Source organism: Notolabrus celidotus, chromosome 5 (assembly GCF_009762535.1).
Source record: "Notolabrus celidotus isolate fNotCel1 chromosome 5, fNotCel1.pri, whole genome shotgun sequence".
Lineage (NCBI taxonomy): Eukaryota > Metazoa > Chordata > Actinopteri > Labriformes > Labridae > Notolabrus > Notolabrus celidotus.
Window position 1 is genome coordinate 9688129 of NC_048276.1, and position 288358 is coordinate 9976486.

Here is a 288358-nt window from a genome sequence, read left to right on the forward strand (position 1 = left end):
AGCGGACAGTGTGTGACGTCAATCCTGTTGCTTTACCACCAAGATTGCTGCTGCGCATGCCTTGTCTCCAAAATATGTCACTTGGATTCGCTTTACCTTTTTCTCACATTGAGTGGGAATGAAGGCATGTTGTTCCATATTAATATACAGTCAATGTTCTTTTAATTTGGTTATAAACTGTACCTTCATATGTGCTACTGTGTGCTGTTCTGTGTCACCCCTGGTAGATAAATATAAAGAAGCCCCACTGTGCCCCTGTGGGTCCAGGGATGGAACAAACAAGTATCTGCTACATCTAATTGATTTAGTCCATCAGATGTGTGTTAGCGGAGGCGTGACTGAGGACTTCGTCTAACAGCCCCATGATCCCTTAAGGCTCAGTCAATCTCTATAGGTCTCCATGAGCTCCAAAACGACTGAATTAAGGGATGCGTGAGAAAATCAGAGGGTGATAGTGTGTGTCAGGGGACAAGCTGCTGAGGCCAGGGAAGGAGACTCTAATGCCCTACAAAAAGAGAAGCAGAAATCCAGTTGGAGACATAAAAAAAATGCCAGTTACATCTGTCAAAATAAATACATCCCTTATATAAAGTCTAAACACTGTGTCTCCTTGTACGTTAAGATGTTTTGTTTTAGATTTACAATAAGTTAATGTAATCAAACTTGACCTTTCCTAGCACAAATCCCATAGCCTGAAATTAAACATGGTAAATAGGCTGTAAGTTGAACTCTTTGTCATCAGCAATAGAGAAATTGGAAGAGAATAATATTAAACTTTAAACTTAAAAGACAATAAAAACTATCAGGAAGCCCCATTTTTATGAGCACAGTGCGTGTGCACAAAGTCAGCCTTTCACTCATTTTCAATGTCTCTGCTCCAAGCTGTTCTTTGATATGACATTACAGATTAGACTCTTCTGTTACAGGCCTCCACTGTGCCTTTGAGTGCTGTTTGAATTCACACGATTTACTAGAATGTCTTAAGTTGAGTTAACGACCCAGAATGAACCCCTCAGGTTTTTTGGGGGGGGGTTCTGACGGTGATGGGACTATTTCTCCCAAAGAGATGGTCACTCATACTTATTGAACCTGCTTCGACTCAGAACCACATCAGCAGGAAAACATTAGGTTCCTATTCAATGTGCTTACGTTTCCCCAGAAAGAAAACCTGAAGGTTAGGGGTAGTGGTTTGGGAAATGAATGAAACACATGCACAGGTCCCAATAGAGCTGAGCTAAAATGGGCCATTTGGGTTCCTGAAGGTGGTAGAGGGAATAAAACTCTCCACAGCCAACCACTTATGCTATCAAAACAGTATAAATGAAAGAATCGGACCCAAAACAAAGGAGAAGCGGGAGCCACTGGACAGGAGGGAAACAAACTGATCAGGAGCAGAAACTGGCAACCAAAGAACACCTCTTCTAACACACACTCAACTCTGATTTTCACTGAAAGGAAAACACAGAAAGCCAAGTGATGCTATTGACTCTCTGTAGAGAAAAAAACAACACCTGTGCAGAGAAACCCCAACCTCCCAATATAATCTACCAGCCAAGCTGACTGCCGTCAGCTGAGGGAGAACATCACAGGTGCACCCAGTAACTCCTGATTGGTGAGGAAACTTCTGACCTTGACTTTAGATCTCTGACTCTATTACAGTAGTAATTACAAACATAGTCATCTCCTGTCATCACAAGGCCAATTCAACAAACTGTTCTTGAATCTCAAAGTTTGTTTTTGATATCAGGCCCCTCTCCTTTAGAATCATCTACCAGTCAGGGTCCTGGAGGCAGACACCCTCTCTACTTTTAAGATGAGGCTTAAAAGTTTCCTTTTTGATAAAGCTTATAGTTAGAGCTGGTTCAGGTTTGGACCAGCTCTTAGTTAAGCTGCTAGGCTTAGACTGCAGGGGAACTGGCACACTGACACCCCCCCCCATCCCTTACTTTACCTCTCCCTGTCCCATTGAAGGTTACTAACCATAGACCTTTCTGGAGTCCCTGAGCTTCCTTGTCTCGTGGGTTCCTCTGAGTCGCTGCCTTAGACGTCCTGCTGCTGTGGAGGTTCCAGACTCCAGCTGCTACGGACGTGTCGGACTCCAGATGCAACAACTACTACTACTACTACTACAACTAACCGTCTCATCACTATCAATGCTCTCTCTCTATATATATTATTCTCCTCTGTCCCTCTTTCCAACCCCAACTCAGTCGAAATAGCTAAATACTGCGAGGTGCAACACTCATGATGGATTAAGATGAGGTAAGACCGAGTCCTGTCAGTAAGCGGGGACTGGATCTTATCCTCTCTTGATGACACTATACAAATAAAGATTGATTGATTGATGATTGATTGATATTAGGGGTGTTCAGACATCAAAATTCTTCTGGTACTAAACAAGATGACCCACCAATTGGAGCAACAAAAGTCGTGGTGTTCAGCAGAACATTCCACATCAGTGGAGGATGTTTTGGTTTTTCCAAATGTGCCCCAATGGTTCAACCCTCCACAGTCATGTCGGGCCATGATTGCCTCGACAGGGATCAGGTTGTCTTTAAATCTATCTAATGGAAGGGGGCCAGATGCATTTAGAAGATCAAATTAGACATGAGCTTGCAGATCTGTCTGGGTCCTAGGCTAGTTTTATTAAAGATGTAACATTCATATCAAAGAATACTCCGGCATTGAATCATAACCTCTTTGACCAATTGACTGCTCAGCAAGTTATCAAAGTCTGAAAACAGACTGATTAAATATTACATGGATGATGGAATGACAAAGTGGCCTTGCTGTAATTTCCATTGGTGATGCTAATTTTCAACATTCTTGACCAGTTTGCAGCGGCCAGCACAAAATGTGTTGAATCACTATACCCAGGTATTGTGATCCTCTGTAAGGCTGTCTGAGAGCCTTAGCTTGAGGATATAGGATCATATATTGCAGACTTTTTTATATGGTTTATATGACCGAGGAGGCTCTGCGCCCCTATGTCTCCCAGCAGCAGAGCGGGATTCGTAACACCAGTACCCCATTTTATGAAGATTTGTGACACACAAAATGTATATGACAAGAGATGCCATTAAAAAGTGTGGGGGTGAAGTGTCAGGGGAGGAGTGGAGGGAAAGAAACATAGACAGCCAATTCAGAGCATTTGTGACAGAGACCCTGTCAGAGTATGATACCTACATGTGTTTCTTTTCTAAACATGGTTGGTTGGTGACATTTTGAATAGAATCATGATTAAGATTTGTAAAAAACATTAAATTTATGGCAAAAAAAAAGTGCAAATAATTGCTCAGCTAATCAGAACATTTAAACACCTACTATTCCGGGAGAAGTAGGCTAACTGTGGCATCATTAAGATAAACATGTTTGACTAGAAAATTGGATAAATTCCTGATTTAGATCTTGTTTTCTCATAATGATGGAAATATGAACACAGTTTTCCTCCCACGACTGTAATCTGCAAATTATTTATTAAATGTGTGATTCAGAGTTCTTTCACAGTTACTAAGAATCTCCTCTCAAGTGTTCACCACCGTCAGTCTGCTAATGTCTCACCACATACCACGGTGAATTAATTAAATGAGAGAAAGACAAAAGGGCAAAGTGTTACAGAGTCACGTCTGTGTATTTAGATGGCCATTATTTCAAGAAAAAGTGCAAAGTACAGGAGCGTTCTAGTTATATATAATGTGTAGCTGGATGTACGTGGAATCTTCAAGACAAAGCTATTATCGTACAGACCCGACTTGAGGATAGGAACTTTGAACTTTTGTGATCTCATTTTCTGTCAAAGAGATGTCTGACCAGTGTAAATTACTCTCAAAAGTATACATTTGTAAATTATGACTTGTGTATGAAATATGGTGTTGTATACTGTGTGGTAGCAAGGCCATTCCTTTTACAAATCATGCATACAGCATTGGAAACAATTCTCTTCATGTGTCCTTCCAACAAAGACTTTTAAAAGATCTCAAGGTCACCTTGAAAAGAACAGGAAATGCTTTTTCAACATCTTGGATCAGATTTTATATCATTAACAATACTTGATACTCATTCACACACATTTAATTGGTGATTTTCAAGTCCCATTTATAGAATGTATAAAAACAACAATGGTGGTTTAAATCAATCTAGAAACATATTCAAGGTGGAGCTAAGGCAGGCCTCACACCTCTTGGTAAACAATAACAATGGCTGCTTCCCAAAGCCTTTACGTTTCACGCTTGCATCCCCCACTTGGAGTGTTCACGTGTGTCTTAGTCCCTCCCACGAGAGATGCATAGAGAATCAAGGAAATGAAAAGGGGGAGAGAAGCAGTGAGGGAATATGTGTTAAGAGACATGAGACATCCTTCATTCAGGAGCTACTCTGCATCAAGCTTAGGACCATTCAGATGATTTTACTGGTGAAAAAAATGTAATTTTAAACAATGTTTTAATTATTTGCATTTATATTTAGTATATTGTATCTGATTGAGTTGAACTTAAATCTTTGCAAAAATTGGATTTTGCTTTCAGCTGTAGATAATTTTGGAGAAACCACTCCATAATCATTGTTTATGACATGTCAGTGTTATAACCATAAATCCACTGGTTAATAAACAGAAAAGAGGTTGTGGATGATCCAACAAATCTCAATCTGTTTTCAACCAAATATCAACACTGAAATCTGGTTAGTGCTCACTGGGGCCTCACATATAGAACTACAATACACAGTAAAAAGCATCCTGCTTCTTAAGCAGGATGCTGTTCTTGATTACAATTAAATACATTCTTAATGGATGTGATTAACTGGAAACACAATTAATGATGGATGTATCAAAGCATATACCCAACAGTCGGATAAAGACAATAGGCTTAGCCCGTCTTACTTCCTAGGTCTAAATCCCTCAAGCTAATCGATAACCTAACATAACTTTAATAAGAAGGAAATGAATGTAAATACATTTTAAGGTTACGGCCTTGTAGTAAAGATAAGTTTCCTCATACTGTAGCATCACTGACTGGACTGCCAAAAAGAGTGAGCAGTGTGAGTTCATTTCTCTGCAGAGTTTTTTTTTTTTTTTTTTATATGACACTGAACCTCTACTTGATTTAGCTCCTTCTTTACTCACTCTGAACCTTCACACAGATTAAAAAATGAGAACACACACTCTAACTGGCTGAATATTTCACTTGGTAGTGCATATACTTTACAATATAGAAGGCTGTTGAAACAAGCATTGCTTCTTAAAATTATGTTTGCATATTACTGAACTGCTTTAATGACTACATTGTGATAACAACATTAAGGCTGTTCGGGTTACATTCACAGACAGATTTTAACAGGGATTCAAACAGTATGTTTATGTTCCATACTAGATTTCAAATAGGTTTGGGGATATATAGCATGCATATACAGTCCAGGAATGGCAGACTGGGGTTTCTGGTTTCACACAGGGACACAGTCAGATTAGACAAGTAGCGTCATTTGACTGAGGAAATAAATACATTTAGGTTTGAGGTAAGATGTGGATTATAAAGCTATATGTCTTAAGTAAGTGCTGTTTTTTGTAATAGGTATTACAAAGAATGCTGTTGTCACTACAAACAGATACAACCTATTTTAGGGCAAAACAATCTAAACACTGTATGTCATTTGTTAGCATTACACTAATTCAAAAAATTAGCTACAATTTTGCAACTTCTTAGGTACAAAAACATGAATTGCTCATTTACAATTATGTAATTTACTTGCAGTACAGTTTTCAGTTTGTTGTATATAGCCTGTATTATTTACTTATATTGCCTGTATAGAAATGTTTACACTTCCATCTTCTCATATTGTAAAATAAGAAGCCAATATAACGCCACAATGGAGGTTGACATATTGTGCTTGTGATGTTTTTTGGAGCCAAGGTATGCACAGAAGTGATCTGTCTGGTTTGGCAAAAAAATTGGGCAAAATATGTGTCTTGCGAACCGAAAACACACAATCCACTTCCAGATAAAATGTTGAAGACCTTCTAGGTAGATTTTTTTTTTTAAAGTTATATTCTTGGGGATTTTCACATTTATTAGATAGGACATCTAAAGGGAGACAGAGATCCGGTGAGTAGAGAGTGGGGGAAGCTGATGGTTGAGGTTGGGAGTTGAACCAGCTACCATATTGAAAAGGACTATATCCTCTGTACATGGGGTGCATGTTTGTAAAATGTTTTAAGTTGGTTGTTACTGTCTTGTTTTTGACTCTGTAAAGCACTTTGAATTGCTCTTGGTATGAATGATGCTTTATAAACAAACTTGCCTTGCTTTACCTTAGACCACTTGGCTAACTGCACCCAGCAGAGCAGATTCTTGTATCAATTTGAAGTGGACACATGGCTATGGAAAGTTGAAGTCTCACTGGTTCTTCTCTAATCTCTAATCTTGCATCAAACAATGAATTACAAAAAATGACTCAACCCTTTCTTGGACATTGTTTTGGACCATTTTACCATCTGATTTTTGCAGCCTGACTTAAACGAGCATATAAAACAGTACATTTGCATTTTGACGTTTTGAGGTACATGGAAAATGCTCACTGTCTGAATATTTGAGAGTTTCCCCATGTGCATGGTTAAACAAACACTCCACAACAACATGTGACCTTTGTTTTGATTCATTCCAGACTTGATGTGAAGGTCAGGGAGGCTAATCACTGCGACTAACAGACCGTTTCAATGATCTGGAAATATTACTTTGACTCTGTGTGAATATGGGGTTTATAAGCCTTGTCATTACAACTTTGGTATTTGCTATGATTTGTCCGGTCAGGATAATAGTAAACGCAGCCTATGTAATGGAAAAGAGGGGTTAGCTATAAAACCACTGATCCTGTTAACCTTTCCAATCTCTCTCAAATGACATTGATCAAATGAAAAAAAAAGCGTGTGCTTAAGTATTCCGAAAGAAACAGGTTGAGAGAAATTAATGTAGACAGAGCTATTTACTCATTACCCCTCAGTTCTGAGACCCTGCAGGCTATTTCATGATATAACTGCCCTTAATACCTCCTTTTCCCCTGCCTGCTCCAATCCTCCACCTTCACTCGTTTACTCGCCCAGCTGCCTGTCTTTACCCATCCCTCCCACCACTCTGCCCTCTGTTCACTCTTTCTCAGGAAGATTTTTAAAGAACTCCTCTGAAATACTAAGTAGCTGACTTAATGGAGGACTATATTTCTACATTTACCATTATGTTCCTTATTAGGCCAAGTCCTCAGGACATTTTCTGGTCTTATTTGATGGCTTGGATTGGAATTCCCATTTTCCCTTTCCTTTTGAACCATAGTGTGAAAACTGCAGACACACAAACCCACAGAAATATACCTAATTTGTCTTTTTGATACTGTATAATACTCTGAGTGCATTAACACTGAATGACTGTGAGAGGAAGCTGTATTAAGTCAATTTACTTTAATGTTATCCTTTCCTATTTGTGTCATTTACCCTTCTATCTGCTGTATGTTGTGTGTACTTCCTGCTTTTGTGTTCTATACACTTGTGTCAGTTTGTTGGCATTGGTTCCCAGAGGCATACATATCCCAGTCCTCAGACATGGATTGACGATGTACTGAGATTGCCCCCTGTGATTTTGCCTTACTTGTTTCTTTACCAGTGCATTGACAACCCTTGCTCCTTGAGCAGATGACCTTTCAATCTTGTATGCATTTTCCTTGGATTTTTCTGTTAATTACCTTGACTTTTTTTTGATCAGTCACTCAACTTTCAACAACACATTAACAATATTTCAAAAAACGCTTTCTTCCACCTCAAAAACATCGCCCGTCTCCGCCCCTCCCTTTCCTTCACTGCAGCTGAAACTCTCATCCACGCCTTCATCACCTCAAGACTCGATTATTGCAATAGCATCCTCTACGGTACACCCAACACCCTCCTCAACAAATTACAATACATACAAAACTCAGCTGCACACCTCCTCACTCACTCCCGCTCCAGAGACCACATCACCCCAGTCCTCCAGAACCTCCATTGGCTTCCCATCCCCTCAAGAATTCAGTACAAGATCCTCCTCATCACCTACAAAGCCCTCCACAATCTAGCTCCCTCCTACCTCACCGACCTTCTGCAGCCATATAATCCCTCCCGCAACCTCCGCTCCACCAACGCCAACCTCCTCACCCCTCTCACCAAACCCAAGCACCGAACCTGGGGGGACAGGGCCTTCTCTGTCGCTGCCCCCACCCTCTGGAACTCTCTCCCCCAACACCTCAGATTCTCTCCCTCACTCACCAAATTCAAATTCGGACTCAAAACACACCTATTTACAAAGGCTTTTAAACTATAATTGATTGTTTTTTTCTTGTTTTGTTTTATTTTGCTGCCTTGCTCTTCTTTGCTTTTTTTTTGGCACTGTTTTCCTTTGCTTTTCTATTGTATAATTGTATCTTATTTTCCTGTAAAGCGCTTGGATAATCTTTTAAAGCACTTTTATAAATAAAATGTATTATCATTTTAAGCTTGATTTGTTTTAATTAAAATATAAATATAAAATATAATTCTTTATCTAAGTGCCCCAAAACACTGGGTACAGCAGTTTCTCTTGGCATACTCAAACACAGCTGATTACGCATTCTTCTTAAAAGCAGTTCTACATGAAGCTTAATGGACTTGCATAGCATGCAAGCTAATCCATGATCACTTGTCACCCTGTTACATGCACATTCACTACCCTAAGATGAATAACTAAGGGAGAGCTGACATGGACTCATACCTCTGTTCCTTTTTTAATAAACTGAAAATTTGGGGGCTTTTTGAAAAACATTCAGAGCTTGAATCCAAATACTCTATGCTCCTGCACCGCGGATGGTTCCCAAGATACTGTTCTTCATTGGATAGATGAAGTGCCTCCCTTTAGATTATATTGTGTAAGAGACCCAGAACATGTACCTGGCAACATCGCTGTAATGCCTTTATATGTACTCAATGGGGTGGATGGTTTGGCGCATGCAACTGGACAGGCAGCAGCTTTTGAGTGTTTTGTGTTTGTGCGTGTGTGCGTGTGTGTTTAAAAACAAGTTTGGCTTATTTGAATTAAATCATCTATTCTCTCACCTCATGCTCTCTAACTCTTCAGAGATGAATTTGTATTTTTCTTCCTATTACCATTACGTACTTTCTAAGGGCCTTTTCTGTTTTAGGATTAACAGCAAATGTGTTTACAGTTAGATTAGCTATCCTGTCACTTTTGCTCTCTGTGATTTAGTGGCTTAGTCTGCTTGTGTGTGTGTTTGTGTGTGTTTTCATAATGGCCTGTTGTTGTGTGTGTGTGTGTTTGTTCTGAGGAGAGGGTTAAGGTGATTTAGTGGCAACGGAGCAGAATGCAGACCAGCCAAAGCAAGCAGGAGCTCAGACAATCCTGCGGCGGTGACACAATACGATAACCATTTAGTTATTGCCTTGTCCCTTGCTATTGAAAAGCTTTTGAAAAGAACTGCAACAAGTTAAACACTGCTTTGGTTGGGGTCTGAGGCGAAGGAGTAAAGCCTCCTTGTCTCCTGGAGGAGGAGTGGGGGGGGCAAAGCGGTGAGAGGCCGGCACGATTGAGAGATAACAGCAGTGACCCTGAGTTAATTGGCAATTATAGAGCTGCCAGCATTATTGTTTTAATTAGGATTCTCACTCTCACATAGAAATATGTGTGTTTGTGCCAGTGTCAGGTCTGTGTCTGTAACACATACACCAGAGGTCAGATTTCACTTTCTCTCATGACCCTCTTTATTTTTCTTTATCTGAGGATGTGACTGGATCTGTTGTATAATTTACCTGCACTATTTTCCTCCACTATAGCAACAGCACTACAATGTAAGTAAACTGGGACCAGGACTTAACACCAGACCTGCACAGTATGAGAAAAATATGCAATTTGCAATAGCATAGTTGATATTGTGGTATCAATAGGAAGATTAATATATAAACCAATATAACAGATTGCATATTTCCTTTAACTCTATGTTTGCATGTTTCTCTAGCTGATAGCTAGCTTAGCTTAACCAAACTGCATCAAAAGGGCATGAAGTATGGAAGTGCCTTTACATTCAACAAAGCAATCAAACGGGGCGCTGGTGGCCTAGCGGTCTAAGTGCCCCACATACAGAGGCTACAGTCCTTGTAGCAGAGGTTGCCGGTTCGACTCCTGGCTGCAACCATTTCCTGCATGTCTTCCCCCGCTCTCTGCTCCCCACATTTCCTGTCTCTCTTCAGCTGTCCTATCAAATAAAGACAAAAAGACCAAAAATATAACTTTAATTAATTTTTTTTTTTTTTAAAACAAAGCAATCAAACATTGGCACCCATACTAGTTTGCACCAGAATTATAGACAGTTAAACAATTTCATATTTTTATTATTTTGGGTCTTAAATGCTGGTCATATGTTGGGTCTAAGCTAAGCTATAGCGCAGTCCCCTGATACAAGCTTGGCTTACTGCCATAATGCTATAATGCTCCTCCACCTTGATGTGAACCACCTTGACTTATGGCATACATAGCACAGCATATTTTAGTGGTGTTTTGATCTAGAAAATAGAGGTCAAGTTATATGTAAACTCTGTCACATTAAGATGGCATACAACCGGGGTGCTGGTGGCCTAGTGGTCTAAGCGTCCCACATATAGAGGCTATAGTCCTCATCGCAGGGGTTGCTGGTTCAAGTCCCGGCCAGTTGACTATTTACTGCATGTCTTCCCCGACTTTCTACTCGCCACATTTCCTGTCTTTCTTCAGCTGTCCTGTCAATATAGGTGAAAAAAGCCCCAAAATATATCTTTAAAAGAAATGGCATACAGCTACTCAGCTGGAGCAATGCTCAACCAGAACAGGCATGTTGCTGACCTGCAAGAAGCTCAAAAGGCTGTCGGTGCTAGCTCTGGTAGCCAAACTCTGCAAACCAATTGGACATAGTTTACCCACAGAGTCTGTGATCATGAGTCTAGCCGTGTTAAATAAACTGTGCTCAATTGTAACTGCTTTTAGAGAAACTACCATGAAGCTAATCCCATTCTGATAACAACCTCCCATACCTGCGAATGACAGAGCCTTCACTGTTGAGAAAAATGTCGGTCAAGTAACTGCTAGGTGACGTCAAGTAGTTACATGAGTTTTTATATAGTCTAAGGCTCAAGCACTTACGGGTTTACAGCATAAAATTAAAATAAGCTATGTTTTTAGATATACAAAACATGTCTTATAACATGGATGACGCAAAAGCTGTAACTGCAACAGTGGTAATTTCTGATTATAGCTATTATTTAGCTAGTACATACTAAATAAAGAGAAAAAGAGTGGGTGAGTACCCACCCTCTGCATGTGGTGTATGTCTGTCTCTGTGTGAATGTATGTGTAGCTGACATTTTTTCCTGATTGCAGCAGACCATTTTTTCACCTTGCAGTGCTGAGAGAGAGATGAAGAAAGAGAAGGAGATAAGGAAAGGAAAGGTAGAAAAAGGAGCAAGGTGCCTCCACTTTGAAATCCATCTTTCCAAGGATTGATTCCCTACCGAGACCCTCAGGCTTTGTCCTTCTTTCAGCCCCCTTTTGTGTGCACATGTGTGTGTGTGTGTGTGTGTGTGTGTGTGTGTGTGTGTGTGTGTGTGTGTGTGTGTTAGTGTGTGTGTGTGTGTGTGTGTGTGTGTGTGTGTGTGTGTGTGTGTGTGTGTCAGGTAAGGAGTCATAGGGTTTTCAGTCCTGCTATCAGCCCCTGGTGTCAGTCTGGTCTCCTATCGCCCTTCCCTCACTCCCTCCACTCCGCTACCCCCCTCCCTCGAAACACTGTCAGAGGGCCCCTCAGGACAGTCCATGAACCTCTCAGTCCTGTGTGTTATTGAGGACTGAGCTAGAAGCTTAGCCTGTGCCAAAGAGCCGACAAAAAGCCAAAAATAAAAGCACAACTGCCACGTCAGAATTTGAAGCCTAAATCCTGGAATCCAGCTGAGCTATAGATAAAGATATTGCCCTTTTCTTTCACTGGAAAATAGCACACACACACACATACACACACACACACACACACACACACACTCCCAGGCACAGTGTTATAACTTCATGTTCTGTCAGTTAAGGGATTTTATAATGTTGCTGTTTATTTAAACACTTAATTCCTCACTTCTCCTTGGTGCACTTGTCTGACTTCATATACTTGACGCTTTGAGATGGCTTTATAGCAGCTGCCACTGAAATTGCAGGGAGTATAGCTCAAGAATGTACTAAGCAGGTAGCTGTTCTCTCTTCGACTGCTCTAAATTAGCAGCGTTTCATACTTGGCGCATTATAATGGTGACTTAGTGCAGATGTGTGCAATTATGAAAGGCTTAATTTTTCAACTGCCATGCTGTTTCTTCACTTATCTTCTTTCAAAAGGTGCCATTTCAAAGGAGTTTGGTAATTTGTATGTCTAGTTAATGTAATAGCAGATATCTCAAGTTACTAGTCAAAGTCATGAAAGGATTTAGTGGTATATTTTTCCTCTAATCTAGACAAAGTCCTGCTGTATTGAAATGTTTTGTCACAATGTATCCCTGGTGTGTGGAGATAAGGTGTCTTTTGTAATACTCTTTAAATGTTCCTTCAGTCAGAAAGTATTTTAACGTATCCACATTTATCATTATGTTCCAAAAAACAGCTGCAAAGTCTTTAAGTTCAAGTTGTGTTTTTCCATATTTTTAATAAGACTGATCAGCCCTGGGCCAAACTTTCAAACAAACTTGCAAGTTGAACCATTGGCATACAAAACAAAAAGCTCCTTGGCATCACAAAACACTTTTTAAACACACTTCTACATTGATTTCAAGGATTATTTTCACCTTGTTACCTTGTTTATCTTTTGTTTATGCGCTTTTTAGTGAAGTTTCTTTACTTTCGTTGGCATATGTTTTGCCTCCTTTTTATGGTGTATCCACATTCTGAAAACTTTTTGAAAAGTCCCAGAAAAATGTGCTATTTGCACATTCATAACACTTGAACTGATATTGTATTGGGCAAAGAAAGAGGAAAAAGGACTGAGAAATGTCTTTCCATACTCAAAAGCCTCAGACGGTGAGTGGACTGAGGGTGGAGAAATGTTTCTATTTCCCCTTACAACTCCATTCATGTTTTTCTTAGCACCTAACTTCCCACAGTATCCTTTTACAAGGCCTTACATAGAGCCAATTTGTACAGAATAAACATTTGGGAAAAGCCAGATAAAAAAGCCACAAGGTTTAAGATGCTTTGAAGTGGTGGAGGATTGGGTGAGGCACATATGCAAAATTCTCTTCTTCCCCCCTCAGGATACTTTCCTCTACCTTCGCCTCCTCTTCTATCCCACTGAGTATTTTGTCGGCTGGTCTGAAGGAAAAAGGTTGATGACATCCGAACACTTATTCCTACCCATGACCCTCTTCCACTCTCTCGCACACTTTTGCAGCTTCACTGATTATACTCATCTCACAGGGGTCTCCGCAGGTGAGGGTTTGAAACTGCTGTCCTCCAGCTAACCTCACCAGAGACTTGATTGTACTCAAGTTGTACTCAACAGTATCTTTTCTCAGCTGTAACTGAAATGTTTTATGGTTGCTTTGACTCTCCCAATTCTCTCTCCTGCTCTTGTATCTGATCAGGAATCTTCCAGCAGCTTCCATCCCCCATTGCTCAGACCCAGTGGCACCTGGAAAGTGTTCACTTCCTATACAATGTGAAACCGAGGTGAATCTTTTTTTGATCTTGAAGGGAACACACAGGGGTCAGAACGCAGCAGGACACCGAGCACGAAGTTAGAGGGGATTTCATGTCTTTGTGAAGGACACTTGAGAAAAATGGAAGCAGGGTTTTAGGGCATGTAGTTACAAACTCTTTCTTTCAGAGCCGTTCTGTTGCCCTGAATCTCCAGATGTATCCTACAAGGCTTCAACACACATCCTCCAGTTTGAGTTTAGACTGCCCATAGTGCCTCTTTTCATTAAGCATTAACAATCACTCACATTATGTTTACGTTCCTCCATAATGGTTAACTTTAATATATAGTGTTGGGAATGATGGTCTGGACAACCTTGGTTCTCTTGAGGTGGAGCTGTCCAGCCCACTGTGGTGCTGTCCAGCCCACTGTGGTGCTGATTATGGCTTAGCAGCTTTGCAATGTCAGCTACACTGAACCAAAGTTGTAGCCCTTAACAAATTTAGAATAAAAAAAATTCAGTTTGGGTTTTTTATGACTGTTTTTGATTTGTCATGCTGTAATTCTATGATATGAATAATTACACTGATTGGCTGCCTGAATGTTGTTAAACAGGGGATGTGGTAAATAGTATAGTGCTTTAACACTACTCGTCGCATTCACCCATTCAAAAAATATTCTCTCACTGATAGTAGAGGCTGCTATATACTAAGGGATGATCAGTATTGGCTAATCTGATTCATACACATTCACACACCGCTAGGGAGAAACTTAGGGTTCAGTGTCTGACCAAAGGACACTTCGGTATGTGACTGCAACAACTGGGATTGAACCGCCGCCTTTCCAATTGATAGACGACTGACCCACTGAGCCTCAGCCGCCACAGTGATGCAGAGGCAGAAAAACACCAAAACAAACATGTTGAGGGCTCCAGAAAAACTCTTGCCAGTACACTAGACACATGATCCAGAATCTGACCCCTGATATGAAGAGACAATTGTTGAAGTGATGCAGCCTCAGATACGACAGCATGTCTCTGAAAGGTATGCTAAAATGTGACTGTATACCCAGGGGCGTCGTAGTGGGGGGAAAAGTGGGATTGACTACCCAGGGCCCAAGTGGAGAGGGTGGCCCTTAATGGGCCTGAAATAAAATGTGTTTTCTGCTACGCTTTTTTTTTTTTTTTTAATAACTGCAATAAGATAACTTAATTTTTTCTGAATAAACAAACAAACATTCGGAATTCCTTTCTGGAATTTCTTTCCGGCTCCGGACATGCGCGTCTCATGTCTAAAGTGGGGTCATATTTTCATAGCATTAAGTGTGACTGAATCTAAGTAAACTGTAGTTTATAGAGATTTATTTGACTTCATGAGGTTAGATTATACTAAATATTGCCCCCTTGTTGTTATTCAACAAGTCACTTGGCTTCAAATAATCTTGTTCAAAGAGGTGGACAGTCTGAAGGTCAATATTGTGCAGTTACATTTGGAGAAATTGTAAATAAGTATATATATATTGATATGTAGCTTAGATTTGAGTCAGTTAACCAGGATATTTTTAAGCATATATTTTTTGTATAATGCAAATAAACCAGTATTATAGCAGCAATGTTATATTTTGTAGGGTTGGCTGTGGTGATGGGGCCCACTGAGATATCTTTCCAGGGGGCCCAGAAATCCTGGCGACACCTCTGGTTATACCTACGTCCTGTAGCCAGCACATTACTGTTAAACACACAAAGCATGTAGTTTAACTCCAATTGAATTTCGTTTAATATCAAGGTAATATACAGTATAAATATTAAGGCCAAAGTATGAATATCAAGATCTGACATCCAAAGTAAAAACCAGCATTGAAGTAAATATCAAGGTCTTGCCGCCTTGGTTGGACAGCTAGTCTGTGGATAACCTCAAAAAGTTATAATGCTGACAAAGAACTCGTTGGCAACATGTTTTTATGCGGTACAAAATAAAGTTCCTGTATAAGTTTTTGTTGGTCTTGCACATATTAAATATTTACAATATTAAAACCAGCATAATTCTGAAGCTCATACACATTCCCTGTACTCACACAGCTATAGGGGCTTATCTGCAACTATGTTTGCAACACTGAGCTCTTTTCCATCATTCATCCCGCAATGATATGCAATAAAGTAGAAACTATGAGAGCAGTCTCACTTTCCAACCCTCAACATGTACACAGTCAGCTGCTCACCCACTCCTTCACCCATGCTACATGAAAGTCGGTGAAGTTTTCGTTGGTGGCAATCCTTGCTTGAGGAGAGGCAGGAAACACGAGGGAAGCATGGGCATTATGGATTTTCAGAAAGACAATGCTTTGGAGGAGCTTCCAATTTCAAGGTAGTTGTTGTTGGGGAAAAAGAAGAAAACAACAAGTTTTTTTCTGGGAGAGAGTAGAAAATGCTGTTAAACATTCAGAACTTGTGATTCAGAGAGCAGAAGAGATTGGGCTGGTTAGCCTCACTAAACTATTATAGGGGTACTTAGCTGAACATCCTGGATAGAACAAGCACAAAGAGCCCTGGATATAATGATACAAAACAAAACATCTATTGTTTGGGTTGTTTGTCTTACTCAGCCCCCCAAAGACAGCGTGTTACACACCTGCAGCTGCTTTATGTACATCACTCAAAGGGTGGAGAGAACACAGCAAGACACGGAGGTATTAGCTAGCAAGTGGAGAAGGAATGTAAATCAGGGGTGAAGTGAGGGTAGAGTGCAGAGAAAATAAGGCATAAGGGAAAGGAGGGGTGGAAGGGGGTGCTTGAGGATTAAAAAAGAGGAGCTTGAGGGGGGGGAAGTTAAGGTTGGAATGCAAAAGAGGAGATGCATGAAAAATGGAGGAGGAGAGATTGAAAAAAAAGCATACTGTAGCTTAAATGTGATAGGCCAATGCAAGCTCAAATTAATATTTGCTTGGGATCTATTTCATGCTTCTTTTTCTCTTTATGACATGAACTTTCCTAGCTCAAAGTCTCTATATCTCAATATCTTTTCAGGAGTTAAGTTTCTAAAAAAAAGTCTTCGGGTTGTAATGAAAGCAGTCAAAATAATCTAAAGTGATGAAATCAAGGAAAATGGATTTTACAGGAATAAATACCTCAAAAGTATGCCTCATTAGAATCACAATGAGTGTTGGATTTTGCGTCATCCTGATTTCCATCGAGGAAGAATGCAAAGAGAAAGGATCCGCTGGTGTCATCATGTTTTGTCATTTTTTTGAAAGATACCGCTTGATCAAATTAGGTGACTCATGTCTGTCTGTGCCCACACACTTACCACCGAGGAAAAACAGAAGCACTTATAGGGTCTGTGGGAATGGAAATGGCTGGAAGGAGAGAGAAAAAGTATCTAAAAACAGAGAGAAAATGTGTGAAAGTGAACGTCGGTGCAGACTCTCCTGTTGATATGGCCTGGTGACAAAAAAGAAGCTCATGGGAGACATATTTAACAAGCAGGGAAACAAAGGTACAACATCTGTCTCCTCTCTGCCACCTGCAAGCCCGGGCAATCATATACAGTACATATGCAGCCAAACATTGGAGAGACACCAAGAGCGGTTTTGGAGAAGGTCCCAGAGTGTTGGAGTCTGCTGCCTTGTTAACATATTTGGCCTTGGTAGAGAAACAGAGCAGCTCTTCTGCTTTGTGTGGTCAACATGAAGGGAAACTGTAAGTGATTCAGGCTTTTTCGGGAAAATCCTTGATAAAACATCAGACAGTTCAGTCACAGGATGTATCATATTTTGGGAATATAGGCTTTAAGAGGCAATAAAGCATCCAATCATCTAATCTGCTGCTTTTGTGGTTGATTATGTCGGCCCACATAGAGAAACATGAGAAGTCACCCACTCTATTTGGCAGGGTTGTCCTCGCACATCAGGACAACAGGTAAATACTATGATACTGCACTTTTCCTTCTGATAATAATCCATCCATCCATCCATCCATCCATCCATCCATTCATCCATCCATCCTTTATTTGTGCTGCTTATCCAATTCAAGGTTATGGGGGCTGGATGCCAATCCCATCTGGTATGGGCAAAAGATTTAGTAACCTGGACTAGATAGGGATTTGCGCAGTAAGCCGATTAAAGTTTAAAGATGACTTGTTTTTTTTGCGTATTGGACTGCATAGCTGCAGACAAGTCAGAGTGTCTGAAACCTGTCCACCCCAAAAATTTCTACATTGGGTTCAAGAGCATTAAAACTGGACTACAGAACAACAGAAGAAGGTGGCCTGGATGAAAACCACGAGTTAAAGGTCTCCAAAAATTCCCGAGATCTCAATCCAATCAATCATCTGTGTGATGAACTGGACAACCAAGTCTGATCCATGGAGGCCCCGTCTCTGGACTTAAAGGATGTGCTGCTAACATCTCGGTGCCGGATAATATAGCGCACTTTCAGAGCTCTTTCATGTCTCATCCTGTCGGGGCTTTCTTGGCCCTGACCTGACGTGGGGGGGCCTAAGACTGGTCTTAAGACTATGGCTGGCCAGTGTATGCTTCACTTTAACAAGTGACACATAACAAAATGCCCCCAAAAGGTAGCAGTAATTATAGTTAAGAATAAGTTTTAAAAAATACCCAATTCTAGCAATCTAAAGTTGATAGATTTGTTGTTCTCTGTGTATAAAAATGACCCTTGTTGGATGATTTTAATTTGGAAAAGCACTCATTACTAATTGACTGAGGCTATCCTATTTATATAAAGAATGATAATGAGAAAAAATAGATACATATATAAATGACTAGCAGAAGGGAAATTCATTAGATTGGTTAAGTCCCATTTGTCTCCATTAGCCTGTCTTTCTATTGCATTAATTAAACCTTATGAGAGGCTATATCATCGACTTGCTTTACTCACACACTCTCTGTATTGCAAGCTTCTAATGCGAGCACTGAGTGGGCGCCAAAAGTTTGTGGTCACGTCTGGTGCCTTTGAAAATTAGCTTGCTGAATTTGCCCTAGTTGGAAAATTGCTTAAAAAACTTGCAAGCGGCGTGGGAATGATTCATCATTTCTTACCCAAGGCTTCCACTACAAAAGAAATGGCGTCTTTCTATTCACTGCTTGATTTGAAGTGACAGCCACCATGTCCCCTCAGCGTGGCTCTCCGAGTCCCCAACTGACTCTGAGGGGGCTGACTGTCTGATAGGTCGGCCAAAGTGTGGAGCAGAGCGAGCCAGCGGCAGGGCAGGGAGGCACAGATAACAGGCTTATCACCAGGTGAGACACACCGAGACCAAGAGCCTTTTTACCCCTGAAACACTGGAAAAATTGGCAGATAATATGCTAAAAAACTGTCCCCAACGTTGTTGTACCTGGCAGGTTTTGATGTTTGGCTATTCATCATCTACAGGACCTTGACCTTATCATTAGTATTTTAGTGAACCTTGGTTCTCTTGATTAAAGTAATGTGAAGAAGCTTCATGAATAAAAACGCTTGTAGAAGCTTGTCTTTGTGTTCAATCAAATAAAAGCCATTATCAAGTGTTGGCAGATATTATAGGTAAATGTGTTTCAGTGTTAACCTGTTAATAAGAGATAAGACTAAGTCTCAGGCTGTAAACATGTTCCTTTGGCCTCCTGATACTGATGTTAGTGTCTCAATGGGCACCATTAATCAGTCAATGCAATAGGTGGCATAAATAATGGACAAAGCCATTGTGCTGCCACACATTGGTTTGTGGACTTTTCCAAAACCTTTAGTTCGGCATTTTTGCCAATGATGGTTTTCTGGCACCAGGTTGACCTATTTAGACCATAGGGGGTTTGTGAGGAATTTGACAGATACCAAATTCTCAAAGCTTTAAAGTCTGTGCCCTGGGTTATTTCATTGTGGCACAAAATTACCTTATTTCAATTTATGCAAGTCCTAATAAGCCCATAAAAATTAACCATGTTCAGTCATCATGAACTGGTTTATTAGACCAGAACTGTTTTTTGTACTAGGCTGTAAACACAGTATATCAGTCATAAATTGGGCATTTTCATACAGTGCCAAATGTGAATTTTCACTTTTGGATCAGTCACAAGTGGACATGTAGAGAACTGCAGTTTTTGGCACTTCCTTGTTGGCTTTGTTGTCAGCCATTGATGCTGCTGGTTTGTTTACCGTTACCGGTAAATTGAAATTTAAATTCCATTCAGTTGACGAGTTAACGCAAGAAAAAAACTCAGAAAAGAGTCAAAATCAAGCTTTTTTTTTTTCTGCAATTGAGTCTGCAGGTAAACAATACCAAACGTGTTTGTCAGCAGGGCCGGTACCACCAAACTTTGCAACTCTTTATAGGTTAACATCCACAAAACTGTGACTGGTTATGCTCTGTCTAGTGTTTATATGCTTGTTTAACGAGACACAGCTTACTTTGAACTTGATCTCAGTTTTCTAGATCTTAATACTGTCAAACTGTGCCACACTGTGAGATGTCATCTGTCTTTTATGCTTGTTTACATCCTGGTAGCAGAGCATTATAGGAATATGATAGTAGCCTTTCACCAGAGCTGCAACCCTTGTTAGCTTCAGGTGTCTGCATTGCAGCTAATATAACATATGACCAGCATTACAGGGCCTATACAAATAAGATTATTAATAATATGCTCAATTTAGTAGTGATTCTGTTGTCAACTAGAGAGGGTAACAACATTTCAGTCATTAACATCTGTTGTTATTGGCCAGATTATCCATTGTACTATCACATCGTGGTGTTTCAGCATTACATCATGTTTCTATCTTGCCTGTTGACCCTTTAAGTTGACCCTTCCTGGCTTAGCTAGTTTGACCTGTTGTCGAACTCTGCTTTGAACTCTAACCTATACTAGCACACCACTGTTTGCTTTAACTGCAGTCTGCACCTTTCTGTGTGTAAAGGCATCACAGCAGTGCCAATAGTGGAAGTGGAGATGCACACAGAGAAAAACCCTGAAAAAACTCAAGTAAAGAGAATCGTTGATGAAATCGTACTTGTTTTGGTGTGTTATACATGTCAATAAACAAGTGTACACTGAAATAAAATTCAAAAGATTTTTGTCTTCAGATTGTAAACACTGAGCATTTTTGGAATGCTTTGTTGAAGCATTTTCTGCACTGTGAGACACAAAACATTAAAAAGAAGATATAAAAACAGGAAAAAAACAGAGTTACAGCTTCACAAAAGAATGTGCTATTGATGGTGACTAGGTTGAGGCCATATAGCTACCTTCTGTCAAAGGTGATACTTTCAACTGAATTACAGCATGAGTTGTACTGCCAAGACAATGCATTATCCAGTATTTTGCACTGAACATTTCTATTAAAAGGAGATTTTATGGCTTTGAAATTGGGCAACATAAAGGTCAATGTGTTAAAACCTGTCATCTTAAATCTCAGTGAAAGCACCACGCTGTGTCTTTCAAGTTGATCATACCTTGAGGTGCTCTTTGCTCGACCACAAGATCATCTGTAATGGAAACGACATCACTCCAGTTCTACTTCTTCATCTTGATCTTTGTAAACACTTTCCAGGCACTTTTAAAAGGCACTGTCTCTGTAATGAGGGTCTGAGGTGGGAGCTGGGATTGCACACCTATGGTTTCTGACATTCACAAAGGTCAGCACTTCATCCATCAGCCTCTCTATACACCCACCCATCAGCCAAGGTGTCCCTTTCTGTACTGTTCAATCCATCTCAACCTCCTAGCAACATGCACTCATTCTCCTGTTCCGCAAGAGCTGCAACAGTTATGTTATAGCAACAAAAAAACAAGCATGATAACAATTTTCAGCACAGGCTGACAAAAATGGGAACACCTCCGTTGTACAGCCTCTTAAAGCTGCGAGAGAAATCACTTTCGTACATCAATGTTTGGCGCAAACAGCCAAATATCTGCTGGCATGGTTTTCCAAGACACTCAACATTTCTTTGAAGCTTTCATTAACAACTCGAGAAATTAAACCGCATGCACACAGCAGTAATAATATTGTAGCCTGAAAACAAAACTCTGCATAATGAGCAAACTGCAGGAAGAAGTCTGAACAATTTTAATGCTCAGTTCGTCTCTGATTGCATTGTTCAGTGTGATTGGTTTTGGGTGAAATTGTATTTGTAACATAGTAACTTCTGTTTTGCTGTGGGGGAATAGTTATTGGCTGGAGATTTACAAGAGTTTCCAACATATCTGCCATCATGAACACTTTTACAGCAAGAAAATACTAGGGATAAGGATTCATTGGTTTTCATATTCATTGATATTGATTGAATACATTTGCCCTATATGCACTTTACTACACTAGCCTTGAACACATCATGTTGTAACCTTATGTTACCTCTTTTGGTCAAGGAACCATCTTTAATGCATCCAGTTTTAACACAGATTTAAACATTGGATAGAGTGGAAAAGGAGAATGGCTGCCCAGTAGCTGCTGGAGCTGATGTTGTGTTTTCAACCCAACGACAGTCTAAGGTACTGTATTTTGGTCTAATTGGATCATTTGATGCACAATGCTAATGTGCTTTGCCATGGAGGTTGTTCCCAGCTTGCAAGACATTATTTTGCAGCATAACTTGCATTTTGCCTCCTCCTTCTGTTTTTCTTTGGTGAAATATAGCAGAATTTCAGACTTGCGGTTGACCAATACAGGATTTTTTTTTTTTTCTTGGGGGGGATTTTTTTGCCTTTAATGGATAGGACAGTTGAAGAAAGACAGGAAATACAGGACTATAGCTTCTGTATAATAATAAATAATAATACATTTTATTGATATAGCGCTTTTCAGGAACTCAAAGACACTGTACAACTGTTAAAATTAATACAAGCAAGGAACAAGGAACACAGATCAAACAAAACAACAGTACAATCACAAATTCAAATATAACTTAAAAAGGTGAGTTTTTAAAAGAGATTTGAAATCTGAAGGATCAGAGCAGTTTTGGATATGGGAGGGGAGTGAGTTCCAGAGGGTGGGGGCGGCTATGGAGAAGTCCCTCCAGGTTCGGTACTTGGTTCTGTGAGGTAGAGACAGGAGGTTAGCATGTGAGGAACGCAGGTTACGGGAAGGAGTGTGATGGTGGAGTAGGTCAGTGAGGTAGGAAGGGGCCTGGTGGTGGAGGGCTTTGTATGTGTTGCATGCTTAAACCGCTAAGCCAACGTCGCCCCCAAAGCCGTATTTTTAACTGCCAGTGCCAAAGCCAATAAGAGAGTAGACTGACTGATGAATAATTCTAATATCACGTTTTGTTGTTGATGTTTTTTGCACTTAATAAAATGTAACAATTTAATAACAACAATAACATCCATTACTCCATGCACATCACAATCTAATGTACTCAATTTTCTTGGCCATTAAAACGTTGAATGTTTTTTTAATCAATGAAAAAAACGTTGTGCTATAGATTTGAGAACATGACAGATATTGATCAGAAGCAATTCTAAACTGCATCATTCTATATCATAACAGAATATCTATTCAAATCCAACCAGCAACTCTTTTAGATTTGATATGATGTCATTTAGGATAGGAAACATGTCTTATCATTGAGGGGAAGATTCCTCGATAGCAGCCACACTGATGAGGCTGCCTGCACTGTCTGCAGACATTACTTGTTGATTTGTTTAATCGTCCTTATAAAGGTATCTGCCAATGCTGATTATTTCAAAATGTCAAAATTAGCTTGATTTATTGGCCCATCTCTACTTCAGACATCTTCATACATTTGTGAGTGTATGACTCTGAATTCTTCTTATTGTACTTCCATCCCTGTTGGCTAGCAACTCAATTTCATTCAAAAACTTTATTTGACATTCAATATTATTTGTGCATCAATGATTTCAGTGACATGACCTGACTTGACTCATATAATACCATTACGTCTTGGCACCTTTGAGAGTCGACAGCAGAATCAATAAGCTACAATGTCAGTATTTTTTGAGTTGGAAATGTGTAACTAGGTCCTTAAAAGAACTGTGCTTCGATCCCCAGCTCTACATAATACACTGCTTTGTTCAGTTCCTTCAAATAATTTTTGTTGAAATGTCTTTTTTGGTGTCCTGAATTTCCCCTTAACCTGATTTTTCTTCTTCAACTCGTTTCAGTTTTCTCCTATTTCCCTAAATTAAGTTTGAAAGCCCAGATAAGAAGGGTGAACTGGGTGCTTTCAATCAGAGCCGAATATGTGGGCATGTAATGTCTCCAGCTAGTGTGTTCACACTTCTCATTTTTACTCAAAATGTAACACACCCTGTGGCTGAATTTCATTATGCCTGTGTCAATGAAAAGATGTGAATTTCTGTCTGCTTGCTAATGGGGCTCTCTATGTGATTGTTGGACATCAGTGGAACACAGTGTGTCTAGAAAGATGCTCTGTTTCAGTGGATTTTGTCCTGATTTTCTGTTGAAAACTGACTGTTGATACAGTGCTTTGATGTCAATCACTTGTATTTTAAGTTAGCTTTAGAACTGCATCTGATTTGAGAATATCTTCGAGGTCAGGTATCTTGATTTAGCTTATTCTCTGAATCACAGCAGGCAGAAAACTACATCACCCCAGAACATAAATGTCAGCCCAGAAATACAAGGTAGAGTGGGATTAGATTTTTTTCACATGAGAGATAAGTGGGTAAGATGGCCCCTGTGATAATGACAGTGGCACAGGATGATTTTGGACAAGAGTGCATTTTCATGTGAAGATCAGATTGCAGCCCCCTCATGTATGGTGAAGGTCAACAACCGTATAAGTTTAGATAAAAAAAAGATCAGAGAGATGGCCGAGAGGAAGAATTAGACTCCTGAGAGGCTTACTTCACTGATACAATTCAGTACAACACACACACAACAATGGTGCTATTTCTTATTCAAAGCTAGAGTTATAACCCTGAAACGGTTACTGTTATAAAATGAGACCTCCCAGATCTGGCTGATTTTAGGTGGATGGTTTATTTCTGAACTCGGGGTATTCTTCAAATTTAAAGAGCAAAACTTCCCATGAATAGTTTCAAAATACTCAGAGCTCTTCACAGTTCATCAAAAATGTAGCTGTTAAGGTTGATCCAGTTAGGTTTGTTAAAATGAATTTGTTCATTATTTGAAAAATGAATGGAACTTAACATTAAGATTAATGTTAAAATCTGTTAACAGTTCCACACCAGTTCTAAATCATGAAGCTAATTGCACTAATAATATTCAAGAGCGAAAATGCCCACAGAGATCTTCTACATCTTTCATAAAGTCTCTCCTCTCCATGGCAGGTATTAGCCAACAGGATACAGATAAGTCAAAAGTGTGATACATTTTCACGTGAAAATGACAATAAGGTTCATATGTGTATATGTATGTATGTATGTATGTATATAGGTGTATGTGTGTGTATGTATGTGTGGGTGTATGTGTGTGCATGTATATATATATATATATAGAGAGAGAGAGAGAGAGAGAGAGAGAGAGAGAGAGAGAGAGAGAGAGAGAGAGAGAGAGAGAGAGAGAGATGTGTGTGTGTGTAACTGGTTATTATCTAAATAGATCTTTCAGTTTTGCAATCCTATTTAAGTACTTACAAGGTTATTGCTGTTAAAAATGTGTGTCCTTAAATAGTAGTCATGTTAATAATTTAAGACTAAAGTTCACAGTACAGAAGCCTGTGGCTGCATTTTTTAGAACTGTTTACACACGGCACCAGGCCACACTTTTGTTTGTTATACCACTACCTAATGTATGTTGGGCTGTTCCTTGTACTCCCTGATTTAATATGTGGCCAAAACGTTATCTGGTCAGGATTGTACATTTCTTGTGAATTTTTTATGTCTTTGTCAGGAGAGGAGAGGGGGGAAGTTCAAAGGAGCTTTAAAAGAGAAAAAATATATATATATATATATATGAGTGCTGTTTTCGCCTAAACAAAAGTCAAGTTTTACTTCAATGTGTACCTGTTGTAAGGAATGATAATATGTAAACTGAAATGTGAAGAATGTTTTTTTTCGCAACACTCAAAAGAAAAGAAAATGACAATAAGACAAGATAAGATAAGACAAGATAAGATAGTCCTTTACTCGTCCCACAACGGGGAAATTCAAGTGTCACGGTAACAAGGGAGAAAAAATGTATAAAGCAAACAAGAGCCTATAAAGTAACAATTATTAAAAAGTTATTAGCAATTAAATTAAATCAATTGACCTAAATAGAACTGAATGACAAAAATGGCCTCAAATGTTGAATGGGGATGTGTTTTTTTTAACCTTGACAGGTCGCACGCAGTCATGTTAGAATATTTTTCCAGGACATTTGACTTTCTCTCCCATTTTCCAGGTGTTTTCCAGAACTGGAAAACTGGTCAACTGTTTTCCAGGTAAAAAATAAGCATATCTTACAACATATATATATTATTGGTTATAGAGTCTGACCACTGCAGGGAGAAAAGAGCTGCGGTGTCTCTCCGTGAGACATGATAGATAGACATGATAGACAGATGTCAAATAAAGCCAAATCAAATAGCAATTAAAGGTATGGATTATCGTTTTTCATATTCATGTCACGTTAAAAGTTAACAGAATAAGTAACGCTAATAAATCACGATTACCAGATTAACCAATTAATGGATGCGTGCTCAGCTCTTCAAATGCTTAAAGGATCATGAGGCTGGTAAATGGAAAAGGAAATGTCAACATACTTTAAGAGCAGTGGGGCAGAAAACTTCACTCAAATGGTCACATATCTGTCCCATTCTAATAATATATATCATTTTGTTTACGTAGCACCTTTTAAAATGTGTTAACACAGTGCTTTGACATGGTTATTCATTCTCAATAGCAGAAGCAGAACAAATACCATGTAAAATAAATATGAATGCAGGAGTCCAGCAAGTTTCACCTCTGCCTGTTGATGCTGTGGTAAAAATTGTACTTTTCTTTAGCATTCTAAGCTAGCAAACATTGTAATCTACATAACCACCCATTACCCCTTACATAACAAGGCCACAGAGTTGACATTACTTTGGATGCAGACCAAGTGGCAACCTCCGGTCTCAAAATATGAAGCCCATACTTCTGCATGGGCTTCATATTTTAAGACCAGAGGTTTCCGCTAAGGTGCTACAAGAAACTGCAATTCATCGAGAATCCGCTTGAGGCTGGCTGCAGAAACACCGCAAACCACATACACACCAATTCAAAAAAGACGATCTTTGCTGCATTAATAAACATGTTTACAGCCTGGTTAAAAAAAACGGCTTGGCTCTAAGTAGCTAATTGCTCTATTGGCACACACTGTACGGGGGTGAATTTTTTTCTAACGTGACGGTTCAGAAGATATTAAGATTAAGAGTTTTTGCCCAAATAAGGACATGACATTCAGCATTTCCAATATGGCTGCCGCCGTCAATTGGCTTAGAAACAGCGCTCAGGAACACATGGGTGACGTCACAGATACAATGTCCATTTTTCATACAGTCTATGATGCAGACCTATAAACCAGCTACAGTTTTAGAAAAAGATGGTTCCACATATTGGTCAGGGTTTCGCCCAATTATAGTGCTAATTTTCACCCATCCATGGTCCTGATGTAATCTGGGACATTCGAACTGTCAAATCATGAACTCCTCCTGTTTTTTAATTTCTTCTTTTGACAGCAGTGCAAAGTAAAACCAAGACTGGGAGCCAAAAGCAGAGCTAGTGATGGACATCTTGTAACGATACATTCCTGCCTTTTTCTCAAAACATGTTAATAATTTACTCTCTCTCCCAGCGGCGGGCTGAATACCAGGCCTACAGGCAGTAAGTAAACTGTAGCTGCTACTTTGGATGATGCAACTGGGGGATTTTGCCCTCCGGTGCAATGCTGGAAGTCCAAAGGGAGTAACCTGGTAAAGATGACGAAAATATGTTTCCACACACGCCTGGAGCATCTGGGTCAGGTGTTTGAAAGTATGTAGATTCAAGATGCTAACTGTGTGTAGAAATTTGCATATGTATTTATGTCTATCAGATTTCTGTGGTTGCATTTTGATACTTGTGAATTTGAAGGAAAGGTAAAAGGAAGTGCAGTTTCACCCACTTTTACATTCAGATGGTTTTCCAACAGCATGTGTCATTATGTGTAACACTAAACAGCATATACTTATTTTACTATCTCCTAACAATTATTACTCATAAACCTCAAACTACAATACAAGACATCTGAACCATGATTAGACAATCTATAATGCTCAAACTTAGAGTATCACACTTCAGCAGAAAAAGAAAAGATTGTGACAAGACAGAGGGTAAACATGACCTGTCACTGAATTTAAATTGAGATCATAATGAGTCTCATGCATGATATTTTGAAGAATTTCCTCTGCAAAACAACAACACAAAATGTGATAATGGTGAACAACCTAAACAATGTTCATGTCTGTCCCCTTAGATTTAGTCGCCTCCATTCTTATCACTCACAGCTTTCTCTGGAAACCTGTGTGTAAGACTCGTCTGAAGTATGTGTGATATTCGAACTTCTCGCCACATATTCTCCTACTCTTTTTTTTTTTGTAAATGCCAGATTTTGAGTGGGAACTGGAGTATGCATGGTTCTATGAAAACGTATTGTTTGTACATCTGGCTCATTGTATTTGCAGTCAGACAGACTGAGCACTTACATTGTTGCATTTCAGCAGGATGACAGTGGATGATACCACTTCAGATGTATTCTAAAGCAACAAAAACCGGCTGTATAAATACGAAGACTTCAACTGGGTCACTTGTTTATCATCTCTCTGATTTTAATGATTAGATTATCTTGGTTTTTTTTACAGTGTTTTATGTCTCTATAAGTATTTCTAAAGTGTCTTGTGTGTTTTACTTTGATTACTTTATTGTATTTATTATTTGTTAGTGTTTTATTGGCCTTAAAGTATTTTTTAAAGTGTCTTCTGTTTTTTTATTATGATTGTTTTATTGTATTTTATTTATTTAGTATTTTTTACAGTGTTTTTATGTGTTTTTATGTATGTTATATAGCATCCTCTGTTTTTTTATTTTGATTATTTTATTGTGTATTATTTTACTTATTTTGTTAGTGTTTTTATGTATGTTTTAAAGCATCCTCTGTTTTTTACTGTGATTATTTTATTCTATATTATTTTACTTATTTTTTACAGTGTTTTTATGTGTCTTTATGTATGTTTTAAAGCATCCTCTGTTTTTTTATTGTGATTATTGTATTGCATATTATTTTACTTATTTTTTACAGTGTTTGTATGTGTCTTTAAGTACTTTTAAAAGTGCCTTATTTGTTTTTATATGGTTATATAATTGTTTTTATTTGTATTTATTTTTTTAACTTTTTACAGTGAGTTATGTTCTTTTTGTTTTAACTTATTTTATATCACTCTGCAGCACTTTGGTAAACTCTATGGTTTTAAAAATGTTCCATATACATAGTGGATTGGATTGGGTATCTAAAAAGAAAAAAAAATGGATTTGAGCAGATTAAGAGAATAGTTTGACTATATACATATTTTGGTCTTTAATTGAGTCTACTATCAAAGCAGCTAAACTTGGACCTGCATGTAACACGAAAAGAAATACATAAATGTATGTCTGCATAAAACAGAGGCTCTTGCTGGATAGATAATTCATGAAATGCATTATGCAGTTGAGTGCACACCTGGCTGCACCCACTTGGACGATCTGTGGACACTCCATGCAGCACTCAGGGGATCACTGCATGAGGATGGATATATATTCAGAATTTGGTCAAGCAAAAATGTCAAGTCTTTCCCCTACTTGTGGAGTTTTGTAGCCGACACATACTGGATGTTGTTAAATTTGTGATGGTCACTTAGACACATTTCCTCACTCTGTTATAACTCGTCTTTAAAGTTGCTGTAAATCAGCTTAAAGCCTGTAAATATATCTGCTCTTTGCAAGTGCAGTCACATAACCTCAAGTGTCTTTGACTTTCTTCTTTTGTCATGCTCTTTAAATCATTTTAGATGTGCTTTTATGGGACCTCAACACATCTTGTTTCTTCTCTAGCTTTAGAGGAGACACTTGGCAGACAGAGGCATGGTGTCCTGTTCAAATGTTCAACAGCTGGTCAGAAATAGAATGGAGGATTAGGGCCACATTATGGATTTTCAGAATAAAATCCTAATAAAGGCAAACATTTATAAGGAGAAAGTCATAAGAAAAGGTGGTACATTTATGAGGAAAAAATAGAGTAAAGCTTTATAATTATGAGATAAAAATCATACATTTTTGAGAATGAAGTTTGATGTTTTACAAGAATAAAGTTGTAATTTTATGAGAAAGAAGTCATACTTACAGACTACAGTTAATGTATAGAGGCAGCTTTTTATCATTAGGGACCATGCCTGTGGAATACCCTACCTGAAGATCTGAGGGCTGCACAGAGCATAAACATTTTTAAGAGCAAACTCAAGACCTACCTTTTTAGTCTCGCCTTTAACTGAGTTTTATTCTTATAACAGTTTCATTTATTTATTTATCATCTAGTTCAAATTTTAGTCACTTTTTATTCTACTTTATATATTTTTTTTAAGTGTAGCATCTTATGCTCTTTTGATGGTTTAATATTGTAGTGTTTTATTATCTTAGAGATTTATTTTATTTTGGTGATTTTAATTTATTGTGTTGCTTTTAACATCTTATTTTACCTCATTAAGATATCATGAGAGCGTTTCCTCAGTTCGTTCAGCAACTTCTTACTATTATTATTATTTTTTGTATTTATTTATTTTATTTTCATTGTTTTTATAATTATTGTTGTATATATTGTGTTCTTCACTTTAGGATTGTGGGTGGGTTTTGGGGTCGGGGGTGGGTTGGGATTAGGATTTGGGGGGTCTTTTTATTTTTATTTTTTTGTACAGCACTTTGTGTTACAATATCATTGTATGAAAAGCACTTTATAAATAAAGTCTGGTTGATTGATTGATTGATTGATTGATTGATTGATTGATTGATTGATTGATTGATTGATTGATTGATTGATTGATTGATTGATATATGTTAAATAAAATATAGGCGGATATCAGAAAAGCAGCCAGCTGCGTGCATTAAAATATGGAACATGAATCATCTTGTGAAGTTTTACTCAACAGCTGAGGATAGACAGTGGTTTCAGAAGTACAGTCATGGCCAAAAGTTTTGAGAATGACACAATTATTAATTTTCACAAAGTCTGCTGTTTCAGTTTTTATAATGGCAATTTGCATATACTCCAGAATGTTATGAGGAGTGATCAGCTCAACTACAATTAATTGCAAAGTCCCTCTTTGCCTTGAAAATGAACTTTATCACCAAAAACACATTTCCACTGCATTTCAGCCCTGCCACAAAAGGACCAGCTAACATAATTTCAATGACCCACAGGTGTCACACACATTAACACAGGTGTGGGTGTTGATGAGGACAAGGCTGGCGATCAATCTGTCATGATTGAATGACTGGACACTTTAAAAGGAAGAGGGTGCATGACACCATTGTTCCTCGTCTGTTAGCCATGGTTACCTGCATGGAAACACGTGCAGCCATCATTGCATTGCACAAAAAGGGCCTAACAGGGAAGTTTATAGCAGCGACTAAGATTGCACCTCAGTCAACCGTCTATCGAATTATCAAGGACTTCAAGGAGAGAGGTTCAATTGTTGCCAAACAGGCTCCAGGACGCCCAAGAAAGTACAGCAAGCACCAGGACTGTCTCCTGAAGGTGTTACAGCTGCGGGATCGGGCCACCACCAGTGCAGGGCTTGATCAGGAATGGCAGTAGGCAGGTGTGAGTGCATCTGCACGCACAGTGAGGCGAAGACTTTTGGAGGAAGGCCTGGTGTCAAGGAGGGCAGCAAAGAAGCCACTTCTCTCCAGTAAAAACATCAGGGACAGACTGATATTCTGCAGAAGGTACAGGGACTGGACTGCTGAGGACTGGGGTAAAGTCATTTTCTCTGATGAATCCCCTTTCCAAATGTTTGGGGCATCTGGAGGAAGGCTTGTTCGGAGAAGACGAGGTGAGCGCTACCATCAGTCCTGTCTCTTGCCAACAGTGAAGCATCCTGAGACCATTCATGTGTGGGGTTGCTTTTCGGTCAAGGGAGTGGGCTCTCTCACAATCTTGCCTAAAAACACAGCCATGAATAAAGAATGGTACCAGAACGTCCTCCGAGAGCAACTTCTCCCAATCATCCAGGGGCAGTTTGGTGATGAAGAATGCCTTTTCCAGCATGATGGAGCACCTTGCCATAAAGCAAAAGTCATAACAAAATGGCTCGGGGAACAAAACATGAAGATTTTGGGCCCTTGGCCAGGAAACTCCCCAGATCTTAATCCCATTGAGAACTTGTGGTCAATCCTCAAGAGGTGGGTGGACAATCAAAAACCCACAAATTCTGACAAACTCCAAGCATTGATTATGCAAGAATGGACTGCCATCAGTCAGGATTTGGTCCAGAAGTTGATTGACAGCATGCCAGGGAGAATTGCAGAGGTCTTGAAAAAGAAGGGTCAACACTGCAAATATTGACTTATTGCATGAATTCTGTGTAATTCTCAATAAAAGCTTTTGATATTTATGAAATGCTTCTAATTGTATTTCATTATACCATAGAAACATCTGACAAAAACACCTAAAAACCCTGAAGCAGCAGACTTTGTGAAAATGTAATATTTGTGTCATTCTCAAAACTTTTGGCCATGACTGTATGCCCAATTAGCCTGCTCTTCTTCATAATAGAGAGTGCTGTGCACAAGTTATTCAAAATCCTGATTCTTATGACAGTGTGGTGCTGATGTTTAAAACAATTGAGTATTCAGAAACCTGTACTAAAGCAGGAACGGGCTAAAATGAAAGCACTCATTGAACACGCTGATATTTTGGGGATTTCAACGGCTCAATTTGTAACTCATGAACAGGAACGTGAGCCTAGTTCACATTGAAGACTCTGAATGATCGCTCACATTCCAGGAAGATCCAAGAGCTACTGTGTTTTACGGCAGTGGAAGTGGGATTTACAGCACCCTGCAGGTGAACATTTAAAGGAGTTTTATGAACGAATCAGGACAGATCCCAATGGGCTAAAAGCTTGGATGGTTTGAGAGAGGTGTATTTTTTTGAGGATGGAGAATAATTCACTTCTTGTGTTTGTTTTCTCAGTGTTTCTTCAACCTTAGCCCTTTTATTTTAGTGGATGTGAAAACCCCTTAACCCACATCATCTTTTAAGGAACACATTGTCCCTGTGCATTTGGGTGTTAAAGTCTAACGACCAAATTCCACCAGAAGTGTCCGGTCCATCTCCGATCAGTCATGGCACTGGAGTTGATAGGTTTCTTTTCCAGTAAATGTGTCAACTTCCACTGGATCTGCTCCGTTGTGTTCTGGCTGCGTCTCTGATCCTGGACGCGGAAGCCCTTCTGGATAAAATACACTACCCTTCTGTATTTACCGAATGCTGGAGAACAGAATAAAACACACTGTGTTATTGCCAGATCGTTTTTCACTTAACTACAACAGCAAACTCTCATAATGAGCGGAGCCAGGCCTGGAGTCAACAGGTCAGAGGTTTTCAGAGGCCAATAAAGACAACATTGATGAGGAGAGGAGGAGGAGGATATTCATTAATGCAGTAATTACCATGGGAAGACCTTAGTCACATGACTCTGGTGGGCCAGCTGGAGTCATATGCAACTGATGTGCATTTAAGACATTTTTACATGTAAATGTATGACTTTAGTCTCATGAATTACAACTTTATTAACCAGATCTAATCCAATTTGTTTGTACTGGGCCAAAATATTGTGTCTTATAAAAAAATAGAGGAGTGAGACTTTTTTTTTCTGCAGTAAAATGTTCCAAAGAGGCAAATTATCCCAGTCAGAGATTATGGACTGGAAAACAGAGTTGTTCACCTCGAACACAACTGTCTACTGAGACCTCACTGTCCTTTTCGTTCCCAGCCACTCATAGTGTACCACAGAACACCATTTTCTCTCTGAAAATAGTCCTCCTTTCACAACATACACACACAAATCTGGAACCACCACTGATAATGGCGTTCCTTTGCCAGGAGACAATGAGGAAAGAGGAGTTCATACCCATCGCTACAGCAATGCTTTTTTGGAGCCTTGGTGCTTGTGGGCTTTTACAGGCTACATTTAGTCTCATGCCAATCACACTGTGTTGTAATATAATCCACATTACACTCATACACATGTTATGAATTATTAACTTGTGAACTTTTCACATTTCAATGTTTACTCAAGTCTTACATGTGGGGAATGTAAAGTTGAATCTTGACTGAACTCAAACATTTGCATACCTGTTGGTCTGACGCGATAATATGTGTTTATCTATAAAGCTCATAAATGTTTTAGTGTGTCTTTATTAACCCATTAATGTCACATTTCTGTAAACTTACATCCAAGTCCACCAAGAGAACATCCACAGATTGAAAGCAGACACTGCTATGGATGTGCCAGACTCCAGCAACAACAACTACTACTACTATCTATCTCATCACTATCATCTCTCCTCTATCCCTCTTTCCAACCCCAACTCGGTCGAGGCAGATGGCTGTTTCACATGAGTCTGGTTCTGCTCGAGGTTTCTACCTGTTAAAGCTGGGGTTGGAAGTCAGATTGGGTACACTTTTTGTTATACTGGTCAAAATTATCTTTATGTCCCGATGGCAGTCAAACACATGTCATGTTTCAGGTCTGAGTGACCCTGCCCTACGTTTGAACTTCTGGGAAGTCTTAACATTTCTAACTCCAATGACTTTATACAGTTACACAATGATACCAAACCTCCAATAATACTGACTTTCCTAATACTATCTACAGCTGGAGTAAACCTGGGAAAACAGCAACCAATCCCTGCCATCAGGAGCCAAAATATGAAACCAATCAAATCCCATCCTGCCGTTCTGCCTTCCTCCTGGCGTACATTTCAAGTTTGTTTGTGTTTGTAACTTTCTCTATGATAATGTTTTGGTGTTTTCTTACCGCTGAGTGAGACATGAGTTGACGTAGTGCAAAACACAAACAATGTGCTGAGGACCAGTTTATGGTCGCGAAGTAGCGGGGCGTTGTTTTGGAGGAGCTCCGAGGGGAGGGGTTAGACGGAGTCCTGAGGAAATGCTACATTCAAATTCATGCTTACCTTGACTACCAACCCTCGCTTTAAAGGAAGTTTGTCCATGCCGCTGTAACATGCTAAATGCTGCAAAGTGCACTGCTCGTGGTTGATTAAGATGAGATCAGACTGAGTCCTCTCTGTAAGATAGGACTGGATCTTATCCTGTCTTGATGTTGGGTCTTTGTTAATATCATAACATAGAGTATGATCTGGACCTGCTGTTTGTAAAAGCGTCTTGAGATAATGTTTGTTGTTATTTGGTGCTATACAAATAAAGATTGACTGATTGATTGAAGAAAAAAACACTTGTTACATTTCCCTCTTTTTCTTCTTTTTTCTTGTAATCCCTCTGTCATCACTCTGTCACTGCTGTCCTTCTCTTACTTCCCCCTTACTCTAAAGTTCCCACCTGTTCCTATCGTTCCCCCCCCTCCCTCCTCTGAGGATGTCTGCGCCTGACACTGATTTCCTAACCCCTCTCAACATAAAACACCACACTAATTTTAAGAGAAACGTAAAACCGGAGGTTGTGAAAACAAGTGGGCACCTGAGGCGCGGCGCAGTGGGCTCAGTTGCAGCGTGTTAACTCACACTTGAATGCTTTGCTACCATTTGGCTGCATTCGTGTTTCCAGAACGGCCTCGGGCTAAAACGTTCCCATATTGACACATGGTGTTTTAAAACCGGTTCAAATTTCTGCCTTTCATCTAGCAGCCATAGAAAGAGTGTCTGCTTGATAATAAGATAGTACAAGTGGTTCTGAGGAGAGAAGGATCAGAGGAAAATATAAGGGTGCTGCATGAAGTGTGCAAACAGAACAGCTTGGTCACAACTGTAATTAGAACTCCACTAGTATTAAGTTTTGTTGAATTTAATGAAAATAGCCTTAAATAATCAGCTGGTTTGAGTTTCTACCCTATCATTTAGAGGTTTTTCTAAGTAATCTTGGATAATACAGCTTAAAAACAAAAAGACTTCCAACACTTCCTACCTTTAACTCAGACTACTTCAGTCTTACTTTGCACAGAGACTCCACTTCCACTAAAATGCTGTTAGAGCTTTGTGCCCTCAGCAAGAAAATACACCAACAACTCCAGACAGCCGTCCTGAGTGTTTGATGTACAACCCCACTTGAAAAAAACTCATTGTTATCAAGGTGTTCAACCTGAAGAAGAGCAGCTGCCAGTCAGTTTGATGTATCCACTAGCTCCAGTTGTAGTTCTATTCAGAGCTGAAGATATTTGAACGACCCCGAACCTGACCCAACCCGACCTGACCTGACCAGACCCGACGGTCGTGTCATAATATCTGTCATTTTACACGGGCTCGGGCTTGCGCGGTCAATGAGTGATCAGGTGAATCTGGACTCCCCTCAGCAAGCAGTCAACGGCACGAGCACTGGCTCACGCGTAAAGTGATAATGCAGGACCTCTATAAGATCGCATCATTCCTCTGGCGAAAATTGAACCAGCTGAGAATGTTGTCACACTCAGACAGGGAGGCCGTACATGCTCATGCCCACACTCTTCTGCAAGCTATGCACGGTGCTGCAGGTGCACGATGAGATGTGGAGACTCGAGACCCAGAGCTCTCCAGAGACGAGCACACTCATCCTCTGGCCAAAAGAGTGAATTTTGAGGAGTGGGAAAACGTACAGCAAGCTGACTGGGAAGACAACGAGGTATCCCGCTACATTAAAACGACTGTCATGGAAGATAAAACTGATGTTCTTGGCTAGTGGAAGATCAAGAGACAATCCTACCCAAAACTTGCAAAATTAGCCAGAGCAGTAATGAATAATGTCGGGGCAGTCGGGCTGTAAACGGGTTCGGACAGGTTCGGGCAGAATTCTGTCTGGCTCGGGTCTGGTCGGGTCTAACTTTTAAGGCCCGATTACAGCTCTACTTCTGTTTGTTCTGGATACTTACAAACACTGCTCAGTCTGCTCTTGACACATAGCTTAATAAAAGAAGCTTTTATCTTAACTATGAATTATAAAAACTTCTAATTTGTCATGCATGTATGCTAAAGTAAGTGTTATGTATATGTGTGTTTCTGCTGTTGGCTTGTGCCACCCTTGGAAAAAAGGCGTTATCTCACCAAGAGTTATGATAAAGGTTTTATATAAGGTCAAATCTTCTGTACTTGCCCTTGTGTAGTTGGTTTGTGTATGAACCCTCTTCTGAAAGTACCCTCAGACATATTTCACACCATTTTCAGCTTTCTGTCACACTGTTCCATTGACACCATCTTAATCATCTTTAGTCTTTAGCCATGAAACCTTATTTCTCCTGCCCCGGAGCGGCAGATAGCCAGCCTGTCTGGTCACAGGAACTGTGTAAGAATCAAAAGAGATTTTGCTCTTATCCTGTCTGGACACCAAAGTGGGAGACAAGAGGGGAGCTTTTTCTGGGAAAATTCAACACAACAGAATGAGCAGCCCTGCATGAAATCCAATCAAAACTGACTGCAGCTGGTTCCCTGTTGCCTACGTAAGTCCAGACACTTTACAAGAGATCTGTGCAGCATGGTGATGCTTAAAGCAGGAACACACAATAGCCTCTGGTTTATACTGTGAAGCGCATCTCTTCTTTTCAAGACTGATCTGGTTCAAACTTTGATGGCTTTGATCCGATTCAGGGTTTATTGAAATACAGAACAATCCATTTCAGTTTGGTTTGACTCCATTCAACTCTGTGGGATGTCATTTGATATTTGTATCTCAAATATATATATTTTTTTACAAATATAAGCAAGAAAAAATTATTTGGGATAAAAAAATGACTTGTCCATGAGTCTATCACTTTCATCACAACAAAATACAACACTCTTCAAACACCGTCTCTGCTCAGCCTCTTATCTTGTGTGTAAAATACCATGTCTGCCTGGGTCCTTGGCTCAATCAAAGGAAGGTCCGTTCAGAACTGTTGTCCAGGGCAGATGAAGAGAAACGTCAGAGGGAGTCAGCTTGTCAACAGAAGCAGGGCTCGACTGTACTGCTTACGTCTGAGATGATTACATTCAGCGTTCTACTTTGCACAGGGTTGTTGCAGCTCTCACGTCAAGTACGTTCAAGGCCCTTAAAAGTCTGTCGGAAAGTAGAAAATTCTTCATGCTGACTAGCGGGCTGCTGGCTGCGTGCCTGAACTCGATATAAAAGAAATAAAAACACCCTGAAGCTCTCAGTTGCTCACGATGAACTTCCAGCTGGCCAGGTGAGGAGGAGGAGTTTGTGGGGATATTTATCTCCTGCCCAACAGTGTTCATTTTGTTAGCTAAAATTATGAAAACAAATGTCTGGGAAAGCCCCATTTTCAGAGGCTATAGTCCTTGTTGCGGCGGTCGCGGGTTCGGCTCCCTGCCTCGACCATTTGCTGCGTGTCCTGACCCACTCTCTACTCCCCACATTTTCTGTTGCTCTTCAGCTGTAATGTCTATTAAAAAAGAGGGGAAGATGCCCAAAAATATAACTTAAAAACAGAGAAAATATTAAACTTTTGCCAGAGGGCTGCTTTTGGTCAGTTGGTGGAGCAGGTGCCACATGTACAGAGCATAGACTGTATATGAAATGGACAGCAATGCTCCGCCTATTCCATTGAATGGCTTAGAAGCCAAAATATCCCGTTCTAACAGCGTACAGTCCCGAGGTCCTAAGGAGTTTCTCTCTACAAAACCCTAAAACCCTGTTTTTTAAACTCTAATAACTAACGAAAAAGAAACTTTTCAGGAAAAAGAGGCCTTGAACACAAAACAGTCAAATAATAACTACAGATCACCACAGCATATGGATGTGAGAAACGTCCGTACGGTGTATTTATTTTTCAAAGTTTGACCGCAGCCCCATTCAAATGAATGGGGGAGACATAGTTTTTGACCTATATTGCAGCCAGCCACCAGGGGGAGGAGTTTTTGTGGAAGCCTCACTTCCAGCTGAGCAATCGGACGTCCGTTTTTTGTTTTTTTACAGTCTATGGTACAGAGGCTATAGTCCTCGTTGCACTGGTCATAGGACCGATTCCTGATCCCGGCCCAATTTGGTGCATATCAAACCCCCCCCTCTCTCCCCACATTTTCTGTCTCTCTCAAACTATTCTATCAAAACAAAGGGGGTAAAAAGCCCCCCCAAATTATCCTTAAAAACAAGAAGTAACTTTTGCTGGGGCACCATTAGCCCAGCAGTTTAGGCTAATGCTTAGGCACGCTTCATATGCAGAGACTATAGTCCTCATCACAGCTGTTGTTGGTTTGACTCCCAGCCTCGACCATTTGCTTTCCTCACTTCATCACTACTCCCCACATTTCCTGTCTCACTTCAGCTATACCTTTTAGTGGTTTTGACAATTGATTAGTAACTTAATTCATGGTAAACATATTACCTTTAACAAGTTGTTTGTAGAACTCACCATACCATCAAGGTGCCATGTCCTTTCTTTTTCATTTGATAGGACAGCTGAAGAGAGACAGGAAATATGGGGAGTAGAGAGTGGGGGGAGACATACAGAAAATGGTCTGAGGCCGGGAGTAGATCCTGTGAGGGCTGGGACAAGTACTATAGCCTCTGTATATGGTTCACGTTTAAACCGCTAGGCCCATGGCGCCCCACATCTTCCATTTCCAACAAAACCTGTAAGAACTCCAGCATGCCCTCTCATCCCAGCTCTCCTCACAGGTGGTCAAGCTTTCAAAGGTCTGCACTTAACTTCAAACCACATCATAATTATTGTGTTGATGACACTTCTCCACTGATAAACTTTACCCTGGTTTTCTGAGCCCTGGATGATCACTAATTAGCAGCATCAAAAAATAGACCTCTTGTAATTTTCTGCAACTCAACGTGATAACACAGAGTCATGTTGTTGGAGTTAAGCCTCAGGCAGGGAATATGAACTTATTAAGAGTCTTTGTCTCCAAGGAGTGGCACAGCAAAGACACTTCAGAGCTATTCTTGATGCTTTTCAAAATAACACGTCAGCCTCTGTTGCCTTTATGACTAAAAAATACCCTCTGATGTGGGAGACTTTATGACACAAGGTGAAGCTTAATGTCAGACAACTGGACTCCTCTTCTCTCTGTTGTCTTAATTATGTTTTTCATGCTTTTTCTCAAATGATGTGCATTTCTGTTAGAGATACCATTTTTTTGACAGTACTTCTGATGTCATGAGCATGCAATCTAGCCCTGCTGACAGCCACTTCTACACTTCTACATTTTCCAATTTAAATTCTGCTTACAAATGCAACATGAACAGCTTTCATGAAACACTACACAAATAAATAAAACCTGAACAGACAGCTTTATTGTCATCCTCAGGTGAATTTTTTTTCTTATTCCTGTCCAACAAATAGGTTTAGGCAGAAGCTTAGAGCTATCCAGTGACTGTAAAAGACTACTTTAGCTCATAGTGGATTAGTGTTGAACAGAGTGAGTAAAGTTAAAGATATTTACCCCCTGCAGGGAGAGGGTTAGGAGAGGACACTTTCAGAGGAGATTAAAATAAGTTGAGAAAAGGAATAGGGGGGAGTGGGAATTAAGCTACTTAGTGTCCCACACAGTGTTGTACATGAGCAGCTGAACCCAGTGCAAGGTTAACACAGGTCTGCCTTTATAATTTACAGTGAGGCTTCCTCAGCATGTACATGTCTTCCTTGTGCTCACCAATGGCTTTTATTTCCCATATAAAGAGAACTGTACACTAGCAACTTGTTGGCACTTTTTTTTGCTAGATAGAAACAAAAATCCTTCCCCTGTAATAGAAGGAACAACATGCAACAGCAGTGGTGTTTGGCTTTGTGCCAAGGGAGACTTAGTAAACCTCACATGTGCAGATGTACAGATGTGCAGTATATGTAAACAAAAATGGAGAGACTAAAGGAAGACTAAATTCTGCATACCAATTCTACTCATACCTCAAACTGTGTTGCATTCACTTCCTCCAAGCAATCTCACTCATATTTTCCTGTCATCCGCTGCGTTCATCACCTGCACGGTCCCATCTGTCCAATAGCTCTGCAACACATCCTCACCCTCATGTGACATTTCTCTGCATCCATTTTATTCTAGCCATCGTTGAGGTGCAGCCGTCGGCGAACTGGCTGTAAGCAGTGGGTCCTTACCTCCCAACTATACACGTTACTATAAGCTGAGCTCTAGTGATGTGTCTTTCGTGAACGAGCCAGCTCTAAGAGCCGATTCTTTGGAACAAAGGAAGAGCCGACTCCCATAGGCAGGTACATGTCCAGAATTTTTTGACTGAGGAGGCCCAACTGAGGCTCTCACATAGGCCGAGGTGGCCAGTGCATTTACAAATAAATAACATTACCCTTTCTGTCTTCATAACCTACTTTTAATAAAGAATCAAAAAGTTATCATTCCTTTGGACTTGAAAAAAAAACATGACAAAGTGGCATAAAACTTCTAAGTGTAATTCTTTAAGGCAAGATGCTTTTTCAAAGTCACATTTGAGGGCATTAATAACGAAATCAGCCAGCCTTTTAACTCATCCCAAATTATAGATTTGAACAGAAACCCCACCTCTGACAAGGCAATCATAGTTTAGGATTTTGGGGTGGCCCCTGGGGTGGCCAATTGGATTTCAAAGGGTGCCAGTGCCACCCTTGGCCACCCCTCCGGACACGCCACTGCCCATAGGATCTGGCTACAATGATAATGTAGACTGTAAAGCTGAGTGCAATATTTCTGAAATGAAAATATCCTTCAGAGCAGGGTCAACAACAAACCTGCGCAGACATCCAAGAACTTCCTACCCATTCGTGCAGCAATAGTAACGGTGTATTTTCTTTGCTTCGTAAAAATGCTTAAAAATAAGGCTGTTGTGAAAACACTGAATGAAAAATTGCTTACCAACACACAACTATTCATAATTGCTAAATTAGGCTGTAATAGAAGGCTCCAAGTGATACGAAATGAAGAGCCATTTGGGAGCCGTCAGAGCTGGCTCTTCTAAAGGAGCAGAGCCAAAAGGACCGAATCTTTGTAAAGAACTGGACTTCCCATCACTACTGAGCTTGAGCACTGTACCTGCAGCTGGCATGATTGCAAGATAGTGAAAATAGATGGTGCTAGAAATGAGTTAGACAGCAGCAGAGAAACTGTATGTTGTGGACTTTGACCTCTCAAGGCCCATCCAGAGAACTTCACAGATACAGGGGGGTGCAGTCCACAGGGTTCCTACTGTATTGCCTGATACATTTTGCTTTTGGTTTTGCCTTTACACATTCTTTCATGCTTACAGTTTCAAAACTTTGACTCTGTTGCTGTACTTTTTCTGTAGAGACCCACCAACTTTGCTGTGTGAAAAAAAAAAAAATGAATAGCAGATAGTTTTAATGCTTTTTCTGAGTCTCTTTATGATCTGTTGTGGGAGCTGCTGGCTATTTGGCTTCAAGCTTTTAGCCTGATCTGTGCACTGAAGCTTGTTAAATAAGTCAGAGCCCTCTTAATTCAGTCTGTCCTGGAAGTTTCTTTGAATATTTCTGGTTTCTCTATCTCTATACTTGGTCTCATCTCTCATGCACATTTATGATGTGGCAGAGAAAGTATTTCAGAACAGTTACAAAGGCTTCTCTTAAAGGTATCAGGTATAGGTGTCTGTATAGGATCAGCGGTTGGCTGTGATTAAGAGTGCTGGGGAAATGTGAAAAAAACAGTTTCACAATTAACCAGGCTTTATAACGGTTGAGTCATCATTAAGTCTCCCTACACCGGGTGTTTCTGTTGTCACTCTCATAAAGGGCCGGTACATTTTGTGCGCAACCTGCAATCGAAAATAAAGTGACACCTGTGCAGGTGTTTCTCCAGCATACACAAAATCAGAATCAGAATCAGAATCAGCTTTATTCGCCAAGTATGCTTGAACACACAAGGAATTTGACTTTAGTAAGCTGTGCTCTCTTTGTACAAGGCATAGGAATAAGAATAAGAATAAGAACTACAATAAAAAAAAATATATATATATATATAATAACAATAACCTTAGCTATAAATACAAAGAAACAACAAATAGGCTTGACTAATATGTACAGGCTAAAATAATATGATAAAGTGCAGTGGTGAGTAGCAGAGGTAGTTTTTACATTATAAAAATAGTAGTTAAATAGTACAAAAAATAGAAATATGGAATTCTGCTTGGAGAATTGTTGCATTGTGTATTTACATGTATATTTACAGAGAGTATTTATCTGACAGGTATGACACTGTTATGGTTTAGTGTTCATCAGAGTGACAGCCTTGGGGAAGAAACTGTTCTTATGGCGGGTTGTTTTGGCGCACAGTGATCTGTAGCGCCTGCCGGAGGGGAGGAGTTTGAAGAATTTGTGTCCAGGGTGTGAGGGGTCAGCGGTGATGCTACCTGCCCGTTTCCTGGCCCTGGACCGGTACAAGTCCTGGGTGGGGGGCAGGTCGACACCGATGATTTTTTCTGCAGTCCTTATAGTCCGTTGCAGTCTGTGTTTGTCTAGTTTGGTTGCAGAGCCAAACCAGACAGTGATGGAGGTACACAGAACAGACTGGATGATGGAGGTATAGAACACAAACAAATAAGAAAAGAGTAAGCCAGCCTTCTAGTTTCAGAGTGAGCTGGTGTTTTCATGAAGAACTCTGCTTTCCTAGAATGGCATTGGTGAATTTGTCGTTTTTAACTGCATTCACAGCATTACACTGATGTAGTTGCCGTATCAAATTCAGTCCGGTGCAGTGGAAAAGATGCAGTTTAAAGTGTCAAATAATACAATTATTTGAAAATTCTATTAAGTGCTTCCCTACAGATAGTTTTGGCCAAAATGTGAATGTAATACACTCAGAATACATGTCAACCAAGCGTCAACCTCTGGCTGGTGAGAATTGAAGTCAATGCAATGCGGAAGTGTTAATAACTGCAGTTCCTCGGGCGTCCACTTGAGGCTGGCTCCAGAAGTACCAGAAACCACATAGACATCAATTGAAAAAAGACGATCTTTACGGCAAAAACAAACATGTTCACGGCCAGGTACAAAAAATGAGTTCAGTCTGAATAGCTAATTTCTCTTTGGCACAAATTGTAGGGGGGGGATTTTTTCATAACGCAGTAGTTCAGAAGAGTTTAAGATTATGAGTTTTCCATAATGAGAGTCACAGCTGACTTGATTGACAGGCGGGAACACTGGAGCTGTTAGCAAGGAGGCTCAAAGCCTGCCTCTTTACCTCCCACTCACTGAATAGAAGTTAGTTTGAGTTCAACATCTCCAATGTGGCACCCACAGACGGGTGACATCAAGGATAGTACATCCGCTTATTATACAGTCTATGATGTCAATCTATTGAGGGATGGTTCGTACTAGATAGCTGTCGCCCTTTGTTTCCGTTAGCAGATACCGCAGACTGTGATTCATTTAATGCACAGATAGGTATACAGAGCGATGTTCAATGTTCACTTCTGCTCTTCTGTCCATTTTCACATTAATGTTCCTCAGGTCTTGGTTGAAGCATGTTAGCTTGTTATTTAAAAGCACAAGTATTGTAGAAACATATTGATAATCAAAAGCAGCTGAATGTTCATAATAGTTTAATAGGCTTAAATCTGGTCAGGTTAACAGCTTGACATATCTGTAACTTTGTTCCAGACCTGGAAGCAGCATTGAAAAAGGAAAATGTCAACAATGGATAAACTCACAAAGTATTTTTCCAGCTGCAACAGCCTATTACGTGTGAATCTGACAATCCATAACTCTGTAAAATGAGGGTTCAGCTTAGTTTCTCTTTTCAAAAGACAGTCTCATGACACATTGGTGCATAAGAGTACAAATAATTTGTTTGGGACTCAACATTTTCTGTAGGAGGACCCCCAAAAAATGTTCTGAAATTATGAATACATATTAAACCTTATAATCTTGACACCATGGTTTGTACAAAGACTGTAATCGTACCACCAAAATCTCCAAATGTGCATTCCTACCAGGGTGGATTTGTCAGCTGGCTGTAGATGACTAAGAAGTGACCACTGGAAGAAAAACAGAGACTGAGCAGTAACCTCAGCAGCAGATCAGAGGAAGGTTCAGGACTGAGAGTGAGAGACAGACAGGTGAAGAGGTAGATAAGTGAGGAAGCGACAGAAAGTGCTGGTGGAGGTTAAGCACACAGACTTACACCTGCAGTTAAAGCCTTCACCTTGCCATATTATCCCTGGCCTCACCCCCACCAATGCTCGCGGATGCCAAGAAATCCGATTTGCCAACTTTGGGAAGCTGTGTGTGACAGCCAATTACTGGGGAGAGGACTCCCAGTGGAGTCACCTCCTCACCTCACAGCCCAAACATCTGCCTGTCAGACAGTGGAGAGGGAAAAGGTAGATAGAAGAGCAGAGAGAGGAAGGCAGGGAAGGCAGAGTGGTCATAAAGCTGATCCAAATGGTCAATCATCTTTAAAAGTTTGTTATCCGAGTTGGTTGCTGTCAAATCTCTAAAATTAAATCATAAATCATACATTTGCAGTTAACTGTGCTAGAAAGTGGTGTGGGTGTTTTTGGTGGGCAGAATTAATTTGCATGCTGTTATGTTAAGAGTTGCTTACATCCCATTTGTGATCAGGGAAAATATGGTGTTTTCATCAGCACTCTCATGAACTCCATTGGATGCTTACAGAGTACTCTGATGTTTTGCCCCAAAATCAATGTATTTACATTTATGATCATGAAGAAGATAACTGTGGGGCATCATTAAACAACAAGCAGACAAACACAAACAGCTTGTGTTCATCTTGTTTAAATGCCAGCGCCGCTGTTTGGGTGGAGACATTCTGCTGCGACAGTTTTCCTCTGCATGAGGACAATCTGATTGTAATAATCGTTAATAATACTGCATACAAGGTTTTAAGTGCGGGGCTGCCACATGAATTAAATACTGCTGTTAGAGTGGATTTTTTTAGGAAGCACTATAGGAGCTGGAGCAGGCAAAAGGAGCCCTAATTGTGCTTGTACTTTTGGGTGGCTGAGCAAGCTTATGCCCCAAAGTTGAACAGAAATTCATCATGTATCCAAAGTTTCAGACCAGACTGCTGCTTTCCAGTGAAGCAAATGAATGCTAAACCATAAACCATTTGTTACGACACCAGCGTTTCCCACGAGCAGAGTAGGGGAGAACAGGGTGGGTTGGCACACTCGTTATATCTCGCCCCCAGAGGGCACTGTCTCTCAAATTGTGGTATGAATATTTCCAGAATTAGGATCAGAGCTCACCTACATAGTCTTCTTTGGAGTAGGACGGTGAACTTGAGGTGAGAGGACTTTTTGTGTTTCTCATGTCAAATTGTAAATATTCAGCTCCTCAGTATTTTTCTTCTAGGCTTTTAAACGATGGGTTTATAACAAAACAAGTGTTCCCCTTACAAAGTGTGAGGGGAAAGCTATAGTTTAGATTTTTATTAGCTAGCTAACTAGTTGTTAGCCTTGATGCTAGCAAAAAATTCCAGTTGGGGTTGGTCGTCACATTCTCTTTGGGGTTGGTTGTCACATGTAACAACCAACCCCTATGTTGGCAAAATCATGCATAGTGAAATGAGGTGGAATGTGCAGACCCTACATTTGCCATCACTGTAACTCAGACAGTGACTGCATGTAGCCTAGTTGAGTGCACCATTATTGTTCCACCTATTTGTTGTGTTCTGTATGTTGTTATATAGGCTGGTCTATAGATATGTTTCCTGTTAATGTTCCTTGCTCATTTTATGTTAAAATGCATTAAGTTATGTGGGCCTATCACTTGTCAGTGCAATTAAACTTTCAAATTTAGTTCTGCCTTCTTGCCTTTTTTAAAATATTTTCCCATTGAAATACCATTGTGACAACCAACCCCATAGTGTGTGACAACCAACCCCATGGTGTGTGACAACCATCCCCATGATGGGGTTGGTTGTCACAATGTATCAGAGTGTCTTTGATAGTTAATTGCCTCTTTGTTACAATGAGTTGGAAAATGAGAGAGATACACATTTCAAGCCAACACCTCAAGCTTCAATTTAATGTCGGAATGACTACTGAAAGATGTTTTGATGATGAGCAATCATCAAAACAGTAAAAACTGTGACAACCAACCCCGTTCTCCCCTATACCTGAGCAGGCTGCCCAGGTGTAGCAACTGACATCATAGTAGGCAGAGTCACAACAGTCATATCCAGCGAGTGGCAGAAAGTATGTAGCACTGAAAGCACTGGGCAGCAGTGTCAGCGTTCACCATGAATGCTGTGAATACACATTAATACACAATAAACTTCTTCTTCTGCTGCTGTTGCTAATATTGCTGAACAGGATCCAGTGTGAAAATGTCCGTAGCCTGCCGATTTGTCAAGGGGTTTTGACCAATCAGAATCAATAATGAATATTATTTGACCTCCCTCCAGTCTTCCTCCTCCCCTTTTTATCTGTTTGCCTCAGGTAAAATACTACTTTGAGTTTCAGCAGATCATCCGCGCAGTAAAATAAGGATCTAAGGACACTGGATTATGTTCTGAAACTAGCTTCTGACCAAGCATAGTCTGTTCAGGGCTATTTTTCATCAAAACGAACTAAGAATTATTCTGTATATATTCAACACAGATTTAATCAAATCATTGATTTACTTCCATCCATCCATCCATTATCTTGACCGCTTATCCCGTTAGGGGTCACGGGGGGCTGGAGCCTATCCCAGCTGGCTTCGGGCGGAAGGCAGGGTACACCCTGGACAGGTCGCTAACCTATCACAGGGCTAACGCAGAGAGACAGACAACCATTCATGCACACACTCACACCTACGAGGCAATTTAGAGTGATCAAACAACCTGAGCATGTTTTTGGACTGTGGGAGGAAGCCGGAGAGAACCCACGCGTGCACAGGGAGAACATGCAAACTCCACACAGAAAGGCACCCGCCCGCCCGGCCGGGGATTCAAACCAGGAACCTTCTAGCTGTGAGGCAACAGTGCTACCCACTGCACCACCGTGCAGCCCTTGATTTACTTCAACTTTCAGTTCTTTATATTACAGTTAGGTCAGTGTTTTTTTAATAGAGGGAAAGTATTGGACCTAACTACCTGCTGAAATCTTGTGTGTCATTATTCAAGTTTGAGAGATTTACTGTGTGCACTTGTCAAATTATAAATAAACACAGTGTAATGACAGTTTATCATTACATTTCTGTCAGTGGATAACTGTGTCTTTGATAAATTAAAGGGATCTCTGTTGAGTCCAACTGCCCTTAATTTGAGCTAACATTCTTCCATTTCACTCCTGTTTTCACCCTTTTCTATCCAGATGAGGGTGTGTGACTTGGTTGGAATGTGACGTCCTCTACATTCTCAACCCCCAATGTGTATTTGACAATCATGAGCATTTTTTTTTCCAACTAGTATAAGATTTCCACCTACATTTGATAAACTAATGAACAATCTCCCCTTGTTCATTACCTATTGTGCATACATTCCAAGTTGGATCTGATATGGCAAGCAATTTTAACATTTAATGCAAACACACTCTTATCAGTATATTATAGATAGCCATAATAGCATTACTCCATTTCAAAGCTGTAGGGATTGTCATTAATACTAGTAAGATATTTCATTAAAGATATATTCACAATGACATTCTTATATCTATTATTGCATATTCAGATTTCCACAATATTATTATGTTCATACAAATTATGTCACTTTTGTAATCTATGTTTATTAAGCTTTTAATTCCAAATATTCAGATACACTAGAATGAAGATTTTGAACATCTGGAAAAAGAAAACCCTCCCACTTCAGATATCTAGAATAATATGTCAGTCAAACTTTATTTTGTATTTTCAAATTACATCATGGATATCTGGAATGTTTAGTACAGGTCATAAGAATAACGTTGTGGATATCTAAAATAAAAAAAAACCTATTGACATGATTGGTAAAGTGATGTCATTTGTGCCAGTAAGGAAGTCAGTGCACTGTATATCTGAAATGTTCATTTAGACTGGGAGGAATAGAATTACAGCTATCTGTAATGTATATCCAGCATAGCTTTTAAATGTTAAAACTACTTGCAGTAGTCTGACACATGTTCTGCTGGGAATCAGAGCAGAGAGAGATGTCTGCTGGTGTTAATGTAATTATTGAGATTCGTAGACTCATGTTAAAGATAAACCACCTGATGATGTTATTTTAATTAGTTTCTTGCAGCTGGTTGCTGCTGATGTTATTCTGCACAATCTTAGGAATAGATCTTTTCAATTCGATGCCATCATTGATAACAAAGCCTCCTTCTTTGAAAATGTAAATTACGTAAAAAAAAAGAAAAAGAAAAGTTTTGTTAAACTCTAATGTCAGAAGACCAACTGAATGAACTCCCAGGCAATCCCCCACAGAGAAGAAAGAGGTTTGAAAAACTGGCACAGATAAGAGGTGACATGGGGTAATCAGATACAGGTGAGATGAACAAGGTTCAGGTTAAAGAATAAAGGTGGGGCACACAATCAATAAGGATGGAAAACACAAAATGGTAACAAGTGCAACAACATGTGAGAGAAGGGTGTGTCTGATATTAATGCAAACACACTCTTATCAGTTATTACATAACAGATAACATTGATAGTGTTACTCCATAGCAAAGCTGTAGGAATTGTCATTAACACTGGTAAGATTTTTCATTTAAGATATTCACAATGACATTCTTACTTTCCACACTTGTCATTTCAGATATCCACAATGTTATTCCTATTAAGTCATGTTTACAAGGCTTTGCATTTCCAGGGTTCCCACTCTTTTCCAGAGATCATTTTCCAGGACATTTCAAGGACATTTTCAGTGATGATCAAGCTGCTTATGACAGAATAAATTGAGTTCCTAATTTAGTTCCTCAATAGTCTAATATGTTCCTCTCAGTGGAAGTCTACATTGAAGACGTGCAGTCTATGGCTATCCATTAAATCATCTCTTACATGCTTAAAAAATATGGCAAATTCATTATAGAACAATGCAACCACAGATGTACAGCACTTTATTAGTGCAACCAAGTAACAATGATGGCCAACTCTCATCTCAGCTTTCTTTTTTCTCAAAAAATATAAAATTAGCTAAGTAAAAAACAAAAGAGCCTGCAAAGGAATCTGGAAGCTGCCTTACTGAAATAAATAAATAATAATAATAATAATCAGAGGATCAGTGCATTAAGATAAGATAAGTTAAGAAAAGATATCCTTTATTCGTCCCACAACGGGGAAATTTAAGTGTCACAGCAGCAAAGTAGACAGCCCAAAAGAGTATAAAGCAAACAAGAGCCTATAAAATATCCATCCATCCATCCATTATCTTGACCGCTTATCCCGTTAGGGGTCACGGGGGGCTGGAGCCTATCCCAGCTGGCTTCGAGCGGAAGGCAGGGTACACCCTGGACAGGTCGCCAACCTATCACAGGGCTAACACAGAGAGACAGACAACCATTCACACACACACTCACACCTACGGGCAATTTAGAGTGACCAATTAACCTGATAAGCATGTTTTTGGACTGTGGGAGGAAACCGGAGTACCCGGAGAGAACCCAAGCATGCACGGGGAGAACATGCAAACTCCACACAGCAAGGCACCTGCCCGGCCAGGGATTCGGACCAGGAACCTTCTAGCTGTGAGGCAACAGTGCTACCCACTACACCACTGTGCAGCCCCTATAAAATATCAATTATTAAAAAGTTATTAGCAATTAAATTAAATTAATTGACCTACATAGAACTGAATGACAAAAATGGCCACAAATGTTGAATGGGGATGTGTTTTTTTTAACCTTGTCAGGTCACACGCAGTCATGTTGGAATAATATTCCAGGACAATCTGTGATTTTCCAGGACATTTTACTTTTTCTTCCATTTTCCAGGTGTTTTCCAGTACTGGAAAACTGGTCAACTGTTTTCCAGGTTTTCCAGGACGTGTGGGAACCCTGCATTTCACATATTTTTGATCTGTGACATAACATGTGGCAACTTTTGCACATTTACAACAAATTGCACGTGTCAGTGCGTGTGAATCACATGATCAGAAGTGAATGAAAACATTTGAAGCTGGGGTCAAAGCTAGATCATGCTTAAGGTTAACTCAGAATATACTATTGCTTGACCCTCAGTGCAACGTCATTTTTGATGAAAAATCTCCCGCTGTCTCCCTCTTTCCTACTTTTTCTCTCCTGTCCCCTCATGCTCCTGTAAACTCACCATTGTAACACCGAACAGAGTCAATAAATGAATAAAAAAAATGAGGGAATTGGAAGGTATAGTGCAATCTGTTCAGCCACTATGCCTTCCCACCTGCAGCACATTATGACAGGAAGATAAGGATGCAGGGTGAGAAGAGGAGATGATGAAGAGGGGAGGAAGAAAGTCCCTTCGCCGAGCAGTGAAATTGAAGGAGGAAATAATACGAGGCGTGTCAAAATGCAATATCACCTCGTTTACCCTGATGTTTAAGCCCCTTTCCCTGAGTCTGGTGCTTCCCAAGAGAAGCAGAGAATTAAAAAAAGGGGGGGGGGGAGAGTGATATTTAGTGAAAGAGGAAGATGGTGGATGGAGAGAGAATGAATATGAGGTAGAGGAGGTAGCAGGAAAGTGAGAGAGCATGTAGTAATAGGGGTATAAAGAGTGTAATCTCTGACTGGAGCAATAATATTTAGCTGTGGAATGTGTGGATGGTGCATACACACATTTACAGCTGTGTGGTAAATAGTTCTGACCTGAACGATTTTACAGACTTTACAGCAGGTCAGCAAAGAACACACACACACACACACACACACACCCACACACCCACCTGCATGCCTGGCGTGTGCTTCCCTCCTAAAGCCCCTTACACTTTTAGCCTTGCTGCAAACTTGTTAACATAGCTTCAGGGCCTCAGGACATGCTGGATGTGCCAGCAGCGGTCTGCCACACAATGGACACATAGCTGGAATATTCTGATAAAAGAGACTTATCACTCCTTGCCTAAAAATGACACACATCTAAGCGAACTCTGAAGTGAGGCATGGGAGAGGGGGGAATGAAGTATTCTCCACCCGATAAGGAGGAGCACACGCTGAGAGAAAAGACACAGCTATCTCAAGAGAGTCCCTCGTTTGTGAAACCACAACCACTTTTTCTTTTTTTTTTTACTTGCAACCTCCCTCCCTCTTTCCCTCGTCCCATACTGTGTGGTAATTCCACACGCAAATGAAATAACACACAGGTCCCACTGCTCATATGTGCAAAGATCTGGACACACACACAACCAGGCGTAGTCTCCTGCTGCATTAGGAGACAGTAAAGGTCTCACAGTGGCCTGAGGCAGCAGAATCACTGTGTAATAACTCGCCGCGGGGCATCAACCTGGCAACACAAGGTACTAAACACAAACACAGAAACATAGGGCTGCATGGTGACTGACCATCAGTCTCTCTCCTTCTGTCTCTTTCATTAATGAGCAGATTTCCTTGAAGGAGCCTAGAAGTGCTGTGAGACAAGCTTTGCTGGGGATCAAACAACAACAAAGTGATGTCCACCTTTCAAACCAATTCCTTTTATTTCAGGTTTCATGTTGCCATTTATCAAGATGTGTTCTTATGCTCTGATCCTTCAGGGGTATGGTTCTACAAACTCTGGGTTTAACCCTCAACTCTGGCTTGATTTACCCTCAGGTGGGAAGATCTGAGTGTCCAGATCCAGAACACTGATTTGAGTTAGCTCAATCAACTCTGAGTAGGTTAACTCAGAGTTTGGCGAATACCACGACTTCAAAACGACAACATGGATGTCGCCCCTCGAAACTATGATTCAACCAAGTGGCAACCTCCGGGTGCAAGAATTGACGCAAATGCGTAAGTGTTAAAACCTGCAGTTCATCAAGTGTCCAATTGAGGCTGGCTCTGGAAGTACCGGAAACCACATGCACACCAATTCAAAATGACGATCTTCACAGCAGAAATAAACATGTTTACCGCCTGGTACAAAAAAGAGTGTAGTGTGGATAGCTAATTTCTCCATCGGCACATCCTGTACGGGGGGGGGGGGAATTTTTTCATTACGCAGCAGTTCAGAAGATTTTAAGATTATGAGTTTTCCTTAATGAGAGTCACAGCTGACTTGATTGACAGGCTGGAACACTGTAGCTGTCGGCTAGGAGGCTCAAAGCCCGCCTCTTTACCTCACACTAAAGGCTGATCTATACTTCTGCATTGAATCAACGGCGTACCCTACGCCGGGGGTCCGCGTAGCTCCCGTACCTACGCCAAGGCCTACGCACGTAGCTGACGTGCACCTCCTCCAAAATGTAACTCCACGTAGACGCGGACCACAAGCCCTGTGATTGGTCCGCTCGGCGGCTTTGTCTTTCCTGCATTTACAGCACTTCCGGGATCCCGGACATCGGCCGCACATCGGCCGTGTATTTCATCTCCTCCTCTCTATTCTTCATGTAATCATGTTTGTATGATAAACAGCAACATGTATCAGCTGTAGATTAACATAACATGCTCTGAATCGCTGTGGAAAAGTAAACAGAGATCGTAGCGGGACAGGAAGCAGGCGGCCGGCTATCAGAGAGACCGCACTGCCCTCAGGCGTTTCGGCGGAGAATCGCTGCGCGACACGGACACACCGACGCACAAGTATGTGGTGCTCATGTCTGCGTCAGCCCCTGCTGCGTAGGGGAGACGCAGAAGTATAAATCAGCCTTAACTCCACAGCTGTTATGTTGAGTTCAACATATCCAATATGGCCCCGCTGACGATTGGCTTCAAAACATCACTTCAGAAACAGATGGGTGACGTCACAGATACTACGTCCATTATTCATTCAGTCTATGGATTCAACATGGCAAAAGCTGACAAAAAGAGGTCCGCCTGCTTCACTCCTTAGGAATAAGAGACTCTCATGTGCACATGCAGTTTGAACATATTTCCAGAGAGATAATCAGCACTGCTGCAGCAACTAAAGAAAGAGAAGCAGCGTGGGAGAAAACTGCTTCTCACGTTAATGCTTAGTTTGAATGTAGTCTAATGAGCCTGTATGATTTTTAGTCATGTAATGATACATATTACAGGTGAATACTGGTGGAATGGATTGAACCTAAAACATATTATTAGTTGGATGCAGAAACATGGAGAAAAAGCAAACTTGGACGCAGCTGTAAATTAAATATAAATAGAAAAATTAAATAGAAGCTTGGATGTAAGCGCATGTCCATGGTGGTAGATGTTGGTGATGTAAGGCTTGGTAAGATCATGCAGATACACGATAGTGTGAAGGAACATGGTAATTCTCTAATAGGCAATCATCTGGAAATGATAAAACATCAAGCTGAGGTCTAATAGTTCACCCACGCAGAGTGACCAGCCCTGTCATCTATAGGCTGCTCTATAATGGAGGTCCGGCTCTGTGCTCTCTCGTCCATGAACACCTACTGGTCACATTTTCAGAACCCAGCATGGAGCATGTGATGGAGGTTTTCATTGGGTAATTACTGCATTAATGCATATCCGACTCCTCTCCTCATCGATTTTGTCTTTATTGGCTTCTGTGAACCTCTGACCTATTGACTCCAGGCCTCGGTTTGTTGTTGTAGATAAGTGAAATACGATCTAGCGATAACAAAGAGTGTTTTATTCTGAAAATTAACCGGATGTTTTCATTTTGTTTTGGTGCCTGACTTCCTGTCCAGCTCAATCTTCTCTGTTGAGATTGATGCGTCATGCTCCAGCATCTGGCAAAAAAACTAGTCAGGCTTGAGTTACCCCTCTTTCTTGGGTTTGAGTTACCTCCCTGTTGGAATACCCAGAGATTCCCTAACGTCAGGGTTAACCAACTCATGGTTTCAACTAATCCTGCTCTCTGAAACAGGCCCCAGGTGCATTTACTTACTATGTTACCCACAAACACACACATCTTTTCAATTGATCTGAATATGATTAGAGTGTAAAAAAAATATGCAGCGTCACAACCCTTTTCTTGTTACTCCACTCTAAGTTTGAGTTTTTTAGCTCTGACTGAAGTCCATCTGTTTTTTTATTAAGTTTCCACATATCATTCTGCATCCAAATGAAATCTGAATCAAATTTAACTTTAGCAAAGCAACTGGCAGAGATACAAACTCATAAGAATATACGGACATGAACAGAATCTTGTCGTCACTGCAGATTGGATATTTTATTTTTAGGTACAATCACTTTACAGAAAACATGTTGAAAAGGTAAATGTGTTTCTATGGCAACAATGAATTGCTGAGACCTGTTTCAATGAGAAAATGTGAAGTGGATGATCTGCAGTATGCAATATTCATAAGTGCATCAGCACGGGCACGTGTGCTCTGTGTGTGCGTATCAGTGTGTTTGATGTTTATGAAAGTCTGGTGAAGCTCTGTTCCTGTATAAAGTTGCCTTGTGTCCCCACTGTCCTATCTTTTACTCAAACATTACACAAGAGAGAGAGAGGGAGAGAGAGGGAGGGAGTGAGAGAGAGAGAGAGAGAGAGAGAGAGAGAGAGAGAGATGGCAGACATAGAAAACCCTTTTTTCTATTATACAAATTGCCTGAAAATGAGCCATCAAAATGAATTCATCTCCTTAATAGGAGGGACCACCATTCCTATCATTGTCAGAATCCTTCAGTTCAAAATGAGCAGTAAGTGGGTCTCCATCTGCCAGCCTCTTCTGGGGCACAATTCAATGAAGTCCATTAAGCCATGGGACAATTCTTGGCTGATCAGACCAAACCAAATTAGGACTAAAAAGAGAACAAAACAGGATGATAATGAAATTCCAGAGGAAATGGGGAAGATGTCTAGCCCTAATAACTATTTTTGGAACCCCTCCCCACCCCACCTTTTTTTTTTCCTGAATGACTAAGCCTTAGATACACCTTAGGAGCATTCCTATCTCAGGGACAGGAAGATCAGCTAGACCAAAAATGTTTTGCTTCTGGAGAGCTCTGCAGGTTCTGAAAATATGGTTCCAAGTTTACTTTGTCAAATACATTTAAAACTTTCCTTTGTGATAAAGCTTATAGTTAGGGCTGGCTCAGGTTTTGGACCAGCTCTTAGTTATGCTGCTATAGGCTCAGTCTGCGGAGGGAATTGACACATTGTCACACTGTCCCATTAAAGTTACTAACCATAGACCTTTCTGGAGTCCCTGAGCTCCCTTGACCCATGGGTTCCTCTGTGTCGCTGCCGTAGACCACCTGCTGCTGTTGTCACCTTGACTCCAGTGTCTACAACTACTACTATCGGTCTCACCACTATCACCTCTCTCTCTCTTCATCTCTTCTATCCCTCTTTCCAACCCCAATGCAGTCAAGGCAGATGGCTGTCTTACATGTGTCTGGTTCTGCTCGAGGTTTCTGCCTGTTAAAGGAAGTTTTTCCTTTTTGCTATAGCTTGCCAAATGCTGCATAGTGCTCTGCTCATGGTGGATCAAGATGAGATCAGACTGTCTGTAAGAGGGGACTGGATCTTATCCTGTCTTAATGTTGAATCTTTGGTAATAATATAACAGAGTACGATCTAGACTTGCTGTTTGTAAAGAGTTTGAGATAACATTTGTTATGATTTGGCGCTATATAAATAAAGATTGATCGATTGATTGATTTAGATTTGCATTTAGAGTAAAAAAATATATAGTTTTATGTTGTAAAAAAATCTAATCCAGATTTAAGGGCACCCTTCTGGGTGATTTTATGATAGGGGTTATGAGGAAGAAGCTTTTGATTTTTTTTTAAACAAGGGGACCCAGCCGAGACTTTATATTTATCAAAATAAACAAAGAAAAAAAAAGCCAGGAATTTAATGTTCTACTAAAAGTCATACAAATCAGGTGAAAAACCCAGGATAACCCGCAAGGAAACCCCCACAGAGAATAAGTTAGTTTGACAAACTGGCACAGATGGGAAGGGACACATGGGGTAATCAGAAACAGGTGAGATGAACAAGACACAGCTGAAAACAATGAGGGTGGGGCACACCATCACAAAGGAAGAAAAACACAAAGGGGCAAGATGTGCAGCAACATGAGAGAGTACTGTGTCTCACATTCACAATCTGAGCCACATCAGTAACATCAGTTTCACTACGGACATAAGGACTTCTATATAAGGGCAGTGGTTTAATTAGTATGTTTAGTTGGATGTTCTAGTGGCTGGATGAAGACTATAACATGAAAAAGATATTATTGAATACACAGGAGGGTTCCAGTCGCAATAGAAAAGGAGGATACTGACTCAAAAAGCTAGATCAGGTATCATGACAATGGGTCAATTCATGGGGCCAATCCATCCCGCTCAGATGCAACCACATATGCATCTTACATTATCTGTGCGTCAGTAGGTAGCTACCTCTTTGCTGATGTAGCAAAGACGCAGCTACCTACAGAGGCTCAGTATTTCATGTTTGTTTCACCAATAACTCTGGCAGCAACTTCCAATATAAGCAAAGCTAATGTTTCGAGGGGTAGCAGCAGTGGTGATATATATTAAATAAAGAAGTTTATCAAGTGTCTCAAGAATAATGATGTTCAAACAAACAAAAAAAGAAACCAAAATGAAGCAGTTAATGTCACCTGCATCGCAAAGATGTGAGAAACTTCCCAGAGATTGTTTGCAAGTGTGAAAAATAACAATGATGAGTCTTGAATTTAATTGCTCTGGACTAGAAACGAAAACAATTCCTTTAAAAATGAGAAATATCACAGCCTGGTTTAACACTTGGAAGCCATTTACAGTTAACCATCAGTCAGTTAATTAGCACTACTTTGTGACATAAGCATGATTTCATGTTTTCTTTCTTTCATTTTCTTTCGTTATAAGACGTGGCAGTGTTTTTATAGGCATGTTATAAAAATAAAGGTATTTAAAAGAGCCAACCAATAGTAGGTGACCAGAAAAAGGTGTATCCCAAAGACAAACTTTATTACAGTTATTGGCATTTGCACATTTACTGCCTGATGCCACATTTCAGTTAAACATGGAAACCCATGTAATGCATGGACACACATACAACAGCACTGTACAGCTGAGTGAATGCAATCCAAGGTTTTTTTTTTCCAAAAGGGGAGAGAGATGGGGATGACGAGGGGCTGCTGGAAAAGTACAAAAGACTAGCACAGACGATCCCATGATACTTTGAGAAAACCCAAGTCCGCGCCTGCTTTCATTTCACACACAAAGAGAGAGACAGCAGACAAAAAGTTGAGCAAACTTTGCAGAAAGCCTGAGGCATGAGACGAGAAAAACTACACTGCGTAAGCTACAGCAAGTGAACTTTTCACTTGAGGATAGACAGAAAATTATATTTCTTCTCTACATTTAAGTAGAACTAAATCAAATACCATATTATTTGCGCAGGGCATGTGCTGTAAGGCTCTGCGTGCCTTGGAAATGGCATAGACTTCATGGGTTGCTGTCAGCTCCTCATAATGAAGTTAGTTAGGAAAGAGATCAGATTTAAACTGTGTGTTGTATGAATCAAAGACCAATATATTTCTCTCTAATGGAGCAAAAACAACACTCCTTCTCTACATGATATGCCAATATAAAAGTAAACGACACCACAAGTGTATCTGGAAGTGTTGAATGTGGAAAAAGAAATCTGAGATTTGAGCAAGTTGCTGATTTTTTCAAAAAATTGTTTTGATTTGAGTAATTGGAACAAACTTGTACAGATCAATTAAATTAAAACTTGATGTTGAAGTTATGAAAATGAAGCACTCATACAAACAGAACGTGCCAGGACTTGATTTTGATGTCAAAAACAGGCCCTAACTCACCTTCCTTTCAGAAAGATATTAAAAAGGCCAAATTTGAATCCACCAAAGTGGAGTATTTGTTACGGCAGTGCCCCAAGTGTCCTTAAACTTGATTAAAGTTGTCGTAGAAGTTGTGCCAAAAATATTTTCCTTCTCATTTACACCCCCTCCTCATTTTCACGCTGCAATCCTTATAGACTTATAGTGGAATTAATTAATCCTCAGTGAAGATGTGCTGACAGGAGCTCAGCCTTCCCTTACACTCTAATTGTTCCAGAGAGACTGAGACTCAAACTGATGCTCATGTTGAAGGGTGCGTGAGTTTGTGTTGGTGGGTTGGTCCCCCCTTGACAGTCGTTTGCTTGTCTCATTCTTGCTGTGATCCTTTTGTATAAGTTTGCAACCAGCTAGGTCTGAATCATGGTGCGTATGCAGAAACAGTAATATGAATGGACAGAGTATAGCTCTCATGTTACTGGTGTGAAGTGGTGGCAGTATAAGCCTCTGCATTAGCTGTCAGGTGTTGTTTTGAAGAGCTGAGGTTTGGACTTGTTAGAGCGAGAGAGGGATGATAATTTTGTCTGTAAAGAAGGCCAATTAATTTTTCTTTTTTTTTAAAGGACGTGCCAAGGGGACAGATATTTCCATTACGGTATACTACCAGTGAAACTAGAAAGTTAGATGTGCTAATATGGGCTCATCCATCCATCAATTTATTATTGCATTTTACCTGGAAGACAAGTATGTTGTTGATTTAAAGTACTTCATTCCTTTCCTCCCTCTGATTATAGCTGCTTAAATGGACTGTATAAAAACTCCTTCAATCAAATGAGGACTTGTGTATTCCACATTTGACATAACTAATGAATAGGCTAAATAACCAATTATAATAATAGGATCCTCTAATGATTACATCATGTGTGAATGAACTAGGTCTGGTTATTTAATTGGTTTTATTTGGATAAGAATGATCAGGATTTGGAAAACAAATTGTTTAGTATCCAAGATCAGGTAATCCAGTTTACTTTTGTTATGGTTTTCGAATCAAACCTGGATTGTATCATCATTAGCCAGAAATAGACTTCTAGAGATGACCAAATCTAGAATACCAGTGCTCTAAATGAGACTTTTTACTAAATACTTAATCCATTTATCCATCCAATCCATAGAGGGCAACACAATCCACACTAAACAAAATATTCTGACAGTTGCTTTTAACTAAATATTATGTTTAATATTGCTTGCTATTTTGTGAAATATTTTATGGGTCCAAATTTGTTTCTTTTACAATCTGACGCCTTCCACATCTACTGTCATGGCAGCAAAGTCGGCAATAAGGAGAAAAATATACAGCATATATTTCAATAAAGTCGTATCTATCAACCTCATAGTAAAACGTCTTTGTAGTTAGGCCTAATAAGATATATCATCACATTTTGTTCCTGATATACAGTCATGGCCAAAAGTTTTGAGAATGACACAACTATTCATTTTCACAAAGTCTGCTGTTTCAGTTTTTATAATGGCAATTTGCATATACTCCAGAATGTTATGAGGAGTGATCAGCTCAACTGCAATTAATTGCAAAGTCCCTCTTTGCCTTGAAAATAAACTTTATCACCAAAAACACATTTCCACTGCATTTCAGCCCTGCCACATAAAGACCAGGTAACATAATTTCAATGACACACAGGTGTGTCACACACATTAACACAGGTGTGGGTGTTGATGAGGACAAGGCTGGCGATAAATCTGTCATGATTGAGTGACTGGACGCTTTAAAAGGAAGATGGTGCATGACACCATTGTTCCTCATCTGTTAGCCATGGTTACCTGCAAGGAAACACGTGCAGTCATCATTGCATTGCACAAAAAGGGCCTAACAGGGAAGTTTATAGCAGCGAGTAAGATTGCACCTCAGTCAACCGTCTATCCAATTATCAAGAACTTCAAGGAGAGAGGTTCAATTGTTGCCAAACAGGCTCCAGGGCGCCCAAGAAAGTCCAGCAAGCGCCAGGACCGTCTCCTGAAGGTGTTACAGCTGCGGGATCGGGCCACCACCAGTGCAGAGCTTGCTCAGGAATGGCAGCAGGCAGGTGTGAGTGCATCTGCACGCACAGTGAGGCGAAGACTTTTGGAGGATGGCCTGGTGTCAAGGAGGGCAGCAAAGAAGCCACTTCTCTCCAGTAAAAACATCAGGGACAGACTGATATTCTGCAGAAGGTACAGGGACTGGACTGCTGAGGACTGGGGTAAAGTCATTTTCTCTGATGAATCCCCTTTCCGATTGTTTGAGGCATCTGGAGGAAGGCTTGTTCGGAGAAGACGAGGTGAGCGCTACCATCAGTCCTGTCTCTTGCCAACAGTGAAGCATCCTGAGACCATTCATGTGTGGGGTTGCTTTTCGGTCAAGGGAGTGGGCTCTCTCACAATCGTGCCTAAAAACACAGCCATGAATAAAGAATGGTACCAGAACGTCCTCCGAGAGCAACTTCTCCCAACCATCCAAGGGCAGTTTGGTGATGAAGAATGCCTTTTCCAGCATGATGGAGCACCTTGCCATAAAGTAAAAGTCATAACAAAATGGCTCAGGGAACAAAACATTAAGATTTTGGGCCCTTGGCCAGGAAACTCCCCAGATCTTAATCCCATTGAGAACTTGTGGTCAATCCTCAAGAGGCGGGTGGACAATCAAAAACCCACAAATTCTGACAAACTCCAAGCATTGATTCTGCAAGAATGGACTGCCATCAGTCAGTATTTGGTCCAGAAGTTGATTGACAGCATGCCAGGGAGAATTGCAGAGGTCTTGAAAAAGAAGGGTCAACACTGCAAATATTGACTTATTGCATGAATTCTGTGTAATTCTCAATAAAAGCTTTTGATACGTATGAAATGCTTCTAATTGTATTTCATTATACCATAGAAACATCTGACAAAACACCTAAAAACCCTGAAGCAGCAGACTTTGTGAAAATGTAATATTTGTGTCATTCTCAAAACTTTTGGTCATGACTGTACAGTCTGAACACAGCCCTCTACTGGGATCAGGGTGATACTGTTATGTGGTTCAAAAATCTACAAATTCTTCTTAAAAGTTTGGAAAAAAAGTTTTTTTTAATGATATTATTTTGGGCTTTGACACAGAGTTGATGAGGCAGTGGGTGGAGCAGGAAACCAGGAGAGAGGGTGGTGAATGATATGCAGGAGGGGGGGGGTCAGGCTGGATTAGAACCCAGGCTACACACTATATGGGCGCATAGTTTAACCACTTGGCTAAATCTGTGCCTGAAAAACTGGTCATTCTAATTTGATGAAAACAAAGACTAGATTAACAGATCTGATCCAGTGTTGTTACCCTGTTTTTGTCTGCCTTCAATCTGTTTCAATCTGATATCTTAAACTGACTGAAATGACTTCTGAATAACTGGGCCCAGATTTCAGCCCCTTATGTTTGTGTCAACAGTGGGAGAGGGAGCATGTTTTTAACGTTTCATTCTTTATAAATCTTGTGAGGGCCTTGTTGAAGTCTTTTTTAGAAAGCCTAAATCAGCACATAGGCCACCAGTTCTGTGAGTCTAGTTTCATATTTTTAGCCAGATTGAGACTGAAAGTACAATTATCTCTACTTCTCCAAAGCCTTATGTTACCTTGTGCATTTGCAGAAGCAGGAGGAAGATGAAACTGTCAGATTGTGAAGTATGGTGATGAACCAAACTGAAAAACAAAAAGACTCAGACTTTGTTATTTCCTTTTGAGCATTAGCCACAGATCTGACTCCTGTGAATGTGCGTCTATATGCAGATGCAGCCTATAGCCAGTGATGCCGTTGACTTCGACATCCTTGAAAAAGCACATCCCACTATGGACTCTACATTTCCAGCTGGAGAATGATTCGTTTAAAATTCCTCCATTCTTGCTCGGCTCTAGCTCTCTATCCTTAACTGAGAAAGCGATGACTGTCAAATCGTGCGGCTGAACCCGACCGTCAGCATTAAATCCATTAGACAGTGCCCCTATTGCTCTGTGCGCTCTTGTTCAGCCGTACCTGTACTCACAAGCTCACATTGCAGTCACCTCAAATATATATGTGCACCCACACACACACACACACACACACACACACATGCACATACGCACTCACACACACACACACACACAAATATGAACACGGTCATATACACACAGTGAACATATTCAGGAGTGGCAGTTTTAAAAACCCATTTTCCCCTTGGTTAAGCAAGCAGCAACAACACTTGACTAATGGAAAACCCTGCTCCTAAATGAGGTCGGAGAAATTCTATCTTACACAGTGGTTGTTGTGAATTCTAATAAAGTCGTGTTTTCATCTCCTGTGGGCAGAATTCGTACACTTTACTGACTTCTGCCGACAAGGACATACCATCCTGCCTCCACGGACAGACAAGTCTCATGAGTTGATATAAAGAAAAGGTCCGCCTTCCTGAGAGTGAGATGGAAAAAAACTGGTACGCCCATCTCCAGTTGTTCAAAGCTTTAAGTGAAATGATGCATCTCATCAGAAATTTGTATCCTGCAGTATGAAAAATGTAAGTAAGTCAAATTAATTTGATGAAGGATATTCCCTGATTTTTTACTTGCCCAACTCCCTTGTATCCATGATAATATAATGTGCACAAGATCTTTGTCACCACCATGATATCGATATAAGATTCACCTGACAGTGAGTACATCTGTTGTCTCCTTTCTGAACACTGAGTCAGGGGTATTCTCTCAGATCTCACAATTTTGTTCTCTGGATGAGTTATAGGTTACTCTAAAAAACTTTTAAAAGCTTTAATCTGTACATATATGCATATTATTCATTAATATTTATTTATTTAAACCTTTATTTTACCAGGTAAAAATGTTTGAGAACCAGTTCTCATTTACAAACATGACCTGGCCAAGAGGCGCCAACAGGAGCAAACACACAAATAGACATATAAACCTCCACTGTAGCAAGTTCTCTTTACTAAGAGATTCCCACTACAAGGGAATTACTAAAATAATAACAAACTTCCCAACATTAACCCCAGAAGAGAAACTGTCAGTCCTGGGGGAAGGGTCAGCAGCTCCTCTGGCTGCTAAATATGTGTCTGCCTGTCACAGCCTGAGGGACGCACCATCAATATTTGATTTTAGGTTTTATGAGCATACCGCATCAAGTGGGGACATTGAGATATGCTGTATGGGTGACACCATCGTTCATTAATGCGTATAAAATATGTAATATATATAATATGTAATGCATATATATGTAAAGAATATAATATGTAATGAATATATATGTAATGTATGTGTATGAATTTTATGTGCTAACAACATGTCTTTGTTCATGCCAATAAAGCAAATTGAATTTAACTGAATTCAAACATAAAATAGAACAAAAGTCAACAAATGAACTCTTGCCAAGGCTCATGTTAATTAGAAACCATTCCAGGAGACCACTTCATGAAGCAGACTGAGAGAATACCAAGAGTGTGCAAAGCTGTCATGAAGGAAAAAGGGGGCTACTTTACAGAATCTAAAATATAAAACATTTTCTGGTTTGTTTAACACGTTTTTGTTCATTAAATAATTCCATGTATATTCTTTCATAGTTTTGATGTCTTTAGTATTAATCTACAGTGTTTCAAATAATTAAAATAAATACAAACCCTTGGAGGAGAAGGTGATTCCAAACTTTTCACTGGTAGTGTATATATAAAAGATGCCACACAAATAAAGCTGTGTTAGAGAGAGGTATTCAATCGAAATCAATATATGCAATGTGTATGTATGAAGAGTGAAAGTAAGTTTACACCTATACTACTTGTACTTAAGTACATGCAAATTTAGCAGTAAGTGGATACATCTCTCACCCTTAAATGTTGAAAGAAGCCTCAATGCTGGAGTGTGACGCTAATATCCTCAGGTAGAAAAAAGTCAAACAGAAATATCCTGTTTTTCATAAAAGTGATGCAAGTGTGCACTTTCCATGTTCATTGGTTTCATCCATGTTAGCAATCTAAACTATTTAAAGGTAGAGTGGGTAACTTTCTTACTCAGAAACGGATGCATGTTGACTTCTGGAAAAAAAATGCAAGCCACATAAAGAAATGCAAATCAAGGGGCATCAAGGGTTCACCACAAGTTATCTTATAATGAAACTAATGATATCTTTCTGTTAATGTCCCTGTTCAAGGGATGGAGTTTATGGCAATTATGACACCTAAACACCTCATCCTCTTCAACATTCAACCCTCACATCTTCATAAAGCTGTAGGGGGCTGTGCACAGTGTGTGTCCACACCACGCCTGTTACTCCCTGCACACTTTCTCATAATTGGCCACTATCCTCTCCCACCTGTCACATTGCGGCTCCCACTGCCACTGGCTTTCTCATCTTTCCCTGCTGTCACTCGGTGTTTGGCCTCGGTGGCAGTTCTCTTGTCCCCTAATGTCTGTCTAACTGGCTCTGAAGGTCTCTGCAGGGTCCCCCCCCCCCCACTCCCCTCCACCCTCCACCCCACTACACGACTCAATGAAAGTAAGAGTTATGTCTTTGTCGTACCTGTCAACATCAAACAGCTGCAGCGTTGACCTGACATTGACCTCACCGTGGTCTTCTCAAAGAAGTGTGCTCGTTGATGGCAAAGTTTGCAAGATCCACCCGTCTTGCTTGCTTTTCTCTCTTGTCTTTTCTCTCTTTTTTTTTTTTTTTGCCCTGACCTATTTCTTGTTATTCTTATAAAGTACTGGAATCAAAAAACTCAAGTCAGTAAAACCCCTGCAGCACACACAAATGTACATGCATAAACCTCCAGACCGGCACACACCAGCATTCCAAAATGTGATGGATTTGTGAAACTGATTTGCTAAGTGACAGAAAGCAACGCCACACAAGTATACAGACCTACACACTTTAAATGACCACATACAGTACATGACACAGCGCTGCAGTGCAGGTTACAGCAAGCAGGACAGATTCTGAAAATGATATGAGCTGACACAGAGGTAGGTGACCAATTTATAGTCCTGTCAGAGAATTTGCAACCCAAGTCCAACACTGAATTAGATGCTATGGACAGCATGACAGTGCGGTGGTTGTACAGCTTAAACACAGAGTGGTGATGTCACTGAATCATCGAAACAGATCAGTGCGGGAATGTTAGAAAAACAACTTACCATCTTGAAGATTTGAAGAGTTTTGGAAGCACCTGAATGCAGAGGTGGGGAATTGCAATACTGTAAGTCTCTATCCACCTCTTTCTCTCTGCATCTACCGCTATCCCTCTTTCAGTGGTTGCAGCAGATGGCTGTTCAACATGAGTCTGGTTCTGTTTGAGGTTTCTGCCTGTAAATAAAAGAGAATACAACACTATTCAAATTATTTAAGGATTGTTGTATTACTGCTTAAACCAGAAGATTTTTTATTAACAATCTAAAATGCTATTAGATGTGAAAATTATCCTCTCTACATCAGTGGCGGTTCTAGACCAATTTTACTGGGGGGCCAGGCTGGGGCCAGTGTTGTCACAGGTACACATTCAACCCTGACAAAAGAGACTGAGAAGGGCGAGGATCCCTCGGATATACAAGACATATATACCAATGTGTACTATATCAAAATGCAGACTGACAGCAGCTGTTTGGCTGTTCACACTCAACATGAGTCCCTTAGCGCTCTAAGTGCCACACGCATGTGTTCCACTTGTAACATCGGCGCGATATCGCTGCTTTTTTTTAATTGTACAATATTTGTTTGGGGGGGGCACAGGGGGGTCCAGGTTCAGTTTTACAGGGGCACTGGCCCCTGTTGGCCCCTCCCAAGAACCGCCACTGCTCTACATCTACATTCATTTTCACACACACTACAAAGTAACATATACACTTTGTTCTCTTTGCAGCTACATCTCATACCCTAACATATCAAAAGAGAAATCTTTATGCCATTGCTTTTAGTTGGAGCTTGATGCTCATTAGCTAAGGTCAAGAAGTTCATGTTACACTGCTAAGACTCATTCTTATCCCTGTTATGTTCTTACCTCACAATCCTCTTGTTGAGACCCTGTTTGCTTGTGAACTGCCCATGCATGAATAAAGAACTAACTAGCACACTTGGAGTTTCGGTTTTGTCAAGAAGGATCCATTTCTCAAAGTCAATGCACTGCTACACTCACACTGCTTGCTTGATGTGATTACTTCAATTAATTCAGAAAGTTCCTTCTTATACCTTCAATCTATCAGTTATTTACATAGCAGATTCTCAAACTTGGAATTGGAATTTTAATATTAAAGAAATTTCTGAAATGCTACCGCTCATATATCTGTACGCTAAATCTGGACTGTTATGTTGTCACTCATTACCCAGCTGTGTTAGATACTTAATTCGGATTGGTCAAAACCCCTAAACATTGGTAAACAACTCTCAATAGCAACACCAACTCTATGAACAACCTGATCACAAACATCATGTCAAATCAATCTGTTGGCACATTTCACCTCTGCCTGTTGCCACTGAGGTAAAAACGTTACTTCCTCTCATTATTCTAAATTGGTGACCATGGTTAGTTCCCATCTCAAGCTGGTCTTAAGGGATGGGGAAATAACGACAATTACCGGCACAGATGTGGGAGCAACAAAGTGGAGCAAGATCCTGTCCTGCCATCCATTGCTACAAAACAAGCTTATATGCAATAGTGATGGTAGCGAAAAAATGTTGACATTTGCCTCATTTATATTTCTAGCCGTGCCAACTGCACGGCCCTTAAAAAGAGAGCAGAGTGAGGATGGAAATGTCAACATGAATATTCCTGCAGATGCTCCATTCATCTTGTCTAACATTACCTTTAATTGAATTTAATGTGATTTATGACAAATAAGCAAGCTAGTAATTTGACTGGACTGTGAATTGAAATGTTCAGTTCAAGGTTAATTTGACCACAAGGAGGCTGATAGTAATCTCTTGCCATGGTAGCGATAGAGAGGAATTAGAGGGACTGTTTTCTTTGACTGAAAAAATAAGTCATTCTAAATCAGTACACTCATCTTTAAATCAATATTTGTGTCAAATAGTGTATGTCTTTAGTTGGTAGATGGGTAATAAGAGGGATAGTGTAGTGAACAGGTGGTTATGTGAATTAAAACCTGACAGTGTGAACAGGACGCTGATGTTGATTGGAAGACTTTTGTCTTGTTAATTAATATAACCACATTGAAAGGAGTAAAAGCACCCACATATATATGTATAAATGCTATTGCCATATTAGCTAAAATTTGGGACCAAATTGGACTCATATTTAGGTGTTTGTGTGTCCCCCCCCAAAAAATATTGATTCTTCTTTAATGAGGAATTAAAAGTATCGTGCGGTTAATTTTTTATCTGTAATGAAGTCAGCATCTAGTCTTGAACAAATAACACACAAAGTATTATTTCCCTCCATCTCTACTGCACAGTGTATTTAATAAAGTGCAAAGCCAAAGAAATGATTAAGCAGCTGGGTAAGTTAGGAAAGGGGACGAGAGGAAGGAGAGGAGGAAAAAAAAAAATCTATCTGACAGCTAACTCATTATCTGTGTCGTTATCCTCCAGTAGCCAGCTCTTCCCCCCTCTCCCTCTTTCTGTCTCTCTATCTGTCAGTGGAGGGATAAAATCCCTCTCTCATGAAGGCTTAGCAGAGATTATCCTGCTGTCCCAAGGGAGGTGGAAAGGGTGCTGAGATGCCACATTACAGATGTAGCCGAGGTTATAGTAAATTTAATGGGCCTGAGGTTGAGGAAGAGAAAAGCCAATAACTAGGTAAAAGGATCCCATCTCTCTTTCTCTCTGACCATGAATTTCTTCCTGATTCTTTATGTTGTATATCTATATGGCAGCCCAAGTTGAACATGTATATGTACTGTATATCTTATTTACTCTGATTACACATCACCACAACTTAATTTCAGTAGTTTCCTGAAATCTTGACATAATGTCAGATGACCATAACTGGCATCCCCAGAGTTGCAAGAACACAACACAAACACTGAAATAGACTGAGAATATGTCAGTAGCTTGTGCAATGGCAGGATGGCATTTTGTGACCTTGCCTTTCATAGCAACCAGCATCTTGTTTTCTAGATCACCAGAAAATTATCCCATTATCTTTGAAATGTGAAAACCCGCTTTGCTATTTTGAGATAACAAGAATCATTTATCCACAATGCAAGAAAACAAGCTTTGGTATCCCAAAGTAAAGAGAAAAGGAAGTTGAGATCTCAAGAAATGACTAAAATGAACTCCTGATCGCAGGACAACCCGCGTTGTTATCTTGAGATAATGAGAATAATAAGTCAGGATCTCCAGAACACAGCTTCCCTACACTCCTCATTCATTATCACAGGAAAGTGGAGTACATTAGATGCATGTCTCCTTTGGGCTACCATGAAAATCTACCATACAGACAAATTCTGTATTTTGTAAATTACCAAATAGAAATGCATTGCAGAGTGACCATGCACAATATTAAGCATAAATCAAACTAAAAGGTAACAAAAACCACCACCTAAGACTTCAATACAAATCACAGGTACCACAGAAAACACCAGAGGATTTACTCAATGATCCAGCTAAGTAAAACAGACAAATGCACTCAAAGCAGATTCATCTTATAGGCCCACTTTAAGACAAACAGCCAAACACACACACACACACACACACACACACACACACACACACACACACACACACACACACACACACACACACACACACACACACACACACACACACACACACTGTCTGCTGCTAGCTAGCATCTGCCTGGTCAGCATGAGCCATGCACACAGCAGGTGAGAGTAGTATCCTGCTTTCAGAGCAAACTCACCAGTATTAATGCAGGTTCTTGGTCCTCCTCGTTGTTGTTGTTGTTTTATTCCAGGTTTGGTATCCTAATAACTTCCACTTGGATATCTTCCTCATTGCTGGATCTGACAGCCTTTTTTGCAGCATTATCCTTTTTCCTCCTTTGAAATAGGCACAAAAGTAATAGCTGTTCTACTGAAAATTCAGACATTATACTGTTTCCTATCAGCTCATATCAACTTAGAGATGACTAAACCCTTTCATAATTGTGTTAAGGCACTTACAGAAGTGAAGACAACTTTTTGGTTTTATTTTTAGACAGAGGGAGAATGAAACTTGGGGAGGTAATCATCTTCTTCTGCTTCTTTGTAGTTTATTGGTGGTTGGCAAACCAGCTTGTAGGTGCATTACCACCACCAACTGAACTGGAGTGTGGAACAGGGGGTAGTAGAAATAATTTAATTAAATCAAACAGACAACCAACCAAACAAACAAACACACACAAAAATAAATAAATACATAGAATGTTTTTTTTTTAAATGATCACTTCTGAAAGTAATAATATTGGGGAGGAAATTTGGGAAGGAAAAACGTTTCTACCTCCCCCCTCATTCTGTTGGAACAGCCCATTCAAGGAGGAGGGGTCAATGTTCTTAATGTTATCAATATGCTACCTGAGAAGAGAGACAGGTGCATGCAGTGGTCCCAACCGTCATCACCTCCCCCCGCCCCTTTCAAGTGGATTCGTCCATACTGTTTTCGGACCTAACGTGGGAAATAACCCGAGGAATTAAAGTGACAGGGAACGTAGTTGGCTGAGAATGTATAAAAAGTGACATTAAAAGACTGAAATACGCGATAAGGTGGAGCACAAAAGGTCGGAGGGGTTTGAAAAACGTGCCTGCGGTCTTGAAGAGGAGGAGGAGGAGGAGGAGGAGGAGGAGATGCTTTACCCTGACAGAAGAGCTGAAGCACCTGGCTGCCTTTCAACAGGAGAACAGGAGCAAGAGGAGGCCGCAGCTGAGGACCTCACTGTCACAGCAGGTAATACAAAAAGTCACAGTGTCAATGCAGAGGACTGAAACATGTGATAAGAAAGCCTGTTGTTTAAAACACTAAGGTGTCTTGTTGTCTCATCTGTGTTTGTATGTTTGGCTTTGAGTAATTGTACAGTGCTTGCTGTGCTTTTGAAATACAGGTGATTACTTATACACAGTGGTGGACAGTAACAGAGTAAATTTACTTGAGTACTGTACTTAAGTACATTTCTTGAGTATCTGTACTTTACTTGAGTATTTTTTTGGGGGGGATACTTACTTTACTCCACTACACTTGCTTTGAAGTCAGCTCATGAATTCCCTTCTCTTTTCTGAAATCTGATCCCTAAGACAGTAAAATGTGTTTGTGTAGTTCTGTTTGTCTCAGTGGTTTAGTCGTACCTGTATATCGTTTGTCTCCACGGTTGAACATGGAGCAAACTGAGAAAATTTCCCTCAGATCAGGCAGTCCATTCAGAGGTGGTAATGATGGCTATAATTCTCCACCTGAGCACCCATGGTCATATCTTCAGTCCATGTTTGAGGTTTTTGAAATGAAGAATGATATGCATTGTTTGAAATGCTCACTCTGTTTCCAACTCTGCCCAAACACATAAACATTCACAGTCCAACCTGAGAAAGTGTGTTGAGCTACATAACATTTGTTTCATTCCAGATGAACATTTCAAACTAAGTTGTCTGTGCTTGGAGTAACTTGGTTGCTGTTTTTATTCCATGGTATAGTTTTTAGAGATTTAATAAACATAATTTAACAGAATGCTTTGTGAAAATGCAAAGTTTTGAGATTTTTTAAAAAGTACTTTGACTAATTAAGTATTTTTAAAAGCAAGTACTTCAATACTTTAACTCAAGAAATACTTTGACAGAGCAACTTTCACTTGTATTGGAGTAATATTTGACCTGGAGTATCTATACTTTGACTTAAGTAATGAAGCTGTGTCCACCACTGCTTGTAGCTTTTGTGATCTGAGCTTTAATGTTCTGGACTGTAAATCCTGTTGAAATGCAGGTGACTGGATGACTTGGTAGTGTGCTGTTGGTGTGCAGGTAAACTCAGATACTGTGCAGTTGTATCTGCCCTGCTTGGAGCCCAAGCCCCAACCTGATTACATTTATATTATGTCAAGGAGATAGGATTGACAGAACATATGTTTAAACAAACAAACAAGCTTCAGTCAGTAAATACAAACATAGATATATAAAAGTATTTGACAGTTATTATCCATCTAAAACCAATGATCAGACGAGCTACAGAACAGCTTATCCTCCTCTAACACGTACTTAAAAGATTGCTCATGAATACAACAAATCTTTACCTCCTAATCTACTATGCAACCCCACTGCAGTCGCAAAGCTGACTGACAGGCAACGCTTGGCTGTGTTTTTTACAAGTTTTTAATGAAAATCGAACAAGAGCAAGTGGCGATGTTTCTTTTTTTTTCCATTTCCCTTTCCATTCAGTCAAAGCCACTTATGCATGCCTACTGAGACACAGCACATCTTTAATTGGCTTGTTCCGTCTTATTCAAATTCATATTCTAAATATCATTATGTTGTTTTTTTCCCTCCAACCCATTAAAGTTGTGTGTTGAAACAAGCCCCTGAGACAGGACCCCTGAATGGCAATGTACCTTATCAAAAACACAACTGATGAGGGGAATACTAAAAGAGGGCCTGTGTGGTGAAGCAAGGCTGTCTGAATGGCACTATCAGTGATGTTAACTGTGTTTTCTGCATCTTCTTCAATATTCACTTTTTCTCTTTCTCTCTTTTTGTGTTGATGTACAACTCATTGCTTGGAAAAGTTAGCTTTAACAGTGCATGTAGGCATAGACTGTATAAATAATGGACGCAGTACCCGTGATGTCACCCATCTGTTTCTAAAGCGCTGTTTTGAAGCCAATTGTCTGCGGGAACCATATTAAATATGCTGAAGTCAACCTAACTGCTGTCGAGCTAGTGATACCCCTTTTCAACCAACGTGAACATTGTTCTAGTTCTGGGCTGGTGCTCTCTCTGGTTCGGAGCTGGTTTGGAGCTGGTACGGAGCTGGTACGGAGCTGGAACGTAGCTGGTGCTCAATTGAGAACCATTTTTTGGTGTTTCAACTGCGAGAGAACCGGCTCCCGGCCAGGAAAACAGGTGCCAAAACAGCACCAACTCCTCCGAGGGGCGGGTCTGCCGTGACCAAATAGACAAACCAAAGGAGTTTCCGACATTTTCCTGCAGTGAAAAAATAACAAAGATGAAGCTTATGGATTCCAAGGCTAAGCAGTGGTTGGTGGAGGAAACAAGCTGCCTCCTTGCGGTCTGGTCCTCGCAGGAGATCCTAAACAAGCCAGACGCCATCATTCTTATTATGAGGGAAAGTTTGCGTTAGTGCTGCTGGGAAAAGTAGGCACTTAGAAGTGACGTCATGACAGTTTCAGGGCCATGACCATGTGGTTTCGGGTACTTTTAAAGAGCCAGCCTCATGTGGACACTCGATGAACTACAGTTTTTAATACTTCAGCATCGACTTGCATTATTGTGGCTGGAGGTTGTCGCTTGCATTAATAGAAGTGTGAGCCAGGAATTTTAAAGTGGGTCACTATCTATCTAGCTATCTATCTATCTATCTATCTATCTTTCTATCTTTCTATCTATCTATCTATCTATCTATCTATCTATCTATCTATCTGTCTGTCTGTCTGTCTGTCTGTCTGTCTGTCTGTCTGTCTGTCAGTCAATCAATCAATCAATCAATCAATCAATCAATCAATCAATCAATCAATCAATCAATCAATCAATCAATCAATCAATCAATCAATCAATCGGACTTAATTCATAAAGAGCCTTTCATACAATGACATTGTAACACAAAGTGCATCACATAAAAACAACATAAAATAGAATAAGTGAAAACTATAAAAAAGATAAATAAAAAGTCCCCCCCATCCTAATCCCAACCCTAGCCCCGACCCCAAACCCACCCCACAATCCTAAGGTTTAAGAACACAATATATACAAAAATAATACTAACAATAATAAAATTAAATAAATAAATAAATGAAAAGTAAAAAAAAGAAGTTGCTGAACAAGCTGAGGAAACGCTGTCATGATATATTAATGAGGAAACACTGGAGGTAAACTAAGATGTTAAAACTCAACCCAGGAAATCAAACTCTCCAAAATAAAATAAATTACTAAATTTATTAAACACTAAAATATTGAACTAGTAATGTCTTTACCATTTTGTCTTACAATTAGAGTAATTTGAGAATTGTGCTTAAAAAATAACTGCTGAAGTTATTCCATAAATAATCACAGAGAGATCTTGAAACATAAGAAAACTAACTTGAGAAAATAGGAATGAAAAAACATACAGTTGTACATTCTCACCTTTTTATACTTCAAACTTGGCGTGTACAAGGTGTGATTTGTTTTCTGCGTTCCCAGTGAAGTGATAAAATCTGTAAAAGTAGAAAACCTATTGCAGCAACATGTGCACCTCAGAGCTTGTCTCCTTTATCTCCTGGCTATGACAGTGGCCACAGATGGCTCGAACCCCCCCCCCCCCCTTCCCTTTCACAAAAACAAAACAAAAACAGAAATGATTTTTAAAATATGCACATTAACAATGACACTAAAATAAAACACAAACACACCCAACTATGAAACAAACACACCGTTGTTCTCCAGCTCACATCAGGTGCACAAAATGATTGAACATGTGAGGATTGGCATGGGTAGACGGGGCCTATCTTTAAGCTGGAACATCTAAGGCTTCAGAGCACCCACCAGAGTTATTGTCGGGAACTGCTTCATGCTGCAACAACATTGTGCAGAAGATGAATAGAGTAAAACTGATAATGGATTCAGGAAATAGGTGGAGGCTGAATTTCATGTCAGACTGCAGTGGGGTAGAGGTGGAAGAAGAGTGATCACACTGTTAGGGTGTGACTGCTTCTGCATTCATTCAACGCCGTCCCACACTGTGGCAGAGAGGAAACGGGCCCAGCGCTGCTCTGGCATTTACCTCCATATGGCTTTCTGCTTGGGATTCTGCCACACAGATCTTCTTGTCAGGCACATCTGGGCTGAGGGGGAGCCTTCCAGCCTGATATACAGCGGTACACTTAAAGTGCATTCACACAAGAAGGGAAACCTTTTAAAATATGCTCCAAATGTTAAACACACCGCCAGCTGAAAGGCGTTTAGAAAACCTGACGATCAGTTCAGCCCGCAGTCTCGCCTACAAATGACCTGATGTTTGGAATCAGGATTGACATGTTGCTAAGATACCCTGACAGGGCTGTTAAGGCAAGGGACAGGAGATCACTGAGCACACATGATTCCTGCCACAAATGAGGCACATGAGAAAGATGGTATCAGAGTAGAAATGCTATGCTCTCAGTTATGTCTCCATCAATAACAGTAAATCAGACGGTGTTATCTGAGCTGTTGTTTGATAAGTCAAGACACAGGATCACACACTTATCCTCTTTTTGTTTCATCTCTATTAACTGCTTGTTATTTTTGTCACATCTGTCTACAAATGAGGATTTACAGAGACGTGATGCTGATAGGGAATACTTTCTCAGGAAAAAACAAACTGGTGTCAAGATTTGAGTTTGTGTGTGTGTGCAAATATGCTTGTGTGAAAGGAATGGAAATAAAAAATGACAAAAAAAAAGACAGCACAATCAAAGGATTGAGTTTAAATGAGCTTAAAGGCATAAATGTTTCAGCCCCCCCCCCCCCCCCCTTTTATTTTTAACCACGTTATGTGACTTGCGAGTAGCTGAGCAGTATGTGACTTGTTTGACTGCTGAGAACTTTCTTTAAAAGTTTGAAATACATAAATTTCACATTCATGAGGGACCACGTTGAAGTAGTGTTGAAGAAAAGCATAGCATCAGCTCCCTGATGGCAGCTAGGGGGAGGCTTGTGCTGACAATGCATGGCTAAAACACACAAACATGCTCCCACTGTCTCTCCCTCACTATATTTCAACAGGGTCGCCTCGGCTGGGAGATGCTGACTCTTAACAAGCAAGAAATATCATGTATGTTCTCGTGTTGTTGCACATTCACTTGAAATCTCTCTTTTGCTATGCTTGCTTTCTCAAATACATGCATGAGATTCACTCAGACATAAATTCAGTGATGTTTATGTGCACCCTGTATCTATGATTTATTCAAATCTGAAAGGATACAGTTAGAGCTAGGCAATATGAAAATGATGTCAGGATAAAATATTTCATATCATTTGATATTGATAATTATCACAATAAATATCAAATCATTATTTCATCTAAATTAGATGTCAGATTTTTGGTCTGGAGTGAAAGTTGACAACGGTTTGTTCACTTGTATCTGGATTTAGTTTTCTGATAAGCTTCTTGAATCCATCATTTCTGATTCTGCTAACAGGAAGCAGGTCTTTCATGTAAGATGAGATTTTTGTGAAATTTTAGATTGTAGATTCTTATTTTTCTCAGATTGAGCTTATTTGCATAATGTAGTTTAAATTTATACCAAAGATATATCAAATTGTATACTGTGTATCAGTTTAGTAGAGTGTTGTTTTGAGCTCTTCACTCCCCTTTAAGATTACTAAGAGTTATGGGCAAAGTGATATTGTTTCCCACAGTGAAGTGAATGCATCACAGTTGTTCAGTCTTCAGTTGTGTCCTATGGTCTCGGTCAAGGTTATTATAGTTAATGAAAACTAACGAAATAACGAAAACGAGAGGTGAAAAAACATTTTCGTTAACTGAAATAAAAATAAAAACGAGGCTTCACAAAAAAAAGAAAACTAACTGAAACTGTATTGTGAGTTTACAAAACTAACTAAAATAAACTAAAATGATAGAGAAAATGTCTTTATTTTTCGTCTTAAACTCATATTTTGAGTGGATATGTAATAAAGATCGAGACTGCTTGGGCGGACGTCTCTGCTCTCTGCTCTCTGCATCTGCGCGGGAGCGCGCCAAACGGAGCCTGCAGCTGACGGGCGCGCGCACTCACAGCGAGGCAGAACTGCAGGAGTATTAGAGACGAACTCTCTCGCTCTGACTACCTGCCCTGTTTATAACCGTTCCTGTGTGAATGCCCAACAAGTAAGTATAATGAGACGGAGAACTGACTTTTCCTGTCCATAGGCATTCACGTGTGTTAAATCTCCCGAGAGAGCAAATAGACGCCATGACGGCATGCGTCATCTCATATTATGAATCACCCATATGATCCTGTTCTGTTCATTTATCATTATATGTGTTAATGGTTAATTGGTGGCAGTGGTATTAGAGTGATATGATTATTAGTATACTTGTAGTGGTAGCATCTGAATAATTATCTCTGTATCAATGATTATTGTTTATTGCTTATTTTATTGTTAAGGTATCAGTGAGTCACCATATTATTTAACACTATAGAGGGTCAGTAATGCTAGCCTAAGTGTCCATATTGTGACCATCACCCTTATGTTTGTGTATTTATTTGATGTGTTGGCCTCTGTGGCCTCATTGGGTCTGCTGTACTGTTGTGCTGTACAAGGAGAATATTCACTAAACGGTTAAAGCTCCCTCCTGTCTCCTGTCCAGTGTGTTCCGACCGACACCCCAGGGAGAGTACTATCCTACAGAGTATCTACCAGTATTCCCTATTTTTTTAGGATATGAATTTTTTGTTTGTTTTCTGCCAGTTTCACTTAATTTGGCTCATTCGCACAAGCAGGCACGCGTCCACACTTTCCCTGCAGAGCGTTAATGGCAGCGAAAGTCAGGAGAAAGCGGCAGAGCCCCATTTGGGATTACTTTGAATATGACTGTCTCTGATAGGAGCAAGTGCCTTGCAATGGAAGGTGATAAAATATGTGGACCATTTCTCAAGGGGGAAAATCCCACTAATCTTAAAGTCCATTTGAAAAGCTCACACAAGACGGCTAACCTAGCATACCTTGTCAAGGCAAGCGAGAGCACCCAGCCCCCTTACCCTGAAACAGAAGCTAACCCCCGGCCATGCACACAGGCAAAAAAGACTAAAACTAATACTGAAACTAATAAAAACTAAACTAAAACTAAGCATTTTCAAAAAATAGAAACTAAACTAAACTAGCAAACCCGCTTCAAAAACTAATTAAAATTAAACTGAAATTGAAAACAAAAAGTCAAAACGAAATAAAAATAAAAACTAATGAAAAATGCAAAACTATAATAACCTTGGTCTCGGTGGACATTTAACTTGTTAGAAATGCACAGCAGAAGTTGTCTCTGTGCTCTTCCTTTACCCACATCCTGAAAGTATATTTAATGAAGTGTATTAAGTTGATAGTTAACGCAGAGTTGGCCTGTTTGTTGCTTCCAAGTGTTGTGGTAGATAGTAAGAAAAAAAAATACAAGATGACCAAAACAGGACCCTGCTTGTTTATAATTCCATGTGGGGAAAAAAAATGTGTAGCTGAATTTTCAAAATCAGACCATATTTTTTCCCTCTGTTAGGGCTTGTATATCCAATGCAGTATAAAAAACATTCATGGACATTTTTGACCCAAAGTGACATTCAAAGTCTTTGTCATTCTAAATCTATATTTATGGTATGACATGTTTCGACTTCAAACTTTCTGCAGTCTTCCTCAGAAGAGTTGCGTGATGTTGTTGTGACTTGTCTGTCAGCTGATTTTATAGAGGTAACAATATAACAAGGTAATGATCTAAAATGTGAGATTTTTTATATTGTTTAATTTTTAAGTTATATTTTTGGGGCATTTTTGCCTATAATTGATAGGACAGCTGAAGAGAGACAGGAAATGTGGGGAGTAGAGACTGGGGGAGGACATGCAGTAAATGGTTGAGGCTGGAATCAAACCGGCGGTCTTTGTGACGAGGGCTATAGACTCTGTTTTGGGGCGTGCTAAAACCACTAGGCCAACGGTGCCCCGAAACAATTGAGATTTTAAATTTAAAGTTATATTTTTTGGTACTTTTTGCCTTTATTTGATAGGACAGCTGAAGAGAGACAGGAAATATGGGGGGTAGAGAGTGGGGGAAGACATGCAGTAAATGGTCGACCAATCGGGAATCAACCGGCAACCCCTGTGACGAGGACTGTAGCCTCTGTATGTGGGGGGCTTAGACTGCTAGGCCACCAGCACCCCGAGATTTTAATTACATAATAGGAAAAAACTCATGTAAACTTCCTTTTTAAAAATGTTTTATAAATTAACAGACATTAAAAAAATGACAATCATGACCCATCTGTAATGATTAGAGATGCAAGAATTAGATTTGCTGTTATCTATGAATAAACATGATACATCATGCTCTGTATGCACAGTGTCCTCGAAAGCCCAATCCACTGCCGCTCCCAAAAACATGTGCACAGAGACAAGGCAGAAGTAATTAAGGGAAACAATCTCACCAATCTTAAGAGATGTATGCAGCAATAAGCAAAGAAACCAAAATAGGAGATAAAGCAAATACAAAACTTTCTTTGAGAACAGAATACATTACAAAATAAGAAACACACACATATCAAAGATGGCCACAACAATGAAACACAGCAAGTTTCTCAGAAGACAATTGAAATTAGCTATAAACAGTAAGAGTGTCCAGGGGAGAACAAAAAGTGATGAACACACCAGCCATATTTATTATTCCCAGGAAACACGGCACTCTGCCTGTTTTCCTGCTGTGTGATTCTGTATTTGGATGTGTTTTCTCACATCGCAGTAATCTTTTTTTTTTTCTTTCTTAAATGTGTATGTGTTGTCAACTCAGTGAAGATGCTTCCTTCTTGTTTTTTCTGGCTATATTTACATTTGTTTTCAAAAGTTATGTCACATCACAAAAGCAGGATTTACAAGCCCAAAACATTTTGCAGTACAAGCATGAATATGTCAAATCAAAATAAAATAAAAGCATCTTAAACAGTGTCAAAAAAAAAAAAAAAAGAGCCCCACACGATCCCCGTATGCCACCATATGTGTGAGCACGGCACAAAATCTCATTTACTGGTACAACAGCACAGAGAGATCTTATCATTTAATCTGTATCAAAGCACTGAAATGAAATCTGCTGATATGTGGGCTGGTCTAAATTACCACCACCTATTAATAATCAGCCATGACATGAAGATATTAAGGCTGTGACAAGACCATTTATGTCAGATCCTTTGTCTAACCCCAATTACAAGCCACATTATCATTAATTTACTTCAATCAAACGCCTCCCCAGATGAGAGGAGTTTATCTTTTCAGAAAAAAGGGAGATCTTTAAAAAACCTACACCTCATCCCGGCATGATACGGGTTTTACCTTCTTAAGTTTCCTCTAATCAGATTTTCTACAGAAATAACATCAGAAATTCCACCTGCTTGCTTTGAAAAGTTCTAAAGATTAGATGAATCAAACAATATGGTTTAATTTGTAACTCCCACATAAATAAATGAGTATTTTTTATGAGTAAGAAATCCTAAAATGAATCTGGGGCCGTGTGAAACATTGAGTTTGTCTGTTGTATCGGTTAAGGTCGTTCAACTTGTCTTTTTTTTTCATTTTTGCTCTACATCAAACCACTATATCTGAAAATATATGTGACATGCAACTTTACATTATAGCAATAGCAATATTTATAAAGCACATTTCATTACATGTAAGTTCAATGTGCTTTACATGGAGAATTAAAAACATAAAGAATTTTTTTCCAAATAGTATACAGTCATGGCCAAAAGTTTTGAGAATGACACAACTATTAATTTTCACAAAGTCTGCTGTTTCAGTTTTTATAATGGCAATTTGCATTTACTCCAGAATGTTATGAGGAGTGATCAGCTCAACTGCAATTAATTGCAAAGTCCCTCTTTGCCTTGAAAATGAACTTTATCACCAAAAACACAATTCCACTGCATTTCAGCCCTGCCACAAAAGGACCAGCTAACATAATTTCAATGACACACAGGTGTCACACACATTAACACAGGTGTGGATGTTGATGAGGACAAGGCTGGCGATCAATCTGTCATGATTGAGTGACTGGACACTTTAAAAGGAAGATGGTGCATGACACCATTGTTCCTCATCTGTTAGCCATGGTTACCTGCAAGGAAACACGTGCAGCCATTATTGCATTGCACAAAAAGGGCCTAACAGGGAAGTTTATAGCAGCGAGTAAGATTGCACCTCAGTCAACCGTCTATCGAATTATCAAGAACTTCAAGGAGAGAGGTTCAATTGTTGCCAAACAGGCTCCAGGGCGCCCAAGAAAGTCCAGCAAACGCCAGGACCGTCTCCTGAAGGTGTTACAGCTGCGGGATCGGGCCACCACCAGTGCAGAGCTTGCTCAGGAATGGCAGCAGGCAGGTGTTAGTGCATCTGCACGCACAGTGAGGCGAAGACTTTTGGAGGAAGGCCTGGTGTCAAGGAGGGCAGCAAAGAAGCCACTTCTCTCCAGTAAAAACATCAGGGACAGACTGATATTCTGCAGAAGGTACAGGGACTGGACTGCTGAGGACTAGGGTAAAGTCATTTTCTCTGATGAATCCCCTTTCCGATTGTTTGGGGCATCTGGAGGAAGGCTTGTTCGGAGAAGACGAGGTGAGCGCTACCATCAGTTCTGTCTCTTGCCAACAGTGAAGCATCCTGAGACCATTCATGTGTGGGGTTGCTTTTCGGTCAAGGGAGTGGGCTCTCTCACAATCTTGCCTAAAAACACAGCCATGAATAAAGAATGGTACCAGAACGTCCTCCGAGAGCAACTTCTCCCAACCATCCAAGGGCAGTTTGGTGATGAAGAATGCCTTTTCCAGCATGATGGAGCACCTTGCCATAAAGCAAAAGTCATAACAAAATGGCTCGGGGAAAAAAACATTAAGATTTTGGGCCCTTGGCCAGGAAACTCCCCAGATCTTAATCCCATTGAGAACTTGTGGTCAATCCTCAAGAGGCGGGTGGACAATCAAAAACCCACAAATTCTGACAACCTCCAAACATTGATTATGCAAGAATGGACTGCCATCAGTCAGGATTTGGTCCAGAAGTTGATTGACAGCATGCCAGGGAGAATTGCAGAGGTCTTGAAAAAGAAGGGTCAACACTGCAAATATTGACTTATTGCATGAATTCTGTGTAATTCTCAATAAAAGCTTTTGATACTTATGAAATGCTTCTAATTGTATTTCATTATACCATAGAAACATCTGACAAAAACACCTAAAAACCCTGAAGCAGCAGACTTTGTGAAAATGTAATATTTGTGTCATTCTCAAAACTTTTGGCCATGACTGTACAGAAAAACAGAAAAACATCAAACAAACAGCAAGTGTTGCTGCACATGCATCCAGTCACCCCCATGGTTTGAATGGAATGATCCACATTTCATATGCAAATATTCGACTATGAGATTGGCAGTCGACTAAGGCTCGTTAGAACGAATTGTCGAATATTCGACTATTTGGGGTCACCCCTAGTAAAAACATCTTCTCTACGCACCCTAGAGTAACTCTCCAGGGACATATTTTTCAAAAAGGTGAAAACATGAACCAAACACAGGACAGTCTGTTACAATAGCATCAGCAACCTTAGCGGCAGCTGCCATTCTCTTTACTGGCTTGCCACTCCGTAGCTATTGGCATGCAACCGTGTTTCGATCTCCCTGTCACTCCCAATATTTACGTTCTCCATCTCGCGGTTGGATGCTGCTGTTGTGAATCACGCACTGTCTTGTCAGAGTTGCGTTCAGAGCAGCCTCGGATTTAAGCGTGCTGTAATGCATGCACATCAGTTTTGTGGGTCTCATACAGCAGAGCTTGTAAAACAGATTATGAGTTCTACAACAATGCTAGCTTGATGAAGTTGAGTGGAATAAACATAACACATATTTTTTTCATATATTTATTTTTTTAATTATTTATTTTTTTAAAGTAAAAAAAAATAGTGTGCAGCTCAACAGTCTTATCTCTTATGCAACTATTATCTAGGCAAACACAAATATCGAATCGGGACTCGGTTATCAGCAAATATTCAATATAAAAAAATCGGATCGGCAGGCCAGAATAGCAGATCGGGACATCCCTAAATATGATATTTCATTTCAAATTTCAGTGAATCACTATTCAAACAGAATAAACACTGTGTAGTATCTCTTAATTCAGTTCCCCAATCAACCACTATCAAGGGGAAGACTGCTGACATGACAGATAGCACCTGCCCACAGCGCCAAAACTACTACCCAATGGTTTGGTGACCATAATGCTACTGTGCTTGATAGGGCTGAAATGAAATCTGTGGGGTGTTGTGAAGAAGATAATGGGTTACACTTGATCCTAAAATGCAGACAAACTGGAAGCCACTATCACAGCAACCTGGGCTTCAAAAAAACCTCAGCAGAGCTATAGGCTGATGGGCGCCATGCCACATCCCACTGATGCAGTAATCCATGGTTAAAGTATTCAGTGTATGAATGAAAAGCAGTGAGTGTGTATAAATGGAAATACTTTATAGAAGCTGGATATTTTGGAATTTAAAATAATTTCTTAATTAATCTTCGGAAATATTCCAATAATTTCATATACTGGATTTCTTATTTTCATGAGCGATAAACAAAATTAATCAAAATTAAACCAAAAAGGCTTGACATATTTCACTTTACATGCAATTCATATAAAATATGCACAAAAAACACCCTTTTTTCCCACAATGTTCTGATTCATTGAGATGAGAAGTAAATAAAGGTCTTCTAACCTTACCCAAGGGGAATACCTGCTAATGCAGCTCTACTCAAAGCTACTCCTCACATCTTATCTGAAGTACTGTGGGAGGAACATTCTGTTTTTAATTGAAACTTGTTTTTTTTAAGTGTTTGTATTCATCTTTATCAGCTGCTCTGTGTATGTAGGGGGTGTGAGAGGCCTTTGAGTGTTAAAAATGAAAGATGATGGCTGAACAATCCTTCTGAGACTAGTTTTTTTATAGCTCACAGCCTGCCATGCAGCTTCTCCTGCACTGTTTTGTGTAACGACCCCTGTGGTTTCATCTTGTTGGCTGGATAACTGACCACTCGCTGCCTCTGCAGCTGCTCGTTAGGCCGACTGGACTCACCTGAGGGCCCGAGGTGTGGTCAGGTTGTTAAAACTGAGCTGCCTCAGTCTCTCTTATTCACTTTTGCTCTGTAGCTGGTACTGATGGCTTTTTGCAGATGTCTTTCCTCCTTTTGTTTGGGTTTGTCCAAAAATACCTGCATATAAAGCTCATCACAACTATCACACAGACACTAGATTGAAAGAGTCTGGCACACTGCAAGAAAAATATATTTACCTGGATGTTGAAGGGTTAATCAGTATTGTTTGAATTGACTTCACAAGAGTTTGAATATAATAGATCTTGATTTATTTTTGAAAAGTCCCACACCATTCTTTAGATTGATATCTATATGAACAGAAGTCATCTCTAGGGAGAAAGAAGCAGCGATACTATACCCACCAAGTGTTCTTCAGATGTGTTGGGTTTTATTGCACCCATGCAGTGGAGCAAACATACAGTTCTAAGTGATTCCTTTATTCAGAATTTCATACATATTAAACATCAGATCTTCAACTTGCAACAGCAACAGCACAATGTGCCATAAAATCTCCGACAACACCCACCCATCATCACGGCTAATCAAAACAAGAGGCACTTGAGAAGTCAAATGTCATACAATTTCTTCTCATGAACATGCAAATTTATGCAGCTTGGTACTCCAAACCTAATCTACTCTTAAATGTAAACCTGCAGTGCAAGTGCTTGACTGTGTATTATTGTTGAATTATGGCATTTAGAGCAAGGAAACTACAAACTATACTGCACAGAGCCAACCTTGAGGAGATGTTTTATTAAGGTAGCTCTAAACTCTCTGCTTTCCAGGTTTTAGTCCAGGGGTTTGGGAGCTGATCTTATCTGAGAGTTTTAGAACTTTTCATCCTGCACGATGCCCTCATACAGCAAACCAATTTACAGATTATCTTCAGTAGCACAGTTATGTTTTTAATACATATTTTAATGCTTTCTGATCAACTGTTGTTAGTCATCTGCTCATAAAACAGCTGTACTTATACTGTTGAGTTTTACTTTAACCCAAAAGCAGCTCATTGATCAGATTTATCAGTGAGTGCAGAGGTATTCATCAGTCAGGATCTGGTGTTAATTATTCAACTGGGTTCAATATCCATCCCTTTGTCCAATCCAACTTTGTATACAATACTTGTTTATCAATCCAGGCCCTTGAAAAGGAGAATAGTCAGGCCATCCAGGAAGTTGCGATTTCGCGATCGCAAATATCAATGCAAATTCAACCAATCAGCGCGATTTTTTTCGCGGCCTTTCAATTTTATACAATCACCGCAACTTTCCCGCAAATTTGACCATTTACCTTAATCTCAGCCCCTGTGCGTCATCGGTTTTGTCATCAATTTCACTTCATTGGAACATAAATGCAAGTCCTCACTTGATCTGCACTTTTTAACAACAAAACACACACGGAGAACGGGTGAAAAGAGGGGACAGCAGGCAGGACAAGTGACGATGACAACGTTGTTACAGATTGAGGGGCACAATGTTCGCTTGGTCTCTACCTGCAGCAGGTGTGCTTTATGAACCAGCTCTCCCCGCCTCCATGCATCTGTCTCATCTTCATACATGATTTTTACCCCCGGTGTGCGTTAGAGACAGAGACACAACCGGGGGACGTCTGTTTAATATTTGAGGTATGACGTTTTTGCCGCCATTACTGTAAAAAGCTCCACGTCTACAGCTTCATTTAATCCAGTTTGGTGATACATCAGACACATTCAGTAAGTTTTGATAAACTCATAGTCATCAAAGATGCAGATTCATTTCAGAGTGCGTGAACTGACTGTCAAGTGCCTTTGTCCCTGCGAGGTGCATTCAGGGACCGTAGTAAATGTGAAATACAGCCCTTTAATGGCATTTTTCTGTGAAACAAGAGAATCAAAATACAGTCAGTGGCCACATCAATAATGTTTTCTAAAAACAACTATAATTTAGCATATTTACTTCCCCCTGAGGTGTTATTGGGGGGGAAAAAAGAAAAAAAAAATCGCAACTTTCACCGCAATTTTTTCAAAAAGCTGTCGCAAAATCAGGCTTTTTGGGCCGCAACAATCACAAAAAAATCCCGCGAAATCCTGGAGGGACTGAATAGTAGGAAAAAAACAGACATACCCATATATTACTGATGTGATTGTAACAATCAAGTGTTTACGCGTAGTTGTCATTAAAAATGAGTTGGAGCGATTTTTTTTAAATTGTGATATTTTACAAAGTTGATACGTTTGAATGCAGACTTCAGAGTTTCTTTGTGTTTATAGATAAACAACTGTTTACAATAAACAGCCTCGTATAATTTTATCTGTCACTATAGACTTTATAGACTCAAAACTTCAAATGTGCTCTTCTCAGATTGGACATACAGAAAATGCAGCACAGATATTGTGTGTGGCTAAGGGGATGAACTCTGCAAGAGCTGTAGGGGCGTAAAGGTACACATATTCATTAGGGATGGGATATTATTTTCGAATGCTCGAATATTCATTCACTTATTAAAAATCGAAGAGTCAATGCGCACATTACCTCGTTTAAAATGTACAGTTTTTCATTGTTTTTCATCGTCATAGACAAAGTTTTTAACTATCCCTGGTTGTAATACGGTGTTCCTGGCATACGATGGCTATAAAACGCCTTAAAGCGGTTTGCTAACTGCAATAAGTAACAGAGGAAGAAGAATGCTGACTGCATTAAACCCCCCCTCCAAAAAGTAGTGATAGTCGCTAGGAATATATGTGTAGTGGTGTGAGATTCAGAAACAGGAAAAAATGCATAGACTAAGCATGGCTGTAAAATGTAAACATACATGCAACGCTGCTACGTCACAGAAACACCGGCAGAAAGGTTGAGACAGATACTGCCATTGCCAGCTACTAGGGAGGCTTGGTTATGATTCATCACTGAATAGATGCCGGTGACTATTGAATAGTGTTGTGGCGTGAAATGCCCATCCCTAGTATATGACTCCCAAAATAAGCAGCTTTTTTTCCCCCTTTTATTGATGCTAATTTAAAGCTGATTTAAAGAGGAACATCACATTTTAGATATTCCAAGTTATGATTGAATGGTGACATTCAGTGGGTTCTTTTGAAATCACAGGCCCAAGAAACAAACTCATAGTCTTGAGTTGATTCTTAAAACCTTTAGCTGGACTGATATGGTGGCAATGAGAGAAAAGACATGAGTGGGAAGACTGCTTTTTAATGAATAGTCAGGTTTTCTGGGTAGAATTCCCTGGTTTTCTTGACTGCTGCTCATTTTAAGCCATTAAACAGTAATTATCTGTAACACATGCCACGACACAGGACCCTGCACCCTGAATCTTTCAGAGGCAGTGTTCCCGTTCTACGGTGCTAGAAGTTTTTGTTGAGGTTTAGGTTAAAGCATTTACAAAACTGGATAATGAGGCTGAAGAAAAAAGGGCAAAGCTAGCTGACTGAAATGAAACACTTACAACCTCAGCCTAAATATCCAAAACTCAAACACCCTGAACCAGAGCTGTTAGAGCCAGAAATTCAATTTGTTAACTGCTAACCAAGGCTTTGAGAGTATTATGCAGAGAAAGAGAGTTTAAATAATCTAGTGAAACTGTGCTTTAACCCCATATGGCTGAGTTGACCTCATTAAATCGACTTTGGCTGAAGGGTAAGAGATAGCTGAATATCAACACTTTCAATTTCTGCATATCGTCTGTCTTTTTCATGGATTCTGCAACTGATGAAAGACCGGCAGAGTGCGTGTGAAAGGCTCTTAAACAGACCACTTTGAATTACTGTAAAAGGTAAAAGGGGACCATGTTTAGCTTCTTAAGTGCTCCACACTCCATCAGACCCCATCTGGCCCCAGAAAATTGTAAGGACTGAGCTTTTTTCTTTGTCAATGGCTGCCTTAAAGCCGGGCCATGATTTAGTTTAACTGTCACTGCCGATTTAATGGGATATTATTCATGCAGGAAGACAGGCAATAAAAATCGCATGGCTTTGAGAGTGTCTGTCTGGAAAAAAGGTGACATGTTTGAATGAGGAAAATAGAAAAAAGAGAAAAACGAAGGTATGTTAACTTTGTGTTTTTGTGAGTGATTTAAGTGAAGCATTGATGAGGCTTACCTTTCTAACCTGCTGAGCATGCTGCAGATCCTGAGAGGGACATCTCATCATCTGAAGGTTGATACACTTTCACCTTCTTGTCAACTCTAAGCCTTGTATTCAACAATGTTTTCTCATGTTTGCACCATAGACTGTGTAAATAATAGACGTAGTATCCCTGACGTCACCCATCTGTTCCTGAGCGCTGTTTTGAAGCCAATTGTCGCTGGGAGCCATATTGGAAATGCTGAACTCAACCTAACTGCTGGTGAGCTAGTGTGAGATGAAGAGGTGGGCTTTGAGCCTCCTTACCAACAGGTACAGTGGTCCCGCCAAGCGGCAACCTCCAGTCTTAAAATATTATATTAGAAAATCTTTATTTGTCCCAAGGGGCAATTTGGTTCGCAACAGCAGTCCTACACACATCCTATACACACAAACAATACACATAATAACCATCAAAAGTTCACACATTAATTTAAATACTTATCCATATAACTCCTGTGGATGACATCATCTTTCCTGCATATGAGAGCAAAGGTACCACAATCCGATGTAGAATGGCAAGGTCCTACAGTTTGTTTAAAAACCCAACAGCTGAGGGCACAAATTATCTTAGATGTCGGTTTGATCTGGCCCTCCTAGTATATGATAACCTCCTCCCTGTTGGCAAGAGTCTAAACTCTGACTAAAGGGCGTGGTGAGGGTCTTCAAGGATGGCCTTTGCCTTCTGAGTGGATCTCACTTTGTAAAGATGGTCAAGATCATTAAGATTAGTGCCAACGATCTTTCGGCAGACTTTGACAATATAACCCAGCCTGTTTTTGTTAAAAGTGCTGAGGTTACTTGCCGAAGTAAATATGAAGGCCAATGCGGAAGTGATAAAAACTGCAGTTCCTGGAGCGTCCGCTTGAGGATGGCTGCAGAAACACAGGAAACCACTTGGACACCACTTCAAAAAAGATGCTCTTTGCAGCAAGTCATGACTGACTTGACTGACAGGCGGAAAAACTGTAGCTGTTGGTAAGGAGGCTAAAACCCCGCCTCTTTACCTCACACTAGCTCAACAGCATTTAGGTTGTGATCATCGTTTCCAATATGGCTCCCACCGACAATTGGCTTCAAAACAGCGCTCAGGAACAGATTGGTGACGTCATGGACACTACGTGCGTTATTTATACAGTCTATGGTTTCTGTCCTTAAATGGGCTAAACTCGTAATCTTAATGTTTATCTGACATGTTTATTATTGCTGCAAAAATCGTCTTTTTTGAATGGGTGTGTATGTGGTTTCCGGTGTTTCTGCAGCCATCCTCAAGTGGACGCTCGATCAACTGCAGTTTATAACACTTCTGCCTGGGCATCATTTTTTAAGACTGGAGGTTGCTGCATGGTTTGCACTCAGGTCTCTGCATTTTGGCCAAAAAAGAAGATACTTGTTGTAAATCACAAAGCCCCTCCTCCAAGAACACACTTTCAGCTGTGCATGCTCTGAATAAGCAACAAAACCCATTTTCATCTCGGTGACCTTTGGTCTTTCATCTTCTGTATGAACTTGGATATGGGGGTGTGGCTGTCCCAAGGTTTTTTATCTCTGCAGCTTTCAAGAAATGGGGCTCTAATTTATGGCCCTGCAAGGCAGACTATGCAGCCGTAGGTGAAATTGAAAGGCCAGAAGTGTCGACATAACTGCACCGTTGACATACAGTATCGAGATTCTGGGATAACATTGAAACCACAAACAGTACTCTACACAAAGATGGTCTACAACACAAGAAATGTAGTTGCATATTTGCCTTCTCCCCTGGTGAGAGTGCAGTATTCAATATGTTGTGTATGAAAAACAAATTGGAAAAATAAGTTCACAAACTTCCCCTTAACCATTACACAGAGCTGAATTTCTAATGCATTAGGGTGCGACTCTGCTACATTTTCTTGCCAACATATTTGAGATATTAATTGATATTTATATCCTAACACTCAATGCACTGCTGAGAAAATAAATGTTTCATAAAGCCGTGCTGCTCAGTATTCATTCAATGATACACAACTTCTCATCTGCTGTAGAAAAGGTCAACAGTGAGCTGCTTCTGAGAGTCAACATCCAACTCTACAGCCAGTAGCTGCTCCGGCACTTTGTTTAATGTCTACTTTCACTGGGCAGATTTCACCCATTTAATCCCTCCAATGGTTTTTGAGTCTGGTCTGTAGACATTACTCATTGGTAAAAAATATATGTTGACCTTTTGCATGTGATGTCCCAATGTCTGCACACATGCTCTCCTGGATGTCACAAAGAGACATGTTACTTACAGGATGCTGGTGAATACTCTGGACCACCAATTTCCAGCATTAAACCTCAACCTGCATGTACAACCATGAGTATCTCCCGTTGTGCAGTGGGGTGTATGGATTGATGCCACACAATAGCAGAAATGGCAGCAGTCATATCGTCCTGCTACTTCCTTCCAGGGATGTCATTTTTTTTTAAGAAGAGAGACAGGAAATGTGGGGAGTAGAGAGTGTGGGAAGACATGCAGCAAATGGTAGACCGGCCAGGAGTCGAACTGGGGACCTCTTCAACGAGTGCTGTAGTCTCTATACGTGGGGGCACTTAGACTGCTAGGCCACCAGCACTCCAGGATGCCAATTTGAAGTATTCTCCATGATCGATCTTTTGAAATATTAAAGATCAATTATCCATGAATCATTATCGAGCCTCGATAACCACGAGCAGAATCAGACTGATGTTACACAGCCATCTGCCTTGACTGAGTTGTGGTTGGAATGAGGGATAGAGGGGGATGCAAAAAGAGAGACAGAGTAGTTGAAGCAGCTGGAGTCTGTAGGAACCTACGGGACAAGGGAGCTCAGAGACTCTCATAAAGATCTATGGTTAGTAGCTTTAATGGGGCTTAAAGTAAGTGACAGGCGGATAGAGAAGAGAGAGGGAAAGACGGGATCCAAGTTTGCAGCCTAAGCCTATAGCAGCATAACTAGGGTTGCAAAATTCCATGAATTTTCAAAGTTGGAAACTTTCCATTGGCATAAACGGGAATAAACCAGGGATTTACTAAATTGAAGGTTGGCTCTTAATAGGGAACTTCTTTCTTCAATGAAATACTTGATTGTTCAATTCAATATTTAACACTTGATAAAGATCTACTTTCAAATAAATCTGTTTTAATTGTATTATTTTGGATGGATGTCTGCTTATAACAAAACAAATCTTTATGCTTGGATATGATACCTTTCCATTAAATTACCCTCAATTCCTAGTTAATTCCCACAAATTCCCATGGAGAGTTTCCAATTTGGAATATTTCCAAAATTCCCCAGCTTTCATGGAAATTTACTGGAAATTTACCTGAAATTTTCCACCCCTTTGCAACCCTAAGCATATCTGATAGCTGTTCCAAGCCTGACCTAGCCCTAAGTATCAAAAAAGGGAAGTTTCTTAGATTAGTTTTTTTAATGAGTTGGTTTTAATATCCAAAGGGGCCTGAAGAACATGCATTGGTTTGATACAGTAAAACAATGTAGACATCAAACATGGGCACTGATTGGATCTTAAGTGAGATACATTTAAACATGAGATGCTTTGCATGGGGCTCAGTAAAGGCCTGTATGAAGACATTTCGGTTAATCATTTTACCATCAGAGGAATCTGAGGACAACGTGTGCCTGGCCCTAGCTTTAGATAACATATTGACCCCACATAACATCTTATGTGTAGCCTGTAGCATGTTTTATCCCCACATGGGTGTACCCTACCTTCAGTCTTTCTCATTCTCTGTCTTACCTTTTTAACTGCTCTCTGCTAGATCATGTCATGTTGATCAGTTCCCATTCCTGTCTTTGTTTTTCAACCTAATTGTTTTGTTTTTGTTTTGCTTCTGTAACACAAATCACATTTCATTCTGATAGAGCCCACTGAGTTGAGATCACTTTTGGATTAAACTTGTAATTGAACACACGCATGGCTAAAACATTTGACAGGGACTGTGATCAGCTGCGAAAGTTTGCAAATCATTTACACTGATGAGTTCTTGTTCTTCATAACATGACTGTCTTGGTGCCTCAAAACACAGTCTGTCATACTTGCTGTTGCAGTTAATGTTCCCCTACGCAAGACACACACTCGCACACATTTTACCCTGTTATGTTTGTCAGAAAACATGATTTCTTTCCTTATTATAATCTGTTTTCTCTTTGGATTGAAATCTGTCCACTTGTCTCATCACGGTTTCCCTGATTCACTTTGTCTTGTCTCCTGCTGTGTGTTCTGTCTTTGCTTCTTAAGTATCGACTGCATGGATTTGAGCTGTGACTGATGTGTTGCTGAGGTATATGTGCAAATAGATAGCAAGCAAGACAAGGAGACAGTTTGTCTGGCAGCCCCATGGCACCCATCAGTGACTGCATCTAGTCTTAAAACAACTGATGACAGCACAGTTTTTATTAAAGTTTATTCTCTCAATCTGAAAAGTTATCTCTTCTGCAGCTGAGAATGGCACTTCATGGAGCCCAAAAGCTCAAATGACTGACTCTGTACTGTGGATTTTTACTTGTGACGATATGTGTTGCTGTAATTCATTTTCCTTAACCAGCCCCTGAAAGGTTGAAGACTCCTATGATTAAGCGATAAGACACTGAAGAGATGCACATTAGCTCAATCAAATCTTTCCCCTTTTTAGTGGTGTCATTGTAAACCAAACAACGTAGGAACTCGGCATGGGGGCCTGTAATCTTTACAAAATAAGCCAATTTATCTGAAGAGCCCTCCCCCATCCACACTCAAACAGAAACACAGATCATGAGTTTTACAACAATGCTAGCTTGAAGAAGTTGAATGGAATAAACATAAGACATACTCAACTGTTCTATCTCTTGTGCAACTATTATCTAAGCAAACAAAAGTATTGGACCTGGACTCATTATTTGCAAATATTCAATACCAAAAATCGGATCAGGATTGGGGGCCAAAAAAGCTGATCGGCAGCCCCCTACAAATAATACTCTATTAATCCCTTTGGGGAAATTCAGTTTTTGCAGCAACACAGACATAGTAGCAAGAGTTTTACAAGAGTAATGGAGCACAAATAGAAAGTAAATTTAAATACAGTATAAATACAAATAAAAATAGTTAAATTAAAAACAGATAAAAAAATAAAGGTGTACAAATGTTACACCTGTTGTAAATATTTGTAATTACAGGCAGTAAGCAAATGTTATTCAGTAGTAACAGGCTGACATGGTATGATTATGGTGTGGTTATGACAGATTTTACACAATGTAAATAAATAAATACATATGGGGATGTAATATGTCTTTATGGAGACAAACTGAATAGTAAGAAGTACTATATAATAAGGACATTGTCAGTTGTAAAGAATGATATTATTTATCGTATTGCACCTCAAACATGAGACCTTTGGAACATAAGACTGGCATGAATTTGTTCTGAGCCCCCAAACTTCAATCAAAATAAAAGACAGTTTGGAGTTTCATTCACAGTTTATTTGCAGTGTTACCTTTTGTAGACCTGGTCCACTTCCAAGTTCCCAACCCCATCCTTTGTTTTTAGATTCAACCACAGTAATAGCTGTACATTAAACAGTCTGTCTTTGGAGCTGCTAGGGGTTTGGAGAAGTGTCATGGTCTCTATGGGACATTAGCCAATGTCCTATACACAAGTTAAGCCAATCACCTGGCTTAGGCATCAGAATAGATATTGTATGGCATGAGTCTGTATCAATGTTGACTTTAAAAATCCTTTAATTCCACCATGTGAGTATAGATGACACAGGGATGGACTGCAGAGGAGCAATTACCCATGAGTCTTTTTCTCTTTTGCAGATAATATAATGAAATGAAATATCAAAGCAGGTTTTATTTCACTCTGTAAAAGACGTAAAGATGAAAGAGTGCACTCTGCATGTATTTTGAACTTGATGTTACAGAAGATGAAATTAAACAAAACATGTAGCATTAATCTCTGCACCTTTGTTCAGTGTAAAGAGGGAACAAGCTGGAGACAGCTTTGGATGATAGATCACACATTTTCATTCATATTTATCATAGGTAAACAATCATGGCTGGTAGAATAAAGGTTGCTTTGTGAAGATTTGCAAGCAGATGACATATTTCAAATACATTGAGTACCTCTTGTTAATGACTACAATTTGCTGAAGATTCAATGTACATTCAGGTTAAAACTAACTGGTTAGTGTCTCTTTAATTAGCACAAACTATAGATATACTGTAAGAATAATAGTCATGGAAACTTTTACAGAGGGAGTGTGACATCTGCAAATGTTCAAATCTAACATCCAATTAACACCTCCTGAAATATGTCACGTTTTAGCGTGAGATACAGCAGTGTTACATTACGTGATCTTTCCACTGAAACTTCTCAAATACTGTTCATTGATGGGGCTCTCAATAAGATATAGCTTTATAGAGTTTATTGCTGAAATGATTGCAAAAAGGTTACTTCTATAAGAATCAAATGATTGCATGTGTGTTGTAGCGCCCTGCTCGTTAAAGAGGCAAGGCAAGATTATATGTAAAGCACATCCATACAGAGCAATTCAGAGTGCAAACAAGAGCTTCAATTCTCGCAGCCGGAGGTTGCTGCTTGGTACTTATGTAACTTAACATACATAGTAAATAGTGTTAGGTCTTATTATTTATTTAAATAAGGAGGGATCGCCAGCATATGATCAGCCCCCTTCACATCTCCAAAGTCTGTAACTGGCAGAGTATTACTGTCCCGCCGAACCCAGAATCACAACTGATCTCGTAAACTGAAATGAACCCTTTATTCATTCGATTCACCCAAGCAGCAACCTTCTGCTGAGAGAATTGAAGCCAATGTGTTAAAAACTGCATTTCCTCGAGTGTCCACTACCGGAAACCACATACACACAAATTTAAAAAAGACGACATTGACAGCAAAATAAACACGTTTACATCCTGGTTCAAAAAATTAGTGCAATCTGGATATCTCATTTATTGATCAGCCCACACTGTACTGGCGAGTGAATTTTGAAGCACATTAGTGATGTGTCATGATCAAAAGCTGCGGCTCTGAGAGACGATGCTTTATAGTGAATTAAAAGAGCCGGCTCGCATTGAGAGAGAGCCGGCCCAGTTTTTTCCTTTTGCTGCTTAGCTCTTATGGTGCTCAGCCCCAGCTCTGCTCACAGCAGAACTTTGTTTTGATTGGTCAGCATGGCGGCCATGGGGCCAATCACATGTGAGGATATAGGATACAGGTGATGGAGGGGAGGCTGTGTATCGTGGCTACATCTGTTCCGTCTGGGAGGGTTAGGGTTAGGGTTCTTCTCAAAGACAGGGCAAATACTCACTGAGAGGAGAAATCGGATCAGCACATCCAAGCTGAGGCACCTGATTTTTCTCAACGAAGAACTGCACTGAGGACATTAATAATGTTTGCTTGAGTTTGGTTCTGGTTCTGGTTCTGTATGCTTGAGTTTGGTTCAGGTCCTGGTTCCTCTTTGCTTGAATTGGTTCTGGTTCTGTTTGCTTGAGTTTTGTTCTAGTTCTGTTTGCTTGAGTTCGGTTCTGGTTCGGTTCTGGGCTGTTCGGTTCTGGTTTGGTTCAGTTCTGGTTCTGTTTGCTTGAGTTTGGTTCTGGTTCTGTTTGCTTGAGTTTGGTTCTGGTTCTATTTGCTTAAGTTTAGTTCTGGTTCTAACTGTAACCCTAACCCTAACCTTAATCATAACCCTAACCCTAACCCTAATCCTGATCCTAACCCTAACCCTAACCCTAACCCGGATCAGCCCATCCAATCTGAGGCATCTGATTTTCTCAATGCCAACCTACACTGAGGACAGTGTTTGCTTCAGTTTGGTTCAGGCTCCGCATGCCTGAGTTTGGTTCTGGTTCTGTTTGCTTGAGTTTTGTTCTTGTCCTGGTTCTGTTTGCTTAAATTGGTTCTGTTTCTGTTTGCTTGAGTTTGGTTCTAGTCCTCGTTCTGTTTGCTTGAGTTGGTTCTGGTTCTGTTTGCTTGATTTTGGTTCGGGCCTGAATCAGAACCGGGCCTGTTCGGTTCTTGTCCGGTTCCGGTTCGGTTCTGGCTAGTTCGGTTCTGGATAGTTCGGTTCTTCCCCGAAGCAGAACCGGGCCGGTTCGGTTCTGGTTCGGTTCTGGTTTTGGTCTGGTTTGCTTCTGGTTCGGTTTGTTTGATTTTGGTTTGGGCCAGAATCAGAACCGGGCCGGTTCGGTTATGGTCCGGTTCTGGTTCTGGTTGCTTCGGTTCTGGATCGTTCGGTTCTTGCCCGAACCAGAACCGGGCCGGTTCGGTTCTGGTTCGGTTCTGGTTCGGTTCTGGTTTGGGTCTGGTTTGGGTCTGGTCTGCTTCTGGTTCGGTTTGTTTTATTTTGGTTTGGGCCCGAACCAGAACCGGGCCGTTCTGTTTGCTTGAGTTGGTTCTGGTTCTGTTTGCTTGATTTTTGTTCGAGCCCGAACCAGAACCGGGCCAGTTCGGTTCTGGTCCGGTTCTGGTTCGGTTCTGGTTGGTTCGGTTCTGGATCGGTTGGTTCTAGCCCAAACCATAACCGGGCCAGTTCGGTTCTGGTCCGGTTCTGGTTTGGTTCTGGTTGGTTCGGTTCTGGATTGTTTGGTTCTAGCCCAAACCATAACCGGGCCAGTTCGGTTCTGGTCCGGTTCTTGTTTTGTACCGGTTGGTTCGGTTCTGGATTGGTTCTGGATCGCTTCTGTCCCGAACCAGAATCGGGCCGGTTTGGTTCTGGTTTGTACCAGGTTCTGTTTGCTGTAGTTTAGTTCTGGTTCTGTTTACTTGAGGCTGATTCTGGTTCTGTTTGCTTAAGTTTAGTTCTTGTTCTAACTCTAACCCTAATCCGAACCCTAATCCTAACCCTAACCCTAATCCTAACCCTAACCCTAACCCTAATCATAACCCTAACCCTAACCCTAACCCTAACCCTAATCCTAACCCTAACCCTAACCCTAATCATAACCCTAACCCTAATCATAACCCTAACCCTAACCCTAATCCTAACCCTAATCATAACCCTAACCCTAATCATAACCCTAACCCTAATCTTAACCCTAATCATAACCCTAACCCTAATCATAACCCTAACCCTAATCTTAACCCTAACCCTAACCCTAATCCTAACCCTAATCCTAACCCTAACCCTAACCCTAATCATAACCCTAACCCTAACCCTAAACCTAACCCTAACCCTAATCATAACCCTAACCCTAATCGTAACCCTAATCATAACCCTAACCCTAATCTTAACCCTAACCCTAACCCTAATCCTAACCCTAACCCTAACCCTAACCCTAATCACAACCCTAACCCTAATCGTAACCCTAATCATAACCCTAACCCTAATCATAACCCTAACCTTAATCCTAACCCTAATCATAACCCTAATCATAACCCAAACCCTAATCCTAACCCTAACCCTAATCCTAATCCTAACCCTAACCCTAATCCTAACCCTAACCCTAATCACAACCCTAACCCTAATCGTAACCCTAATCATAACCCTAACCCTAACCCTAATCATAACCCTAACATTAATCCTAACCCTAATCATAACCCTAATCATAACCCAAACCCTAATCCTAACCCTAACCCTAACCCTAATCCTAACCCTAACCCTAATCATAACCCAAACCCTAATCCTAACCCTAACCCTAATCCTAACCCTAACCCTAATCCTAACCCTAATCCTAACCCTAACCTTAACCCTAATCATAACCCTAACCCTAATCATAACCCTAACCCTAATCCTAACCCTAACCCTAATCCTAACCCTAATCCTAACCCTAATCCTAACCCTAACCTTAACCCTAATCATAACCCTAACCCTAATCATAACCCTAACCCTAATCCTAACCCTAACCCTAACCCTAATCATAACCCTAACCCTAATCATAACCCTAACCCTAATCCTAACCCTAATCAAAACCCTAACCCTAATCATAACCCTAACCCTAATCATAACCCTAATCATAACCCTAACCCTAATCCTAACCCTAACCTTAAGCCTAACCCTAAACCTAACCCTAATCATAACCCTAACCCTAATCCTAACCCTAATCATAACCCTAACCCTAATCCTAACCCTAACCCTAACCCTAAGCCTAACCCTAACCCTAATCATAACCCTAACCCTAATCGTAACCCTAATCATAACCCTGATCCTAATCCTAACCCTAATCATAACCCTAACCCTAATCCTAACCCTAATCGTAACCCTAATCATAACCCTAACCCTAATCATAACCCTAACCCTAATCCTTACCCTAATCATAACCCTTATCCTAACCCTAACCCTAATCCTAACCCTAATCCTAACCCTAACCCTAAACCTAACCCTAATCATAACCCTAACCCTAAACCTAAACCTAACCCTAATCATAACCCTAACCCTAACCCTAAACCTAACCCTAATCCTAAACCTAACCCTTACTGTAATCATAATCCTAACCCCAACCCTAATCATAAGAATGGTTTTGTAACAGAATAAATGCACAAAATTGGGCAATTATAAGTCTTCTCATAAAAGAACGTGTACGTAAAAGGGTTTTCAACACATAAACCATTATTTTTTGCAAAGTTAAGGTAAAATATATGGCTACAAAATATCCTCAAGAGCCGGCTCTTCTTTGGGAGCCGAGTTAAAAGAGCCGGCTCTCTGAAAAGACCGGAACTTTCCATACTCATATATCCCTTCGAGCCACTAAATGGTATCATAACAATGGTGTATATGCTGTTTTGTAATGACACAGCACAATTTTATAATTTATTAGAAATTTAATCAAATTATTTCACGGACCCCCACGCTATGGTTCGTGGAGTTTGGTTCTGGTTCTGTTTGCTTGATTTTGGTTCGGGTTCTGGCCCGGTTCTGGTTCGGTTCTGGTTCGGTTCTGGTCGGTTCGGTTCTGGTTCAGGCCAGAACCGAACCAGAACCAGGCCGGTTCGGTTCTGGTTTGGTTTGGTTCTGATTTGGTTCTGGTTCGGTTTGGTTCTGGTTCTATTTCACGGAACCCCATGCTATGGTTCGTGGACCCCAGGGGTCCCAGGACCCCAATTTGAGAACAACTGGTCTAGAGCAGACAGACTTTAAACAAAATTAAAATCACACATAAGGAAAACAAACACAAAAGACCCAAACAACGATTCAACCCAGGCAACCCGAGAATCCAACGATAAGAATTGAGACCAAGGGACAAGAAAAATAAGACAATTTAAAACATAAAAGGAAGGAAAGAATAAAAAGGGATATAAGCAGTAAAAAGGAATGAAGCATTTAAAGAGGGGTATAAGCAATAAGGTGAAATAAAAGCAAAACAGAGATAAAATCATCAATATAGCTAAATCATTTAAGGATATGCAGATAAAGCAGTAAAATAAATAAATCAAGATGAATAAAAGCTACACAGGCAGTAAATGAGATATGAGGAGTGTAAAACAGTTCAAGGAAAATTAAATTATAAATGAAATGAAACTTTCACTAAGGTTTGAAAATAAATACACTTTCATCAATGTGTCTGTATTGGAGGTCTGAATGCGTTCTGTCCCAGGTCCATGCTGGTATCAAGAAACTTTTTTGTTCCTGCGGTGTCAACGACGTTACATCCCTATTAAAAATACATATTGGCATGGTCCAACTCAGGTCTTTAACATACTGCTGTTGCCATTTCAAGCAGCGAAACTGAACAAAATGTAAAATTCCACCTCAAGTTGTACCTAGGTATTCAGTTGTTCTTTCCACATAGTTGATATTTTTAGATTGGGCCTCGTTCTCTGCAGTAACGAGGAAATCCAGCGTCAGTAAAAGTTGAATACAGAGAGTCTGTGATTGTTACATAAGCTGCAAATAGCCTGGTGATTTTTTTTTCCCTCTCCACAAGCCTGTTCACTTCTACGGGCAGCCAATGGTAATTGTTACTGTAGTACAAGGCTGCACTAATTAAATTTCATGAAGGTTATTTATGCAGTTAGTATTACAAAAGAAAAATGGTGTGACTGTGTTTGTGCTCAGGTCCTGTGTGTGTGTGTGTGTGTGTGTGTGTGTGTGTGTGTGTGTTTGTTTGCGTGTGTGTGTGTGTGTGTGTGTTTGTTTGCATGTGTGTTTGTGTGTGTGTGTGTGTGTGTGAGTTTGGAGAGTTTTTATTTGGGAGGAAGAAGTAGGCCGGGTACTTTTTCTATCATCATGCACAGTGAGTGAAATGTGAATCGAGTACAAAAGAGGGGTTTACACAAAGAATGAATGAATGGATGAATAAATGCAGAAAAATATTAGACAGTCAGACAGACAGTCAGACAGACAGACGGACACTTTCCCCTCCTTTCCTCCCTGTTATATGTTGATTTCTGCTCTTGTCCTGGAAGTGTGGAAGGTGACCGTAATAATCCTCCCTCCAGCAACAGTCATGGAATGATAATATATCTTGGTTAAACCCTGAATAGTTATCGCCTTCATTCAGGATTCTTATACAAACGCACGCACACACACACACACACACACACACACACACACACACACACTGAAGGGGCTGTGAAAATGGCAGGGGTGAAGGAGAGACACGATGATAATATTAATATAAAATACAGAGGCTTTAAGGGGAAGGACAGAGTCTTGACTAACGGTTAGCATTAAGATAGCTGTTATCATGTGATCTTGGCCTCTGAAGTCCTGTTCAGGAGGAGTGGAGGGCTCCAAGAGCACACAGGCCTCTTATCCTCGCAGTGAAGAGCGTCATTTTGACATGATTAGCACTTCAGTGAGGTATACCAAACACCCAATGATCACACACGCAGAGACACCTGCATCCACACGTCTCTGTGAAACACTCCTATTTGTACACATTTCTTCAGAAGCAGGACTGACAACAGTGATATTAACATTTATTAACCCTTCAAACTCTTCAAATCTGATGTTCCCTTCTCCTTTTTCACAATGTGACCTTGTATCTTTCATAGAGGAGGGCATCTGTGTGCATCGTGTACAGAAGTTTGCTTGTCAGAGAGGTATAGTATGAAGCCTGGTTCTCTGTGTTGACCATAGACTGTATAACTAATGGACGTTCTATCTGTGATGTCACCCATCTGTTTTGAAGCCAATCGTCGGCGGGGGCCATATTGAAAATGCTGAACACAACCTAACTTCATCTGTCAAGCTAGTGTACCCCCTGAACTGTGTGTGCTGATAGAGAAATTAGCTATTCCAACCAAAGCTGTTTTTTAACCAGGCTGTAAACATGTTTATTTATGCTGCAAAGATCGTCTTTTTTGAATGGGTGTGTATGTGGTTTCCGGTGTTTCTGCAGCCAGCCTCTAGTGGATGCTCAATGAAGTGCAGTTTATAACACTTCCGCATGGGCTTCATATTTTGAGACCGGAGGTGGCCGCTTGGTGTTGACTGTACGCAGCATTGGCCAATGCGAACATGAGCACTACATACTTGTACATTGATGTGTCTGTGACGCACAGCAATACTCCCCCGAAATGCTTGAGGGCAGTGTGATCCCACTGACAGTCGGGTCGACTGTTTCCAGCCCCGCTATGTTTTCTGTTTACTTTTCCACAGCGATTCTGAACGTATTATTTTAAATTAGAGCTGATACATGTTTCTCTTTATCAAACAGCAACGTTTGCAGGAAGGAGATGAAATGCATGGCTGGAAGTGCTGTTAATGCAGGAAATACAATGCCATTGTGTGGACCAATCACAGGGCTTGCGGTCCGCCTCGATTCCACACATAGTTACATTTTAGAGGAGGTGCAGGGGCTATACCTATGGTGTAGGCTACGCTGTCGGTTCCACGCAGAAGTTTAAATGAGGCTTTAGAGTACGATTATATAAATTGAAGAATTTACACTGATATTAATGGATGTGTAGGTAAAATTTGTTAATCAGAACTGACCTGGAGCGACACAGCTTACTCCATTGCTGCCCCCTCCCTCTGGAACTCTCCCCAAACAGATATGTAACTCCAGTGACTTACAAACGTTCAAATCCCAGCTCAAACTCAGCTCTTCAGAGCTGGGATTTGAATGTTTGTTTTTTTAATTCCACTGTGTTTCTATGGTGGTTCTTTTTTTGTAAGTTATACTTTTTGGGGATTTTACACCTTTATTTACAGAGGATAGAACAGTGGATAGCGAAGGAAACAGGGTGAGAGTGGGGGAATGACATGTGGGGAAGGGGCCGCAGGCTGGACTCCAACCCAGGCCACACGCTATATGGGCGAGCAACTTAATAATGAGGCTAAGTTTGTGCCTGTTATTTTGTTTCTTTGATTCTGTCTTTTAATGTGTGTTATTTGTAAGGTGTCTTTAATAAATAAAATATATTATTATTATTATGATTAATTCTGCTTTGATAGTACATGGTACTAATTATCTAACCACTATGACCATGTTGTTATTTTCATGGCATGACAAAGACAGGGAAACACAAGGTCACCACTACTGTCATGAAAATAGACGATCAATTGAGTAACATTGCTGCAGCATGCTATTTCTTTTATTGCTCCCAAACTTTGTAATAAGGGTATAATGAGAATAACTCTGGCCATGGTCTGATCCAGCTTATCTAGTCCGAGTCCCTCATGAATATCTATGAAAGTTGTTTCTGCAGTATGGTAGAGATTTATTCTGATTTACCCTTATAATTACGTATGTGTTCAATCGCAGGAACTAGGGCAGGGGCAGGGTTTATAGGGGTGTGTGTGTGTGTGTGTGTGTGTGGGGGGGCGCAGGGAGTCCATTAAAAAAAATCAAAATGCAGACTTAACATTATTTAAATATGACATTTTTTAATACTGTATTAGTAAAATCATATTTCTGAGAAATAAAAAGCAAATGAATAATCTCACACCATGCAAAAACTGGTAGAGTAAATATTTAAACTCAGAAAGGCTTTCCATGTTTCATGTTAAACCAGATCATATGTAGCCGTCTTAAAATTTCAGTTATGTTTAAGAACTAAGGTCAATGTTACTTTGCTGAATGTGTGTTTAACAATCAGCAGTCTCTGACATGGAAGTGTAGTCGGTTGAAACTTACTGTTAAAGCTTCTGGGAACCCAAATCAACAAAAACGTTCTACCTATGATATTTAGAATCACATGTACATATTATTATATATGACGGTCTGACACCCAGAACCGTGCACCTGTACTTCAACCTCCATTGCTCCGGGCATCGCATGGTTCTAATGCCCTGAACATCAAGACTACGAAGTGATAAAAGTAATAAATGATTGAAGTTCTGATTCTGAAGTATTTTGTAAATCAGCACTCAGAGACCGTTTGGAATGAGTAATTTTCAGATTCTGCAATTTTATGTCTTGAGAGGTTTTGAACTCTCTCTTGACGTGTCAATCAAAACATGGTCTGAGCCACGCCCACACAGTCCTGCAAAATGCTCTGAACTGGAAAGTAAGCTGTTTTTGAACAGAGTTTTTTCATAGTTATGGATATTTCTTTTCATTTAGATTTTTGTCACATTCAATTTTGATGTTCCATATGCATTTTAGATATTCCATTTACGTTTCCAGAGGCTTTAACAAAGTTACATTCGATCCCTGTGAAGTAGCCTCTCCACTTTCTTTTGCACCACTGTGTAACAAAGTGCATTTAAAAATGTACTAAACAGCTTGTATAAAATGAGATTTCTGGCTACTTTCAATGAAAACCAAACCTACATTAATAAACTAGGCAACCCTTTGGCCAGTGCAGCATGGTCTGATGCATCTGATCAATGTTGAGTGTGCAGTACAGTACTGTGCTGTTGCTGCATGCATAATGGTAGTAGTAGTGTAGGATCCTCCAGTCCTAGAGAAGGTTGCTTGTGGCCTTAAGGTTGTTGCTGCAGGTGTCATGTATGAATAACTAGCATTTCAGCGTCTCCTCTACCATTAAGATGGCCTTGATAACATCCCCTGCAGGTGCTCAGCCCACATCCTGAAGACCACAGATCACTTGGGGAGTTTTCAGGTGTGAAGGTGTGCATCTCTGAATGTTGAAAAGGTTGTTGTGGAATAGAAGCATGTGTGATTCACGTCCCCTGAGTGGTGTTTTCACTCATTTTAAATGAAACTGCTACAGCTGGCTTACCTGTTTAAGTCGTGGATAGCCAAATGACCTTAGGCATGACTGAAAGTTGCTCCATGTCTCATCTTGTATGGTGTAGCTGAAACACGTGTGCATGACACTGTGTTCACCTGGCCTTTGACTGGTAGAAGAATGCACGAAAAAGGCAGAGCGTGTAAGCGAGGTGGAATAGCGAGTGATTTCGTTCCTTGCTCAATGAACTGTTTGTTCCCTCTGCTCCCCCACTCAAAGCTGCTCCGGGCCGCTCCGCTCGATACCGCTCTGCGTTTGACTCAGATTTCACCCCGCTTGACTCGCATCGCTCACTGCTTGCTCTCAAAGAAAAGAAAAATCTTTGTTGTTTTTTAACAGACTACATCATGGATATCTGCTAGTGTCACAGAAATAGTTGGCTGCTAAGCCTGCTCAGTTTTGTTTTGAGAGGTCTGTGTAAACCCAGTCGTCAGAGTCTCACAGGATTGGTTTCTCTGATGTTGCTGCAATTTAGGATCCTTTTTTTTTTACACTCAAAAAATGAACTAAGTCTGATAAAATGAGACTGCAAGTACACTTTAGAGTGTCATTTTAAACATGACAAATATGTCTTACATGATAATGTTAGTATTGAAGCTGACAGACACCTAAGCACCCTATTACACACATAATGGACAATAAATGAGGATTCACCTTTAATAAATAATGTCAAAGGGGCACCGTTGGCCTAGTGGTCTAGGCGTGCGACCCATGGACAGAGGATGTAGCCCTCGTTGCAGAGGTCACAGGTTGGACTCCAACCTCGACCATTTACTGCATGTCCTCCCCCACTCTCTGCTCCCCACACTTCCTGTCTCTCTTCAGCTGTTCTGTCCATTAAAGGCAAAAATGCCCAAAAATATAACTTTAAAAATATATATATATCTATATATACTGTCATATTAAATCAGTTTTGAAGTAGGGATGGGTGCAACTACTCGAGTACTCGCCGTTGACCCCATTATTCGAATAGCATTTTGTTATTCGCGCACCTGGCAAGATAATCATAAGGCGTTACTTGTGTGACCATGTGCTTTTTGAATATACTAGGTAGGAAAATAATTAACGGAATATAAACGTTTCACTTCTCCGGCCATGGTTTCAGTTTTAGAACACACCAAGCCAGATCTCAGCAAAAACAACTGTTTTACGGCGGCTACAGCAACACTCTAGGGACACGTTATTCAACCGAAAGCGAAAGCACAACAAACACAGAACCATCTGCGACACCTGCGGCATGTCAGTTATAAAAATTAATGTCTGGAAGTACTTCAAAAAAACTATGAAGTTAATGAGCAGTGCAAGATATGTGGCGTTAAACTTACATACCATAGCAATACTAGTTTGATGCTTAACCACATACACTTAAAGCACAAGGAGAAAACAGTGGAGACAGATAACAGGCAGTCATGCATCACGTCTTTTGCTCGCCCTGATAGCAGACGTCGTTGTGATGAAACCAGAGCGGAGAAGATTAGCCTGATAATAACCAAAATGGTAACTGGAGATATGCTCCCATTAAGTTTTGTGGAAGGAGAAGGCTTCAAAGAGCTGATCGCGTTAGTCGAGCGGGAGTAAAAGCTACCATCACAGAGAACAACAACTACGAGAGTGGAAGAGATGTATGAAGAAAAGGCAGCAGAACTTACTACAATTCTGGTCTGGTAGGTCCGTGTCCGACGGACTTTTATTTATTTTATTTTTTTTATGGTTAAAAAAAAAATTAATTGTGAGTAATCGTTCATTAGGAAATTCGAGTAATCGATTACAAGGATTACGGTAAATTCCCATCCCTATTTTGAAGTAGCCTCAACTTTAGATAAATCTACTGATTCAATGAACTCACAGATATAAAGGTTTGGTACAGCAGCCATCCTCTGCAACCAAGACCTGACCCCCTTATCCTTTTTTTGTTACCAGTATCCAAAGTCCAAAATAAACACACACCAAACGCCAAATGCGGGTAGATTTTAGAGAGTTATGTGCCATGTTGTCAGTTAATGTTAGTCCCATAATAGTTGTGTAACTAAAAGATAAATCTATGTTGAGTTTTACCCAGGATGCAACCTCCGGCCACGAGAATTGAAGCCAATGCAGAAGTGTTAAAAACTGCAGTTTCTCGAGTGTCCACTTGGGGCTGACTCCGGAAGTACCAGACATACACACTAATTAAAAAAAGCCGATCTTTACAGCAGAAATAAACATGTTTACAGCCTGTTACAAAAAACGATGTAGTCTGGATTAAGCATTTCTCGATTGGCACACACTGTACGGGTGTGTTTTTTTTCATAACTATTATAAATTTTCCATCATGAGAGGCTCAGCTGACTTGACTGACAGGCGGGAACACTGTAGCTGTTGGCGACGAGGCTCAAAGCCCGCCTCTTTACCCCACAATAGCTCGACAGCAGTTAGGTCGATTCCAGCATTTCCAATATGGCTCCCGCCGACGATCGGCTTCAAAACGGTGCTTCTGAAACAGATGGGTGACGTCATGGACACTACGTCCATTTATTGTTTATGGTTTTACCGCATTTACAGCCTCTGTTTATTTCTTTGTTTGTTTGTTGGAGCTTCAGAGGGTGGACTGACTCACAAAAACCTGATATGAATATCACTCTGCACTGATGCACACGCACACACACACTCATAGTAACACCACCCACCACATACCACTGTTTACTGTATGGGACATCAGCTGCCCTGCTACAAACACTCTTTTTTTCGTCATCAAGACTCATCACAAGAGGCTTGATGTGTGTTTTCTTCTTGCCGAGTGATGACGTGATGTGTGCTCAATCAATGAGCGTAGAGTGCAGACCACCCAGACACATGCTGTGCTGAATATATCACTGTTATGACTCCTCTCCTGTAGGGATGGGACATGATTTCCAAATGCTCGCATATTCAGTCACTTATTAAAAATTGAAGAGTTAATGCGAATATTATCTTGTTTCAAAAGTACAATTTTTCATAGTTTTCACCGGTGCCTGGTTGTAATACGGTATTCCCGCCAGATGGTTGCTGTAGAGTGTCTTAAAGCTGTTGGCTAACCACATTAAGTAACAGGATGAGAATGATGCTAGCGGCATTAAACAGCAGAAGAAGAAAACATTACGACAATACATTACGAATACTTTTCGAATAGATGCTTGAGATGCCCATCCCTACTCTCCTGTAAACGCTTCGACTGGTGTCAGAACTGTGCAACATCAACTTATGCCATTGTTTAAAAGTGCAGCTGTTTCTACTGGATATGATTTATTAACCCTATATAATTGGCTTTGATCATTATGATGCCCCAAGTAATTAGCACCGAGCTAACTCCTCACACAGCTCAGCTGCTGTGAAAACAGATCACAGCTGAAAACCAAAGAGAGCGTGACATGCTTAAGGTGAGATGTGTGTGTGTTTGTGTGAAGGGGAACGAACTGAAGCATAATGAGAAGGTTAAACTTTTTGTGAGGGTGAAAAAATATATCTATATAGTACATATCATGGGATTTTTATTACAGTTGCTCTATACACATTAAGTTATAAAGATACAATAATAAGCTATGTAGAAAATATATACATGGTTGGAGTCCCCGGAGATCAGGAAGAGGGCTTTCTGGTGGTCTGTCTGGAGTCTGGTTATGAGAACGTTGGACGCCATTGTCGGGTTGGCAGAGGGGGGATGTAAAGTGCTACCAGTATGACGTGAGATCTCCCTGTGCAGATAATATGTTTGGAGGCCCACAGCGCTCTCGTTGCTGTCCCGGTTCATCAGACAGTCTGGAAGCCGTTAATGGAGACGTCGTGGTCCGGAATATCCTGATGCAGTGCAACTTGCTACATACCTGAAACTCTGTCTGACTCCTGGCTAGTCCTGTTAGCCCGTCCGTCTTATTAGCCAGAGGTCCACGCTGCCCATGATGAGAGAGGAGAGACACAGCTTCTATCTCCTCTCCATAAACCTCCGTCTTCTTATACCAGCTCTCCTCCTCGTAGATCTATTCCTCCTCTGCCTCTATGCGTCCTAAATCTCCAGAGTTCTGCAGGAATATCCAGCGACCCGAGCCGACGAGCCGGCCGCCTTCAGCTCAACCAGCTGAGCATGGGTAAAAACAAAGCAGGGAAGAGAAGAAAAATCATAAAGAAGAATGAACGAAGAGGAGCGGCTCTAACAGGTTGCACGCACGGTTGGTGCATGAGATGTACTGTAAACAGAGTTATACATTATTTCAAATAATTGGCATATGTGGCAATTCACAGTATTAACTTTAACAAAGATGAGGCATGTGCAATGAGACTTTTGATTAATCTCTCTCTCTCTCTCTCTCTCTCTCTCTCTCTCTCTCTCTCTCTCTCTCTCTGTCTCTCTCGCTCTCTCTCTCTGCAATACACACCAATCAGATTCAGAGTGGCCCTTGTCCAGAGGAATAAAGAATCCTCAGCCCTCAGCTCTTCCTTATCCTCCCTCATCTCGCAATTAAGTAACAAGTCTCAGACCATCGTTCCCTGATCAGGGCCTGTATTCAGCAATAAACTTTAGAGCCAGTAAACAATCATTTAGTATCAGTAAGGGTTGGGGGTCCATTGATAAGGCCATTTATCTTCTTTCACAACAAAATGGTTCATTTGCATAAATTCAAGATAAAATCCTTTTCATTGACAATGATAATTACACTCATTATTGCCACTCAAATAAGCGTATCATTGAAGTGAATAGGCTCATAATTCATTGTATTTAAGCCATCAAGGCGCTTTCTCTCCCCTTGTCTGCAGTTGATAATTTCGTTGGCATTTAGCTGTTATGAAATTACTGCAACATGGTTTGTATTAAATGTGATGGCCCTTAAGCCAAGTGTGGTGCAGGTGAAGGATAGTGAACACTGGCACTACTGTAGTGAACAAGGCTACAAACACAAGCTTTATAAGGTGCATGATTCAATCAAGTAAATAAAAGTAGGAAAAAAAAAATGAATAGTTTTCTTTGTACTGGATTCAATTTTTGCATTGATGTGTAATGTGTTTACATGCACACAGAGGAACCTGGTTATTCATATCCAGAGATATGTGAGATAGGATCCCAGTCTAAGCCTATGGCAGCATAACTAAGAGCTGGTCCAAGCAGGAGCCAGCTCTAACTATAAGCTTTATCAAAAAGGAAAGTTTTAAGCCTACTCTTAACCCTACGGTATAATTGGCCGTATTTGCCTCATTTTGACTTTATATTTCCCCTTAAAAACTGTTAACCTTGCCTTGTTGGGAGCCATTTTTTTCAGCACAACCCCACAAGTGTGGCTATGCAGTTATTTTTTCATTTTACATAAAATATTAACACACTAGACCAGGGGCGTCGCCAGACCCTCTTTACTGGGGCACGTGCCTCAGTATAAATGAGCTGTGCCCCAGTATCAGGGGCAGACTAGCCATCGGGAGTACCGGGAGTTCTCCCGGTGGGCCAGAGTAAAAAAGAAAAGACTTTAGGCGCAGTTGTTAATGTGCTGCATCCACCGCAGTGTTTCCCATACATTCATTAATTTGCGACCTGCTCGTGACGGACGCGATCCCCCCGTCCCGTCCCCCCCGCTCGGAGATCATCACTGTGTTCAGGGAGCAGCAGGTGAACTGCACACACGCAGCTTTCCCTTGGGTGCGGGACACGGACAGCAAAGTTTGCGGTCTGGTTTTGATTTTGCTGCTGCAGAGAATGAGGATCAAGGTGGAGGAGGAGGAGAGATTTTTTCGCGGCCCTGCAATTTTTTACAATCACCGCAACTTTCCCTCAAATTTGACCAATTACCTCAATCTCAGCCCCTGCACGTCATCGGTTTTGTCATCAATTTCACTTCCTTGGAACATAAACGCAAGTCCTCACTTGATCTGCACTTTTCAGCAACAAAACACGCACAGAGAACTGGTGAAAAGAGGGGACAGCAGGCAGGACAAGTGACCATGACAACGTTATTATTTATAGATTGAGGGGCTCAGTGTTCGCTTGGTCTCTACCTGCAGCAGGTGTGCTTTATGAACCAGCTCTCCTCACCTCCATGCATCTGTCTCATCTTCATTGATGATTTTTACCCCCGGTGTGCGTTAGTGACAAAGACACAACCGGGGGACGTCTGTTTAATATTTGAGGTTTGACGTTGTTGCCGTGGTTACCGTGAAAAGCTCTGCATCTACAGCTTGATTTAATCCAGTTTGGTGATACATCAGACACATTCAGTAAGTTTTGATCAACTCCTTGTCATCAAAGATGCAGATTAATTTCAGAGTGCGTGAACTGACTGCATCAGTCGCTGCGAGGTGCATTCAGGGACCGTCGTAAATGTGCAATTCAGTCCTTTCATGGCATTTTCCTTCGAATCAAGAGAATCAAAATATAGTCAGTGGCCACATCAAGAATGTTTTCTAAAAACAACTGTAATTTAGCATATTTACTTGCCCCTGAGATGACGATCATTTAATTCACAATGGTTGGAAAGCTTTCCCTGGTTATAATATTCTGTAAATAGAGATGCAGCTTTGTAAACACATGAAACATGACACATTTGAGAGCACTGGTTTCACTAACTGTAGAAAAGCTCTGGATCTGGAGAAAACACCTGCCCATAAAATGTGTGTGTGTGTGTGCGTGTGTGCCTGTGTGTGTGTGTGTGTGTGTGTGTGTGTGTGTGTGTGTGTGTGTATGTGTGCGTGTGTGTGCCCCAGTAGTACTTTATGCCTATTATGTACTTTATCACATAAAAAACATAAAATCTGAATAGGAAAAAGTTAGATTTTTAACTGTGTCAACTACAAACATGTTTTATGAACCATTTTAAAACATAGAATACAAATATAACTTGTACATTTCAAAAAAATATGTACAAATTTAGATATTTACAACTATTGCCAAACACAAGCAAAGTTAGGGACATACTTGTTTTTAGAATCCACTCTATCCTTTCAGAGTTTTTGTTGGCGATGCGAGCACACACACACACCTCGACACAATTTTCCAACAATTATCCGAGCGAAGAATCCTGGTGATTTTCAGCTGAATGAATAAGCTCTCATTCGGCATCCACAGGAAAAACAAGCCAATTGAATTATCTCACTTTGCAGTAACTGTGACATCTTGCTTTGTGGCAAGTTGACAGCCATTGACATCAGGATGTGTGTGTATCTGTGTGTGTGTGTGTGTGTGTGGGAGTTATTCATGTGTGAGTTTGACCACGCACAGTTTGTTTTAGCACATATTCGTGTGCGATGACTGGTATAGGAAGAAACCATTGAGAGTTTCCTTCTGCTTTCCGACATCACACTGTGAATGTCTGAACCTCAATCCCACAGGTCAGCTCTTACAGATGGCTACAAGTCCTCCGTCTGGGTAAAAGACCACGGTTTCTACCCCCAGTGCCCTGGTGAGGAGGCTTGGAGCTGCTTGGTGCCCAGATGGTTGACTGATGGTTGAGTGTGCTATCAGCTATCGTATCCATCCATCCGTACGCACATACACACACACACACACACACACACACACAAAAACAAAACATCCCACATGGGTGCTGTCCTCTCAATTTCCTGCCCTACTACGTGTGATGTGAGGACCTCATTTTGTCCTCATTTCAACCTATCCACCTTCTGTGGTCTCTCCTGTAGCACAGGTCTGCACAGTGGGATTCTCTCCATCCACGGTACCAGTTTAGATCAGGTAATCAGCTGTTCAGTGTACCATCACTTGTCCTTCTTGCTTCATGCAGAAAAGGAGCCTGACCCAAAGACTGAAATAGCTTCCAAATAGCCAAAGCACACAAGCAGTCTTTTTTTTCCTTTTTTTTTTTTAAATATCAACTTCACCACAAACCATCTCTCTTCTCTTGGTTTTGCTCCAAAATTCTAATATTGGATCAGACACACTGCTCCTCATCATATTCCCTCTTTTAGCCTCTTAATGCTGGTGAACGAATGCCAGATATCCTTGAGAGACAAGAACAACTTATTTTCAGTGTGATACTTATCTGTGCTGGACAAGAGAATGGGGAGAAAGAAAAACCATGCATTGAGCTGACACCGTCCAAGGACTGCTCTTCCATTATTCATCGAAGAGTTAGCTGGGTATGCTGTCTGAAAGGACTCTTAAGTCCAGACTTACACTGTACGATAAAGTTCATCTCTCTCTAAGATTTAAAATCTATTATGGTGTTACAGCACAGTACAAACAGGTCAAGCTTGGCTGGTTTAGAACCACATGGTAAGTGCCTCGACTACAAGGGTCTTTGAAGGGTTGAGGCTTTGCTTATATCATTAGGGGGAAACTGCAAGGCTGGATAGCTCAGCTTCAAAGAAGAATGCCTCACTTGCCTAGCAAGTAATTAATAATTCACCAGGCAAACAAACAGACATTGATCTCAGAGAGTATACCTTTAAAGCAGGAAAAAACATCAAGAAAACACTGCACATCGCCAACAGCAGTTTGTGCATGTTCATTGAAACAAACACAGACACACAGACACACACGCACGCACACACTTGAGGGGTTCATAAGTGTCATGGTAATAATGAATAAGTAGTCTCTCGTTCTTTTTGCCAGTCTCTTGGTATTAACACAATTAGGAGACGCACGCCTATAGCAAAATTCTTTGTGCCCTTATAGCAGACACTACAAAGGTGCCTTCCAATACAAATCAATTGAATGGCTCTCATGAGAGAGCTGCGACATTTGCAGTTAGCCTTCCTCTGCCAAGCAGAGAGGGGGTTCAGACAACACACTCTGTCAGCTCAGGCGAATCTCTGTTTCCATGGAAAGAAACTGTCTCCAAACCTTGTCAAAAAGTTCCGGTTATGTAAGGAGGGCATAGGTTGACTTTGACAATAATGTAGAAAAATCCAGTGACTTGTTTTTTTTTTTTTTTTGTTCTATTCTCCACAAAAAGAGTCTTTCAGAGCCATTTTCCTGTACCTGAGCAAAAGAGACTCTTCTTTCTTGAGTGTTGGAGAAGCCAGGTCCTCAGTGGGCTGTTTAGGCTTTACTGATCCTTTGGAGCAAAATGTGGGAAGCATTCTTGGTCGCCTTAAATACCTGAAACTAGAGCTCGGCGACAATTTGATAATGATAACTATCTTGATATAATTTTTCTCAATGTAATATAACAAAAGTTTGATAAAAATGCAATATAAATAAACCTGTGATTACAACCCCCAACCACTGGAAAGGGAGAGGCTAGTTGCCATCCAATATTAAGATAAGATAAGATATCATCTAAAAAAAAAAAAGGAGAGCACTGGAATTTGCATTGTCCTGCACAAAAGATCAAGTTATGGAAAAGTTCCCCTGAGTGAAAAGTTGAACTGTTGAGAAATATGCATGATATGCACAACGGTTGAGTACATTCTATGTCCCCATTTTATCAATGACAGCATGCACTCAATACAACATGGACTTAAGAAGTCTGTGCAAAACCTGACGCCTCACAATGTCCAAGCATGATGTGAAAACATACCAAACTAACGTATGGTGTTATGGAATGTTTGGTTTTCTCATTCTTTAAGTTCTCCCAAATTACTCAACAGTTGCCAAAACATTTCACCGCTGAGGAAAGTTCATTACATGACTCCTTAGTTGTCTTTCGTCATCCAGTAGTTCTGCACAACTATAAAGTGTGTTGTAGGTCCTTACCCTGCAGCAGTATGAACCCTTTCCCATAGAGATCAAACCATAAGGTATAGATTATCTATGAAGAATCAATTGATACTGTTTTTTGGTTAGGTACAAGCAGCAACCCCAGGCCCTGAGAATTGAAACACAAATTGAGCTCGGCGACAATTTGATAATGATAACTATCGTGATATAATTTTTCTCAATATAATATAACAAAAGTTTGATAAAAATGCAATATAAATAAACCTGTGATTACAACCCCCAACCACTGGAAAGGGAGAGGGCTCTAATGAGCCTTTAAACGCTAGTTGCCATCCAATATTAAGATAAGATAAGATAAGATATTACTTTATTGATCCCCCGGGGGGGAAGTTCAGTTGTTACAGCAACCCAGACATAAGTACAATCAAGAAGTTTCAATAAGTAAAATAAAATAAAATAAAATGAGATAAGTAAAAATAAAAATAGATAAATAAAGCTAGAATACAATTTAGATATATACAATGTTACAATGGAATTTAGATTGAATAGAAGTAATTACAGACAGTATTACAAATACTGCCTGTAATTACAGCGACAGCGACACTGAAGAAAACTCGAAACCTATCAACTCAAAGCAGAGTCATTAGTCTGACACTCTGCTGACTCTGTGGTAACTATTAGCTTAATACACTTAATTAAATATACTTCCAGGTTGTGGGAAGAGCACAGAGACAACTTCTGCTGTGCATTTCAGACACGTTAAATGTCTACCACGATCAACTGAACACTGATTAACCGTAATGCATTCACTGCACTGGGGGAAACAACATCACTCTGCCTGTAACTATAACCCGTTATAGTGGCTGCTTGAATCATTGCAAAGCATTCACTGTCTTAAACACGATTGCAGGGATAATCCCCCAGTGATAGTCCACTTTTCCTCAGTTTGTCTGTCTCCCACACACCCCTCTGTCCAATGTACCCGATGGTACCCATCATCACAATCAGTGAAAGTGTGCACATTTATTTTGTGACACAGTAGAGGAACAAAATGCATTGTCCTTCCTACCTTACATACCTCAACCACTGTTTTGTTGTCTCTGCCTCATTGGGAAGCTAATTAATGCCCTCAGCTCTTCCAGCCACCATTCGCCAATATTTTCCCCTAAACATCCTCATACACACTCTCAACAGTAGCCCCAAATGAAAATCCGTCTCTTTCTCACATCTATCAGACTCCCCACTGCTTTCAAAGAACCGAGCCCCACCGTCAGCCAACACCCCTTCTCTCCAGCTCCCTATGCTTATGTGCCCATATTTGACACATGTACACAAGCCAATCACATTTGCCAACAATCACAAATGATTAGCAGATGAAGAGTTCCATTCACACAAGCTCTGCCCTCTTACAGTGCTCAGCAGGCATAGTTGATATCATCTAAAAAAAAAAAAAAAAGGAGAGCACTGGAATTTGCATTGACCTGCACAAAAAATCAAGTTATGGAAAAGTTCCCCTGAGTGAAAAGTTGAACTGTTGAGAAATATGCATGATATGCACAACGGTTGAGTATTTTCTATGTCCCCATTTTATCAATGACAGCATGCACTCAATACAACATGGACTTAAGAAGTCTGTGCAAAACCTGACGCCTCACAATGTCCAAGCATGATGTGAAAACATACCAAACTAACGTATGGTGTTATGGAATGTTTGGTTTTCTCATTCTTTAAGTTCTCCCAAATTACTCAACAGTTGCCAAAACATTTCACCGCTGAGGAAAGTTCATTACATGACTCCTTAGTTGTCTTTCGTCATCCAGTAGTTCTGCACAACTATAAAGTGTGTTGTAAGTCCTTACCCTGCAGCAGTATGAACCCTTTCCCATAGAGATCAAACCATAAGGTATAGATTATCTATGAAGAATCAATTGATACAGTTTTTTGGTTAGGTACAAGCAGCAACCCCAGCCCTGAGAATTGAAGCCAATGCGGAAGTGTTCAAAACTGCAGTTCCTCCAGTGTCCACTTGAGGCTGGCTCTAGAAGTACAGGAAACCACATACACACAAATTCAAAAAAGCAGAAATAAACATGTTTACAGCCTGGTACAAAAATAATTATAGTCTGGATAAAGCATTTCTCTATCGTCACACACCGTAGGGGGAGTACACATTTTCATAATGCGGCAGTTTTGAAGATATTAAGATTACAAATTTTACATAATGAGAGGCACAGCTGATTTGTTTGACCGGAGGGTAGCTGTTGGCTAGGAAGCTCAAAGCCTGCCTCTTTACCTCACACAAGCTTGACAGAAGTTAGGTTGATTTCAGCATATCCAATATGGCTCCCGCCGACAATTGACTTCAAAACAGCGCTTCAGAAACAGATGGGTGACATCACAGATTCTACGTCCATTATTTATACAGTCTACAGGGTCTAGGGGTCAGTTTGATGCACATATCCACTTAGTGTGATGCACTGTGGGTCATTGTCTCTCCTGTTTGTCATCTGTTGTGCTTTGCATTAAAAACATTGATTAAGAATAGAAAGCTATATAAACACAAATTTAATCAATCTGATGTAAAATACTAGCGACTGGGCCTGAATTCCAGAGCGGCATTTCTCGGAATTCCACCAAATATCCCATTCCCGCAACTCTGGCACTTGTAATGCAAGAAAATCCTGCACAAATTTTAAAATAATGTTAACAATGCCCCCATCTGGGTAACATCGCAAACATGTTTAGTTATGTACATGGCAGACAGCAGGGGAGGTTGCATTGGCATCTATCACACACATTAAAGCTTCCTCTCTTCCTCTTTCCAACACATTTGTGAAGATGTGCTGTGACTTGGGGTAGAGACTGACAACAGAATGCTGTTCACCAGTTATGTCATATTTAAAATGGACACATTACTGAAGTGAAGCATTATCAAGATATCAGGCGGAATTCCTTAGAAACAGCACTGTAATATTTTATTTCACTGGATTTCTGACACTGTCTTGCCGGAGAAAATCTTGACGAAGTAGACCCAAAATGAAAGCTAGTGAGGAAAACTTACTTGTGCTATATTTGCTGTAGTTGTTGTCAACAAAGTATCTTATCTCTTACTTGATCTTGTCCTTCAGCTTACTTCAGGTTATACATCAGCGTTCTTCAATGTTGAGTATTAAAGTAACTATGGGCTGACAGATATTGTCAACATTGTTCGTGGTGGTCTGGTTTGCTTTTGTATGATATATAATAGTCATAGTCACCACCAGATAAAAACCCCTATACAATGATCTGTTGGAAACATTATGGCACATATTTTCTTTCACAGTTGAACACTGACTGTAAGTAGATTCACTCAAAAAGCCTTCGAATCCATTATGTGTCACCAGTAGGTATACTTCTTTGAAAGGGGACGAGTCAAGGGAACCTGACCTTTTGTACAAATGAGTTCATTGCTTTCAAACTCAAGCACATTTGTGGCAAAACTAGACATATTGTCGAAAACTAAATAATTCTTTATTATATTATTTAGTTATTACTTATTATTTATTATATTAATACTGCTGCATTTCAACAAATTACATGTATTTAAAGCTGGGGTTGGCAGTCTCGGTAAACCAGCATGAATTTGAATGTAGCTTTTTCTCATGACTCCGTCTAACCCCTCCCCTCCTCCCTCGGAGCTCCTCCAAAACGCCGCCGCCCCCCCCCCCCGACTGAAAACCGGTCCTCACCAAAACATTATCATAGTGAAAGTTAAAAACACAAACAAACATGGCTGCTGTTAGTACTCACAACTATCATGCTAGCATTATCCAGTTGTACTGGTGACACGATATCAGGAGAAAAGTTATAACACATGTAATACTGTAATAGCTCTACTGTTTGTTAAACGTGTTCAGTGTAGATGTTCTTTTCCTACAGTGTTGACGGTCAGTGAAGGCATCAGGAGAGGTGTAGAGTGTGCGAGTGGGAGAGAGGAGAGACATGAGGAGAAGTTCTTCATTCATTCAAACATTGATTGTTGTTTTGTTGGTTGGCGTGATCACGGCCAACAGTGACTGGTTATTAAAACTCAACGTGTTCACGAATCGGCTCGTCATCACTACAGCGTCCAGACGGACGCTACAATACATGTACATTTTCTGTAGGACTTAGTAAATGTCATTAATTATTCTGCTTGTTGGTGAGAGCTTTTTAGACTCTGATCCGGACTACAGTCCTGAGCAAAGCACCTCATCAGGTCAGAGGGGACATGACTGAGGACGAGCGAGAGGGGCAGTAAATAGAGTCAGGGGAAGTAGAGGCAGGAGACGGGGACTCGGAGGAGTGCACGCCGGGGAAATGTAAGCGCAGGAGGAGGGCAGAACGGCTGGACGGGATTTGATTGGTTTAAAATTTGGGGAGCCAAAAAAACGGTGATTGGTTAGTGTTTTCCCAGGTTTACTCCGGCTGTGGATAGCAGTTTTTTTCACTCTTTTTTAGGAACACATCATGTAATGATTGCCATCAGGACATAAAGATCATTTTAACCAGTATAACAAAAAGTGTATCTAAATCTGATTACCAACCCCAGCTTTAAGAAATGCCCCTTCGGTTCACACTGTAAGCTTGGATAAGATAAGTTTACGTCATAAAATGTTGCCTTGAAAAAATGAGCAATGGATTATGAACACTTGAGTTGAATTAACTTGTTGATTGAATTTACATAAACTAAATGTCAAGTTGATGAAACAAAATCTGTCGTAATATCAAGTCCTCTAATTACTAATTCCATTCAGTATTCTAAGTGGAATGAAATTGAGCTTTTAATTTAAAATTCTTTCAGTTGTCATCTTAGAAAATGTCAATAAAACAAACAAGAAGTAAGATCTTCTGTTTTATGTGAACTGTGAAGTTTTCATATAAAAGTACTCCATTCATGTCAGTATTCAATAGGTCTTGTCTTTTAAAGTGTACAATTTAAACTAATCTTCAATTTTCAATGTCAACGGCGCTGTTTGGGAAAACTTTTACAAAAGAGGGATGAGAAGTTGTCTTGGTATGCGCTTTTAAATACTCAGGGTTTTTGATTGATGACATCTTGTATTTTAACGAGTACATTCATTTTGTTAATGAAAAGCTCAAGGTCTGATTCAGATTGTACTACAAAACGTTTCTTACTTTTCCTTTTCTGTGAAAAAGAAATGAGTGGAGTCACCATGAATGCCTCTGATCAAGTCTTAACAGCCTGGTTCATCATGGTGCACAGAGCTTTATTACAAACTGTCCTGACTCACCATTGCATTGTGTATTCCAAAGTCAATTGGACTGCTTTGAGTCCACATCAGCTTGGTCAGAAAGAAAACTTTTAGGAATTCTGCAGTGGGACTACCTTGCTCGCTTGGTGACAAACGATACGCGATACTTGGCCCACGATAGCTATAATATCACGATACTGCGATACTGCACGATCAATACATTTCAAAATAATGATGTAACAATACGTCAAAATATCTAATTAACCAAAGAGTAAAAACGACTCTTTTGGTTTCACTGAGACAAAACAATGTTCATGTTTTTAGTCTGTAAAGTAAATTAACTGAGCTTTAAAACAACTGCTGGTGTAAGATTGACACGTCTTAAAAAATGTCACTTTAAAAATGAAATAAATGTTGGTGCTTAAACAAATACAACCAGCTTATTTCAGTAAACTGAACATTTTATGTTCAAACTTTTAACATGTATCTCTTTTAATCATAGACTGTGTAAATAATGGACGTAGTATCCGTGACGTCCCTCATCTGTTTCTGAAGTGCTGTTTAGAGCACTTCCACATTGGCTTCACTTCTCGCGGCCAGAGGTTGCCCCTTGGTTTTGATTTTAACCTGTATGACTCTACCTTTAACAGGTAGTTATAATCACAGTGGTGTCAATAACTACAGCTGGATCTTTGCAGCCAGCATCCATTCCTCTGTATTCTTCAGTAAAATTTCTGCCATGTCAGCTCTGCTGTAAGTCTCGTACATCGTGCTCGTTTATAACACGTAGGAGCATTTCCCTCTCATTCATAACAAGCAGTAACAATCCCGTAGGACTACATAGCATGTCAAGGCTGCACATCCCAGGTGAGTGTAACTCTCCCAGCAGACTTGAGTGCATCCGCCATCTTTTCTCTTGTCTCAGCAACAAGAGCTGCAACAGCTTGTTCTCCTTTTTATTTTAAGAGCGGTTTGCACAAATCTACCTCTTTTCAACCGCTGTCTATCATCCTGTTGTCTTCTTCTGGTATTTAGTCGCTGTCAACTTCTTCTGTGGTTAATAAACTGCTGTTCACGTTCCCTTCATTCATGCCATTAGTGTCACCGCGGAGTCATTAAGTAGTGACGCGGTGAGTCAAACTGACAGGGAAATCAAGCGCTGTATTTACAAAATTGAGAAATGGATATTCAGCCCCTCATATCGATACTTGTTTCGACACAGGTCAGAACAGAGATATATTGCCATATCAATATTTTGTCCGACCCCTATTGCCCCTATATCCCTAAATTTAGGTTTTCAATATTTCAGAACCACGACAAATCCAATCAAAGTACTAGACATGACTGTTCAGTATAGATACAGACATGACTAGTATTTAGTAAGTATATTGTGTCTCTTCATATTGCTGAGGAGGAGGCTGGGGAGTGGGCGGTCAAGACGGTGACCAGGAAGAAAGAGGTCGTAAAAAGCCTTCTGGTTTGTCTCACAGCTCTTTGGGTTTTTTGATTAATGACGTGGTCATCTTATACTCTGTGTAGACAACTAACACCATGCTGGATCTTCACTCTGGGTTAGTTGTGTAGACTTTGTCCTGATGGTCTGATCACTCTGCCAGCTGACCGCTTTGCAAAGCTCACTGAAGGCCTGAGTAAAGCTCACACAGACAAACCGTTGTTGTTTGAGTCTTTCATCTTCAGATTTTGGAAAATCTCATAACTAATTATTGTGTATGTCTATCAATCTGAGCCTTGAGCTTCGAATTGTAACAAAACAATTCTTCAAACCTTGTCCAGAGGTCACACCACTGACACCAAGTATCGGGTGTAACTTTGAGCATTACCCTCCAAATATAGAGGACAGTCTTTTCATGAACTTGGGACAATCCATGTTCAGGTCAAATGTCAGTCCAAAATAAAAACCCCAGCAGGTCTGGAGCAGTTTGGCCAGTTTATCCTCACCACACTCCCATCCAAGATGATCCCCTCACTGGATTGCTCAGCTGAAGATTTTCTTGATCCATAGCCAGGGTCTCCACGGCACTTTGATAATTCTTGGTGAGTTGGATACGAAGAGGACATAACTGTGTCAGTTAGATGCTTGGCTGTCAACCAAGTAGTATTTCAGACTGTTCATAATGAAAAGCATTAGACAACATATTAAATGTTCTATGAAACAGGAGCCCAAGTGATGGAAACAGTGAACACTCTCTAAATGATTCTGAATATGAGTCATAGTAAGTCCTCTTTAAGGGCCTGACATAAATAAATGAATAAGAATACATGCTACAACATCATTTTCAGAAAGTTTAATTACTTACAGAGCAGATCTTGAAGAAACAAAGGGTCCATCACCCAAAGATGACCGGCAGTCCCCAAAGCAAAGGCAATGTCTTTCCGCTCAGTTGTGGAAAACAGGGTACAACACAATGTAATACATAATTTCATGCATTTCTGTGATACATCTCTGATCATTTTTTATGTCTACAATCCAGATCTCCAAGTCTGAAAATTACAGGAGTGGGCAAGAGGAAATTGCATGAAAGGAATAGAAAGGAGAAAGTAAAAGGAGAGGATGCAAAGGTACATGATGATCCAGGACAGAGTAGCACAAACTGAGATGACAGGAGAAAGGAAGAGAAAGTAGTATTGGCCTTGAGAGGAAAGAAGAAGATTTAAGAATTAATAAAAAAAGAGGACAGAAGGGGAAAGGATACAGAAGAGTAAGGGTGGAAAAACAAGAGAGTTAATCCACCTTTGTGTGGTGTTAAAGCTCAGCCAGCAGCAGACGGGTGCTGACTTCTTTTCAAGAGGACCATCAAACATTGAATGAAACAATCCAGCAGAGATTTGTTTTCACTGCTGTCAGACACCCTGGAACATAACACATAGACCTCAGGTAGTGGATTAGCTTTAAGCTAGCAACATTACATCTGTATTTTAAATCAGGTTTTCTAATATGCATTCAAACAGGGTGACATTGAAGCTCACTGGCTTTAACATTGTACATGTGTACAAATCCCACCTAGCTTATTAACCCCTTGTGTAAAAGAGTAAGGTATAATATATGATTAGCAGGTAGTTATGGGAAATAAAATCCCGACAGGGTGAGACAACACCCTGACATGAAGCAGGGGGGGTCTTGTCCAGCCTGAAGGGGTTTAATTTCCCATAACTACCTGCTAATCATATATTATCCCATTTATTATCCAGCTACTAACTTAAAATACAAACACTTTGGAAAAAACTTTGATTAAAATATAATTTTATTGAACTTAAATGATTTATACAGTTTGTAAAAAATAGTCCCAGTGATTCTGCAGTAGTTAGCGTTGCATGGTGATTGAGTCTTATCCGCCCGTTGCAGTTGATTTAACATTAAACTGTCCTCATTCAGCTCTCCTTCTTCTCTGAGCTCTGTGGTTGACACACCTTTGAAAAAAAACGAGGCAAATGTCACAACTTTTAACACTGCTGCTATCATCACCACTGCTCATGGTTTAAGTTTCTTTGAAGCAACCAGTAACTTAAAGTTGAACTCACCAGCTCCGCTCCCATTTCTAATACTGCTGGACAGGATCCAATATGAAAGTATCCATGTCGTATAGCTTGCCGATTTTGCATGCTAACTGAAATTAACATTGTAGCCACATTGTTTTGATGCAAATGGAAACTTAGTGTTTACCTCAGCTTACGGTCTATGGCAGGCATGTCCAAAGTACGGCCCGGGGGCCAATCGTGGCCCAAGGTCCATTTATTTATGGCCCCAAGCTTCCATCTTAAAGTGTGTTATTTATAGCAAAGAATTAATCACCTTCTGAATCATCTTAACATTTGCAGTTTCTTTAAAGAGCACAAACAAAACTAAAGTCAATCCAGAAACATCTCAAAAAGCTTCATATGGACGACCTCTCTAAAGCCAAAGCTCTGGGAATTCTGCAAGACAGCAATAAAGAAGAAACACAAGAACTCTAAAAGTTGACAGGTTTTCAAAATAATGTTTTTATCATGATGTGAAAATGTTCTTTGATGAACACTAATAGTTCAGAAGACACAAAAGAGGAAACAAGACAAGATCAAAATTATGAAATTGTGCAGAAAAGGCAAAATTTGGTGCAAAAAAATGTTCAGAGCTCAGGAAAATAATTATTTAGCTCTTAAAATGTTTTCTGCTGGTCAAAAATCCAGCTTGTGATCCTGCCATAGAAAAATAATGATACAATATTTTTCCCACATTGACCCTAATGAAAAACATTTTCCTCCAGAAGAAGATAAAGTTTGCTGATGTTTACATGGCTTGTGGAGAACTGAGGACTACCTAGTTACTGATTTATTGAGAACAAATGTAAAATAATTATTTAATAGAGATTTCATATTTAACTTTTATGATTCCTAATTCTCAGTAGGAGCCACTGGCCCTGAGGTATTCTGACAACATCAAATGTGGCCTTCTTTGAAAAAAGTTTGGACACCCCTGGTCTATGGTGTCAACAAGCAGAAGCAAAATGTGCTGGAACTCTTTTCCGCTGATTTATTTCACATGACATGTCATCATTTTGCCTCTAGTGTCACATATGTTAGTGAAAGTTAATAACTGTTGTCAAGGGGTTTGTAAAGGGATTTTGACCAATCAGAATCAATCATCATTACACAGATAGAAGATCAGTAATGAGTGACAGGTAACAAATATCTGTCAAATATCAATCAATCAATCTTTATTTGTATAGCGCTAAATCACAACAAATGTTATCTCAAAACACTTTTACAAACAGAGCAGGTCTAGACCGTACTCTATGTTATATTATTAACAAAGACCCAACATCAAGGCAGGATAAGACTCAGTCTGATCTCATCTTAATCCACCATGAGCATTTCACCTTGCAGTATTTAGCTAGTTACAGTGACAAGGAAAAACTTCTTTTTAACCAGCAGAAACCTGGAGCAGGACCAGACTCATGTTAGACAGACATCTGCCTCAACCTAATTGACCAGATATATTTCAATCATCAATCCTTTCAGCTGGCCAACTGCCTCACAAATTCCTAGTCCTAGTCTATTGTAATTAAACTGTTAAGTACAGTTTTGGTACTAAAGCAGTTGTTAGCTTACATCTGTGTTCATAGGAATAACATTGTACATTATATATACAGACAGTGACCAGTATTTACAGAAGGGAAGAGAAACTATCCAAGGGGAGAAAAAAAAAAAGACGGATTTACAGACATCCGGAGACAGATGTGGAATGATTGGCATGGGGAGAGCCGGTGATTGATAGGCATAAAAATGTAACTGATAGCTATGACAGCTTGGTGGTGGTGGAGGAATGTGTGCGCAGGGTTGTAGCTAGTCACTTGACAATACGTCGGAAGTACAGCACAACTGTCTGTTCGCTCTGTTCCCTGCTGACCCTTTCACACAACCAAACACACACACACACACAAACACACACAGACAACCAAAAAAACACACACAAACACAAACACAGACACACACACACACAAACACACACACGCACAGAAAGAGAGAGAGAGAGAGAAAGACAGAGCACTTTCTCAGACAATCCCAAATACATTTCCCTCTCTCTTCCAACAAGCAGCTTCTGCTTGCTTCCCTCTCCGGCCAAGCCAATTACAGTGGACCGGCTTCTCCTTTGTGTCTAAATATAAGCAGCAGCCTCTCATCTACAATCAATGGCAACACTTACACCAATTAGCTGAGCCTAAGGAATGGGCTGGAGCTGCAGGAAAGCGTGCTCAGACACCAGTTCAGATGGCCATTAAAGATTGGCATCAGCAAGAGAGTTTACTAGTTTCATTATGATATATTTTTAAGTGCTTGTGAGAGACTTCTCAAAACCATTTCCATCTAGATTAGCAGTTTATTTGTTCCTATTTGACACTTGTGCCCAAAAATAGTCCAAAAGAAAGACTTCCAATGATGTAAACATGATTACAGATACAAATCTCCATTTCCCGAAACACAATTACAAGAATCTGTTCCCATGAGAATACAAAAGGAGAGGTGCAGACTTATTTTGGGCACACATTTTTGGCAGGAAGAGGTGCAAGAATACAGAACAACAGAGGGAGAAATTCTCATCTGTGTGAATGTCAGATGTGGGTGTGTGTATGTGTGTCTCCAAGCGCAAGTGTGTGTATTTCTGTCAGAATTCTTCTCCATCTCAGTAAACCTCTGTAATTACATCCCAACAGAGGGAGGAATTAAACCCAGTTTCATCTATTGGGATGATGAATATGACAGCGCACTGTTATATAGACTTCATATCTGCAGACAAACACACATAAATCTCCGCCTGTGATGGTGCTGCTCTGAAGGCTGTGTAATTAAACATTGTTATATGAGAAAGTGAATTAATCTATAGTCTGTGAATGTGCCATCGGGATACGCTTGATGGCAGGCTGTGTTAGAGAGAGGATGATTTAGCTGACGAGGCTGGTCGTATAAAACCTGGGGGACTCAGTCAACGGTGAGCAGAAAATGGAGTATAATTTGCTAGGTTCCTAAATGATGCCACTTTAGTCATTTTTCAGGGACGAGTGTCATATTGATGGAACAAAGAAAGTCACCAAGAAAATGATGGAATGAAGAAAGTCACAAAGAAGAGACAAAACAAAGACATGATCATGATTGTAGGGGTCCCAGGGTACCTTATGCTTGGACATATGGATCTGTTGGTTCATGATATTTATACTATACCTCATTTTATTTTATTTTTTCCTGTAATGACTAGGGGTGAGTATTGCCAAGAACCTCCTGATACAATACGCATCACAATATTACAATATTGTGATATATTGCAATATTCTACACAGTAAACTAAGGAAAAATAGGGATGGTGTATTTGTAAATCACGTAATATTACTCAAAATTGAAAGGACAAATTAAGTCAACACTATTTGATTGAAAACAACTCTTCCACTTATTGTTTTTGAAATACTGAAGTTGCATTTTAATTCCAACTCAGCTAAAATGTGAATTTTTATTATTACAAAAATATCAATATTAAGAGTTGAAATATCAATATCATATTGGAGGTCAAAGTATCGCGATTTATTGCTGTATCGATATTTTTTCACACCTCGTAATGACTCACCCTATTTAAATATTGCACAGGTCACTCAATCAATCAGACTTTATTTAGAAAGCTCTTTTCCTAGAACAATATTGTTACAAAAAGTGTTGTATATAAAATTATTAATAGTAGTAGTAATATAGAACCAATTAGAAATATAAATGTGTTTGGGAATACTCACAACGGTTTTATTGCAAATGCTCATATTACAATAATGATGAGTTTCAAGTTATTACACAGGAGAGTGAGTCAGGATTGTTTCTACTGGTTTAGATCATAGATTTTGATCCATTTCTGATTTAAAAAAAGGAAAAACTAGTCCGCAAATATACAGTGGTAGCTGTACTTGGGTGGCCCATAGACTGTATAAAATATGGACGTAGTATCTGTGACATCACCCATCTGTTCCTGAACGTTGTTTTGAACCCAATCAACGGTGGCAGCCATACTGGAAATGCAGAACTCAACCAGGCAGAGTGTGACGTGAAAAGGCGGAGTTAGAGCCTCCTAGCCAACAGCTATGTGTTCCCGTCCGGGAGTCAAGTCAGTCATGTCCTTATTTGGGCAAAAACTTGTAATCTTAATATCTTCTGAACTGTCGCATTAGAAAAAAATTCACCCCCTGTACAGTGTGTGCCGATAGAGGAATTAGCTACGAAGAGCCAAGCCGTTTTTGGAACCAGGCTGTAAACATGTTTATTAATGCTGCAAAGATCGTCTTTTTTGAATTGGTGTCTATGTGATTTCCGGTGTTTCTGCAGCCAACCTCAAGCGGATTCTCGATTAATTGCAGTTTATAACACTTTCACATGGGCTTCATAGTTTGAGACCGCAGGTGGCCGCTTGGGTCCTCCTCTATATTGGTTATGATGGATACACAGTAACTGTCATGTACTTGTCCACTTATTGTAGACCAAGTAAACAGTGCTCTCCAGGAACTATTTAGAATACTTTTTCTTTCAGTTATTTTTTCTAATTACCTCAAATTGAGAAAATGTTAAGAAAGCTGTCGTCTTTAAGCTTCAGCCTCGTTGGCAAACAACTTTTTGTTTTTTCATCTGAAATTGCGAGGCTTTGCTTGAAGCATAGGTTCATTGTTACCATGCCAATCATACGTCCAAATGTAAGTTTCAGACTGACATAAATATGGCCACGTAGGCTGTTTGCAAGTTGTTTTAGATGCATTCTCACAGGGTCTTTGATGTATGCCTATGGTAATTTATTTTTATTTATCTTATAAAAGTGTGAATGTCAAATCATATGTGTGAAAAAAAAGAGTAAATAAGAAGTGTAAATATTCATTCTCTCGTGCCTACTAGTTGAGAATGATATACAAAAAAAGGGAGGAACTGCTCATTAAAACAAGGCTTCAAAGCAACTATGATTAAGGGGAAATAAACTCCACAGGATTATATTACAAATGACTGATGCTTATTTTTGTCCATGTTGTCATGTGTTTTTCACAGAGGCTGGGTCACACTTGGTAACCCTACGTTATTGCAAAAGAAAACACTGTAAGATACTGTCAGGATGTTTAGTACTCAGTGCTGTTTGTTAAATAGGTGTACATACCAAGCACACAGTACAGCAGGAAGCAAGGTTAATTGCTGCTTTAATTCTTTGAGTAAATCAAATCTAGCGCTGGTGTTCAATGGCACCTTTTCAATATCATATCTAACACTTTTCAGACATGTACCAGGGGCTTATTGTCACTTTGTGTGTCCCCTGACATCAATGAACACACACACATGCATTCTAAACAAATATTATTAATCATTCATTTAATGAATGAATAAATGTTACCGTGCTGTATTTGTCACTCAAGGCTATCTTTGTCAAAGCAGTATCAACTAAATGGAGTCTGGAGCCGAGTGGACACTATACCTGTGAGTTCAAAGATCCTTCTGATTCATGGTGACATTACACGATATTCCATCTATACTGCTTATCCCATTTGGGGTGGGGGGGCCAAGGGGACTGGAGCTTACCCCAGATGTCATTTGGCGTGAGGCAGGATACACCATGGACAGGTTGCTAGACTATCACAAGGCTAACATGTCAAGACAAAAAAAATTCTTATACGGATTTAAAAAATAATAATTTTCAAACGATTGGCTGTTTAAAAAAAGTTATGGGTATTTAATTTCCCTTTCACTGATTTTAATTTCAGTGATCATCACTGGTTTAAATCATGTTATTATGTTAAAGGTGACATTTTATGCTCTTTTTTATCAACATATATTGGTCTAAGAGGTCCTCAAAAAATGTCTTTAAAGTTTTTTGCTCAAAAAAACACTTTGAAATCAGATTTTGGCATGCCTGTGAAATCCTCTTTTTCAGCCATGCTCAGAACAGGCTGTTTTCTGTGTCTGTGCCTTTAAATGAGAATGAGCTCTCTGACCACGTCCCCTCAGGAAGTGGATGTGGCCTCGGCTCTCCAGCACGTTGATCTAATGTTTACATATTTGGCTGCATAGACACGGCTGCTCATAGACCAGGTAACTTCAACCCTCTGAATTTGATCCAGAATCTGATCCTGACGGAGAGGCGCCTGCAGCAGGACCTTTCTGAACGATTGGTCACAGATTTAGTGTTTCTTGTTGTTTTATTTGTCAGTATGTCGACGTGTGTCTTGGTGTACAGCTACTAACATGTAGCTATGTGGCTATGCTAACTAGCGCTAGAAATAAAAACATCCACTAGATCTTCAAATCTGCAGACGTGGGGAGTTAAACCGACCTTTGTGTTTATTAAGACAGCCTACAACTAGCATGCCTCCCTCCTAAGCTCCTTTTTAGCACACATGTGTGCAGGTAATGAAAAACGGAGGCAGAGTTGAGGGCTGAACAAGCTCCGAGCTCTGACTTTCATTACAGACCGGAACACGTTGTGACATATGAAATTCACGAAAATTGGATCGGCTCGTTTCAGCACACATTTACAGAAAGGTGGAGAAATCAGAACAGGGGCAGAATGGATTTCTTTCCTTTTCGGGGGGTTTGTAGACATGCCAGGGACACATATTTCAGGTAGAGATCCATTAAAAGGTTGATTTTGCATGATGTGTCACCTATAACTTGTGTTCTATACATTACCATCAAATTTGAACCTTCTGCTGAGGATATGCCATTTGACATAATACCAAACATTTCATTCTCAACAACAGGTCAAAACTCATTGAAGCTGAGTTTGCCCTGGATGGATAATTGTCCACAGTAGCTTCAGTATGAGGTCTGTAAATGACAAAAATCCCACTTTAATTGCAGAATTAATCCATAACGGCTGACTTCCTTCTGGATTAAAGTTACAGCACCAGGAGACTTATGTCATCTCTTTTTTCCTTGTGCTCCACGTGCCCTCTCATTTTCTTACATTTATAGTCAACAAGTTTTTAGCGTTCAACTTATTTAGAAAGTCCTGATTGCCTCAAACTAAACTTAGAAACTTTCAATCCTCGTATTAAATGAAATATTTTGAACATGTTTTCACAAAATTACCACCGTGTGTAATATTTTGTGCATAAGTGTGTGTGTGTGGGTGTGTGTGTTGATTCTTTTTTCAGAGGGCTCAAGACCTATGGGAGCCAATTAGAGCGTAATGTTGGAAATGACAAAAGAGACTTGGTTTGGTCGAGCCCACCCATCTCTGCCTCTCTCCCTTCGGGTTGATAGCCACACAGAGGTTTAATAAGAGAGGTGTCTGGCACTCTCATCTCCTCTCAGACACACAGGAAGCCCAGCGGTCACACAGTTTGGGTTTAGATGAGGTCACTGCCCCTGTGGGCTCAGCTGGAAGAAAGGAGACAGTGAAATAAATGGACAAGAGACTGGAGAGCAGAAGAACCAGTTACTGAGATGAAGCTGGCTGTGTGTCTCAGAGATATTATATAACAGAATATTGAATGAGATCGCAGATCAAATGTGTCCTATATAACTGGAAGTCGGAACCATCTCTCCAGGGGAGAAATGTGATGGAACAAGCTCACCTCTCTACCTTCACTCGGTGAACTTCTTTCACTGGTTATTGATGACTCAGGAAGTCGATCACCGGCCACTGAATCACACACAGCATTGAAATGTTAATATTGTGTGGCTGCACTGAGGTAGTTTGATAAAGGAACTGGTGCTGTTATGTAGTCTCATCTTTGTAAACCAAAGAATGAATCATGTTATTGATTAACAGATGTGTTGTTTGATAAAATATGATGACTCACTTTAAAAAAAGAGTTGTTTCATATCTGCACTGACAGCAGCATCGATAGAGCAACAAACAAGATGGCAAGAAGACATTCAAAGTTTAGAGTTCAAAACATGTCTTGATCTCAAACTTTTTTATACTACAGAACTAAAATTCATTTCACTTTGTAATAAAAAAGGCCTTATCAACAAATTGCTCTACAGAAAGTAATGTTTTATTGAGAGCTTAAGGCACATTGCGTGCCCTGTATTAAGCAGAAGGCTAGCAGGGATAGACGGGGCTTACATGTGTTCTTCGTTTTTATGCTGCCTGTAATTTCATCTCATCTTTTCATAAATCTGTTTCCAATTTTCACCATGAAGCCCGAGGTTAAAAAAGAAGGTCCTCTTAAAAATCCTACTGCTTTTATTTTTTAAGAATTTCTATCATCTATCAATACATGATAAACTGTGTGACTGATGTGTGTCAGTGAAGCAGAAAACATCCTTGAAGCTCTGAGTTGTAGCGCCACATTTTTTAACATCACCCTTTTAAGTCCGTATAACCGCCTTGCTTTGGGAATCAAGCCAGCATTCCCCTGAGGCGTCACTTCACATCTCTCTTGCATTGTCCATAGCAGTGAGACCCACAATCCTCTGTTCTCCAGCTGGCAGAGTGAAGGTCTCCAGCAGTCAGGACAGTTGGGAAGCATCTAAAGTCTTTCCATCACCCAGTGTGTAACTGAAGGTTGCTGCTGTGGCACTCTGGGCTTTCTCAACTTAGATTTCCCTTTGTTTCTCTCAGGTGTTTTTTGTTTTTTTTTACACACACCCCGTGCACTGGGGAGTTGTGAAAGTCCTGCGGCATACAGTATATTTTACCTTTGTTGACCTCTGTCTCATGGCTTCTTCCAAGAGACATCAGAGAGTTTGGAGGGTGAGACATGGCATGTTTTAGCATTAAAAGATCGATTGCCTGTTGTCAAAGGAGTTAGTGTTATTGATGGTAGTTGTGGGTGAGCGACTGGAGGGTTAAAACCATAGACTGTGTTAATAATGGATGTAGTATCCGTGACGTCACCTATCAGTTCCTGAGCGCTGTTTTGAAGCCAATCGTCAGCGGGAGCCATATTGGAAATGCTGAACTCAACCAAGCTTAGTGTGAGGTAAAGAGGCCGGGTTTCAGCCTCCTAGCCAACAGCTATGTGTTCCCGCCTGTCAGTCAAGTTAGTCATGTCCTTATTTGGGCAAAACTTGTAATCTTAATATCACCTGAACCGTCGCGTTGGAAAAAAATTCACCCCCAGTACAGTGCTTGCCGATAGAGAAATTAGCTACATAGACCTAAACCGTTTTTTGAACTAGGCTGTAAACATGTTTATTAAAGCTGGGGTTGGTAGTCTCAGAAAACTAGCATGAATTTGAATGTAGCACTTCCCCCCCCCGCTCACATGCACGAGCGCCGCTGACTTGCGACCATATGATGGTGACTGATTCAAAACCGGTCCTCACCAAAACATTATCATAGTGAAAGTTAAAAACACAAATAAATATGGCTATTGTTAGTACTTACAACTATCATGCTAGCATTATCCAGTTGTACCAGTGACACGATATCAGGAGAAAAGTTATAACACATATAATACTGTAACAGCTCTACTGTTTGTTAAACGTGTTCAGTGTAGATGCTCTTAATTCCTACAGTATTGACGGTTAGTGAAGGCATCAGGAGAGGTGTAGAGTGTGTGAGCTGGAGAGAGGAGAGACAAGAGAAGTTCTTCATTCATTCAATCATTGATTGTTGTTTTGTTGGTTGGCGTGATCACGGCCAACAGTGACTGGTTATTAAAACTAAACGTGTTCACGAATCGGCTCGTCATCACTACAGCGTCCAGACGGACGCTACAACACATATACATTTTCTGTAGGACTTAGTAAATGTCATTAACTCTTCTGCTTGTCAGAGCCCCCGTGGTAAGAGCTTTTTAGACTCTGATCCGGACTACAGTCCTGAGCAAAGCACCTCATCGGGTCAGAGGGGACAGGCCCGAGGTTGAGCGAGAGGGGCAGTCAATAGAGTCAGGGGAAGCAGAAGCAGGAGACGGAGACTTGGAGTACACGCCGGGGAAATGTACGCGCAGGAGGCGGGCAGAACGGCAAGACAGGATTTGAATGGTTTAAAATTTTGGCACCCAAGAAAGGCTGATTGGTTGGTGTTTTCCCAGGTTTACTCTGGCTGTAGATAGCAGCTTTTCTTCGCTCTTTTTAAAGAACACATTATGTGTTGATTGCCATCAGGACATAAAGATCCTTTTAACCAGTATAACAAAAAGTGGATCTAAATCTGATTACCAACCCCAGCTTTAAGGCTGCAAAGATCATCTTTTTTGAATTGGTCTGTATGTGGTTTCCAGTGTTTCTGCAACCAGCCTCAAGCGGATTCTCCATGAATTGCAGTTTATAACACTTACGCATGGGCTTCATATTTTGCTGCTTGGTTTAAACACACAAGTGAAAGTTTAATTCTTCTGCTTTCACACAACAACATCAAGCAGATGTGTGCTTAACCCAAACCAGTTACAGAATGTCTTTTAGTACAGTAATGGTCTGTTAACTCTGAAGAACTTGCAGATCCAGGTTCTTTAATTACTCTGCAAAAATGACATTGTGGAATCTCAGAGGTCTTTGGCTTTCAGAGCAGCAGGACATATTTTGGATAAGGACTTCTTGGCAAATCATTTGGAATTTTTAAATAGATATATTTTTTATCTTTCCTCTTTGGGGGCTTAAATTGATCTAACTTTTAACAAGACCAAATGGCATAAAATTTGGCATTGAAATTCATAGTTGGCACATTAAGTCTTTTGAGATCTCTTTCTCCTCTTGTGTCACCACAGAATTCACAAGTGTTGTCTTGAGAGGAATGCCTCGATAAGTTTTGGATGGAGAGCAATGACAGTTGGAGTCGACATTCATGCCTCCTTAAAGATATATTTTAATCACTGTGAAGATCATGTGACTTTTTATATCGCCATAACCAGTTCAAAATTAGTTTTGAAGTTGAATGGTGGTTTTGGGTGCCAGAACAACTCCTTAGAGTCGGGAAAGGTGTCCTTGACCAAGGCACTGAACCCCTAATTCTGGATCAGCTTTTTGGCCCCCGATCCTGATCCAATTTTTTAATATTGAACATTTGCTGATACTGAGTCCCGATCCAACACTTGTGTTTTCCTAGATATTAGTTGCACAAGAGATGAAAGAGTTGTGATTCACACTACTTTTTTTCCTTCAACAAACATGATATTAAAAAAATCTGAAATATTTCTTAAGTTTATTCCATTCAACTTAATCCAGCTAGCATTGTTGTAAAACTCTATCTGTTTTGCAAGCTCTGCTGTATGAGACCAACCAAACTGTTGTGCATGCATTACAGCACACTTAAATCTGAGGCTGCTCTGAATGCAACTCTCATAAGGGTTAGGTGCATGATTCACAACAGCAGCATCCGGCTATGAGACGGATAACGTAAATATTGGGCGTGACAGGGAAGCCGAAACATGCCTGGTTGCATGCCACTAGCTACGAAGTGGCATGCAGGTATACAGAATGGCAGCTGCCACTAGCCACAGGGCTGCTAATGCTAACGTAACAGACTGTCCTGTGTTTGGTTTATGTTTTCACCTTTTTAAACCATATGTCCCTGAAGAGTTACTGTAGGGTGTGTAGAGCCTATGCTTTATTCTGTAATGTGTCTGGCAGTTCTCGTGTGAGATCTATAACAATAACATTTAAATCAAGGCTTGAGTTCTACATCAATATCCCATTTATTATTTTCTTATTATGTATACACAGTTAAGCAAACTCAGAACGCTCAATTACACTCGTACCTTCAGCTACAAATTGTATTCATTGACAGCGACATGAATGATCAGAGGAGATGATCGGCTCAAATGCCAATCACCGATCAATTAAAATATGCTCAGATTGGCTCCGATCAAATAGGTGAGATTGGGATTGAGGCATCCATAATCTCACATAAGGTGTTACCCTTGTCTACTCATATCACTTTACTGTTCCAGTTATTGTAAATCCGGGGGAGACTGTGGCTCAGTGGTAGAGTTGGTTGTCTCCCAACTCAAGAATCCTTGGTCACTGGTGTGTAAATGTGTGTGAACAGGATTAGTTGGTACAGATGGTCACTTAGTATTGCATCCTCTGTTATCAGTGTATGAAATGGTGTGAATTGGTGAATGTGATACTTAATGGGAAATGGCTTTGAGTGGTCAGACTAGAGAAGGGCCTTATAGGAACAGTGCATTTAGAATGGGTCTTTATTGAGGTCTCTTTATTCACCATTACTCTATGCACACTGTGACCATCATGACTGGTTTAGAGGCCATTGGTTCTTTGAAAGGGTAGAAACTACACAAAAATTAAAGCTCCATAACATGCTAAAAATATTCAGTATTAGCATTTGATCAATAACACATAAAGACAAATCAAAATACTGGTCAGCTGAGCCCTAATTAGCCATTTCATAATACTCTGCAGATAGCATTCATTCTATTTCACATCATAGTCCTGTGGCATTGACATGATGACTCATCGTGGCGGTGACGTGGATCAAATTTCGCCACTTCTTCTACTCTTTAAGGATACAACCCATGGGGTCATAATAAATGGGTCCCATTCCATTCAGCTTATGTAAAAAAAAAACTGTGCTTATAATATGGAATTGTAAAACTCCCCTGTGACTTTACCTGCTGGAAAATGGCTTCTGGTGTTCAGTCAGGCCCCAGATTATTAACTAGCTGCAGAGTCGCCCACATATAGAGTGACTCATCATACCTACTTGGACTGAAACCCTTCACTGTTGTGCTTCTGCAAACTTTTTTAGTGTGTTCAAAACTTTAATTTGACAGATAGAAATGTTTCAAATCCAGACTTTACTCACAGTTGTTTCCAAACCCTTCTGTGCTCCTGTTGCTTCCTTCACTCATAAAGTGTAAGTCACATTACTCTTTGTACCTGCATGGCCTTTCTCAAAATTTGACTTTAAAAGCCATTTGATTCATCTGCCGTTCATTGACCATGATGGTTTGGTAAACACCCAACATGTGTCCATAATTACAGGATTAGTCTTCAGGTTTTAAAAGCTGACATCTAAACACACTCATCAGTATATCAAGATTACTTTACCATGGTCATAGAAGGTTTTTAAGTGCACAGCATGGACCAGGGCTGAACAGCAAATTACCTTAATTCCATCCATCTTACCTGCCATGTCTCCTGCCAAACATACCGAACACGATGGCGGGGTTATTGGCTAGCCTTTGTCCTATGCTTCCCAAACTATTTCCATTATCTTAAGGTCAGAGGCTGGCTGTGCCTGCTGGCTGCAATATTTATCAATCAAACAGGTCTGAGACAACAGAGAAAAGTGGAGCGGCACAGCAAAGAGCACTTAGCCTGGATAAACAGGCGGCTAGTACCATGGATCACTGCACTGCTAAGCCTGTCACTAGGAGAGGGGCTAGAGGGAGACAGAGAGGGGAGAAACTCCGGACACAGTGTACGCGTGTGTATAAATGTGTATGTGTGTGCGCATGTGTGACTGAGAAGTGAGGCTTTGGGGAGAAACAGAGGCATGGTCAAAATGTCATCAGCGTGCCAGCTTATAGCAGCTTGAAAGGCTTAGAGTTGTGATATTTATCCTGTGGGCTTTGGCAGGGAGGTGGACTGGGAGAGAAAATATCTGTAATTTCATGGTGTCTTCAGGGGAAATTTGATTTCAGATGGCTGGCAGTCTGATAAATAGGAACTGCTGCCTGCAATCCTTTCCTAAAGGGATAGAAGAAAGGGTACAAGTCCCCCTTACGTCTGAGTCAGTGTGAGTGTGTATGTGTTTTTGTGTGTGTTGTTGTGTGCGCATCTGTAAGATCAGGATAAAATGTGATTTATTTATTTTTATGCACGTTACAGTGTTTGTCTCAGCACGCAGCACTTCCTGGGAGTGAAGTTCTATTTTGATTGACTGGATTGGTTTTGATTACCCCCTGCACTGCACTGGTTTTTCTCTCAATAGTCCCTCGAGAGCTCTTGTTCAGGAGTTAAATAAGGTCAGACAATTTTTCAGTGTTTTTTATGGGACTGTATTTTATTCAGTCCCTCTGAGCCTACGCCAGCCCCCGAAGAATTAAAACCAACACTCTCACAATCTCATCATGAATCTTTAACGATGAAATCATATCTTATTAATTCAATAGAGAGCCCCGAAATTCAACATGGTGTATAAACAATTAGATATCCCTGCCCATCATTTCTCTCTATTTATATTTAATGCAACTCTCCATGAAATTGAGGGGTGGGTTATGGGAGGTAATAGGATGCGAGGGTAGACTGTGGTTAAAAGGATCTGAATAGAAGAGGAAGAAACACTTTGCATGGCCTATAAAAACCTACACAGTGAAGCAGTAATGAAAAGCTCTTAATAAAAAAGTCTCGATCCCTTTCCTTCTGTTTCACAACAGCTACGGCTTTTCAATACTTGAAAGGTGCTAATCAAGTTTCACCGCTCAACATACTGTTAAAACATCAGTGACTGTAACAGAGGTGAGGAGTTTCTGAAGCACTCACACGTCTCCAATTAGATCAGGGACCGTGCAAACAGTGTACGCCAACTTTGGCAGAGATTCAAAAGGAGCATGACCTTATTTCCAGTGAGAAAGGTGGTGGGAGGCAGAGAGGATGGATTTAGCAGGTCTCGAGAAGAAACAGCTGACTCGGGTGCCCAATAACAGGTCTATTTTCCTCATCTGCCAAAAGCTCCAAATGCTCCTGAAAGTGCTGCTGATGTTTGTCAAGAGTTAAGCCTGATGGCTCTCTTTGGCACTGAGTGTCTCTCTTGCTCTCACTTTCTATCTCTCTTCGTGTGTGTGTGTGTGTGTGTCTGTGTGTGTGCACTAGTGACCAGTGAAGCATGGAAAGAAGTCAAGTCATGCCCCATAGCATTTCAAGTAGTGCCAACATCATGTTTGGCATGTTTAAGCATTAAAAGATCGATAGCTTGTTGTCGAAGAAGTTAGTGTTACTGATGGTAGTCCTGGGTGAACGACAGGAGGGTTGAAACAGACATGAATTTTAAGTGCAATTATGTTGCTTCTATAGAACATGTCATGTTATTGTGTGCTAAAACTAAATCAGCTACAGAACTGGTGATTTTTTTAAAGAAGTTCTCACATGCTATGATTACAAGCAATCCCTAAAGGCTGATTTATACTTCTGCGTTGAATTGACGGCGTAGCCAACGGCGTAGCCTACGCCGTAGGTCCGCGTAGCTCCCGTACCTACGCAGAGGCCTACGCACGTAGCTGATGTGCACCTCCTCCAAAATGTAACTAAGTGTAGAGCCGACGCGGACCGCAAGCTCTGTGATTGGTCCGCTCGACGGCTTTGTCTTTCCCGCATTCACAGCACTTCCGGGATCCCGGACATCGGCCACACATCGGCCGTGTATTTCATCTCCTCCTCTCCATTCTTCATGTAATCATGTCTGTATGATAAACAGCAACATGTATCAGCTGTAGATTAACATAACACGCTCTGAATCGCTGTGGAAAAGTAAACAGAGATCGTAGCAGGACCGGAAGCAGGCGACCGGCTATCAGAGAGACCACACTGCCCTCAAGCGTTTCGGAGGAGAATTGCTGCGCGACACGGACACATCGACGCACAAGTATGTGGGGCTCATGTCCGCGTCAGCCCCTGCTGCGTAGGGGAGACGCAGAAGTATAAATCAGCCTTTACTAGTTCAGTAATACACTTCAAAAACATAAGGGTCAAAACATCGCAGTTTCCACATTGAGTGCCATACGTAAATACAATGTAGTGGGTTTATATGAGTTATTCGTAGTTTTCAGTCATGTGACCAGTGTGGAAGCCTGGAGGACATAAAGAGCGTAGTAAAATGATGACTTCCATTAAACGCTCTATGGAGCTGCAGCACGGGCTTGTTAAGTGTCCATCTCTTCAGAATAAGGCATATTTATGTCACCTGAGAAGTCTTTGCCACAGCGTCACGTTGGTGATGTTAACATTTATCTCAACAAAAATACTTCCCTTTACACTGCCACCAGGATGAAAGCCTAGAAAAATACAGACAGCTAAATGTACTTTTAATCCAGTCAGGTCAGTAACGCAAACGTGACATATTATTCATGCAGAAGTATAAAAACGTCCATTTTTTTATACAGTCTAAGGTCCACTCACACCGACCATGTCAGAACAAGTACTAAATCGACTAAACATACATCATTTAAAAAAACTGTGAGTTTACTTCAACCTAACATCAATGAAATGTCTGCTCAACTGTTAGGAATTTTTAAAACACTTTTAATCTCTCAGTTGGCAGCAGAGTTTGGTCATTTCTCCGGAGCCCGTGGCAGCAGGAAGCCTTTTTTGCCCTCAAATTAATTGTGTGACGTCACTTCAAAATTATGAATAATTGGGTTCAAAGCAAGCAGTTAAATTAATATGAACGAAAAAATATAAACTTCACCTTTAGAATGATTTCACTGTTTTCTTCCAGTTGTCTGACAGTTAGTTTTAGTTTATTTTCCTACCAAACTCCAACTTCAGGGACATTAATTCAAACATATTTTGAATTCTGTAGGAAGAAGATGAGCTATGTTGTATACTAAGCTGAAAGAGGCCACCAGATCTGAAAATACTTCTAAGAGTCATTCTGGAGGGCAAGAAGGAAACAAAAATTGGTAGTTTAATGAGGAGGGCTTTGATAGGTGGGGACCAAAATCCTATGTCTGATGCTAATATTTATCATTTGTGCTTACATTTCTTCTTCTTTCATTCAGTCCAAAACAGACTTCTGCACCAGTTAAGTTCCTACTCTTTGATGCCATTTAGTGAAATATGAATACTTTTGAAAAGGTCACATGTTCAATTACCAACTTCACTTTAATGGAAGTGGCATCTAACCTTTGACATTTATTTCTGCCTCTCCTGTAAATTAGCACCATACTTATGTAAAATTTCTGACTGAAGACACCTCAAAAAATGATATTTTGTCATATGCGTGATAAATCTGTTTTTCAACATAGTAGGAATGGTCTCCTGAAGTGTTCTGGTCTCAGATGAGGCCCTGGTGATGACGCTGCTGTTGATATTTTTTTTAAGACTTGTAAGTTATTCTTTAACCTTTATTTAACCAGATAAGTCCCATTGAGATCAAGACCTCATTTTCAAGGGCGACCTGGTCAAGAGGTCAGCAGCACACGTCAGAATAAATGGCACAACTCAACAACATGGAACATATATGCAGACAGTATGTAGAAGCAAACAATAATAATTTAATAAGTGCAACTTATTTTCAAGTAAAGTGCAGTTTGTGAATATAAAACAGCATTTAAAAACACAGGCACTGTTCTGGGGTCTTTCTTTCATTTAAGATAGACTTAAAGGTGTCCAGAGAGATGAGATCCGACAGATTCAAGTCCTTCTGGAGTTTATTCCAAGCAGTAGGAGCAGCAAAACTGAACGCTCTCTTACCGAACTCTGTCCGAACACGGGGAACACACATCCGCAAGGTGTCGCAGGAGCGCAAGGCATAGTGACTTCCTGATCTCTGAAGATAAACACATAAATACATTGGGATCAAGCCAAGTAGACATTTGTAAATTAGATGAAGCCAATGTGTTTGCCTGCGCACACTCAGGGATGGCCAGTCGGCTCTGACATAAAGCTCACAGTGGTGAGTGAGGCGTTTGCAACCCATGACAAACCTCAGCGCGCAGTGATATACACTATTTAAAGACAACAAACATTTAGCCGAGGCTCCCAAGTACAAGACATCACCATAATCAATAAGAGGCAAGAATGTTGCAGACACTAAAAGTTTCCTCGCTCTGAGGGAGAAACAGGATTTATTCCTGTACAGGAAACCTAGTTTCACCCTAAGTTTGGAGACCAGGTTGGATATATGAGTTTTAAATGAAAGCTCCCTATCGAGAATAAAACCCAAGTATTTGTAATTAGCGACAAGTTCTATGTGGTTCCCTTGTGAGGTTACGATTGAGGGGACGTTTCCTTGGGACTCATTTGAAGTAGAAAAAAGCATCAATTTGGTTTTGTCTGCATTCAGGACCAGTTTTAGTTTCAGCAGACGAGACTGAATAATATCAAAGGCAGACTGTAAAAACTCAAAAGCTTGAGTAATTGATGACGAACAACAGTAAATAATGGTATCATCAGCATACAAGTGATACCAGGCATTTGACAAGTTATCGCACAGGTCATTTACATAAATTGAGAATAAAATAGGTCCTAAAACGGAACCTTGGGGCACGCCCTTTAGGAGCTCTAAGGAGGAAGAAGAGCTGGCTCCAGCCACCTGTACACACTGTGTTCTGTTTGACAGGTAATTGGCAAACCAGGATGCTGCACCATTTGATATGCCAATGCGTTGGAGGGCATTAATCAGTAACCCATGGTCCACTGTGTCAAATGACTTTGACAAATCAATAAACAGAGCTATACAGTGTTTTTTACTGTCAAGAGCCTCAGTTACATCGTTTAAAACCTTAAGTGCCGCTGTAATAGTGCTGTGTTGTTTTCTAAAACCAGATTGATATTTGGATAAAATATTATTTAGGTCTAGAAAGTCCTTTTAACTGGTCGCTGATTATCCTTTCAAGCACCTTTGCCAGGACACACAGTTTAGAGATCGGCCTGTAATTATTTACATCTGAGGGGTCGCCTCCTTTTAACAGGGGAACGACAAAAGCAGCTTTCCAGACTTTAGGGATCTCGGTACTAATCAGACTCAAATTGAAAATTTGCGACAGTGGCTCAGCAATAAAATCAGCAGCTAGTTTGATAAAGAACGGACAAAGTTTATCAGGACCAGCTGCTTTCTTAGAGTCCAACTTCTTTAATGCTCTTTGGACCTCGATGGAAGACACCGGCATAAAATGAAAAAGACTATGACTGGGTCTACTGATATCCGGAGATGCCGGAATGACTGTTTGACTATTAGTCATTTCAGGGTGCAAAGAATCAAATAGGAAGCCTGCCGTAGTAAAGTGTTCATTGAAATAATTTAGCATGGCTGTTTTATCAGTCAGGGTACAAGAATCTTTAACTAAGGAGTCTGGAAGATCATTGGTGGACACATGACCCGAAGAGGACTTTACAACTTTCCAAAATTTCTTTGGGTCGTTTAGATTTTTAGTAGTTTCAGAAAGATAATATTGCAGACATAATGCATGTGATAATCCATTGTCATTAGCTTCATACAATTCTGGCATATAATTTTCTTTGGAGTTAGCTCTAGGTCAATCACGCATAAAGATTGGGTGTGAATTTGTAAAGATACACACACACACACACGCACACACAAATTAGAAGGCTTTGATGTAAGCCATTCCTGTAATGATCAGGGCTTTGCTCATCTCATTTCCTTGATTGAAGCTGTACAGCAGCATAAATAATTCATTCTCATGTATATTGCAGTGTTTCCAAATCATGTTTTTAGATTTCGGTTTGATCAGTCAATCCAGAGCACATGTAAACCTTTGCCAAGCTGTCTGTCCTAAATGTACTACAATACTGGATTGATTTCTGTGTAAAACTGGTGTATTCTGGCTGAACGGCTGCCTCAGAAGACCAGGCTTCTAACTGATGTTTGGGGAAAAGCCATGAAAAGGAAAATATACGCTGTAATTATTGAGTATGGATGCTTTGCATATCCATCTGCAACCCCATTTTCCAGAAAACTGGGACAATGTGTTAAATGTTAAAATAAAAGGCGTGATGAAACCTTACAGGTGCATTTCAATATATTAGAATATAGTGAAAAGGCAAGTTTCCATCAGTTACTTAAAGGAATAAAAATGGAATATACTCAAGACCCTTTACATGCAAACCAAAATGTTCTGAGGATGTTTTCAATGTTCATTTTGATAATTGTGGCCTACAGCTCAAAAGAACTAATAGAGCGCATCTGAAAATATAATAACTCATCATTTGACTTTGAGTAAATCGCTATTCAAACAGTATTAATATCATGTATCTCTTGGTCTAGTTCAGTACACACAACCACAACCACTTAGGAGACTGCTGACTTGACAGTTGTCCGGAAAACAATAATTGACAACCTCCTCAAGGAGGGTAAACCACAGTAGGTCATTGCTGAAAGGGCTGGCTGTTGGTTGAGTGCTGTATAGAAGCATATTAATGAAAAGTTTACTTGAAGGGAAAAGTGTGGTAGGGAAAGTTGCACAAACAACAGGGATGACCGCAGCCTGGAGAGGACTGTCAAGAAAAGTTGATGCAAGAACTTTGGAGAGCTTCAGAAGGAGTGGACTCTGGCTGGTGTGAGCACATCAAGAGCCACCACGCACATATGTCATCTTCAGATGGAAGTAAAATCAACATTTAGGTCCTAGAGTCTGGATGAAGTGCGGAGAGGCACAGAATTCAAGGTGTTGAAATCCAAATTGAAGTTTTGCAGTCTGATGGTGCGTTCACACCAAACACGAACGATTGCGCTAGACGCGTGAATGACTCGCTCAATTTGCGCATAATAATCGCGTGTAAACGATTGCCAAGACGCGAATATACGCGAGAGGGAGGGGGGCTCCCACGCCACAGCTGTCTGTTGTCATCACACAGAATACAGTGGAGGCTGGCTTGACTTTCGTTTCTGAAGTGGAGGCTGGCTTGACCGCAGTAACAAGGTTGAGCTCGCGGACATTGAATGGGGAAGCCGGTTATACTAAAGTGGGCAGAGATAACTTCCTACTACTACAACCGATAGCTGACAGACAAAGTTTTTCACAACTCACCACACAATCCTCCTCCCTCTCTGTTCTCACAGTGAGCTCCTGTTTATTCCTCATCCCATAAGAACAGGTAGTGTCACAGAGTTTGGGGAAGCTGCACGGTGATAGAGTCAAAGTGTCCCATATATTCCAGATGAGGGAATCCCCGTTGGAATCTGCTTGTCCATACGTCACACAACACACGTCACCGGGGGATCTGCACGCCGATCGGCTATCGCGCCGCGATTCATTCGCTTGAGTTCAGATATTTCAACTCTCGCGAATCGTTCGCGAATGAATTCACTGTGCGTTGTTCGCGCGAATGAATTCGCTGCGCGTCGTTAGCGCAAATAATGCGCGCCAATCGCGCAATTTGCGTCGCCAGTCCTCTACTCACGTCTACTCGCGCCTCTGCATTAACTTTACATGTGATTCATTCGCGCGAATGACTCTATTCGTGTTTGGTGTGAACGCACCATTAGATGACTCTGGGCGCCATGTTCTCTGCTGGTGTTGGTCCACTGTGTTGGTCCAAATACAACACAGCCATCTATCAAGAAATTTCAGAGCATCTACTGAGAAATTTTATGGAGGTGCTGATTCCCCTTTCTGGCAGGACTTAGCACCTGCCCACAGCGCCAAAACTACTACCAAATGTATTGGTGACAATGATGCTACTGTGCTTGATTGGCCAGCCAGCTTGCCTGACCTGAACCAAATAGAGAATCTGAGGGAGGGGAGATGGGAAACACCTAACACTTAAGTAAAGACGAGCTGAAGGCAGCTATCAAAACAAGCTGGGCTTCAGTAGCACGCCAGGGGTGCCACAGGATGCAAGTATTGAGCGTATACATGTCATACATATCAGAAGATTCTTGAGACAGTGCAATTTCCAATTGAATGGGTGCATCTCAAAAAATTAAAAAGACAACACATCAATGTTAAAACTGAGGAATTTAATTATGTAAGGAAATTGTAATCTCATTTTGAATGTGATGCCTTTAATATGTTATAATACAGCTTTGTTAAGTTATATACATATTGGGAGATCAACAGAAAAGGGTTCTAGTCTGTAAAATACAAATTTAGTGCAATCCAAATGTAAAAGTGGTTTTACTTTTTCTTTGGTTCCTTTCTATTACATGTCATGTTGTGTTGGAATTTCTTCTTTTGATTATCACATGCATACAATAAGAAACCAGTAAAATAAACTGCTGCTGACATTACCACTTAGCATAGTTTATTGAACTTGAAGCTCAGCAATTTTAAAGTCCCACTAAAGGAGCTATTGCAGCTGCGTTATTACACAATACGAGATTCTGAGTTCTTACTCATATGAAATACTGGACAGCAATTGACCAATTATAGCTTGTAAGGCACAGTATGTCAAGAATAACTGTAGGAAATATGTACAAAGTTTGACCTCTTTGCATCACTGAGGTTCACACCTATCTTTGATTACCTGGATATTTCCATCTAAAACGAAGAATTACACTATGCCTTTAATAAGTGATATAACAGAAAAGCTTTGGGGTTCCTTTGCATGACATTATGTTGTATATATTGTCGTCCTAATATTGTAATTTGAATAGTGGAGTAAAAAAACAGGAAACCCAGACAGCTTTTGCTAATATACTTGTGAAAATGGAACTTAATTATATAAGTAAATTAATTCTGATTGTAGTTGACAGTAACAACATTTAAAAAAAATGATAAATCATATTCATTTCAACAGCAGTTCCACAGCATCTTGCACTTGTCATAAGCTACCACATTATACAGATCTTATTGGACTTTTGTTTCTTCTTCCCTCGTCAACAACAGCACAACAACATTTGCATGAGTCCATCTGCTGCAGGTTGCACTGATGAAACGTGAAAACAGGAGAATATCAAAGCCTGTTGTCAGCAGTACCCTTCACAAAAAGTTCACTTTGTATGTTTCCACATCAATTATAATGAAGGGCATAGGTGTTTCGAGCTTAATGTGTCACTGAGTTCACCGCAACAAGGCTTGTTTGTTTGGGCGGCTGGAATGCTGTCAATTAGACAAACAAGATTCATGCTGCTCTTTCCTGCAGTGAGGCGGCGGCTTTCTGTAGGGTGTTCCTGTACGCGTGCGGTTCAACATGGCTCTGCTCGATTGGTAGGGGGCAGAGTGGTCATTCTGTCACCACAGATGGACAGGAAAAACCCGGGGGGCATCTGAAAAGCCACAGGCAATGTAGTTTGCATACTGTGTGTGTGCATGTGTCTGTGTGTGTTTGTGTGTGGCATTTGTGTTGTGCTCTTACATTATGTGTGTGCTGTAGCTGACAGAAGCGGTACAACCCCCCTCTCATGCAACAAATGCCATCCCTGTCTGTTTGGGTTGCCCTCCAAATCATCAGATCAGTCACACATGTACACACACATACATACACACACACACACACACACACACACATACCACACACACACACTCACGAGCACAATATGGCCACACAGAAACAAACATGTCAGGGACCAGATTATATTCAGGAAGGCCAGTTTAGCATCACTTGAACTAATGGCTTGTTTATTTCCCTGGGTGGTAAACTGCTGAACTACACACTGAAAAGATAAACATGCAGCAGTGTTATAATGGAAATGATTGTGAAAGCAGAACAAGACATTAATGACATGCCATGTTGGATACGTGGAGGGGGGCTTGCATGCTGCTAATCCCCAAAACATGCAAGGAGATGCAAAACAAGTTTTTCCTCAGTCATATTTATCAATACCTGTTTTATTTTGGAAACTCCCAAAAATGAAAGTGAACCAGGCAATTATTTTTTTGTATCTCTAATCCTTATACAGCAGCCTCTGCCTCTGTCTTCAAATGCTACTGAGTATTTTACCAACTCAGTTTGTGTCCTACCCATAGGCCACATAAAAACCCCAACATTTGTTTCTCAGTTGGATTTCACAGCTGGTAATGAATTAATCAAAACCACAGACAGAACTTAACAATCATAGAACATCCCTTACCAGGAACAGAGTTACTAACAAATAATTATGTAATGATTATTTGGAAACAATTGGCATATTTTACCCTCTGACGACTCTCTACAGCAGGGGTTCCCAAAGTGTGGGCTGGGACCTCCTGGGGGGTTGCAAGACACCAATGGGGTGTCGTGAGATGTCTTCCAGATTTTTTTTCCTTTTTAAATAATCTAAATTTATTTATTTTACCCATTATCGTGTTACATTTGAAATAAAATCCTGCAAATTAGTACATTTCATTAGTTTTCTGCCTTTCTTTGTTGCCAGAAGACTCCTAAAGTTAGGATTAAGGTTAGCTAACAATGAATTAACAAAAGGATCAGTAGCCGCAGGTTAATTCACAGCAGCACAGGAAACACAGTCACATGTGCATGTAGGTAAACTAATTTCGAAGTATGAAGTAAGTAGTGAAGCAACATTAAACCACTTCGAGGGACAGTGGGGTTCACAAGTCTTTGGAACTTATATTTTGGGAGTCACGGGCTGAAAAGTTTGGGAACCCCTGCTCTAGAGGCTGACACCATTATTTTTTTCAGGGACTTAAACATCATAGTGCATTTAATTTGCATGTCCATTAATATAATGCATCTTATTAGCATACAACTCGTTCTTAAACTTATTCTGTTGATAAGGATAGAAATCAATGCATTTTGAGCACATCATTTGTCCCTATGTTTCTACAATTTGAAGCCACAACGAAAGAAAATGTGCAACAATTAGATGGAAAGAATGCTACTAGCAGCCTGTAGCAACACAGCACAAATTGGTGATTTCAACAAAAGTCCCTCATGTCAATGGGAAAATAGCCATAGTTCAGGATTTTTGGGGTGGCACCAGATTTTAAGAGGGGGCCATGCCACCCCTGGCCAGCGAATTGGGAGTGCTCCCAATAATATATCTCCTGGTACTGAAGCAATCTAATTAGGAGTGATAACAGATGACTGGGAATTGATCAGTCAGTTTTTTAAAAAGGGAAACTCTAACCCAAACTCTAATAATGTCAACTTATGTTCAACAATCATACATTTCCTATTATTGAATCATATGCATCTCACGTTTTTAGAAAAAGAGTGTTTATACAGTTTCAGGTATTCCTCTCCTTTCCAAATCTAAAGGGAACTCTCCCTTTGCACATACACTCTTTGAAGTGCTTTTTTGGCTTCGGGGAGCGTCAATTCTATTGTTTTTGAGCATCCACAGGGACAGAACATTTATGTAAGTGACTTTTAAAATACTGCAATATATGTTCCTATTCAGCTTCAACCTTGAAGCACTCCAGACCTCTTTACCTACTATGATGGCTCACCTTGCTAAGAGGCATGCTACTGACATGGAAATTAGAGAAGCCCTGAGAAAAAATAAAAGCAAACCAATTTTATCATTTTTACCTTCACTGAAAAGGCTCATGAATTATTTTTAAAGCTGTACTTCATAGCACTGTAACTGTGGGTCAAATACCAATATAAGTCTTTGCATGTAATGAAAAGCAAGCAATTAAAGGTACTGTTGGTAGGAATGGTGTACAAAAACTATACTTTTTTTCTGCTGGTTTTGGAGAAAAGGTCATAATACCAATCGGTACTCATCTGTAAGTGAAGTAATTTGAGATTATGGTGAATCCTCTGTGTTTTCCAATGCATTTGTATCAAGCAATGTGATTATTCCCCTCGTTCCTGATATCACGGACCAATCAGAGCTACTCCCCAACCCTCTGTCCTGATTGGTTGAGTGGCGGTGTCGCCCTGATTGGCTGGGAAGCCACTACTTCCTCATAGAACGCACACAACGATCTTTTGTGGGCGGGGTTACAACAGTAGAGATGGGAGGGGTAGTGTTGACATTCGAAATCTCTCTCACATCGGATATTTATATCACGACTACCAACAGCAGCTTTAAACATTCTTGACATTAAATCTCAAAACCAATATAAAAAGGCATAGTTCATTAACTTATTAGATTCCAAAAATTACAGCAAAATAAAAACAAGTGAAGCATTACTTAAATTTAAATCAACAAGTATTATACTCCTTTAAATATTGGGTCATTTAAATGAAGTTTTCTATTCAGATTATAGTCATTTTAAAAGTACTATGTTTTCAGCTGCTACTTGATGAAAGCCTCTGGGAATCCAAATCAACAAAAAAATTCTAACTATGATATTTATGGTCATATGTGGCTTCTATTATATATCTAAAAATATTAGAACTGAGCCTTAATCCAGATATTTATTACCAAATAAATATGTAACAAATCAAATAAAACACACCAAGTTATGGCCACATAATGAGCACACTCAAGCTCATTCCGTCACTAAAAATCTGAGGGAGCACATCTCTTCATTGCACTTTGTTATTATGTAGCTTGCTAATTATGTATGCACAGCCTGTGTTCTCTTTGTGCCACTCTGTGTGCCATCCCTGTGTGCCATCCCTGGCTGCACATCCACCAGTGAAGACGACAGTTTGTCATTCTTGTATTTACCAACTGTGGTGGATTCGGAGAAACAGTGGGTCACATTTTTGGTTGAGTCGCCAAAGCAGTCCAGCATTTGGTCTGCTCATTTCCCTCTGGACCAGTTCACCAACTTTGCAGAGAAAGCTAAAAGCTCAGCCAAACAGCTTTGTCTGGTACCCAGAGCCTTGCCCTGCTGCCGTGCACCTCAGCCTCTACTTAGTGTCCCAAATGTGGAGACTAGCTAGTGATCAATGTAATAATAATACAAGCATTTGGTAACTCAGCACTCAGAGACCATGTTTTTTGTCTCCTGGTTAGGAGTCCAGCAGTTTAAACATGTAGGCTTGAATACAGTCTCACTCTGTTACATGGTGTTAACCTTCTTCAGTTGTGTAGGACACTGACTAAAAAAATCACATCAAAGCATCTTTCTATGTGGAGCCATGAAACAGTGAGGGGAAGTCTTTCCCGAGTTTTAATGAACCTACACAACTGTGCAACTTTATACCATAGATAATTCATATTCTTAACAGTTTAAACAGTTTCTGCTGCTGGGCAGACAACCACCAGGTGGTTCAGGTCAAATAATGCTTGGGGCTGCAGTTGCCTCAGGCAGCTGGAGGTAACCTGGCTTATCTCCATCATTTCATCTCAAACAAGCAGTATAATCAGTATGACCAATGCAGAGCGGTAACTACTGTGTGATTCTGTGAAATGTCATTTGTAAAATAGTGCAAGTAAAATCCTTTAAACCTGAACGTTAGCATCTGTTCATAAAGGAGTCATATTTCAGGATTTAAGTACAGGGATTAATGCTGATTGCTGTAGTTTAGACCCTTAAAAGAAGCAGTGCAGTGCTTTGAAACAATGTTGGTGGTTAAATTGAAAGCTTCAAGGTTAACATTACTTTTATATATGGGTAATTAAGCAAGACTGTCATATTGTTTTGATAACTCATAGATCAGTATGTCAAGATAATAAGGTACACAGTATGTAGATATTGATACCACAGTAATCTGAAGAGCAAGAGCAACACCAGTGACATATCATGAAATACGTGGCATTGGATGGCATCGTTAAGTTCTTTGTGATTTATTACAGTAAAGCAGACTTATATCTTAAACATGAATGAAAATGTTAAGTTTAATGTTGCTTAAACGGGGTGGCAGTAGCTCAGTCCATAGGGGCTTGGCTTGGGAACCGGAGGGTCACCAGATCGAGTCCTAGCATGGAAGAAGTTTGGCAAGTTGACTGGTGGCTGCAGAGGTGCTGGTTCACTTGCCTGGGAACTGCCAAGGTGCCCTTGAGCAAGGCACCGAACCCCCAACTGCTTGTGGTGCACTGGTTGATGGCAGCATCCTCACTCTGACATCTCTCCCTGAGTGCATGTCCACTGCATGTCTGTGCATAAAATTGTATATATATACCAAACTGTGTGTGTAGCATGACCAAAAAACACAAGTGGAAAAATTTAATTTCCCCCATGGGGATTAATAAAGTAAGTTTTTTTCTTTCTTCTCTTCATCTTTAATTCAACCCACTGATAAAGAGACTTCTGTTAGGGCGCCGTTGGCCTATTAATCCCATACACCGAGGCTGTAGTCCTCATTACAACGGTTAGAGGTTCGACTCCTGGCCTCTACCATTTGCTGCATGTCTTCCCTCACTCTCTGTTCTTCACATTTCCTTTCTATCTCCAGCTTTCCTATCCAATAAAGGCAAAAATGCTCAAAAACACAACTTAAAAAAAAGAAAAAACACTTCTGCTACGAAAGCGCCGCCAACCGTCAAATCTTAGGGACTGTTTTTTTTTTTTTTTGCTGTGTAAACAAATCATCGTTACATCAATACTTACATCAACTTGTTTGTACCTTTGGTTGGTAGCCAGATTATAACTGGGATAATGTATAGTGAGTAGGTTGTTCTGTCTTGTCTCACCCTTTTGGGATTCTATGTATCATAACAACCTGGTCACTATCCATTATCCTTTACTTGCATTCCATGCTCAGTAACAACCCATCATTACCTCACCTGAATGATAGCAGTCTATGTGGACTTTTCACTTTTCATTGTTATTCTATCACCATCATTAACACATTATTTCAACTACAACAACACAATTCTGCCAAACACTTTTTCACACCTTATTCAAAAACCATGTTTCCAATCAAGAAAGCTTTCTGTTGCTTTAGTCTTCCAAAAAAAAAAAAAAAAAATCATCAGTCTGTGCTTTTCTTTCTTTCAAAAGGCAGAGACACAGTTAACCACAAAGCTTTTGTGTGAGTGAGAATACAGATTTATTAGACAGGTTATAAAGAAGAAGCACTGATGTAGATCAGGGGGAAATGTAATATCGCTGAAAGGAAAACATTTTGATTTCTTTTAGGAAACGAAGACGATGTGACAAAGCTATTATTGCTTGATTTGTCTGGACTCACCGGTGAGGAATTGAATCTATCTCCAGTTACACTTCTACTTCTTCTTCTACTGATCAAATCAAAAGCTTTGGAATAATGTGGATAATCTTAGGTCTGATGAATGGACATTGAGGTTGAACTGCAACAAGCACTTATGTGTTATATTTTACCAAATGTAGATACACACTGGCTTGCATTGAAAAGGCCTATAACACAGATTTTCAGAGCCACACTGTATGAATATGTACATGCATATGTATATATAAATTGTGATGTATATTTATGTGCATATGTAATTGTATATCTTTGCAAAACCTTGGATCTACATTTTTCAGCATCTTTGAAACAGAATAGAATGAATAGAGAAAGTGATGCATTCAAAGACAAGTGCAGAAAAACAGATTTTTCTACCATCAACTAAAAGAGAAACAGTAACTATTTGGAGCCTAGCTGCACAACTGGCTGGAAAGGTTCCTCATATTAGCTGTATTTCCTAGCTTAAAACATTTGCCTTGTTAGACTAGCAAGAAAACGTATTATCATCTGTAAAATGTAACACATTATATTATTTTAACTAATTATTAAGTATCTAACTGTTATCAGATAATTTGAAAATATATACTCTGAAGATTATTATAGTTTTGAGTGTATTTTTCATTAAGTGTTGGCTCAGCAACTCTCTGTAAAGTTAGCACCTGCACTACATAAAGAGAAAAAAGTATAAATATGTAATACACACGATATCCTAGATCTACAAAGACGACTTGCTTGAAGGCTACAGTGACACAGAGAAACCTATATGGCATAGTGTGTTCCTGTGATAAAGCCTTCCCTTTATCTCCTTGAGACTGACAGTGGAGCACTTCTGCCATCTCTCTGTGTTTTTATGTTTTTTTTTCTTTTCCACAGGACCCTGAACTACACAAAAGTCACCGGATCCCCAGAGAGCATTTCTCACAACTTTGCAAACACGTTCTGTTTTGATGTGTCTGTTTTTTGATGACGCAGTACGTTTCAGTGATCAAGGGCAGTTCAGAAGAGGACAGTAAAGGTGAGTGCAAAAGCACACACACATGCACACACACGTACACACTCACTTTGAGTTGTTTGCCAGAACACCTGTGCGTTTGAAATAGAGAGCAACACAAAGCACCTCTCTTTTTTATTCTGCAGCCATGAGGTGACACACCATTGTTTTCCCCCAGTATTCCTCCCTTGTGCATTTTGATTCCTGCCAGAGAAAGGATGGGCCCATTGAAGTGCTGTATGAGAGAGGCCATTAGACACTGAGCTGGTCATCACTCTACTGTGAAAGGCATTCTACTGATGTGCCGTCCTTCATCCAAGTTAACTTTTGCAGAATATGTATGCATTTTGGTGTCTGCTGGATTCAAATATATGGCTCCAAAAACAGAGAGGTTATTTCCCACAGTATGGCAAAAACTGCTTCAAAAACAGTATCAGTATCAATATTAATATTTAAAAAAAAACATAACTGCTTCACTTTTTTTCCTTTAAGTTTATTCATTTCCAACTGGATTTAGTGTGTGAACTAAGAGCAAAGATCACTTATAATTAAAGGGATGGTGTCTCTTACATTACATTTTATCTTGTTAAAAATGTTTCAACAAGAATCATGACAAACCATACATTTACATAAATACAGAGTTTAGGGATGCCTGAAAGGTGACATATCACGCTTTTTTCATCAATATATATTGGTCTAAGAGGCCCCCAAAACATGTCTTTAAAGTTTATGCTCAAAAAAACACTTTGAAATCAGATTTTGTCATGCCTGAAAAGCCCTCTTCTTCAGTCGTCCTCAGAACACTCTGTTTTCTCTCTGACCACGCCCCCTCAGGAAGTGGATGTGGCCTCGGCTGTCCAGCACGTTGATCTAATGTTTACATGTTGGCTGAATATACACGGCTGCTCAGAGATCACGTTACTTCAACCCTCTGAATCTGATCCAGAATCTGATCCTGACAGAGAGGCGCCTGTAGCAGGACCTTTCTGAAGGATTGGTCACAGATTTAGTGTTTCTTGTTGTTTTATTTATCAGTATGTCAACGTGTGTCTTGGTACACAGCTACGAACATGTAGCTATGTGGCTATGCTAACTAGCGCTAGCACTTATCCATGATAAATAAAAATCATCCACTAGATCTTCCAATCTGCAGATGTGGGGAGTAAAACCGACCTTTGCCAGAAAGGCAGCAGGACCTTTCTGAAGGATTGATCACAGATTTAGTGTTTCTTGTTGTTTTATTTGACAGTATGTCGACGTGTGTCTTGGTACACAGCTACAGCTACAGCTATGAACATGTAGCTATGTGGCTATTTAGCTCTAGCACGTATCCATGACAAATAAAAATCATCCACTAGATCTTCAAATCTGCAGACGTGGGGAGTAAAACCGACCTTTGTGTCTATTGAGACAGCCTACAACTAGCATGCCTCCCTCCTAAGCTCCTTGTTACCACACATTTGTGCAGGTAATGAAAAACGGACGGGGGATTCAGTTTTATTTTATACAGTCTATGGGCTGAACAAGCTCCGAGCTCTGACTCCGTGACAGACCCGATATTGTTGTTACGTAACAAAAACACGGAATTCTGAAATGGCTCGTTTTAGACACATTTAGAGAAAGGTGCAGAAATCAAAACAGGGGCAGAATGGATTTTTTTCATTTTCCGGGGGGTTTGTAGACATGCCAGGGACACATATTTCAGGTAGAGAACCATTAAAAAGTCCATTTTGCATGATATGTCACCTTTAATTAATTAGGGATCAGCAATTTGGGCCAATCGCCTCATCTTGGTCATTTACGTCAGCTGGCTCTGAGCACATGTGCATGTGTACCTTTGTTTAATCAAGCGTTCTGGTTTCGCCTAACTGTGTATACTTGTTGAGAAAATAATTAACGGGACATGAATGTGGAACTCCAGCCGTGGCTTAATCTTTTTTGCACAAATACACATGAACACAGCAAGCCAGATTAAAGCCAAAACAACTGCTTTAAAGTCAGCCTACAGTAACTCTCAAAAGGTGAAAACAGCACAAAACAGTATGTTACATAAGCATTAGCAACTCCATGGCTAAAATATCAGCCGTGTGGAACTATTTTATTCTAGTAAGCAAAAACAGTCCCACAGCCACATGATGTGTACGCATCCGATTGTTTCTCAAAAGGAACTGAGGAAAGGCTGCACCACCGAAGCAACAAACTCTGTTGTTTAATGGAAGGATGAATATTCGAGAGAGAAAGAGAGAGAAAAGGCCAAACATATTACAAAGAAGGTGGTTGAATTCATCGCGTTGGACAACCAGCTAATCTCCGTGGCAGAGAATGCAGGTTTATGCCATCTCTTTGATCCATGGTATGTCCTGCCATCTCGACACAACATTTCACACACTGCCTTACCGGAGCTGTACAGCAGAGTTCATGAATAAATACGAGGAGATTTAACATACTGTATATGTGACTGCTGTTAGTTTTCTAACATACATTTGGAGCTCTGATGTTTGTCCCATGTGATTGCTCAGCAATCCTCACGGCACACTGGACTGATTCTTACACTTTCGAATTTAAGCATGTAGCATTGCATGCACCAGGTTTTGTGTGTTTCATACAGAAGAGCATGTGAAACAGATTACATATAAGCTTTACAACAATGCTAGCTGAACTTAGTTAATTAGACAAAGCTGAATACATCATTTAGTTATTTTTGTTAGCAAACAATACAAATACAATGGTGTACAGCTCTAATATATAGGGAATATAAGTATGGAATTAGAACTCAGTATTGGCAGATACCCAATATTCAAAAATCGGATCAGGGCCAAAACAGCTGGTCGGGACATCCCCAGTGTGATGTTAACTCAGGTGGATCCAAGAGGGAAACAGAATGGTTATGGTAGTAAGGGGATTTATTACAGGAAACCAGGGTGACTGAACAGAGATCTTGAAAGAGGATCTTTCAAACCATGGTGAGTTTGCAGAGTGGTGGTAGAGGCGCTGAAGGTGGCGTGGAGGACACTGGAAGGCAACAGTAAACAGAATTAGCAAATTCTACTGAGACACTTAGACAATCTTAGAGAAAGCTTACAAGCACAGGAGCCTTGATACCCCTGGTAGCTCGCACAAACTGGCAGCTTGCAGGACTCAGAGCTGGAGTATAAGAGCAGCCACTGATTGTCAATTGGAGGGACACTGCCACACATCACACCTCCAACCACTGCAGCACAGAAACGAAAACCACAACTTCCCCACAGAAAACCCTGAACCCAAATACTAACTAAGGAAACCATAATTATACTAAGAATAAAAAAAAACATAACACCTCATGTGCTTTAATATGATAAGAGTGGACATAAAGGATTACCAAAATATATCCAAGTTTCTAATACCTCAAAGCTGTCAGACGCAAAAGCATCATGTATGTTAAGTAGAATATACCTCTTAGTCTCGTCTGATTCATTCACCAACCGCCTTGGGTTTCAATTAAATGCAATAGCAAAATGTTAAAAGCTCATAATTTCTGCCACTTGATTATATTCACTTCACATAATTATCAAAGTTAAGTGGTCAAAGCTTTACAAAACAATCAAAAATGTCCAAATTAGAGTGTAATTCAACACATGCAGAGTAAAAAGGCACACAACCTGACTTTATTTTACCAAGCTGTATGAAAGCCTGTTATGAGCTCGATATGACCAGCTTGTGAAAACAAAACAAAACAAAACCTTTGCTGAATTCCTAACACGATACAAATATCCAGATAGCCTCTAAAATCAAATCAGCTGATCTTTCAGTGAATAGATTCCAAGCCTCTGAAGAAAATATGAAAGTTGAACTTCCCCCTGAAGTCAGCTTAAATGATTATCAGTCAGTTGGGTCACATATCAGAGATTGTTTTTTAAAAATGTAGGTAAGCCCTCTCATGTGAAAAAAGTTTTATTTCATGCATACAAAACTAAATTACAGATCTGGTATTTTAACTCTGGCCTGAGGTCAATGTCCTCTGAAAAGAGAAAATAGGTGGTGGAACGATTATTTGCAACATTATCATTATACAGTCCTGTTTTCACAAAATATTCAGTCACATAATCTATTGGTATTGCTAAGCTAATATAGCGGTTTGGCATTTCATCATTAAAATGGAAAATCAAGTGGGGTTTTTTTGGTTGTTGTTTTCACAGTTTGACCTAAAGTAAACCATCTCTATGCTTTTGTATTTACGGGTGTGTGAGCATGTGTTCTAACATGTGCACATGTATGGTAGCACATCTATCAGTGTAAACATATTGACCAGTCAATGGGGTGTCATGTCCACTGTGTTACCCCGCCAGTGTTGCCCAGTTCAGAATTAATCACACATGATGAGATGATTAATATGGTTTATGTCCCTCTATCTGACCACTGTATCCATCCATCTGTCCGCCTCTCTGCCCTGCCGCGGCTGGCTGTACTGCTGGGAGTACAGCCTGGCATAATGTAATTTACTGAGCTGTACTCCTGCTATATACTCCAACATCAAGGCTTTGAAAGAGTTCAGCATTGCTCCCATTAGCTGACACATCTCTTACTGTAATGCAGAACCTTGTCATAACAGTAAGCTGTAGAGCTGGGCGATATTGAAAAATATGTTGTCATAATAAACCATTTCATATCAGTCAATATCGATTCTGACCACAATAAATTTCAAATCATTATTTTATTTTAAATTTAAAGGTATATTTTTGGTCCTGAGTGGGAGTTGAAGAAACAAGTTGTTAGTGTGTATTAGGGATCGGTATTTTAAGCCAAAATACTATTCGATAATCATTCGCACATATTCGACGATTATTCGAATAACCAAATAATAGTGGTGTGAGATTCAGAAACGGAGAAGATCACTGCGACTGTCGCTAATGTTTTCTACTTATTTTAGCTATTTAATGCAGTTAGCCTTCTTCTTCTTCTGTTATTTAATGCGGTTAGCAAACATCTTTAAGACGCTCTATAGCCACCGTCTGGCAGGAATACCGTATTACAACCAGGCACCGGTAAAAACGATGAAAAATTGTACTTTTAAAATAAGAAATTAATCGGATTAACTTTTCAATTTTTACAAAGTGAACAAATATTCAAATAATCTAAAATCATTGCCCATCCCTAGTGTGTATCTGGATCTAGTTCTCTGTTAATCTTCTTGAATCCCTCATTTTTGATGTTTGATGGCGCTAACAGGAAGCAGGTATTTTGTGTAAGAATGAGACTTATGTGAAGTTTTAGTTTGTAGATTCTTATTTTTCTCAGGTTGAGGTGATTTGATTTAAATTTACAACAAATATATATCAAATTGTGTACTGTGTGTCAGTTTATAGAGTATTGTTTTAAATAATGCGCTCCCTTTTAAGGTTACAAAGGTTGTTCAATGTCGTCTTCTTCTGTCTATTGTTGGGTGGCAGCTAGCGTTTAAGGCACAGAAGCGCCCCCTTCCTTTCCAGTGGTTGGGGGATGTAAATACAGGTTTAAATATATCAAAATCTATTTAACATTTGTATTTAAATTGAGAAAAATTATATCAAGATAATTATCTTTATTGAATTATCGCACAGCTCTAGTAAGCTGTCTCCATGTATGGTATTTGGCTTTCCTGTCGCTTGCTGAATCACACAATGGATACACTCACGGTTTTGAGCTCTAAGACGATTATTCTCCATTATGAGTGAATAAAAAAAACAATGTAAAGATAACCAAGAGTGATTGGAAGATGGCAATATGATTCATCCGTGATAAAAAAGCAAGGTTAATTAAAGACAAGATCCTATATCAGACGCTTGAACAATTGTGTCTGGTTCTGTGTGGAGTTTGGCAACACCAGCCATGCTAATTAAGTCAGTGCAGTTTGTAGATATCTGGTGCCTGTATTGTCCCTCTACAAGGTGCTGAAACATTCATATCCAGTCTTTCTGCTGCTGCTCCATCAGAGTATTAACAGTATTAATATTTAGTGTTTCACTCTCTGTCTCTCTCTCAGTGGTGCCAAAACATTAAAACCCACTCTGTTTTTTGGGTCTCACTCCAAGGTAAGGTTGTCACAATACCAGAATTTCAAACTTCAATACAATACTACTGAAAAACAAACATTATTGATGCCTGTTGAAACTGCTGGAACACAAATGAATTCCTGAGTGCTCATACTAGTGTGCTTTTCATGTTTTTGATTTCCAACCTACACACAGAGCTGTTACAGCTACTTACACATGCCTACATATGACATGCTCTTAACTCATCTTTATTTATATAGCACCTTTCATACATTCAAGCATGCAGCCCAAAGTGCTTCACAAAAGAACGAGACAGAAAATAGCATACCATCATCTATCACTTGTATTGTATAGACCTGTTCTCTGTGTGTCTGCAACAGACATAAATGTTATTTCAGTATGAGTATCTATAAGAGACACCTGACAAAACATCAGTATTTGCCGACCTGGGAACAAGAGCAGTGTTCTGTGTTGTATCTGTTTGAGAGCTGCAGCGTGTCCAAGAGCAAAAAGATGCACTGGGTGGGCGTGAAGACACATGCAGAGATGTGAGCATGTTAACATGTTCGAATGGTGAAATAATTAGAACATAGTTTATAATTTCATAGCTTATTCATCGTTTCATAGCTTTGTTTACAATAACACATGCAATATTCACTTCCTCTCTCATCCGTAGCAACTTTCTCTGTTCTGCTCAACTTTGGGTTGGATAAGACTGTAGATCAGATTTTATAAGGTTTTGTACTTTTTGATACTAAACATAATACCACAATTCCAAAAAAAGTTGAGGTACAGTAAATGTTGATGAAAACAGACTATATTTAATTGGAAATAGTGCAAAATCAACATATCAAATGTTAAAAATGATATATTTTACTGTTTCATGACACATGTAAGCTTTAATTAAAAATTGATGCTAGTTTTGCAAGTTTTGACTATAGTAGAGGCATGTTTACCATTCTGTTGCATCACCTTTTTATACATATATATTTTTGGGGGACGTTAAAGGGATATTTCAGTATTTTCAAAGTGAGGTAGTATGAGTTACACGTCACAAATAATTGTACTAATCAAAGTGGATGCCGGTCAGCTCGGCCCCTTCAATAAAATACTGCTGGGAGAAATGGCACGCAAGCTAGGCTACAGTTTTATACAGATAAGAAAGAGTAAATAACATTAGATATCAAACTATTAGAGACTCTGATCCAAGCACACACTTTGGTTAATGTGTACAGAATGCCAATCCATTTGTTTTTGCACTGTTTGCGAACGCTACACAGACGTGCTCGAGGACCATTAAAACCTATTCCTATCAACATTTTACACAGCATCTCAACTTTTTGGAATTAAAGCTAGGGTTGGCAGTCTCGGAAAACGAGCATGAATTTGAATGTAGCATTTCCTCATGACTCCGTCTAACCCCTCCCCTCCGCCCGCCGAGCTCCGCCAAAACGACCCCCCCCCCCCCGCTCACATGCACGAGCGCCGCTGACTTGCGGCCATATGATCGGGACTGATTCAAAACCGGTCCTCACCAAAACATTATCATAATGAAAGTTAGAAACACAAACAAACATGGCTGCTGTTAGTACTTACAACTGTCATTCTAGCATTATCCAGTTGTACCAGTGACACGATATCAGGAGAAAAGTTATAACACATATAATACTGTAACAGCTCTACTGTTTGTTAAACGTTTTCAGTGTAGATGCTCTTAATTCCTACGGTGTTGACAGTCAGTGAAGGCATCAGGAGAGGTGTAGAGTGTGTGAGCTGGAGAGAGGAGAGACAAGAGAAGTTCTTCATTCATTCAATCATTGATTGTTGTTTTGTTGGTTGGCGTGATTACAGCCAACAGTGACCGGTTGTGAAAACTAAACGTGTTCACGAATCGGCTCGTCATCACTACAGCGTCCAGACGGACGCTACAACACATATACATTTTCTGTAGGACTTAGTAAATGTCATTAATTCTTCTGCTTGTCAGAGCCCCCCTGGTGAGAGCTTTTTAGACTCTGATCCGGACTACAGTCCTGAGCAAAGCACCTCATCGGGTCAGAGGGGACAGGCCTGAGGTTGAGCGAGAGGGGCAGTCAATAGAGTCAGGGGAAGCAGAAGCAGGAGACGGGGACTCACAGTGCACGCCGGGAAAATGTACGCACAAGAGGCGAGCAGAACGGCAAGACGGGATTTGAATGGTTTAAAATTTTGGCACCCAAGAAAGGCTGATTGGTTGGTGTTTTCCCAGGTTTACTCTGGCTGTAGATAGCAGCTTTTCTTCGCTCTTTTTAAAGAACACATTATGTATTGATTGCCATCAGGACATAAAGATCATTTAACCAGTATAACAAAAAGTGGATCTAAATCTGATTACCAACCCCAGCTTTAAGGTTTTATAAATGAAGGATATTGTATCATTCTAAGTCACATGAAATTGGAAAGTGTGACATTTTTTGGCAACCTCACTTAAAGGATCTCAAGCATTGTGTTCTCCGGTATAGTATTTGTGCCACTTATAATACGTGTTACTTACCCATCAACAAAGACCATAGCAAGCGCCCACATTAAGAACTGCCCAAAATCTAAGAATGCCTGATCTGTTAGCCCTCAACTGATATAAACATTTAAGACTAGGATGACATATTTTCTAATTTATGTAGTACAGAAAAAATAAATTTTGGCATTCATATAAAAACCATAAATTAACAAAGAATACATGCAACAAATAAAATGTAATAATTCAAATTGAAAATGTGGTATTTATTGTAATTCCAATTGACATATAAATGCCCACCTGCAGTACCTTTCTTTGAGAATTTCTGTATTTGAATATAAACAGGTTGGGTTGAGGCCTACGGGCAGTGCTCCTTGTCACATCTTGAAATCACCAGTGCCTTTTGGCCAGCTTTAAAGTTTGCTCTTTATCCCAAAACATGTTCGGATGAAGGGCTGCGGTGGTTGGGGACTACTCCAGGCTTCACCTGCTGCTGCACAATCACCCGCCTTTCAGTCGGTGTTCTTTCATCCTTATTTTTTGGACTTTTGAGACCAATTTTATTTCAACATGTTTACCTAACAGTTAAACCCATTTTTTCATGACCTGAGACAAACAAAAACATACTGCACACACATGAAATTGAAAAGCTAGTATTGTAGTTTCTGAAGGCACTCATGTTTTATTATTAATCAAAACCTATTTGTAACATCTTCTATGACCTCAAGACAGTTAGAGAAGACCTCTTAAAAGTACACTGCAACCAAGGCCTAACTTCAGTCTCAAAATCAAATCAGGAAACCAAATGAAGTCAACAAATCTTTATAGAAAAAGCCAAGAAAGAAATCTGTTTAAAGGTTAAATCCGTTCTTCTGTGGAAACAGTAGTCCTCATTCAAATTTCAAACGCCCTTAATTAGTGTAAAGATGTTTTTTTGTGATTTAGACTTAAAGATACTCAACATTTTAAACACCTTGAATAAATGGCATTTGTTTTTTTCAATTTCCATGTTTATAAAGTAACAAATTATAGTTCTTAATAAAACTAAAGATAACAATGAATGTCCCAAAAAACTTTGAAACCCTGACAACTATGACAGGAAATGAAACACTGCTTTAACACCAAATATTAAATCACTTAGCACTCCACTTGTTCCATTTTTACACCTTCTTTTATGTGACTTTGTAATGATTCACACACAATCTTCTCCGCTCATTTGCGGGTTTGTTTGTTGTGGTGGAATGTTGACCAAGTGGATTCAGATGCAACTCTCTTTATAGTGATGTCACTGATCTAAATTCAGCTAATACAACAGCATGTTTTCTGCTTTGCGCCAGGGTCCTGCTCACCCTGTCTGGATTCTAATTTGCATTACCATCTATTAAGGCTGTCAAAATTGCTCCAAAATGTTGTTTTAATATTCCCTCTAAAAAAAACATGCTTTTGAACAATTTGAATATCTATATTTGCGCATTATGTCAATAACAGGTGGACAAACTAATACAATGAGACATAACTACTTGTATTGGTATTTTTATTTCAGATTTAACATCCCTAAAACATACCTACACATTACAAAACAAGTAAATTACCTAATGGCCTATACCGTAACACTTTTCAGACCGTAGACCTCTCGCTCACTCGCCGATGTGAGCTCCATGGCAGTGGATTCTTAGTATGAATTAACATTAAACTGAACATTTCCATTGATGGTAATTTTAGAATAGGGGAACTGGACTTAGCATTTCTGTCCTCTTTCAGCTCTAATTCTTCACCATAAATGAGGCACTGCTGATGTTATGTTACTTTGTATTGTATTAATTTAACTTAGAGCTGCACTCCCCAGCTCTGCTGTTGTTGCCTGGATTGCAAGAAATTATCTTGCTCTATTTTTCTCCATCCTTGTGGCCAAGGCTGCTCTCATGTCAGTGCCCTATAACTGTTATGTGCGAGTCTCAGGACAATCATGAGATGGAAACTAACTTTAGTCACCTTTTGCAGTTGAAATGTGACTTTCTCTGAATTGATTTGATATGACGTGGGTGATCAGGTTGTCCTTGGCATTGCTGGTGCTGTAGAGAATGAATCACCATTGTTATGGGGTTTTGAAAAGTATTTAACACAACCAGACAATAAGGGACTGTAAGAACCTTCTAAACTACACACTTAACTGTGTAAAGGGAGGCCTTTACAACAACTCCAAGTCCTTCTATTTGTAAGTCCAGAACTGCATGCAGTACAATATTGGACCATTCTTCATAGACAGTCAGGCACAATCACGGTTCGCAGTACAAGTCAAGATGATATATTGGACCATGTTGCTCCCCGACCCCTCTCCCAACCGTTAAACATTTTAAGGTTTCACGTTTTGGAATGCTTGCTAAAGGCTCTGCATCTGTGTGATTTTTTTTATCAGACATAACTGACTTCTGAGAGGCTGACTGATTACAGTATTACAGCTATCATTGCAAAACACTTGGTCTATAAAAGGTTGGAGAGAGCAAATCATTGTAAAGTTGATAATTAACTTAATGTTTTCGTATATTCGATCATAAATCAAATGTACTTGCTTTGATTTTTCAAATTCTATCCTTTTAACACCATTATTATAAGGACCAGATTAGTCCAATTCAAAATTCTGAATAGGATTTACTGGACCCCCGCAAAACTACACAGGGTGGGATTAAGGGAAGACTCGACATGTTGGAGATGTGAGGCGGACCCAGGCACCCTGACTCACATGCTATAGTCCTGCCCTAAGGTCCAGAGGTGGTGGACAGCAATTCATGAAAGTATTACTTTGGTCGTGGGGCAAGACATCCCATACTTACCAGGCCTATACATACTGGGGGATCACACACCCTTAAAGGGGATCCCTGAACCCCATACAAGATGGATCCACACAGCCATCATGCTGGGTCGTAAGATCCTTGTTAGGGAATGGAAAACGGTGGATCTCCCTCCATCTAGCCTATGGTTTACCCAATTAAGTGTGGTTGGAGCTTACGAAGAACTTACATATAGGATGATAAACCGACTAGATCTACACAGGGCCAAATGGGGGAGATACATTGATCTCATCACAGGACCATAGAACTTAATCGAGTTAAGAGCTACCCTTTTAATTTTGTTTTATTGATATAATAATTTAGGTTGATCAACCCCAACAAACCCTGAATGAAAAAATGTAAAATCCTGCAAACCATCTAAATGGAACAAACTGGTCTAATTCTGCCTGGCGATGTAGACTTACAGACCCCTGTATTTTGATGATTATACTACAATCTGTAAATGGTAGACAACACATTTTATGTTCAAGTGTGCATACCTCTCTTTAAGTTACATACTGTTATCATTAGTATTTAATTTTACTGTTAGTGTTATTATTTTTATTTATATACATAGTCACTTGTCTATTTGTAATCTTACTCCTTTGTTTTTGTCTGACTGATTACTTTGTCGTCATTGTGGATTGTCCTGTGTGGATAATGTGTCCCGTCAGTTATTGTGTGAAAATGTGAAAACTAATAAAAAAAAACTGTGATCATAAGCAGGTTTGGAGGTCCAAAATTAAGATCTTCATTGTGAAGTGGCTAGAGCAGGAAAACTTTCTGTTTTTTGTTTTTTTTCAAGTGCCTAACATTTTCGTGTTAGTCGAAAACTACACTTCCTGTCAAAAGTTTGGACACACCTTCTCATGCAATGGTTTTTATTTATTTTAATAATTTTCAACATTGTAGATTAATACTGAAGACATCAAAACTATGAAATAACTATGGTTTTGCCATAATATGGATTACAACAGTAGTCAAATAGGGCTATTCATTGTGTGCTAACCCTACCTCTGAACAACACAACTGATAGTCTCAAACACATTAAGAAGGCAAGTCATTCTAAAAATGAACTCTTCACAAGGCTCATGTTAATTAGAAACCATTCCAGGAGACCACTTCACGAAGAAGGCTGAGAGAATACCAAGAGTGTGCAAAGCTGTCATGAAGGAAAAAGAGGACTACTTTACAGAATCTAAAATATAAAACATATTCTGCTTTGTTTAACTCTTTTTTGTTAATTAAATAATTCCATATATGTTCTTTCATAGTTTGATGTATTTTGTATTAATCTACAGGGTTTTAAATAATTCGAATAAATACAAACCCTTGAATGAGACAGTGTTTCCAAACTTTTGACTGGTAGTGCAGTACTAAAACTAAAAAGTCACTTGATGTTGAAATATCCTGATCCAAATTTGGAAGATTGTTCACCAACTTCTAGTTTTTGTAACTTGAGTTTACTTTGGCTAGCATGGCCACAACAGTTGCTAGCAAATGAAAATATAAATAACCTTGGAAAGAGACATATGAAAGGTATACAAATTTAATTATAAGCTGAGTGGTAGTAACTTGTTCCATTCAGCTAACTGTGGTGTATCTACATTAGATGGATGATGTGCCCTTTTCTGACCTGTTCTGTATTGCACACACTGTGCTTCAGTTATAGGCGGTACCTTTTTCTAGCCAGTGAAACCATTGACATATAACTGAGAGAGACAGAGGCCTTTTTAAGGTGCTGATAACATTACCAGCCTTTTTACACAACAAAGTGTCTTGCTACAAAGTCTTTATAATTGCTTGTTGTTTTGCATACATTTATTTAAATCAAATCAAATCTACCTTTACTAAGTCAGTGTTAGAAGCTATTAGATTGTACATTGTGATAATCTTGCTTATCTTAATGTTTTTTTTGCCTGTAAGTCACAGCCTTCCTCATTTATATCAACTCAACGACATATATGTTTCATTTAATATATACATTCTGGTAAAATCATTACACAAAGTCAATCAACACATCAAATTTAGTTTCAACAAAGCTTAACACGCCATTCGTGATTAATGTACAACTGTATTTTACAACATTGTCAAGATGACTGACTGCTGAACCCAAGACAAAGCAATTAAACGTGTCTGCTATCAAGGGACTGGAACATACTCTTCTAACCTTTTATTATATCGCTTCTGTCAAAGTACATACATTAACATGAATGCCTCTGATGTAATTAACTTTTCTATTAGCACACTGGCCTCAGAGGCAGCCAATGCCACATTTTAAAAAGGAGTTGTTCATTCAGAGTGTGCAGTTTCAGATGACTCATTAACGGTCCGGCCCTAATTAAAATGTAGAAAAGACTTTATTGGCATGCTGATCATTCAGAAATACTAATACCTTCACCCCTGTACAGCAGCCTTCTCGTTTTTTAATTTCGAGTAAAAAAGATGAAGCGGTTAGACAAAAGGTGGTATGCAAAAATCGGGACATGTTTACATGCCGAAGCTGAATTATGTCTGCCATCAATAACCTTTCCACTAAATTGTAGAGTTACTTGACTTTCTCCAAATTCAGCACACAACTACTTAGTTTATCTTTATTCATATCATACATTAAAGGTGACATATCATGCAAAATGGACTTTTTAATGGTTCTCTACCTGAAATATGTGTCCCTGGCATGTCTACAAACCCCCCGAGAATGAAAAAAATCCATTCTGCCCCTGTTTTGATTTCTCCACCTTTCTGTGAATGTGTGTAAAACGAACCGTTTCAGACTTCCGTGTTTTTGTTACGTAACAACAATATCCAGTCTGTCACGGAGTCAGAGCTCGGAGCTTGTTCAGCCCATAGACTGTATAAAATAATACTGAATCCCTCCTCCGTTTTTCATTACCTGCACACGTGTGGTAACAAGGAGCTTAGGAGGGAGGCATGCTAGTTGTAGGCTTTCTCAATAGACACAAAGGTCGGTTTTACTCTCCACGTCTGCAGATTTGAAGATCTAGTGGATGATTTTTATTTATCATGGATAAGTGCTAGCACTAGTTAGCATAGCCACATAGCTACATGTTCATAACTGTAGCTGTAGCTGTGTACCAAGACACACGTCGACATACTGACAAATAAAACAACAAGAAACACTAAATCTGTGACCTATCCTTCAGAAAGGTCCTGCTGCCTTTCTGGTAGAGGTAGGTTTTACTCCCCAGGCCTGCAGATTGGAAGATCTAGTGGATGATTTTTATTTATCATAGATAGGTGCTAGCGCTAGTTAGCATAGCCACATAGCTACATGTTCGTAGCTGTGTACCAAGACACACGTCGACATACTGATAAATAAAACAACAAGAAACACTAAATCTGTGACCAATCCTTCAGAAAGGTCCTGCTACAGGCGCCTCTCCGTCAGGATCAGATTCTGGATCAGACTCAGAGGGTTGAAGTAACAGCAGCCGTGTATATTCAGCCAACATGTAAACATTAGATCAACGTGCTGGAGAGCCGAGGCACATCCACTTCCTGAGGGGGCGTGGTCAGAGAGAAAACAGAGTGTTCTGAGGACGACTGAAGAAGAGGGCTTTTCAGGCATGCCAAAATCTGATTTCAAAGTGTTTTTTTGAGCATAAACTTTAAAGACATGTTTTGGGGACCTCTTAGACCAATATATATTGATGAAAAAAGCGTGATATGTCACCTTTAAAGTCAATAACTAAAGAATGAGAGATGGGTCCATGTGATCACTGTGAGGCTGGACATTGTGACATCTCTACATTTTTTAGATGGATATCATTCATTTTAATTAAGCCTTGGTTGGCTGTGTTTCTTTTTAAATTGAACCTTTATTTTACCAGGAATAGTCCCATTGAGATACAAAGTCTATTTTACAAGGGAGTCCTGGCCAAGACAGCAGCATAAAAAGTTTCACCAAATAGAACAGGACAAAACATATCGTGACAAGTATTACATCGATTTATAAATTAGCAGTGTTAAGCTCTAAAACATGTGCACAAGCTGATCAGATCATCCTTTTATCCTAGTTTTAAAATCCTCAAATTGCATTGAACAATCCAGTTTCAGGCGACCCTGAAGCTCAAACCAAGTAGAGGGAGCAAAGACATTAAAAGCACTTTTACAAAAGACAGAGCGAGTCTGAGGAATTGTGATGGAAATCAGCAACAAACTGGACACTGGACACAGAAGACTCAGGAGACTCTGACGGCTTACGTTGAAATAGTTTATGTAGAACTCGATCGAGGAGAAATAACATAACAGTACACAGGCAGGAGAGTGCAGTGCAATGCCAAGTCAGTTCTGTCAGACAAATGCCCAGCCATGGTATTTATCCCCAAAGACGACACTAAAGTTAGATAACCGTATTTGGATAATAGGAACACAACAAGTGGGAAGAAGACCTGTGCTCTGGTTCTGGAGACAGTAAGTTGGCAACAACACATAGATAAAGACAGGAACAGGGGGATAGACCTTGATTACTACCCTGACACTATCTCTCCCGTCACAGATGACATAGGAATGAAGTTACTCTAAACTTGACACTTAGACTGAAAGAATACAATAGTTAAACATTCTTACATACACATATATAAGACTGTGAAAATTCCACGACAGGCATGACAAAAATAATTTGTCCATGGGACCGAAGATGACAGCCACTGACAACTTTAGGAGTCAATAAGGAGCATAAATAAGGCAACATCTCCTGTAGTATGGCCTTATAAAAAAAGACATACCAATGCTCCATTCTTCTGTTGTGTAAGGAAGACAAGCCTACCTTTTCATACAAGATACAGTGATGTGTGCAGAAACCTAAACCAGAAACAAACATCAAGGCAGCATGGTACACTGAGTCCAACATTTTCAGAGAGGCTGAGGAAGCATGCATATAAATTACATCACCATAGTCAATTACAGAATCAAAGGTTGCTAGAATGAGCTTTTTACGAAGCTCAAAGAAATCTAAGATTTAATTGAAATGTGGAAATACTGTTGATCAGAGTTAATTTATGTTAGATCTTAGTAAACAGCACTGCGTAAGTACCTAATCCATCCACCATTTCTCCATGTTCTGTACATTCACAACAAATTGAACATGTGTGTTTGTTTGTGTATAGATCTATGTGTAATTGTCTTTATATTGACATGCTACACATAAACTCAACCACTAGCTTCGGTCTCACTGAGTCCCACTCAATAGCACCATGACAAGAGGATACATTTATTTGTATTTGCTTCCTCTCTCTGAATACAATCCATTTCTCTCACTATTTATACCAAAATGTCTGCAACAGTCCAGGCTTGTCTCCATCTGTCTTCCTTTGTCAATTTCATCCCCATCACTGTCTTCCTCCACGTTTTTTTCCCACTAACTCTATATGGTGTTGGTAATCCTGCCATTGTTGTTGCGATCATGTTTGTATTCCCAACATAATTGGATGAAGTGCCGCTGTCTAGACGGGATTGGCACATCAATTGTTAGCCATCAGTCTCCTTTACAGATGACTCTACTGCACCAGATGACTTTCCTTCTATAAAAAGAAGGAGAAGAAAAGGCGAAGGGCTTTGGAAGGAGGGAGGAATTATCCAAATTTTAAAGCCATTGAACAGATTTGAACACGAGGGACAGGTATTCATGTTGGTGCACGTCCGTGTATTCTTGTGCATGCGTGTTTGAATTGTATCATTTATTTGTCATGCATATTTTAGTGCTCTTACTCATACCATCTGTGTTGTTACAGTTAGTGTATTGAATAGCAATGGCTCATAGTCATTTAGCTCTTCCATATGCTAGCTGATAAAAACTAAAGAGATGAAGAGCTGATCCAATTATTCATTGTGTTCTTTAGAGAGAACAAACCTCCCTTGGATGTGGATTCTCCAGAAAGTCAGGGAGAAGTTAGGAAGGCAATTCAGTGACCATATGTAGACAAACCTGGCTGACAGAAACATCCCCACATGACCTAAAATCACACTGATTCATGATTCATTGAGATAAATGTCAGGCTCTTAAAAGCCACTGCAGTGACTCCAAACCTGTCGTGAATGTAAATGAGAGGCTGGTTTGTCACAATAATCTGAAGTGTTTTTCTTTTTTTCTGATTTCTCCCAGTATGACTTATGTTTACTCGACAGAAAATACACTGATCTCACAGCAGAGATAGATAACAAGACAGCTTCATGCTGTAAGCCCGAGGCCACTCTGAGCCACTGGGTGGTGCACTGCTGATAACAAGCCTATTAGCTGCTGTATGAGTGACCCCTCGCAAAATATGATCCAGCAATAAAACAATGAAAACAGCATTTGTTCACAGAAGAAGAGAAATCACTGCTCCCTCACAAGTTTCATCTTTGTAAGTCATCTTCTTTCACTTTGTTTCAGTTAAGTTTTTCCACTGCATTGAACAATACACAGTTTTTGACACAGATTCATCACTTGCTTACATTTAGATTTCGTTTTTACTCATCAGATATTTGCATTGTTACTGTTAAAGCCGGCTTGAGGCTTCAGAGTTTCAGGTAATGTTTATTAGGAAGCCTGGGAAGATGTGTAGTGTAATTACTCCCTACATAAATAATATTGAATAAACAGAAACAGGTTAAATCTGAGTGATTTAGAGTTCTAAGTCGTACATTTTCAAATGCAAGAAGGGAAAAATACTTGAAGGTAACACTTTAACACCACCAAACAGGTTTAAAACAAAGGCAATGTCTCTCAATTCAAGCCGACTTTTAATTGGATTAGCCATCTTCATCTGTTTGCCCACTTTTCTTAACCCAACTATTCTTATCTTCTCCTTTATAAAATCTGAGAAAGTCTTCACCAAAAATATTGCTCTATTGAGTGATTGTGCAACCACTTATTTCACATATGCTGTATATTTGGTGATTATTGAAAATAAGGAAGTCATATGATGGACTATACCTCAGGGTGCCAGGATCCAAGTCCCTTTTTAAAAAGTCAACCTTACTGAAAATATGTTGAAAAATCACTCATATTTTGTGACTTAAGGAGCATAATTCAGGTATTGAATTTAACTAAAGCAGCTGGTTTACCTTTCTAACCTGCAAGTTTTTTCCGAAATACTTTGGGTGCCTTTAAAGCCTCGGGTAATAGCCTCTTGTGATATGTATGTTCACATGTGCAGTACTGACTATTATATATATATATATATATATATATAAAAGTATAAGAAATGAAATTTATTTCATTTTTAAAATATTCTTAGTCAAGTTTTTGATGACGTTCTACCACTAGGTTACAATGTTACAATGTTACAATGTCATTTAGCAGATGCTTTTATCCAAAGCAACGTACATACGAGAACAAGAACAACACAAGCAAATATCTAGACAAGAGGAAACAAGATCAGTAAGAGTAACAAAGTGCTTCAAGTCAATTTGGGTGCAGGTACTGCCAAATAATGTAAAGGCAATGCACAAAGTAAATAAGGATTTTTTTTATTTTTTGTAAAATAAGGAACATCTACAATGAAGCAACCAAACCATTTAAGCCTTTGTTATCATCATCAACAATTAACATCACCAAACTAATGACCAAAGTACCAAGTGCTGGGTCACTCAAGACCTGAACACAGATTCCCAGAGTAGAGCAGGAAAGTGCGAGTCAATTGTAGCTGGACGACATGGTCTGCCACTGGGGACAACAGTGGAGAACAGTCTAGCTAAGTGCATAGTGCTTCCTAAAGAGCTGGGTCTTTAGCTGTGTTTTGAAAGTAGAGAGGGACTCTGCAGATTGAATGGAGTTGGCCAATTAATTCCACCATTTAGGGGCAACAGAAGAGAAGAGTCGAGCTAGTGATTTTGAGGCCTTATGTGCTGGAAGCACTAGGTGCTTTTCAGAGGCTGAGCGTAGCGGGCGAGAAGGGCAGTAGACCTGGATGAGGGGTTCCAGGTAAACTGGAGCGGTTTTGGTGACTGCTTTGTAAGTCACGATTAGAGTTTTGTATATGATGCGAGCTGCAACTGGAAGCCAGTGTAGCGAAATGAGCAGGGGAGTGACATGAGCTGTCTTAGGCTGGTTGAAGAACAGACGTGCTGCTGCGTTCTGGATCATTTGCAGAGGTTTAACTGTGCATGCAGGGAGGCCTGCCAGTAGAGAGTTTCAGTAGTCAATGCGTGACATTACAAGAGCCTGAACCAGACGCTGTCCCAGGTAGGGCAAGGTAGAGTCTGATCCTCTTGATGTTATAGAGGGAAAAACGGCAGGACCGAGCAATCGAGGCAACATGAACCTTGAAGGTTAGCTTGTAATGATGTGGTAATGCCAACACATGCTCAACAAAATACTCAGTCCCTCTCCTAATGTCTCCTCTGCGTCGCCTTTGCTGTTAGCTTGTTTGCTAATCAAGTACTGTTTATTTTCACTCAGTTTTTTGTTGGTGCTTAATTATACATTAAATGTTGATATCCATTTTATATATTCCAAGTCATGATCCCAGAGGCTACAACTTTGGGTACTTGTCAATGGTAATCAACCTTGACTCTGCTGTTTTGGTCCTTTCACTGAGAAACCATGCAGAGTAGTAGTATATAAGCTAATCTGTACACGACTGCAGATGGGGGCCATAAGTCTGACCCAATCACCGGTGCTATTGTAAGCATACGCTAAATGGAGAAAAGTATCTAGAATGTTGTTGTTGTTGTTGTTGTTGTTGTTGTTGTTGTTGTTGTTGTTGTTGTTGTAGCAGCATGGCCAAAATGGCCCCTTATACAGGATTGCATAGCCAAGTTTTAATACCTGTACTCTGGAAGGTTTCCCAACAAATGGCTGACTGACATATCCTCTGGCTAATACATTGCTACTAGAAAGTACCTCCTACTGCTCCAATCAAAAATAAATAAGTAATATTAAAAAAAGACATCCCTTTAACCTAGCCAAACTGCCACAATGAATCAATAGCATATACTTGCTCGGCTAATTTGCGCAGCACAGACTGTATAAGAACAAGTTTCTTGATGCATTGTTGCTGCACACTTACCTGACAAACACTACCCCACTTTTTTCAAGCTAATTCTCATTTACCCGATGACAAAATCTCTATTCCAGTCTTCTTTTAATATAATTTTAGGACTTGTTGTTGCAGTAGACCTGCTGTACTGAGAGGATCATTAAATTCTCATCTAATCTGTTTGAACCTGAAATGTGAACTCGGTTAAGGAATAGGTTAGACTTGAGGATTTATTGAATGACATTTGAAATGTCATCTTGCGGCACAAGAAGGGCCCTTCATCTATAGTAATTAGATGAATATTTAACAGGCGCATTATCCATTCCTGGCAGCCAAAAAACAGCCTAAAAAGATGAGCTCACAGTGTTTATCACGGACACAATGAGCCATTATGGGTATTGTTTTTTCGCTCGCTGGAAAGGTGACACTGCTTCTCTCACTGTCATTTACTCGCTGCTGATGACACAATGTGGCCCTTTTCTGTCTCATTGTAATTAGGTACAAACAACAACAGGAGTGATGCATTTTAAATGTCATCTCATTCTTTGATGCTGTCTTTATCAGATACTTCACACTTCCCTCTTAAACAGAAACAGGAGGCTCTCACCTGAGACATTTGTGTGCATTTGATTGCCATACAAACTGTACTACAAGTATACTTAGAGTACACCGCTGTGTGTGTGTGTGAAAGAAATATGTACAACACTGCACACTGGCTTATAGATTTATGAGGTTCAGTAAGCTAATACCATTATAATTAGATAGGGCTATAACAGGTATTTAATAAATGTGACCTTTATAAGGCTGATTGTTACTGAGTGTCAGAGAGGTGTTGATTCTACTCTGTGAGCTTAGAGGCTGTAGCTGTTTGTGGTGCTGCAACAACCTACTTCATTATACTGTAGGGGATGATGTTTCTAATATTAGCTTAGCTGTAAATTCTTCAACATTTTTTGTATTTATGCTTTAAGGTTATACAGATCAGCACATCGATTACATAGAAGTTATTATTTTTAATGGAAAATAACTACTTTTTAAAAATAAAATCTACTGAAGTGATGCCATTTTTCCAGTAAACAATAACAGGGTTATTTGAGGCTCAAACATTCCTCGGTTATGTTACAAAATTAGTTATTGACTCAACATTAAAATTCACAATATATCCAATTAAAAATAATGGGTATACAACTTGCCATATGCCCACTGTGCAGCACATATAAACTCAGTCTAATAATGTTCATGCTTTTTTTCTACCATTACTTAAAAAATGTAAACTACCATATTCGAGTTAAACACAAGGTACTTGTGCTGAAAGAAAGGATGAGCACTCAGTGGAGAAACCCACCCCACTATGCCCTCTGCTGATAAGTTTAGTAGCCTACCCCATGGCTCCTCATGTCCCCCAAAGCCTGAGATAGAAAAGACAGATTGGCAGTGAGAGCCAGCACATCACTGGGGTTATCAAGTGGACACCTCCCATCACTGATCTTTCACTTAGGAGAAGCAAAACAGTTAGCTCTGGCGTCCCAGAGCAACCCTCCTCCATGCCAGCTCCCATCGTCCATCATATCCACTAGCAGAACACCCCAATTTATTAATCCAACCCATACAGCATCGCCACGTTCCACAGACCCAGACTCCGTACATGCAAGCTCCAGGTAATGACAACACAGATACTTCCTACTCTAGCACCTGGCCCCTAGCTGCCCTACCACCTAACACACAACAAGAAAAGGCAGAGGAGGCAGAGCCCAGATGAGATGGGCTGTGCACTCTACCTTCCCCCTACTGAATATTTCCTAAATTCTGTTTTGACCCCCAACAGATATTACTTCTCCTCATCCAGATGCATAAAATTCAGTGTATGCTACTAACAATTCCCCTTTCAGAGATTTACAGTTGGTACACATAAAGGACGATCCAAATTGATAAGATGAACAATGAATTCAGTTACTCTTTTTAAATAGCAGAGGGCACTTTCTTGATGTTTCTTGTTGAACCTCAGTACATGTCTTATATCTGAAACAGATGAGGCTTTTGTAGTTGAGAATGCACTGACAGTGTTTCCCACACAAACATGATACCTGCTCAGCCAGGCTGATCATTGTAACATTCTTCTTTTATGTTGATCAAGGATAGGACACTTTCTTTTGTCTCTCTCTAATCCTCATGTACAGTATCTGTCGTGAGAACGGACTACACACCTGCTCTTCAGGTCATACTGAGACAGACCCCACTATCTTTCTGCCTGTTACGATGATCATTGTGTTTGATTTTGGGACCACAGAGCCTTAAATTTGTGCTGTGCCTTCACTGACAGATATGACAGACTATATGGTGGTATCCATCCAATCATTGCGATGGACATGATCATGTTAGAAGAAGGAGGGGCCAGGCTAGATGATGCATGGAAAGTTCCAACAGCAGTCTGCTGAAGTCCATCATGATACTCATTCCACAACATATCATAAAGCCAGGGATGTTGTTGCCAGAGCCCAACAAACTTTTCTTCTATCTCCAAGTCCCATCTCACAGCACCAACTTCATCATGCTTCTTTCACTTGGCCATTTTGTTCATCTACACTCAAAACTGAGCGCTCTGCTCATTTTGGACAACCTTGTTGTCGGACGTGATGGAAAACATCGTAGAAGGCAGAGTGGAAAGAAAATCATGCATGCTAGACTTTCTGTCCGGAGGCTGTTAGGCATCCCAGACATGGTCTTGATTGTCATTCACTATGACACACTACATGGTATAAAATGATCAATTTTTGGGGCTGACGGGTTGCAACACTTTACATCTTCTGGATCTCACTATAATCTTGCTTAAAACGTGTAGTCTGACCTCGGCAAAACAGAGAGTGAAAGAGAGACTAAATAGACAACAGAGTACCAGAGTTTTAATACTAAGAGCTAATACGTTGAGTATTTATTTATCGTTTGCATATTTGGCTTTATGATCTATCAGAAATACCTTTGTGTCCTTTCAAAATAAAAGCATATTTAATTGAAATAGGTTACCTAGGTAAAATAAAACCATCACAAATAAAACAATTTGAAGCATCTCCTCTCTAAAGCTGAAACATAGATTCTAGACATTATTTCAACCCTTAACAAAGTGTAAATAAATCATCATAAACCCAGCGCCATCAATTGTAACTTAGGTGTGTTGTTACATCCTAATAACCCAAATGCCCCCACTGCATTTATTAAGAAATAAAACTACAATCTGAGATTAATTAGTTGGATGAAACAAAAAGAAGAGTACTTACTTCATTGTGATGTGTCTTTCTTTCTGGAACAGCATAAATCGAAGACACAGGATGAGTAGTGTTGAGCACCGGTCACTCAGTGTTTATCATACCCCATGATGAGACCCTGGCACCGGATGCAATCAGTCACATGGTGGCAGCTGCATGTGACAGATACTAGCTTAATTTATGTTCATGCAAAAACACATGAACACACATACACAGCAGGAATAGAAGCATAGATGCATGGTTTTGATAGTAATCCCACTCTTGTTTGAATGACGCTCCATATGGCACTTGGAGGGGTTGTTTCAGTCATCCACAGAGAGCGCTCAAAGTATTGTCTTTTGAGTTTTTGTGTGTGTGTGTGTGTGTGTGTGTGTGTGTGTGTGTGTGTGTGTGTGTGTGTATCTATCTGTGAGGGTGTATGAGCACTGTGGTTAAATTTAATTAGCACAGCAGTGTGCATAGTTTTATTTACCCTTTTCATCAAAATGCATGCGTTCTTAACGGGGAGGGAGTGGAAACAAGATTCAAAGAGGACAAAACCAAACCCTTTCACAACGGCATCTGCTCAAATTAGCTTGATTCACTTTGACTTTCCTCCTCCCTGCTATTTTTTTTCATCTGTTTGACGGTTCAGTACAGCATGCCACGGCTCACATTTCTCATGGTTTCATGTCTCAAAGTGTTTAATACATACAGTAAGATAAAAAAATAAAGCTTCCTGCTGTTAATTTCTAAGCTTGTGCATAACCCCAGTCCCTCCCTGAGTCCCAAACCATTGCCCCCAGAATTGGCATTAATTGCTTGAGAGAGGAAAGTAATTATCTCAGGTAATTATTACTCTGGGTAGAGTGAGAAACCAGACAAGCCTTCACTGTCGGTTCCCTGCGGAGAGAAGTAAAGAGAATTTGCCTTTAACGTGTTATAATTGGAGGGGCTGGGCCCTCAAAGCTATAAGCTCTCACGGCTCAAGGGTTTATAGCTCACACACACATAAACCCAGGATGACACACACACAGCAACACATGCACCATCCACCTCAGTGATACATTTAGTATTCAGACTTCTGGGCAGTATCAGAGGTGAAACAAGCAATACAGATAATGTTGATGTCCAATTTACAGTGTCCTGTTTCAATGAAAAGAGAGACAAAAACAAACAAACAAAAACAAAATAGGAATCAATTTCCAGTTATTGCTTTATCTTATCAGAAAACGTAATTACAAGTAATGAAATAGTTTTCCCAACACACTTTCCTAGTCTAAAAAAAATCCCTTTCCTGCTGATTAATGTCATTATCAAAGGCTTTTAATCCTGCACGATAATGTCCTCTGCTGTCAAACAAAACCAGCAATTCAAGGTAGCCGTGACACTAAAAAAAGAAGGAACAAGGTTGCGTAATGATGCCTAGACAAACTCAGTCTACCTGCTGCGCAGCAAACATGCCAGTCAAACACCAGGTGGTCAGTACCCTGCTAAGCCTTCACATCTGTAAACACACATTCGCACACATACACACAAATCTGCACAAAATCACAGAGACTACCAGACACACACAGCTAAGTGTACAAGTGAAGAGTTACAGAGAAGATCCAGTCCCCCCTAATGTTCTTGCCCTGCACTCTGCTGAGTAGCCACTGATCCCACCTGTTATATTCGGCACTTAAGCTACTGACAGGAAATAAATACTTTAGTGTTATTGCTTTTTGGAGCAGCTTGCCAAAAAAACAGTGATTTAAACAATAATTACAAGAAGAGCAAAAGAGCTACAAGAGATGGGAGTTAGAGTTGTAATTGGAACTTGTCTGATAAATGAACAAACTTAATAGCACTATAAAAATATAAATTTGTTAAGACAGACCATCCCTTATGAGCAAATAGTATTTTGTCACTGACCTCCCACATGTTCGTTAAGTTGGGATCGGCATTTAGCAATAGGTGGTGATGGGTGGGTGGCCTGGCTCAGTGGTTAGGTTAGTCTATCAATTTTGATCCCAGCAGTCACATGCCCAAGTGTCTTAAAGCCAAATTCCACCATATCCGTGTCTGGTCTGTCTCCGATCCGTCACGGCACAGGAGTTTATAGGTTTGTATTCTAGTCAATGTTTTAACTTCCACTGGATCCACTATGTGCGTTCCGGCTCTGATCCGGCACTCTTGATAAGATACTTTAGACTTCTACTCTTGCCAGATGCTGGAGCACAACACATCAATCCAAACAGAGCAGATCAAGCAGGGCAGGAAGTCCGACATGGAAACAAAACTAAAACATCTGGTTCATTTTTTTGATGGGCTAGATCGCTAGATAGTATTTTATGATCCAGTGGGTGTTGACGGACGAGAGAACACAGAGCCAGACTGCAGCGAATCGGAGATGGACCGGACACGGATCTGGTGTAAATCTGATGTTAGGGCAAGAACCCCAAATTGCTCAAGGTGACATAATCTTCAGTGTGTGAATATGTATGAATGAGATGGGATCGTACTGATGGTCCACCTACTTTAACAGCCTCTGTCACTGGTGTATGACTCATCTTGTGCCATGTAACATCATATGAATGTGTCTGACCAACTCGTACAATCGTTCCTCAGAAAGTCCCGCCATTTCCCAGTTTTCTCTCCTTCCTACTTTGCCTGCCTGGCTGGAACTGTTGGCTATGCAGCTTCACACTGCCCCCACATTTTCAGGTGGTATTGCAACTTTTGTGTCCATAAGCTTGCAGGTAACGTGCAGAAATGTGGGCAAAAAGTACATAAGAATACTGGTAGAAGGCTCCATCCATATGCGTATCGGACGTAGAGCATAAGTTAGTCTTCAGAATACCCTTTTTTTTAAATTGGATTTTGGAGACAAATTATATGGCAGGGAGGTAACAGAAAGAGGCCAAATCATTTGGAGGATTTGTTTCTAAAAAAAATGTGACTCTTCTGGACAGAATTTTACATTTTGCACTTTCACACAAATGTATCTATTGATAATTGATCTACTTTCTGTGTTCAGTGACTGCTATAGATCAGATTTGGCAACATTTTGGCATTTGACCCAGGCTTGTCTTTCTGTGCTGTTTCTGTGAAACTCGCATTCGAAAAACCAGGAAGTCAGGCACCTTTTTCAGTCTCTATACCTCTTTTTTTGTACTTGTATGCAATCACATCACCTCCAATATTCCCTTGGCATTCATTCTTAAAACTTCCTCCAACAACTAAATTAGAGTGTTATGTGATTTGTTAGTCATCCAAAGACTTAGCTGCAGCTCTGGTTGGAAATTTGTTGATCAGTGAAGTTACACTGCAATGAAAACCAGCAGACTCTTTGGCATCTGGGAATAATTTGCTTGAGGATGCACAGACTGAATGAAGACATCACTAGTCATGACAAATCAACCCAATAGCGCATCACTGCTCAGCGAAATGACTGAATGTTACAAATCAGGTATCAAAACTATCCTAGCTCTCTCATGATAGTCACTTGTGAGCTTACAATGTTCAGACAGCTGTTATTTGAATGTCTAGATCCCAGCCAGACTTCTGATTGTTTCAAATACCTTTCAGAGCATCATTTCAGAAAGCTTTCAATTCTGTGTATTTTTTTTTGCGAGTTAGAATCGTCTTCGCGGTTCATTAAAATGTCACAAAATCATATTTGTGTGGCGGTGTTTATCACAGTGTAAACCACTAAAGTCAATCAGTGCACAACATGCTCGCTGTCAGAAACACTCAAGTAATGCGAGTGAAAAAGAAATATTGATTTTAAAAGTAACACTTACCTGCTGGGGCTTGTAGTGTGTGCCTCTTTTTGAGCATTTATGACTTCTAAAGCTTTTATGCCCGATTGCAGTATGGATAGACTACAAGATCACAGCAGCATCAGTTGATTACTCCCGAAAGTAACCACTTCAGATGAGCTTTGTGGAAAAAAAAATGCACTTGAGGTCTCTTTAAATAGCAACATACAACTTTACAAAAAGGGCTCTTACCTGTAAAGCTTACAGAATTCTCTTTCTACAACATAATATTATAATAAATTTTATATATTTTTAAAAATCTATGGTATTACTGCAGTCCTAACTCAATGTATGTACTATACTTAGTAGAGAGATGAGTTTTGACCAGATTGAGGTATGATTGCTGTAGAGAATGGATTGCAAACCTCCTGCAGCTGCAGAACACAGAGTGCAACAGAGGAGGGATGCTGGATCATATTGTGGTGATGGCAGGGAATTGCTACCCTGGTATCATATGGAGTGTAGGCTGGCATTGACTGTCAAAAAAAATATAGGCTTTTTTGGGTGAGGCAAACTATTTGGACACACCAATTGCCAGAGGTGCAGAGGCGGATCTAGAAAAATATTTATGGGATGGCAAGGGGGGGGGGCAGTATATTTTTGAGTGGTGGTAACATGGCGGACGTCTATGTGCTGAATTAATTTAAAAACGTATACTTTGGTCAAAGCTTGATTTTTTTTTTTTTACAATGATTGTTCTGTTTCATAACCGAATCATAACCCTGACCCTAATACTAATACTAACCCTAATACTAACCCTAACACTAACCCTGATCAAAACCCTAACCCTGACCCTAATCATGACCCTAATCATGACCCTAATCATAACCCTAATCAAACCCTAACCCTAATCATAACCCTAACCTTAACCCTGGTTCTGTTTGCTTAAGTTGGTTCTTGTACTGTTCGCTTTAGTTTGGTTCTGGTTCTGTTTGATTGTTTTGGTTCTGGTTCTGTTTGATTGTTTTGGTTCTGGTTCTGTTTGCTTGAGTTTGGTTTTGGTTCTGGTTCTGTTTGCTTGAGTTTGGTTTTGGTTCTGGTTCTGTTTGCTTGAGTTTGGCTCTGGTTCTGTTTGCTTGAGTTTGGTTTTGGTTCTGGTTCTGTTTGCTTGAGTTGGCTCTGGTTCTGTTTGCTTGAGTTTGGTTTTGGTTCTGGTTCTGTTTGCTTGAGTTTGGCTCTGGTTCTGTTTTACTTGAGTTTGGTCCGCATCAGCTCTACGGGGAGTTACATTTTGGAGGAGGTGCACGTCAGCTACGTGCGTAGGCCTCGGCGTAGGTACGGGAGCTACGCGGACCCCCGGTGTAGGGTACGCCGTTGATTCAACGCAGAGGTATAAATCAGCCTTTACTTTTGACGTGTCAACTGAGCTGTCTAGGAATTTTTTCTTGAAGGGAAATATGACACAGAAATATGTTGCGGTGTTGTTTCCACCGTAATGGTGGCAGCAGGAAGCAGGAAGGAACTGCGGCTGCCTACACGGTGCCAAAAGGGGAAAAGTACCATGCAGTTAATTTTTTTTTTCATCTAATAAAGTCCAAACAAGTTTACGCTGACACCTCTATTCATAGTTTTCAGTCACATTACCGCTGCAGCAGCCTGGAGGGAAAAACATGATGGCTTCCACCCCCCAGATGGGCAAAACCGAGAGAGAAGGTTTTACACATCTGGGGGGGTTCCATTAGTATGTGACGTCACGTGGAAGCTATGAATTTGGAATCTTGACTTCCCTTTTAGTGGAAGGTAATACTTTTCATATTTTTTTGAAAATTCAAATTCAAATATTGAAAAAAGATACTTGATTTTTCCAACAACAGCTGGGATTTTTGAGTAATGTGTCCTCTTCTACCATCTGTCAGTGTCAGAATATTATTATAATATAACATATACTGTATATCTGTCAGAATATTTAGTGCTGACTAAACATAACCTATTTGTTGATTGTCTTATGTGGGCTTTGTTGATGCTGAAACCTTTTCCGCAACAACAAGCTTGGGTGGATTATTATGATATTTGATTATATTCACTGACAAAACATTGCAGACAACAAAAAAAGGACCATTATTAATTTCTGCCTACCAGCATTTGTTCTATAGTACTCTAGCCCTTGCACTCCTTTTATTTTCCCATTTTTTTCCCATCATTTTTTATTTATTTTTGGTCGTGTCTATTGTACTGAGATGAAAGAGCAGCAGCACAAAAAAGAGTATTTGTGCTGTGCAACTAATACAGTTGGCAGTCAAAAAAAGGTAGTGTTTGGCTTTGTTGTAAGCTTATTTATTCCAGCTCATCAGATTTTGAGAAGGTAAAGCTCTTCTCTTTCTGGAGATGATAGAGAGAAAACTTAAGGAACCTTATTCAGCTGGGTCTCGTTATGAGCATGTGTTTTTAAAGTCACTAATCAGAGCAGTGGGCTTCCTGCATCAATATCTTCTTATGATTCATGAATGGATCTTAAACAACAGAACTGTTTGCACCTGTGTTCTTTGATTCATGAATGCTACGTCCTCTTAAGTTTGAAGCTCATGCTTGATGTTCCTAATTAGCATGGATATACGCCCCTTAAAGGCCCATATAAGGGCATGACACTGCAGGGCCACACATCAGGAGTGCGCAAATTAAACTTCAAACTGATGCAGACTCCCAAGTAAAAAGTTAATTTAGTTGTCTTGAAACTGAGGTAGTCCTGCTGGAAGTACAACACAAACAAGCTGATTTGGTTTTTATTATATTTAGTTGCTTCAGTAGTGAATACAAACAAATTTATACACTGATATCACTCGTTCAGGACGCCAAGTTCAGAACTCATTGTTCAGTTTGGATACGAGCAAAAACCTTGAAATGTAGATGTCTGTGCATGCAACAAATATCCGTGTATCACTCTTCTGCTTTTTTATACATGTGCCAAATTATACAGCCAATTTATTTTCAGATGTACTCTACACTATTTTCAACTGACTCTTCATGGCAGCATTAAAGGATGTATTTTAATATATTTTCCACTCGCTGGTTTCCCCATAATTCTGCCTTACCTGCTGTGCATCAAATTCCAATCAGGTATCAGTATCTGCTTGGAATTCACTAAACAACCCTTCATATTTACGCAGAGGAAAAAAAAATAAAGCTTTCCAGGATATTGCTCATTTTCTCCTTCTGCTGTTTGGGATAAGAGCAATGATTTATTCATTTCTAACCATTTTGGGCTTGAGATGGTATTCAGGGCCAGTTTTCCCTTTTAATCAATGTTGAGATAAGCAGCATAAGGGTTTGCATTTTGTAATTTATAGCACCAATGCCGCCTGACTCCATCTAACACACTGAGTTTGTGTGTGTGTGTTAGCATGTGTGTGAGCATTTGTGTACATTGTGCCTAAGAAATAAACAAAACTAATTATGTTGCAACACTTTTGCCTTTTTGTTCCAATCTTTCTATGAATCTTTGGGCTTGTTTACATATGCATTAGCATGCATGCTCATGCCTTTTATTATGTGTGTAAAATGTGATGTGTATCTGATTTTGGCTCAGGCCCTGATATTAATTTATATCCAGAACTATATGCAGATGAGACATTGTGATGCACGCCTGAGGTTGTGAAGTAGATTGTGATTAAACTAATTTAAAAATAGCACCACGCCTGTGAGCAGAAAAGCTCAAACACACTCTCACACACACAGATTGATGAGTATAAATAAACCAACATGATCTTTCACCTAGTTGGCGCTGTGTTACTTAACTTCCTACCGTGTAAGACATTTTCTTTTCATCATTCAACATACATAGTGACTTATTAAAGATACCAATCAGTACCTCAGCAAGGAGTTTATTTTCACATGCCCATTAAATCCTGTAAGCATGTGTCTTAGTGCATGATGTGCTTTCATTAGGACTTCTGGGCGCTGTTTTATGCATGGATTGCAACAGATGCTCCTAATTGTCCCTCGGCCTGCCTCCACTTGGCCCCAAATGCAGCATTACACTTAAGATAGAACTAATAAAGAGAGGATTAGGATGTATCTGTATTCTCCACCTTCTGATTCCTTTGTATATTTGTATGGCATGACTTGGGTTGGAAATTGTGTAAAAAAGGGACAAAAAACAATGAAGCCAGGACTTTTTTAAATGTTTGTAACATAAAGTGATGAAAGCACATCATCACAGCAGGCAGGGATAGTATGAATGTTGTGTTTAGAGGAAGATTATTGCAGTATTAACTGAATTTGCTTTAACTTACATTGAGAAATTTACCACACAGCACATCAGTTAAACTATAGTTGTTTTCTCATGAAGCTGTTATTTATTGTATTGACAAGTACAGTACACCAGTCAGCGCAATGATAACATGCTGTAATTTAGAGCCAGTCTAACTTCTTTATTACTAATCCAACAATGTCATTCATAACTGATGCAACAAAGGAACCACCCCATACCTGTCTCAAAAATAACGTTGAACATTGCAGTGGACATGTCTCAAGAAAACTAACAAACAAAAAACCCAAGGCATTGCTGAGCACTGGTCCCAAAAATGACCCCAAAAGTGACCACCCTATACCTGTCCTAAGAATGAGCCAAAATGATAACACTGCATACCTGACCAAACAATGACCCAAAAAGTGACCAATTTATACCTGTCCCAAAAAGTGACCACCACATACCTGTCCCAAAAATGACCCACAAATTGACCACCCCGGACTGCAGACCTGTCCCAGAAATGTCCCAAATAAGTGACTATCCTTAACTTGTCTTAACAATGACCCAAAAAGTGACCACCACATACCTGTCCCAAAAATGACCCAAAAAGTGACCACCACATACCTGTCCCAAAAATGACCCAAAAAAATACCACTTTATACCTGTCTCAAAAATGACCCAAAAAGTGACCACCACGTACCTGTCCCAAAAATGACCCAAAAAGATACCACCACATACCTGTTCCAACATGACCCATAAATTGACCCTCCCGGACTGCAGACCTGTCCCAAAAATGTCCCAAATAAGTGACTATCCTTAACTTGTCTTAACAATGACCCAAAAAGTGACCACCACATACCTGTCCCAAAAATGACCCAAAAAGATACCACCACATACCTGTTCCAACATGACCCAAAAATTGACCCTCCCGGACTGCAGACCTGTCCCAGAAATGTCCCAAATAAGTGACTATCCTTAACTTGTCTTAACAATGAGTGAAAAGAGTGACCATTGCAGACCTGTTATTCATCACCAATCTTAAACTGTTATTAACATTTAAAAAGAAAAATTGCACCAACAATTTTTAGTACTTTGCTGGTCAAAAACAGAAACCTTCACAACAAGCAGTGCTGTGCTGCCATGATGGAATGATTGGGGCTGCCACAAATTTGGGTCTCAAAGCAACAATAAAGACCTGGATACAGGCCATGCCTTGTATTATGGTAGCAAACAACAGCAATGTAGCACTGGCAGAGAATGGAATGTTGGTTCAGAGCTACACTGGTTAATGAAGTGTGGAGTTAAATGTGTGTTTAGCACACTGCAGCAGGCATGGTTGGTCTGAGCAGCTACAATCCTAACTGCCTCTAAAGTTAGCTCTGCTTGTCATTCCTAAAGAATAATAGTGAGCTAAATTTAAACACTGAGGTCTCGTCTTCTCCAAAACAAAAAACAAAAAGGGTTGAAAAATAATAATTTACTAAAACAGCAACAGCATCATGTTACAAACCAGTGTCTTTCCAGTGCTCTTACTCAGACACAAGTGAGAGATGTGTCAAACTAATCTCCATACTTATTCAGTATTTATTACTAGATGCATTTATTTATGTTTTTCACCAGTTATGACTGTCTGTCAGACCACTGAATGAAGACATTTCTTTCAATCATACACTTGGATTGCTTCGGCCATACGTGTTTCTGTTCAGCATCTTGGGACGAGCATATATTTAGTAGTGCATGGGGAGTTCCCTTAGTGTTTCCTCATACATACCAAAGGAGAAAAATGCTGTTCTCCAGAACTTCATATGATGTGCAAAAAAAAGAAAGAAAAGCGGTTGTGAGTGTGGGGCTGGGGTAGTAATCTGTTTCAGGTTCCCTCCCTTTATAATAAAATTAAAGAAACAACAAAAATGACTTTCCCATCCCAGGAAACATGACATGGTAGATAATTAAACTGATATATGCTGATCAAACAAAGCTAGACCAGTGCAACACACACACACACACACACACACACACACACACACACACACACACACACACACACACAGTACAGCATGCATTTCAATTGGAATACAGAAGTTATTAAGATGGGCAAATGGAAAATGATGAAAACTGCTGGGTTGGTGTTTGCTGATATTATCTACAGTTTGCATATGTCAGTGTACAGTAAGTCGTAGGTGTGTTTGACAGTTAATAATAGACAGGAAGCTGTTAAACCAAGAATAAATTATATATTCTATCATCAACTTAGATCTTTCTTTCTTTCTTTCTTTCTTTCTTTCTTTCTTTCTTTCTTTCTTTCTTTCTTTCTTTCTTTCTTTCTTTCTTTCTTTCTTTCTTTCAATCCTTGCTCAAGGTCAACCATTTATTATTGAGTGAGTTGCATGTGTTCATGTATTGATTTATTCATGTATTTTGCTTTTGAAGTACTATTTATTATTTTCATGCAATTTTCAATTATACGATCCTCCCCAAAATAGCCCAACGCACCACAGCTGGGCCTAGCTCCTTTTGGAATGTGATAATCACTTTCCCTGCGGATAATAAATCTTGATTTTTATCAGTTATAGGCACACTAAACCCACGTGGGTACCACCAGAGCTATTTAGGACCGTCTAGTGACTAAGAATGTGTAATTTGGTAGAGCCAATCCAGTCTTGGCTGAATTCAATTTGAACACAATGCCCTCTGCTTTGGCATCATTACAATCGTTTCACACTGAATAATGGAGCTGAGTGCAATGCTAATTCAGGATGAGTGTTGGACTAACAATACTCATCCTTAGAGAAAATTTCCATGTTATCATTAATTATGAAACAAGGGCTCTCAGGTATGATGAGGGGGTAAAAAGTCTGGGATCTGAGGGACTATGCTAAATAGCTCTCACACCATCAAACCCTCACCTTGCTATTTTTTGCTACACTGTGTTCATATCAAACTAATATTTGTTGTCACCAACCAGATCAACACTACAAAAGACAACTGAGAGTGACACAGACTGACATGCATACACCTTTAAGTCTTACATTGTTTAATTTAAAGAAGAAAAAACAGTAAAACTCATCACTTGTGTTCATGTTCATTTTTTAGTTCATCAGTTTGTTGAATTATTGTGATCACTGATGTAGCACCCACACTTGTAATTAACTCCTGATAACAGCTATAAATAGGCTGTGCTGGAAGATAGCGTCTTGTTAGGTTGATCAGAGGAGTCAAGACGGGATGAGGAGCCATAAGTGCTCCAGTCAGCTAAAACACATCCTTAGGCTGTCTGAGTCGATCCACTGCTGTATCTCTGTTAAACTCCAAGAGTGTGTCTGTGTGTGCTTGTACAAGTGTGTGCAAGCACGTGTATGTGTGAAAAACAGTGTAAGTACATTTGTGGAGAGGCTGATATTAAAATCAATACACACTGATAGTCTTTGGAGAGTTAGAAAGTACAATAAATTCATAGTTTGTAATGATTTTAGAATCACTGTTATAGTAACACATTCATAAAGGTTGTCAAAAACCATTAAGACAAAATAATTGGTCAAACCTGTCACGTGTTAAAAGATAGTTAAAGCTAGGGATATACATTTAAAGCAAATTCAATCGATCTTTGGAAGTGTTAACGATCAAATATCAATTACTTGTTACAAAATGCGTTATTTCCTAAATCATACAGCTTTATTTTCCCAACAACCTGGTGTATATAACTGACATTATTGCACAGAACATAATAAGGCATACAAATTGTTTGACATGCTGAACATCAGGGTGCAGAAAAGGCTCATAAAAATAACCTCCATATATATATCAGTCACATAGAACGAGGTTCATAAGATAAGATACTCCTTTATTCATCCCACAAAGGGGAAATTCATGGACTTACAGCAGCAAACAATAAGGTGTTAGGCCATAATTCTCTTGTCAGCCACCACCTCCACAGTGTCCAGGACTGAGCTGGCCTTCTTAACCAGTTAGTTCAGTCCTGTCCGCCCACAGCAGGTGAAATCCTTCTAATGTGGCGTTCGTGTCCGGTGCTAGCTCTGTTAGCATGATGCTACTCTGCTAGTATTCCCTCTGGTGCTGGGTTAGCTCGTCCACCTTATCACAAATAGATCTTACAGTCAGTTCATACTACTAAATGTGGATTTTCTGCAACAAGAGGAAACTCAGTGTCCAGTTCTCTAAGCAAAGCCACCCTGATGGTACGCCAGTCCTCAGTTACGTAGTGGTGAGTGACGGTCACACAGCTCTCTGTCGTTAATGGTGTGGCAACGCCAGACTAGAAGAACAGGTCAGATACAGTTGCGAACAACCATTGACCCAAGATATCAGTTGCCTCGTTACACTGACTTTGCAAGAAAACTACTGCCAAAAATGTACACCAAAGTCAGAAAGAGCCTTGCCACATGGCTTGCCAAAGTGCCTCACTTTGCGCCTAATACTCAGTAAAAAGGTTGTTAGAACTATTTACATCAAAAAATGTTTCGACCACAAGAAATTGTATTTGAAATATTGTGGCTAATTGGAAACTTAGAATAAAATAGAATAGAATAGAATATTTAGATACTTAAAAGATATATCAGCATTGAGCTGAAAAAAAATTGAAATATGTTTTTTGGTCCATATCGCCCAGCCCTCCATATAGTTACCAATCAGTCTTCCAACTGAAAACCTTGGGAAGGCTGCATATAATCATATTTTCACTAAATGGATGGCATAGTCTATTTTTAACATTCTTTAACTCTTTATTACAAGCCCATCTTGCACTGATGTTGTCACTGACATGTTGACTGTTGAGTCTTCTTTGTCTGTTTTTAGTGTTTGTGTTGTTTATTGACAAGCTGGTACACTGCAAACCAAATTGCCCTCTGGGATAAATAAAGTTCTCTGAATCTGAATCTGAATCTGAATCTGAATAGCTAATAAACAATGGGTTGTTTTCATTTTTATGTCATAAATATTAAATATTTGTACCATGCATCTTAATTTAACTGAGGGCGTCCATCTTTACTAATGAGTCGTTAAAAATGTGTGGCACATCAACCATTAAAGAGACAGAAAGCTGCACACAGTATATCCAATCAAGCTCCAAATTCAACCACATCTCTGGTCTCTTTTCAGTAATTAAGATTCAAAGATTTTGTGTCAAGAAGCATTGGCTGGCATAACCGAACAAGCTATTCGGGGGGTAGAATTTGCAGCCAACAGGAGGTAGAGTAACAGGGTTCTGAAAGCCGATTAAAAACCTCCAACTCTGGGCCAAATAGGTTTGATATCCTGTGCTCAGGAGCACTGGGTTGTGTATTTACCAATCTCTGCACTGCTTGTTTTGTTGAATGTGCTGTCAGAATCCACACGCTACGATTGAGCAGAGCCTAATGATCTTCAGCAGTCCCACTTCATTTTTGGTTTGAAGTGATACATGGAAATTATTACAGTGTTTACTTGTACAAATTTAGTAAACCTCTCTTCTGCTCTCCTATCAATTTACAGCAAGGCAGCTTAGCTCGGGCTACCTCAAGCATGGCCGGGAAAGTAGCACACAATGGAGTCAATCCTACACGGAAAGACAGCTGGGAATGGCAGCACACTCACACACTCACGCACACACACGCACAATTGCAGTACCCAATATATAAAGCTGCGCTGCTGCTTTAAATTACAAAATAAAATCCATTCTGCTGTGAAACACACACACCCACGTGCACACACACAATCCCACACCAATACAGTACATAAACACCCCATTTTTTAAACCTCTAGAGGAACGGTATTGACAAACATTTATTTTATGGACACGCAGGTAATTATAGTGTCTCACTATTACGTCCTGAATCTTAATTCCTACCTTATCATTCAGGTAAATCTAATTAAAATTCTTACCATTACCCTAAAGATGTCTGGAAAACAATCTGAGCAAGTGATTACTTATTTGGCTTTCCTGTGTTTTTTTTACTTTCCTGTTTCACCTCATCAAGTCTGTTTAAGAAAGCCACATCTTTATGTGCAAATTACGTGGATTCATTAAACAGGTGTTGCCACTTGTATTCCCAGATCTGCTTTAGGATATAGTGGTTTATGAAAGTACAAATTAGAAGTCACAAATGAGGTGTCATTAAGTTACAGATTCTTCTGAAAAACCACCATATTTTATTTAAATGAGTATAATTACTCCAACACTGTGCTGTGAGAAAAATTAAGAATGTCTGTGTATTGCTGCCAAGTGCTAAATGAAAAATTCGGAGCTGTATGATCTTGACTTTTAATTCATGTCATGTTGTAGTGCTGCTGGGGACACTAAAAGGAGATCTGTTACTACAATATAAGCCAAACTACAGCTCTGTTCAGCAAAGTAGATAATTCTACATATATATCCAAGAACTTTGTGCTAGAGGGACAGACAATGCCCAATAACAAATTCCTGCTTCATTAGGACTGCGCTCACAAAATTGATACAAGTACACTGCCATGCATTTTGTGTATTAATGCACATGGTACAGAATTGATATGGCAGCAAATACTGTGATGGTGAAACTCTGAAAGCCTAAGGCCGATGGTGCAGTGCAAAGAAAAGCGGCAACATCCAGACCATAGACTGTAGAAATAATGGACGTAGTACCCGTGACGTCCCCCATCTGTTCCTGAGCTCTGTTTTGAAGCCAATCGATGGCGGCAGCCATACTGGAAATGCGGAACTCAAACAGTCAAAGTGTGACGCAAAGGGGCGGAGTTTGAGCCTCTTAGCCAACAGCTATCTGTTCCCGACTGGGAGTCAAGTCAGTCATGTCCTTTTTTGAAAAAAATTCACCCACCGTACAGTATGTGCCAAAAGAGAAATTAGCTACGTAGAGCCAAGCCGTTTTTTGAACCAGGCGGTAAACATGTTTATTAATGCTGCAAAGATCGTCTTTTTTGAATTGGTGTGTATGTGGTTTCTGGTGTTTCTGCAGCCAGCCCCAAGCAGATTCTAAATGTATTGCAGTTTATAACACTTCCGCATGGGCTTCATAGTTTGAGACCCGAGGTTGCCATTTGCTCCAGACGCGAGAAATGAAGCTAATGCAGAAGTGCTAAAAACTGCTGTTCCTTGATAGTCCACTCAAGGCTGGATCAGAGAGCACCGGAAACCACATACACAAGGCATTGACTGAGATTCAATGTCACATGTTAAATGCAAACTTTCTCATACGACTGTTTAGGGATGGGTACCGAATTCAGTACTTTTATAGGTACCGACCGAATTCCGTCGGTACTACCGAGTACCGACTCACGTAAAATCAAACAGTACCATGTTTCGGTACCTGAACGCATCCCTGTGACTGTGAGGGAGTGGAAGAGGAAGCGAGTTTCCATACTTTCGCCCTATAATAAAGTCAGAGAGTAATCCGGTGGACGTCTCTGCTCTCTGCTCTCTGCTCTCTGCTCTCTGCTCTCTGCTCTCTGCATCTGCGGGAGCGCGCCAAACGGAGCCTGCAGCTGACGGGCGTGCGCACTCACCACGGGGCAGAGCAGGAGGATTAAGTTTATTTTATACAGTCTATGGTTGAGACTGACCCTCTCGCCCCGACTACCTGCCCTGTTTATAACCGTTCATGTGTGCGTGAATGAACAAGTAAGTTGTGTGTCCTGTTATTATAAAGGGACGGAGACTGACTGTGTCCCGTCCGCCGGCATTCACGTGTGTTCATGGATAAACTCCCCAAAGAGCATTTAGACGCCACGAGCACGTGTCAGCTAATATATCTAATCACCTATATAATCCTGTTTCTGTTCATTTCATGTTAAATTAAATAAATATGTTAAATTAAACAAATTTGAGATTTTTTTTTTTTAAATTAACATTTATTACCACATTAACTCACAAAAGTACCGAAAATTGGTACAGTTGAGTACCGGTTCAAATGTGAAAGGTACCCATCCCTATCTCTGTTATATATGTTTTGTGCAGCTGCTTTCTGCCAATAGCATCCTGCACTAGTCTTTCTGCATCAAGAACAAGTCTCATCCACACACAGATCAACTGATGTGATAAAGGAATATAGAGTGAAAGATGTAAAGTGTAAGTTGTGTTATTTAGGCGTCTGCTGATGAGTGCTGTCAAAAGATCGGATGCAAACAGGAAAGAGATATTGTTTGAAGTGGTGTGATACGTGCTGCTGTGTGTACAAAGACAGGAAGTGTGGTGTATGTGTGTGGGTGAGGGGAACCCTGAATGGTGCTAAACGGTCGAAACCTCATACGCTTCTGACGACAACAACAACAATGTGCAGATGTGTTTGTTAACAGATCAGATATCTTGCTACATTTTCTCTCAGATACACTTCTCAGTATAAAGATGCCTACGTTTAAGGCAGGGCAAAAACACCTTGCATTACTGAAAATCTACCACAAGTGTTCAAACCCCTCATTCATGACTTCATTGCGTCATCTAAAAGGTCCGCAGACTAAAGAGAGATCAGCTGTGAGGATGGATGACGACAAAGAGAGCGTTCTGCTCAGCTTCTGACACAGGCTGAGCAGCAGTGGGGGTGGATGTCTGTCTCGGCTAGAATGTGTAGGAAACAGGGTGTAGAAGTCACTTGGGGGACTGATTGTGTTACCTTGCTGTGTGTTTCCAGTAATTTGATTGTGGCGGGTCTTTGGTAGTGCCTCTAACAGGCTGGGATGGCAGCCAGGTGTGTGAAGTGATGAGTAGCCAGCGAAGGCTCTGGTGACTCCTCCTTCTGTTTATTTATTTTTTTGTGTCTTGCTCTTCTTTGTTTAGACGTCCAAAAGCTGGGAAGGTGGAGCCCAGGATTCCTTTCTTTGAGTATTCAAGCAAACCGTTTAATCCTGATTAAAAATATATATATAATCAGCTCATATTAAAACCTCTGCACTAAAATGATCTCTACTCTGGTTTCTTTGCAGCATCTAGCTTTCCTGGTATCACTGACGTCTACGTTTATGTTTCCCAAATTAAAAGTAAACTACTGCACATTAAAACCACACATTGGATGTCTCATACAGACTTTTCTGCTGACGGATTGCTTGATCTGTGGGCGGCTCACCGCAAGTGGGCTGGAAGACTCTGTTTATTGCTTTACTCTCAGCGTCAGGGAGCTTCGATTAATGGGTATCAGCATCACCTGTGAGCTGCTTACTTCCAAAACACCTCAGTCAGACCATGGCTGGGATTAAGGTATGTATGCAAATATTGCAGTAGGTGCAAGAGACGGATGCTGCATACCTTCTCATGTAGCATCAGTGATAAATCCATATAAACCAGAGTACATCATTCACTGACATTTAATGCACCACGTATGCATTTTATCTGAAGTCGAATAGGTTTCCATTGCACATTATAAAAAGGGAATTCAAAGTGTATGCTAATCTGCTGCTATGACGTGCTGTCTTTTTTATGTGTGAGGCAAACATACATCCACCACTGTAAAGACTGATGGACTGGTAGTACAAATTTACATTTGATAGCAGCCTTACTGGGCCACACAATCGGCTTAAATTTCCCACCAGATATAACAGATGTTTGATTTGACAGGACGAGCACTGGTTACCTTCCGGGACTATAGGATTTCTGCTTTCAAAAGAATAACAGGAATACTATCACCCTATGTTCGGCAGTGTTGGGATTTTAGCTCATGGAACCTTCTAGTAGATTCTGCTGTATTTATTTTCAAACATATCTGACAAATAGTCTAGACTTGATGCAGTTGTATCATTTAATGTCTAAAAGCTGACAGCTCTGTGCTGCAGATATTTCTACAAGGTCAGATAAAATACTCTGCTTTGTCATTGCAGACCTGTATTTTATGACTGGAGGAACCAAACATGACAAGAACCGGTTAGAAATGGATCAAATGCTTGAAGAGAACATGTGTTCAGTGTTGCTTCAAACACTGGTTCAAATGCATTTGTAAAAGTGGTATTAAAGGGGGATAAAATGCCATACTGAGTCACTGCCTAAAAATTTGAGGACACTGGCACCACCGTTGTGGAATTTGGAGGATAAATGCCATGCGTCTTCCAAATCTACTGGTGTTTCTTTAATCTGGATGAGCACCTGTTTGTAAGAGGACTATTTTGACAAATCTGTTCCTTCCTGGATAAACCAATGTTTCAAGGGTGCCACCAGTTGTTCCTTTTTTCATGTAATATTGAAATATTGTCCTAATTTCCATGTAAGATTGCTCTAGAAACAACATTTAACTTTTATAGAGAGGTGTATATCCAACTATAACACAATCAATCATCATTCAATTTCCTTTGGCACTGAATCGTATAGCACTTTACATATAAAGCATTCATTCACCTTGAGCAAGCACTTTGCAACAGTAGAAAAGAAACACTTCATTTCGATGGGCAGAAACTTTAAGCAGAACCAGACTCATTGATGAGCCATCTGTTGAGACCAGATGAGGCTAGAAAGTGTGACAGAGGGAGAGAGGGACAGGAAAATGAGATGAAGAAAGACGCGACCATCAGATATGATGTAGCTTTTGGGAGTCATGGCCAACTTTTCAGTGACAGTGGTTTAGCAATGAAGGACTGGCCGTGACGTCCTTTGGTGTGCATTACCTTTGGCCACAGTTTGACTCAGACAGCCAGAATGGAATTGATGTTTGAGAGTTAAGCTTGAGAGTAGGTTGTTAGATGCGTATTAGTCTTGAGATGATTGTCGATGGGAGACAGGAGTGAAATATGGCAGATTGTGTTCTGCATCTTTTCCTCATGCCACATGGAGTGTTTCCCTGCATACAGCCAAAGCCAGCTGCAACGACTGTGGAGAATAATCAGAGAAAGAAATATGCGGTGCCTACAGATTCTGCACTTTATGTAGTTTCTGTTAAAGATTAGAGACAAACGGAAAGACAGACAGTTGGTTTTGGAGATGTTATGAAGCCCAAAGATGGCGTTCACCATATTGGACATGCCGACTCCAACCAACTTCCAGCTGATGTAGAAATCAGCAAAGGAGACTAAAGCCAGCTACATAAAGCATCATGTGCGGTTATCACAAATTAAAAAAATGTAGGTATAGAGACCAAAATCGTAATTTTTATAAGATAGTAAAAATGATTTACACTACAAATGAGCATTTTAAGATTGTCTTTAATAGGTTATGATCTTCTCTCAGACATTAGACAAAAAGCTGTTTTTTTTGTACTTCTGCTTTGGCATCCTTTTTAACCACTTGTACTTAAGGTAAAAAATAATAGCAACTTGTATAAACCTTTAGTAGAATGCCAATCAAAAGGAAGCACTATGGCTTTTTTGGAAACCATCTACTATACTATGAGGTTAATGTACTTACCTGGCCAAATTTCAGTATGTAATGTATAAACATAAGTGCAATTCACAGTATGCCAGATATCGTACTGATTTAGAAAAAAATCCTCTGTATGCAAAACAACCTGTCTCTCATGCATACTGTTTCTGGCAATGCACAACGCTAACTTTCTTCTTTTTTTTTTTTCTGTATTGACTTTTTTCCTAATATGACGGGTGGCAGTCAGTTTTTAGGTGCATTACCGCCATCTGCTGTGTTTGAGTTGAGTAGAGTTGTTGCCAATTGGACAACGCTAACGATAATGGTCCATTGTAACTTCGAGTTGTTACAGAAGTGATATCCATTACACAGGCAACAGTTGTTTTATGTGCTAAGTATCAATAAGTCGTTATTTCTATAGCACCAAATCACAAAAACGTTATCTCAACATGCTTCTACAAACGTGGCAGTTCTAGACCGTACTCTATGTTAAATTATCAACAAAGACCCAACATCAAGACAGCATAATACTCAGTCTGATCTCATCTTAACCCACCATGAGCAGAGCACTTTGAAGAATTTAGAAAGTTACAGCAGCGAGGAAAAACTGTCTCTTAACAGGCAGAAACCTCAAGCAGAACCAGACTCATGTTAGACAGCCATCTGCCTCGACTGATAAATCACTTCTTAACTTTGTTTTAAAAACAAAAGTAGATGCTGCAGAAGCGCTTTCATTATCATACTGTATCAGCATGGCCTGTTTACTTCCACTTTCCAAAACGGAAAACAAGCAAAGCCTGGCCCAGCATACTGCAAAACAGACTTAAAAGAACAGTCATACTGTATACTGACCTCCAACATAGTATGCAGTACATATTTAAGTACATACCGGATGCTACATTCGTAGGTAGTTTGTTGCAGGCTGTTTCAAATACAGCTGAAGTCATTATCCAACTATGATAGTGGTGAAATAAGAACAAACAGCTAACAAATTATAGTTGTAGAAATTGGAGTCAAGCAAGTTCACAGCAGCAGGGGATCCTCAGGAACACAACACAGGAACCTGGGAGACAGAAGCACAAAAACCCTGGGTAAGATTTAAAGTTAGTGACATGCATTGATTTGACATGAATGCAAACAAATCAAAGTTTGCCGTCTTTCTGTTGTAACTTTATGACTAGGGTTCCCATAAGGGAACAGAAGTTAATTGCCATTATCTTGCTCTATTTTCATGCGTGTAATGTTAGATTTACAACATTTTTCATTGTCAAAATGGAGTCATTTTAGACAACAGATCAGCTTAGAAAAGGCTGCACGTCAAACTCTGAGCAAAACTGATTTTAATTCTGTCGCTGCCTCCCCTCCATGCCTGTGCAATTTCCATTGTAATAACTGTAAATGTTTATGAGGCACTTTCAGCATATGTGTGTGTGCACCCATGTGTGTGTGTGTGTTTGTGCTCCCAGATGACCACTAAACTTAACATAAAGCTGCAAAAGTCCAAAGATTTACAGCTGAGGCATGGGCTTTCAGGAGACATGAGTCACACAGGAACATTAAATATTGCAGTATCTCTTCTCTGCACGTGCCTCAGTCTCAGTTTGTCTGGGGTTTTTCTTCCTCTACCTTTTTAATGGAGGTTTTGGACTTTTTCCTGGCATCTTGTCATTAGCAGTGACCACAGCAGCCACAGTGTTGTTCAGATCTGTTCTTCTTAACCTGACACAGAGGAGCAAAGCAGCATAAAGTGCAGAATGGATGAGGTAGAGGAAAAAAGAGAGGAGGATAGTGAAGAGAGGGGGTGATAGATGAGGGCGATGTGATTTAGGAGGGGTGGGAACAGGTGATCGCTGAGAGCCAACGAGTGAAATGGGGCGCAGAGGGTAAGAATAGGTGAGGGGAGATGAATGGGTGCCATATAGGAGGATATTGATAATAAAGGGCATAAGATGAAAGTGTGCTAGCGAGGAAAATATGGATTACAAAGTGGGCTGAAGGCATATGAGGAAAGATCAAACCTCCTTCCAAAACACTGATATATGAATACACCATTATATTATTAGAGCCTCTTCATCGCTCTCCTCTGTCTCTGTCTCCTCTCCTTTGTCTCAATGCTCATTTTAGACGATTTTATCCCCCGTTCCTTTTCTCTCTTCCTTTTCCTACCGGTAAGTTCTCTATCAGTCTGCTTCCATCAGTCTAACAGTACATTGTAGTCCAGTGTATTATGGCCTTTATCTGTGTTACAGTAACTGCCTGTCCAGAGATAACAGTTATCAATTACATCTCTGCTCAGTGTGCCATTAACCACTGAAGCAGACATCACTTCACAAAACACACTCCCCCCAATCTCTGCACTTTTCAACTCCAGTCCAAAACTCCTGTTCAAACTGTTCTACCACCTCTTTGTTCTCCCTGAATCTCATCTTTTTGTTTCAGTCATCCATCCTGGGGTATGGTGGTCCAATCTATTTTTGGATCCAAGGCTCCATAGCTCGACCGTGTACCAAACAGACAACCCTTTTACTGTGCAGTATCCTGTTTCTAGAAACAGATACTCTCTGTGGTGTTACCAAGCAGAACCCATCTGGTATCTAATATTAAGATAAATATAGGCACAAAAACATACATATTTTTAGCTCACTGTGTTTTTTCCAGTAATGTGGTTGCAGCATTTTGGAAATCTTTCATTAAGAAAAGTAAAGCATTCAGGTAAATATTAACCCCAGAGTCTTTTCTGTTATCTCTACAAATCGAAAAGATAATGTAAAAAGCAATAAAACCAATGGCATGCATTATTTGTAGTTGTTTTTTTCATAGTATGAAGAGATTACTGAGGTTGTATGGATGCATTTAGGAAGAGAAGTTGCTGTAAAGTGCTAGAAACAGTGGTACCATACTGACCATAGACTGTATAATAAATGGATGTACAGTAGTATCCGTGATTTCACCCATCTGCTTCTGAAGGGCTGTTTTGAGGCCGATTGTCACCAGGTGCCATATTGGAAATACTGAACTCAACCTAACTCTGTCTGAGCTAGTGTGAGGTAAAGAAGCGGCCTTTTGCCATTAAGAATAGCTATTAAGACCTAAACTGTTTTTTGAGACAGGCTGTAAACATGTTTATTATTGCTGTAAAGTTTGTCTTTTTTGAATGGGTGTGTATGTGGTTTCCTGTGTTTCTGCAGCCAGCCTCTAGTGGATGCTCCATGAATTGCAGTTTTTAGCACTTCCGCATGGGCTTCACATTTTAAGACCGGAGTTTGCTGCTTGGTACTGACTCCATCATTAGACGTTTTCCTCTTAATACATATTAAACTGAGGGATCATCCTATATTTGGGGTTTAATATTAAACTGTCAAGTTTCATTACAACAGAAGTTGTATCTGTAAAGAGGGTGAACCCCTCATGACTCGAGGCCAACTGTGACTCACTGCTACAATGCCAAGGGGATGAAAAATGAAGAGTTGCAGTGAACAAAGTAACACAAAAGTAGGACAAGTTCACCAAATACTGAGGCGGAGGTATGATGCCATTTTTAAGGAAAAGGTTATCAATGCAGCAGACACATTAAACATCTCTCAGACAGACAAGACATATGGAGTCACAGAGTGTAATGTCTGAGGATGGCGAGCCCAAAAATGTCATCTTAAAATTCCTGTGAGAGAATGTTTCTCAAACACAGATCCAAGGTACGCCCTTTAGCATACCTTCCTCCATTCAATAGGGATTAAAGGTTATTTAAATTTGTATGTCATTCAAATACTGATACCACAATTGCTTCATTCACACATGATCACATTGTATTCCATTTAAATGTGAGAACTAATTTTTAATAGACATTCAATATGTTAGTTTTGCCTAATTTACCATTTAGATTAGTTTTCTAAAAATTGGTCTTGAGCGTTAACTTGTATTCAGGGTTATATTATATTCAGGGCAATAAGATATGTTGTTGTGTGTTCATGGCCATAGCAGTAGGTAGAGGTTGTTCAAACATATTGTATTGTCCCTGGCTGTGGAATAGGGACACTTTGTCATGGCCCCTGGTGTTTTGTTTAAAGGTGACATATCATGCAAAATTTACTTTTTAATGGTTCTCTACCTGAAATATTTGTCCCTGGCATGTCTACAAACCCCCCGAGAATGAAAAAAAATCCATTCTGCCCCTGTTTTGATTTCTACACCTTTCTGTAAATGTGTGTGAAACGAGCCGTTTCAGACTTCCGTGTTTTTGTTACGTAACAACAATATCCGGTCTGTCACGGAGTCAGAGCTCGGAGCTTGTTCAGCCCATAGACTGTAAAAAATAATACGGAATCCCCCCTCCGTTTTTCATTACCTGCACAAATGTGTGGTAACAAGGAGCTTAGGAGGGAGGCATGCTAGTTGTAGGTTGTCTTAATAAACACAAAGGTTGGTTTTACTCCCCACGTCTGCAGATTTGAAGATCTAGTGGATGATTTTTATTTATCACGGATAAGTGCTAGCGCTAGTTAGCATAGCTACATAGCTAAATGTCATAGCTGTAGCTGTGTACCAAGACACACGTTGACATACTGACAAATAAAACAACAAGAAACACAGAATCTGTGACCAATCCTTCAGAAAAGGTCCCTCTGCCTTTCTGGCAGAGGTCGGTTTTACTCCCCACGTCTGCAGATTTGAAGATCTGGTGGATGATTTTTATTTGTCATGGATAAGTGCTAGAGCTAATTAGCATAGCCACATAGCTACATGTTCATAGCTGTAGCTGTAGCTGTGTACCAAGACACACGTCGACATACTGACAAATAAAACAACAAGAAACACTAAATCTGTGACCAATCCTTCAGAAAGGTCCTGCTGCCTTTCTGGTAGAGGTCGGTTTTACTCCCCACGTCTGCAGATTTGAAGATCTAGTGGATGATTTTTATTTATCATGGATAAGTGCTAGCGCTAGTTAGCATAGCCACATAGCTACATGTTCGTAGCTGTGTACCAAGACACACGTCGACATACTGACAAATAAAAAAACAAGAAACACTAAATCTGTGACCAATCCTTCAGAAAGGTCTTGCTACAGGCGCCTCTCTGTCAGGATCAGATTCTGGATCAGATTCAGAGGGTTGAAGTAACGTGATCTCTGAGCAGCCGTGTATATTCAGCCAACATGTAAACATTAGATCAACGTGCTGGCGAGCCGAGGCACATCCACTTCCCGAGGGGGCGTGGTCAGAGAGAAAACAGAGTGTTCTGAGGAGGACTGAAGAAGAGGGCTTTTCAGGCATGCCAAAATCTGATTTCAAAGTGTTTTTTTGAGCATAAACTTTAAAGACATGTTTTGGGGACCTCTTAGACCAATATATATTGATGAAAAAAGCGTGATATGTCACCTTTAACTGTTTTTGTATTTCTTTTTTTAAAAAAGAGGTTAATTCAAAGATTATCTATCAGGTAAGGTTTCTGCACAAGAAACTACTGGTTCAGTTTTGGAAAAAAATAATGGGTTGGATATAAAGAGTTTCCAGCATTTGCTTTTGATGTCCCACTGGACTGAAACCCTTGTCCCCGAGTAAAAGTCCTGCTTTGTCTGATCAACTTTTCTCGCACATCACTGACCTCAGCTGACTTTACCCCTCTACAAGGTAAGTCAAAGCATTTTCTGTTTAATATCGCCACTTTTCATTGGATTCAGTGGAAGCCTGTTGCTTCTCATAAAGACTCTCAAGGGTACCTTGTCCGTCTCTAAGAGACACCGAGGGCCCAGACAAAGCGTTGATATTTCACAACTTTCAAAATGAGAGCAGACTAGCAGCCTGGTATTGGGAGGAGGTGGTGTTGAGTGCACTCAAAACTGTTCTATTAAGTGCTCCCATCTTTGTGTCCTATGGTTTTCTGCTATTAAGAGAGGCTATTAATGTAAGGAGCCACACTGCGCCAAAGCCCACAGCTCTTAGTGAGAAGTCCCAGCTGCAGGAAAGTAATGGGATCTTTTTCTAGCAAAGGAGACACATATTTCCTCAAAACCTGCCTAAAGCAATGCAGTCCTCATGGACTCACTGTGGTGATCAAAGAAAGAAAAGATAAAATGAAAGTATTCTATTTGTCACAATAAAGTTTTGCAGGGTATCTAATTACAACACAAGAGGGCTATCTGTTTTTGAATGTAGCTTGTTAACGAAACATTCATTCATCATTTGCAATACATTATGTCTGCATGAATTGATCTCAACAGTTTCTGTGGTTGTTAAGCTTTTCTTTGAAAGCTTTTTTGTGAAGGGTTCCTCCCAGTCGCCTATCTATAAAAAGGTGTCAATAAGTGATGAGGTTAGCGCCTTAGAATTTATGTTCAGTAACAACAATTAGTGCCAGAGCTGGCAGTAGTGTGTCCCAGTGTTGTGAGCTAACGCAAAGTTCAGTTCACACAGATTCAAATGGACTAGTTCATGCTCACAGTTCATTATTTTAAATATTTATATCCAAATGAATTAGCTACCATTCTTTTTTTTTTTTTACCTGCACCTAAATTCTTAATCAGTAGAACCCCCAATGCCTCAATCCCTTGCCCTCAATCACTGATAATACCTCAACTAAACGAGTCACTGGACTCTACAATAGAATTATCAACAGAGCAGAACAGATATATATATATATATAAAATCTGTCTTTTTGAAAACTCATAAAAACAAACATATCACTATAATCTGTTGGCTGAATATTTAGCTGTAGGTTTCCACTTTAACACACACATTCACAGGGCAAGTTTGTTTTAACATCCCCTAAATTGAAATGGCTACTGCCTAAGAAACATGATTCATTCATAAATCTCCTTCAAAAGTTCACATGTGCTGGCTTCCTCAGCACTGCTACTCCTGAATTGGTATAAGCATTAGTCATGCTGAATGCATGCAAGGTGACGTAAATCCAACTTTTGCTAATATAAAACACAGTTAACTAACAGCACTGGCGTGCTATACTGTATATGTACTGATGTGAAGAATAAGGGTCTGTGTGTGAAATCAATCACAATCACTTCTAGGGATGGGTCAGGATTTTCACACTTTCAAATAGTCATATTTTTATACAAAATTGTGGACTTAATGCAACCATTATCTGAGCTGTTTGCCAACTCTCATAAATAACAAAAGAAGAAGAACTCGTTAGCGACAGTGGCAGTACAACAGCACTATAAAGATCCAGAACTGGAGAAAAATGTGCATGCACATTACTGTGTGGGGGTGTTATGATTGTTCCAGTGACTATTGATCAGTATTTTTGCCTTACATGCCGATTCCTATTTAACTCTCCCTATCTACTGTAGTTCTCTGTAGACTACTAAATAATACATAGAGGTGTATGGTTACAGGACAATGCACACTTTGTAGTTAACTCTATGTAAAGTTGAAAAACACTTGTGTTCTCTGTGTTGATGTTCATGTTGCTGTATTTTGCTCAGTACATAATGTTCCACAGTGCTGGGCTGGTTTACATGTGTTGTACATTACATTCCTGATGCATTCAGGTAAACTCTACAGATTAAAATAATTCCCTCTCAACAGTTTGTGAGCACTAATGATCAACTCAATAATATAGGAACAAGTAGTGTTTTTAAGACACAGCCTGTGTGTTAGTCATGGATGTGGATTTACACAACTCTTAAGTCCGGTTGAAGCAGATGGCCACGGTGGTGTTTCAAGCTAGACTGCTAACTTTAGCATGCTTAACTTTAACTTTGCTACTATCATCTCTCTCTTTCTTCATCTCCTCTATCCCTCTTTCCAACCCCAACTCGGTCAAGGCAGATGTCTGACATGAGTCTGGTTCTGCTGGAGGTCTCTGCCTGTTAAAGGAAGTTTGTCATTGCTGCTGTAACTTGCTAAATGCTGCAAAATGCTCTGCTCATGGTGGATAATGACGAGATTAGACTGAGTCCTGTCTGTAAGATGGAACTGGATCATATCCTGTCTTGATGTTGGGTCTTTGTTAATAATTTAACAGAGAGTTCAGTATGGACCTGCTTTGTTTGTAAAAGCGTCTTGAGATAAAGTTTGTTGTGATTTGGCGCTATACAAATAAAGATTGATTGATTGATTGATTGATTGATTGATTGATTGATTGATTGATTGATTGATTGATTGATAAGCTAAACCAATGGTTTTCATTGCCCAAACCTAAAAACAGTTCGTTACCCTGCCCACTTTCTTCTCCTAACCTTACAATAAAACATATATTGCAGAAGCAAGAGTTTAAAAAACATTGGCTCTAGGTATATAGTAAAACCTTATTCATTGTATTAAACCCACAGTTTCGCAGGATCATGCAATTTCAGGCTCTCTGGCCATTAATTTGTTTCCACCACAATTTAGTCATCACTGCAGGAAAGTACCGATTCCTCCCATCCCTTTTTTCTACATAATTTGATTAGTTGAAAATATTCAACCATAGCCTCTGCATCCAGAAAATCACTTTAAGCCAAAAACATAATTAGTTTTGGATAATAGCTGCTGTGGCAGTGGGATCACAGATGAGCTCTTTACTTAAAGACACATATACTCCAGTGATTTAGTCCTACCAAATGCCAAAGTCTCCATTGTGCTCGCTGTCGATGTTTTTTGAAACTCAATTTTCATTCACAGCTGAGTTCCAAAATGTCATCACTGAGCTGATGGGCATGCTGTTGGATACTATGGTATAAAGGAATCTCGATCTGATTTAACACAGCACAGACTATGAGAAATGTAATTGTGCTTCTTCCACGGTCACCAGAAAATTGTCGTAAAAGACGCTTCCCTCAAATTTCCAAATATTCCTGCCAAAGGTACTCGATCTCAAACAAACAAAACAGAAATGTTATTCAGGCTTAGCTGCTTGACAACATGTTCACTTCAATGAGAACTACAGTGACTGATAAGAGTTGTTAGGTCATTGTCACAGCATTTCCTCAAAATCTGAGAACACGGAAATTGTTCCAACATCAAAATGTTAAAACAGCTTCACTGCAGCCCTGCACAGTTGGTATTCTACCAGTTCTTTGATATACTTCATTCAAAACCTCCACATGAAGAAGCCCTAATGTCATCCCTCAGTCTGTTGCAATATTATGTAATTATCTACAAAATAGTTTCCGTTTTAAACAGACCTAAACATTTTTAAATCAAAGCAAACCACATCAAAACTGATCGTCGTGAGGCTTTCTGAGTATCCTGTGATCAAGGCATCACATTTTGGTAAGGATTTCAAAAATAAATGGTGTTTCACCCACTCGCAGTATGCTGGGATAATATTAGGACACATATTTCTTTGAAATTGGAGATAAGTGAGCATAACAAGACATCCTTCTTTTTTTTTTCCTTCTAAAATGAGACGCTGGATTTAGAATCAGAGGCATTCAGGTTCCTGAATAAAAATAAAAGGTGCCACAAACTCTAATTTTGTGCTGATTTTTAATGAACCATGGTTTCTTTTGCATTTGTATGCTGGCTCAAACGTGGCTCACCTCACTAATAACAACGAAGGCTAATGACTGAGCATTGCTAAAAAGGGTGCAGGTGAAGGTTTTTGACAAAAAAGCTCTTGGGTTATGCTAGAACGGTAAATTCCTGACTATGAGTCACCACACAAAGTGACCCCATGATAGAAAATGAAGCATTCCTTTTCATTCATAAAGTATTATTTTGTATTTTCTGTTTTTTCCTCTAAAAACAAGTATGACAGCAGCTTTTTATCTGAACGTCAAATCCAAGCAGTGGTTTTAAGTTCTATCCCCTCAATGTTTTTATTTTTTTTATGTGTGTGCACTGCGGCAAAGCTACCAAACACTATTTTCATTTTCAAGCTGTGTTACAGCAGCAGCTGGTCTGATCTCGCTAAACAAATTTTGCTGTTTTCCCCCCTCTGTGCCTGTCTGCCTTTGTGTTTGTGTGCGCGTTTGTATTAATAGTGCAGCAAGGGCCTGTAAACTCAGTGAGCCTGATGACCAGAAAGTTTGTCAGCACTCAGGAACCCTTCAAGCCTATCATCATCTGGACCTCGGTCATAAACCTGCGGTTTATTGGATGTTTGGGTCTAGACATGCTCACTGAAACCTCCGTCTTAAAAAGAAAATCATAGAAACGATTTGATGCGACAGTAAAGTTGAAGGATCCAGAAAAGTGATTACTTGTGTGTCAACGGTTGCAGCCTTAAAACTGTGCAGTGATGGTGGATCTTGCCTGCATGTCAGAGGAGTTTCTGCACCTGAGTGCTGCTACAGTAGGTAATTATGTAGTTCTACAAAAAGATGAAACTCAGGCTCTGAAAAAGAAACAGAAAACCTTGTTGTTTGTTTTAAAAATCGAACTATCACCAAATTTCTTTTTATAATTGGTCATAAGTCTTTTAAACCTCAATGTATACTCAAGAGTAGTAAATAGAAACAATTGTTTAAATCCTCTGTGAGCACCTAGCAGCACTGGAGAAGCAGAAAAAGAGCAGTGGAATGGAGGAAGAGCGGCTGCATATACAGTAAGCACCACATGTTTCTGCTCATGAATCTGGAGGAAAATACAGAGTTATCTCTAGCCACAGATAATGGTGTGTTGTTTTTTGACAGCAATCATATGTATGCAAAAAAACATACAATACATACAATACAAATAAAAGACCACATTAACTTGATACTTGGATTAGCTTTAATGGCAACTCACTTCACTGTCAGTGTCCTGCAGTGCTGGTGAATGCTTGTGTTTCTGCTTTTTTTAACTACACCCTCTAAAAAGAGATCGGTTCGGATTGCATGGAACATAAATGCGTCAGTATTCATGTTATTACAGTAACACTACAGCTTACACAGCAAGGCTTTGCTTTGGTCTTTTGACGTTAATCTCTTGATTTATTAAGATGACAGGACCGGATCAAACTCGTGGCTTTGTGTAGACTTTTGAAAAAAGAGCTCCTTGAAGTTATTAAGGAGAAATTGTAGCCTTGTTTCATTCAGAAATAGTCTGCACAGTCCTTGATTACCTTTTGGACAGGGGTTTTTACCACTCTTTCAGAAATACTAGGCCAAAAACTTGACCCTAACGCTCTCATTGCACTTTTTGGTGTATCGGTTTCTCTACCATCTTTCACTTCATCCCAAAAAAATTTAATCGCCTTCACAACTCTTCTGGCTAGGAGATTGATTCTGATTAGGTGGAAATCTCCTACACCCCCCTCCAATACACACTGGATTCGTGATGTACAATTTTATCTTAAACTAGAAAAAAATAAGATTCTGTCTCTTAGGTAGGTCCAATCATTTTGTAAAGGTCTGGGGCCCCTTTCTTGAATATGTTCAAAGGTCTACGTTTTCAGATATTCCAAGTTAGAGCAAGGTGAAATGAATGTGGAATGTAAGTAGTGTGGTAGGATGTGGCAGCATGGGCTCTTTATTTATTTATTTATAAAAAAGTAATAATGAAGAAAAAGGAAAGAGTCTACAGTACAGCACAGAAAACACATAGGACTCTAAACAATCTAAAACACACGGTCCAAAGCACATGACAAATTAATGTGTGTCTGACCACATTTTGCTTGTTAAGCAGCGCACAATCTTGACGCCAAGTGAGGCGCAAAGAGGTTGGTTTAAGTTGCTTAATTGTTCAAAAGTGTGTTTTGTGTAAAGGAACCTAACCAATCAGTGTGTCTGCTCTCATCCCTCTGAAGAACCAAGTGCTCCTGCAGGCAGTTGTCTTGTTCTTCACCTGGCATATTTCATCCTTCTGCTGAAACAGACTGAGCTCAAGCCATCATATTTGACTTCTCACCTTTCACGGTGCTCCTAAACACAGTGATTATAGTGAATGTTAAATTGACTTGTACTTATATAGCACTTTTCTAGTCTTTCTGACTACTCAAAGCGCTTTTACACTACTTGTCACATTCACCAATTCACACTACAATCACACAATGATGGTAGAGGCTGCTATATAGTAAGGGACCATCAGTATAAGCTAATCTCATTCTCACACATTCACACACCGCTGAACAACAGCAGGAGCAACTTGGCAGCGTGTCTTGTACAAGGACACTTCGGCATGTGACTGCAGGAGCTGAGGTCGAACAGCCAACCTATTGATTGATAGACGACCGACGCTACCCACTGAGCCACAGCCACCCAACATTATATATATTATAATGTTCAAGGATTGTAAAGAATAATTACCCCTTGGTTGTCTGTGAGTGTATGGGTTATTCCACTTGTATTGGAGAGAATGCATGCATGATGGAGAGCTTAGAGATGGTCTTGGCCCGTGCATGGCTGAGGTGAAGCAGGCATGTGATAAGGTAGCAGTGAAGGGTGCCCTTGTCTTTGCTTCTGTAGATTGGCCCCATACCAAAAGCTGGTTCATGGTGTATGTAGAGAAGAGAGAAGAAAATCCTTGAGTCTTGAAGCCCTCAGTTCTATTAGAAATCAATTTCATTGTATCAGCAACACAATGACATTTCCTTATGTGTGGGTGCACTGCTGTACATCTTTGTATGTAACAAGCAGGAGAATGTGTGTTGGGAACTTTTACACCAATCTCACTAAAGGGCCCTCTAAACCAGGGGTTCTCAAACTTTTTAGAGCCAGGGACCCCTTACAGGTGAGAAAATTGTCCAAGGACCCCCTCATAATTGTAACACAGATTAAGCACATTCCACATGTGTCATGATCAAAAGCTGCGGCTCTGAGAGCAGATGTTTTAAAGTGAATCAGAAGAGCTGGCTCGCACCGAGTGAGAGCCAGCTCCCAGTTTTTTCCTTTCGCTGCTTAGCTCTCACAGTGCTCAGCCCCAGCTCTGCTCAAAGCAGAACTTTGTTTTGATTGGTCAGCATGGCGGCCATGCTGGATATAGGATATAGGTGATGGAGGGGAGGCTGTGTATCGTGGCTACATCTGTTCCTTCTGAGAGGGTAGGGTTAGGGTTCTTCTCAAAGACAGAGCAAATTCTCAGTGAGACGAATCGGATCAGCCCATCCAAGCTGAGACATCTGATTTTTCTCAATGCCAACCTGAGGACATTAATGTGTGCTTGAGTTTGGTTCTAGTTCTTTTTGATTGAGTTTGGTGCTGGTTCTGTTTGCTTGAGTTTGGTTCTGGTTCTGTTTGCTTGAGTTTGGTTCTGGTTCTTTTTACTTGAGTTTGGTTGAGTTTGGTTCTGGTTCTGTTTGCATGAGTTTGGTTCTGGTTCCGGTTCTGTTTGCTTGAGTTTGGTTCTGGTTATGTTTGCTTGACTTTGGTTCTGGTTCTGTTTGCTTGACTTTGGTTCTGGTTCTGGTTCTGTTTGCTTGACTTTGGTTCTGGTTCTGTTTGCTTGACTTTGGTTCTGGTTCTGTTTGCTTGAGTTTGGTTCTGGTTCTGTTTGCTGGAGTTGGTTCTGGTTCTGTTTTCTTGAATTTGGTTCAGTTCCTGTTTGCTTGACTTGGTTCTGGTTCTGTTTGCTTGAATTTGGGTCTGGTTCGGTTCGGTTCTGGTTCGGATCCGGTTCTGTTTCGGTTCTGGTTCTAGTTCTGTTTGCTTGAGTTGAGGTCTGGTTCGATTCTGCTTCGGATCCGGTTCGGATCTGGTTCGGTTCTGGTTCGGTTCTGGTTCGGTTCTGGTTCGGTTCTGGTTAGTTTCGGGTTGGTTTCGGGTTGGTTCTGGTTTGGTTCTGGTTCGGTTCTGGTTCGGATCCGGTTCTGGTTCGGATCCGGTTCTGGTTCGGATCCGGTTCTGGTTCGGTTCTGGTTCAGTGCTGGTTCTGGTCCTGTTTGCTTAAGTTTAGGTCTGGTTTGGTTCTGGTTCGGATCCGGTTCGGTTCTGGTTCGGTTCTGGTTAGTTTCGGGTTGGTTCTGGTTCGGTTCTGGTTAGTTTTGGGTTGGTTTCGGTTTGGTTCTGGTTTGGTTCTGTTCTGGTTCGGATCCGGTTCTGTTCGGTTCTGGTTTGGTGCTGGTTCTGGTCCTGTTTGCTTGAGTTTAGGTCTGGGTCTGGTTTGGTACTGGTTCGGATCTGGTTCGGTTCTGGTTCGGTTCTGGTTAGTTTTGGGTTGGTTCTGGTTTAGTTCTGATTCGGATGTGGTTCGGTTCTGGTTCTGGTTCAGTTCTGGTCCGGTTCTTGTTTGGCTCTTGTTAGGTTCTGGTTCGGTTTGCTTGAGTTTGGTTCTGGTTCTCTTTGTTTGAGTTTGGTTCCGGTTCTGTTTGCATTAGTTTGGTTCTGGTTCTGTTTGCTTAACTTTAGTTCTGGTTCTAACCCTAACACTAAACTTAATCATAACCCTAATCCTAACCCTAATGCTAACCCTAACCCTAACCCTAATCCTAACCCTAACCCTAACCCTAACCCTAATCCTAACCCTAACCCTTATGCTAACCCTAACCCTAACCCTAATCCTAACCCTAACCCTAACCCTAACCCTAATCCTAACCCTAATCCTAACCCTAACCCTAACCCTAATCCTAACCCTAATCCTGACCCTAACCCTAATCCTAACCTTAACCCTAACCCTAACCCTAACCCTAACCCTAATCCTAACCCTAACCCTAACCCTAACCCTAATCCTAACCCTAACCCTAACCCTAACCCTAACCCTAATCCTAACCCTAACCCTAACCCTAACCCTAATCCTAACCCTAATCCTGACCCTAACCCTAACCCTAACCCTAACGCTAACCCTAATCCTCACCCTAACCCTAACCCTAATGACAACACTAACCCTAATCCTCACCCTTACCATAACCCTAACCCTAACCCTAATGACAACACTAACCCTAACCCTAACCCTAATCCTCACCCTCACCCTAACCCTAACCCTAATTCAAACCCTAACCTTAATCCTAACCCTAACCCTAACCCTAATCCTAACCCTAACCCTAAAGACAACACTAACCCTAACCCTAATCCTCACCCTTACCCTAACCCTAACCCTAACCCTAATTCAAACCATAACCCTAATCCTAACCCTAACCCTAACCCAAATCCTAACCCTAACCCTAATGACAACACTAACCCTAATCCTAACCCTAATCCTAATCTTCACCCTAACCCTAACCCTAATCCTCACCCTTACCCTAACCCTAATTCAAACCCTAACCCTAACCCTAACCCTAATCCTAACCCTAACCCTAACCCTAATCCTAATCCTAACCCTAATCCTAACCCTAACCCTAACGCTTACCCTAACCCTAATCCTCACCCTAACCCTAATGCAACACTAACCCTAACCCTAATCCTCACCCTTACCATAACCCTAACCCTAATTCAAACCCTAACCCTAACCCTAACCCTAATCCTAACCCTAACCCTAACCCTAACCCTAATCCTAACCCTAACCCTAACCCTAACCCTAATCCTAACCCTAACCCTAACCCTAACCCTAATCCTCACCCTAACCCTAACCCTAACCCTAATCCTAACCCTAATCCTGACCCTAACCCTAACCCTAACGCTAACCCTAATCCTCACCCTAACCCTAATGACAACACTAACCCTAACCCTAATCCTCACCCTTACCATAACCCTAACCCTAACCCTAATGACAACACTAACCCTAACCCTAACCCTAATCCTCACCCTCACCCTAACCCTAACCCTAATTCAAACCCTAACCCTAACCCTAATCCTAACCCTAACCCTAACCCTAATCCTCACCCTTACCCTAACCCTAACCCTAATTCAAACCCTAACCCTAATCCTAACCCTAACCCTAACCCAAATTCTAACCCTAACCCTAATGACAACACTAACCCTAATCCTAACCCTAACCCTAATCCTAATCTTCACCCTAACCCTAACCCTAATCCTCACCCTTACCCTAACCCTAATTCAAACCCTAACCCTAACCCTAATCCTAATCCTAATCCTAACCATAACCCTAATCCTAACCCTAATGACAACACGAACCCTAATTCTAACCCTAATCCTAACCCTAACCCTAACCCAAATCCTAATCCTAATCCTAACCCTAACCCTAATCCTAACCCTAACCCAAATCCTAACCCTAATCCTAATCCTAACCCTAATACAAATCCTAACCCTAATCCTAACCCTAATCCTAATCCTAACCCTAATACAAACCCTAACCCTAACCTTAACCCAAATCCTAATCCTAACCCTAACCCTAACCCTAACCCAAATCCTAACCCTAATTCAAACCCTAACCCTAATCCTAACCCTAACCCTAACCTAAATCCTAATCCTAACCCTAACCCTAATCCTAACCCTAACCCTAACCCTAACCCCAATCCTAATCCTCACCCTAACCCTAATCCTAACCCAAATCCTAATCCTAATCCTAACCCTAACCCTAACCCCAATCCTAATCCTCACCCTAACCCTAATCCTAACCCTACTCCTAATCCTAACCCTAATTCAAACCCTAACCCTAATCCAAACCCTAACCCTAATCCTAACCCTAATTCAAACACTAACCCTAACCCTAATCCTAATCCTACTCCTAATCCTAACCCTAATTCAAACCCTAACCCTAACCCTAATCCAGACCCTAACCCTAATCCTAACCCTAATTCAAACACTAACCCTAACCCTAATCCTAACACTAACCCTTATCCTAACACTAACCCTAATGACAACACTAACCCTAATCCTAACACTAACCCTAATCCTAACACTAACCCTAATGACAACACTAACCCTAATCCTAACACTAACCCTAATCCTAACACTAACCCTAACCCTAATCCTAACTCTTATCAGAACCCTAAGAATGGTTTTGTAACAGAATAAATGCATTTTAATTTATTATATTTTCCACCATAATTTACAAATAAATTCTTTAAAAATCCTACAATTTCCTGGATTTGTTTTCTCATTTTGTCTCTCATAGTTGAAGTTTACCTCTGATGTAAATTACAGACCTCTCTCATCTTTCTAATTCAGAGAACTTGCAAAATCAGTGGCTGACTAAATACTTTTTTGCCCCACTGTATATATCAAGCATAGTAGTGATGATTTGCAATCACAGAAAATAAGGACGGCCTTTGGCCATAGGCTCAGACGAGCACTGACATACTCACATTTGCAACTTTAAAGACAGCACAAAAAAAAAAGCCAGAAGAGCTTCTGGTTACACCTTATGAAGCTTAATTAGTTAACAAAAAATAAAAAAGGAAATACAATTAAAAAAAATAAAATAAGTAAATAAAGTCACCCACAATGGGCCAGAAGTTATTAAAAATGAAGTCATGTTTTTTATTATCATAACATCTTTAAATGATCCAAGGGGAGCCTCAGGCAAGTGCTTGCCATGTTTAAACATTGGCAAGCACTGTCATAACACCCCTGCAGCACCCCCAAAATGTTCAAAGCTGTTGCTTTTATATTTTGTCATGAATGCAGCTCAGGAATTTGTATTTTGTGTGCACGGCCCTATGTGTTTGTATTCTTTAAAAACAGAGCCCCTGGGGATTCTAGGAAGCAGGGCTATAGCACAAATAATGAACTTAAATCCAAATGGTGCAATGTGAGGTAGCATAATTAAAAGGATGACGTGTCTGCCCTGAACAGGTGAGTATCTTTTCATAACAGGCAACCAGTCATAGATTTTTAGGATTGGAAAGAAGGAGCGGTGCTGCCTCTGGAACAGCACGAGCTTCACATACAAACACACTCAGATGTATGCACAGCGTTGTTCCATCTTGCCAACTCAAGTGAAGCGGTTTTGCCTGTTACACCTCTGTATCTACCTATGATGCTGGCTAAGCAGCGGAACCACTAAACCCCACCATTCACATTAAAAACTGTGCGTGACAGATGCAACAGTTCTGTTTGGCAATGCAGGAAGGGTTGGGAACATTCAATTTGCAGATCCTTCTGTGCAAACCAGTATACTGAGATAGAATATGTTCAAGATGTTTGTAGGAGCCTATATAAAATTCATGGTGTTATAATTATTTGGGTTCATGTACAAGTAATGATTTACATAAATAGTTCATAAATATATGCATTTATTAAAAGATGGTAAAAAGTGAATGTTCATAATGATGTAAGTAATTTCTCATAATATTAAACTGGTATGTGGATGTGTGACAGGATGTCATGTGTTGGATGGATAGCTTTATCATGCATGCCGTAACTCCGCCCCCTTGTTAAGTTTAGTTTTTGAATTAAAGAGGAGCAGTTAGGCAAGCAGAGAGAGTGGAGCCACACAGTTTTTTTTTTATCTCTCTCTTGCTCTCTTTTATTTTGGGGGAATTTTGTGGATACATACTTGGAAAATTGACACCTTTCTGTACTGTTTTATTTTTGTTTGCTGAAGTAAACAGTTGAACCTGTCATCAAGTTGTCGTGTGGATTTTTTGGAGAGTTTTGAGCGTCAAAACTAAGGCTTCGTTCAGTGGAACCCACAATGTTAATCTTTAGCATCTATTTAGCTCAACTGATTACCCAGTTTGTATCTGCATTTTTAAGTGAGATGTTTGCAGCAGAATCTGGCATTCACACATTTGTTGGATTGGCTTTTTGTTTTGGGCAAAAGTCACCTTACATAAGTGTCCTTGCACAGGACAATATCTGGTAACCACAGCTCACCAAGCATCAAAACCTTAAAGTGGACAGATCTCGGCTGAGAGGACACTTTTTCAGAGTGGGTCCTTGATGGTTAGAAGATATGGATTAGAACAACTACTTGTATTTTACTCCAGAATTCTCAAGTGGACATCTCCAATCATGACTGTTTCAGTCATTTGGTACAATGATACCTAAAGACGGCTCAAAGTCATGCTCTAGAGTCCATTGTCCAACCCCCCTCTACATCTGCTCACTGGTGCTGATCACACACTAATCCACAATAGACTGCTATCAGCCCTGTTCATCAGTGTTACAAATGGGGTCCTGAGTACACTTCTTTGTTAAGTGCTCTCAAAAATAAAGGAGCAGTATTTCATTGACCTTACTTTACATGTTATTTTTCAAAATTGGACAGCCTTGATTTTCCACGTTGGATGAGTTTAGGGTGAAGGTTAGGAGAAAAATTGATGGAAGGATTTTTAAGCATAGATGTGTCTGTTTTATCTTTGTCCTTTATGTAGAGACCACAATTGTACTAAACCTGATGGAGTTAGATGAGTGTACATTTAGTTCTTGTCTCTAAAGCAACTTAAGACACTTTGTTCTCACAAACAGATAGTGCTGGAGCCTTGGCCAGCATTGCAATTTGTTTGTGGTGTTTGGATGACACACAATGACTTTTAAAATGCTTTGCTTCTCTGTCCAATGGAATAGCCAAGCATCAGAGCTGAATACCAAACACTGGCTTTGACTGATTTGTGTGAATCCAAAGAGTATGATGATGAAGACATGATTCCCTCTTTTTTCCAAAATGATTCAATAAACAAATTCATATCATGTGCAGACTACAGTTATCCTGGTCAGATCTACCTGTGCCAACTACTCTAAAATGATCTTTGTTTATTTAGTTAAAGGAAATGGTGAATCAGTTGATGTACAAAGACCTGTAGGTAGCCTCTTATTTTCCAAGAAAAATCAATTTCAACTTTGATCACTGTGTTTCATCCTTCATGTGGAAGTGAAATGAATCAAGATACATGCAATGCATCACAATACATCTCAGAGAGCTGTAGTTTCATTGTTATTCGACTGCTTTCATACAAATATGTAATGCAATTGTTATACCTATTATACCACAATGAAACCTGTATATTAATATAATATACTCTATAAAAATAACTATGGGTGCAAACATATACTCATACTTATGGGAATAAAGGTATGTAAGCAAACATTGTTGTTATACACAGAAACTTAATTATTGTCAAAAAAATGTAACATAATCCATTTTTCTTAAACCATTGGCAGATTTTTTCCCCCATAGCAAGCAATTCAGGTCCCTTTTTTTGCTTTTAATATCTTCAAATAAGAAGTTTATCCAGAATGTTTCAGTGAACATGGCTTACATTATGTCTAATTAAAAAAATGTCACCGGAAAAGGCAATAATACTTGCTTCCTATTAAGTTTTTGCATCGTTCAAGGGTCCTGTGTTTGAATGCATCAGTCAATTCATTCACATTAATACCAGTTGCCTCCCTGCAATTTGACTACTGACTATTTGTCTTTCAGAAGCCTTGAAATTTGTATGTATTTTTGTATCTACATTTTACATTACACAAGTATTCACTACAGCAAACAAACAAACAAAACAACAGACAGATAAATAAACAGTACAACAACAAAAAACAATAACAAACAATAACAAACAAAACAAAAAACAACTTACAGACATGAATTCCTCTCTTCCTCTCTAAATCAATGTTAGCTAATAAAAAATTTAAATAACATAAATTCTTCATTCACAACTCAATGTTGTTCCACCCTGAGGAGTACATCCTAGTTATCCTTTATTTGTAATTCATCATCATCTTGATGACCATCTGTCCAAAGACTACTATAATGGGGAATACAATAAATGGTAATGGTAAGAGGTGAATGGACTCGTACTTATTTAGCGCTATTCTAGTCTTTCTGACTACTCAGAATACTTATACACTCTTGTCACATTCACCCATTCACACCACATTCACTCACTGATGGTAGAGGCTGCTGCACTTTGGGGTTCAGTGTCTTGCCCAGGGACACTTCGGCATGTGACTGCAGGCTCTGGGATCAAACCGCCAACCTTCTGATTGATACGACCAACTCTACCCACTGATCCACAGCCGCCCCATAAATTATTATTGTTATTATCTTTATTTAAACTCGAAACTCATTGAGAGCAAGCCCTCATTTACAATGACGAAGAGCATATAAAAGAAAATGCAAATTAAAATGCATGACAAGCAAATCAAAGATATAACCCTAAAAGCATGATGATCAGTTAAAAACAGACAACAATTAAAAGTAATGTTACACCATTGAAAAATAATGTTACTCAAAAATGTTAAAACTAATGATTTAAAATGATTAAAAGAAACCAGTGCATTCATTTTTAAAGTGCTTTGAAGTGAGTTCCATGCAGATGGTGCAAAAACACAAAAGGCAGATCTACCCAGCTCAGAATGAACTCTGGGAACCTGGAGAGTGAGCCAATCAGTTGATCTGGTGTGTTGTGCTCCAGAGAACCAAACTAGCATTGAAGATAAATATGATGGTAGCATCCCAATAAGCGCTTTATAAATAAACAGGTAAAAATGCAAATCACGTCTTTCAGCCAGAGAAGACCATCCCACCTTTTCAAATAAAGAATACAGTAAAAGGAAATCCCAAATAAATATAAACTAAGTGTGTGTAATACTTTACCCCATATATGTTTTCAAAATGTAATACAATTTTATTTTCAGAGGATATTATTTTTTTCCATATTCAAATGATAAAGCACTTCGTTACTCCAATTTTACTCCTTTAATTTTAAAGCATTAAAATGATAATACGTCAGATTTCCTGTATTTGCATGATACAACTACAGAAACACACACACACATCATTTGTTGTTGCACTAAAGTCAAAGATAAATGGGCACAATGTTAATTATTATGAATGTAAAAAATTATAAGATTGAGGATCAGAGAAAATGCATATATTTGAAAATGCCAAGGATGACAGAATATTTCTGCATATACTTCAGGGAAGCCCTAGTTTCTAGTAATCTGTGATACGTCCATAAATGTTTGCATAATGTTTCAGTCATAAACTGTATATATGAGGTGACCCAGCCAATCTAATTATAACAGACGGTAGCGCTTCAGTTATGATTCATACTGGCATAATGTTGCAGAGGCCAGATCTGCTAAAGGGGCTGGAGGAATCTAAAGGACCTTCTTTTCATGAATGAATTATTCAGTTTGTCAAAGTTGCCTCGTTTGGAAATATTTCATTCAGATTGAAATAAAGAGGCCGAATAATACATGACATAATTGGGTGATCTTTCTAGAATACAGTATGGTGCTATTGTCCACAATGGCCTTTCCCACACTTGAGTCGCAAACCTGGTTTCATAGGTTCCCTAATCGGCAGAGTAAGATTTGTAAATATAGACTACATTCATGTTTCTTATTCAGAGTGGGTGTTCTCTTTTTTTCTACACATGCTGTTTGAGAACAAGCTATCACTTCCCTCCCCCTCCCTCTTCACGTGAATCTAATCAGTGACACCTGCAGGCGCCCTCTGGCTTGACCATGCTAGGGGGTGAGTGAGGGCGAGTGGTAAGCTACATGAACTACCTCTTGAGCGGTGTCCATGATTTCTTAGAAAAAAATTAAGAAAGACCTCATAAATGTTGGCTCTGCTGTAGTCATTGGACATAAAGCAGAGGTGCAACTGTGCAGAGCTCTGCGATTCTCCATTTGAAATACTTGATTACTAACTTTGCATCTCAGAATATTAAACTCTAGAAAGCTCTTAAAACTTATAAAACATCACAAATAAGATCACATTTTGCTCCTGATATCGCTCCATCTTCTAATAATAGAACTGTTCTTATAATATTCCTACACAATCACTTAGGGTGGTCTAACTCTGCACGTGCTTATGGAGCTCTGCTGTGTCTGCAGCCAGGTGCTCTTGACAGCAGCAGCGCTACAACCATCTGGGCCAGGAAATACAACAACACTTTGCACCAGTCGATCACAGAACACACCAATCGACTTTTAACTGCAGGTTTTTGTTTCTATTTTAAAACTTTGTGATTTATCAGCCCAGTGGTCCAGTGGCCCACCAGGGAAAACACCTGGTCCTCCCTATGGCCAGACTCTGCCTAATTCCATGTGAATGCAGCTGATTGATTAAAAGCATTATCCTGGCAGTAGAATCAGAAGACTGTTTCAGACATACTTACTTTCAGATGCACCACAGAGAGTGTCAGGTGGATGATCGGCAACAGTGTCTGACTCAAGCGTCAACCTCCGGTCTTAAAATATAAGTCAAATGTGGAAGTGCTAAAAACTGCACCGGAAACCATATACACACTAATTCGAAAAAGATGATCTTTGCAGCAGAAATAAACATGTTAACAGCCTGGGACAAAAGACGAGTGTAGTCTGGATAGCTCATTTCTCTATCGGTAGGACACACTGTAGGGGAGGTGAATTATTTTCTAACGCGGCAATTTTGAAGATATTAAAGGTGACATATCATGCAAAATCGACTTTTTAATGGTTCTCTACCTGAAATATGTTTCCCTGGCATGTCTACTAACCTCCCGAAAATGAAAAAAAATCCATTCTGCCCCTGTTCTGATTTCTCCACCTTTCTGTAAATGTGTGCTGAAACGAGCCATTTCAGTTTTCAGTGTTTTTCATACGTCACAACGACATCCGGTCTTTAACGGAAGTCAGAGCTCGGAGCTTGTTCAGCCCATAGACTGTATAAAATACAACTCAACTCCTTCTCTGTTTTTCATTCCCTGCACACATGTGTGTTAACAGGGAGCTTAGGAGAGAGGTACGCTAGTTGTAGACTGTCTTAATAAACACAAAGGTCGGTTTTACTCCCCACGTCTGAAGATTTGAAGATCTAGTGGATGATTTTTATTTATCATGGATAAGTGCTAGCGCTAGTTAGCATAGCCACATAGCTACATGTTCGTAGCTGTGTACCAAGACACACGTCGACATACTGACAAATAAAAAAACAAGAAACACTAAATCTGTGACCAATCCTTCAGAAAGGTCCTGCTGCATGCGCCTCTCTGTCAGGATCAGATTCTGGATCAGATTCAGAGGGTTGAAGTAACGCGGGTCTGTGAGCAGCCGTGTACATTCAGCCAACATGTAAACATTAGATCAACGTGCTGGACAGCCGAGGCCACACCCACTTCCTGAGGGGGCGTGGTCATAGAGAAAACTGTTCTGAGCAGGGCTGAAGAAAACGTTTTTTCAGGCATGTCAAAATCTGATTTCAAAGTGTTTTTTTGAGCATAAACTTTAAAGACATGTTTTGGGGACCTCTTAGACCAATATATTTTGATGAAAAAGAGCGTAATATGTCACCTTTAAGATTACGAGTCTTCCAATGAGAGGCACAGCTGACGTGATTGACAGGCGGGAACACTAGCTGTTGGCTAGGAGGCTCAAAGCCCGCCTCTTTACAGCAGAAATATGGCTGTCGCCGCCGATTGGTCTCAAAACAGTGCTTCAGAAACAGATGGGTGACGTCACAGATCCTACGTCCTTTTTTTATACAGTCTATGGTCTGACCTGGAGTTCGTCGGAGTTTTTCTTTTTTTATATTTGGCTCTCACACCCGGAGACTTTTTGCTGTCAGGCGATTGGGTGGAAGTGGGGCTCGGAAGAAGAGCAGGACATGATGCTAAAAGCATGCTGCAATGTTTACAACACGGGAAATCTCAGCAGTTGCGTGCATCCACCCGACAATCTCCAAGGTGCGTGTCTAAATTTCTTTCCCTGTGTCCCTCTGCCCTCATCAATGAGAACTGGGACCCATACTGATACGCTGCGTCCATTACAGAGAGGCTTGATGATTTCTCTCATTTTTCACAAGGCATGATCACAGAAGACTAATTGTGTAGTGTATGGTTAGTGCCTATGTTGTGTTAAGAAGTTACCAGTGTAAGCATCCTAAACATATTCCCAGATGACTTTCTTTCCCTGGCAAAGTGTGCTGGTATCTTACCTCAATCCTGTCTTTTAGCTCTGATGAGACTGGCTGAGTGTTTCAAAGCTCAAAGAATCAAATGTTGCACTTAGTATGAGTTTAATCATTCTTTGAGTAAGTCAAGAGCTGTCTCTTTCCTACTTTCTTTGTGCCTGATCACAGACAATAACAAAATGGGTCTGTGCTGGTTAGAGGCTGTTTCATGATTTCTAGGGTCTGTGAGACCTTCAGACACCTTAAAATCGCAGGTATCACTCTTATAAAGTGTGATGAGCTTGCTGTCAGTTTTCCCCCAAAGGAGCTAACTTTGGAACAATACCTGTGATTTAGGCTAGCCATCAGTCTCTTGCTTTCTTCTGCTCCTCACTCTGTCTGTCTTTCTCTTTCACACTCACTCACACACGCGCACGCACATGCGGGAGCTGTGGCCCGTGGGGATATTTTTCTTTTGGCTGGGGGATCAGAAGGATGTGGAGCTGTGAATGCTTCAGCCCCGCTCTCCTCTTGTGTGCGCTCTCGCTCACACTGTGTTGGGAATTAATGACTTCTCTGTGGCCCATCAACAGCAGCGAACACGTGGGGAGAAAACAGAAGAGATGGAGAGGGGGGGTGGCAACAAGGGGAGCAGAAAATAACAGATAACCGTGGGACCTTAGCTTGGCCGTGTGCAGTATACTGCAGCACGAAGAGGAGGTGGAGGATAATTCTAAAAGGCGACCAGAGAGCAATAGGAATGAAGAGGAAAGAAACAATAAGTTGGTGCTGAGTCAGATCGGTGATATTGTAGGAACAGGTAATTTCATTTTGGCTTCACACCAGGGACCCGGGAGACGAGAGTGAGGTTTAACACTTCCTGCCCTTCACCTCCTCACATTCAAGTTGAGACATATCCCCATTCATCTCAGTTTCTTACACTTACACGCTCCTGGAAAACATGTCAATACATGCAGCCAGAGTTTAAGGATGATAAAGAAATGTTTTAATGGGAATGCAAGAGGGATGAGGGAAATGTTCAAGGGTGGAAAAGGAGGGGATTTGGAACTCTGCAATCTCCAATGACTAAAAGCAAAACTTAAGACACATACACTCTAAAAAGTAACAATAAAATACATTAATTGCATTTACAGGCAAATAATTAAGACAATAATACAAACACAGGTCCAAAAAAGTTGGGAAAAGTTTTAAATTTGATGCAAGCAACACGTTTAAAAAAAAAGGTTAGGACAGGGGCATGATTACGAGTATGTTGCATCACCTCTTCTTTCAACAGCACTCTGTAAACGTTTGGAGACCAATTTCTGGAGTTTGAAAGTAAAATGTTCTTCCTCTCTGGCCTGATATAGAATTTAAGCTGTTCAACAGTTCAGGGTCTCTTTAGTTGTATTTTTTTGTTTCATGATGCACCAAATGTTTATAAAGGGTTACAAGTTGGGACTACAGACAAGCCAGTTTATCACCTAGACTCTTCTATTACTGAGCCATGCTGTTGTAATACGTGCCGAATGTGGTTTTGCATTGTTTTGCTGAAATATGTCTTCCAAGATGAAGGCATTCTCTGGATGGCAGCATCTCACTCCAAAACTTGTATTTATTGTCAGCATTAATGGTGCCTTCCCAGATGTAAAGCTACTCATGCCATGGGCACTCATGCATCCTCTTACTACCACAGATCCTAGCTTTTGAACTGGGATAACAAATAGGATGGTCGACTCCTCTTTAGAGCCATGAACACTGTGTCCATGAATTCCAAAACGGATGTCAAATTCTGATTTGTCAGACCACAGGACAGTTTTCCACTTTGTCTCAATCCTTCTTCATGCAGGAAAGGGGCCGCAGGCTGGAATCGAACCAAGGCCACCTGCTATGTAGGCGTGCAGCTTAACCGTTAGGCTAAGTGTGCGCCCATCATGTCTATTTTTAAAACAGTTCCTCCTTAGATCCCACCAGTCATGGTCATGAAGTATTGGTTTTCAGCCTTGACCTTTTGTACAGAGATTTCTCCAGGTTCTCTGAATTATAAAATCCCAGAATTCTTTGTGATGTTACGCTGAGAAACATTATTCTGAAACTGTGGAACTACTTGCTCATGCGTTTTCTCACAGATTGGTCAACTTCTTCCCATCTTTATTCCCAAGAGACTCAACCTCTAAGGGAATGCTCTTTTTATACCCAGTCATGTTACTAACCTGTTGCAAATTAACCTGATTAACTGAGAGATGTGTTGTTCTTTCAGCATTGCACAACTTTTACTGTGTTTTGTTGTCCCTGTCACAGCTTTTTTTAAACCTGATGCTGTCATCGAATTTAAAATGAGCATACATGTTTCATAAAAAATAAAAATTGTCAGGTTTAACATTCAAGCATTTCTACTTGTACTGTCTTCAATCTAATATAGGGTTTAAACAATCTGCAAACCTCCAAAATCTGTTATTATTAATCTTTTACAAAGGGGCCTGAGAGAGTACGTATACATATCCTATGTTTGTACCATAGCCCCAGTGAAGCCACTCATCCACCCACATCCACTAATCAAACTTCCTGCAAGGCAAGCAAGTCTATTTATTAAGCACCTTTCAACTACACAGCAATCCATAAGCAGTATTAACGGCATTATGAAAGAAACACAAGGGAAAGTAAAGAGACAAGAAGAAACATGTACATAGGATTCAAATAAAAGCCTCGTTGTTGAGGGGCAAAGAGATTCAGATTCAGAGAACTTTATTAAACCCAGATGAGATGACATTGTTTTGAGGCTATACATTCAGGGGGATCTCAAAGTCTTAGCAAAAAGATTTATGGGAGATTTTAAGCAAAACAATACATTTTCTCAGGTTTTCCAGAGCGCAAAAGCTCCTTGATCCACCTTAATGTTTAAAAGGAATGTCTCCAAATGCAGTGAGACATAAAGAAATGAAGGCTGGGGTTGGTATGTCTGGGGACGAAGTTTTTACAGAGCATGTTACAGTGAGGATTGTCTGTTTGGGTAGATTTTGTCCTGTAGCAGTGTCTCTCCCCTCTCCCCCTGTTCTTTGTGGCTCAAATTCCCAATTTAATATGGTGAGCTGACGGCACAGTGACTGAAAAAAAGTGCTGACTGTGTGATGAGTCTCAGCAGGCAAGCCCGAGCATGGAGCTCCTCTGAGTTCCCCTGCCTGCCACAGCATCTTTGTCTTATTTCAGGCCTTTACTATCCGGCTCACCTCCTCCAGTACTCTATTAAGACTGACTGTCCCCACTCTATATTTACACACGATACTATTATCCCTCCTCTTCCTTGTTCCCACAGACTTCGCCTTGAAAGATAAAGGGGTTATCAGCTTTAGCTGCTTTCTATCAACATATTTGATTTAAAATCCATCAGTATATGACTTATCCCCTCTCATTTGAGCCTCAATTGTAACATACTATAAGACAATATTCCCTGTAGACGTTATTTTCTCTTTTTACTGCATGATACAATGTTATAAAAAAATAATAATAATTTGATTTATTAATTTAACATTTTTATTAATTTATTGATTTTTTTTGTGTTTGTACAGTCTTTTATTTATTTATTTTTACTTAGAAATATGGACTTTTTTAAGATGTTTTTTCTTTATTTGTGTTTTTCCCACATTCTGAGTTACATATTATACTCAATTGAGTGGTCTTGTAATAATTGCCCCCCCCCCCCCCCCCCCCCCCCCCCCATTAAAGAGAGAAGAGAAAAGAATGCATAGTGGACCAAAACCTCATCTAGGAATAAGTAGTTCATTATCTATGCCCACATAGATCTGCCTGCATGGACATGTATAAGCACAGACACGCCCACATAAGTGCACATGGACATACATGTCAAAATATATTAAGGGTTAAATGTGGGTACATTGCAACATAAAACAGGGTGAATACACAAAGTCATTGTAATGCTAAGTTTTTAAAACATGTATTGAAACCTGGGTTTGATTCTGTGACAACTTAATAATTAGACTCAAGGAATTTATTTCCTTCATTTGATTTCATTTAGTTTATGAACTCATAAAGAAAATTCAAATTAACATTTTATAAATTTAACATTAATTCCCAGCTGGTGAGATTTTTTATTGTAGTCCTTTAGCCAGATGCTTGTAAACCCATTAAAAAGATATTGACGGATGAAAAGTGGGGAAATGAAAACTCCAGAGGGGTTTTGGTATAAAAAAGTACCTTATAAGTCAATGAATAAAGTGCTTGGAGTATTGGTAGAGAACAGATTTTAAACAAGTTGTCTTGCTGTTTTTGAGACCGAGTGTACTCAAGCTTTGTGCTCAAAAAGCTGCTCTTAAAGAAAACCCTCTGTGGTGGGTTTACGTGGGTCAGATGAGTGGGCTACAGAATAACAAAGCTTGTACAAGCACCGCAAGATTTCTTTAAACAAACATGTCAAAACAGTATAAACTTGGAGTTGACATATGTGTGTTTTTCTGTATATGTGCTCATATTTGAAGCCCTTTTTTTGTGTGATTGTCAGCTTTTATTGTACATCACGGTTTGTTTACCCTCTTGCATTGTATAGTTTTTTATAAGCACATCTAATATGGTGAATTATTCAGATACTTTTTATTGAGTTGGACATGCGCACTCAGCTGGTTTGTCTGTAATCAAATAATACATGAGAATAGAAGCACAATCTGATAAATGTTGCATGTGATGATGCATGTAGCTGAAACACAGCACAATAACAGAGTGATAGTAACAGTAGTATATGTGTAAAGAGCGACTAAACGTGTGCATAGCTGTTCATGTAATAAGCTGAAAATCTGACAGAAACTCTGAAACATTTATATGATATTTTACTTTAAGGTATATTAAGTTATTTGGCCCGCAAATAAATACCTAATAACTGAACAAAAACAACAACCTCCTGTTAGGATTCAGAACTGTATTAAACATTCAAGGCTGTTCGGCTTTATCAGAAGACAAGGACACCTGAACATTTGAAAGCATAATGAGAGAATTACAAACAACATAGCAAGTACTACAATACATCAAAGGCAACAGTCGCATGAAATATCAAGCAGAGAGAATAAAAGAAAGAAGAGAGAAGTGGAAAGAGAATATAAAGAATGTGCATGTGGGTTGATAATGTTTCAGCAGGAATAATATGTTGAATGCATATAAATACGTGACATCTAAAAAGCTCTCTGACCTCTCTTTTAGATGTATAATGAGAATGTTCCATTGTGTTGCATTCATTTCTCAGCTCTGCATGCTGTAGGATGATGTGGAGTGAAAGATCAAAGCTTAGGGTTGCTGAAAACTGTCACCGACATCAGCTCATGTTATTTAAATTATATGTTGAACAATGAATAACACATCTTCATCTTGTTTTTTTGTGGTAGTTTATTTACTGATATGAATCTATATCATCTTGAGCGAGTTTATACATTAGATAACTAAAAAAATTGCTGTCAAAATAGATGGGTAAGCCAAAAGTTGGACATAGTTGAACCAGGGAATTATAGTGCTTACAAAAGGTTTGCGCATCAGCCAAATATTGACTGAAATAAATAACACATTGCCCTCATATTCATGCAGAATCAGCTTTCCTTGATAATTTTCCAAGGTAAGCTTAGTGAAGTAGACATGCCGAAATATACTGAAACTAATCATTAAAAAAAAGTCTTAATTCAGCAAAAGTAAGACATAAAAACAAGAATATGAGATGATTATACAGACCCTTAAATCAGTTGATATGGGTTTGCAGGTTGTTCCCAGAGCCGATTGAAGACGTAAGGCTTTCGGGGTTTTGCAGTCTGAGTTGACCTACCTGCTGAAATCTGACATGTTACATTTGTTTCTAATTTTGAATCTCCTCTTAAACACATTGTTTTTTAAAAGGCTTCTATAACTGTGTAAATGTGTTGTTATTCATTCTAAGGGTTTTTTGTATTTATTTTTTGTGAAGCAATTTGTAACTTTGTTTAGAAAAGTAATATATAAATAAAGACTGTTATTATTATTATTATTATTATTATTATTATCAATCATTATCATTATCATAATTATTATTATGATTAGTAGTAGTAGTAGTAGTAGTAGCTGTAGTAGTAGTAGTAGTAGTAGTAGTAGTAGCAGTAGTAGTAGCAGTAGCAGTGGTAGTAGCAGTAGTAGTAGCAGTAGTAGTAATAGCAGTAGTAGTAGTAGTAGCAGTAGTAGTAATAGCAGTAGTAGTAGCAGTAGTAGTAATAGCAGTAGTAGTAGCAGTAGTAGCAATAGCAGTAGTAGTAGTAGTAGTAGCTGTAGTAGTAGTAGTAGCAGCAGTAGTAGTAGTAGCCGTAGTAGTAGCAGTAGCAGTGATAGTAGCAGTGGTAGTAGCAGTAGTAGTAGTAGTAGCAGTAGTAGTAGAAGCAGTAGCAGTAGTAGTAGTAGTAGTAGTAGTAGTAGTAGTAGCAGTAGTAGTAGAAGCAGTAGCAGTAGTAGTAGCAGAAGTAGCAGTAGTAGTAGTAGTAGCAGTAGTAGTAGTAGTAGTAGTAGTAGCAGTAGTAGTAGTAGTAGTAGCAGTAGCAGTTGTAGTAATAGTAGTAGCAGTAGTAGTAAAAGTAGTAGCAGTAGCAGTTGTAGCAGTAGTAGTAGCAGTAGTAGTAAAAGTAGTAGCAGTAGCAGTTGTAGCAGTAGTAGTAGTAGCAATAGTAGTAGTACTAGCAATAATAGTAGCAGTAGCAGTAGTAGTAGTAGTAGTAGTAGTAGTAGTAGTAGTAGCAGCAATAGTAGTAGCAGTAGCAGTAGTAGTAGTAGTAGTAGTAGTAGTAGTAGTAGTAGTTGTTGTAGTAGTAGTAGTAGTAGTAGTAGTAGTGGCAATAGTAGTAGCAGTAGCAGTAGTAGTGGCAATAGTAGTAGCAGTAGTAGTAGTAGTAGTAGTAGCAATAGTAGTAGCAGTAGCAGTATTAGTAATAGTAGTAGTAGTAGTAGTAGCAGTAGTAGCAATAGCAGTAGAAGCAGTAGTAGTAGTAGTAGCAGTAGTAGTAGCAGTAGTAGCAGTAGCAGTAGTCGTATTACAGTTATAGGTGAAAAGAGATCTACAGTTCATTCTATCACCTGAGGTCTCAATGTAACTGAAGAAGAAGTGCTGATTCATGGTTGTTTTCAGTACAGTATTCCACTGAGAAAGAACACTTGACCTTAACAAAATCGACAGAACATCCTTGACTTTACATGCCCGTCTGTGTAAGTGGTGTTGTAGAACTGTAATAAAATATTATCAGGAAAATCCAAACTGAGCAACACTATTCTGGAGCATTTTCAGACTTAGATAAAACATTTTGTAGATCCTCTGGAACAGAAGAACTTCTGGGAGAAATCATTGGCTTCTTTTTGTGAGATGGACACAGTTCACACATCTTCTGTTTCTGTTCTCTAGGTCTGCCATCCCGACTCAGATTGATTGCAGAATTGACTCGAGGTTGCCTTAAGTACTGGAATTACACCAGAGTGCTGACTTTAGCTTGCTGAGTGAGAATTTATGGCTAGGCACTCAAGGCCAGCAAGACTGACTTGCTTAGCTTGGCTAGCCTCTAGGTTTTGATCATTCCTTCTCTTTAAATGTGTAAAGCAACAACGCTTGGGTAAAGTATTGCATAAAATGTTTGCCTCAAGATTGTTCGAATTTAGACCAAGTTTCCCTTTGAGAAAAAGAGGTGGATGAAAAAGACTCTTTACTGGACTCTTTATGCTGAATTTTAGTGCCTATGTGTGGGTCGAATTTTCCACGAAAAAGCTGAGTCAATATTCAGCCCTCACCCTGGAGTGTCTATGTTTAGATCTCTGCTGGCAAAGTTTGGCAGTTAGAAGTAAAGCCAGCAGGAGGATTTTTATCCTTTAGATAATTTTACTTTCACATAATGTTTAGTACTCCATCTGATACTGGAGCAGGGTTACAAAACAGACGTATGTTTCCCGTTGAAGATGGAGAAACTACAACCAAGGCTTCACTTAGTGAAATAACAACACAGCTATGAACAGGATTTTATGTTTAAGCTGTCGAGTGAGTGTGTCACTGCTCTTCGAGGACAGAGGAGTTAAACCCAGTGCGTTTTTATTGTATTCAGACATTGATTGGGACATTGAGTGCACATCATCACTTCTGGGCTGTGATCATAGACTGTATAATAAATGGATTTAGTATTCGTGACGTCCCCCATCTGTTCCATAGCGCTGTTTTGAAGGCAATTGTCAGTGGGTGCCATATTGGAAATGCTAAACACAAGCAAACGTTGTCCAAGCTAGTGTGAGATAAAGAGGCGGGCCTCTAGCCTTTTTTGCTAACAGCTACAGGGTGCTCGCCTGTTAATAAGTCAGCCATGTCCTTATTTGGGCAAAACTTGTAAGTGTAATATCTTTGAAAATACAGAGTTATTAAAAAAATCACCCCCTTACAGTGTGTGCCGACAGAGAAATTAGCTTTTCAGACCTAAACTGCTTTTTTAACATGGCTGTAAACATGTTTATTGTTGCTGCAAAGCTCGTCTTTTTTTGAATTGGTGTGTATGTGGTTTTCAGGACTACAAATCAATACATCACCTCATCACTCTGCATCCTGCACAACGTAGTCAAGAGCCAAGAACAGCATGTATTAAAAAGATCTTTGTTATATTCGTTAGCTTCCTCAACTTCTTTCCAGAAAAATATGACCAATTTTGTACAAAGGGACCAAAACATTAAAGTTTCATCATGAAAAAAAACAAAAAACTTTATTTTATCTTCCCACCTGGCCTCATGGCTCACCTAAAAGCTATATTTTTAACAGATTCAAATAATAAGGTTATTAAAGCAGCAGCAAGAAACTTTCATTTTGAGTGAATTTCAGTGATCTCCACTTGACAAAGCAATACATCTTTTCAGCTAAGGATAACTGGGAGGTATTGTTGGGGAAATCAGTGTTACATTTAGGTCACTTCATGACCAGTTAAAGCCCTCCTGGTAGACTGAAAAGGATGGTTTCTTATTAGAAAAAACATCCTGACAAAAAGAAAGGCACACAGAGGGATTATATTTCTATATGATTCTGTAATGAATGCAATTAGTTTAGCAATGAATTCTGCTATTAATTAAGTATTACATACATGGGCCATTAGACTTTACAATAGCTGCAATAATAAGTGGTTTTGATCCCTCAACAAGCAGCAATGAAATATTCAAAGTGCCTAATTATTCTCTGACCCTACAAACTGTAGTACTAACAATGAAGGGAAAAAAAGCAGCCTAGCTGGAAGGTAACACTTGATTCTGAACTGCTGAGAGCCTGATTTTTACTAAGCAATCACTTCACTGTTATCAAACAGTGTCATTAATGCTGCTTTTGTTGAAGAGGATGAGCTCCAGAGCACAGCAGGGCATAGATCAGCAGCGTATTCACTCTAATAGGGTGAAGACGCCCACGCAGAAAAGCACTGGCATCTTTAAGAGAAAGCTCATGCTGTCTTTTTTAGTGCTCACTGGTCCAAAGAAAGGTCACTGGATCCATTTTGGGTAGACCTGGCTCCTTCAGCAGTCTGTGTAGGCGGCAGGATTGGTGTGGACCAGCTGGCTTAAGTTCACACGTATGAACTGAGACCAGTTTGCTTAAAATCCCAAATCAACAGGGAGAGAAGGCAGGGTGAATTAAAAATAGTGGCGAGCAGATACTGGTATTTTGGCATAACCAGGTGTACCACTCGTTATAAACACACCACTGAGGAAGAATAACTGTGAGGAAATCTGGCAGCCTTTGGAGGTCTAAAGCCTGATTGATCAGAGATGAATGAAGTATAATTCTGTCACAACAAACGGTCGCTGTCCAAGTGATGACAGCTCATTTCTTCAAGCTAAAATAAAATATGGAGAAAAAAAAAGGCTTCATATAAGGAGACATGAACACATTTTTCACTCAAACTGGACTGATCAGAAATACTTCATGCCCTAAGACTGTTCTTTATTAAAATGTTCATACTGAGTTGACTCCTTGGTGACATTAAGGGGATCTGTAAACTGTTGTGTGATAATCTTGCCCATCTTAAGCAAGTGGAAATTCAAGCAGCTGCGTTGGGTTGTGCTACAAGAGCTACTCAAGCGGCAACATCTGGTACTGAGAAATTAAGCCAAAGCGAAAGTGCCAAAATGACGCAGTTCCTCAAGTGTCCACTTGGGGCTGGCACCGAAAGCCAAGGGGACCCCATTAACATCCATGTTTAAATTCCCATTTATACAGCAAAATCAAGCATGTTTACAGCCTGGTACAAAAAACAACTTTTTTTTTGTTTAACCCATTCTTTGTACTCAAGGTCTGTTTTATCATAACTTATACATTTTCAATATATTTTGGACTACAATTTTAGTATAAGTAGGCATAATTGTGGTATAGCTTATTTGACTGATAGGCAGTACAGCTGTTCAGAGACTTGAAGCTCCCCTTAACTCAAGACCCTTTGTAGCTTGACCAAAAGTTAGGTTGAGTCATCATTTCTGACATGGCGACCATCATCATATTGGTTTCAGACACCAATGGGTGAGACTACGCCCCTGTTTCACACTTCTATGTTCCATGGTTGGATGTTAGCTAACTGTCAACCTCCCAGGACCAAATCACCCCCTTATCCCCAGAGCATTCATCCCCTCTTTTCATTACCATGTAATAAAACGGGGAGCCAACATTAAACCATTTGTTCATTGTTAACTAACACATATAAAATGCTTATTCACCAAGTATACAATTTTTTTCCACAATTGTTGCAATTCATCCGTCCTGTTGTCAAGATCTAGTTCACCACTCCTCACATTTGAACATCTCTCTTCTTTTCAAGTATTTCCTCCGATTACTTCCTCGGCTAGATCATCTGACAGTCAGTTGAAGCAATAACTGGCCAATTACACATGAAGCCCTCTGACAGACATATCTTTAACGGATATGTAGAAGTACTTGTAAAACACTTTTGATTGGCCGACATGATATTTAATGCGCCCATTTTTATGACATTAACACACAAGCTTGCTGAAAGACGAATGACAGATGCCTTGTATCTCTAGAGAGTAATACGACAGCTAGATCTTCAGTGGTCCAAAGTTTGATCCGTAAGGCAACTGGACTGGTAGAAATGGTGGATTTCATTGCTTGTTTTGCAACATTGAGCTTTTGCCTGCAACAGACGATTTAAGTTAAGATGATACCTTTGTAGTTACTACAGATAAAATTGTTAGTTTGATCAATATCATTTGCATTGTTTCAGCTAAAGTATTCAAGTCCCTTTTATGGTGGTATTCACACCAAATGTGAATAAAATAATTTGCGCAAGTTAATTAAATGTGAAGTCAGTGTAACGACGTGAGTAGCTATGAGTGGGCATCGCGACTGCAGCAAATTATATGCATGAAAGGCGCAAATTCATGACCCACTCGATGCTCCACTCACTTCGTTAGCTTCATTTGCTTAATTTGCTTATTCTGAAGGGTTGAAAAATCTGAACTCAAGCAAATCATTTTCAACGTGCAGATCCTCCGGTGATGTATCATGTGCTGTACTGACCAGGCAGAAGTTCATTCATCTAACAAATATATGGGAAAAATCAGTCCCTGTAAGTAATACTTATCATGTTCTAGCTGATGAAAAAATGTACAAATAATGAGAAACCTGCATTATGTTGTATTTATGTCCAATTATTTAGGTTTGATGTAAACATCAAATGCCAAATAAGATCAAAAGCAGGTTAAGTGTCAGAACTGGAAAGCTAATAGACATTGAAACACGCCCACTGTCTGCTCAATATCATCTTGAAATGAAGATTAAAAAGAAACACCCCATAAACCGTGGTTTAAGTTTTTCAGTGATTTGTTCAACTAAGTAATGTCTTGTTTATTGTAGGTGCATTTGAAATGTTTTTACCTTGTATAAAGGTTTCAATGGTGCCTCTAAAAATAACCAAGTAAGTTGAGGTTCCAAAGCATACATGCTAACAGTGTTTTTTGAAGTGTCCACTCCATCTCATTCAACTGTTGCAACTACAGTATATGTTTTTCCTATATCTAATTTATGTTCATGGGCCAGTGGTGCCATGCTCCTCAAGTTAAAAACACTCTCACCTAGCCTCCAGCTTTAATGCCTTTTTCAGCTTAAGATGGTGCTCCTGCCAACCGGGGCTAATTACTATTCAGTGGCCATATATTGTCATTTATTGCCAGCTTAAATGCATTACTCACAGCCTGCACCAATGAGTGTTGCCAGGTTACTCAGTGTAAGTGATCACAGAGGAGGTTGCAGCAGAATAAATGAGGTCGAAACAGAAAGTTGGCGTCTTAACTTTGTTGCTAAGAGCAGTTTCTTGGCCGTGTTTGTGAAGTGCCGACAGATATATCAGCTTTTAATGTTCCACATCAACGCTGCAATGCCAGGGTGCATGTTTCCGAATGTATCCATCTTGGAAAGCAATGTCAAAAAGCTCAATTTGCTGTGGTCAAAAATGCAAGCTTAGCCTTGGGTAGAGGGCCAATATATAGATAAATGCGTTTTCAAATGCGTCCTAACAGGACTGGACATTGTTATGTTGAAACTTACTGGTTGGGCTGCAAAAAGTTGGTAAAGATGGATACACTCGGTCTCTGAGGGAGGATTTTTGATGGGAGATTTTTTAGATGTGAACACAGTTCAAGTAAGCAAAACATCCAGCATTTTCTGCACATTGAACTTGGCAATAACTGTAATAGTATTGGACGCTTGTCTGTTTTCTACTACATGGTTGCATGGACAAAGTGTTCTCCACCAAGGGATGCAGTTGAATAAGCATCACAGGACTGAGACATCTGGATCAGTGGGAGCCAAGTTTTCTTGCAGCCTCTAGCAGTAATAAACACACAAACACACACACATCTGTGTACCTGTGTGAGCTACAAATTAAATTGCTCTTAACATAGAACTTGCTTTTGGCTCAGTGTGTATGTGTATGTGTGTGAAGGTGACATTTGGGGGTGAGAGGTAATTGAGACACGTCTGTACATTTAGCCAAGAATTTAGCAGATGTACATGAAGCTTTTCTTCACAAGATGAAAAAAATCAAACTGCAAGATGAAGGAGGTTGAGATGAGCTGCCAAATTAGCCATTTTCTTACACTTACCTTTGTAGCCGTAAGATCAAATGAATTAGAAGTAGAAAATGGGAGAAAAGTGCTGAAAGTGAGGTTTGGAAAATGGTTTCTGCTAATTAGGTACGTTCACCCTTTGGCTTACAAACTGTGTGAGCATTGCTCTGTAAGTGTGCATCCAAAAGTGACCCAGTTTAACTTTAGTTTCAAATCAAAGATGCGTCATTTTATAGGTTTGTCCTTTTCCTCTCCATGAAAATATGAGATGAGACAGAACGTTGTTAATCCTGAAGGAAATACTCCAAAATCAGTTAAAATTTAACTCTGAACTGAGTGAGCATCAGTCCAGTGTAATAAGACAACAGAATGGGAACCATCAGTGAAATGTAAAGTGTAGTTGAATTGAAAGAAACACTTTAATTAAATAACAATAGAAGTATACATGGGTTAAAGCTGCTGTTGGTAGGAATGGTGTGAAAAACATTACTTTTTTTCTTCTGGGTTTGGAGAAAAGGTCATAATGCCCATCAGTACACATCGGTAAGTGGAGTAATTTGAGACTATTTTGAAATCTCTGCGTTTTCCAATGCCTTTGTATCAAGCAATGTTATTATTCCCCTCGTTCCCATTATGACGGACCAATCATAGCTAATCTCCAATCCTCTGTCCTGATTGGTTAAGGGGCGGCTCCCACTACATCCTCTGATTGGTTATTAGTCCGGCACTATCATGATTGCACACACCGATCTGTGTTGGGGGGCTAAGAGGAAATCTGGTTGGTAGTGTTGACATTCGAAGTCCCTCTTTCTGAACATATATTTACTCTGTAAACTCTCTGTAATAAGAAAGCAATAGATAAAAAGTAGTAGAAGCAATAAGACTGATACTGCATTGCAAAGTATTGCCTGTGATAATAATTAGAAAATGTATACTTCAAAGGGTAACAACTATTTTGATGATGAGTGTTGCCTTTAAGCAACATTGACCATGGTAATGGTAAATGTATGCTAATGTAAGTAATATTGAGCATTGCCACCGAAACTGAATCTAATATTGCGCATGTTAGTGACTGTAGTAAAGTCAGATACTGAAAAGTGCTTTAACCAATGATAACGAGCTTAATAGAGTGCTATCTAATTAATATCAAACATGAAATTAACAGTACTTTTGCACATGATAATGAATATGACATAGCCTGATATTCAACAGTAATATTGCACATGACGAGAAAAGTTGCCCTCAAATCTATAGAAATATTGCATGACGTAAAAGGTAATAATGAAGTATGGGAATGAACCTACAATAAAATAATGCTGAATATTGCACATTAAGGTACACATAATGATGCCTGCTAATCAGTTGAAATATTGCACATGATATATAAGTAATATTGAATATGTTTTTTAACATGAAAAAGCCTTATATTAAAAAAAATGATATCACTCATGGAAATCTACATAGTTTAGCTCACCAATGGAAACTAGTATTGCACATGGTATGAATACGAATATTGCACATGATAATGACAATAATATAGCCAGGTATTGGTAAATAATATTGCACAGGAATACAACATGATACTGGATTGCACATGAGATGCAAACAATTTTGCACATGATGATGTTACCCTTAGAAAAGATGTTCATTAATGTTAAGTCCACAGTGTTTTTTTTCTTTTTCACAAATAAACTAATTAAAGACATATAAATCTTATTTAAGATTATAAATTGGATATATACAATTATTTTTGTCAAATCAAAATTATTTCAAACTTTTTTTTATTTTGAAGAGGAATAATCTGTGTCCCTTTGTCCATGCCACAGGTTCTTTTGTGAAGAGCTGATAAATTCTCACTTTCTGCCTTTTATTTTCCCCTTCCTCCTTCCTAAATGTCAGTGCCGCCAGATCACTGTGCCGTCGTTCCACCCCTGAACACTCAAACGGAATTGAGGGGAGCCAAGAGGAACCGGAACAATTTGGCCTGATAGCACACCCTCTGCTCAACATTGCTAAGCGACCACCGTGAACTCAATTTCGTGAGCCTTCCCTTACCTACAGGCTAGAACTGGTGAGTGGGAAAGAGGGTGCGTGTGTGTTTGGGTGTGCTGGAGGCCAACCTTTTGCACTGAATCATCCCAAAATCTGTGCAAGTTCTGCTCTGTTGGGTTACAGTCCCCACTTGGTCTCTGTGTATGTTCATGTGTGTGGAGTACTTACATGCATGCACATGGCATTTGTGTGGTTCTGCATGAGTGAGGAGTCTCTGGCCCAACTAGATACCTCAGCTGTGGACAGTCACACTCATATTACAAGTAATGACAAATGATGGAGCATCTAACTCTGTGTGTGTGTGTGTGTGTGTGTGTGTGTGTGTGTGTGTGTGTGTGTGTGCGTGTGTGTGTGTTGAAGGTGCTTTTGATGTCAAAACTGAGATCCCCAACAGCTGACAACTTCTATCCAATAACTACATTTTCCAAGATATATTTCACACAATAATCAGTCTTTTTTTAAGTTACATTTTTGGCCTTTTTGCCTTTATTTGATAGGACAGCTGAAGAGAGACAGGAAACGTGATAGCAGGGGAAGACATGCAGGAAATGGTCGAACGGCCGGGAATTGAACCGGCAACCCTTGCGACAAGGACTGTAGCCTCTGTATGTGGGGGGCTTAGACTGCTAGGCCACTAGCGCCCCATAATCAGTCTTTTTAATACTATATCTGTGTTTGAATATGTTTATGTACAAACCGTATGAAGGTGGTTTCAAAGTCTTTACATGGTGCTTTGATTTTGTACCTGAGTTTAAATAACTGGCACATATCTCAGTCTTTGAATTACACTCCAAACAGTATATACTCATTCTGCACGTCTGCTGGGTTAATGTATTTCATTTTATCTCCATAGATAATGCATCAAAGAGCTATTTCTTTTCATGTATATCATACATATTATGACTATACATTATATTACATTGAGAATTTTCTCTTTCAGCTTCCTTAATCAGTTTTTTTCTGCCACCATAAAAGAGTGTGGTTGGAGAATTGAAGCATCAGGAGCCTCTTTTTAGCACTTGATCTTAGCTTTCCTCCCACTGATTTGGCATCACCAGCGCTGCTTAGCTGAATATGGCAATCAAACACGGAAATGTAACTTAAATGGACTGGCTAATAATTTTCCTCCCACTGCCAGCGAACAGTTGGTGTATTCAGCTCAGGCTACTTCCCTCCAGACCAGTGCTGGATCTGATTGAATCAAATGTTGTATTGTGTCCAAGCTCATAGACAGACTTACAGGCCAGCTGAAAGATAACCCATAAAAATAAAAAAAAAGACAGACAGAGGCTGAAACAAAAACAAAAAGGGAAAGAGGCTGGACTAGGCTAGCAGCTTTGCTAACCGACACGTCAGGCTTTGCCCTTCATTGCTCATTATGTGTAAACAAATAAACTCAGTCTTGCCATTTCTTTGCTTACAGGACAGAAACAATATTGAAAAAGGTGCCAGAAGTTCAAGGTGTTCAGTAATAACCGGTTCAAAAACACACAGCTCAGTAATATTTACCTTTGTGTGTTTATCACACTGTGAATAACTCAATCAGGTATGTCATCTCTGTGTTTGTTTTCACTTGCAAATGTTTGCCAACACACCTCATACTGCTCCTTTCACAGCTCCCTGCAATTCAGTTTAAGTATGCAAATTTAGTGCGAGAAAAAAAAAGAAGAAGAAAACTTGAGCAGGTTCAGGTGTTGTCTCAAAAATTACTGTGGCACACAAGCTCTGTTGCACCACCAGCGAGACATAATGTGACATTTCACAGGCAACAGAACATACAGGAAGAGGATTCTGACCTTTTGAATTTCCAATTGCAAATTGATAACTGCATACACACACACAAACACACACACACAGCTACAGGCACACTTTCTACTCATTTATGATCCACAGAAAAAAAACATCACTGTGAGCTAAAACCAAATGAACAACAAGCACATAATTCTGATATTTGAGCTTTGGAGGTTAATTGGAATTACTGAGTATATATTTAACTGTTATTCATCAGTTACAGCTTCCCTCGAATGAATGAATGAATACAAACCTTTCTTTTTGCACAGAGGGGTGACTACAGAGACAGAAGAGTGGATATGAGAGTGATGATTTTTTAATTCTCAGCTTTATTGACTTGCAGCAATAACTCAAATAAAACCTGCTCATTTGCATGGCGGCTATATCTAGGCTGCACGATACAACCACCCACATGTAACCACTTAATGTCAGCCATTGATTTGTGAATTACCATTTTAGGGTAGGATTTGGCATTTTGGCCACCTTTTGGAGCAGGTGACCATATTTTGACAAGACGGTGTAGAGGGGTGACAGATTAGCACAGGCCAAGTCAACAGCTAATGCTTGTGCTAGCTTCGTTAACATGGTTTCTTTGTGATTCATATCACTCATTAATTGAGATGTCACATTTGCCTATCTAGCAAAAAACAGCTCATGTAAGGAGTTTTCAGCTGGTGATAAAACAAACTCAAATCAAAAGTGAGGCCTCATTATGACCTGAAAAATCCAGCAAGACAATTAACAAAATACTGGCAACTTTTTTTTATTGTCACTTGTTATGCCTATAACTGTTGTGAGAGGGTAGGTGTTAGATGAGACACCTCTCTCTACAGAAAAAAAAGAAATACAAACCTGTGACACATATTCATTTGCCTGAAAACACAACTTACAGGTGTACAAGACAAGATCAGCAAAGAAATAAGATATATCTTAATGCAGTGATTTCCACTACAGAGTCATGTCTGTTTTGTTGTCCACAAGGGTCGCTACAAACAGAAAGTTCCTCACAGGAGCTTTAACAGAAAAATGAACGGTTTTCTACGTGTACAAAAGAAATTCAGAACAAAGGATTTGTTCGTATTTTTCACTACTATGAGCAACTGTAGTCTTTACAAGGTAGCAACATGCTAAAGCATACCCTGCCTTATTATCCGTTTCACCATAAATGGAAACACGAGTCATGGAACAAGCATCATGACTCATCGAAGGAAACTTGAAACAGGCAACCTGGTGCATAAACACACTTAAGCTTGGATTATAGTTCTGGTTTGACCCTAAGCCGTAGTGGCAGATGAGGCTCTCTGGTCCCGCTGCGTTTTCTGTTTGTTTCTCCACAAGGGACTGTAGCGACTCTGAGCGCATTGTGTTAAATTGGAGCAGATAAATGCTATCTTTTATCATCCAGTGATTTTTACAACAAAGAATAGAGAGAAGACGTTGGAGGGGATTGCATGTATGACTGGTGTATGGTAGATTTAGGTGGATTCAGGAAATGTTGTAAATGCAGGAAATAGGATGCTGCCCAGTTGACCAATCACAGGGCTTGCTGTCTGCATTGTATCAACGTGTAGTCACATGTCAGGCTTAGTGCATATTATGCTATTGTGTTGGAACAGGCTTCAGAGTCAATTTTATGCACAAGTATAAACGGGAATTTTGAGCTGTGAAAGAAAGAAAGAAAGAAAGAAAGAAAGAGGTATGAGTCGTTGTAATCAAACTTCTTTATAGTCTGACCTTTTTGCAACCAGGGAAGTCAACCCCCTGTTGACCGTTATAAGATCAGCTCCATGCTGTGTTGTGATTCAGGAACAGTAGACACTTAAAATTGAAGGGATGTGCTTTGACCTAGAGAGTTTTAATCATGTATACAACTGAGAAGGTAGATTTATTTCATTACATGCATAAGCGAGCAACTTTTAAATGAGCATCATATCAATACTCATCCTTTGTATGCTTTCAAGAATGACAAAATAAGTTGTAAGTATTTTCACATCATATCAATACTCTGTCAAACATTCAGTTATTTTCATATAAACCATTATTCTTTCTGACCAACTTCTGTTCTTAATTACAGAAACTGTCATTCATGATTAGATGGAAGAAAATTTGTTTCACTGACTTGTTAATGAGTCCGACTGTATTGTGTTTTTTCATTAGAATATTATTTTATATGTAATGCAGGAAATAAGACTGTACAATTTTGACGTTCCGTGCATCAGAGCAAATATTGAGGATGTTTTTGCCTCTGATTCGGCAGCAGCAAGTGAATATGATTCAGCACAGGATGAAGCATTCACAATAATGTGCTAAAGCATACAAAACCATAAGTATGCTCTTTTAAAGCCAGCAGCCAAATAACAAACAGCTTTGGAGCCACGAACAGTAAATGGTCTGTTTCTGAATATGCCCGGATATGAACTTGACCTTAGTTACCAAGCAACACAAGCCAACATTCTTTATTTCCTGTCCCAGTGCCTGACACCACCACCAAGCAAAAAGTGATATTCACAAAAACTTAAACCCAACCAGCACAGACGCATACATATTTTCAGAGTCTGAGAGAACAAATGTTACCCAGAAGGTGCGTCTGCACACTCTCCTACACTTGTGAATGGATGTGGAATGCTGCCACTCTCATTAACAAAAGGGCAGTCCCCACCGTCTTTGTATTCAGAGTTTGGTCTTGGAGCACTTTTCCAGTGAGTGGTACTGAAACAATTGGTGTGCCACTCTAATCTGGGCTCTGCTGCTGAGCGTTGGATCTGGTTGTATTTGGCGGACAGTCTTCCCTTGTGGTGTGGCAGCCTGCAACGGCTCTGGTCTCTGTGGCGCTGCATGGTTGCCAAATTCTGAGGGAAAGGTCATTTATACTGCAGACACAGTGGGAGAAAAACACTCAGGTGTCTGCAAGAGAAACCGCCTGTGTCATCCATTCAGGATGGGAGAAACCATCTCTTTCCTCACAGTTCTCCATCTGTGCAGGCGCACAATTTAAAAATGTGCTTTCTCCTTCTCTGTCAGGACTGGATCAATCTAATTTTCCAGTTTTGGCATGCAAAGTGACTACATGGTACGTGTGTTGACAGGCATTCTGAACTGTGGATAACTTTGCTAAAAGCAAGTTATCACACATAATGTGATGAGCTCTGGCAGTCCTCAAAAAGCTGCGATTTTAAATCAGTTCCTCATTTCATGCTTGTGAGCTGTTCCAGATTACTGTTAACTCATCTAGCAGGCAATGACTTTTAAAAATGTGCATAGTCAAAAGCAGGAAACAGGAAAATGAAAAAATTGAAGACTGCTCAGAAAAGAGAGCGCTCCAATTCCACAAAAATCCTGGCAGGAGCACCCACAACTTCCAGATGTCACACCACAAACTTCTTAACTGTGTGTTATTCATAAGATGTAAGAGTTTAAGAAGAGTATGGAGGAGGCATAATGTGTGGTATCAAAACTGTTTCAGCACCAGATCTTCAATCTACTGGCTGGCTTCAGTAATAAAAAAAATAATAATATGTCTACATAGCTGCTTTTACACTTACAAAAAAATCCTGATACTACCTGAATTTCCAAGGTGAGCTGCATGTGTGAACGCAAAAGACCAACATTTTCGCCCCCACTGTACCCAGGTTTTAGAATCAAAGTTACCATATACTCAGGGAAGTAATGGATAGTCCCTCCAGGATTTCACGGGATTTTTTTGTGATTGTTGCGGCCTAAAAAGCCTGAATTTGCGACAGCTTTTTGAAAAAATTGCGGTGAAGGTTGCGATTGTTTTTTTTTGCTTTTTTCCCCCAATAACATCTCATGGGCAAGTAAATATGCTAAATTACAGTTGTTTTTCAGAAAACATTCTTGATGTGGCCACTGACTGTATTTTGATTCTCTTGATTCACAGAAAAATGCCATGAAAGGGCTGTATTTCATATTTACGACGGTCCCTGAATGCACCTCGCAGCGACTGATGCACAGTCAGTTCACGGCACTCTGAAATTAATCTGCATCTTTGATGACAAGGAGTTGATCAAAACTTACTAAATGTGTCTGATGTTTCACCAAACTGGATTAAATCAAGCTGTAGATGCAGAGCTTTTTACGGTAACCACGGCAACAACGTCAAACATCAAATATTAAACAGACGTCCCCCGGTTGTGTCTTTGTCACTAACGCACACTGGGGGGTAAAAATCATCAATGAAGATGAGACAGGTGCGTGGAGGTGAGGAGAGCTGGCTCATAAAGCACACCTGCTGCAGGTAGAGACCAAGCGAACACTGAGCCCCTCAATCTATATATAATAACGTTGCCTGCTGTCCTCTCTCTTTTCACCTGTTCTCTGTGCGTGTTTTGTTGCTGAAAAGTGCCGATCAAGTGAGGACTTATGTTTATGTTCCAAGGAAGTCAAATTGATGACAAAACTGATGACGTACAGGGGCTGAGATTAAGGTAATTGGTCAAATTTGCGGGAAAGTTGCGGTGATTGTAAAAAATTGCAAGGCCGCGAATAAATCGCGCTGATTGGTTGAATTTGCGTTGATAGTTGCGATCGCGAAATCGCAACTTCCGGGAGGGACTGAATGGAGTAGAAGCCAGGTGCTCTTGAAGAAAGAAGCAAAACTAGTCAAGGAATATGTTTAAAAAGCCTTTAATCGTTCAGGGCATAACGTTTTAAAAATAGCAATCAGGAAAATTAAAAGCCAAGTTTCGGCCCTCATGGGGTCTTCATCAGGGCGTGGTCGCAGGTTTTCTTCCTGCCAGCTCAATGGTATAGTTTCAAGGTAAAGTCCAGGTGATCTGACGTGAGGATGTAACATTTATATCAATCAACTTTTGTAGAATCAGAAGGGAACACAACGGGATGAGTATAAGTATCTGAGCTTAAAAGAAGAAGAAGAAGAATGTGAAGAATCATTTAATTTCAAAAACAAAACAAGGAAATGTGTCCCGTACGATACAATTCATGAGCTTATTACTGTTTGGCAATTGCAAGGAACAGTGAGCAATTTGGTGCAGATATCTATGATATGTCAAGACTGTGTGAAGAGAACCAAGGCTCAAGTAACAACAAGTTAAAGAGTCTCAAGAAACAGTACCATCAGATAACTGAACACAGTTGCCAGAGTAAAAAAGAAGGCAAGACATGGTCATACTCAGGACTGTGCAAGGCTACTGGGGGCTCAAACCAAGCGGCAACGTCCAGTCTTAAAATATGAAGCCCATGTGAAAGTGCTAAAAAAAGTTAATGGAGCATCCGCTTGAGGCTGGCTGCAGAAACACCAGAAACAACATACACAGCCATTTAAAAAAGATGATCTGTGTAGCAATAATAAACATGTTTACAGCCTGGTTCAAGAAACGGTTTAGGTCTGAGTAGCTAATTTCACTCTGGGAAAACACTGTACAGGAGAGGAAATCTTTTTATAACTTGTTGTCCTTGAAGGTATTACACTTTTGAGTTTTGTTGTAATAAGGGCATGGCTTACTTGATTAACAGGCAGGCACCCTGTAGCTGTAAGCAAAAAAGGCTAAAGGCCCGCCTCCTGACCTCACACTAGCTCGGACAAAGTTAGGTTGAGTTCAGCATTTCCAATATGGCACCCACCGGAGATTGACTTTAACATCTGCACATTAAATTTCACCCACTTGGTCTCTCTTGCTTCCAAAATGACTTTCATGTTGTCGCTGGACACAAAACCAAAGTCTTCAGTGTGATTGATGTGCATGAAATATGGCTACCTCGTACTCGCTACTCTTTTCTGATTCCCAGTATGGTCTTTTATTACTGTTTGTTAATACTGTTACATCCATTAACATGTAGCACCGATATCCAGGCAAACCATAGTGTCTGACTCTGTTGCTTCGTTCGCCATCATGGATGTGTTGTGAACATGACTGTGCGACTGTTGCATGTGTGATCACTTGGCTCTGGAAAATGTGATGCGCAGAAATCCTGTGATTTTCCAGAAATTATCCATAGTGCATGTGTGAACACGGCTCATGATTTAAATATAAATGGAATCATCTCTATATTTCAGAAAGCTGCATTTGAGCATGTTTTTATGTACATACACTCTGCAATGTGTGCATCAGCAAAATCTCTTCACAAATATAAATAAATGGAATTATTTAGATCTTATGAAGCAAATATGAGATCTCCAGTTAAAAAACAACATCAGTGACAGGCCTGCATATCTCTCTCTTTTTTGACTGTCATTTCTTTTTTATCTTTTCATTTTTTATTCATTTCACTTTTGTTTTTGAGAAAGGCTTTGTAAAGAAATGACAAAGTCAGGAATTCAATTCAAGCACATGCACATACACACAAGGATGAAAGAAAATTTCAATATAAAAGCTGAGCTGATTTATGTCGTGCCCCGCCTTGTTCCATCCAAGCCAAAGTGCTCGGCCCTCAGCCTGGCTACATGTGTCAGCCTACATTAGGTGGACCAGTGAACAATGGTCTCAGCCAGGAGCAGGTGGTGCTTACTTCAAACTCTGAGAGGAGGCTGTGCATTAGTGCCTGCATGTAAGTGTGTGTTTGAGTGTGTGTGACTGAGTGTGTGTCACAGAGAGAGAGACCCGTCTATCTGCCATCTGGAGCGCTGGGACAATCCCAGGTGAGGCGTAAACTTCAATGTGCTGTTTTCTATCAGTTCACTGACCGGCATCTCTCCTGGATCCAAACGCTTTTTAGAGAAGAGCCACAGTGGTTCCTCGCTATGCCTCCAGTGATGGCACACACCAATTTTGAGAGTGTGAAATGAGCCATTACAAGGTGTGCAGCACCCTCCTCACCAGACTGCCCCCCCTCCTCCTTCTACCTTTTAGAGTGGACTGACCCAAACTGAGATTGGTGGGCCAAGTCAGGTCGAGTTTATTTATAGAGCCTCATCCACTAACAGATTTAAATCTTTTCGAGAAAACAAATGTGTGTGTGTATGTGTATGTGTGTGTACTTGAGTAGGACATTGTGCTTTCATGAAAGGACAAATCATGATATATAGCAGAGGCACTGCCCCCCCAACCCCTTGAAATCTGATTGGCCATACCAGGCGCCACCCCAAGATTCTGAGCTGTGATTTGCTATCGATAGAGATGGGATGTTAAAATCAACTATTTGGACTGATTTTGAGCATGCTGCTAGTAGCTTTCTTTTCTCTTTTTGCATTTCAGTGTGTCACATTTCCTTTTGTGAGTGCCTTTAATTTGCAACTTTGGACAAACATACTTTTGAGTCCATAAAGAACCGAGCTTAGAAGATGGATCAATCAATCAATCAATCAATCAATCAATCTTTATTTGTATAGCGCCAAATCACAACAAACGTTATCTCAAGACGCTTTTACAAACATAGGAGGTCTAGACCACTCTATGTCAAATTATGAACAGAGACCCAACTTCAAGACAGGGTAAGACTCAGTCTGACCCCACCTAAATCCATCATGAGCATTGCACATTGCAGTACTTAGCTAGTTACAGTGGCGAGGAAAAACTTCCTTTTGACAGGCAGAAACCTCGAGCAGAACCAGACTCATGTTAGACAGCCATCATGCCTCGACCGAGTTGGGTCTGGAAAGACTGCTTATGTCAGTGCCCATTTGGGCCCCCCAGTCCAAAACTTTTAGATACAGCCCTGTTCAGAGGACAGATTTCAATGACTCTCCACAACTAAGAGCAGATGAAGAGAGACAGGAAAATATGGGAAGCAGAGAGTCTGGGAAGCAGATAGTCTGGGAAGCAGAGAGTCGGGAAAGACTTGCAGCAAATGGTTGTGGCCAGGAGTCGAACTAGCAATTTCTGCAACGAGTACTATAGCCTCTATATGGGGCGCTCAGACTGCTAGGCCACCAACATACCAAATTAAATTAAATTAAATCACAAAACGTTTTCTCATTCTTATATTTTAACCATGTCAAGATAAATGTGCTTCATACTCTCACAGTCCAAAAGTCCATTAGTTAACTGATAAATAAAGCAAAATGTGTTACACCCAAAGTAAATGAAGTATATATTTCTTTGTACGGTCCATTGTGGATGCTCCCTGCGAGGCAGATTTAACTGTGTGATTGGCATACCAGGTTGTTATTAGCATTGGTAAAATAAAATAAGCACAGCTAATTTTATAAATAATGCATAGGTTCTTATTAAAACCATCGTATAATGAAGTTAAGACGCTCTCTCATGCACAGATCCCATGCCTGTGCTTCAGATGTGTGACATAAACACTGAGACATACTGTGATACAGTATGTGATTGCTGAATACATTTTGTGACGTAAAACATTAAACAGATCCAGAACTTGGTGCTCTTTTCAATCACACTAGTTACACTCTGCAAACATCTTTCTAGGTCAGAACTGCACTGACTATAGAGGTTTCAGAAGTCCCACCCAAGACCAGTCTTAGAACAGCTGACTGATTTATGTAGACAGTGTTTACACAGTTCAAAGCGGTTTGTGCAGTGCTTTATGCTATTTTATTGCATTATATCTAAAGTTCCCAGAAGCTATAAAACAAAGAGACCATGGGGACATTCTATTTTTCCATGTCGAGTTGAATTTTGGAAATACGATTTCATGTTTTAATCTTATTTAATTTTTTGTGTGTATGTTGCACAACAATGTTTTTGCCTATTCTTTGTTAAATCTTGCAAACACATTTCTTCAAATTATTAAAAAGGAGCAAAATATTTCAATATAAATTAATTCCATTTAATGTCCTGATTCATTTCTGTGTTACAATCATTGTGGGTTTCACAATTCACTGCCATCTGTATCCTAATTCTGCCCCTAAACCTTCCATGTCTGAACACAAAGAGCAGCTGCAGCAGGAATAGACATCCAAATAACTGTGGCGAGCATTGCATACCTCATCCACAGACTGTACACCTCTCTGCCAATCCACTTCTGTCTCATCAAACCCATAGAACCTGCTCCCTCTCTCTATTTCAGTCCTAACAGCTTTTTGGAAACAGCTATAGACCTCTTCCACCCTCTTGTCCTCTGCACCCATACACCGCCTGGTCCCATCTCATCCCCACCTCACCTCTCCGCCCCTCTGATTGTCCTCTGCAGGACAATCTTCAAAGCTATGTCACTTGTCAACCTTAATACTTCACAGCTCTCACCCTGGATGGTGACCATCAACAGAGCAGAACAGCCATGGAACATATAGTTCATGTAGAGGGACACAGCTCACACCCAGAAGCACGTTTGCATGTGCTTTCTCTGTTTTGAATTCTGAGCGCATCCAGCTGCACACTGCAAAAAATGATCGCCAGCGTGTGCCAGGTTTTACCCTGATCTGGCTGACATTTATGGAGTATATTGAGGACAAAGCTGGCACCTGGAGGCTATGCTGTTTACGCTGAATTGCACTGAAACGAAGACTCACACTGAAATGGATGAATCATTTCCCATGATTTGCAACAGATGACTCAGATCCAAGCACTTCTTCTGATACCTTGTAGCTGCTTGTTGTAGCTGCAGATTTCAGCTTTACTGAACTACAGGAGCCCAAAGTGAATTGGTTGATTTGATTTGATTTGATTGCTAAGTATTTTATTTATAATAATGCCTCTTTTAATTTTACCATTGCTGTTGTTTTCTGTCTCTCTGTTATTTTGTGAAGCACTTTGGGCTGCATGTTTTTTATGTATGAAAGGTGCTATATAAATAAAGTTGAGTTGAGTTGAGACATGCACCAGTACCTAACGTTTACTCTGTTTCCCTTTGATAACAAGTAATATCTGGGTTTTTTCTCAAGATCTCAACTTTGGGATAACAATTCAGTCTAATGGGACCAATACATGTATCACATAATTTCGAGATAACAAACTTGTTTTCTCATGACAATTGGATCATATTTTGACAATCAATAAATAGAACAACAGGCTGGTGACTGTGATAAAAAAATATATATATAGTTTTTTTTTGCTTTGGCAACTCTGGATATATGAGTTTTGATCATCTGAACAAAATACAAAAAACAAACACAACAAAACTGATGAACTTGAACTTGATGTCATTAAAAAAATGAGTAAATAAAATGTATTGATGAATGTCTATTTCAGGCTTCCACACTTAAACAACCAACTATTGTCTTGGTGATTCAGTGGTATGTGCTCTCCACTTCTTCACGGTTTTATTTCTGTGTTTCTTTGGGCATGCTTAAATGTATATAGGTTTGTGTGAGGATTTGAACCCATATTATTATGATTTATTATTATTATTATTATCATCATCATCATCATCATCATTAATATTATTATCATTATTATCATTATTATGGTTATTTTGCATTGCTTTACCTAAATGTTGGAAGAAACAAACAAAAAATATGGTGTTTTTTTTTCTATTCTAAATGATAAATAATGAAATGTTCCCATGTTTAAAGAGTTCGGGAATAAATAAGGACTAATTTTGACATACTTTCCGAAAAACTGGGGTCACTCTTCCCCTGATCATTTTTTAATTCTAGTAACGGAACACTCACCAAGTTAAAAACCACTTTGAATTTGATATTTCTTGCAGTGTGTCTCACACGCTGACCCCCCTTCCCCTTGCTTCTCCCCCCACTTCGCTTAGCCTCGGGTCCTCGTGATTGGTTCACCTTTCATGCCCGTCAAAGCTGCGTGGGCGGGACTCAAACAATCCACTCGTGTTCGCTGCGCTGTGGATTGTGCGCCACAGCAGACCAGGACAGGGGCAGACAGTAGCAGTAACAGCAGCGGCAGCACATTCTGTGTTAACGGAGGACGACTCTTCCCACTCCCTTTGGTCTACTGCAGTTTTGTGCAGAGTCCTGCAAACTGCGCGTGCACCTTTGCGCCGGTGCATCCGTGAAAATATCAAGAATTTTGTTTCTCGAGGAGCGAAAACATTTCCGTTTTTTTCTGAAGCTGCACAGTCTCCGGGGTAGTGAAGTCGGTTGTTTTAACCCCCTTCACCCTGAGACGCACAAAAGACGCACGCACTTCCAAGTCCACCTGGATAGCTGAGGAAGCGGTCCGGTCCTGCTCGAGGTCCAGCGGGGAGAGACGGAGAGGAGAAGTTAGCGCGGAAGGAAAGAGGAAGAAAGACAGAGAGGAGACAGGATGAATCTCAAGAGCAATTTGATTTTCACCCTCTACACCATATACGGGATTCTTCTCAAAGGTGAGGCTGCAGGACGAGTGGTGCGTGTTTGCACGTGTGTTTGTGGGTGCTTACAGTGTGTATGTGTATACAGGCCATCAGCAGGTTCAGGTCCACGCGGGTCCTGCCTGAGTGATGCGGAGCTCTCCCCCTCTCTCTTCCTCTCCCTTTCTGAGTCTCTCATTCTCATGTAGATGTGCGTCTGTGCCTGCGCGTGTGAGTACGTGCGTTGAATCTACGTGCGCATCCAAACGTGCGTAATGCTTGAAGCCAAAGAGAATGTCCTGGGCTTGTCCTGTAACACTCGGGACCTCTTGAATGTAAATGTCCAGGAATGAAGGGAATCTTTTTTTTTGTATAACTGGAAGCCTGGGACACGACCTGAAGCCACGCAGGCTGGCGTGCCCCCCTTGTGTTTCCATCTCCTTCAGTGTCCTGCATGTGCACGAGGGGGAAGTGAAAAAGGAGCCCGCGAGGAAAGACACACCTCAGCTCCAAGTAACCAACCCCGCGGCTTGTTTTTGACTCGCAGCACTTGGATGAGTCACGGAGACACTAGCAGCGTTTAACGCACGGAACTGATTGATCCTGCTGTTATGACAGCTCTACAAGAACACAAACACAGCCATTATATCCTCTCCTTTTTCTTCTTCTTCTTCTTCTTCTTGTAAAGCTTTGATTTGCCTGTTTTCCATTCAGGTGTTGAGCACAATCTGCTCTGGTGTCCCTGCATGAGGTGTCAAATGAGGCCATTGTCAGTAACACTAAAGGAGATGGTGAACAGGTGCAAAGGCCTGAATGGATGTCAGGTGATTCAATAGAGTTGCAAAGTTTCTCTTTATCTGCCTTTTTGCTCAGCCATGTGTCAACCTCAGGTTCAGCCTCATGTAGCTAATATTCCCAGTGTTGTACTCCCTCTCCAGGGTTTGAGTTTGGAAGAAGGAACACAGTGTGACCACAACAGAACAGATCTGAAGAATCATTCTGCTTTGGATGTCACACAGTAGACAGTGCTATGGTGTTTAGGCCACAGAGGGGCCCGACTGTAAACAGGAGATTAAGGTGACATTGGGGGTCAAGGTCACAGTGGATTGCATGTGTTTATAGTAGGAGGAGTTTGTGTGTTTCATTGAAGAGAAAATAGAATAGAGAAACCATAAAATAAAAGCTTAGCCGAGGCATGTTTGGCTCTCTTATACGCCAACATTTGTGATTTGAAAGTGTCTTACATGGATGCCAAACACCTTTAGAATGCTCTTACTTTGAAGAAGAATACAGAAGTTGCACCTGCCTTTTTTTAAAACTGTGTGCAACAATGTCCCTGTCAGAATAGTTGCACTTTTCACAAATCAAATACAAAAGTGGCATGAGCACAACCCAGTGGTATTTTGTGTTGTGATATTTTTTCTGTAAACTGAATACAGCTTTAAGAATACAGTGAGAGTGAATGGAAGGTATTAAGTCTTATTTCATCTGAGAAAATCTGGCATAATACACATTTCAGTGAGAAATTGTGGGGGGATGGGATAGGAGGGGAAGGAAGGGGGGGCACTACTTCTTGCCTACACTCACGCTGTGCAACAATGGTAGGAGGGTGATGGATTCACTCTGAAACAACTGTCTGCCTAACAGCAGGGCCACATATGCCACACTGAGCTCCAGTTTTGTGATATAAAGTCCAATTTATCCCCTTCGAATCACATCAAGATGCATTTCAGAGTAATGGACTACAAATTTATTGACATGAAAACCTTGACTTCAACAGCTGTTTTCCCTCAGCCGTGTGCAGGAAGAGAAATCCCAAATGAGGGACCAGTTGCGCTCGATTCCCTTGATCATTTGTTGTCGTCTCTAGGAGATGTGTGAGTGTGTGCAAAAGAGAAAGAGAGAGATAGAGAGAGAGAACAGTCATTTGTTAATAACCACTCATGATTAAGACTATTCTTGACTTAATGAATAGCTATGTAATGAGGTATCTCAGGGTATCTGATATATCCTACAGCTAGCACTGCAGCATTTATTGACGTTGCAGAGTCTGTCTTTTCCTCTGTATTCTCCTAAGGGCGGCACACTCATTATGACGGTGTGTGTGTGTGTGTGTGTGTGTGTGTGTGTGTGTGTGTGTGTGTGTGTGTGTGTGTGTGTGTGTGTGTGTGTGTGTGTGTGTGTGTGTGTGTGTGTGTGTGTGTGTGTGTGTTTGCATATATCCCTGCAAATGTGTGACCTGTTTGTAAAGCTTATGTTTGAAGAGGCCTGAGCAAAGACATAACAGCAGAGCATACGTCGGGGGCTCATTTCATGTGTGGTTTCCTCCACTACACATACACACATCAGTCTCTTCCTCTCTCTCCCTCGCCCTGAAGAGGATAATGCTAGGCTGCTTGATTTGAACAGTCATCTCTTGGTGCAAGACCTATTATTGTATAGGTTCCACACAGCAGGCAGGTCAGCCTCCTCCTGAATGAAGTCTACCTCGCTGAAGCTGTATCCTCGCACTCTGTAAATGACAGCTGTTTCAGCCCCTCTGGCCCGCTGCCAGCTGGCATCAAGACATCCAGAGACACTGCATCTCTGTCACCGGCTAGACCTTCCCGCGCTATATAGTGTGAACGTGAAGTGCTGTGATGGAGGTTGTTGTTTACCAAACAGCCCGAGTTGTTAACATATTATCCGGTGTATCTCATGTGCCCGTGCCGGAGCCGGAGAAAACAGCCTGTTATGCAAATGCCCCCTCTTACGTAAGAGCCCGGGGCTGAGCGGCAGGCGAGGAGGGGAGATGCAGGCAGAGAGAGAGAGAGAGACAGAGAGATGTTCTAGAATAGAGGAGTTGATGTAAGAGTAAATGTGGGAGGAGAGGTGTGGAGGAGGAATGTGCAATCTCTTTAGCTAAAGTGTGCGATATGTGCACATGCCTGTTTATCTCCGCTGCTCTCTCTGTGTCCTGTCACTCTGCCTTCCTGCTAGTCCGTCTGTTTTGAACTCTGATCTTGCTCGCCTAAATACAAACCCCCGCTGAGGGATGTGTTTATCCCCGCAGTGAGTGTAAGCCTCTGAAGGCTGACCCTCCATCCCTCTGTACTTCCGTCCATTCCTCCCTTGCTTCATCCTCCCATCCTGGCGTGGAAGCTTTGTAGCACAGCAGCGTGGGAAAGCTTCTGATAACAAGCGGCCTTGTGTGTGTGTATGTGTGTGTGTGAGTATGTGCGGTGTTTGTAGAGACACTGATTACACAGAAGAAAACAAGATGTTCTCTCTCTTCCTCGCTCAGTTGCTCTCTCCCTCCATCTTCTGTGTGTGTGAGTGTGTGTGTTTGTTTCCAGTGCCATGCTTTGACAGGTTGAACATGTGAGGTTCTCTTTACCTTAAACCGATGCCATGCTGAGAGTCTTTAGTAAAGCAGTAACACTGGATAAATGTGCATCACACACACACACACACACACACACACACACACACACACACACACACACACACACACACACACACACACAAATGCCGCTCCTCTGTGGATTCATTGCCGCTCTGCCAAGGGATTTCCCATGATCAAAGCCAGTCTTTTGTTAGTCCAGGTGTTAAAAAAGTTTAAACAGAGAGGAGGAGGAGGAGGCTGGAGGGGAACATGGTAGGATTCAGAGCTACAAGCTCTTTGTGGCAGAGTCGAAAAACCGCTCAGGCAACAGTTCTAGTGCCGTGAACCTGCCACCTGTTCCAGCTCCTTATCAAATCAGTTAACTGCTGCGTTTGTCGTGGATTTCGCTCGGGAATCCACAACCACGGCAAGTTTCTTACAGATGCTCATATGGTGGGCTTATACATTCAGATTCAAATTTAGACAGAGGGAAGCAGAAGGTCAGTCCATGATAAGCTTCGTACACGTGTACTCACAGATGGTGGTGAATCACAGGTGGCAAAAACTGAACCTAGCAAGACAACATGGAGGGGTTAAAAACTTTTAAGCTTCATGCAAATGTCCTCCTGTTCCCAGAGTGCCAACGATAGCTTAATTCTGTGACAGCCTGTGGAAATCTGCTTGGCGTATAAGAGTCCGAAAAGTAAGATGTCTCCAACAGCACAAGACAAACAGATCAGACATCATTGTATCACAGTGCTATTCTGATAATGTTGGATTCAAAAAGGTCAGAGGTGAATATTCTTACGTGGAAGACCTTGAGACTGAATGGGCAAAAATGACATGTATGTACAGGGGAAAGTATTTTCAGCTTCCAGTATCAGGAGAGATTAAAGTACACAACATTTCATAAATTGTTTGGCTACAGTGTGCCGAGGCTTGGTGGTAGATAATGAACCCCAAAACTTCAAACGACTGTAGAACTCAAGAACAAAGGATTGTTGTTCGAATGTTACATTGCCTTTGATCTTTAACGGAACTCACTTTGGTCTTTTATTCTGTGAAGATATGAAGCGACATCAGACCACCTGGACTCTCGTTTCTGGGAGGCGGGTGTCTTTATAATGCCATAGACACATAGACTGTATAAATAATGGACGTAGTATCCGTGACGTCACCAATCTGTTTCTGAAGCGCTGTTTGAGGCAAATCGGCGGCGGCAGCCATATTGCTGCTGTCGAGCCAGTGTGACGTAAAGAGGCGGAGTTTGAGCCTCCTAGCCAACAGCTGCAGCGTTCCTGCAGGCAGCTGTGCCTCTCATTGGAAGACTAGTAATCTCAATGTCTTTGAAACTGCAGAAAAAAATCCAACCCTATCACAGTGAGGGCAGATTGAGAAATGAGCTATCCAGACTACACTCGTCTTTTGTACCAGGCTGTAAACATGTTTATTTCTGCTGTAAAGATCGGCTTTTTTGAATTGGTGTGTATGTGACTTCCGGTACTTCCGGAGCCAGCCTCAAGCGGATGCTCGATGAACTGCAGCTTTTAGCACTTCAACATTGGACTCATATTTTTAGACCGGAGGTTGCCGCTTGGACGTCACCCATCTGTTCCCGAGTGCTGTTTTGAAGCCAATTGTTGGCGGGAGCCATATTGCAAAGTATGACCTCAACCAAACTTAGTGTGATGTAAAGAGGCGGGGTTTGAGCCTTCTAACCAATAGCTAAGGTGTTCCCGCCTGTCAATCAAGTCAGTCATGTCCTTAGATGTGCAAAACTTGTAATATCAACATCTAAAATTCACCCCCGTACAGTGTGTGCCGATAGAGAAATTAGCTACGTAGACCCAAACCGTTTTTTGAACCAGGCTGTAAACATGTTTATTAATGCTGCAAAGATCGTCTTTTTCCCATTCATGTCTATGTGGTTTCCAGTGTTTCTGCAGCCAGCCTCAAGTGGATTCTCTGTGTATTGCAATTTATAACACTTCCGCATGGGCTTCATCGTTTGAGACCGGAGGTTGCCGCTTGCATAGACTGTGTAAATAATGGACGTAGTATCTGTGGCGTCACCCATCTGTTCCTGAGCGCTGTTTTGAAGCCAATTGTCGGCGGGAGCCATATTGGAAATTATGAACTCAACCAAACTTAGTGTGAGGTAAAGAGGCGGGGTTTGAGCCTAAAGTGTTCTCGCTTGTCAATCAAGTCAGTCATGTCCTTAGATGGGCAAAACCCGTAATCTCAATATCTAAAATTCACTCCCCGTACAGTGTGTGCCGATAGAGAAATTAGCTACGTAGACCCAAGCCGTTTTTTGAACCAGGCTGTAAACATGTTTATTTCTGCTGCAAAGATCGTCTTTTTTTAATTGGTGTGTATGTGGTTTCCGGTGTTTCTGCAGCCAGCCTCAAGCGGATGCTCAATGAATTACAGTTTTTATAACACTTCTGCATGTGCTTCATATTTTGAGACCGAAGGTTGCCGCTTGTAATGCACATGTAATACGATATCCCGACACATACTAGCAAAACAAAAAATTTGGGGCGTTATATTATGAAATGAAGTTATTTTTGTGCATTTTTTTTATACAGAATATTTAATTCCTCTTATCCACTGCTGAGGTTTACAGTGGAATTGTAATATCTGTGGGTTATGAAGATTAACTCACCAAAATGCTGGTACACATTTTTTATCTCTTGAATAATGATACTGTCATTTGAAATGTATTTTAATTTTGTTTACCAAGTCAGAAAAGCCTAAAGTTGCCAAACATGATTCTATCCTCACATTAAGGAATAGAGATTGTCAAATCAATACCAGGATTGGATCGGCTGGAATTGGTATCGGCAGATACCAAAGCCCAGGTATCGATATCGGTATTGGGACCTAAAAGTGGGATCGGTGCATCCCTAGTTTGAACTACTTTCAAGTTTCAATCACAAATTATAAAGCTCATTTTAGTAGTTTTTCTGTAGTTCTTGGAGGTCTATTTGAAATAATTAGTAGCTTCTGAAGCCATGCTCTCGCATCACAAACATTGAAGCATATGCATACATACATTGATTTGTCAAGCACCATTACTCTAATATTATACACCATGTATTTAAGTGTTGTTATAGTAACCTCAGAAAACATGTACCAGCTCTGTCCCTGACTGTTCTTATTGTTGAACTCCCCAGAAGCAATCAGCGGTATCCGAGGTTCAGCCTCCCTGTACTGTACACCACGGCATAAAGACTGTGTCCTCTGAGAATATGACCTCATCATCAGATGCTGGTTTCATACAACACTTGCGAGTTTTCCATCCCCTGAGTTTTCAAGCACACGTTCCGAATGCTCACCAGGATTTTCAGATCCTGGCAAGGAAGTCCTGAAACTGTAATGAATTATCTCGAGTAATTGGCTGTGTGATGGTGATGACGCACCATCACGGGTGGTTGTGGTAATCACAGTACATTTCAAGCATACAAATCAAAAAAACACCCATAATTATGTTGTCAGGATTAAATTCAAGAACATGTCACATTTATAAGATAGCAGTTTAATTCAGATCAATAGAGTATTATTTTAGCTTAAGTGATAGGTATTATCTAATAGAATCATATGTTGGTGATGATGGTTGCTAATAGCTTCCTAGTTCCAAGTACTGAGGATGAGTCAGCCTCGTTTCTAATCCACAGATAAATGCTTTGGTACAGATTCAATGCAGAATAAATGTAGATTTTTATTTTGGCACCCATGCTGTGTTTCATATCCCTTCTGTGGAGTATAATTTAAAGGCGGCCCACAGTGAGAAAAAGAGAGATCAAATGCAGCCTCACATGGAGAACATTGAGACTAAGAGCCCACAGGTGGATTTGGCTGCCACAGTAGTGGCAGCAGACAGAGCGTTAGCACCCTAAATAAACCTCACAGCGGGGGAGAGAAGTATGCAGAGTCAGCTAGCATAACAGCTGATCGAGCTCCTGTGGCGAGTTATCTTTTAAATATTTGATACAACATCACATTGAAGTAAGTAAATTAGTTGTAAAAGAGGCATTCAGTGACTGCTGAGTACAGCAGCACTGGGACTTTTATCAACATGTATAACAAGACTTTAGGGGTTGTGAATAATGTTAAAAATGTTAAAAACAACAACACAACTCTCAACAAATTCCTATTTCAATATAAACATACGGATAAATGAAAGAGTCATTCGCAAAAACAGTTAACTTACTTTTGAAAAATTAAAAAAATGTTTCAAAAAACATATTTTTTCTAATTCTAGCTTTTGGTATGATCAATCAACTGAGGTTGGGTGGCTTTGACTAAGTCAAAATGACTTTACTAATCAGAGATTTCTTGAAAATGTAACCTTATTAAGAATCTATATCAAAAAGAAATATATCTTTTGAAAATTTAGAAAAACGAAGTTATCTGATTTTGCAAATTGACTCTTTAAATGTACAAGTTATTAAGAAGCTGATGTGTCAGTAAAAAACTTGGCTACTTGAAGGGCTGTAGCATCAACGTAATGTCACACTTGAGGTTGTGGTGTTATTCTAATATCTAAATATTCAAAGCTATGATGGTAAATGGTAAATGGTAATACTTATATAGCACTTTTCTAGTCTTTCTGACTGCTCAAAGCACTTTTACACTACTTGTCACATTCACCCATTCATACCCATTCACTCACTGATGGTAGAGGCTGCTATTTAGTGAGTGACCATCAGTATAAACTAATCTCTCTGATTTGTTCTGGAATTCTGCTTGTGAACTTGTGTCTGTTCCTCAACAATAGCCGTGCTAGTATACAGTATAACAGCACACCCCCTAGTGTGATATTCCCAAAATATATTTGGTCGGATTATAAATATTCTATGTTCATCAGTAGGAGACTTATGTAATTATAAAATGTACATTACAAATGATAAGTACCCAAATGCCAAAACAAAATTATACACTGCTACAGTATGAAAGAGCCTTCATTCTCACAGGAAAATATAGCAATCATAGGGCTCCATTTTTGGTCGGCCTAGCTGCTAAATCTTGATTGACACACAAACTCCTTCAATGTTTTTGGCTTCTTTTGTTTAAGTCAGACTTCAGTAATTAGATATAATCGACTCAGACATATTCAACACCAACACATATACTGGGAAAGACAAAGATAGAGTTGAGTGCTGGTCTGTGTGTACGCCTGTATGCATATGTGATGTCTGTATTAGCATTGAATTCCAAAGGATTAGCGAGGGGCTAATCTGAAGCTCCAGTCTTTGACAAGCCATGTGTCACTAATCTCAAACACTCCGGAATAAAGAGACACAAACACAATCACCTTTTGGATTAAAACCCTTCATGCAGAGGGTGTTGTAATCTTTTACTCAAAGAAGGAAAAGAAACTGCAAGAAGAAACTGAAGAAGAGAAAATTTGAGAAATAAAACAAGATAATGACGTCTTTTTCAGCCTACAGTATGCCGTTTGAAAATATGCAGACAAAACGTGGGTTGCTTTGACATGCACTTCCAGTGGAACCTAACATGCTTTTCAAGTTCATGTATCGCCCCCTTCTTAACAACTCTTAACCAAAGATAATGTTCTTTTTATGTTATGTGCCCTTTCATCTGACAGCTCCTTTTCATACAACTCCCTCAGGGCCAGCGTCTGGAGACTCGGTAGTACATGTTACAGTAATCATTTTCTTCAACAGAGATAAAGATATGGACAGCCGTGACTCTGCCGTCTCCCCCCAGCTCTCCTGCTCCAACTCTGATATTGTTCGGGGACTCTGTGTCTGTGTTCTTGACAGAAATGAATTCAGCCAAAGCAAAGTCGGCCCATTTTGTGTACAGAAACATTCACACGCACCGAGCCATATTGAATGTGTACACCAAAAACAATACACACTCACACAAACACACACACACGCTTGTGCACACAAAAACCCAAAGGCGTAAAGACACAGCAGTGAGAAAACAGCAGACTGTTTGCTTGTTTTCAGGGACTGCATTTGATGGCCTAAACATCAAATGAAGCTTAAAATAATTGTATTTTTTTGACTGTTTCTGACTATCCATACACTTTGTGAGCACACATATTTTTCAGACAAATTAGGGTTGACAGAAGGAATTTATTCACATGAAGAATGTTGGTAAGGGTAAAGCAAAGTCAGGGGGAAACTGAAATTGAAAGGCATGACAGATACTTCTTTTCTGTATTCTCTGTTCTCTCTTTGCGAGGACCATCGCTGTTTCCAGCACCAAAGGTCCATTAAAGGGGAAAGTACGTTCACTTCATAAACAGGAAATAAGCCTGAAGCCACAAAACATCCCCCAGATCACCATTCATACTCTTCAGAGTCACTATTACTCCATTAAGTAATCCCTCAAATGAGCTTCAAACCATCTTTAATGGCATTGCTCATTTCCTCAGTTTTCCTCCTTTTTTTTTATTGATACTTGTATCCGTTCATTTATCATGTCCTATAATTTTCCTACAAATCAACTTCAATTGCAGCCGTGTTCGCTTTCTACACTGTACATTTCAGTCTATGCTTTAATGCTATGGTTCTTTAATGTTCTGCAAATCACTGGTTTAGTGCTTAATTGCTTTACTTGTACTTATACAATAACAGTATGGAGTTATGTCATGATACTAATTGAAAAGCAGGATTTACTATATCCACAAATACACATGTTTTAGTATGGCAGTCTCAAAGGAAGCCTAGAAGTAGCTAGAGCTAATTGAAATATAATTCCCTGAAGACACGTGTTCATGTTAATTGACTTTCTGTGTAACTGTTTGTGTGTGTCTATGTGTGTGTGTGTGTGTGTGCACTTCAGTGTGGATGCTTTTTTGTATTTATATTATGCCAGAAGTCACTTTCTAGTCCCTTGTCTAATCATCAGCTGGAGGGTCCCCCACGTCTTAATTCAATGTTTAACTGCTATGAGACTCTTATTACATGAGCACTATTTCTATAAACATCTAATGTCATGAAATTATACAGCACAAATCCACTTATATGTCTTAAACTCCAATTTAACTGGCTGTTCTGTAGTGTAAATGAAAGCAGTTTTTACCGCAGTGTTGTTTCAGCTCTTATATCCGAGTGTTAGGCGAGTGTTAATGTGCTGAAGAATGGGGGTTTCAGACGGGAGCAAATGGACTGCGTGTGCCTGTGTGTGTTGGTTTCTGTGTGAGTTCACATGTGAAACTGGAGAGGACACACATAAAAGCCTGCGATTACCTGATTACTTTTGAGAACTGCAGGTGTGTATTGTATTTCATCCAACTGACAAAGCTTTCACACCCATACCCCTGTGAAAAAAAACACACAAACACGAGGATTTAAATCATTAACCATAAACACTTTAATACTTTGTGTTCTGCAGGAAGTTTTCAGAAGAGGTTACATTTGTCTGCTGTCATGACATTCAAAAACACATACTAAAATAACCTTAAGATGAATATCACATATTGAAAAGCTAAAAATGATTGATAATATTGTGTTGAGTGATCCGTCTATACACACATACTGAACTGGATTTAATTTCCATAACCAAACATATACTGCACAGGGATGTAAGTAAAAGAACTGCCATGTTATTGCCTGAAATGCAACATCAGGCAGTATTCATGGCACTAAAAGCTTATGTCTGATACAGTAAGTTCCCCAAACATTCACGTGCTCTTTCATCCCTAAAACAGCGGCCTACGCTGCTAAAAATATAATTGTGTCTGCCAGTAGCAATTAACACTACTGTAACTACAGTGGTTAAAAGGAATAGCCTGCTGTGGGTGCTCAGTCAGACAAAGCTAGGTAATTGTTAGCATGCAATCAGACATTTTTTCTGATAGTTAGTTAAGATTATGCAAGATAATGACATCGTTTTAAAAAAGATAGAGCAGTCATGTTGAAATTCTGGGCTCCTCCAACACAGACACAGCAGAAGTCGAGAACTAAGCTGCCACTATGACCTGAAGTTAGCAAACTGGTGTCTTGGTTTGTATTTCTTCTGTTTTCTAAACCAGACCACACTACTGTGCTACAAATCGTATTAAATACATGCTAAGTTTGTTGAAAAAAAAAAAAAAAATTCCTTATATACTTTTGTGCATTGCCTTTACACTGCATGGCAGTGCCTGCATCCAAATGGACTTGAAGCACTTTGTTACTCTTACTGATCTTGTTTCCTCTTGTATAGGTATTTGCTTGTGTTGTTCTTGTTCTCGTATGTACGTCGCTTTGGATAAAAGCATCTGCTTAATGACATTGTAACATTGTAACACAGCTAACAGCTTCTAAAATAATCAGCATGTATTTGTCATTATTGTATATGCTATAGTAATGGAGGGATACTCGATATTGGAAATAAGTCTACGCCTTAAAATGAGTATCTGGAAAAGAAAAATTCGATCTCAACATCTCTGCTACTAACATAGACTGTATAATAAATGGATGTAGTATCTTTGACGTCACCCATCTGTTTCTGAAGGGCTATTTGTTGTCGTTGGGAGCCATATTGGAAATGCTGAACTCAAGCTAACTGCTGTCGAGGTAGTGTGAGCTAAAGAAGCAGGCTTTGAGCCTCCTCGCCAACAGCTACAGTGTTCCCACCTGTCGGTCAAGTCAGCTGAGCCTCTAGTTGTGCAAAATTTGCAATCTTTAAATCTTCTTAACAGATGAGTGATGACAAAAATCACCTCCCGTACGGTGTGTGCCAATCATAGGCTGTATAAATAATGGACGTAGTGACGGAGACCTTTCGCTCGCTCGCTCGCCCCCCTCCCCTCTCTGTGCGCAATGCGATGCGTGAGTGCTGAACAAGCAAATATTATTAACATTAATTGAAGTTAAAAACGAAAAAGTAGTCCACTTACATTCTTGGCACTTGTATAAAAAAAAGAGGAAAAACTGCATTTTATCCCAGTGTCACTGATTGTCTGGCTCTTTTAGTCCACTGTCAATGTAGGGTCTTAGGCCTGACAGGTTATTTGCCAAAAACACAAGACAGTCCACATGCGAAGAGGCCCGATCTCTTTTTATTCACTATGTTCCCAGCGGAGGAAAAGACGCGTTCAGAGCGCGCTGAGGATCCGGGGACGGAAGGATTTCTCTCTGCAGTCTGCTTCACGCTGTGCATGTGCGACTCCTGTGACCTGTCCCTGACCCGTCATGCAGTGCGCCCACTCGCAAAACAGCCGCCGATGTGTTTTTTTCCACAGTTGATTATTAATTTTCACAATCGAATCACCGTTTTTTTTAAATATTCGAATATATATTCAAATTTTGAATATTCGTTGACAGCCCTAACCGTCGTCGGCAGCCATATTGCTGCTGTTGAGCGATTGTGACGTAAAGAGGTGGGCTTTGAGCCTCCTAGCCAACAGCTACAGTGTTCCCGCCTGTCAATCAAGTCAGCTGTGCCTCTCATTGGAAGACTCGTGATCTCAATATCTTCGAAATTGACACGTTAGAAAAAAAATTCAGCCCCGTAGTGAGTGTGCCGATCGAGAAATGAGCTATCCAGACTACACCCGTCTTTTGGACCAGGCTGTAAACATGTTTATTTCTGCTGTAAAGATCGGCTTTTTTGAATTAGTGTGTATGTGGTTTCCGGTACTTCCGGAGCCAGCCTCAACCGGATCCGCGATGAACTGCAGTTTTAGCACTTCCGCATTGGACTCATATTTTCAGACCGGAGGTTGCCGCTTGGTGCCATTAGAGAAATTAGATATTCAGACTAAAATCTTTTTTTGCCCCAGGCTGTAAACGTGTTTAATTTTGCTGTAGAGATCAGCTTTTTTTGAATGGGTGTGTAAGTGGTTTCCAATACTTTTGAAGCCAACCTCAAGTCGACACTTTAGGAACTGCTGTTTTTAGCACTTTCGCATTGGTTTCATTTCTCGTGGCCAGAGGTTGCTGCTACATGTTATTGATGTTACTATTTTATTCCTACATGCCTATGCTATTCTCTTCATGTCTCAGCTCTCACGCTGCATGTTGTGTTACATTCAGTGTTGCTTAGATGTTCCTTCCAGTATGGATCTTCTCAGTATTCCTAAATCTAACATTTGTTTGGAGTGAGGCCGCTCCCCATGTAGAGATTGCTGCAGGCCTGTTGTAGAGAGGAGGGAAGATGGAGTCAAGTGAGACAATTTATAACAGTTAAAAACCAAATGAACTGAGACCCTTGGCTTGGGTGAGCGAGCGGCAGCATACATAATGCGCCTTAGGGATTCCTTCTCCACACTCATTGTGCCGCTCAGTGTGTGTGTGTGTGTTTGTGTGTGTGTGTCCAAACTAGCGTACACATAGCACACAGAAACACACAGCTCCCTCCACCATCTGTCTCTGTTTGCCACATTGCAAATCCATTATATGCTACACAACATTATTCCCCCCATCCTAAGTGGCACACACCCCTGAGCTTTCTTCCACTATCCCACTCAGTGGAACAGCGACAATTTGCTACCACATGCACATCTTTGTTAAAGATGCCGTGGCATGTTTCCAGCTGGATTTAATACACATTTTCATGCTCCATTTGCATTTTTTTGTGAGTTGGTGTTTAGCATCTATGCTCTGAGATTTTACAAGAGTGTCTGCTTGTTCTTGCAGCTTCATGTGTTTGTGTGATAAGATATTTTTCACTGGCCACCGGACTTTATTAATCCTGCTGCCTCAGAAATATTATTATTTTTGTTTTGGCGGGCTGATTTAACACATGCACTTTCACACTGTGTGAAGGTTTGGCTGAGTAGTTTTATGGCAATCTCATCTCCAGTTCTAATCAAAAAGCTTCCCCAGTCTTAAACCTCCCGCTGAGGAAACAAAGAAGTTATTATGTTTTAAATGGTCTCCAATTACAAGTAATTCTGCTGCCTATCTTAAAGCTATTTGCTTTTCTCTCACTTTGCTCCAGTTGGAAGAACAAGCATTGTTCTTTGAAAAAACAACCAGTCCGACAAGTTAGACATACAGCAGATCTATTCTTTTTGTAAAGCAGGATGGTCTGTCTTTCTTCGCACTCCCTTTCTGGCTGTCTTCATCTCTTATCATTAGAAACGGGAAACACAGTTAACTCAATTCCTCCTTTATCTTCCTCATTAGTGTTTGTCTCACAGTGCACTCAATTACTCAGTCCATCACTCTCTTATACCCACAAGTCAAAAGCTTCCGATGGCTGAAGTGAGTCAAAAGTCTCAGACTTAAGACTCATTAGTGAGCAGAGAGTGACGCCAAAATCGTGCACTGATGTTAAGCTTTTGTGTGGTTTCACAGCACTTAATACGGTTAGTCAGAGCCTTCCTGCCATGGCATTTAATAAGTTTAAATGTTCATCTAAGGCCCTCGTGGAAGTGAACCTTGCACAGCTGGATTAGCTTTGATGGAGTGGATTTCAAACGTAACCTTGGCTGTATGGTGCTGGCGTTGGCAGTGCTCACTTATTTCTCCATTGTATGACATTTCAATAATAACAGCTCTTTACTGTCTACATAATTGCTTTGGAAAATTGTTGTTGCTCCTGTTGCATTCTTGTAACAGCTCATATCATCTGACCATTTCACATCCAAATAAGAGAAGTAAAACACTCTCCTGTGCCGAAACAGAGCGACTCAAAATACAAAGGTCAAACGATTACAGTTATGAATCATAAGTGAGAGAAACAACTGAAACACTCATCCTGCTTCACTTTAAGCTTATTCGTGCAGCTGAATTAGCTCATGTTGATTATGAGAGTTGTTATTCTAGCTGCATCCATACCACCCATTTGCAAATTTATGCTATGGCTACATTCCCAGACTAGCTTGCCAACATGCTAATAGTGCTGTAGGCCTATGTGAATCCAGTTCAAACGGACTAGCTAATGCTAATCTCTGTTAATCCTCTGAGAAGCACCCTCAGAGCAACATTATCATGCTACTCTGTCGTTGAGATGGATAGTAGAGGAGAGAGGGGACGGCACAATGGTGAATGGAGATATCAGCATGGCAAATATTAAATCATAACAGCTGACACACACAAATCCTCACACCAGTGGTCACCTTCCAATGCCCGCTCCTCCACACACACACACACACATAGCTGCACACACATATACACACACAAAAGGCTGCAGACGTGAGCTATTACTGGCGAGATAGTCCCAAAATCTCCCGGCACGGCAGTAATAATGAGACAGTGTTAACCACAGTTGCACTGAGCTGGTAAATGGTGTCCTACTCTCCAGGACTGAGCGCCGATCCTAAGCCCTCGTCGTAATGCACCGGTCACCCTAATCCTGACCTTATTAAAAGCGAGCCTCTAAACCAAAAAGGAGCAATACCTTAAGACTGTAGTGGATCCTCGATACAGCTGGTCCTCGTCCAGCCTGTCCTTTACGTTATGACCTTTGCGTGACTTAATCCTCGAGTCACCTTTCACCCCCATAGGCATTGTGATTAAAGAAGTGAGACCACTTCAGAGCCAGTTTTAGCTTCTGATGAACATGATTGCATTTATTTTAAAAAAAAAAGTGCAGAGTGCAAATGATGTAGAATCCAGAAATTGTAAAACTGGCTGCATCAGAGATTTTCTCCCAGATATTGATTCCATGTTGCAGTGCGATGTGATATCAGGACTTAATTCCATTTTGCACATGACAGCAATAAAAAACATGACTGTGAAATGAAATAATAAATGATTTTCTGACAGCGGCATCATTTAAACTTCATGCAAATTTCCCACATGGCAGCATTTTTCTTGTCTGAGATCTTTTTGAAAAGGTTCTAATTTTCATATATTTTCCTGACAATGCCTTGATGCTGTCTCCGATTCTCCATAATGCAGCTCTAGTTAAAATAACATTCATTATTTAAATATGTAATCCTTAAAATGATGAATGCAGTCTAACCCTGCTTTCCTCTTGTGTGACATGGTTATGTCCCGCTGTTTCCTGGTAGAATGTGCTGATTCCAGCGACTACTTCTCTTCACACTTGGGGTTCATTATGCCGGAGAAAAATATAACCTTGCATGTATAAAGTAAGTCTGCCACTTCTATATATAGAAGAGTGACATTTAAATTGCGCTTTTCCACTTAAAATTGGGCTAAACGCTGAAATCACTGACTTTATGGTGTCTGTGCACAGCAAGTGAATACAGCAAAAAACTCTCAAGACGATTGCTGAATGCACTTGCGAAGCATCTAAGTAGACATTTATTTGCTAATCTGTATTCAATTAGGTCTTTTAAAGTATGAAGCTATACCAAAAAAAGAAATATTACTTGAACTACTTGCAGTGCTTTCATCCTTTTTTCAGCTTGATTAAAAAAATGAATAGCATAATCCCAAAAGTCTACAGCGGGTACTTGTTATTCAAAGGAGATCACCTTTGATAGGAGAGATAACAGGAAAGAAAGAAAGGTAGGAGGGAAAGAAAAAGCCTGAGGGGCAAAGAGGACAGAAATGAACCAGGGGGAAAGGTGACGGCTTGTTTTCAGATGTTATGCGTGAGTATATGTTGCGCCTGTGGCTCGGCTGGGATCCTGATTGACATGTCACCGGCCACTGCTGTGCCAGTGCTCTCTTAAAGCCCTGCTGTGATAAGATGAAATGAGACAGACATCAGGGTTACGAAAAACATAGTGTGTGTGCATGTGTGTGTGTGTATGTGTGTGTGTATGTGTGTCATAAATGGGTTTGAGGGTGAAAGGGGATGAAGGAATTAAAGAGATGTGGGGGTACCAGGGTGGGGACAGAGGAGTTACCACCCCACATCTGTTCCTCTGTCATACACAGACAAGAATTAGGAGCAGAGACGGATTAAACTGGCAAGTTTGAAAGAAAAAAAGAGAAATGTGTATCCCGAAAAGAAAGTAGATATAGCCTACAGATAAAAAAAGGCAAGAAAAGAACAGCAGCTGTGCATTTGTTATTTATCATGTGAGCCTTAACACGGCGTCGTCAGTCTTGTGCACAAACACCTCAACTCTCACTCACTCATGCTAATTCTACACAAGCGAAAGCTAATGAGTAATTATGTAGACACAATCACAGAGATAAAGAGTGCAAATGAAAATGTGATGTATAAAAAGTGCTTTGCTGCCCAAGAAACACGTCCCTGACATCAAGCTAACAGGGGGCGGCTCAATTGCTGTTTAATGTTGAACTGCTGTGTTCCACGTTCTTAGTCCTAAAAGTTAACAATATTGACAAACCTTAATCATTTCATCACTTCATATTGATTAGCTGCTGAAAAGACAATGAAAAGAAATATAAAAAGTGAAACAACCTATTTTATGACCCATTAGCTTCACTCAGACAATAGCTAGCTGAAGTATTTTGCCATTTTCTACATCATGGTTAGCTATGAAGTGGCTAAATGCTAATATTTTCAAAAGTGATAAACAATACAACAGAAAAAGCACTTAGGGACTTAGCTTTGTGAAAACACCATTGTTATGGGTTATTGGTTATAATCATCAACAGCTAACGTTAGCACTCAACTACTTACCATTAATATCATCATTAGCTTAGAAAGTGGCAACAAGCTAATACTACGCTTGTTAGTGTTTTAGCTACAATAAGAAAATCTTACATTTATGTCTCATTCATTTCAATTACTACATAAGAGCAGGATAAGTTCCTAAGCTAACGTAATGTTAGCTAGGCTGTTGATTGCTAATATTAGCTGTAGCGTAACACCTTCAAGTGAATTATCTAATTTGATATTCAATTTGAAATATGGTCTGGTTTTCAGCTGGACTTTCGCTCAGCATACTCTCCACAGTTGCAGTCCAACATTATACCAGTATTGACCTCCTCACCCTGACCTGAGAGCAAATATCCGTCATTTGAAAGTGGTGAATAAGGCAATACAAGTTATGGATTGACATGGTTTTAACTTCTTTTCCTTTCTTTTCATGCCTCTCTTTCCTTCCCTCCGATCTCTCGTCGTCCTCTCTGAATGTTTTATTCCTCTCTTACCCTCGACACCTCCCGCTTCGGCGTCACCCATGGCTTTCATCTTGGCAGGGTGCTTCCTTTATGAGAATACTCCAATTGGCAGACAAGCGCCCTTGTCAGACACCATTCATTGCACTTGCATAGATATGAAAAGTGTTTTAACAAGCACTGCTGCGTTTTGCAGTGCAGCGGAAACTGCATACCAATGGGCGATGCAGATCCTGTGACCAAATTAAAGACTTAGAGAAGTTTGGAGACAGTTATGTTGATGTCCTTGTCAGACATTAAAGTGCAATGCAGCGGCCCCAAGGTGGGGAGAAAAGTTTGCTTGGCTTTTGCTGATGTCTGTGGAGAATCTGGAAAAGCTGCAGTGGAGTTAACTGAAGCATATACTGTATTATACTTTCTGAATTAGATTTCTTGCATTAGATTTTATAAAATATATCTCCACTTAATCTTAGCTGTCACAACAATAACTTTCATTTGGTATTCAGATATGAAAGCACATACTGTATAATCAGGTATTTTACTGTTCAGGCTCATTTTCTCGCCTGTTTAAAACTTTGTGTCTCAAAACTTTTCTTCAGTCCAGAGCAAGAGAGCAAGACACAGTAGCCATGTTCCCATCAGGATGACAGGCTTTACATTTGAATATACACAATCAATAGTGATAGTCATGTAACTTCAGAGTGCTATGACACGAAAAACACCAAATGCCAATGCTGAACAAGAGGCAGGAGGCAAGACAGACAACTTGTCATGCTCACAAACACACCTAAGGGAAGTTTAGAATCATTAAAATCTAACCAGCATTTCTTTGGACTATTGGAGGAATTCAGAATGCCTCCAGATAACTCTTCATAGCACATCTTTCCCCATATATGGGGAATATGTGTATATATGCCAAACAATGAGCAGGTTTGACTCCAGAAACTCCTTGCTGTTGGGAAACAGTGCCAACCTGAACCACTATACAAAAAAAAAAAAAAAAAAGTCTCATTACTCTATTCTCTATTGTCCTATTTTCCACCCGATTATGTTTGTTTCTGATCTCAAGTGCGTTTTACATTTACTGTAACAAATTTGCAACTCGGAGAACATTTGATGCTCTGGAAAGCACTTATGGACGTGTTATTCTCTGTAAATCAGTTGATCCGGTTTTAAAGCCTTTATACAGTGTTGTGTTCCTAATCCTTTTTCCATGTGTTAGAAATAATACATTCTCATTCTTGTCATATTTATGGATGGGGATCCAGAAGGACCCTGATCCACAATTTTCAAAACATGCTAGATCAATAAAGTTATAGCTCAGCTATTGAGTCTTGTAAGTCCAATAACTAGTGGCTGGTTGCTGGTCAATACAGGGTTCCAGGGCACTAGTAAGTTGTTGAATCTGAGGGAAACGTTTGAGGCTGGAGTCCTGGAGAGAGCTATTAACAAAATGCAGAAAGAAAGCTCTGTTAAAACTCAAAGACTGAGGGAGATATTACACTCAGTAGTTTCCAATCCTATGACATTGTGTTATATCTCCAGTTGGGTCAAATCACTGGTGCAAAAACCTACATTGTTTGTTTTTAAATAATATTAAATACAAGTATTAAACTACAAGAATAATTCTGGTTGTGTCTGAAGAGATCTGAAGTAGGGCTACATTTCTTACAATTTCTTACAAGGGGAGAGTTCAACCTCCATGGCCAAGCACATCAGCATTGTGCATCAAATTACACCTAATCACAGTACCTTGTCTTGACTGTAATTGGGTTTTAAAAACTCTTTCGAGGCGGATGGCTGTCTAACATGAGTCCGGTCCTGCTCAAGGTTTCTGCCTGTTAAAGGAAGTTTGTCGTTGCCGCTGTAACTTGCTAAATGCTGCAAAGTGCTCTGCTCATGGTGGATTAAGATGAGATCAGACTGAGTCCTGTCTGTAAGAGGGGACTGGATCTTATCCTGTCTTGATGTTGGGTCTTTGTTAATAATTAAACATAGAGTACGATCTAGACCTGCTCTGGTTTTAAAAGCGTCTTGAGATAATGCTCGTTGGGGTTTGGCGCTATAAAAATGAAGATTGATTGATTGATTGATTGATTGTCATCCACTTAAGGCAGCTGAGGTACTCATTTTTCAGAGAATATGAATGATAAGAGAAACTCTTTTATATCATAAAGACAACAGAAACTACCCAAGAAATCATAAATTCTGCCAGGGTATGTAAACTTGTGAGCACAACTGTAAATGTATAAACATCGGTAGTATAAAGGTAGTTGGCTGAGTACACGAGGTGACATGAAGCTACATTATGATGCGTTTAAGGTCAGGTCAGCAAAGTGGCAATAAGCTGAGTTAAATATCAACACCTAAATCAGTATGAGTTCTGACAACGTAATTGTCTTCCTACTATGTTATAGAAAAAATCAATAACAGAATCGATGGACAAGGATCCTTTAGAGGCTCAATAATCAATGATCTGCATACTCTAGTCAAAGAGCATACTGAAAATCTATCTTTACTAAGCCTTGATACCAGCATGAGCAGATCATTATTAAGTAGCCCCTCCACAGGTCTTGAACATATTGAATAATAGGCTTGAGCAAAATAAAATGGCATTTGATCAGTGTAGTGTAAAGGTCCATCATGTCATTATGTTCAACACTCCACTTCTGTTTGGCTGCCTGCCTCGGTTAAAATGTGAATGGAATTTGCGAAACTCGATCCTTAAAGTCCCTTGATCTTCAGCAGTCAGCTACAGCAGAGAAACTAAACAGCTCTAAAAGGCCCTGATGACATCATAACGGAGTGTTCAACAGCCGCCGAACAATGATCTAAGCCACAAGGATAGTGTCTCTGAAAATATATAAAGTGCCTGCTTTATAGACCATGACATATAATTTCCTCTCTTCACAGCGATTCGTACAGTGCTCTGTTTCCATCAGAATGCAGCCAGGCTGTGCTGATGAAACTGTTACACTAGCAGGCTTCGTTCTTTTTTGTTTCATTCTCTCTGTCCTTTTTGCTCTCATTCTCTCTCTCCCTTTCTGTCTGTGGATGAACTGAGACTCAAGCTTTTTATCAGTGCTAAAGCAATTCAGCTGCGTAAAGGTTATGTGCATCCAAATGACAGTTAATATGCAGCGTCTGTCAGAGGGCTTAGATCATTTCTGACCTGAGCATGTCTGTGTCTTGTCTTGGATAATGTTAAGTGTATGGCATAGAGAATTCCTCTAATGGAGTAGGAGATACGGGTGCTGGTGAAAGACGTGTGGATGTGACTTCCTCTTCCCCTATTTATCGTGGTTTTGAGGGGTTAATGGATTAAATCTGGAGTATGATCTCCTAAGAGGCTTGTTAAACATGACCTGAAGCTGAGTGCTGTCTATTGTTGAGTGCAGGGGATACAAGATGACTGGTTATTTGGAGGCAGATGAGGTTAACACTAATTGGTTGAGAATAAGCAGTTGGAACATCAAAAGAAAGCTGACATTGTGGAAAATCCATTTACACAGTCTTTGTGATTGAACTTTTACTAACCTCCATTTGTTCCAGAATGAAAATCTACCCATACATAAATAATCACTTAAGCTTAAATGATGTAAAAAGACTTTCAATTTTCCTTTTTTCCTGCCACAAATTAAATTAACAAGACGGAAGAAATGTTTATCCACTGAAAATGTTCAAACTTTGGTTCAGCTGTTCTTGATTTGTGAAATGTAATACTGATGACTGTAATACTGATGACTGATAACAACTGATTGCTTCTAAATGCAGATGAACAACAGATATGGGCTTGGGTGTTTAAATCTGTACCACCTCCAAAACGTAACCAATGGATACTTTATGATTCTAAGTTAGGTATTTTGATATTAATGAAGTTACGTGTACAAAGTAATTGCCCAAAAATATGCATCACACAGGGATTCAAATGGAAATAGGGAACCCTTAAGCAGCCAATGAATACACTGTGAAATACTAGTGTCTGGTTTTAATTTAGTGGAATTGCCAATACCAATTTTAAAGTAGACGGATGCTTTAAAACTTTACATTATTGTTGACATGATGGTGATTGAGGTTAAATTATGTGAGCTAGCTGTGTTTGCTACTTGGCCAGTGTGCTACCTTTTTCTAGGCAGCAGGTGTGGCGCTTTGTTATGCAAGTGTATAGGAGGGAACAGGACATCCTTTGTAGACCAGACTGTCTGATATCAATCCAGTAGGAGTGGTTTGCGCATGCAATGAAGGCTGGGTCCTACAAAAGATCCTACCCCTGAATGCAGACACAACTTCTGTTAAGACTGTTTGAATCATTTATTCATTCATTTAACAATCAATCAATCTTTATTTGTATAGCCCAAAATCACAACAAACGTGATTACAAGACAAACGTAGGAGGTCTAGATCACTCTATGTCAAATTATGAACAGAGACCCAACTTCAAGATCGGTCTTACCCCACCTTAATCCACCATGAGCATTGCACATAGCAATATTTAACTAGTTACAGTGGCGAGAAAAACTTCCTTTTAACAGGCAGAAACCTCAGGCAGAACCAGACTCATGTTAGACAGCCACCATGCCTCGACCGAGCTGGGCCCAGAAAGAGAGATAGAGGAGAATAAGAGACAGAGGGAGCAGTGATGGTGATATTTAATGTGATATTTAATGTGATATGTCTAATGTCATCTAGGAAATTCTGAGATTCTTTTTGGAAAACACTTTCAACCAGGTTCCTTTCTTTTTATTCTAACCTTTAACAGCTCCCAGTATGCGGTAGAATATATATTCCTAAAAATAAGTATTAAAAGTTACTGTTTTGGAATTATTACCAAGAGTCTGGTATCAGTATCAGTTTGACTGTTACATTAAATTATAAAATAGCACCCTGCCCAAGGGGCTCCACTTTGAAGGCCACTTAATGGCCAAAACCACCTAATACAGGCATGGACACCGCACGGCAGACAAATGACCCACCTCTTAACAACCATGCTAATTTAAATGTTAACGAGGCTCAGACACAGGTTCTGTGGATTCCTTTTTTTTTTAACCTGCTGCTGTTAATTAAATCTGCAGAATGTGTGAAGAAGAAGAAAAAAAAGTTTGAGGAGGACAAAAAAAGGTCTCTATTTGCCTCGCTTACTTGGAAACAATGTCATTTATTTAACACGATGGCACTTTGTGAGCTATTGTGTGCCTCACTGGACTCTTCGCCACAGGTGTCAGACACATTCAACATAATGAGACGGCATAAAACTTTCACGACAGACGATGATGTACATATTGAGAGCTACTGAGCAGCTGCAAGATAACTCACAGGCGCCTTGCTTTCTCTCCCTGTCTGTAGGTGTGTGTGGCTCTGATTCTGCTCTGTCTCCTGGAGGGGAAACATGACTTGTTTACAGTGTCTGCACCGACAACTAAATGAAATCACATTTCCCATCAGTCAGTGGGCTAATTGAGGCTAGCTCTTCCATTAGCTGTCTGCTCACATCTTCTTTAGAGGGAGCCAGACCGATCAATGCTCAGAGTTGGGTATTTGAGTGCATGCACACGCACACCCTTTCACACACGTTTATACCCTGCTCAAAATATATGACTTGCAGGTGTGATCATTTTGCATCATTTTGTCTTTGCCATATCTGAAAGTATACTGCTTTCATTACAGACGATCCTTTTACTGAGATTAGTGTCATTTACATGTAATCAAAGAGGAAAGCTACATTCAATGTTGCTGCAACAAAGGTGATACAATCAAGTTTCCATGCTCCTGATGTATGTATTAGTGAAAAAAGAGAGAGTAGAGCTGTTCTCCCTCCATCTTTTGTGGTATAAGAAGAAGTCTGGCTGTTCCCACAGTCTTGGCAAATCCTGCCTTCCCAAATCCTTTTCTCAGTAATTCTGTTGTCCTGCCAACGGTGAGTGAAAGAGCAGAAGTGCATTATGGACCAGTCATGCATGAGTAACGAGGGGCCCCTCTGAATGTGTGTGTGTGTGTGTGTGTGTGTGTGTGTGTTTTCTCTACTTTTTCCCCAACAGAAACCTAGTTATTATGCACTGGCCCTAAGTGGCCCTCTGCTTCTCAGTTATCACACATGCACACTCAGAAAGAAAAAAACAAAAAAACAACACACCTCAGCATTCATTAGAAACTCGCCTCTGCAGTTCACTGTAATGAATACACCCACATTTTCCTCACCTACCCCCTCGTGCCTTTCCGCACATAATCCATCTGTGGCAGCAAGGCATTAACAGTAAAACTCATCGAGTGTGATTTCATATGGGAACAGGTTGCCGTGAGCGACTTTCACTGTGGACAAACGGAGCCGAGCCAAGACAAACCTGACTCTGTTGGTGGAAATCAAAGTGTGACAGCGTTCCGCGCGCCTCCAAGAGATCATTTTGCTGTTGGACGAGGCGGCAGTTCGGATTCAGTGTTGTGAGGATTATGGTGATACATTAGTCCAATCTGTGTTGATCTAGCAAAGCAGGAGATGAACAGCCCGTATGTCAGATTGTCATTTGGATTGGTTTGGGGTTTTTATCACGTCTGCTTTGGTCCAGTGTGCGTTGGCAAATCTCTAAAAGCTGTGCCCTGTTTGCTTTTCAATACATAGCCCATGCCAGAGCAGACAACTGTCATCAGCTGAAGCATCCGTGCCAATACCTGATTCAGCCATATAGACATGTATGTCTGAATCCATTTGTCTCTGTTTATTTCATTGCATTTTCAGATGCTCTCTGCTGGAGCTAGAAATGGTAACTATTCCTGCAGCTCAGAAACTCACTAAAATCTGTGGGGATGTTTCAAAAACAGGCTAGTCTTTAATAATTACAGGTTGTCAGATCTTGTAACAGCTTATCAGGAGAAGAAATGTGTCAAGTGATGGCTGCAGGATCTGCATTTGAAAGGTTTCACTATGATGTACATTGTCGACTCGTCTAAAATATTTGCACTTGCATGGAAATAGTTTCCACTTCAAGCATTGACTTTCTCCAATACCAGATTCTGAAATACTATAAATGTCTCCTAGAATGAGCCATCAGAGATTACACCAGTCAACGATCCGAGTCCTGTGGTGTTGAAAAATAAAGCCAATGCTGATGTACATTAAACTGCAGTTCCTCTTGTCCACTTGAAACTACAAAAGCCATGGAATCCCCATTAGGTCCCAAGTTAAAATGCTAACCGTGTTTACAGCTTGGTTCAGACAATGTTATTTTGTTGCACGTAGCTCATTTATTGATTTGCAACAACTATGTTAGGAGTGAACTTTTTCATAGTGCATCTATTTTGATTTTCTCAAGGCTGAGTTAAACAAAAAAAAATCATATTTAGTGAGTTCACCAACAGATGGGGGCGTTGTCGCTGTTTGCCAGAAGGCTAAAGGCCAACCTCAACTCCACCTGTTTGCCTGTGTTGAGGTTAATCTAAAATTTGGTTGAGTCAGCATTTCCAATATGGTGCCTGCCAGTGTTTGGCTTCAAAGTAACTCTGCGGAAACCCAGTGAGTGACGTCACTAAATCCATGTCTATGTTCTATATACAGTCCATGTAGCATACATAGCAGTAACATAGATCAGGGCTTCCCAAAGCGGAGGTTGGGACCCCCTGGTGGGTCGCGGGACACAAATGGGGGGTCATGAGATGTCTTCCAAAATGTTTTTTTTTTTTAAGTTATCTAAAAATAGTACATTTTACCCATTATAGAAAAAATATCAACAAAAATAGTAGCTAAACTTGAAATACAAACTTGAAAATAGAAAATGTATTGAGTTTTCTGCCTTGCTATTTGTCAGATGACTTCTAAGCTTAGGGTTAGTGAACAGTTAATTATCAAAAGCATCAGTAGCAGCAGGTTAATTAATAACAGCACAGGAAACACAACCAAATGCTCATATAGGTAGGCTAATTTTCTGCAGACCAGCTAAATGAAGCCACATTAAATCATTTTGAGGGACAGTGGGGGTTGCAAGTCTTTGGCACCTATATTTTGGGGGTCGTGGGCTGAAAAGTTTGGGAACCCCTGACATAGATTATGGCTAACAATTGCAGTTAGTGTTTCAATGCTAGCAGATAGTATATTGTTAGTTAGAGCTAGCAAAATACTTGCTATCAGCCCATCACACATTGGAAGGCTATATGTTGTTTTCTAAATTTAGAGTTGAGAAGATTAAAAATGCTGGTAATAAAACAAAAATAATAGAGTTGTTTAATTTAAAAAAACAGAGTTTAACACAAACTAAGAAATGAGATACAGAAACCGGTTCTGTTTTTTGCACTAGGCTTTGATTATGTTTAATTCTGCTGTCAAGAAGGTTATTTTAAAATGGGTCCTAATGGGAACTCATAGTCTTTTGGAGCAACCCCCAAGTGGACACTTGAGGAACTGCAGTTTTTTTGCACTTGTGTATTTGCATCGTTTTTACAACACTGGAAGTTGCGGTTTGGTTCAAGAAGAAGTCACACACAATATTTGACGTAATGTTCTGGCTGTAGCCTTGTTTGTGTTGCTCACTGGTGCCGACAGCAGCCTGTCACATGTCAAGTGTCCACATACAGGAAGATGATGGCAGGTTCAGTCCTAAGAGGGGATAATGACTTTCCTAAATAGAGTTGTTACTAATCACTAAGCACCCTGCCTTACATATGTGATATGTCACATATGACATATTTTATACATCCCCGTCTGCCCACGCACACACACACACACACACACACACACACACACACACACACACACACACACACACACACACTCATACACAGTCATACATATACTGTCACACTGTCAGCTGCTGGTGTTTTTCTGATCTCAGTCACATGCAGGTCAGATGTAATCAGTGTCGCTCTCACACACCCACACAATCACACACCTTAACCAAGGTCATGTGTAACTCATTCTACATGCTGAGGTGTATTTGCTGATGTTGCTTCCCACTCTATTTGCCCCTCTTCTTTCTATTTACTCATGGTTTGTGTCATGCGGGGGCGTTGTGCACATGCATACGTGTAAGCGCTCAGACATGCTGTCATTTTCCCTCGCTACAGGCACAGTCGTGGTTTGGAGGCTGGCATTGTTTGGCTTTTCTTTTAGTCACATTCTATTTTTGTTGTGCCTCAAATGCAGCATGACTTCTAGCCTACGGCACTGTATAGTGCAGAGTAACAAGAATGCCAGCACACGGGATTTGTGTTATGCCTTTGTTTATGTTTGTTTATTTGTCTGTGTCTGCAATCAGTGAAAACCCACTGGTTGACAAGAGGTGGAAATAAATGATTCAGTACAGGCAGGAATCTAATGCGTGCATCTTTCCCCCTGTTTCTTTCACTGATTGTGTTTGTGCGACTTTGAGTTGGAGCATGAGTGTTTGCTAATGCCTCTTGATGAACTGAATGGTTAAATAATGACTATTAGTGGCAGGAACAGAAGCTTAGAGGCAGTAGATTTTGCTGTTTTTCTCACAGCGAGCAGCCACTCCAGAGCCAAAATGGCTGTGTGGGGTCAGCTCTGGCCCCCTGACAGGCTGACGAAGCGAGCTCTGTCTGTCAGGGGCCAGGCCTATTAAACGATCAGAGACTACGATCCCCCTGACGCCGCTCTGGTTGAGAGGCCCCGACTCTCTGCTGGAGGCGAGCCCAGTGGTTTGTGTTTGTGCTCATACATGCATGAAGAATATACGCTGGAGCCTGTTTGACTTCATTTACAGTCGCTCATCTTGTCTTGAAACCCTAATACATTTTGATAATTCAAAGCCATGAAATGATTCAAAGCACTGTTATGCATGCATTCTGAATGTGTGTGTGTGTGTGTGTGTGTGTGTGTGTGTGTGTGTGTGTGTGTGTGTGTGTGTGTGTGTGTGTGTGTGTGTGTGTGCGTGTGCGTGTGCGTGAGCCTAACCCACAGGGTGTTGTTCTGTATCTATAGTCCAGAAGCCCAGCAGCTACATTTATTCCTACTGAGCCATTTTTCAAACAGGCATGGTCGTGCCGGCTTGTTTGCATGCGGTGAGGCTGAGAGAAAAAATGAATTCAAACCCTCAAATAGTCTTTTTTCTGTCACTGCTGGTCATTATTTGACCATTTGCTGCATGTTTCCCTACGGCAACTATGAAGGCAAAGATCTACAGGCGTGTTCAATCCTAAAAACAAACACTTACATGCACACATGCAAGTTGCTTCTGCTTCTCGCTCGTCTTTATGTCGCAGGGAGAGGCATTTTATGTTACCGTTTGCTTCCTTAGAAATAGCTGTAGTTGAGTTTTTCATGAGATGCTGAACCTGATCTATAGAAATCTTGAGGCTCACAACAGACAACCAGAAGTCTTTGCAAGATGGATCGAGCAAACACTTCATTACACCTGTTAACGTCACAGAAGGGTTATTTCTTGTGAGAATTTTTCCATAAAAAAGTTGTTAAAAACACCCTTTTCATCCCGCAGCCTATTTATTAATGTTTCTAAGGCTTTCAGCTTTGTCCTGAAATAACTTCTGTGTGTGGTTTTCACTCAATTATGGCTGCCCTGCAAGATTTGTTATTCCAATCTGCAGTTTCTATGATGTGTCATGGTGTGGAAAACCAAAAAGAGGCTAGAAGTCAGTAATTTTCCTTTATTTATTCATCAAAACCTTTCCCTACTCCTCTGTCTCTCTCTCTCTTTTCTGTCTTTGTTTTGTTTTGTTTGCACCCACTCGGTGTCTTTGTGGTTGGAAAGCATGAGTTGCATATGGCAGACAGACAGACAGCTCCAGATTTCATTAAAAACCCATCCACAACAACAGTGCATAATGCCATCTCCAGGCCCATTGTGTGGCTTTGTATCATTGTCTGTGTGTTTGTATTCATGCATCTTTGTCACTCTTTTTCTCTGCATTGATTAAGTTTGTCTGATAATGTGTTTGCTTACTTTTCAAAGTAAAGCAGGATTGTAATTATATGGAGACGTCTCACATTTTGAACATTTTTCCTCTATACTTACGCTTTTTAAACACAACATGTTCCAAGTCCTGTACTCCAAGGGGTACACTGGGTTGCCCACTGATTGTATGGTTGGTGGTTAGATCCCTGACGGCTTCTATCCTCATGCTGAAGTGTCTTTGGGGGAGACACTGAACCCTTGGTTAGGACATAATGCTTTGTTGGAGAGTATGTGTGTGTGTTGTTTTAAAGGGCTGACTCAATTTATAGAACCTTTGATCCACAGCCTTTATAAACTCAGTTCTTTTTACTGTATTGAAAAAGGAAGAACAAAACATAACTGTGAAATATCATGAAAAGTGAGAACTCCTTTTTATTTGGTATGTCTGCAAATAAAAAAACTGCACAGAACTCATTGAAATTTCCAAATGAGAAGGCTTGTTCCATAAAAGAAAAATCCCTATCTAAATTAGTGTTTATGTGTGTGCGACATTCATCGTGCGTGCCCATGCTTTAGAGTGTTATTAATCAAGTGGAGTATTATTGTTTTCAGCATCTCGCCCAAGTCTACACATTACCATTTTAATGACATTACTCTCCTATTAATCTGCTTACCGCACAGCCACTGGTGCAACTTATAAAACTATCAAAGAAGTACTTTGATAAAAAAGAGAAGGAGAAAAAAGCAAGGCTGTAAAGAGAGAGGGAACAGTAATTAAAAAGCCACTCTAATGAAAGAAAACTCATAAACAAGAAATAGGAGTGAAAGAATGGAAAAAGTGCATATGCTGCAGTCTGCAGAATTAGACGTGCGACAAATAAATGAATGCCCCATCCAGCACACACCCTGAGCGTGAGGCAAAACAAAGTCATACCCAAAGCCTCCAGCCATCCCCTCTATAATTGTAAATTAGTGCGTTCCCCAGAGCCTATTAAGATAACTAAATTAAAGCAGCCATCAAGATCTTGCAGTGCAGATTTAGGAGCTCAGGAAACTGTTTCCAAATGCGTTTTAATGTCTGCCTGAAAGTTTAAACCCTGCAATATTTTCTCTGCTTTTCCAAGCATGGGCAGATGAAAGTGAAGCTGAAGTCCCTCATCACTCGGGTGCTCTTTGAGATTTTTCTTTTTCCAAATGATGAGCTGATTAACCTTGGTCGCCAGGTCTAATGAATCTGTGAAATCCATTTACATGGGGCGTAGGAGGATGACTTAAGGGCTGCAGCAATGATGAAGGGCAAGCAAGGCCCACGGGCTGCACCTCTTAAATCTTTTGAAACTTCACCTCCATTTTCCACTCGTATATGTTTTTTTATTATTATTATTGAGAATAATAAAAAAGAAATCATGCATCAATTTAAAGGAAGAAAACACTTTTAACATGTATCTTCCACTTTGAACCAAATGATGAAATGAATAAGAACAAGGCTTCAGTCTGGCCTAAGCAGAAAGTGTGTGAACAGGTGTTACATGAGGGTACTGCTAAAAGACTGCCTAGGGGTAAACGCCAGGCACCCACTTTCAAACAAAAAGTGAGTGTGTGTGTGTGGACGTGTGTGTGTAGAATACAAAGGTAGCTGGCTGGGTGTTTCCCTGCTTTTAACACACAGCTTAAAGGAGACTCATCCACTCCTGGCTTTGTTGTTCCACTGTGGCTCTAAAGCGTATTCAGGGTGTGGAAAACAAGGACGCTTAGCCTAGCTGTTTGATGACGTGACCATGTACAAGCTAAGGCATACAATGTGCTCAAATGTATCATCCAGAGAATATGGAATTGGGAAAAATAGCAGACATTAATGTGACATTATTTTCAGTTCCAGTAGATTTAAGTGTCTCTTAAAATGAATAGCTTAAGCACACTAACTGTAAAAAAACAATATACAATCCCACCACATGTAGGGCTGACACTAACACTGAAATCTGCTAGTTTTGTTGTGATGTTTTGCTGTTTTGTCTTGTTGATCTTGTGTTTGGAGCATCATGCACCTTGTCCTCATGTCTCTTTCCTCTTCCGTCTATAGCAGCAATTTTCCCCTCTTCATTTCGCTCCTCAAAAGTCTGTGTTGTTGTCTCTCTTAGCACTCGGCCCGGGTTGCTTGTAGTGATGCAGGGATTAAAGCTAAATCCTGCTGTTTTGCTCTTTGTGAGTTGTTCTGGAGGACGAGTATTCTGGCTCTTAAACCTTGATGAATTATTGATTAAAGGTGCTAAGAATTGATCAAGCTAATGTCAAGCTGGGTTTATTCGTACCTGCCCAAACCACCACATAATAGGTGCATTTAAGGACTCTGTTTTTACATTATGTTAAATACTCTGTCAGACGTACTTGGCTTATATCCTATAGGCAAAGATGCTTAAAATACCTTGCATAGAATATATCACTTGTCATTTAAGGGAATAGTTAAATTCTACAGTTGTAGTAAAAAAAGAGGCATTTTTTTCCTAACATCTGGAAACTCTCTCACCTCTGCTGCATTATTTGTATTCTTTGGTAAAATTGTGATTTACACTCAAATTACTCTGACATGATATTATGTCGATATAAATCCCAGGACCATCTGATACCACAGCCCATGAGACTCAACGTTCCTTTTACCATGAAAATGAAACTAGCTGCTGTGATTCACATTCTTATCCAGTCTTCACATGTTTCTCCGCTATTTCAAGGAGCAGTTTTGTTACGACCCCAGAATAAAATGAGCTCAACAAAAATGGAGTGCACCCTTCATTCAACGCAAGAAAGCCTTGGTTCTTGTTGGAACTAGGTATCCCTTTGTTATGACCGAAAGCAGAGCCAAATGTAAAGTTGGAGTCACTGGCTACGAGCAGCAACCAATGGTGTTGAAAGCTGAAGCCACGGCAGAGGTGCAAAAAAAAACAAGTTACCCTGGTGTCCACTTGAGGTGGGACGCAAAATCAATATTAGGTCTGGTGTTGATCAGCCCACTTTTACATCAAAATTATACATTTACAGCAAGATTCATTGAAAGTTTTATTATTATCATTATTTATTTCTGAAGTTTTTTGAGTCATTTATTGGTAAACAATGTATGGGGGATTCTTTTTTTTTTTTTACAATGCATCCATTTATTATTTTATCAACTTTAGAATTATACATAAGTTGGGGTTTGTTCCGCCTCTGATTAAGTTGATTGAATGTTAGCTGGAGTTTCCAATATGGCCATCACCATCGTTGGGCTTCAGAAACCAATGGGTGACATCTCTGAGACTACGCCCAGGGTCGCCCAGGGTCTATGCTTGGCTCTCTTGGTTTGCTATTTGAAAGAAAATTAGTGAATTTCAAGAAATGACTCCATCATGGGCAGCAAGGTCTCCAGTAATTACATATTTGGGTAGAGTAAAAGAAAGTACATCATAACCTTTTATGAACATTATAATTATGAGAGGCAGATATTGGGGCTATTATAGGTATTGTAACAGTTTTGCTTCCACTATGAAAACATAGAACTACTAAAAATTTTAAGAGTACATCGGTGGAAACCCAGTGGGAAAGTATTTTCTTGAAGTTTTCACTGGATGTTTGAAATGTAATGTGAAGACCGAAATTTAAAATGCAAAATCTCATTGAACAAACTTCAAGCTAATGCAGCTCTACAATAAAAGTGACACAAAAGCATTCCAGACATTATCATCCGCTCCATCTTAATACTGATCGTCTGCTTGAGTCAAGTCAGATCAAATTTGTCTCCATGTAGACTTGTTTAGTGAATGAAATTTCCGCTAGAAGAGGAGCACAAAGGAGTGAGAGATTGTGTCAGGTAATGGAAAAGAAACAGAAAAGATGCGAGAGTGAAAAGATAGGGAAAGATTGTAGGAATGCCTGACATGAGTTCAGATAACACAGGGGAGAAAATCTCATACCATAGAGAGATGTCAGCCTGTTGTGAAAAATGCCTGGCTGCCGCTCATGTTGGCTTACATAAACAGATAAACAGATAGAAGCTGTAGGACCTGCTGTTGTGGCTTCTGAATGGGAACAGTCGTACACGTCGATCATGCAACCAGCCTGACTGTAAATCACATCCACACGTTTATTCATCACTCCCTGTCTTTCCAAGTGTCAATTTTCATACATGCATGGATGCTGTGACTGGAAGAGGATTCCTGAAAGTCCCTTCCTGGCAGCCCAAAATTTCCTCGTCCAAGAAAAGGTCTTATTGGCTTATCGTGTGCTGAGAAGACCCATTCACATAATCCTTAAGCAGCTGAAATCCAGAACATCCATCCTAGTCAGCCATTGTTCTGTCCAGGAAAACGGATAGTGTGTGTGCGTGTGTGTGTTTGCCTGAAAGTATGACACATACTTAGAAACCATGCTGCTTTCATGCGTCTTTGTTTGACGCACACTCAGGGCTGCAAATCTGTGTTTGTGTGCGCTTCTAAATATCACTACATGTCTTTATTTAGATGGAAGCAAAGGGAAAATAAGCTCAACATAGTTCCTCGTCATCCTATTGTAAATTTAAGCAAGAAAAAAGAGCCTATTGTTGTTGGTAATCCAACTATTTCCATTTCAAAAGCAGAGTTAAGTGGCTGTGATGGACACAAAAGCAGCCTATTACCACTGTCATTTACTTCCTTTAGATCCCAGGACTGTGATCGCCATGGGACGTCTATGTAGTTAAGGGCAAACCTCACATGCTTCACAAGATAAAGTTGTCCAACCTTAATTGGGGAATTAGTGCAGTGCTTCAGAACTGACCAGCAGCGTTGAAGTCAGGGGGAAAAGTCGGTGCAGTTGTGGTTCTTGTGTGCTTGTGTGCAGGAGAGGGAAGGCGTGTGTGTGTATGTGTGTGTGTGTGTTCTGAAGGGGGAGGAGGGTCGTTCCCCTGGCAACCTGACCGGGGTCAATATGTCACTCTGTTTCGGTGGCTGAGTGTGCCGCCATATGCAAATGAGTCCTGTGCCAGCCTTCAAACATTAGCATCAGCCAGCATTTGCATAATATCAACTTTTGCCGATTGGAAAAGTGGGGCATGAGAGGAAGAGGGAGAGTGGGAACGGAAAGGTAGAAGGATGTAATTCAGGTTTGGAAAGAATGAAACCCCCCCCCCAAAAAATATAACCTATATCCTGTTGTAAAAGGTGGTCTTGTTTCTGTTTTTTTTTCCTCTGCAAATGCAATATCAGATAAACAGCAGAATCTGCTCTGCCTGTTAATGAGGTTGCTATTTCATGTCCTCGTTGACATGATGTGCCAAAAATATAGCGTATCACTTCATACTTTCATTTCCAGGAACTCTGCGAATTATTGTTGAAAGAGAAATAAAACGGTAAAGTGTTTGTTTAACGTGCGTCTGCGTGTGATATTGTGTGCATCGCATATTACACAGATTTGTCTTCAATCAGCTTCTCCACAAACCAAGCCATTCTCCAGAGATCAAAGAGCCTCCTCCCTCTAACTAGCTCGCTCGTGGATCAGGTGTTGAGATTCCAGCATGCACCTCTCTCCAGCCTTATCTGTAGATTGCACCCTCTCTGTCTCTGGTGCTCCATCAATTTTTCTCTGTTTATGTTGCACTACAGCAGAAGCAGAAGCAGCAGCGGCAGCAGCAGCAGCAGTGGCCTGTTTTGGTCTCTGCTGTTGTGCAGGGAATAATGGACATTCAGAGAAGAGAATGGGAGATAAACAAAGCAGGTTTTCTGCTATTGCTCATTAGTTCCTCTTTTGAGATTCCAGCTTGTGATCTAAAGCAAACAATAAAAATGAGCAGGATTCATTTGTTAAATTAAATAAATTAGTCATGCATCTGTCAAAATTAGTGGAAATTAAAGCTCTTGTGAGCAATTTTTAGCTGTTTATGAAACACACTGAAGTCAATGTGGATGTCTCTCTAGGACTTAAAAAGGCAAACAAGACCATTGAAAACAAGACTGACCATTTCTATAGAGTTATTTTTAATGTCTGAAACTACCGTTGGGTGGTAGGTGTCAGATCTAAGGATTGCCTGCATGCTTAAGAAACTACCCTTTTACATTCTCTATTTTAAAGATTCTCAATGAGTGATACATTTGACAGTTTAAAGAGAGCGGGATGAGGTTTTTTTTTTCATTGAGAAACACTAATTCAACTTGTATAGCTCAAAATAATCAAATACCACTTTGTCTACAGGGGGCGCCAAAATCAACACAAACCAAAAGTTCCTCTTAGGAACTTTAATTTGATTTCAGCATAGTTCCAGATGCAGTACTTTCAAGTCAAATAGAGCAGTGGTTCTCAAAGTGGGGTCCTGGGACCCCTGGGGGTCCGTGTACCATAGCATGGGGGTCCGTGAAATATTAAAATACATTTCTAATAAATTATAAAATTGTGCTTTGTCGTTAAAAACAGCATATATACCATTGTTATGATACCATTTAGTGGCTTTAGTGGCCAGTCTTGCTACTGTTAATTTTCTGAAAGCTTTTAAGATCAATTACTTGAAAAGTATAAATGCTGTCATGTTGAGTCCACAAGGAATGAAATGACCCTCTGTTTGAAAGTATACAAGTGGTATTTACTTGATTCAAATTAAAGTGTTATCTGTTTATCACTATGGAACAGGTCTGAAGTATTTACATTGATATGTTTTATAATACAAATACTTCCAAGGGCATCTAAGAGTGCAAATGGTAGTAAGCATGTGCTTAATCTATGTTACAATTATAAAGGGGTCCTTGGAAAATGCTCTCACCTGTAAGGGGTCCCTGGCTCCAAAAAGTTAGCGAACCCCTGACAAAAAGGATAGTGCAGTGTAGAGGATAATGGTAGAGGGACAAGATAGTCGAAAATTAAATCAAACCTTTCTCACATATACCCCCCTGAAAATTTCTTGAAATCATCCTGTAACTTTCTACATACTTTGGGGCACTCTATCCCTAAAATTGCTTGTTCACACATGTCCCGCAAATCGTTAAATTGTCCCTCTGGGACAAGGGGGATGGTGGGTGGGATGTGGGATGATATGCAATAGTTACAGAGACCTATTCTGGTATGAACGGACCTCCATGTTCCCTCCCTGTAGATAATTTCCCCTCTCCTGCCTCTGATCTCTTTTTTTTTCTCTGTGCATTACATGTCGCTTTTCCAAGTTTACTCCGACCCCATGATATACAAGTCACACACAGCCTGCTCACTTATTAAGAATTGTACCCAATATTTCTACCTGCATTCTCACATCGGCTCAACCTGATTTATTACAGAGAATTTCCTCGGGGGCTCGCAGTAAAAATGTCCTGTCAAGTCGGAGTGAAAATTTAGCTCACATGCAGCTCACCCTGAAAATTCAGTGAAGTTCCCGGGAGTTTGTTTATGTGTGAACACACCCCAGGCCTCATTTCAAACCACAGTTCTTTTCAGCATTTGTCCTACTTTTACAATTTGAAGCATGGAAATCTGTTAATGATACAAAATGCCACAATATATACTATTGCGTGTGTATGTGTATGTGTGTGTGTGTGTGTGTGTGTGTGTGTGTGTGTGTGTGTGTGTGTGTGTGTGTGTGTGTGTGTGTGTGTGTGTGTGTGTGTGTGTGTGTGTGTGTGTGTGTGTGTGTGTGTGTGTGTGTGTGTGTGTGTGTGTGTCTCAGCTAACTCTGGGAAGCCTGTTAGGCACAGATAAATGTCTGATGCTCCCTGGGGTTCACTTTTAGTCCTCACAGTGTAGTTTTTCACTGTGATTGGATATCGACAGAGGCATCATGCTCTAGGCTATAAGTAGATCATAGACACATTCGCAGTGGCACCCACACATATGAGCACACACACACTAAAACACGCACACGTAGGAAATAGACTGTATAGATATCTTAAGATCATCAGACATTGCTGCAGGGAGAAAAGGTGAAAATACAGAATTCAAATTGTGATAAAATTCTTGAAAGAAATTCAAATGGAGTCAAACAATGCTGTCTGACTTCGTCCCTATTCTCCATTTGTCCTCTCCTTTTCTCTTGCCTTCCATTCTTCCTTCCTCATCCACAATTTCCCAAACTGTAGGAGCCGCTGATTGTCCATATGCAACAGTAATAGTTTTCAAGCCCTTTCCGTTGCCTGCTGATAAAAGCTGCTCTCCCTTAAGGTGCCGCAGGGAAAGAACCTGCAACAGGCAGCAACCATCCCTCTCCCCACACCACACCTCCCACTTCATTGTCTTCCTGCTGCTCTTTCTGCCTCTCCTCTGCCGTACCACCCTCATCTTTCCATGCTTTCCTCAGTATCTGCTCTCTATCATTTTTATATTCATGTTGTGCAAGTGCCTGCTGCGAGAGCTTATGCAACATCTCCCTCTACGCACATCCACAAACCGATGCATGTCTACTTTAAGAGAAGAAGAAGAAGGAGATGAAACTGCCTTTCTTTGCCTTGCACAAACCATAATTGTGTTTTGATTCAACATCAGAGCAGCCAAACAAAGTTTATTGAGCAGTTGTTCTGCGTGATGCATCTGGCGGTTGGATGTTTACATATTTCTCATTGTTCTGTGGCGTTACTTGAAACCAGGCCAGATATTTGATCAGCTGGAAACACACGATCAGGTTGCAACAGGAAGTTGGGTGATTTCTCCAGAGAAAGTCTTTATGTACTCTGCTTCCATATGGCTGGGTCTATTTTTACACTCTACCTTGACTGCCTGTAACCCTTCCTAAATGCTCAACTTTCTGTGCTGGAACCAAATCAACCTCATACAGAATAAAGAAATCTGTGTGGTGCACTAGCCTGAAACTAGAATATCTAAACTGTAGAAAGACCAAGCTGGCTTTTATTTGAGATGTAAATTTCAAGTTTTTTGTAGAAGCACTGTTGGATCCTTTATTTTTACCATCAGTAAAGTAGATTTATAAAACAAAACCAGACAAGAAAGACTGTTTATGCTGCAAAAGACAACTCAGCTCATGTTATTTCCTTCCCCATTGTTGATATCTCCTTTTCCCCTCCTTCAAAACTGATATATAAACCCATTCAGAGAACTTTTACACAAACCAAACAGAAGCCAGGTTTTTTAATATTTCCCTTGTCTTGTCATAGTGATTTTTGTTTGTTTTGGCTGGCTCTGATTTCCCCCTTGGAAACTCAAAGCACCCCCATCGATTTCCCTTAAAACCTCTGTTTGTGCCCACATTCACTAAATTGGATGCTTGTTGTTTAAACTGTACTGTGTCTCATGTTTCTTCTCTCCTTCCCCGTCTTGTTTTGTTGTTTATTTTTTGGAATAAATCTGCTTCTTCAAATATTTAGTACTGTCTGAGTAGTTTCAAGGAGCCTTGCCTTAATTTGTCCTGTTCTATATTTAAAGGGATGCTATGATTAGATCAACCATCGAGTCCAGTGAACTTGTCTGCCTAGGGCACAACATTATGTCAGCTCCAGTACGTCTTCTTGGTGCACTCAAGTTATTTTCCTGCTGTTTTTTTTTCTGCTGCAAAAATGCTGCAATCTCTTGAATCTCTCACAGCTTTATAAATCTGTGGATTCTAAACAAAACTGCAGGTTTTGGTGTACCCAGGGAAAACAGTCCATGTGTGGAGAAAAGCAGGCAGAGCGCAATTGTCTGTAATGGTATTTGGACTTATAGGGGTGGGCGATATGGCAAAGACATGCATATCACATTTTTAATGTCAGAATTAAGATCACAATTCCAACACCTTCCTTTTTTCTTTTTATTTAAAGACCAATTTGTAAGTTATTGGCCAGATAACAGAACAACCAAACTTATTTCCCATTTAAAAATAATAAGAAAGTCCCATTGTTTTTTTACTATTGAAATTCATTAAGACCATTCTGAAGTAGGTCTGAATAATTTGAACTTAATTGTTTCCCTATGATTGGTGTCTTTTTAGGTCATACTAAATTAACCTAACAACAAAGACTGTTATTCAATTTTGACAAGTGAACAATGTTTGGTTTATTATTATTTTTTTAGGGGAGAGGGGGTGAGTTCATGCAAATAAAATCCAGTGAATTTCATAAAAGCGGAAATTACCAAAATGGTTGAAAGTACTTTAACTACTACTGCTACTAACTAAAGTTATTTCAATCAGGAGAGACACAATTTGAAGATTAAATGTTATTCATTACAACTTAATGAATAATGAAACTTGACAGACATCTTTGGCGTAAGGACTATGGGGATACTTTTGTGAGTGTAGGATGTGTGAATTTGGCAGCAGAAGAAATCCCCCTATAGTCCAGACACTGGTGGTGGTGGTTGATGAATCCTAGGAATTGAAGACTTGCAGAGACCAGGTGGAGATGGGGAGGTGGAGGGATGCGCACCATCAATGCTAGAAGGAACTAGCTGGAGAGAGAGACATATTTAAAAAGACAGCAGAAAGTTGATAGGCTGACAATAAGGGCGGGCCACAGAGCTATTGGATGACAGCCGCCGCTGATTAACCAATGACAGGTCCGGAGCATGCAGCTGGAAGTGGGTGAGCTATTGAACGAGGGAGAGGAGAGTTAAACAACTGCTGTGATTGCTTTTATAGTCTTCCTGTCTGAACTTTCGCTAGAGCTACATGTTATGCATAACTCACTTTGCACAGTGAAACTGAGACTCACAAGAAACCAATAAGTGGGAGCTACTCTGGGAGATGTAATGAACCAAGAAATGATGGTGTTTACTATTGGAGGGAAACATTTTTATGCTCTTTTTATCCGAACACAGTCTGTTCTTAAGTTACAAATTGGATTTTATCCATCGCAGCTTTCAGAGAAGAAAATAGAGGCTGAAAGTTATTTATCGTTAACTGCAAGCTGCATCAGAATACCATAAAAGCTGGACATCGTTGCCATAGGATATGTTCTAAAATTGGCAATGTATGAAATAATTTCTTGCCTTTGCATCAGGCATATATGGTCGTCTTGTTGTCTCATATTGTAAGCTCAGCACAGGCAGTTTGTCAGAGCTAAAGTGCATCCACTTCTGGGTGAGTTCTGATACCATCTCTGAAGCTAAACTTTAAGATCACACAGGCCATCAGGATGCAAAGAGATGACTCGCTGTCAGGACTTTGACTAAAGCTGAGATATCCTTGCAAATGCAGTTCAAAGAACAACTTTGTACTGTACGTGTGTGTGTGTATGTGTGTAAGTGTGTGCACCGTACGTGGGTGCATGTGTTACCGAGCATCCTTTAATCCCATATGGCATGCCACATATTGTGACAGTGGCTGTCCCCGCCCAGAGCTTTGATTTTGTTGGAGAAAAGATAATTATTTCACCTTTCACTTGGAATTCATTATCAGAGCGAGAGAGAGACAGGTAAATGACAGGTAATTGCTTTTCAGAGTCAACACCATTCTTCCTCCAATATACCACAGCAAGCGTGGGGGTGGGGGGATGATGTGAAGAATAGAAAGAGAGAGCGGGTGAGAAGAGAAGCGCGACAGAGACAGAGTGGGAGGAATGAGAAGGAAGGGCTAATTTCCATAATGAAAAGGTAATAATTTGTGGTGTTAGAGTTAGTTTCAGTCTAGTGTCTGTGGCATGTCAGCTCCTCGCTCGAGGTCATTGTGCGCTACCGGCCATGCATAATAATTCATTAACAAAACCTCGCCCCTCGTGCACGGCCTGCCCCCTTCTCCAGAATGTCAGTTTCACCTTCCCTCTCTTTCCTCTCATCTTACCAATCCCATCAACCCCCGCTCTCCTCCTTCTCCTTCCTTCTTATGTCATTTTCTCACTTCTTTCAGAGGACACATATGGGAACGAGGATGTAGAAATGAATTGAGGAAACTCACAAAGGCTGTGAGATACTTTATTCTTATATTGTTACATCAACAGAGGACTCTCTTGTCTCTTCTCACGCACACACACAAACACAATCCCCTCCACCCAGCCACATGAATGATTTAGGAGCATGCACATTGACTATCTGCCACCTGCCTTGGGCCCTGCTTAGGCCCACCTAGCGGCTGCTGGCCCTGCATGTTAAAACGTTTTGGATAGGGACTTGCATGTTAACATGGAGTGGGACACTAGGGTAGCTGACAGAGTGACAAGGCGCTGACACTGTGCACCTTTACTGCTGGTAAAAAGGGCTAAGATTAGATAGTGGGGAAGCTCTGCCTTAATGACATTTTACTTGCTCCTTTTCAGCCTCATTATGAGATGTGAGGATTTTTTGTC

At 40.1% G+C, this 288358-nt stretch overlaps 1 protein-coding gene and 2 long non-coding RNA genes across 5 annotated transcripts in view; 2 read left to right on the plus strand and 1 right to left on the minus strand.

Moving 5' to 3' along the window:
- Window positions 1-22597: 22597 nt before the first annotated feature.
- LOC117813141 lies at window positions 22598-69839 on the minus strand. 2 transcript variants are annotated; one of them, XR_004631325.1, is made up of 4 exons: window positions 69703-69839; window positions 69441-69579; window positions 65761-65929; window positions 22598-22703 (listed from the first exon to the last, which is right to left on the minus strand). It is a non-coding gene; the product is annotated as an uncharacterized LOC117813141 (long non-coding RNA). The 2 variants fall into 2 exon arrangements; XR_004631326.1 differs by lacking the exon at window positions 22598-22703 and adding an exon at window positions 55025-55558.
- A 274-nt stretch (window positions 69840-70113) lies between these two features.
- On the plus strand, window positions 70114-152037 carry LOC117813142. Of its 2 annotated transcripts, none has more exons than XR_004631328.1 (3): window positions 70114-70462; window positions 151536-151677; window positions 151800-152037. It is a non-coding gene; the product is annotated as an uncharacterized LOC117813142 (long non-coding RNA). The 2 variants fall into 2 exon arrangements; XR_004631327.1 differs by having other exon boundaries at window positions 151832-152037.
- Window positions 152038-246555: 94518 nt separating this feature from the next.
- The window catches only part of cadm2a (cell adhesion molecule 2a), a 282932-nt gene continuing 241129 nt past the window's right edge, over window positions 246556-288358 (plus strand). The window contains exon 1 of the mRNA XM_034684257.1: window positions 246556-247062. Coding sequence (XP_034540148.1) covers window positions 247002-247062 — 61 coding nt within the window. The 5' untranslated portion in view covers window positions 246556-247001. The remainder of the gene's footprint in view (window positions 247063-288358) is intronic.